Raw genomic sequence first — 267632 nt, forward strand, 5'->3', positions numbered from 1 at the left:
TCAAAATAGTAGTGAACTATAATGTAGAGGTTTCAAACTACAATCCACGAAAATATGGAAATTTTGCTTTTTTCCAATAGGAAAGATCACAGATGTGTTTTTATTTGTTTGTTTTCTTTAATGGACAATCATATCAAACCGAAGGTGCTAGAAGATTGGGAGAGGCCTCATTCGAACAAGGAATAAAGATTCTAGAGCCCTTTTAAAGTGACCATAAAGATTTCGCCACGGAAGAGTGGTATTTTCTACCAATTTGTGGCATAAAGCTACCATTGGCAACAAGCAATCTCATCTCTCTTTAATTATACCATGCCTGATAAAGAGTGATGCTTGGTAAATTCTCCATTGTTATTACAGAGAAATGTTTGTGAACTTATTTTAATACTTCATTCTTTCGGATGTTTCGGGTCTACGCCTCTACTATTGTTGCCGGGGAGACGGGGGTGTAATGGTGTTCCTACCGCTGTAACAATATTCTTCTATATGGATTAAAATATAACATTCACATGCTTATAAGGTACTAAGGCCGTGATTCCCAGCGTGGGGCCCATACCCCATCGGTGGGGCATGGCAATATTTTGATGGAACATGTGCAGAATGTACCCTCTCTAGATTACTATTGCCAAGAGCAATGATTCCCAACATAGGCCACAGACCCGATGGTTGGACATGAAAATATTTTGGTGCGTCATAAGCAGGATCTGCACCCTTTGGTTCAACTATACTTTAAAGCATTAATTATGACAAAAAAAACCCGCTTTTCATGTGAATGACATCACATTCATATTCATTCAAAGAGCAAAAACGAAGCATGATATGTTGTATAAAAGGTGTTGTATTCAGGCAATATTTTTCATTAGTATAAAACATGTCTAGAGGATGACCCGAAAAAAGATACCAAGTTAATGACCTTTTAAGCTTCTTTCAGGTGAATGCACGTAAAATTTGGAAAAACAACATTTCAATGTTGTGATGGGGCATCAGGATTTTGAGATCCCTAGTTGGGGAATTGCCCAAAATTGGCTGGGAGCCACAGCACTACGGTGAAAAGGGCGAGGCTTGGTACCATAAAACCTGCCAGGAGTTATTTTCGGGTTGATTGGTTGCTTGGCAAGTGCTATGAGGAGTTTTATTTTCAGTAGTTTTTAATTACAACATTTTTCATTCCCTATTTATATACAATGCTGCAATGTGCCTAAAAATATGTATACGATATATTCAAGCATCAGAGAATCCTTTTGCAAAAGTTTCTAGCTCCTATCTACAAAAATGTAGAATTTGTAATTTTTTTCTTCTTTCTTTTTCGAGTAACAAGATTGCTGATTCGCGTTAATTGTCGGTGTGAAATTTTCCGGAGAGGGGGATTTTACACGGGAGGAATTTTCTCTGAGAAAATCTTCCATGTAGGGGGGGGGGTTAATTTCTCGGTATGATAATGTTGCTCCCGGTCCCGATAAAGTAAGAAGCAACATTAAAATGTAAAACAAACAAAAATTATTCTACATATGAGGGGAGTATTGTCCTCATTATTTCTTCGTTGCTTTAACCTAAAGCTAAATTTCTTGTCCATTAAGAACGACTGCTGAAACACCAGACCGTTGCTTGGAATAAGAAGATTTTTCAGAGCAATAAAAAAAACTTTAGCATTAAAGGCTAATGATTGAGCAGGGGACAGCCCCAATTGTAAACACATTAATTTCTGTCAATTTTTATTTTTAATGCTGCTCCCGACTTTCACTAGATATTTTTTTTTATCATGGTTAAGAAGCGAGGCAAATCAAAAAACACTATGCGTTGCCGCGTGATTAAAACAGCATATCAGCAATTTCAAAAGAACAACTCTGCGGAAAAAGTAAAAACTATCAGGAAATAGGAAGCAGGAACTCAGGAAATAGGAGCAGGAAGCAGAAGAGAAGATCGAAATATTTGATTAAATATACGTTTAACATTTCTGGTACTACGGAATATGTGCAGCATCTCAGAAATAGGTTATGGGAATCGAAGTGAAGCTTTCAGAGTACTAGAGGGAGGAGGAGATGAGGGGCTTAATATTTTCTAGAGGGAGGGGTGAGAGAGCTACAAAATGCTTTTCTGCGATGCAGCTAAAAGTTTAAGCACGATTAGCTCCAGTGTTTATTTGAGTAAATTCACAGCGAGGTAAGGATGTAAAGCAAAAATACAGGATATTCACCATGGCTTTCGAGAAATGTTTGGCATGTAATGTTTGGCATGTAATGTTTGGGTTCCTCCCCAAATTGAGTAGTAGGGGGTCATAAGAATGGATTTAAAAGAAATTGGAACTTCGTGGAAGGGGTAAAGAGCAAAGCTTTGAACAGATTAGGCTTGAGGAGGAGCGGTCACGACCATGTTGGCCTTGATGATGGTGTATTAAACTGTGGTGTATAGATGAAGAAATTAAAGTTCCGTTTGGGAAAAGACCTGAAGGATCGAATTAGGACTTTGATGGACTGTCTTGGGACACAAAGGGGACTTCAAATATTGTATATAGAGAAAGGGACTAAGACTGCTAGGATATTTTGTCTCCTTTTAAATGCCAAAAAAGAGACAATTTTTTCTTAGGGGGGTGGCTGAAACTTACATTCGTAGGTTATTGAGTCAAGGGAATGCTTGTGCACAGAAAAAAAAATCGAGAAAAATTGTTTTACTCGAAAACACGTCAATATTTTTTCCAATCAGCCATGATGCGTAATGCTTCCGTTCAGTCCATTTACTTGACTTTCAATGCTTTTGATCATTTCAGACCAAAAGACTAGCGGATTTGAGATCCATAAAAACATAAACTTAAATTTCATCCCTCCAAACGGTTTGAAAATGACATCCGTAATTTTCCTGGCCGGGTAGTTTCCAATGCACAGAACAAATTTGAAGTTCATTACGGCTGAATCGATTCTTGACACTTGAAAACAGGATTACTTTTTCGGGTCTGATAGGGCTGCAAATTACAGGGTATGTAGACAGGAGCAGGCAGACCTCAATGAAAAAACAAAGATCTGTTACGTCAATACATGACCCTTGAAATGAGCCAATAAATTTTGGTGTTTTAGATTGCTATAAATTAAAAGGACATGTAGACAGATATAGGAGAGCTCTAATGAAAACAAAAGCCATAAAAATAAATTGTTCTATTGATTTATGTTGCACAAATTAGGTTTATTTTGTTTCTAATAGGCTAACAAGTTACTGTGTATGAATACTGGACCAACGAAATATAAGAAAATATAATATGGCATCGATTCCTGGAACCCCAAATTGGTCAAATGTTATTTATCTCCTACAACTTTGTTTCTTTCCTATCAGCGAGAAGATTTCAAGGTAAGAAGGCTAAACCAAGGAAACCCTACATAAGACAGTATATCTTGGATCAAAACCGTGAATATATCGGCTCATGACGTTAAAAACTTCTATTTTTCACGCTGATCAGTATTATATTAGGTCATGCAGCATCTCAATTAAGATTTCACAGCCAAGAGAGCCCCATTTTAAATAGAAAATTCAGGAAACAAATCAGGTGGTATTGATTCTTCAGAACAGAACACAACAAAGGTACTTTTAATCAATGACCTAGGCATGCATTTATTTAAAAAAAAAACTCTTACAACAAAATATGATACGAAAAGGTGTTTTAATAAGATGGCGTATTAAAGTATGTCTTTTTTAAATTTCATTTATTTGTAATTTATTATTTAAATTTATCTTTATTATAATTTATCTTTATTAAATTACTAATTTAATGTAATTTATAAATATAATTTATCTTTATTAAATTTAATTTAGTCTGTAAGATGGAGGCTAGGATAACTTCATCTTTATAGCGGACATAAATTTATGCAAATTTTCAGCTCACAAAAAAAATAATCCCCATTCCTGAAAATCCCAAATTTTATACTAAAATTACTATTAAAATTTTATTGCAAATACTAATGCCGATTGACAATTTTAACTGAACATTCAAATTTTTTTCAAAATTTAAGCTACAATCCAACGTTTTAATTCTTAAACTGAAGACTAAACAAAACCTTGCACATGTTTCTAACATTATCCAATATTAAAACTATATTAATTAAAAGCGACCAGCAATTAATTTTAGAAGATGTTTTTCAAAAGAGAAGTTTTACAAAATGAGTAAAAAGACGTTAAATCCTACAACGAGCAGAAAATTATGTTATATAATAGTTCAAACATAAGATACACACAAAGTATTTTAACAAGCAAAAGAAGCCTAAGACGATCATAAATAAAATGAATAATGAATTGAAACTAAAAACAATTAAAAATTACGACAAAAAGGTGCAGAGTTAGCAACCCCTAAACTTTCTAAGTGCCACAGCGGCATTTGTAATTTACTGAAAACCAAACGTGTTTTAAACATTTTATTACATAACCAAACCATTGGAAATCAAATTTTGCTGGGACTTTCAGCAATGATTACCGATATACACAAAACAATGAGTTTAGTTTCAATGGTTATTTCCAGTAATCTTGACTATTATAGTGATTTTTTGTCGATATTTTAACAACTAAAATCCAGACTTTAGAAAAACAAGAGCTAAGAGCTCATATGGCACTTGTGACGAGGCAAGAAGAGCTAAGAGCCAAAAGCTCATATGGTATGAGCTCTAACAAAATTCTAAAAATCAATAGATGGATTTAAAAGGAAAATCAGAGGCTTAATGCCGGTCAGGATTTAATTAAGATCCGATCACCCACTCGTAAGTTATAAATACCTAATTTTTTCAAATTTTTCCTTTCCCTTTAGCCCCCCAGATGGTCGAATCTGGGAAAACGACTTTATCAAGTCAATTTGTGCAGCTCCCTGACACGCCTACCAATTTTCATCGTCCTAGCACGTCCAGAAGCACCAAACTCGCCAAATCACTGAACCCCTCCCCCCCAACTCCCAAAAGAGAGCGAATTCAGTACGGTTAAGTCACTCACGCATCAAGGACATTTGCTTATTCTATCCACCAAGCTTCATCCCGATTCCTCCACTCTAGTGATTTCCGAGATTTCACCCTCCAACTCCCCCCAATGTCAAAAGATCTGGTCGGGATTTGAAATAAGAGCTCTGAGACGTGAATTCCTTCTAAATATCAAATTTAATTAAGATCCAATAACCTATTCGAAACGTAAAAATACCCCAATTTTCACGTTTTCCAAGAACTCCGGTTTCCCCCTCCAACTCCCCCCAATGTCAAAGGATCTGGTTGGAATTTAAAATTAGAGCTTTAAAGCACAAGATCCTTCTAAATATCAAATTCATTAAGATCTGGTCATCTTTTCGTAAGTTACAAATACCTCAATTTTTAAAATTACCCCCCCCCCCAACTCCACCAAAGAGAGCAGATCCAGTCCGGTTATGTCAGTCACGTATCTTAGACAGGTTTTTATTCTTTCCTTCCAGTTTCATCCTGATCTCTCTGCTTAAGGTATTGTCTAAGATTTCCGGCCCACCCCCACCCCAACTGACCCCCTTCCCCAATGACGCTGGATCCAGTTGAGATTTAAAATAATAGATCTGAGTTGCGAGGTCCTTCTAAATATGAAGTTTCATGAAGATCCGATCACTCCTTCGTAAGTTAAAAATACGTCATTTTTTCTAAATTTTCAGAATTACCCCCCCCCCCCAACAGAGCAGATCTGTTCTAGTTATGTCAATCACGTATCTAAGACTTCTTCTTACTTTTCCCACCAAGTTTCATCCCCATCCCTCCACTCAAAGTGTTTTTCAAGATTTTAGGTTCACCCTCCCAACTCCCCACGATGTCACCAGATCCGGTCGGGATTTAAAATAAGAGCTTTGAGACATGATATCCATCTAAATATCAAATTTCATGGAGATCCGATCACCCGTTCGTAAGTTAAAAACACCTCATTTTCTCTAATTCTTCAGAATTAACAACCCCCCTCCCCCAACTACCCCAAATGAGAGCAGATCCGTTCCGTTTATGGCAATCATTTGTCTAGGACTTGTTCTTATTTTCCCACCAAGTTTCATCCTGATCCCTCCACTCTAAGTGTTTTCCAAGATTTTCGGTTTCCCCTCCCAACTCCCCTCCCCAAATTTCACCAGATCCGGTCAGGATTGAAAATAAAATCTCTGGGACACGATATATTCTTCTAGACATCAAGTTTCATTAAGATCTGATCAACCGTTCGTAAGTTAAAAATACTCCAATTTTTCTATTTGTTCCGAATTAACGGGCCCCCCACCTCCCCCCAGATAGTCAAATCTGGAAAACGACTATTTCTAATTTAATCTGGTCAGGTCCCTGATACGTCTGCCAAATTTCATCGTCCTAGCTTACCTGGAAGTGCCTAAAGTAGCAAAACCGGGACCGACAGACAGACAGACAGAATTTGCGATTGCTATATTTCACTTGGTTAATACCAAGTGCCATAAAAATTCCTTTTCAGGAAAATGTAAGTTTCACTCACTCGAGCACTTTAAGGGGTTGATAAGGGTTTACACTCTTCTTATAAACCTTGTTAAACCCGTGGTATTATTTTTTATGGCACTTGGTATTAACCAAGTGACATATAGCGATGGCAAATTATATCGGTTTGTCGGTCGGTCTGTCTGTCGGTTTGTCTGTTCCGATTTTGCTAGTTTAGGCACTTCCAGATCAGCTAGGAGGATGAAAGTTGGCAGGCGCATCAGGAACCAGACCAGATTAAACTGGAAATAGTCTTTTCCCTGGTTCGACCATCTGGGGGGGAGTGGTGGGACAGTTAATTCGGAAAAATTAGAAAAAAGAGTTATTTTTAACTTACGAACGATCGATCGGATCTTAATGAAATTTGATATTTAGAAGGATATCGTGTCCCAGAGCTTTAACATTAAATCCCGACCGGATCCGGTGACGTTGGGGGGAGTTGGGGGGGACCTAAAATCTTGAAAAACACTTAGAGTGGATGTATCGGGATAAACTTGGTGTGGAAAATAAGCACAAGTCCTAGACACGTGACTGACGTAACCGGAACGGATCAGGTCTCTTTGGGGGAGTTGGGGGGAGGGTTGATTCTGAAAACTAGAAAAAATGAAGTATTTTTAACTTACGAAGGAGTTATCGGATATTAATGAAACTTCATGTTTAGAAGTACCTCGTAACTCAGATCTCTTGTTTTAAATTCAGGCTGGATCCAGTGTCAATGGGGGGAGTTAGGGCGGGGGGAACTGGAAATAATGGAAAAGGCTTAGAGTAGAGAGATCAGGATGAAACTTGGTGGGAAGAATAAGCAACAGTCCAAGATTCATGGCTGACATGACCGGATAGGGTGCGCTCTCCTTGGGGGAGCTGAGGGGAGTATTTTGGAAATTTTAGAAAAAATGAGGTAGTTTCAACTTACGAATGGGTGATCAGATCTTAATGATATTTAATATTTAGAAGTATATTGTGCTTCAGAGCTCTTATTCTAAATTCCGACCAGATCTGGTGACATTCTTTATCTTGCGATCTTTATCTTACGAATGGGTGATCAGATCTTAATGATATTTAATATTTAGAAGGATATTGTGCTTCAGAGCTCTTACTCTAAATCCCGACCAGATCTGGTGACATTCTTTATCTTGCGATCTTTATCTTACGAATGGGTGATCAAATCTTAACGAAACTTGATATACAGAAGGATTCTATGTCTCAGATGCTCCATTTCCAACTCGAAACGGATCCGGGGATATAGGGGGTTGGAGGGAGGAAACAGAAATCATGGAAACCAGAAACCTTGGAAAACGCTTAGAGTGGAGGGATTGGAGAGATCGGGATAAAACTTGATGGGAAGAATAAGCACAAGTTCTAGATACGTGATTGACATAATTGTAATGGATCCACTGTCTTTGGGGGAGTCGGGGGGGGGGGGTAATTCAAAAAATTAGAAAAATTGGGGTATTTTTAACTTAAGAACGGGTGTGCGGATCTTAATGAAATTTGATATTTAGAAGGAACCCATTTCTCAGAGCTCTTATTTTAAATCCCGATCAGATCTGGTGATATTGGGGCAATTGATGGGGAAAACCGGAAATCTTGGAAAAGGCTTAGAGTGAAGAAATCGGGATGAATCTTGATGGTTATAATAAGCAAATGTCGTAGATACGTGATTTATGTAACCGGACTGGATCCGCTCTCTTTGGGGGAGTTAGGGGGTCCTGTGCTTTGGCGAGTTTGGTGCTTCTGGACTTAATAGGACGATGAAAATTGGTAGGCGTGTCAGGGACCTGCACAAATTGACTTGATAAAGTCGTTTTCCCCGATTCGACCGTCTGGGGATAGAAGGGAGAGAAAAAATTAAAAAAATGAGGTATTGTTGACTTACGAGTGGGTGACCGGATTTTAATGAATTTAGCTATTTAGAAGGACCTCGTGTCTCAGAGCTTTTATTTTAAATTCCGACTGGCATTAAGCCTCTGATTTTCCATTTAAATCAATTTATTGATTTTTTGAATTTTGATAGAGCTCATGCCATATGAACTTTTGGCCCTTGGCTCTTCTGGTCTAGTCACAAGTACCATATGAGCTCTTATTCTGTGAGCTCTGGTTCTGTGTTGCTGCCGACGCTACGACAAAGAAAGACACGCTGCTCAAGATTTAAATCGTTTTTAACAAAGGGCAAATGATGTTCTGGCCTTTTGAAGTTAAGGTGAGGTAATACTATTCCTGTTTGTTGTAAATTCTGTTTGTGTTTTAGTTTGTCTTTTTTAGTTTTTTTTTTCCTTTAGTTATTTCTGGGTTATTCTTTCAATTTCTCTTCCTTTTAGGTTCCATTTATGTATCTAAAGGATTATCTGTTATCTTTGTTCTTGATCGTACTAATCATTTCGATTTTTTTTCGTTTTGGGTTTCATGCCTTCATTGACATTAATTTATGTCCGTTTTAAGTTGGAATTATTAAAGGATTTTATTTTTGCTAGCCTTAGGTTTTAATATGGCTCTTTACTTTTCTTTGAAAAACTACTTTTCATTAGAACATTTTTTTCAAAATTAATTTTAAATTGGTGGTACCAAACAACCTCATTTTTTCTGTCAAAACTCAGAAGCCACGCAAGACCTAAATTGGACACCTGCTTCTTCCAAAAGAATAAGAGCAAAAGTCTGTTCAAAACTTAATGATTGATACCTATTCCCTGGATCTTCGTGAAATATTTAATGATTAGGATGCTTCAATTGTCTTGTAATGCTGGCCTTCTAGAGAAAGACCTGGTTTTATAAGCTTTGTGTATGAGCCAACTTCAGAGCCAACTTCACCACTAACTTGTTGGCCTTTAACTTTTTCACTAACTTCTTCCAACAGACACCAAACAATTCCATAAAACTAACTTTTAGAAATTCCGAAAAAGAAGTTTCCCAGAGAAAAGTAAAGAGGCGTACTAAACTTAAGACGCGCAGAAACAAATTCCTACAATAATCCAAACTCAAAACGATAAGAAATTACTACTTAAAGTATAAATCAAACCCAAAACGAGCGAAAATCAAATAAGGAATTATGGCAAAAAAAACATACAAGTACTAAATAAATGAATAAATAAATCTTAAAATGATTAATGATTAAACTGAATATGCAAATAAAGTTTAAAACGAACAAAGTTACTTTATTATTGAAGCATAAATCAAGCCCAAACCGAACAAAAATTAAATCATCAATCATAGCAAACGTAGAGATAACAGTTAGTGATATGAATGAATCAATAAATCTTATAACGAGTAAAAATTTAATTGAATACTCAAGTCAAACTTAAAACAAAGAAAATTGCTACTAATAAGAGTTTGGCTACTGCCCTATTCCCCCTGCCCTAACCGTAAGAGTCTAAAGCGTATTGCGTCATTTAAGTTTTATTCAAAACTATATGCCTCTTGATTAGTCCTTGGAAAGAACTGATAAAAATAAACTGAATATTTGATAAATATTGATATTAATTGCTGAAAGCTCAGTATTTCAAGGTTTTATTTCACTTCTATTTTTTTTCAATGTTTAAATATAAAAGAAAATATTTGTAATATGACTTGTTTTCAGTAAAGCACAAATGGAATCCTGGGCTATAGTTTTTTGACGTTTCGACTATTTTGAACAAGATGGCTATTCCGAAATTTCGGTCGGATAGCATTGGACAGATGGCAGCTTAAAAAAGGAATGGGAAAGAGATAAGTTTCGATAACTTTTTGACATCCTCCTCAACCTGCCCTGAACATTTATACTTAATACCCACAGTCGTTCTTGAGACATTGCAGATACGCCTTTACACTTATTAAACTCTATGCACATAGTATCTTTTGATTTAATTTAACATGACCTTCCATATTCCCCAAAGTTTTACCTTAATTCCCTTAGCCTTTTCGAACTCACATACAAACAAACATCCCCCCTTTTTCCAATGATAAATCCTGCATGTAGAAAAAGTCAAATTGCATAACTTACAATCTTCACCCTGGGAACTTTGGGGGGCATTGTACCCCTGGGGGCATAGCTACTAAACCTTTTGAATATTCTGAACAAAATTGATTTTCCTAAATTTTGATCAGTCGTGAGGAAAGGGGGTAACAGAAACAAAGGCATTGGGGCTGATTGCCGTCCGATAGCTCACATCCGTCAACATCCACTGAAATCTTCAACTTAAATCCTTCAACTATTTCTTACATATTTTGACCTGTTAGAACAAAATTACATTTTCAGAATGCCGATCAGAGTTGTTCAGAGGGGCACCACAGGTAGCTCAATTGCACTCGAGCTATACTCTCAGCCTTGAGTTACCTAATATTTTATATATATTGGTTATATTAAAAGAACCTTGAACCTTGAACCAAAAGAGGCCAAGAAGGGGGGGGGGGGGGTCTGACTGCCCTCCAATCTCTTCCACATCTCCTCAACCTACCTTGAAAGTTTGATACGCCTTTTAACACTCAGCATGCATACAGCGTGTTTTCTGTTTCTGGCATCACTCTTCAAAGGTATGGTGTGTTACGACAGTCCCATAGGCATAGCTACTTTAGCTTTAGATTACTTTGAACAAGATCTCTATATCAAAATTTGGTCGAATATTTTCGGAGGGAGGTCAACTAAAAAAGGCATGGGAGGGACTGGCACCCTTAAACCGATTTTCACATCCCCACAAAATGTCTTGAAGCTTTTAATTTAATACCATCAGCCGTTTTTAAAATATTATATATCCTCTTTTTTTATAAACTAAATGAACATAGTACCTTTTGATTTAGTAGAGCATACCCGTCAGCATTCTCCAAACTTTCACCTTAATTCACTTAGCCTTTGTGGATACACCCATAATCAATTTTTCCTCTCCTAGTGATAAATCCTGCATGTAAACAACGGGCAAATTGCATAATTTGCTATTCCTGAAAATGTAGCTGTTATAACTTTTGACCTGTTTGAACAAAATTACATTTTCAGAATGCCGATCAGAGTTGTTCAGAGGGGCACCACAGGTAGCTCAATTGCATTCGAGCTATACTCTCAGCCTTGAGTTACCTAATATTTTATATATATATTGGTTATATTAAAAGAACCTTGAACCTTGAACCAAAAGAAGCCAAGAAGGGGGGGAGGGGTCTGAATGCCCTTCAATCTCTTCCACATCTCCTCAACCTACCTTGAAACCTTGATAACCTCAGACGTTCTTAAGATATTCCGAATATTCTCTTTTCACGACCAGCAAGCACATAGTGTATTCAGCATACTTCTAAATATTCCTTAAACTTTCACCTTAATACCCTAAGCATCTTTGTAAACCCAGGATCAACTACACCCTCTTTTCCGATAAAATGTCTTACCCTGTGGACTGGGGGGGGGTGTCAACCTGGAAGCATAGTTATCTAGAACAAAATGGCTATCCCAAAAATTTTGATCGAATGCATTTGGAGAAAAGGGGCTGGGGGGAGGAATGTTTGTCCTCTGATCCCTTTTGACTCTTAAAAAGGGAACTTAAAATTCCTTTTCTAACCTCCCTTCCATAAAAATCATGTATGTTGACAAAGAGCAATTTGTATAGCTTAAAGCATATACCTTGGGAGCTGTGGGGGAGGTTTGCCAACCACAGAGGCAAAGTTATTTGACCTTTAGACTGTTTTCAACAAAATGGCTGTCTGGAGATTTTGGTCTAATACTTTCTCTTTCCAATTAAAAGCCCCTCTGAAGTTTAAATAACTACCCCTTCTATATAAAGTGCTTCTGGTAAAGAAAAGTAATAATAATACATTGAAACATTCAGGCTCTTTGCTACAAAGAATAATACAGCGTTGTCTGTGACATTTAACCTGGAATGGACAAATCTCTTGACGAAATCTAGAATGACAGTCTGAGAGTTTTCTAATTTAATGTTTACCAGCTGTTTCATGTTCAACAGGCTTTTAAGATTGTTTAGCAGACTATATTTGAATTTTTCCGGGTCATGTTTGGGTCTAAACAAACACCCGGAAGCTTGACAAGGGGATCATACTTGTTCTAAATGCTCTCCAGCCAAATAACAGGAGATTGAAGGGACATTCGTGAAAATTTATGGCCTTGGTTTTCTAGACTAAAATTAGTTGAGGTTATACTGTGGAAAATGTCAGCAACTTTGCTATAATTTTGCTGATTTGGCCAAAAACTGGCCAAAATATTTAGAGATGTCTCTTACGCTGATGATTAGAGTATCAGAGATGAAGATGTTCCAAAAATATTTTTTTTTTTTTGGAGGGAGCACAGGGTGCAAGACTGACAGTGATCAATGTGAAGAAGACTGCATAGCTTAGACTGGAATAAGTGAAAGTGATGCTGGATAACGGAAAGATCGATCAAGTAGGTCGCTTTTCTTAACTAGGTAGTATTATTAGTATAGATGATGGATGGAGTGAAGATCTTACGAATAGAATAATCAAGCCCTAATATAATTTTCAGGATTGAAAAGCTGTGGCTATTCTGTAGTCTAAAAACAAAGACCTTCAATTTCAAATAATGCTTAAAAGGTAGCATAGACGCATTATAAAAGGTAGCTGTTTGAAATTAGCAGATGAAATTTACTGGCATCTATTCCATATCGGCTAATCGCTATTAGCGATTTTAAATAAGGATTTTCAGCCATTTTTTGAAGAAACGGATTATTTATCCCTGGAATTCTCCCTAAAATCAGGCTAGTATAAACTTATTGATGCTGCTTTGTCTATCTGAAAATTTTATTAATGGGAAATTACTAGTATTGTGTTATACTGTGGTTAGGAATGCGGAGAAGGAAACATAATTAAATTCTGGAAACAACTTTAAAGAATCCTAAAATACTTGCTTATAGCCTACTGGTAAATTTATACAGATTCATTTAATTTGGATTGGAAGAAAGTGAATATACTAACTGATACCTATTGGTATAAGTCTAATTTGGGGCAGGAAATAGATTGTGTTAAGAATATAGGCTAAGTCTAATCTCAAAGCCTAGGCTAATATGTAGGATGATTATAGTTAATACATTTTGCCTCCAACTCTACTATACTTTAACCATCCCCCCCCCCTACTCAGGTGTCAATATACATTCCAAATGATATTGGCCTATTTCTCATGTGTTCTTTTAAAAGATCTAAAGCCAAACTGGCCAGCTATGACAAAAAAAACAAAACAAAATAGAAAGGAATATAAATACAGCAAACAGGTCTATGGCCAGTAAATGAAAACAAAAAGAGTCAAGAAAAAAATTCAAACAAATATTTTGCCTGTATACAACAAGGTTTCTTCAGTAGGCTAATGTGAAATAATTATTATGGTAAAATTCTAGTTAATTGACTTTTTGCTATCTCGGAAAGGGTTTAGGTTAGGAAAATGAAACTTTCAGGGATGGGCCTACAGACTAAAGTATGGCCTGGGAAGGTATTTTAAAGTACTACCTTCACTCCTTCTCCTGCTAGAGGGCCCTGAAATTTGCCTAAATGACAGGTCTATACCTATTGAAATTTTGACAAAACAACATTTTGCTTTAATTTTCAGTTACCAGTTGCTTTATCTCTGCCTTTAGTTCTGAAAATGCAAGTCCTGCTATTTGAGTAAAATCTTGAGTCATATCAAATGTTTTTTTCTCAGAATTTAGGAAATGTATTTACATATCTTTAAAACCTTATAAAATGTAATTAAGCAAAGTTATGAAACTGTAAACAATTTTGTTATACTTCAATTAAGCAGAGGATCTTTTTTGCAAGGTTTCACTTTTATAACAAACATATTTTTAAAGGTCACCAAAGGTCAGGGCCCTCTAGAGGGAGAAGGAGTCAAGGTAGTTGCTTCAAATACCTTCCCAGGACATACTTTATTTTGTAGGTTTATCCCTGAAAGTTTCATTTTCCTAACCTAAACCCTTTCTGAGACAGCAAGAAATCAATTAACTAGACTTTTACCAATATTTCAACAGAAGATTAAGCAATTAAATAAATTCTAATGATAATAATGGTAAAATTCTAGTTGATTGACTTTTGGCTATCCTGGAAAGGGGTTAGGTTAGGAAAATGAAACTTTCAGGGATGGGTCTAAAGGCTAAAGTATGTCTGGGGAAGGTGTTTTGAAGTACCCATCTCTACTCCTTCTCCCCCTAGAGGGCCCTGAAATTTGCATGCATGACAGGTATTGAAATTTTTGACAAAACAATATTTTACCTTAATCTTCAGTTGCCAGCTGCCTTTTCTCTACCTTTAGTTCTGAAAATGTTATTTGAGTAGAATTCTGAGCCATATCACTGTTTTTTTTTTTTCAAAATTTAGGAAATGTATTTCCATATCTTTAAAAGCTCATAAATTGCAATTGAGCAAAGCTGTGAAGCTGAAAACAATTTTGTTGTACTTCATTCAAACAGAAGATCTATTTTGCAAGGTTTCATATATAAATATATATATATATATATATATATATATATATATATATATATATATATATATATATATATATATATATATATATATATATATATATATATATATATATATATATATATATATATATATATATATATATATATATATATATATATATATATATATATATATATATATATACAGCACTTGGTATTTACCAAGTGACAGCAATTGCAATTTATGTCTGTCTGTGTGTCTGTCAATCCTAGTTTTGCTAGTTTGGGCATTTCTAGTTAATCTAGGATGATGAAATTTTGCAGGCATATCAGGACCAGACCAGATTAAATTAGAAATAGTTGTTTCCCCAATTCAACCATCTGGTAGGAAGTGGGGGGGCAGTTAATTCAGAAAAACTTGAAAAAATGAGATATTTTTAACTTATGAATGGGTGATCAGATCATGAAATCTACAGTAGGTCAAGCCAACCAAACTCATGGGTATAATAAAAAGAACAATCTGCAGTAGATCTCCAGTAGCAATTACTAAACACCTAAAGGCCCTGATTCAATCAAGGTTAGAATTTGGGATGTCCAGTGCTACTGTAGTATATAAGGTTGACTAATCAATTCTGGAATCTGTGCAGTGGCAAGAAACAAAATTCTACCTGCCTCAAAAGGACCACAATGCCATGCATGGATATATTAATGACATATAAGTGGATCTGTGACTATGATATTGTCCCAAAACTGTTCCATTTAGATAGTTCTTCAAGAATGAGAGGGCAGCCCTTGAAGCTCTACCAGAAGCATGCAAGTACCAGGCTGCAAAACAAATTTTTCTCCAACCATGGGGTTGGCCTCTGGAACTCACTTAACCAGAATACAGTTATGTCCCCCATTACTGAAGCCTTTAAGTCAGCTGTTGACAACAAATGGCACAACAAGCCATGGTTCACAGTTTGGGATGCTCTTATGCTTGAAGTCACCATCATTGTTGACTGGCATCTACAGGAATAGTCCTTATATTGCTGACAAGTGTGATTTAATTTTAACTGTTTAAATTTAAATGTAAAAAAAGTTATTCTAGATTTTAGTTAGCCAATCCTAGCCCAGTTTCTATCTCAGCAAGTCCCAACTATTCAAAACTGTGTACATCATCCAAGATCAGGAACCTACTGTCCATGTTTGTGAAATATAGATTTTAATCAAAATATATGTTGAATATTAGGGACTCTCTTTGTACTAAGAGTATTACTGTAGGAGTATTACTTGTGCTATATTATATCCATTATGGGATGGGGTAGGAGTAAAACAAAGCAATGTTTCCTTAGGAATAAGATAACAAGGTATTTATTATTGTTTACAGTAGTTTCAATTTTTTTAAGATTACCTTCAAAAAGTCCTAAGATCATAGCTATTTCCTCACCATTAGAAGGTACATTGATTAGTTACTATGTCCATCTTTTAACTAGTGGATTAGTTGAAACATCAAAAATTTACCCCCCTTTTTAACTAAACACCATGGCTTAATAACAAGAATAGTCCTGCTTGATCTCCCATTCAACGCTTTTTCAAATAGCACTATAAACCAACTGTTGATCAGAAATAAGTACAGGAACTCCTGAAAACAACCAGATGAGCAAACGTTTTGTATATAGCCTAGGGTGATATCTGGGCATTAGGGGTAGGGGGCCTGGGATACAGTTTTTATGGTAGCAATTATTAAATTTGGAAAGAGTGTAGATAGTACCATATCTGGCTCCGTTAGAGAGGAAAAATGGATGCATTTTGAGGATGGTAATAGTTTTCAATCAGTATTAATAGGTACATAGATTGTTATGTTCATCTTTTAGCTTGCAAATTATCCAAACATTCAACAATTTCTTCTTTTTAAACTAAATCCTATAGCCTAATATCAAACAAGTAAATACTGTTAAATTTCCCATTCAAACCCTTTGCTAATATAATATTTGCTACCATGATAATTTTGTCCCAGCTCTCCTCTCCTAATGGATAGAAGGGGTCCTATGCTATAGGCATTACAAAAATTTGCTGACCCTTTTTGAAAATGACATGAATAACCCCATGTTGGTAAGAAATACAAATAATAATAAACAAAATAGTGCAAATCAACAAACCAACAAAATTTTAATGATTTGAATGGGATTATAAACTATATTAGAATTTCCTTTCAAATTCAAGATACATTTCTACATAATTTTCAAAACCTCCTAGATTAGGATTAAGCAAAGGTGTGACACCCAAAAAAAGTTTTTTCTGACCTTATTTGGCTCAAAAAAAGTTTACTTTCATTCTGTAAAAAAAAATTTCAAAGTCAGCAAACGTCTATTCAAATGGGGAAGAGGTGTGGCAAGATGCTTCAAAAACATTCAGGACATGGCCTCATTTGTTCCTAGGACACTGGTTAAGTTCTGGATCCATTCCTAAAAATTAGTTTTCCTTACTCAGCTACTTTCCTAAATAGCGAAAAGCCCATCTTAAAGAATTTGACTGTCCATACATAATTAATCTTAATAAATAGCTATAATACCATCTCTTTCAATATAGACCTAAGGTCAAACCATATTTAGGTACAGTATTGTTATATTTTGAGGTTTAATGATACCAATTTTGTCAATTTCTTTGTCCTTAATGTATTGCAACCTTTCAAGTACAGGTACTTTGGTTTGGGTGCTTATGGTTAGAGAAACTAAATTGTATGTCTCTGAAAATACTCAGTTGCAAGGAAGATTAGAGAGAAAAGAACACCATTCTGCCAACTGAACTGCATCCTTTTGTACATTTATGTATGTACTGTTTTAGAACAGCTCCTAGGTTTAGAGAAAAGAGGGTTTGGCCTAGCTTGTTTCCCTGATATACAAACTATTATGTTGAGCAAATGTCAAAAGAAAGCCTCATTTTAAATACAAACCCAATTTCAGCCCAGGCATACCTCTTGATTACATTTACGAATCCAAACCAACCAGTAAAAAATCGATTTTAGAATTTTAGAGCAATGCTGACACTGTCAGAAATAGAAATTAGTTTTCTAAAATAATAACAGGTATCACAAAAGCTGAAGATAGCATACACAGGTAAAACACGCACACCATTCTACAATGGGGGGGGGGGACTAACATGCCCAATTCTGGAATTATAGCCATCCTAAAGCCAATGGCAATTATAACCCCAAGACTTGTGGAACCTAATCAAAAAGGGGTCAAAAAGAGGCTTGACCTGTGGTAGCATAATGGACTGATATCTGCTTGAAAATATTGACCCAGGGCTTGATCCCAGCTGCTGCAGGGTCAAAAGCGATGGGACCTGTCACTCCTTGGGGTACTGGCTGAGGCATTTACAACTGGTCCCACAACAAGGAAGAAAGTAACAAGAAGATCCTTTGTACATAATTCCTGTCTAATCATGCTAAAACTGTCACTAATTACGTGTTATCCTCCAACAAACAAAGGAAATCATGTTTCTGAAGACAAATTTTATCAGGCCCTGTAATTTGTATTTGGGACTGTACTTTTCTGTGACATTGCTCATAGTGCTTGAACTTAAATTAACTACCGAGTTAAATTAGTAATTTTTCTATTAAAATATTATGGTCAAATAAAATATTAAACAGCTTAGTTTCTGCTAAATTTAGATACTGCTGTCTTTATCTTTGAGGTGTCTTTTTCTTTTAGTCTTGTACCTAATCTGGTTGAGAAAAAGATGTAAAGGTCTCTAAATTTTACCCTTTTCATTTCTTTTTTTTCATCTTTTCCTGTTTTCAATTTTTTATGGCACAACCTCCACCCCTCCCCCACGCAATGATTATTTTTCACTCTAAGGACACTATAGTATTTTATTGTTTTCTGTATAGTATTTTATTTTTAATTTTTATTCATTTTTTTTTAGAAAATGGTGGAACAAATGAAAGCAACTGTGGTTCAGATGTTAAAGGGAATTGAAAGGTAACATTTTCAATTATTTTGTTATTTTTGTTTCATTTGGGAAAAACAAAACTCCCTGCGCGAAGGAGGCTGGTAATTACTCTCTTGACGACTTATAATTCTGACTAATCACAAGCTCAAACTATTTTATAAGCCCAGCCGACGCACCCTTCCTTTGTAAATAAAAGTGTTGCTGAAAACACTGTTTTTGCCTTTTATTGATCTCCCTTGATTTGATTGCTATCTTGCTTGATCTCCTTGATTGACTTATGGTAGCACCTACATTTAAAAATCTACCTGTCCTTATTACACCATGATTGTGTTATGTAAAAAAGAGCCTATGGACCTGTGCTGTGTAAAAGTAGTTTTGGTATATTATTCCCAAGAGAGGAAATGTTTCAAATTAATATGATTAAGATACCTTTTTAGGATATTATTGAGGAGGAAGCTTTTAATTTTCAGATTCCATCCAAAAATTCCTAAGGAATTTGGCTGCTCTGACCTCTGAATTGTTATTACTGGATTTAAAACAACTAAAGTTTTTTGAAAAACTTTAGTTTTTTTTGTTTTTTTCTGAAGATTTTTGTTGCTAAGACAAAGCTTCAAAAGTAAACAATTCAGGGGTCCATAATTCAGACTAACATTAAAGTGCTATATTATTTGAAAGTAATATTTAATGCACTCTTTTGAATATGTAAAACGTATTTCAGTCAATTTTCTTTGTCAATGTCAGTTAATTTGTCTAATAAGTATTATATCTTCCCAATCCTATATAACTGGTAAGTGATGTAACTCTAGAGAAAACATGTTTATTTTTATATATTAATGCTCCGAAGTTTAACAAGGCAGGCTGGCTCAGTAGAAAGAGCACAAGACTTTTAATCTCAGGGCTTAGGGTTTGAGGTCAAGGTTTAGTGTTTTTTTTTTTGTATTTATTTATTTATGGTCAAAGCAAGACAATGAAAATATTTTTTTTGAGGGGTGGGGGTAAAATCTGCACATTTTTCGGTAAAAAATTAATATTGGATGCATGCAGATGGACAACAAATTCGATTACAGGGATGGCACAATATCAGGATCATCCTGAGTAACAGAGACATTTCCAACCACGATGCCCTAGCAACCCTTAAACTCCAAAGTTTGGAACTCCGTTTGGGCGGGCTTATCCTGAGGTTTGGCAAAATGCTGCTGTCTAACCCTGCTCACCGTGATATTATACCACCAGAAGCCTTGACAGTCAGCTGTACGAGACAAAAGCTGAAACTTGTGCCTGAGCGTGCTCGGACAAACCGCTACCAGAACTCTTTTGTCCCTTTTTTTACGTCAATATATAATAGTGCATAATAACATGTTTTGTATTTCAACATCAAATTAGCCATTTGAGCTACGATTGTTGTTTAAATATACCTCTCTCTCTTCTCTCTCTCTCTCTCTCTCTCTCTCTCTCTCTTTCTCTCTCTCTCTCTCTCTCTCTCTCTCTCTCTCTCTCTCTCTCTCTCTCTCTCTCTCTCTCTCTCTCTCTCTCTCTCTCTCTCTCTCTCTCTCTCTTTCTCTCTCTCTCTCTCTTCCATTTGGAAACGAGTATTTCTTAAGTTTTGGTAAGTCTATCTTGTCCTTTCTGACGGATGGGGATCGACTCGAAATTTTAATGTACCTTTTTTTTGGGGGGGGGATCGAGACGATTTTACTTTGGGTTTTTCTATGTCTGTCTTCCAACAGGCTTTCTATATATTTTCACCTTCTGTTACTACCCAAACCCGTGTAACTTTGTTTAGTATCACTTTAATCGATAATGTATTTTTGCCTCAAATATGGTATGAGCGATTAAAATTTTTGGGAGTGCTTGTTTCTCCAGGTTCAGTTCATTTTTTAAAATATGTTGTATTGAGTCTACACAAGTAAGAATGTGATAATGGCTGCCGTTTAGGGGCAACAAGCCATAACCCATGAAGAAATGTATTTAATTTTTCTACTAAAAATTGTGAGAAAATAAAAATCTTTCTTTCAAAGATAGGTTGGGAAGAGTTATATGGAAAATATGACATGGCAAGTGCATTTTCCTTATTTATTGATAAAATTCTTCAATGTATGGATTCATGTTGTGTGGCCAAACCAAAAGATTCGAGAAAGCCCGTCTCTGTGGAACCACTTTGGTTCACAGCTGAGGTAAAAATATGATAAAATTGAGGAATAGCCTTAACGTTAAGCAAACAAAATTCCCTTCCTTTGAAAATGATAAAATTTATAAGGAATACCGGGCTACTGTGAAAACAAAGAAACGAGAATTAAAAAAAAAATATTATTTTTCCGTTTCTGAATTAAATAAGAATAATATACGAGCAACATGGAAAATAATAAATGGGATAATTTCACCTCATAAGAAACAATTCAATGAAGAAATTCCAAATGTTATTACCTCTCTGGATAGGGTTTTGTTAAAGGAGGTTGCTGATATTACTAGTGGTTTTTGTACTTATTTTTCAAATATTGGTTCCAGTATGTCTCGGCAAATTAATAATAATAGCAAACCCATTGAAACCACTGAAAACATTAATGTGCTTGATGCACATAACTCAGTTTTCACTCAGAATGATTGATTTTTTTTGCAGATGTCATAGCATTAGTAGCGAAAAGTAAAAAAAACATTTGTAACATACATTTAGGGTTGTATATTTATAATTAGGGTTGTATGACTGCTAAAGTATATTTTTAATGCTAGGATTAGATCGGCTTTGCATTACGGGGCGGAGCTTTGGGGTTAAAAGGGTTAAATTTTAGAAAGAATGCAGTTGAGGTTCTTTAAGCGTATGTTAAGCCTTGATAAAAAGTTTAATGTGTTAATGCTGAGAGAGGATATAGGAGTAGGTATAGGAGCTGAGAGTGAATGAGACGGAGTAGGTTAATTATTATGGTTAAATATTGGGAAAGGGTGTCATCGATAGAAGATAATAGGCTAGTTAAACAAGCATTTTTAATGATGCTTCAAGATAGGCGGAAGGATTTGTGGCCAAATAAGGTGAACAATATATTAGACTGTGCAGGGCTAGGTAATTGCTGGAATGAGGGAAAGGGGATAGGAGAGAGGGTGGGGACTGTATCTAGGTTAGTTGCTATTTGGCTAGAATCTTAGGAAGTTCAGGTTTGGCAAGCTCAGAAGGCCACCTCTCTGTTCCTTGGGATATATGTGGAGGTCATGGAGAACTGGGGCGAAGAAATTCACCTACAAATGGGATTGGCTCCGGAAGATTTGAACTGGGTAATGTATGTAAAGGGGAATTTTATGCCTCTTGGAGAACGTAGGAAGTCCTTACAGTTGCTTTATGTGTGGAGATGTGAATGAGTCTTTGCATCATTTTCTAGGGGATTGTAGGGAGTTGAGTTAGTTTCGCTTGGAAATATTTGGTAGGGAGGTTGGGAAGAGAGATTAGATTTTGGAAATTTTGAGAAGTATGTGTTACTTAAATATAAATAATATTGGAAAGTTCGTCCGGATAGCTATGAGGTATTGTGAAAATTTTCTTAAATAATTAGTTTTAGTATCTTTCAGCCTATGTTTGTTGCTGTATTTTTTCGCTTGTTTTGTGTATGTCACCAAGGCCCAAATGGGCTTTCGTGTGAATAAATCTATCTATCTATTATGCAAATGCATGGGTTAGAAAAAGAATCTCCGGGAGTTGATAGAATACCAAAAAGAGCATAAAATCAATTTTCCTGGTTATTTGTCATGTTTTTCTTTTTCGGCTAAACATTTCGTTTAAGAAAGGAGTTGTTCCCGAACAACTGAAAAAAAAGTCAGATATTACCCATATATAAGAATGGAGATAAATGGCAAATTAACAACTACTGGCCAGTGTCAATTTTACCGCTATTCTCTAAACTATTTGAAAAGGTAATGCATGAAAGAATGACAAAATTTAAATCAAAATGGTATTTTACTTAATAAAACATATTTTATTAAGTTGATAAAAGTTGTTTGTTTAATTTTTCCGTTTAATGTCTTGTGAATAAGGTATATGCGATAATATTGTGAAGTAATGTTTTTCCTTTCATATGTGGAATACTCTTATATTGCCGTGATATATAGAAGAATTGATTTCGCTAATACCGTTCTGAAAAAAATATTTTAAAATATCTTATTGAGTAGATATTCGGCCAATCTCCGTATTGGCCGTTTATAGTCTCTGGCATGTTGGCAGTACGGGAATAAGTGTATGTATTGTTTTTTGTTTTGTCAATAAATCAAGTCAAGTCCTATTTGTTTAAACTAGAGAATGTTCCTAAAACGGGAATTAATTAATCGTTTGTTTTGACTGAACTCTTCACTGAAAGTAGCAAAAGTTAAAATACCTTTGGCTATTCAACTACTAGAAAAAAAATACAAGATTTTTTTTCAGTAATTTAATATTGAATTTTGTAGTATAAAATTAATGAGCATAAAGTGAATGTTCAATGATCAATGACGAAGCTTTCACAAAGGCCGTTTTCTCATACCTTAAAAAATACTGTTTTTTCACAGCCAACCAAAGCAATTTTCTCATGGTTAAGAAACAATTTCTCATGGAGAGAAATAACGGAAAGAAGTAAAATAAGGTGAAAACAGGAAAATAGGTAACAAGTGAAAGCAGAGGATAATTAAATGGAGGACGAATTATTCCTGGAAAAAAATGTCTTTAAGCATCCGTAAAATGCACATGCGTAATTATCATGTACATTTCTTATTGTTTGATTTTGTGGTCTTATACTGTCAAATTACAGACTATCTTCAATCCTATATTTGATTTCTCATGCCTCAAAAAATACTGTTTTTTCACAACCAACGAAACCGATTTCCTTATGTTTAAGAAATAATTTCTCATGGAGGAAAGTAACGGAAAGAAGTAAAATAAGGTGAAAACCGGAAAATAGGAAACAAGTGAAAGCAGAGGACAAATGAATGGAGGATGAATTATTCCTGGAAAAGAATGTCTCTAAGCATCCGTAAAATGTACATACGTAACAAATGTTATCACGTACATTTCTTATTGTTTGATTTCGTGGTCTTATACTGTCAAATTATAAACTATCCTCAATCCTACATTTATAAAACATAAGCGTTTAATCTGATTTTTTCCTACTATTCTTCCGTTTGCTATTTTACTTTATTTCCTCATTTTTACAGATATAACCCTGAAAACTTGCAAACATTAGAGCACTATGTTAAAGTTCAAGCTGCAGAAAATGCTTATGACCTTGAGGCCAATCTAACAGTTTTGAAGTTGTATCAGTTTACACCGTCGAAATATAGAGAAAGTATTGCAGAATTGATAATGCTCAAGGCTCTTACAAACCTTCCCCATTCAGACTTTGTTCTGTGCAAATGCCTCTTATCTCCTGAAACGGTAAGTTTCTTTTTATCATGAGATTCATTTATTTTCTCATATATAATTCTATATAATTACTCTTTAAATATATATATATATATATATATATATATATATATATATATATATATATATATATATATATATATATATATATATATATATATATCATATATATATATATATATATATATATGTAATTATATAACGAAAAGAGAAATCACCAATGCAACAGCACAAAAACAGAAATAAACATACAACATAAAAAAAAGAAAAAAAAAGATAGAAGGAGAAAGGATGACTGTTTTCTTATTTTAGTATATAATATAGATCAGTACTTGAATGAGGCCGTAACCCCATTCATCCATCCGATTACACAGGATATTAATAATAATTAATACAATTGTATATACACAATTATATATAATTATAGATCCATTATTATCTCAATAAATTGAAATTATTTCAAATGAGAATCATTTAATCATAATAAGGTAAATTTTCATTAAATAAATTTTCATTTCAGAAAATAAGGTAATTTTCATTAAAATCATAAGTTACAGTATTGCAGAGTTGATAATGCTCTAGGCTCTTACAGGCCTTCCTCATTCAGATTTTGTTCTGTGCAAATACATCTTTTCTGCTGAAACGGTAATTTTCTTTATATTATCATATTTCTGATAATACTTCTGATGAAATACATATGAGATATGAGAAATACATATTTCCGAAGTAATAAGTTACAAAAAATTCCGCTGAACTGTTTCGGGAGTCCTTTTGGTACATGTTCGTTACATAAAAAATGAAAAAAACAAAGTTTTTTTTCAAAAAAAACTTAAGGCGAAAACCTCCAAGTAGTATTGCTACTTTACTACCCCACTTTTTCCATGACGACCCCTTGGCAAAAATCCTGGATACGCCCTTGTTGTCCACTTAAAAAAGCTAAGCCATTTTTTATTTATCATTTCAAGTCTGACGCTTGTTAATCCTGAAACTTCGCGTTTTGTTAATTTCGCATTTTTATATCACCTGAGACGGTAATTTTCTTTTTATTATTGGATCTACTAAATATAGCTATAAATCGGATCTACTAAATATTGCTGAATATCTCATGAAAGGGCGTTTTTTTAGCTGCATTGAAAGTAGTGGGGAGCTATCGCCCCCCTCACCCACCCACCCACCGCTTAGTCTTAATAACTAATTATCAATTTTGATAAGCAAAAACATGAATGAGCTGAAAACATAATAGACATGTGAATTATGGGTAATATTGTTAATGGACGCTATAAGTGATATGACAGCAAAGCAGTATCTTTCACAGTCTTAATTAAAATTTTTACCTGTTATTTTTTACGTGAAGGTGATAATTTTGCTGTTTTGAAGGCATTGGGGACCGTCCCCTCATCCCCCCGCTCATTAGTCTGGATATGTGAAGATCAGCTTTGATGATCTTAACACAAATAAATTGAAAATATGTAGATGTATGAATAATGTTAATACTTTTAATTAAGACAGTGAGCGCCATGACAGGAAGACAGTAAGTTTTAATGTATTAAATAAAATATCAATCCATTACTCATGTAAAAGGGTGTATCCAGGATTTCTTTTCGGGGAGTGGGGTATACAAAAAATGATACTTCAAAAATGTATCGAAAATTTGTTTACATGCATTTAGTTTTATTTTCTTTTTTTACGAGTCGGACAATTTTTTTTCGGAGGGGAGGGGGGCTGAAATACCCCCCTTGATGGATACGACCTTGAACATGTATCTTTATATTTTCATCTCATTTATTCATGGAAATTCAACACGTTTTAGGAAATAATTCAAAAGTATTTTTGCACCTCTCATGAAAATACTATCGCTTTTACTGCATTGAAATTATTGAGAAGCTTTAGCGCCCGCTCATTAGTCTTGAAAACTGAAGATCAATTTTGGTAAGTAAGAAAGTACATGACAAATTGAAAACATTATGTCATGTAGTTGAATGGGTAATACTCTCAATTAAGATAGGAAGACAATCAGTTTCACTTTCTTAATTGAAGTCAGTACCTGCTATTTACTTATCACTTATAAATGGAAAGGCAGTTCATTATTACAATAATGGGTCTAGACAAATATTAGTCAATAATTCTCCTTAATATGCCCTGAAAGTTTCAATTTAATTACATCAATCTTTCCAGGGATATCGCAGATACACCTTTTTGACAATCTTGGATGCACATAGTTCCTTTTGATTTAGTTTATCTTCCCACTCAACATGTCTTGGTAGTTTTAACTGAATACCCTTAGCTGTTCTTGGGATATTACAGATACGCATTTGGTCAAAATAAATGCCCGTAGTATCGTTTGATGAATTTCAACATCCCAAACAACATACCATGAAAGTTCCAACGTATTACCCTTTTTTTGCTGGGATATTATCGTTTTGATTTAGTTTTACATCCCCCTTAACTTTGCCTGAAGGCTTCAACTTAATGCCTTATTCTGTTCCTTAGGTATTGCAACTGCCACTTTGATAATCTTGATGTGCTTAAATTCTTTTGATCTGGGCTATTTCAATAGTAGTAGTAGTTGCAGCAACAGTCACAATAAGTTACAGCCATAGTTGCAAATATTCGCTAACAGTCGCAGTTTCATTTCCAAGTGTACTGCAGACACAGTTAGTTGCTGGAGTCACAGTCACATATAGTTGAAATCGTAATCCTGCTAGATACAGTCAAAAGTAGTTGGAGTCGCAATTGCAAGTAGTCAGAGTCAAAACTAGACGCGGTTTTAAATATTTGCAGTTTGAAGAAGCCACAATCACAATCGCAAGCAGTAAAAAGTAGTCGCAATAGTAGTTGCAGTAAGTCCCAGTCGTAAGAAGTTGTCGCAAATAGCCACAGTTGCAGTCATATGGAATCGCAGTAGTAGTAGTCATAATTGATTGAAGCAGCCCTGAAAGCTTTAATTTAATTACTTTGGTTATTTCTAAGATATTACAAATTCCCCATTTTGACAACCTGCAAGCATATAGTTTGTTTTGATTTAGTGTAACATTCGCTCCAATATTCCTGGAAAACTTTCACCTCGATGCTCCTAGTCATTCTAGGGATGTTTTATATACGCCCCTTTAACAACTCTGTTTAGTTAAAAATCTCTCAACATTACTTGAAAGTTTTAACTTAATAACAATCTTCAATGCAAATAGTGTCTTGTGGTTTAGCTCAACATCTCCAACAACATAATTTGAAAGTTGCAACGCAACACCCTTAGCTGATCCTGAGACAGTAGTTTTACACTCTCCTCAACTTTCCCTAAAAGTTATAACTTATTGTCCTATTCTGTTCCTGAGATTTTGTAAATACACCATTTTGACAACCTGGATGCACTTCAGCTCTTTCGAATTAGTTCCATAGTTGGAATAGTAGCAGTAGTCCTGAAATATTTCATCTAGTACTCTCAGGTGTTTATTAGATGCTGGTGACACACCCTCCCAACACCTTTCACACACCTAGTGCTCAGGCCAATGACGTACTTTTGTGTACTTTTTTTGTTTTCTTTGTGATTGTAAAAGTACTGAAATTAAGCGTTCAGTTTTGAGTTCTACAATAGCCATTTAATTAAGTGAACACGAGCACGTAAATATACGTGCCTGATGGGCATGGTGTATTAAGTACGACACAAAAAAGTGTATGCGTTTTGAAGAACAGCACACTTCATACCCAATGGTTGTGCTTAAAAGAAGCCTTTTTTGAACCTTTTTATATTGTTTTTTTTTTTTACAAACATTTGTATACATTTAATTAATTATAATTTAATTTGTTGATTTTAATGTAAACGTGCATTAGCACGAAGAAACATGAATATCTAATTTACAGATACCATGAATTTACTACCTTCCCTACTGAGAAGGGAGGAGATACTCCTGAGATATATTTGAAGAATTAGGATTTCAGGCATATCTGGACCTCGCACACTCTGTAGGTGAATTGTTCCAAACTTCCCAAGCAGAATGCGATTTTTTTTTTTTAATCGGATAAACTTGTTTTTCAGACTGGACTGCAATTACACAGAAATATTAAATAATATGTTCTTTAATGTATTGATAACCGATTTCCTAAGCCAAATTATTATCTTTGGGGGGGGGACTAGGATTGGTATTTTAAGCTAGTTTAGAAATGTTGCTATTGTACGACTGTTGGAGGATTGCGAGAACTAGAAGATTAGTACCAGGGAACCAAGCTTTGCTTCGTCCATGATACTGGTACGCGACAGGCCTGTATATGCTAAAAGACGAAACAGAATGAAAGTATATGAAGCTTCGGTCGGTCCCTGGTACGCATGATGTCATGATATCATGCAAAATTTACATTAAAAATAGTGGTGCATTCTTTACAGGATTTTGGAATTATAAAATTGCCATGGCGTTGAGGATACCGTCGATGCTATCACTGCTAATACTTAATAATAGAAGTTTTGTGAAGAGCGTTCAATATTTCTTCCACACAAAAATATACGTCCGACGCTCACTTTCAGATGGAAGAAGAACTTTCAAGCAGTTTTGTCGTTGAACACCGGAAAATCCTATGTACAATATAGCATGGCGCCAACGAATTCGAAAGTTGCCCTTGTGATTTATGTAAGGTCATCCCAAACGCTAGCTGAAGTGGAAATCAGTGTCGTTGTACTTGGTCAGTGTATTTGGTCTCGCAATATTTCCTCTAACAGATCCGTTAATTCACGACTGCTTCCTTAATTTAGAAGATGTGTAAGGTGTTCGTTAACAGCATCATTGGGATCTAAAATGTATATTTGGCCATGTTATGATGGTTTGAAATCACTTTGAACGGTTTTTGTTGTGTATGCTGTCATGTTCATTATGTAATAAACTTGTCCAGCTGCTTTGAAGCTAAAATTATTACGACTATTGATGGTTTGGTGGACCAACTGACTATTGATAGACCAAAATTAGAATATTAGAAGGTAAAGTAATGGCAGTAGTCAAGCATGGTTCTGAAACGTGTGCACTTGAAAAGACGGAGGTGGATTTGCCAAATGAATTTCCGGGCGAATTGTCTACAGGTTCGTTTGGGTACCCGTCCAACTGACCGTATTTGAAATAGTAAGCTATACTAAAGATATGGTTCTATCCAGCTTTCTTGGGCTATGATGAGAGAAAGGTTGAGATGGCTAGGACATGTTAGATGGATCAAGGATGACAGATTGCCAAAGATCGTCCTTTTTGGCCAACCATCTAGGGCCAAGGAATACCAGGTCGTCCCCAGATGGGATGGGAAGAGGTCGTAAGAGAGGATTTCAAGGAAATTGGAACTTCCTGGGAAGGTGTAAAAAGAAAGCTTTGAATGGATTAGAAGGGAGGAGGAGCTTGTGAAGCAGTGTTACTCTCAGGCGGCTTGGTGCTGTATTGTTTAGTTAGTAGCAGTAGTAGTAATACAAAAGGCATAGAAAATAATAGGATAGAATGTAAAATAAAATGATGAGAAGTAACAAGATTCCAAGACAGTGAATGCTATATTGTGTAAAAAAGGGAAAAGGTCACAGATGGAGAGACTATTTTAAGATTGCAATAGAAAGTTTCAATTTTCATCTTAACTATTTTTAACGCTCTGTTAATTGTAAATCTTGAGTATATTATAGCTTTCTAAAGCAGATTTAGTTCTGAAAATAATAAATACGAAGTGAAGGAAAATTGTAAATTCTAAAATCACGAAAAAGAAAGGAGATAAAGAACACGCAAAAAGGCTACTGCATCGAAAAGAGAAGACCAAAACATCATGATGATATATACCCCGTAGTCATATTATTAATCTTATTAACTATATAATTCATTTTAATGTGTAAGACCAGCTTTGTCTTAGTATCTGAGAAATGCTTGCAAACTCCTATTTGGTGAAATTCTAAAACCGATGGTGATGAGGACCGCCTGGACACCTTTACTATATTGAAAATATAAATTTTCCATTGATATTCAATATTTAAATATCTAATAATCTAAAAGTGTTATAAATAATTTAAATATAAATATCTAATATAAAAATAAATATTCGACTCTGGCTGAGCTTACAGAGTCACACCATTAACCCGCTTTCAAAACCAGATAACCAGCGACACCTGGACTCGACCCCCTGTCCTCAGAATTTCAAATTTAGTGCGCTGATCTGTCAGTTATAAAGATAAATATTCCATTATATTGTAGCTTGGCACAGACAGAATGATGAGGATTCAAGACTTAGCAGAAAACTTAGAGCGTTGTAATTTCGTTGATTTCTGGATGTTGTTAGAAAATTTGAGAAGTCTAGTGAATCCCATTGTGGGTTTTGATGACTCCATCCGTAAATTTATTTGCCATGTGATTGGAATCACTTATCAAACTGTCGATAAACGGCAACTGCAGAGGCTTTTAGGAAACATCAGTGGTGAGTGAAGTGTTTTATCTTGGTTTGTTACAATTATTTGTGGTCTTTTTGTCATAATTTTGAACAAATTACTTGTTCGTAATGAATTAAAAGAAAACAAAAATAAATTATCTGTCAATGGTTTAATCTTTATCAAAAGTTTAGTGTTCGTTTTTCGTGGTCTCGAAAGATGCTGTGTGACAAGACCTAAATGTTGCAGGAGAGCAGAAAAAACAAAAGCACGTTTGTTTTTAACTGTAGTTAAAGTTTAAGTGTCTTAACGCTATTTAACTTCTAATTTGTTTTTAACTGCCATTAACAACTAGCTGGTCATAGGAAGAAGTTTTGAACAATTGTGTGTGTATGAATGATACGGTGTTGATATTAAAAGCTCCATTTTCTAACCAACTTTTCCACCCTAAAAAAAAAAAAAAATCCAAATCTTAATGCTTGTCGTAGTATAAATTTGGAGCTTTAAGTCAGTACAGTATGCAAGTTACAGAAGAATAAAATCGAAAAAAAATATCAACATCCGAAGCAGATATGTGTGGTAGAAATACCTCTGGATATTGTACAATTTCAAAAACTATAGTATAGCGACAAATATATGTGTCCTGTGGACACCTTGAATATAGTACGCATCTGAATCCATTATTTTATTAAAATAAATTTTTCATATTCTGTGTTTCGTAACTGGTAAGTAAATTTTTTTGTATACTTTTAACCGAACATTTTGTGAAATGTTTAGTGTTAACTTATTTAATTTGATGTTACCTTTGTTAAAATTGAGTTTTTTTTTATCTTACTAATTTTTTTCTTAATTTTATCTTATTTAATTGCTTTAAATGTTTAATATTTAACTATATATTTTTAAGGCAATCAATTTATTTGTAAAATGTATATCAAGAAACTCTAATCTATCTGTTGGCCATCGAATAAACTTAAACAGTATCACCTTATAAAATATGATTGGAATGCTGGTGTCAAATTTGGATCCGACCAAAACATTGGGGGGGGGGATTATAATGCGGGACACTGTATTATAACTTGACAATAAAGGGGAAAACTGTTATTAATACAAAGTTGTCAGCCTGTTAGGCTCTGTCGTCAAAACGATGGTCTGCGTTAATTAGCGTAGGCTCAGCAATCTCGAGTAATATGTGTGGACGAGAAAGCTGCGCTAGCCCTCTGTAAATGGGTCGCGGCACCACCGTCGGCCGTCTAATTTCCTATGATTTTAGTGAGGTGGTCGTCGGCTAGGGGGCTGCAGGAGAGCCAGTGAGGCAAATTTTAAATTAATTCCCCCAGCTCCGCTGTTGTTTAAGTGTTACGTCTATCATTTGTACAGTTTCGTGCAATCTGGGTTGAGCTATCGATCGGTATCCACGTGCAAGCAGTTCCAACGAACTTTCGTGTCAATAAATCCGCTTTGTGAGTTAAAATAGATAAGTCAAGTTTTTTTTTACCTGATGGGATGACTTAAGACGTCCCGTGCAAGAATTGGGGTAGCATAGTAGCAATACTACTTGGCAGTTTTCATGGACTAGTAAAATTTGTTGGCAGATTTTGTCTGAAAATACCACTGCTTTTACAATCCCTGAATTTTTGGGGATTTGTCAACAAATCTCTATCTTCTTGAAAAAGATTGGCTCCTCATAAATCTCCTTTTGTTCAGGTTTGCCACCCCTAGTGATTTATTACTAGTGACTATCCACCTCTAGTAACTATCACTTTCACTTAATTTGACATAATTTTTTCACTACTTTCCAAAGTTTTTGTCTCAATTATTTACTACATATCAATAACCAGACATAGATAATTGGATTACTGATCTTTCTTCCTATACTAGTAAAAGCATGATGTCTATAAGATCATACCATTTTATCAAAGATTCTCTTGTTACTTGTGGTAAAGAAGTTCATTCGAACACATTTACATTCAGTGTAATTCTGAGCGTCGATGCCAAGAGTGCTATTTTAGACAGTTTAATCGTGAGGTTTAATTTTGTTTGTTTTTTTGCTATTCTGTTTAATTTTCAAACATCTGAAACTATAAGAGAGTTAGATTGAAAAGTTAGAAGACTTCAGACTGTTTTAGACAAGCAGATTAAATTTCTAATTGTTGACAAGGAGACTGAGCTTCAGACACAGTGTTTAACGTGTACCAACTCTAATCCAATCACTTACCATGTTTCACTTGAACTAACTTTACAAACCCACATCAACCTTGGGAGTTCCGAAATCTCAAAACGAGAATAGTCTGGCATCTAGAATTGTTAGCTTATAAGCAAAGTTTGCTAGATGATTCTGCGAAAGAGTCCAAAGCAGATCAGCCTGTGGGTAGAAAACATAGAATTGGGTTGATATGTGATTTGAATGCTTATTGACAGCTTAAAGGGGATCATGGTTCCCAGCTCCAATACAAAGGCAAGATACCTCTTGATAGCTTGAAAAGCCTTCTTATTGGTGAAATGAACTTCAGTCATATGTTTGTTGCAAGGCTTGCTCTCATTTTTGCCAAACTTACTGACTCCCAACTGCAAAGATGTCTTAGTACAAATCTACCCTCTACTAAACAGCCACCAACATTTGCTATTATTGCTGACAGGAAGGCGAATGTTCCAGGTTGTTTGTATTATTTCTTTCCTTACTGGATGTCTTGATTCTTTCGTTGTGGAGTTGCCAGTCATTAGTGGGCATACAGGATTAGACGTTACACACGCTATGAAGCATAAACTTTGAAGCATCACTCTGACGGTAGAAGATATCAAGGGGTAGCTTGTAGGTTGTGCAATGGATGGGCAATATTTCATGCTTCATGTGCCCACTCGTCTTTTGATGCTTATTAGTCTCCTTGATTCTCCCTGGTATAAATTTAACTGGGATCCAGCGCATTGCGTTGAATTGGCTGAAGGAGATGCCGAAACTCGGCACAGTGGGTTTCAGGTCTTTGTGACGTCAAATCCAACAGTAACAAAAAGATAGGTTATGGGGAAAGTTTTGAAGCTATGATAACCCTTGCCGAGACACAAGGTGTCAGTTTGAAGAAGCCATTGTTCTTTTCCTCCACTAGGTTTGCGACATATTCTGAAAAAGTTTTCAATAATTTCAGGGACAACTACCCCCTTGTGTTTTCCTTTACTCACAGATAGTCAAGACGACTATTTGAATAAGATATCGCATGCTGATTTCGTACAGTTCAGAATGGATCATCGATATTTCAGAAACTGTTTCTAGCCTTTCCCTTTCACTCCAAAAAGTGAAGCTCTTACCATGGTCAATTACAAACATACTGAATAAATACATTGATGGCATCACCAAAATGAAGTTACAACTGTCAGCAGACGATCCAGTTGATTCTCAGCTACTTCCTTGCTTCTCGAAAGCGTTGTCTTTATCGACAGATTTTCTATATCATGAAGTTCCCGTAGTTTTACACCAGAAACCCCTGATGCCACGAAGGACGTGTTTGGTGATTGATAACAGTGTAGTTTCTGAATTGAGAGATTCTGCAGGGATGGCTAAAGATGCAGTTGCTACAACTTCCTGGAAACTTTGTAGCTTCCTAGACAAACTATTGAGTAATCTCAACTTACGCTTTTTGTTACCACAAATAGGTACAACCCAGTTGACGAATGGACTGCCTTTATGCAGAATATATTTGATACCAGCTCAGTTGAATAGATCGGAAAATCTGATCAACTTGGGCACTTGGTTGATCCTGCAAATTCAGAGGAATTTAAAATTTTGCCACAAAGTGCAGTTCTCACCCAGTAGAACCCCCAGTTCTCGCACATGGTTAGATCGTGTTGCTTGCGTAAATGCAAATCCTAAGTATTCCTCTCTTAGTGTACTACACAAGTTTTATTTGTTTTTTCAATTCAATTCAATTCAAATTCATTTTATTTAAAAAAACATGCAACGGACAGAGCCGATTATTAGTTTTTATTGTCATGCACACACAAAAATCCGTCGACAAGTCAAAAATTAACATTCACAAAATTATAATATATGCAATTAAAAATAATAATTGTCACATACACACGAAAATAAGTCGACAAGTATACACAAAATTATAATATATACAATTAACAACAATAATCCGGATTAAAAAGTCGACCCAGCATTAAACAACTTAACAAACGAGGGCACAAAACTAAGCTCATAACGAGCATGTGACACAGTCAGAGGTTGATGTTTACCCTTGCGGTTGATGTTGGGGCATGAGGATATTTCGGTGTATAGGGCTGGATAAGATTTTATTGCCAAAGGATAGGGCTAGTTTTAAACGATGAGATTGAAGGGTATGAAGTGGAAACTGATTAAGGAGGGATATGTACGGTACTTTTGGGGCTTTTGAGATTACTAGGAGGGTACGGTATTGCACCCTCTCAACCCGGTCCGACTGTTCCTTAGTCAGCCCGAAATGCCATACAGGGCAACAGTATTCAAGTGGGGATCGTATAAAAGGGAAATAGATGCTCAGGAGATGTGGCGCAGGGATTCCATGGCGAGCCAACAACTTCAGAGACATGATGGCCAAATTAGCTTTTTAACATGCCATCAACATGTTTATTCCACTTCAGATCCGTTGTGGTATGAATGTCAATTTTTTTTAATGTCAAAATTTTTGGTCAATTTTTTGACCAGGCAGCACTGTATGATGGTATTCCCAAGTTTCAGCTCTACTTGTGCAGTATGGGCAGGATTGTGGACACACGTGCTCGTGACCGTGGTGTTAGTTCCGCCATTCTGTTCAGGGTTAGGTATCCAGTGTAAGGCCCCCTTATTGATGAAATATGCAAGCCGTTCATTGAAGCGGACTTGGACGTTCATGGGAGAAGTAATGACACGCATTTAGAAAAGTAAGATACTATCCCACTTTGTGAGTGGGCTTTCACGCTGCTACTTTTTAAAACGTGTTCAAACGTAAAGCTTATTGAGTTTAAATGCATCAATGTGAAAATTTACTTTGAAGTCGTTGTTATCCTTCGTCCTTGTTGACACGTCTTTACTCACTCCAGTTCTCTTGAACTCAAAGAGAATTTGTTCAAATCTCGCACAAATAGCTAAATTTTCTCAAAACTGTTTATTGGTTAGTTGAAGGAATCTTAAAAGGTATCAACCTATCAAGGTATCAACGTTTTGCATACCTGATTATTATTATTATATAATATACAGTTAAAGTATGTAATGGGAAAGTAGGAACGTGACAGATTAGTAGCCTAAAACAGCCACAGTGCAATGTATCAGCAATTCTCTGTTTCTTTTGGGGATTAGATTAGGGCAAAACTAATATTACGGCTTCATGATGCATGTGACTGCCAAACTGCAAATCAATATTGTTCTCCCAGAAAATTAAATGGCACTTTTTATAGTTATAGTATAGTGAACAGTGAGTATCAAGCATGCAGTTAGGTATGCATTATTTTTATAATATTAATAGCATTGGAGTGAACAATTCCATCCAAGAAGTAAAAGCAGTAAACTGTATGTAGTATGTTTCAGACTTCTGATTCTATACTCTTGTAGCGTTATTAGAGTAAATACGATATAGTACTTTTCATAAAATGGCACACATAAAATTTTGGAGTATGATATTAGTGCTAGTATGTGGCCATTGATATTGCTCGTATATGCCTATTTAAAACTTTTGGTGTTTCTAACTGCAAGCTATATTAATTTATATTTGTTACTGTTCAGCAAATTTTTCGTATAAAAATACTTTTTGCTCAAAGCAATGCTTTCAAAACATAAGTTGTTCTGCTAAAGTGTCGACAGCTTTTGAAATTCTGCTACTGGCAGCTTTGGAACATTTTGTATACCTGCTTGAGACGTTCAAAGAATTGACGAACATGAAGTTTTTGAAGCATATGTAGAGTCCGTCATTTCATTAATGGTTGCTAAACAAAAAAAAGAAAAACAAAATCAGCTTACGATTTACTTCAATACAACCAGTTACAAAAGAGCAAGCAAAAGGTGATAGAAAATCTCCAAATATTTGAAATTTGATGAAAGAAACAATATTATTAAAGATAAAAGAAGCTGTTAAGTTTTATTTATTGCTGGGCACAACGATTGATATTTTGGGGAACGGTCAGTGTGTATTTGGGGTCCGGTATTTTCATGGGCGTGAAGTAGCTGAAATATCTTTAACATGTGTCACATCAACATCAGCTGAAGTGCTGCTAGTTTCATCTTGAGATGCTCTGGAAGAGGTGGGAATCGTCAATGAAAATTGAGTAGCAAATGTTCTTGATGGGCATCAAATATGAGTGAATCCTAAAATAGTCTGACTGCCAAATTGACGAGTATCGTATCAAATTCGTAAGCTTTGAAACAATTGCTCCCGCTATGACTTTTATTCAGATCTTCAACATTACTATACAGTTTGTGTGACTACCTCAAAGCTAAAAATTTAGACTACACTCAAGTATGGAAGTTTGTTGAGTCATCTATTGATGTCTGAAGCATATGACTAAATATATCATATATTTTTAGAAAAAAAAAACTGAAGCATCATACGAAAAACGCGCAAGTAAGAATATGCCCAGTGATACAGATTTTAGGGAGAAACAAATAAAGAAAGTAAAAAGATGGCAGGCAAAAAATGTAAAAAAAAAAAAACATGATATCTGTTATGTTGGTTTGGCCCAGCGTAAGCAGAAAATCTAGTTCAAAATTTTGTCACTAACGCTTTGGGGGACTTACCAGCGCATGGGGAGGGGGGGGGGGGGGCAAGGAGATTGAACGAAATGAAGTCGAAGAGTTTGATTGTAAAACGAAACTGATTTTTCCGGGTACAATAACGAAAAAACGCAATAAATGCATTAAATGTGCATTGAAATGATTCTCGACAATAGCATATACGGTCTGTGTGTGATTTGGATTGTTAGAAAGCCTAGTAATTATAAGGGAAAGGAAAAGAGGGTTTTGATGTGAGGGAAGTTAATAAGAGAATGACTTATTCCTGGAAATGATGAGTGCGTATAAAAGACACTTTTAGGTCTTTGTCCATGGTTCAAATAGTCACATAGAAAGGAGTATTGATGATATGACGATGATTTGGAAGTTAGGTGATTTTATAAAAAAAATAATTAAATGGTTTCCTGCACAGACAGTCTCAAGCCTATTACCTCCGAATCATTATATATTCATGCCTAGAAATATTATTCTACTACGAAGAGGTAATCGATTGTAGATAAATCAGCTAGGAGGACGTTTTTCAGCCCGAAAACGCCCACCAAAACAGACTAAGCCCAGAGGAATTATCCATTAATGAGATCACGTGCGAAAGCTGTGTCGTGTACAATGCTATAATTTCATCGAGAGGCGCCACTCCCCAAGTGGTCTGGGTCTTATGCTCTGCTACAATTGTCCTCCAATAAAGGATCCTTCCACGAGGTAGGAGGATCCCCGAGGCAGTGTTCTGCATCACCATGGTATTTAACCCATTACTAGGAGAAGGTTTGTAACTCACAGGATGTGTTTACACACCGGTGGGCCCTATTGAGTGTACATTTAAGGGGCCTTCTTTCTCCTCAACCTGTATTTATGGCCCTGGGTGAGGATGGCCCTGTTTTTATCCCCATGAACAAGGTCCACCTCTTGGTCCGTGCATCTTATGGAGGTGCCCATATCTATAGTGTGTTCCCCTATAGTTACCTGGGGACACCCTGAGTGGCCTAGTAAAGACGGTGGATGCAGGGAAAATGTTAAAAATAGAATAGCCAAGGCTCAGGGTGTTTTTTCACAGTTAAGAAAGGTTTGGAAGGATAGGAAGATAAGTCTGCAAACTAAGATTTGAATTTTAGAAGCTTCGGTGATGATAGTGGTCAAATATGGCTCTGAAGCATGGGCGCTCCGACAAGCGGATGAAGATTTGCTAGATATTTTCCAGAGAAATTGCCTACGGAATGTTCTGGGTACCCGGCTGACTGACCGTATTTAAAAAAATAGGCTGCACAATAAGTGGTTCCATCCCTTTTTCAAGGGATATAATGACAGAAAGGTAGAGATGACTAGGGCACGTTATGCGGATGGAGGATGACAGATTGTCCTTTTCGGCCAACTGTCTAGGACTAAACGGACAGCAGGTCATCCGTGGTTGGGTTGGTAGGATGTCATAAAGAAAGATTTAAAGGAAATGTGTACTTCCTTAGAGGGTGTAAAGATGGAAGCTTTGAATAGATTGGGATGGAGGAGGAGTGTGCGTAGCTGTGTTGGCCTCAGTGGCTTGGTGCAACGGTGAGTTGTTAGTGGTAGTAGTAGTAATTTGATGGTTATGTGTATTTCCACAACTCAAATCATTTGCGCAATCAATGGATTATTCCACAGTCATATCTTCAAAAATTTACTTTTTTATTAAATTTAGTATTGGTCAAGGACTTATTAGTCAGGTTAATTAAAAGTAATTTAGTTAATTAGAAGGCAACGTTTTATTTATAAATTCATTCGTAGCGATGAAAATGCTGGCCAAATAAAGAAGTGCTCATAATCAAGTGCGCTGCAACCTCCTGCTGGAATAAGGTAATAGCGGCCCCAACCGAGGATGTGTTAACGTATTTTGAAAGTGTTACCATAATAAGAAACAACGGTTTAATTATTTGGCTTTTGAAATTCGATGCGCCCTATGCCATTTCTATCCCGCTCTTTTCAGGATGGTTTGCGTGCTAGCCTTGAAACCCTGATGACAGGGGCTCGATTCCTGTTGTCGCTGGTTATTTGGTTTGAAATATAGGTCAATGGCGTGACTTTGTAACCTCAGACAGGGTCGACCTAGCTCTAAATGGGTACCTGGAGAAATCTGGGGGAAAACCCGAGAAGCATCGGATGATTTGCCCCCAACCACGCACTGCACTCCCGGCCGAAGGCAGAAAATCAGGAGTCTCTTTCAGAGTAACCAGTATGGGCCCAGTAGTGTCTCTGATCATCTGTGGTCTAGCAGCGAGGATTGTAATAATAGCTATACTTAAAATGGCATTTGATAAGTAAGGTGTTCAAAATTGAGCATATTTATTTTGGTTAAATTGGAGTTGAATCTTCAAATTCTAAGATTCTGAATAAATAGGTAGAAAAAAGAGGCATTGAAAAAAAAAATAAAAAAAGACTAGTGTGTTTGATATCTTGAATGAAGTGTTCTTGAGAAGTGATCGTTGCCTGATTTATGGGACTTCTTTTCTCTCAATAAGTTGAAATTTCATTCCTGAACTTTGGATCTTGGGAAAACCATGTATGCATAATACATTACTCCCAAAGCATTATTAAGTATATTTATTATTATTATTTAATGTGTTTTCAATCGTTGGGGTTCTTGGTAAGTATTTCTTGGAAAATTATTATTAGTGGCAGCCCTGTTCTAACTTTACGGAATGTGGAGTTTATGGGAAAATCTTTAAAGGAAATTCAAAGTACTTCGTAGGAAGCAAAGAGTAAAGCTCTGAATACAATCGGGTGGGCGAAAAATATGGGTATATTTATTGGCATCAGGCAAGTTAGTACCTCTACGATTTATTAGTAGCAATATATCAATCACGCTTGACTTACATAAAGAAATTTGGATTATTATATTTTCCACTTTCTATTTTTTGACATGTTTATATTTTTTCAGAAGGAGACTTGAAGTCATGGATGCAAAAATATGGCTGGAAACTACAAGATGACAACACAACCGTTTTCATTTCTGTACAGGATACTATCAAGTCGAAAAATATTACTGAAAAAATTGAATTTGAAAATGTAGCACCATTGATGGCTAAGAGCTTCTAATAAACTTGTTCCATGACCTGATCACATTTTTAGTAAGTCTTTCTTCCAGTGGCGTCAATTCACAGAAGTTTAGGGGGAGGGGCAAAATGTATCTGCAAATTTGTTGTTTTTTAGTTAGATTTCAATGAAAACAAAAAAAAAGACATTTTTCAATGAAAATACCCTAAAAATGATATTTTTCAATCTAGGCAGTGGGAAAAAATTCCACGGGGGGGGGGATTTTTGCTTCTTAAGTTTCTTCTAATTATGTAAAAAAAAGAGGAATTACAGCAGAAAAAAAACAATTTGATATTCACAAACCTACCCTCATCCAGAAAATTCAAGTTTTTCTTGAAATTTAAATTTTTTGATTTTTTAAGTTATGATGGAAATAGAAACCTTGTTCTGTTAAAAAAAGAAATTACAATCAAAAAACGAAATTTGCGCGAAAAATAAAGAGCCGTACTAAACTTGAACGATAAAACTTGCATAAGCAAAGTTTATAGTAAAAAATAAAGTCAAACATAAAACGGATGTTTATTACCACAAATCAGAAGAGAGCTGCCACCTCATCAAAATCACCTGAAGCTTATAATATTATTTGAGGATATATTACCACAGTTTGTTAAAGCATTCTCTAAATCCAGGCTAAGATCACCATTGGGAATACAAAATGATACATGGAGGGAAGGAAAACATCCCAATGTCCGGAAATATAGAGAATTGGTAATGTTACAAAAGCGTGGAATTGACATTGCGAGGGATTACAACTATAGGTTTGTTACCGTCCTCCCTATGGCTGGAAAAGTAATGGAAAAAAGTTTTGTCGCCATAAGAAAGAAGGCCCTGCATTCAAACTCTAAAATTTTTCAGGATTCAAGAAAAACCGTTTACCAAGCTGGCATCAAGATTTATTCACTTTCAGTGTAGCTTTACATTTAGGAATGCTAAATTTAACTGTATCAATTTATTTCTGCCTTTAAAAAGTGTAAAACATTAATATTAAGAAAATGGATTTAGGGTGTAAGTGTAAAACATTGTAAAAATATTATTTTACTCCAAGTAGTCGACTAAGTCCAGATCATTTGACTCAAGAAAGTTCATTTAGTACCCCCGACGCAGCAAAATGCTTAAAGAAGTTCCCAGCACTTTTTAATAAGTGCTGGGAACTTTTTAATAGTCAAAAGAGGAGTAAAAGGTAACTAGAAGTTTCAATTTCTAATCAAATGAGCCACCTCGAAGTTTATGCGACCACCAGTTAAAAAAAACTTATATGTCTCCGGTGCTTAACTTAAAACATCTGCCCCCGGGCCCTGTGTGGTTGTGTTAACCCGGGGTTTTTGTTATCTGATGCTTGAACTACTTTAAAAAAAAACGGCTGCCTCAAAATTAGTACTTGATGGGTTTGGGGAAAAAAGTGCTAGGGGGGTTAGCTGCCCCCAAATTTTTTACTCTTAAAAAGTGAACTAGAACTTTCAATTTCCAATCAAATTAGCCCTCTCTGAAGTTTATACGAGCATGATTTCCTAAAACGCCTGTCCCCGGGGCGGGGGGGGGTGTCGACATTGGAGTTTATGTTATCTGACCATGAACTATTTTTAATAAAACGGCTATCTGAAAATGTTTATTGGATGCATTTGATGAAAAAGGGGCGTTGGGGGCTAGTTGCCCTCCGATCTCTTTTGACTCTTAAAAACTAAGCTAAAACTTCCATTTTCCAATAAAATGAGCCCTCTCTGAAGTTTATATGAGCATCCCTTTAAAAAGACCGTCCTGGCCGAGTGGGTTGGTGTGCTGGATTCGGGATCCTTTGTCTGAGAGGACACGGGTTCGAATCCCGGTGTACCCAATTCTTCGGTTTGGGACGGGGGTCAGTGGTGTGATCCTGTAAGCTTCGCCAGAGTCGACCCAGCTCTAAATGGGTACCTGGAGAAATCTGGGGAAGGTAAACAGGAAGGGTGTGCGAAAGCACAGGATGACTGGCCCCCATCTCCCCATTGCACTTCCTGGCTGAAGGGCCAAGAAACGGAGATCAGCACCGCCGGTAAGGACTGCAAAGTCTAATGCCGTATCCTTTACCTTTTACCTTTAAAAAGAACCATATACGCCTCTAGGACGTAACTTACAACACCTGCCCCTAGGCCCTGGAGGGTTGTGTCGACACCGGAGTTTTGCTATTTAATTTTTGAACTATTTAAAAAAAATTGCTATCTCAAAATTTGTATCGGATGGGTTTGGGGAAAAAAATGTGTGAGGGGGCTATTTGTCCTTTGATCTCTTTTGACTCTTAAAAAGTGAATTATAACTTCCAATCAAATGATTCCTCTATGAAGTTTATACGAGCATCCGTTTCATAAGAACGAGCATCTAACCTCTGAATTGTTTTGAACAAAATAGTCTATCTCAAAATTTTTACTGATTGCATTTGGAGAAAAGGGGGTTTGGGAGGGGGGCTAGTTGCCCTCCAATCTCTTTTGACTCTCAAAAACTGAACTAAAACTATTATTTTCCGATCAAACGAACCCTCTCTGAAGCTTAGACGAGCATCTCTTCCATAAAAGCTATATATGCCCCCAGGGCATAACTTGCAACGCCTGTCCCCGGGCACGGGGGGCTGTGTAGACCCAAGAGTTTTTGTTTTATTGTCTTTGAACTATTTAAAAAAAATATATATCCATCTTAAAGTTCTTATCGGATGGGTTTGAGGGAAAATGGGCATTGGGGGATAGGGCCTAGTTGCCCTCCGATCTCTTTTGACTCTTAAAAAGTGAATTATAAATGTCAATTTTCAATCAAATGAACTCTCTCTTAAGTTTATACGAGCACCTCCTTCGATAAGAACCACATATGACCCCAGGGCATAACTAACAACGCCTGCCCCTGGGCTCTGGGAGTTTTGTCGACATCGGAGTTTTTGTTATATGATTTTTGAACTTTTTTTAACAATAGCTGTCTCAAAATTTTGATTGGATTTGTTTGGGGAAAAAAGGCTTGGGGGGCTAGTTGCCCCCAGATCTCTTTTGACTATTAAAAAGTGAATTAGAAATTTCAATCTCTAATCAAATAAGCCCTCTCTAAAGTTTATATGATCATCCCTTACATATAAACCATATATGCTCCCAGGGCATAACTTACAGCGCCAATCCCCGGGCCCTGGGGGCTGTGTCGACCCCGGGGTTTTCGGTATATGATCTTGGAACTATTTTTAGAAAAATGGCTATTTCAAAGTTCGTATCGGATGGGTTTGAGGAAAAAGGATGGGGAGGAGGGGGCTAGTTGACGTCCGATCTCTTTTGACTCTTAAAATTAAACCATAACATACAATTTTCAATCAAATGAGCCCTATCTTAAGTTTAGACGAGCATCCCTGCGATAAGAACCATATATGACCCCAGGGTATAACTTACAATGCCTGCCCCCAGACTGTGGGGGTTTTGTCGACACTTGATTGTTTTCATATGGTCTTTGAACTATTTTTAAGAAAATGGAAGTCTCAAAGGTTTTAACGGATGCATTTGGAAAAAAGGGGGGCTAGTTGCTCTCCGATCACTTTTGACTCTTTAAAAGGGCCCTAGAACTTCCGATTTCTAATCGAATAAGCCCTTTACAAAGTCCATGCGGCGACCCTTTTCATCTGAAGTGCCTCCGGGGAAAATAAAAAAACATTGGAGCCGTGTGGCCTTTACTAGAAGCAATGCTATAGCGTTGCCTCTTATTTGATTATCAAAAAGTTGGTAGTAACGAAGTAAGGAGCGATCCGGCTTAATAGTAACGAAAACTCAAAAATTTTGACACAATGGATACATCAAAAGAATCGGATTTTAATACTGATTTTAAATATACAAGTTACACCAAGTTTAGGGTTACTGATCAAAAATTATGAGCCAGAGAAAATTTGCCTTATTTTCGAAGAAAGGGGGAAACACCCCCTAGAAGTCATAGAAACCTTAATGAAAGTCACACCATCAGCGTATCAGAAAACCCCACTGTAGAGGTTTCAAGCTCCTATCTGTAAAAATGTGGAATTTAGTTTTTTTTTTGCCAGAAGAAAGATCACGGATGCGTGTTTATTTGTTTTTCTTGTTTTTTTTTTTATATTTTTTCCTCAGGGGTGATTGTATCGACCCATTGGTCCTAGAACCTCACGAGAGGGCTCACTCTAACGGAAATTAAAAGTACTAGTGCCCTTTTTAAGTGAATAAAAAAATTGGAGGGCAACTAGGCCCCCTCTCACGCTCATTTTTTCGCAAAGTCACTGGATCAAAATTTTGAGACAGTCATCTTGTTCAGCATAGTCGGAAAATCTAGTAACTAAGTCTTTGAGGACGACTTAATCCCCCACAGTCCCCAGGGGAAGGGCTACAAGTTACGAACTTCGACCATTGTTTACATATAGTGTTGGTTCTTGAAAAGTATACAGACATTTTCAGAAGGGATTTTTTCTGGTTTGGGCGGTGTATGTGTTGGGGGATGGTATTGCCTAAGAGGATCCTTCCATGGAAGAATTTATCATGGGGAAGAGAATTTCTATGAAGTGGGTGCTGGATTTTCCAATATTATTTAAAAAACAATGAAAAGTTAAATGAAAAACCCAAGCTTTTTTAACTGAAAGTAAGGAGCAGCATTAAAACTTAAAACGAACAGAAATCATTACGTACATGAAAGGGGCTGCCCCTCCTCAACACCCCGCTCTTTATGCTAAAGTTTGACTCTTTATCACAGTTCTACTTTTTAAAACAATAAAAAAGTGGGGAAGGGACAGCCTCTTTCATATACGAAATAATTTCTGTTTGTTGAAATTACTAAAAATGCTTTAGCGTAAAGACCGAGGTATTAAGAGGAGGTGAACCCCTTACATGCGTAATATTTTCTGTTCGTTTTAATTTTTAATGCTATTCCTTACTATCAGTTGAAAAAACTTTTGCATATTTATTTTTTCATTATTTTTTTAAATAATGCTAGAAAATGCTGCGCCCCCTTTATTGAAATCTTCTTCCCTCATGACAAATTCCTCCATGGAAAGTATCCCGCACATAACCCCCTCTTCTCAACCCCCCTTCCAACCAAAAATCCCCCTGAAAACGTCTGTACACTCCCCAAAAACCATTACTATATGCAAACACTGGTCAAAGTTTGTAACTTGCAGCCCCTCCCACGGGGACTTTTGGGGGAGTAAGTCGTCCCCAAAGACATAGTTATAAGGGTTTTCGACTATGCTGAATAAAATGGCTATCTCAGAATTTTGAATTTTGAAAAAATGAGCGTGGGAGGGGGTCTAGGTGCCCTCCGATTTTTTTGGTCACTTAAAAAGGGCACTAGAACTTTTCATTTCAGTTCAAATGAGCCCTCTTGCAAAATTCTAGGACCACTGGGTCGATACGATCACCCCTGGGAAAAAGAAAAAAAGAAGAAAAAATAAACAAATAAACACGCATCTGTGATTTGTCTTCTGGCAAAAAATACAAAATTCCACATTTTTGTAGATAGGAGCTTGGAACTTGTACAGAAGAGTTCCCTGATACGATGAATCTGATGGTGTAATTTTCGTTAAGATTCTAGGACTTTTAGGGGGGGGATGTTTCCCCCTATTTTCTAAAATAGGGCAAATTTTCTCAGGCTCGTTACTTCTGATGGGTAGGACTAAACTTGATGAAACTCATATATTTGAAATCAGCATTAAAATGCGATTCTTTTGACGTATACTGTTGGTATCAAAACTCCGTTTTTTAGTGTTTTGGTTACTATTGAGCCGGGTCGCTCCTTACACTCGCTCAAACAGTTCGTTACCACGAACTGTTTGTAATGCTACCGCATCTTGTAAAAAGTGTGTTTGTGTGTGAAAACCTTACATCATGTGTTTTCGCAAGCTTATTGCGCTTTTCTTCCACGACGTCAGCAAAGATTTCCTAAAGGTTATTTCCAAGCAAACACTGCGCTATGGATGTTTTTCTCTATTATAGCGTTACTCCCCCCCCCCACGCACCACTATAGTCTCTGAAGCTATTAGACTACTTGATTGTTATAACTTTCAGTTGTCACCATTCTTGTTAGATTCTTAGTGAGTATACATTTTCGAGCATTTCAATCATGGCCGAATTCAGGGGGAAGGGTCGCCTGGTTTGAGCCCCCTCCCAAAATTTTAGTTTGAATTCAAATAACAAAATACCTGTTGACAAATTTTTGGACATATTTTTTTCCGCTAATATTTTTTTTTGCTCCCCTCACGAATTTTTTTGTATCCCTCCGAACATGAAAACCGTGTAAGACACTGACTACAAAGCCGTTTCCATGTTATATGGTAGTATCCAGAAGGACCATCTGGGGTTGGGGGGAGATCATCCCTTTCATTTTCAATTTTTTGGGGGGGTGTTTTCATTGAAAACAAATTTCCCTCCCCCTAGATATCGAAAATTTCACTTTATTTATATCTTCATTTTAAAAACAAGAAAATCTTCGCTCCTCTCCATCTACGTTTCCGTGGATTTCCGCTCCTGATGACGTCCATTTAATAAGCAGAACACATCTGTGTAACCCTAGGTGTACTTAAAAAATTGACAGATTTATTATAATGTTACCCATTTACAAGCACATGAATTCTGATAATTTCACTCTAATGCTCTAGCAATAATTGATAAAAATGTTATCGCAGGATCTAAACCGATTATTCACACGTTTAAGGGTTTCAAAATCGAATGCTGAACCCTTTGAAATCTGGTCTTCTAAGATATTCCCATTTCGAGAGCTCACATCTGTCAATCCTGCAACCAGGGCTTCCTGTGTGAGATAGCCAATTCACCCTGAAATTAGGAAAAACTTTTTTTTAGTAACTGTCATAGCACAGATATTATACAGTATGGAAAAATTTATTCAAAATTGTGGCACACGTGCGCGTGAAGGGAAGTTTTCTTTTGCGTCACAATAATAGCTTGAGTGTGTACTTGGCATCATTATCGCAATGTGCTAAAGATTTGTCATTGCACACGCGCGTAGGCGGAGTCATGAGAAGTGTGCGAGACTGATGTGTCCTAAAAATCTTTAACGGAGAAGATAGGAATTTTTTTTACAGTACATAATATTTATGCTGTGGTAGCTGCATAAAGCTGCTTCCCAGTAAGGTAGTAACTGCTGTGCAGGTTTAGCTTGTTTTTGATTCTTTACTAAATAGTATAACTAACGCATGAACAATTAAATACGTGTTTCCGAATAATTTACTTTATTTGTCTGATGTTGTTTTGTTTTTAGCAAGCTGAAATGAAGAAATTGAAGAGAATTTAGATAAACATTATCTCTTCGAATTCTAGAATTTGAATGTTATTCTAAAACAAGTGTTATTGTATCTGGGTAATTTCTAATTTATAATTACAATCTGTAATAGTGCTTCATTTTTACTTACTCCATATTCGTTTAGGGATGAGTGACTTACCACGCTTCACTATAGTCTCTGAAGCTTTGAGTCTACTTAAATAGGCTTTTGACAGTTCTAAACCGATTGCCCATCTTATAATTTGTCTTTTGCTGTTTCGCTAGAACAAAATGGCATACGATTAAAAATGCTATTAAGGCTATAGATTAAAAATGTCTAGTTGTTTGCAAGATCACGCGAAAAGTGGAACAAATAGAACATTAAACAGAACATCCCACAGTCAACATAATTAAATGATCAATTATGCAACTTAAAGCCATGTGTTTAGTTAACCTTGAATGGTTATGCTGGTTGTGTTGGGGACAGGTATTTGTGACCTGTCAAATTTGTGACTTCTTTTCGAGGGGAACCAACAAAAAACAAAATTATAAATTGACTAAGAAGTTTTCCCAAACTCAGTAAAATTTAGGATTCCCTGCAGAATCAGGCCACGAGGCTCACCTACTGTGTAAAATAAAATGTCTAAAATAAAATGAAAAAAAAATTGTCAAGAAAACGGACTTTCAGTATCGGGTGCGTTAAGGACCTCTTGGGATAGAAGATCGGGGAAAGATGTTTTCAATTCTGGCACCCAAGACGTTCAATTGTATTTAAGATCTGAGATAAAGTTTTTCTAATTCTAGTGCCATGTATTAAAGTCCATAAACAGAAAACAAATCCTTCTGAAATCTTCCAAAACACTCAGTGTATCACGCTATCTTACAAGCGTTATAGTTCTATTACCGCTGGTTTATTGCGTCATATGGACTACTGAGGTCTGTAAGTCCGGCCATACCTCCTACTCGGTCATTTACCCTCTCTAGTGTTCCTCTGTGCCTCATGCCATGCACAAAAGTGTACAGTGAGTCCCACCCCCTTGCTGTGAACTTCTTTTTGTGAACTTTTGAAGCCTCATTTAGAATGGTAAGAATTTGAAAAAATTTACAAGTTGGAATTCAGTCAAAAACTAATTCAGTTCTAGAAAATTGTGAGAGTTTGTAACCGACAAGCCTGTCAAACATGGTAAATTAAGAAACGCATCATTTACATGTCTCTTAAACTGAGAGATATAAGGTGAAGTTTTATTCAAGATAAAATAGTAAAGACGACTGATTATTTGATTATTGACAGTTGAACTGGACAGTTGATTATTGACAAGCCCAGACCTGGGTCTGGGCTTCCTGGAAATTGCGGCAGCATTTTCCTAATTTCAGAACCTAAAGGCGTCTAAAGTCGGGATAGCATCTTCCTAATTCCAGTACCAAAGAATCTTGATTCTGACAATGTTTTAGCTTAGTTATAAGCAGCGTCACCAATTTACGAGTATATAGGAGGGGGTCAAGGATTTCTCTAAAAAAAAATTTCAATGAAGAAATAAAAGGGGATTTTCGAAATCTGGGATGGGAGCTTTTTCAATCTTTTCTGCTAAATGTATTTTCAAATCTTGAGGCAGTTGCGATTGATTGGCATGACTGCTTCGAGGGGTGGTATGTTTTTTCCGGCAATTACCCTATGTTAGTGGAACCCCAGATACTTTGTAGAAGACTTAATTGATTCAATCCTAAAATCTGACATTTTTGGCTCTTAGGGAGGGGGTTGAGGTGGTTAATCAACGAGCATTTGTCCCCTGTTTTCTTTCACCTACATTAGTGACTAATGTTTTCCTTGCAAAAGAGTTTTTAAAAGTACTTTTTCATCGGTACCCATCGAATGAACTATCATGGTACTTGCGCTACGTTTCGATTGGGATTTTGTGATTCGATTACGTTACATTTCGATTAAGTTGCGATTACGATTTTCCTGAGCAACGGAATTAGCAACCATCATCCCCCATTTTAGATAGCTTGAGTACTGAAATTAGTAAGCGAAAGTCCCAACTTTAAATCCATAGATGCCTACCCAGGTACCTAAGAACAGACTTAAGTTTTACTGATGTCAGTGTCTCGGTTAACAGAACGATGTGAAAGTAGAACATGCGGTAAATCAGAATAGTGACTTCAGTTGTCATGTGTTCTTCCACGTTTTATACCTTTAAACTAATAAATGCTCCATAACTTAAACGCTTATTTTCTTCGATTTTAAATCTAATATTACAACCTAAGCTAAGGCACAAAATTCCAGATTAGGTCCGTCTTTTGCTGCTACGACCTTACGAATTCTCTGATCGTTCTGTTTAGACTTTCCTCTTCAAACAATTCTTCGTAACGAACAGTAAGTAAGGAGCGATATGGCTCAGTAGTCACTGAAACTCTTGAAAAACAGAATTTTGATATCAATAGATGTATCGAAAGAATCGGCTTGTTATATTGGCTCCAAATATATGAGATCTATTAAGTTTTGTGTTACTCATTAAAAGCTATGCGCTTGAGAAAAATTTGCCTGATGTTTCGAAAAAGGGGAGAAGCATCCCTGAAGGTTAAGGGATCTTAATGAAAATCATATCATCAGATTCGACGTATCCGAGAACCTCAATGTCAAAGTTTCAAGCTCCCATCTGCAAAAATGTGAAATTTTAAATTTTTTGCCAAAAGAAATATCAAGGATGGATGTTGATTCGTTTGTTTTGTTTGTTTTCCCCGAGGGATATCGAAACAAAAGTACAAGAATAACGGGAAAGGGATCATTTGAACGAAAATTAAAAGCTTTACTGCCCTTTTTTAAGTGATCAAAAAGATTGGATGGCAACTAGCCCTTCTCCCAACCCCTTCTATCCTCAGTGTTGTCCGATCAAAATTTTGAGATAGCCATTTTGTTCAAAATCGTTGAAATGCGCAATAGATATGCCTTTGGAGTTAACTTGACTCCCCAGAGCCCCTTGGGAAAGTTCTTTAAGTTATAAAATTTACCCATTGTTTAGGTATAGGCCAGTATTTGTTATTAGGGGAGGGGGTGAGTTTTATGCTGGGGGAGTTTCCAGGGAGAAATTTTCCATGAGGAGGGAAGTTTCTGGGGGTGAGGGGTATGAACTTTCCAGGGAAATTTTATACTGGAGGAACTTGCCAGAATTCCTATATGAGAATTTTTTTTATTAGACTTACTTTCTCTTTACCGACTCAATTTTACATGTGAAGATGCTAAGGGGAATTGCCCGAGGAATATTTTTACTGGGCTGTATGTATCTAAAGTTTCTTTACGTAAGAGAGGAGATTTTTCACGGGAGAAATTCCCTAGAGTGAACTTTCTGCGGGATCAACTTTCTACTAGGCGGCGAGTTATTTGCGGAAAAACTTTTCATGGAGGAGGGCTATTCTGGCATGATTTTAAAAGCAATCTGTTAAAATGAAAGTGCGCTAAGAATTTTTTTGCCTGGAACCGTTCGCAAGTAATTTTTCGGGGGAAATTTTCAGCTAGAATGGAATGCCTAAGAGGAATTTTACTGGCGGGGGGGGGGGGGGATTTTTGTGGGAACAAATTCCCATGGATGGAATTGTCAGAGGGGACAAAGAATTTTCCATGGAGGGGGGCGGATTTCCGACATTATTTAAAAATGATCAGAAATAAAATAAAAACAAGTGTTTTTCAACTGAAAGAAGGAGCAACATCCAAATTTAAAACGAAGATAAATCAGTGCTTATATGAGGGGGGCTGCCCTCTTCTCAATATCTCGCTCTTTACGCTACAGTTTGACTTTTTGTCCCAATTCTTTAAGAACGACTCCTGAAACACGTAGCCCGTTTAGCTTTTTTAAAGCTTTAAATAAAACTCAAGAGGAACTAATCAAACAGTTCGTGGTAATGAACTGTAATAAGGAGCGACCGGGCTCAATAGTAACCAAAACTCTAAAAAATGGAATTTTGATTCCAATCGCTATATCAAAAGAATCGCATTTTAATACTGATTTTAAATATATAAGTTTCATCAAGTTTAGTCTTACCCAGCAAAAGTTACGCTCCTGAGAAAATTTGCCTTATTTTAGAAAATAGGGGGAAACAACCCCTAAAAGTCAAAGAATCGTAACAAAATCAAACCATCAGATTCAGCGTATCAGAGAACCCTGTTGTAGAAGTTTCAAGCTCCTATCTACAAAAATGTGGAATTTGTATTATTGCCAGAAACATATCACAGATGCATGAGGGCACCTAGGCCCCTCCCACGCTAATTATTTTTCCAAAGTCAACGGATCAAAATTCTGAGATAGCAATTTTATTCAGCGTAGTCGAAAAACCTTATAACTATGTCTTGGGGGACGACTTACTCCCCCGCAGTCCCCATGGGACTGCGGGGGAGTTACAAACTACAAGCTACAAACTTCGACCAGTGCTTACATATACTAATGGCCAATCTAACCATTACTTATTAAGGTCTAATCTAATCTTCTAATCTTCTAACCGCAGACGATTTGAGACAACTTGCTGTCTTTTCATAATGTAGTTATTTCAAACATATTTAATTATTAAAGCAAGACCAAATTTTTAACCACGATATCTACTAAGCTCCATATTTTTGGTTTTCTTTTTGAAGATTTTTGAATTGTTCTAACTCCTTGTAAACTATTTTTGCAATTACCAGCCGCCGGTCCCCGGCACGCTTCTATATATGGTTTCTCATTATTGCTTGTCTTCTAACCAAAGAAAATTTGCCGTCTTTTCGTATAAAAGTCTTTTCAAAGATGTTTGTTTATTAAAGTATGCCCGATTTCTAACAAAGATATCTACTAAGCTCCATACTTTTGATTTTCTTTTTTAAGATTTTTGAACTTCTATATATGGTTTCTTATTGTCGCTTGTCTTCTAACCAAAGACAATTTGCTGTCTTTTCGTACTAAAGTCTTTTCAAAGATATTTGCTTATTAAAGTCCGATTGCTAAAAACGATATCTACTAAGCTTCAAACTTTTGATTTTCTTTTTTAAGGTTCTTGAATTTTTGTAATTCCTTGTTAAAACGTATGCAAATATTTTTTCAATTACCAGTTTTTTTGCTCTTTACGTAATTTAATGTCTTTTCATACTCTGTCTTTTCAACGATATTTGATTATTAAAGCACGTTCAGTTTTTAACAACGATTTCACCTAAGATTCAAACTTTTAGTTTTATTTTTTAAGGCTTTTGAATTGTTGTTATCCCTTGTTAAAATGTGTAAAAATATTTTTGTAATTACCAGATTTTCGCTCTTTCCGAGATTTAATGTCTTTTCATACTGTATCTGTTCAAAGATATTTGATTATCGAAGCTAGTCCGATTTCTAGTAACAATATATAGCCTACTAAGCTTCAAACTGTTGTTTTTTTAAAGGCTTTTGAATAGCTGTAATCCCTTGTCAAAATAGAGAATCATCATTTGTACTAATTGAAATTTCCGGTTATTGGGCCTTCCTACTGACATTATGTAACGGATAGCGTTCAAACCTGTAAGCTCAATCATGTAACCAGTCGATTTTATAAAACAAAACTAATTCTAAAATTTTTGTGTATTTTTCAAGTTTGAATTAAAACATTAAAATTATTGCCCAGACACCGTAAATATTTTTGCAGTTTACATAACAACTTTAGCGATTCTGAACTAAACTTAAAAAAATTCTTCAACTTTTTTTCATGTCTTAAAAATACATTGCTTCGACTATACTTATAAGAAAAAAAATCGGTAATGATGTTTTTCTAACGTCGATCTATACTAAGCTTCTTACTTTTGGATTTCTTTTCAAGGTTTTTGAATAGTTGTAATTCCTTGTTAAAATATATACAAATGTTTTTTCAATTACCGGTTTTTTGCTCTTTATTCAATTTAATGTTTTTTGAAACTATATCGTTTCAAAGATATTTGATTATTGAAGCAATTCAAGGTTTTTGAATTGTTTTAATTCCCTGTCAAAATAAAGAATCATCATTTGTAATAATTGCAAATTTTCGGCTTTTGGGTATCCCTACTTAAGGGGTGGATCCAGGATTTTCTTTGGGGGTGGGGGGCATAAGAGGTTACTTCAATAACTTTACGAACAAAGAAATACCTGCAATTTAAAGGGAACTTCGACAATTATGTGTCGTAGGTAGGTAGTCGGAATGGTCGTAAATTGAATCTAAAATCTGGTGAGGGTTAAAGTTCTAATAAATCTGTTGGAATTAAAATGATATAAAAATACTAATACAAAAATAGTAAGCAATAAAAGCCGCCACGCCATAAAAAAAACAGTCCGCCATCTATAAAAAAATAATATTTAATAGTTTCTGCATAATTTTTTGCCTTTGCACTTCTGATTGCTATAGCGAGTGAGTTAAGCTTTTTATTGTCAAAAAAGATTGGTCTTGAACCATCTTTTGGGATCGTGCACTCTTGTGACAATTTTCATTGGTCAAACCATTTAGCATGCTGCTTAATTTTATGGCATCGCTTAGTAACTATTATAGTAATGAAGAGCAGGAAATGACGATTAAGATATAACTTGTATATTCGTAAAATTTATATTAAACATTAAATACTAGTTTTTTTTTGGGGTGTAACAAGAAAAACAGAACGAAGAGATAGAAATGCTTAGAAGAAACTTAAAACGAGTGTTTTAATTATAGGCAATAGAACATCGTTAACTTTGACTAAATCTCAAAAAATTACTTATGAAAATGTTGTTTTTCATAACAACGTAGCGTATCTTTCCACTTTTTAAAGTTCTATATATTTCGCTTAAGTTACAGAATTCAAAATTTTATAAGAAAAGTCTATTTCTGTATTTCCACAACCGCCATATTTATTTATTACACGGTCGATGTCTACCTCAATATTTTGGTGAATGTTTGTGATGGCTAGTCCTGTTAGTTTAGAGCTCTTTATTAGTTTTTCCTCTTCAGAGACTTTTCTTGGAAAACATTTCGGCTCAAAAAACTTTTATTCTTTTCATCAAGTTTTGCAATTTTCTTATTGGCTCAATATTTGGCATAACTGTAACGAGTAAAAAAATTCATGTTTTAGCTTCCTTAAGTAATGACATGATTTTCTTACAAATTTAAGTCACTAAAATTAACCAATGGAATTAAAGCACACCTTTTAACATGAAAAGATAGAACAGCAATATTTTTTTTTATAATGTATGAGCTGCTTAAATTCAAGTTAAGCTATTATTAATGTTCTTCGTATTCCATTTTTATATGACCTTTCGTCTGCAGCTGAATCAGAGTTAATCCCTTTTAATTAATAATTAATAAAAATTGAAATATTAAATTAATAATTAGAAACGTCTCTACTGAAGACAGAATTGATGCCAAATACCTTTCAACTTTTCAAGTCATTTAAAATTAATCAATAAAGATCTTTAAGCTTTTGTGACACTATCCGTAAATTTCAGTTAACGATGAAAATTTTATTCCCTAACAGGTACTGATAAATTTTAGCAGTCGTTAAAGACATGTCTTCATTATTGTTTTTTAGATGTTGTCACTCGTTCTCTTTACTTTTTATGGCTGCTATAGTCTCCATTGATGCTTTTTAAAGCTCCAAAGGTAAACTCAAAGCCGTTTTTTTTTCAGGAAAACTGAAATCTTATGAGTGACAAGGAATTTTGAAACTGTCGACTTTACCTAAAAAAAAAGCCATATTGAAAACTGACATATTATTAACGGTAAATTTATATTTTAATGGTAAATTACTAGAGTTTTGTTCTTATTTGACATTTTGCGGAAAAACTGGAAAGCAAATAAACCATTGAAACTGCGAAAAAATTGTTTTCAAACACATCACATTAAAAGGAAGCTGTAAATTGACTAATTTACATGGGGTTTTGTTCGTAAAAAGCCAAATGAAATGAGACTAAACACAAAGCATTACTTTCAGCAAAGCAAAATTAGTGAAAGCATTGAAAAAGTACTTAAATTAGATATTACGAAGCAATTAAAGGTGCCGCATTAATGACAAAATTTTAGTCAGTTTAGAGTCGAATAAAATAGTAAAAAGTTTTGGATCCACCCGCCTACACCCTCCCTATAAAGAAAGGAGAAGTAAATATGAAGCGGATAAAGATAACTGGTGCGCTTCGTCTTCCAGAAATTTGTCTGTCAGCTTGTATTTCTCAAATGGCCCACTGATCGGATTCTATCCTCCTGTGCAAGAACATCCGCAGTAATTCTACGCTCCTAAAGCCATATTACATTCGGTTCAACCATCAGGGGTAAGACTTCTTTCCAAATGTGGCTGCCCATTTTAGGCATGAGTTCTTCAAACTCTAAAGGCATCATTCGAGGTACAGCCCAATTTAGTTACTAAAAAGAGGAAACGTCAAAGAGGCCATCCCATCGAAGCCATCTGTTGATTCCTTCAAGCCACAGAATCAAGCATTTCGAGCGAATTGCGCCATGAAATCTCTTTTAGAAAAACAGATAAAAAATGTTGGATAATACTGATTTAAAACATTGTTTCAACTGAAATGGGGATTTAACTTGATAAAAGGCATCATTCGAGGTACAGCCCACTTTAATTACCAAAAAGAGGAAACGTCAAAGAGGCCATCCCATCGAAGCCATCTGTTGATTCCTTCAAGCCACAGAATCAAGCATTTCGAGCGAATTGCGCCGTGAAATCTCTTTTAGAAAAACGGATAAAAAATGTTGGATAATACTGATGTAAAACATTGTTTCAACTAAAATGGGGATTTAACTTGATAAAAGGCATCATTCGAGGTACAGCCCACTTTAATTACCAAAAAGAGGAAACGACAAAGAGGCCATCCCATCGAAGCCATCTGTTGATTCCTTCAAGCCACAGAATCAAGCATTTCGAGCGAATTGCGCCGTGAAATTTCTTTTAGAAAAACAGATAAAAAATGTTGGATAATACTGATGTAAAACATTGTTTCAACTGAAATGGGGATTTAACTTGATAAAAGGCATCATTCGAGGTACAGCCCATTTTAATTACCGAAAAGAGGAAACGTCAAAGAGGCCATCCCATCGAAGCCGTCTGTTGATTCCTTCAAGCCACAGAATCAAGCATTTCGAGCGAATTGCGCCGTGAAATCTCTTTTAGAAAAGCAGATAAAAAATGTTGGATAATACTGATGTAAAACATTGTTTCAACTGCAATGGGGATTTAACTTGATAAAAGGCATCATTCGAGGTACAGCCCACTTTAATTACCAAAAAGAGGAAAGGTCAAAGAGGCCATCCCATCGAAGCTATCTGTTGATTCCTTGATGCCACAGAATCAAGCATTTCGAGCGAATTGCGCCGTAAAATCTCTTTTAGAAAAACAAAGAGAAAAAATGTTGGACAATGCTGATGTAAAACATTGTTTCAACTGAAATATGGGATTAACTTGATAAAACATTTAAAAAAGCATAATAATATGTATTTTTTTAAATATTGTATTACTTCTTGATTCATCACTTCTTGTTTATGTGTCAAAACATTTAAATATATTGCCAAAATAAAAGGTGATCATGATGGCATATCTCCAGGTTGACATGAAAAATTTTCTCGATGTCCAAAACGTCTTAACCTCTGCCAATTGTGTGTGCATAAAAATTACGTTCAGCAATTATGAAATACAAGAAAACCTTAGATAAATTATTAGATAGTTACAAATAATCTTATCAAAGCACTTCTACATTGACATATCTATCAGGACAACCTAAAGAGAACTATTCCCTCTTCTAAGGGGCCTAGCTTTGCCCATTTACATACTTTTACCCATTAACCACATATTTGTCCATTAACCTAAACAATAATATTCCTAGAGCTGGATAGGCCCATACAAGTGGGTTATAGCCCACTTTATATGCCCCTATTGCATAACAATGTCCTTTTTTCTTGATTTTGGCCACACTATAAACTGTTGGAGAGTTAACAACTGGGTTTGCACCATAAAAAGCAACCGTGGACAATCGGGAAAATAATTTTAAACTGATTGCAAAAGCATAATTTATTGAAATTAAACTCTTACCTTGGGACTAAAAAGAAATCGTTAGGGTGATAATGTATATACCCTAAATAGGATCATTTAAAATCAACAATTATTAAATATACAGTATATGCCACTCATATTGCAATTATAAATATCTAAAAAACTGTGAAGTTGATGTGTGATTTTCTTTACGCTTAATACGGACGATCGGATGTTCATTACGTATATGTCAAAGTTTGACCCTAGAAAGCTTAGGGGAAATTGGCATCCCATCAAATGGATCCATGGGGCAAGACAATTTTCAAAAGCTAATCATTCTAAAGTAATCTTCTATTCAGAATCTCCATGAGAAATAAATTTGGTTTTCTGTAAAAAGTTTTTTTTCGCAATACGTCCTGTTAAAAGTAAGGCTTGGTTACATAGAATTAGGCATACATACATACCCCTGTGCGAAACTGAACAAACAAGAATTTAACTGAGATTTTTTTTAAATTTTTGTTGGTCTCAAAATTAATAGCAAAACATGATCATTCCCCTTCAGGAGGGGCTGGAGGTACCTTAAAATTTTTGACGTATAGCCCTTTAACAATCTGTGTTTATTTTGATTCTTCACCCCCAACCGAACCATTTCACAACTGCACCATCAGAATCACCCTAGACAGAAACTGCGAAAAAATATATTCGCTTTAAATTACAGCTTTAACATTTTGAGAGACAAAAAAAAAACAATGACTATTATAGAATTGCCCCTCTTTACTAAGGAAATTTTGGTTCTGGGCCCCTCTTCCTCTCCCCCAAAATCCAAAGTTTTCTTAAATTTCTGGGCAATTTGTATTCAAATCCTGCAATTGTGCCTGCTAGACAAGCACAAACACATATGCACATATGCATAAGTGTATGCACCAAAATCAAACCGGATGCGGTAAGTCAAAAGGTCTTCTGTGACAATTTTGCAAAAATAGAGTTTAGAGTCCACCCCCTCTTACTCTGCAAGCTCTATTCGTTGATTCAGTGGATTTTCTCCTAGCTTATTTGGTTCTGGAAATGTTCCGAAATTTCTGTTGTTTCTTTAATACACTATATCATACTCCTAATTGGCAATAATAGTTCATAAATTGAGTCAAAATGCATTTTTACAAAATTTTTGACTGATTCAGAGTAGAAATTATAAATTGACTAGGATGCGTAGAATTAAGTATTATATATTATAGGCTTATCAAATTACAGGCTTTTCAAAAAGCTTTTCACTCTCGTTTGCAGTTTTAGGACTTATTTTCGGTCTTGAGAGATGTAGGCTAATTTTGCTGTATCAAAAACTATCGTTTTCGAATCGCTAGGGCAAAGATATGGCTTTGTATCTTCATTAAATAAAAAAAAAGTTTTTTCTACTGAAAGTAAGGGACAACATTAAAAGTTAAAACGAACAGAAATTACTACGTATATGAAAGTGGTTGCCTCCTCCTCAACACCCCACTCTTTGCGCTAAAGTTTTTTAGTACTTTTAAAAAAACTTTTTGTTGCTCTAATTAAGCGACCTTGTATTTCAGGAGTCGCTCTTAAGGAATTGGGACAAAATTCAAACTTTAATGTGAAGAGCGAGGTTCTGAGGAGGAGGAAACCCACTTCATGTGTGTAGTGATTTCTGCTTGTTTTAATTTTTAATGTTCCCCGTTACTTTCAGTTAAAAAACTTGTTTTCTTTTATTTAATTTCTGATCGATTTTCAAATAATCCCAGGAAACCGGACCCCACTTCCACAGATAAATACCCTCCCCATGGAAATATCCTTTATAAAATTCCATCCTGGTGAAAATTTACCCAGGACAATTACTCTTAGCAACTCCACGCGTAAAATTGAGACGGAAAAGAGAAAGCAAGACATATAAAAAGAATTTTGTATAGGAATTCTTGCAAATTCCCCCAGTGTATAATTTCTACTGACAATTTCCTCCCTCTAAACTTCCCCCCCCCCCATGGAAAATCCCCCCGTGGGAAAACCCCCAGCATAAAAAACTCGTCCCCCTACCCTAAAATGTATGCATACTTCCCAATAACAAATACTATGCATAAACAATGAGAAAATTTTATAACTTAAAGACCTTTCCCTGGGGTTGTGGGGGGGGGAGGGTTCATGTTGTATCCAAAGGCATAGTTATTGGGCTTTAAACTATGATGAAAAAATTGCTATCTCAAAATTTTGATTTGACGATTTTGGGGAAAAAAAGGCAGGGGAGGGGGCATAGCTACCCTCAATCTTTTCAGTCATTTAAAAAGGGCACTAGAACTTTTTATTTTCATTCAAATGATCCCTCTAACGAATTCTTAGGACTATTGGGTCGATACGATCGCCCCTGGAAAAAAAAGAAATAAACACGTATCCGTGATCTTTCTTTTGGCAAAAAACACAAAATTCAATTTTTTTGCAGATATTAGCGTGTGATTTTCATTAAGATTCTATGACTTTTAGGAGTGATTCCCCCTTTTATCGAAAATCTTGCAAATTTTCTCAGGCTTGTGCCCGTTAATGGGTAAGATTGAACATAATTGAACTGATATTTTTGAAATAAGCATAATAAGCCAATTCTTTTTATATAACTATTGGTATCAAAATTCTGTTTTTAATAGTTTCGTCGCTATTGAGCCAAGTCGCTCCTTACTTACAGCTTGTTGCGACGAACTGTTTTGTTATGTTTTTTTTTGCTTTCAGATATCAAATAATAAACGTCAATTAAGGAACGTATCAAGTATGCTTTCAAATAGAAATGACTTTTAACTTTATATTTTTTGAATCGGGATAAATTTGCATTCATTTGAGGTACATAACTTTCTGAAACCTCCCTTTTTTATAGTTTGGGTTAGTTTTTAAGTAGATTAACCTAAGTGGACTGCTCTAACGGACTTAGTTGCCTAAGTAGTAGTGACAACGGTCACTCTATTGTGCTGTTTATTGACGTGGAGTGCTTGAAATTCGAAATTTAGTAATTTCCTAGTTTGAGGGCTGCAACCAAAATAATAGGAATTTTCAAAAACATTGAATTTTAATATGTGATTTTCTGTTCTCCGGAGAGTTTTTTAATTTTTCTAAAATTATTTGATTTATCTAACTAATAAGTTTTTTTTTTTTTGAAACATAAAACTACACACGATGGTTTTCAAAGCCTTGATTAACATTCAAAAGGGTCACTCTCAGGGCCGTATCCAGGATTTTTTTTTTTGGGGGGGGGAAGGTAATTTGTTTTAAAAATGCATCAAGAATTTCTTATGTACGTATTTTCTTCGTTTTTACGAGTCGTGCAAACTCACCTCTGGATATGGCCTTGGCCATTTTTCACTTACTAATTATTGCAACGAATGCTTTGAAATTCTATACTGAAACTGCAATTTGAAAGACTTTCTTATCTTCCAATAGCTTCCAACAACTAGAAAGCTAAATCAATTAGAGCCCACGTAAACACATTTCTAGAATAATTTGGTAGGTTTATATGTTTCCTATTAATCTTCTACGGGCATACATAGCCTTTTTTAAAAGGACTTGAATAAGTAATTTGAATATTTTTATGGCATGAAGTCTGACATGTGAGGTGTTTAATATTTTTTTTGTCTGTGAATAGACTTCCTTTTTGTATTAAATTTGTAAATTAAAACTTACAGCTCATCAACTTTTGCCTTTTCTCCTTGAATCTTGCCAACTATTGTTCCTTTCTTTGTGTTTTTGATCCAGCCTCCAATGCCAAAACTGTCGGCTATTTCCTTGCAGTATTTCGGAAAATAACAACCTAAAAAAATACCGCCAGTAAAAGACTTTTAGAGAGGCTCTTTTAATATTTATGATTTAAGTGAGGGTGGGGAAGTATCACTGATTTTTCGTCATTTTAAGACTTCATTTGGAGTTGTTCTGACTTTCTAAACCTTCCTTAAATGACTTCTATGTAGACCTGTAGACGGTTGCGCTAGATTATTATAGCTTAGGTCATGCAATTGTATGATCAAGTGGCTTCCAATAGTGCAGTGAGAGAGCAGAAGGGATATGTATCTTTGGACCTTGGGAGCCGGATAAAAAGTTTAATCAGCTTTCCCCTAAACGGCTCTGGGCTTGAACACAAATTTCAAACTTATTTGGTGTTGTAACAGCAACGATTATCCTCATATACTGTGGTATAGAAGCTTAGTATGCATGTGGACGCTATAGAAACCTAAATATTTAGTAACTAATAATCCTTGAGGTAGAGGAATTACATTCTCGTCGACTAAAGGGGCTTTAGTACCATGTTCCTCCCAATTAGCAGTGGCCCAATTTCATGAAAATGTAGAGAGATGAGCAAGGATTGTTTTTCAATTTTTCAAAGATAATATTAAAAAAGTGTTTCTGAATATCTAGGGATAGTTGGGGGAATTTTCATGTTTCTCTTATGAATTTTTGAAATGAAAACCAAATAAAGGTGTTTTTCAAAATATACAGGGGGGTTCCCCCTTTTCACTACAAATTGTTTCTCTCTAATTACTGGTCTCTAATTATATGCTCTCTAACTGATTTAGAGTCTTTCCAAGGAAGAGCACTCGAAGTGCTAAAATTCATATTTTATAAACCACATCAGTGATACAGTGCTTTCAAGGTTGGAAGACTATATCCGTTAGAGACAAAAAAGAGGTTGTCAGTAGCGAATACAGAGTTTGAAGAAACAAGGAGCAGCTTCAGTGTCCTGGTTAAACTTCGCTGAAGTAAGGATGCTGGGACTGTTTAATTTTTTTATTTTTTTTAGTTTGTTAATTTTTTAATTTTTTTTTAGTTTTTCTTAATTTCTTAGTTTTTTAATTTCTTTATATATTTGTTTTTTTTGTAAAAAAGGACCTTGGACATAGGGTCGAAATATTTATCCATTTATGTCTGTCTTGCGAAAAGAATTCCCTTTTGTTTTGCTTGTTGTTGATGTTTCTGGGAGTAGCTTTACTGGAAAGACAGTTTCTAGCATGACTTTTTTTTTCAGTTTAACCTTTAGTAACACAATGGGAATTTGTTTAATTGTTTGGCTTCAAAGTTTGTCCAGACCCCTTCGGTTGTTTCTAAATCAAGTAAGACAACACAAATTTTCGTCACTTAGCCAAAAAACATTTTGTTTTGTGTAACAAAGCCCTTTGGTGTTTGGGATGTTATACCAGTATTTTCAGCTGCATAGACTTATGACTTCCAAGCAATTTATGTTTAGAAATTTTGTGACAGTATTTTAGTAACTTCGTTTTGTAGTGCTAGCAGAGAAGTCCCTAGAATCTCGCTTGCTTTATTTGGGTGTGCTCGCTTTAATTTCTGCTCGTTTGATTTTTAATGTTGTTTGGGTGCTTTATTTGCTTTTATTGGATGTGAAAAAGAAATAACAATCCACTTTGTTCTTTAAATTTAGAAATGAGTAAATATCTCTGTTTCGTCAATTTTTCATACCGTGTGAGTGAAGCAAATCACGTTTATAGGTTGTCAATGCTAAATCAAATAAAAATAAAATCCAAGTTTATTGTAGGAATGCTACCTGAGAGATACTAGTGTAGCTTAACCCTCTTTTTCTCCTGCTCTCTCAATGTTTAAAAATCACAAAATGCTTGTTTATGAGAAAATAATTTCTTTCAAATGACAGTTGGTAAAATGAATTTTAAAAATGCTTTCCAAGAAAGTGTACATGCAGCCTTCCTTGTTCAACAATTAGGATATATTTTTAATAGCCATTCTTGTCTATAAAGATGAACAAAAAGCTTAAAAGACAGCATAAGAAAACTTATAACCCACTGATGGCTGCTTTTGGATACACTACCCTAGATAAATTAATACAAGGATGCGACTAAATCAAATTTGACCGATCCTCAACATTAAAAGATTCTCAACATTATTTATCTGTTTACTTTGTTTTCCCGATGTAAGCAACAGTTTTCCAAGATCAGTAACAGAAAAGAAACAGAAATAGTACAATTCAAGTGACATTTAACAGAAGCTAACATCCTGGTAGCAGCTTGGCAATTAATTTTCCTGCAGCAATTTTCCACTGATCCCAGTGGCACTCAATAAGATTATTCATTAAATTGAAATCTACTCAAATCATCTCCTAAATGTAAGCAAGTTCTTTTCGTTCGTTTACACTGTATTTCAGTCACAGAAATAGTTTGAAAGTTAAATTTAAATTTCAAATGTGTTTTTGTAAACGATTTTCTGGTCTTTACAAGGCATCGCACTATTCCTCTTTGTGGTAGTTAGTGCTCATTTTAGGTTTAACTGGATTATTTGCTGTAATTTCTGGTTGTTTTGGGTTTCATTCATTTATTAAATTTGGTTTATATTCGTTTTATTACTATTTCACTTTATATCCACTCGTCTAAAGCTAAATGTGTCTTTTCAGTTTTCTTTGAAAAACTTCTTTTGTGGATAAGGTTTATTAATTAATTTCGCTTTGTTTTTAATTACTACAGTTTTATTAGTTAATAAAAGGCGTATTTGCGATTTTTTTCCCTTAAAAATCAAGATTTTGGCATGATAATTGTTGCACTATAGAACTTCTGATGGTTGGGTACTTGGAATATTGATAGAATAAACGGCTTAAAAATATGCATAATATCTTGGCTCACGTTGGGTTGAATCCTTTATGATTGCCATCATATTACAACCCTGAGTATAGACGAATATTATCGACCATCCCCTCATTATGTCCTAAAATTTTCAACTTAACCCTTTTAGGCGTTCTTGATATAAGCCCTTTGGACAACCTTGAGAGCACATAGTATCTTTTGATTTAGTTCAACATCCGTTTCAATACGCCACGAAAATCTTGACTTACTATTCTTAGCCGTTCCTTAGATATTGTAGATATGTCCTATCGAACATCTTGGATGCACATGGTGTCATTTAATTCAGCTCAGTATTCCCCTCAACCTATACCGAAAGTTTCAACTTAATACCCTTAGGCAATCCCAAGATATTAGAGATACTTCCTTCTGACAACCTGGATGTAGTTAGTTTCTTTTTTGATTTAGTGCAACATCTCCTTCGAAAAGCCATGAAATTTCCAACCTAGTAAACCTTGCCGCTCCTCAGATATTGAAGATGCGCCTTTGACAACCTTGGAAGCACTTCTTGTCTTTTGATTTGGTTACATATCCCCAATAACATACCCTGAATGCACCAAAGTAATACCCCTAGCTGCCCCTGCGATATTGCACAGTTTTATATATCTATTTCTGCTTTTGTATTTCGGTTCCCTTAGCACAAGCACCTAAGGATATAAGTTTTGAGCCAATCAGCAAAGATGTTTTTGCAATCTTCTGGGGCTCGGTTGTTTTTTTAGGAACACCCCAAAACCTTTTTTTCAAGTAATTCTCCTCTTCGTTTTCCGCATTAAATTTCAAACTGATCTGGAATTGAACAGTTTTTGGGGGTTTTCAGCCACCCTAACCCTTTCCGCAAATTTTTTTCAACCCTGAGAACGGCCCCTGGAAGTTTCGAGCCAACCCCACTGCTCAAACCAAACAAGCCCCCTTTTTCTTTTATAAAACCTACGCGCAAACAAGAGGCAGTTTGTATTTCTACGGTACTTGTCCCATGGGCTGTGAAGATCGTGTCATCTCCAGAGGCAAATTTCTTTCACCTTTTGACTATTTTGAACAAAATGGACGTTGCAAGATCTTGATCTGGTGTTTAAGGGGATTAAGGGTGGGCTTGACAGCAAAATAGAGCACGGAATTAGATGGTTTCGCTTTAGTTACACTCAACTTTTGAAAATGGCACTTGAAGCCTTAACTTCCAATTCCATGAGCCCCATCCTAGGCTCTTATTACCGCCTCTTTCAAATATTTCGTGGTAACAAACTGTACGTAAAAAGTGACACGGCTCAATAGTAACCGAAACCCTAAAAAATTTAATTTTTTATCAATAGATATATCAAAAGAATCGGCTTATTATGCTAATTCCAAATATATAAGATTCATTAATCATAATGTTATCCATAAAAGACTACGAGCCAGAGAAAAAAAATTACCTAATTTTCGAAACAGGGGGGAAATGACCCTTAAAGTTCAAAGAATCTTAATGAAAATCACGCATTTCAAGGTCCAATCTGCAAAAATGTGGAATTTTGTACTTTTTTGACAGAAGAATGATGACGGAAGCGTGTTTATTTGCTTTTTTCCCAGGAGTGATCGTATCGAACCAATGGTCCTGGAACATCGAGATAGTGCTGATTTGAACAGAAGTAAAAAGTTCTAGTGCCTTTTTTCAGTGACCAAAACTATCTTCCCTCCCAAATTGGTCCGATCAAAATTTTAAGATAGTCATTTTGTTCAGCATTGTTGAAAGGCCCCAGGACTATAACTCTGGAGATAACTTTACCCCCTTTTCCCACAGCCCCTTGGGATAGACCTTTAAGTCATAAAATGTGTCCATTGTTTACGTATGTATTTGTTATTGGGAAGCATACAGACATTTTTCGAGGGAGATTTTGTGCTTGGGTTGGGTTTCCATGGGGATAATTTTCCGTGGGGAGGAAAGTTTCCGGGGTTTGAAGTTTCCAGGTGAAATTTGACACAGGGGGGATTTGATAGAGTTCTTATATGAAATTATTTTATTTTCTTATTTTCTCTTTGTTTATTTCAATTTTTAATATGAGGATGTTCCAGGGGGTCCGGAGAAAATTTTCAGCGTGTTTGGATTTCCAGGGAAAAATTGCCACGGAAGGAGAATTTACGGAGTGATCGGAAAAACAATTAGAACTTATAATCATTTTCAAATGAAAGTATGCTAAGGAGCATTTTTCAGGCTGAATCATTTGCAAGAAATTTTACGGAGGGAGGAGGGATTTTTCAAGGGGAGGAATTTTACCAGGGAATTTTAACTTTAGCTTCACGAGCAAAATATTGAGAAAGGGGACACCTCTTCATATATGAATAATTTCTGTTCGTTTTTAGTTTCAATGTTGCTCCTTACTGTCATTTAAAACTTCTTTTCTTTGTTTAGTCATGCCCAAGAGCCCAGGAAAAAAAATACAAAAAAACAATGATATACTGTAGGTATCAATCAATCAATCAACTTATTTCTAACCCGTCGACAAAACAAAAGAGGGTTTGTAGTCCTAGTGACGGAGTAAGACAAAAAAAAAGAAAGAGAAAAATAAATAACAACGAAAAGAGAGATTACAATCAACAAACATAAACATAACTACATACTATACGAAGAGGGAAGACCACTGTTGGTTGAGATTTCTAGCAGAGGACTTTAAATCTTCCACTCTTTTATCAATAATGTTTGTAGGCAGAATCAATTAAAATTTTTGTACCAGAGAAGAATTACTGGTCCAAGGAGGCAGATGCACCAGATACTTGGCGAATTTAAAATAGATTTGGTTAATTTTTTTTTAATTGAAGCAGAAAAAAATTTCCAAATGGGGGACATAGCAAGAAGATGGGGCACATTTAGACTGTTGTAAGGTTTGGAAAGATGAAATCGACTAAGATTTGTGATATTAGATGCAAGCGAAGCATATGCGATTCGAATCTTTTTAGTGAGGTTTTGAATTACAAGCTTAATTGTTTCTTTAATACATCTTCCAATGGGCATATCAAGATAAACAACACTATCAGAAAGCGGAATACATGTTTCAAAAAGTTCAAGTCGTGTGTCAGAGTTACCCTTATGATTGAGAGCGATTGCTATAATTTTATCGACATTAAAATTCAGACCGATTTGCTGATATTGATGCTGGAGTTTAGAAGAAGTTCTCTTACTTCCCAAAAAGGTGCGACTTAGATTCAAAATATTGTCTGCGTAGGTAAATAAAGAAATATCAATTCCACCAAAAAGCAGCAGAAACTGAGTTATTAAAAAGAGCAGGGGAAGTTAAATCACCTTGTCTGACACCCTTAAATATATTGAAACGATCCGAGTCCCCTTTTATTTTAGCTCTGAAGATGAATATATATATATATATATATATATATATATATATATATATATATATATATATATATATATATATATATATATATATATATATATATATATATATATATATATATAAATCAAACAGTTCGTAGTAACGAACTGTAGTAAGGAGCGACCCGGCACAATAGTAACCGAAACTCTAAAAAATGGAATTTTGTCACCAATACTTACATCAAAAGAATCGCATTTTTACGCCAATTATAAATATATAAATTTTATATATAAAAATATATTAAATAAATATATAAAAAAATATATCAATTTTAGATTTACCCATCAAAAGTTACGAGCCTGAGAAAATTTGCCTTATTTTAGAAAATAGGGGGAAACGACCTTTAAAAGTCACAGAATCTTAACGAAAATCACACCATCAGATTCAGCGTATCAGAGAACCCTATTGTAGAAGTTTCAAGCTCCTATCTACAAAAATGTGGAATTTTGTAATTTTTCCCAGAAGATAGATCATGGGTGCGTGTTTATTTATTTATTTTTTTTTCCCAGGAGTGATCGTATCAACCAGTGGTCCTAGAAAATCGCGAGGCGGCTCATTCTAACGGAAACTAAAAGTTCTTATGTCCTTTTTAAGTGACCAAAAAATTGGAGGGCACCTAGACTCCATCCCACGCTCATAAATTTCCCAAAGTCACTGGATCAAAATATTTAGATAGCCATTTTGTTCAAAATAGTCGAAAAACCCAATAATTATGTCTTTCGGGACGACTTAATCCCCCACAGTCCACAGTCAAACTTTGACCATTGTTTACATATAGTAATGGTTACTGGGACCAAAAAAATGCTAATTTCGTTTTAATTATTGATGTGCTGTGAGCCAAAATCAAAATATGTATTAATTAAAAAACGTTCAGAAATTAAATAAAAAACAAGTTTTTAACTGCGAGCAAGGAGCGACATAAAAACTTAAAACGAACAGAAATTATTCCGTATATGAAAGGGGTTGTCCCCTCCTCAACGCCTCGCTTTAAGTTCGTTTTAAGTTTTAATGTCGCTCCTTACTTGCAGTTAAAAATTTGTTTTTTTATATTTAAAAACAGAAAGATTAACCCCTTTTTTATAGCTTCTGACAAAATCAGGCTAAATATACACGAATCGAATGATCTAGCAATGTTAAGTGCGCAAAGAACAAGGAAATCACCAGATCCTTCCACATCAGCTAGAACATTAAAAAGGGCATAAGGAGCATACTCCCGACTTAATTCTTTCTGGAAACTAAACTGATGTGGAGGAGCATAACACTTACAAGAAATTCCACTGAGAATAATAGATTCAAAAATTTTGAACGAGGTACACGAAACGGTTATAGGGCGGTACGATCGACAGTCTTCAAGATCCTTTTTTCCCTTTATGGGAATAGGGGTGATCCGGTCACTGCAAAACTGTTGTGGCACCATACCTGAAGAACTTGACATTTGAAACAACAGCGAGATGTGTTGCACAAGCAAATCACTATCGGTTTCAAAATGTTTAGCAGAGACCAGATCAACGCTATCAGCTGCTATAGATCGTTAGTTATATTTTGACTAGTCAGTTATTGTATACTGATCTTAAGTGGATGATTAGAATTATTTTAATTATTTCATAAGTGTTGACTATAGATTCTGTATATAACGAGAAGAGGAATCACCAGTGCAACAGCACAAACACATAAAAAAAAGACAGAAGGAGAAAGGAAGACAGTTTTCCTACTTTAGTGATTAATATAGATCAGTACTTGAATGAGGCCTTAACCCTACTCATCCATACAATCACATAGGTCAAACAGCATAGCCATACACAATCAACCATAAAGAATTGAAGTTTTAAACAGTAGCGGAAGTTTTTTTTTCTTTATCTTTCTTAAAGCACACTTTACATCAGAAGGAGTAATTGAGAAGGTAAACCGCTGAAATTTAGTCAAGATACTGTCAAGCTCTTTTCAAATTTACTTTCAGTTGACGGATCAGGTGACGAAAATTCACTTTTATAATAATCAATCAACTTAATTTTAGAAATATTACAAGTAGAGGTCCGCTCAGAACTTTGAAGACTTCTCCACAATAGAGAAGGATCACTCTCTATATTGTCTACATTTTTTTGTATCAGCATGATTTTGTGCTGTAGCCGTGAAAGTGCGCCAAAATGGGCTAAGGTATATATAGCGCGACAAAACCGTAGCATTGTACATCTGGGTCAACAAACGATGATCAAACTTCCGCTTATTTGCCACCATACAGCTGTACGTAAAAGAAAACCGCTTCTGAAAATGAGAAAGCAGTAACCTCCGCGTCTCTAGTATTGACCGTCCAATAGGAAGCCCCAGATATACAATATCATCTCCAAGCTCAAAAATAGACTCACCAAGTGTGACGCTCCGACCAGCATCAGAATTCAAGTTAAAAATCAGTACTTCAGACTTTTCAGCATTAAAGTGGAGTCCAATATAGGCATACTTCTTGTTGTAATTAAATATAAGTAATTAAAAAATAAAGTTTGTTTAACTGAAAGGAAGGAGCGACATTAAAACTTAAAACGAACAGAAATTACTCCGTATATGAAAGGGGCAGTTCCCTCCTCAACGCCCCGCTCTTTACGCTAAAGTTTGACTATTTCTCTCAACTCTACTTTTTAAAACAGTAAAAAACTTTAGCGTAAAGAGCGGGGCGTTGAGGAGGGAACTGCCCCTTGCATATACGGAGTAATTTCTGTTCGTTTTTTAATGCCGCTCCTTACTTTCAGTTAAAACAAACTTTTTTTTTAATTTAATTATTGAACATTTTTGAATTAATGCATGTTTTGACTTTGGCTCTCTGTGCATCAATAATCAAAAGGAAATTTGCAGATTAATTCATTTTTTTGGCTAAATAACTTTATCATAGTTTTGATCGGACGATTTTGAGAAAAAAAGGAGCGGGAGAGCAGGCCTAGTTACCCTCCAATTTTTTGGTTACTTGAAAAGGCAACTAAAACTTTTAATTTTACGAACGTTTGTAATAGTAAAAATACACGTAACTTACGAACTAATTTACGTAACGAACTTCCAAATTCGTATATTTTTATTACATAATAATATTTACTCTTTACTCGGTTTTATTTACTCTTACTCGGGTTTTTAACTCTTTTTTTTCTTTACTCTCACCCCATAAGGAAAGTGGTATGCGAGACAGAATTTGACTTGGCATATTTTTTACAAGACTCGACTACAACTTATTTGGCCACAACCGAACTTCTTCCGAACAAGACGAAATAATTGAAATTGTGCAGAGAAAGCTGCTTTGCCAACTGGCGTTTAGCATAAATATGCAGTTTTCGAAGCAACGAATTGCGCGGTTTATCCGGTTTGATCCTAATTGAAGGCCAAAACTTAACAGAAAAGGAAGTATTTCGCAAATTATAATTGGTTAACCAACCGGGCTCTTCAGTTCCAACTTTTCCTCACCTAATAGGTACTACTGATTTTTCTGCAAGAGCTAAGGCATGAGTAAGCTCACTACAATAAATATTCAGCCTAACTCGAGGATCACGCATATTCTTTCCTGAACTCCGCATAAACAAATCAAACAGTATACAAATTTTCGCGAGAACTTCATCGCATGCATTCTGGAAAAGTTCTGGAGACGTCCTGTTCCAACCATTAGCATAAAATGCAGATTATTTTCTAGAAAGCTGGTTAGGAGAAGGGTTACAACTACTAATCTGAGCACTAAAGAACGAAGGAAAATGATCTGACGTAAAATTTGAATCACTAACAACAACTTCCGCGATAGTTACGGATGTCGTAAGACAAATATGGTCTAAGTTAGATGTACTACCCAAATTATGGACGTAAGAAAAACTCTAATTCTTCGATGCAACTGCATAATCATCATCAAACAGACCAAAAATAATACTTGGGTGATCAGAATCACCAGAAGAATTAAGCGGGTCGGCTAGATCACAATTTGAAGTCACCAGTCGCGATACAATATAAACCCTGCAATTTTTAGCAAGCCGCAACATTAATGGCAAAAAGTCTCTCATATCGTTCGTCATGATAATTCGAGGGCAGATAAATGCTTAGCACAACAAAATTCTGGATTCTAATTGCTAAGAATTCACTTGCTGAATCAAAGATAGACGAAGGAAAACATGACTTCACAAAGGCTGCTAGACCACCACAAGGCCGGCTATAAGACTGAGAACGGCGCGCAGTGACCGAGAACACTTTATGATTGGTTGATAGTTTCAAAAGGCTTAGGCTCAAAGTAGTTGCAAAGTGCTCCTGAATACACATTATGTTGCATTTAGATAAGAAGTCCTTTAGAAACACATACCGATTTGGCAAATTTCCGTTTATATTCCATGAGACAATCTCATGGGGATCCTAGAGATAGGGGATCCTTTGTTAATTTTTTCTTCACAACTTGAGAGGGCGAGTTTTATACTCATTTTGTAGGGGTTTAGCATTGTTTATCGCCATATTAGCCGGACACCTTACACTGTAGCATGTATGGCCTTTCTTTTTGAATAAAACTCAGAACATATCTTTTGTGCACCTATTATCCTTTGTGGAAGTATGGTCAGAAGCACCAAACGACCAAAAATAGCCGTCAGTACGCAGTTGGCCGCTGTGTGAACTACTCCATGGCAAGAAAAACACCTTTTTGGGAGAAAATTGGACTCTTCCGCAGGCAGTTTCTCACAGCCAACCCGAACTGATACGCAAGAAAATCTTCAAGATCCTTCTTGGTGGTCCCAAAATACAGGATAAACATTTTAGAACGCTCAAAGTTACCGATTTCTATTGCCCTTGATACACTTGGGACGAGAAATTCTATATCAGTACGGGTAATGTTAGATCGAACCTGTTTCAGGACGACAATAAACAGCTTCTCTTTGAGCATGGTAGCAATCTCAGGCATACTAGCTTTCATTTTCTCAACAATTTTCTCAGCAGATGATTCAGATTTGACGTACAGTCCCCAGTCCTGTTTCAACTTTCTTAGCTCACTTATTTCCACTAAGTCGGGACAAATGCTGTCCAAAAACTGCTTACAAGCATTAGGGTTATCGAGAGATTTTGGCATTTTGAGGACATCAGCATTAGATGGCTGAAGATTGACAATTACTGGATTAGCAAGACCTGTGTTTCTTCTCGTCAAGGGACAGCATAAGCCACGCTTTAGATCTAGATACAAAGCTCTTGAATTATAGGCATAAATCATTTACCTTTGGGGCTAGCGTATCGCTTGTCTCGCCAAGAATTGTAGAGACTTCATCTGATCCATATATAACGAACTTTGGTGGGGTCACTGAATTCTTATCACAATACTCAAAAGCTTTCAAAATGTCCGCAAACACATAAGCAAATTTCTGCCTCTCAGTTTGCCGAGTAGCATACCTTACCACAGACCAAATAAATGTTTCGCTTCGTTTACCATATCTGCGGTGAAAAAATAGCAACCAGTCTTGATGATATCGATGTTCGCACTTCCGTTTGATTTCGCCCTTATGGCCAAATTCAGAACAGCATTCTGTACTAATCTATCTGGCAGCATCCTGGGATGTACCCTAATAAACAAGGGAAGCGTCAGCCCCCGTTCCACCTGATACCCACAGTTTGAGGAAGATTCTCCTGGCAGGTTCAACAGCACCTGCGACAGGAACTGCCCCTCTTCTGCTTGTCAATAAGGGTTTCATTAAAATGGCTTGGCACACTTGTATTGAAACCGGATTGAATGCCCCAATCTACGTTTACAAATTATAAATAGCTAGGTCAGTAGACTGCAACATCTTTAATAAGTATAAGAATGTTTTGAAAGAATGGTCACACAATTAACAGCGTTCACTGAATTAATTTAATCCTACCAAGTTTCAAGCTAATAAAATCCAGAAAAGGCGTTATCACTTTCAAGACTAAATCAAGAGTTTTCTTCGGCAGCTCACTGCTTTATTATCCTGACTGGATCAGCTGTTTGTTTTCTGCTAAAATCTTTTAGAAACTAAATTATCGCTGTGGTTTCCAGTAGAAATACCATTATTTCTATAATCAAACTAGACAAAATTGTAACAATTTCAAAGATGAAACTGTACACTCATCATAAGCTTCTATTGCTACCCTTTCCAGGCAAAGTGGCCAGAAAAATGACTTATTGAAGGTGTATGGCTATTCACTTAGGCAGTACTAGTGTGCTGAGTGAGTGTATCCGAAAGATTCTGTCTTTCCGACTGAGAAAAATAAAAATCTTCACTGCTTTAATACTTTGATTGGATCAGCAGTTTGATTTCCACCCTAATATCGTAAACATAGAATTTTCGCTGCGCAGTCCTTTAAAAATATTATTAGAATTATCCCTTCAATCAAACAATATTGCAGCTGTTCCAAAGTTGAAACATTTCAGAAAACATTTCCACAAGGTTCACACTTTCAAGTGTGAGTGCCTTTTTTTAACGATACATTTTCAATGGTCCATCTTAAATCATGGTTATAGCAGTAGCTGCTACCTAGTAAAGAGGGAACCCGAGTCCATAGTAACCAAAAGTTTAAAAAACAAGCCTTTAAAAAACGCCTAGGGAAAGAAATTGCCTCCTGAAACTGAATCAGTAATGGTAACTATTGTTTCAGTTAGTCTTTGAAGTAAAAGTTTATCAAGCAGTTCGTGGTAACGAACTGTAGTAAAGAGCGATCCGGCTCAATAGTAAACACAACTCTAAAAAATGAAATTTTGATACCAATAGTTACATCAAAAGAATCGAATTTTAATGTTGAATTCAAATATATAAGTTTCATCAAGATCAGTTTTACCCATCAAAAGTTACGAGCCTGAGAAAATTTGCTTCATTTTCGAAAATAGGGGGAAACACCCCCTAAAGGTCATTCAATCTTAACGAAAATCATACCATCAGATTCAACGTATTAGAGAACTGTATTGTAGAAGTTTCAAGCTCCTATCTATAAAAATGTGGAATTTCGCAATTTTTGCCAGAATACAGATCACGAATGCATGTTTATTTGTTTGTTTTTTTAGTTTTTGTTTTTTTTTCCCAGGGGTGATCGTATCGACCCAGTGGTCCTAGAATCTTTCGAGAGGGGTCGTTCCAACGGGAATGAAGAGTTCTAGTGCCCTTTTTAAGTGACCAAAAAATTGGAGGGCACCTAGGTCCCCTCCCACACCAATTATTTTCCCAAAGTCATCGGATCAAAATTCTGAGACAGCCATTTTATTCATGGTAGTCGACAAACCTTATAACTATGTCTTTGGGAGCGATTTACTCCCCCACAGTCACCGTTGGAGGAGCTACAAGCTACAAACTTTGACCTTTGCTTACATATAGTAATGGTTATTTGGAAGGGTACAGACGTTTTCAGGGGGATTTTTATGTTGTGGGGGGAGGGGTTGAGAAGAGGAAGATATGTTGGGGGAACTTTCCTTGGAGAAATTTTTCGTGGGGGAAGAAAATTTTCATGAAGGGAGCACAGAATTTTCTAGCATTATATAAAAAAAAAAATGAAAAAATAAATATGAAAAAGTTTTTTCAACTGAAAGTAAGGAGAAGCATTAAAACTTAGATCGAACAGAAATTATTGCGCATATAATGGGCTCACCTCCTCCTAATACCCCGCTCTTTACGCTAAAGTACTTTTAGTAATTTCAACTATTTATTCTACGGCTTTTGTGATTCAAGGGTCATTCTTAAGGAATTGGGACAAAATTTAAGCTTTATTGTAAAGAGCGAGGTACTGACGAGGGGGTGAACCCCCTCATATACGTAATAAAAACATGAGAATACAAAAGTTCGTTAAGTAAGCTAATTTGTAAGTTACGTATATCTTTTACTAATAAAAACATTCGTAAAAAATTAAAAGTTCTAGTTGCCTTTTTAAGTAACCAAGAAATCGGAGGGCAACTAGGCCTCCTCCCCCACTTTTTTCTCAAAATCATTCGATCAAAACTCTGAGAAAGCCATTTAGCCAAAAAATAAATATGCAAATTTTGTTTTAATTATTCATCTGCGGAGAGCCAAAATCAAAACATGCATTGATTCAAAAACGTTCAGAAATTAAATAAAAAAATAAGTTTTTTTAACTGAAAGTAAGGAGCGACATTAAAATTTGTATTGCCTTAATTGAGTGACCAAATGATTGGAGGGCAACTACCCCCTCCCTAAGACCCCTCTCCCCAAAGTTATCCAATCAAAATTTTAAGACAGCCATTTTGTTCAAAATAGTTCAAAAGTCCACTATCTATGGTTTTGGTGACCACAACCGAAGGGACTATAGAGGGTTCTGGTGACCCTCCATATTCCCTGGGGAAAGGGCTGTATCGGTATCGGACGTATCCATGTCATGCGTATCGGTATGGGCGTATTGGTATCGCAGGTATCTTGGACAAATTTTTAATAGCTCATATAAAAAACAATGCCCATATATATGCCCTTCCTATAAATTCCACCATTAGCAAGTTCCAAATGACACTAAAAACGGCAATTTTAGTTCCATGTCTCAAGAGGAAAAACCGGGGCTAGTGGCCTTCCAGAACTTTTTAGAGTAATGTTTAATGGCTCCTTTGAAAGCTATTACTCGTATCTACGTGAGATTTATCAATTCTAACATCTGTAAATGTGATATAGCACTAAAAACAACGCTTTTGGTGTCACTTCTTAAGTAGAAAAGCTTGGTAGTGTAAAACAGGATCAATATTGTAATAATTATTGTCCAAAACCCTTAACTAGAGGTTTGCAAGAACACCTCACGTGTGTTCCTCCTCCAATCCCCATTAATAAGCAAAGCAAATAAGGTAAAAACAGCAATATATCAAATTAGATTATTGAAGGCGTGGTTCTGTTAGTACAGCGTTGAACATTAGATTGTCTTGCATTTGATTCCTGCTTGTTTTGTTTTTTTTAATCGCGGTTTTGTCCCTTCTATTTAATCATTTCTAGATAATTTCTCTGTTTCTGTAAATGTCATGCACCTATTTTTTAAAGCTTTTCCCGAAAAGGTATTTTGTCAAGCATTTTGATTCAAAAGGGAATAGAGGTCATCCAGTTCACAGTTTTTAACAACATTCTTAGTAGATCAGTAAATCCATACCAAAAACAAATGGCGTAATTTCGCCAAAATCCTGTGGGGGGGGGGTTCAAAGTTGGAGCCAATTTTCTCAACCCAAGTGAAAATGACAGATAAAACTGGAAGACGAGCCATATAGCAGTAAAAAAGGTAAATATGTGCTAAAGAAAACTGACCTGTTTCAGTGGATGCTTGAATTATGGAGGCTTATTTTAGTTCTGACAAAATGTTTGGAGAAACTAAATGTCAGCCGGGGGGGGAATTGGGGTCTTGGGAAAAGATGAGGTCTGGGAGAGGCAGTTGTTCCCTCTGCCCCATAGCAAATTACACCCTTGACCCCAAACCCTTGCCATTTTGGGGTTGGATAAGTGTAGGCACGGGGATCTGGAACTACTTAAAGTTGTATATTAAAAGAAGGATTATTTAGTATTATGGTTGCTTATTCTAATTATTTACTTGACAATTTTACCGTAATATCCTCTCTATAAGTAAGATTGTGTATCCAAAGAGCAAGAAAGACAAATAAAAACAGTTCTGTAGGAGAATTCGGATAATTCTTCCCAAAATTTTTGAAATGAAAACAAACGTAGTTATAATACCATTTATTGTACCCACACAAGAAATCGTCTCTTTTGAAATTTTGTTTCATTCCTAAGTAAAGAGTGGCTTTTCTATATAGGGACAGGTTAAATAGCTTCCTAGGCCTAAAGGCACATTTCTGTTGAGCTAGCAAAATTTTTCCTTTCCACAAGCATGTCGATGTGCAAACCTGTCCGGTAAGTTAACCTTCTTTGTCGAAGCTGCTCTTCTAGAGCTACTTTCTAAAGTGCTACTAAATTTAATTTTCTAAAACAAAGAATTAAAGATCTATTTTTTCTTTAAAAGAAAAGTTTACAAAAAGAAACGGGACTATGTTTTGATTTTTCTTCCCACTCTAAACTTATTTTTTCCTTCAATTCTTATATGGCTTCTACGTTCAGTTCCTTAATAAGGGTTGAGGTGTCTTATCTCCCGTAGATTGGAGGTGATTAGAAATTATATAAAAGAATAAGTTATCAACTGACACTAAGGAGCAGCATTGAAATTTAAAACAAACAGAAATTATTCCGTATAAATAAAATAGATCATGGCAGCGTTGTTTCTAAATTAATTGTTAACCAAAAACAAGGAAAGATTAATTTTAAAAAGCAAAGTTTTTTCGAGGGAAGTAAGATTCGAAGTTGAAATTTAAAACGAACAGAGATTATTCCGTATAAATAAAATAGATCATGGCAGCGTTGTTTCTAAATTAATTGTTAACCAAAAACAAGGAAAGATTAATTTAAAAAAGCAAAGTTTTTTCGAGGGAAGTAAGATTCGAAGTTGAAATTTAAAACGAATAGAAATTATTCCGTATAAATAAAATAGATCATGGCAGCGTTGTTTCTTAATTAATTTTTAACCAAAAACAAGGAAAGATTAATTTCAAAAAGCAAAGTTTTTTCGAGGGAAGTAAGATTCGAAGTTGAAATTTAAAACGAACAGAAATTATTCCGTATAAATAAAATAGATCATGGCAGCGTTGTTTCTAAATTAATTTTTAACCAAAAACAAGGAAAGATTAATTTTAAAAAGCAAAGTTTTTTCGAGGAAAGTAAGATTCGAAGTTGAAATTTCAAACAAACAGAAATTATTCCGAATAAATAAAATAGATCATGGCAGCGTTGTTTCTAAATTAATTTGTAACCAAAAACAAGGAAAGATTAATTTTAAAAAGCAAAGTTTTTTCGAGGGAAGTAAGATTCGAAGTTGAAATCTCAAACAAACAGAAATTATTCCGAATAAATAAAATAGATCATGGCAGCGTTGTTTCTAAATTAATTTGTAACCAAAAACAAGGAAAGATTAATTTTAAAAAGCAAAGTTTTTTCGAGGGAAGTAAGATTCGAAGTTGAAATTTAAAACGAACAGAAATTATTCCGTATAAATAAAATAGATCATGGCAGCGTTGTTTCTAAATTAATTTTTAACCAAAAACAAGGAAAGATTAATTTTAAAAAGCAAAGTTTTTTCGAGGGAAGTAAGATTCGAAGTTGAAACTTAAAACGAACAAAAATTATTACTTTCCACCTTATCTAAAAAATATCAATAAAACTAGTGCAAATGAATAAACTGGTGATATATCTCTATGTTTGTAGGATTGCAAAAAACTAGCGCTTTACGGAAAACACAAAAAAAAAATATAGTTTTTAGTATGGTAAATGTAAACCATTTAAGAACATTTTTAGCAGTATAAAAACAAAGCATTTTTAGATTGTTACTTTATTTTTATTTTTTTTCGTTTAATTTGACATCGCTTCTGCACAATGAGCTCAGTTAAATGATTGACTGTCGTTTTGGATCTGAAAAAGACATTTCATGATTTTTTTTTTCGACAAGTTCGAAGTAAAGGAGTCATATTAGTGTTACGGCTACATACTCAATTTAGAACTTGTAGCAAAACTTGAAATCCTCCGTTGTTAGAGAAAAATAGCTGGATTTCCTGAGTTTATTTTACGGTTGATATGTTCTTAATTTCGAGTAATACTAGGTGAAACCAGGATGTTACCTGATAAATCAATCCATTATTTTGTATGCTATTTAATGAATCTAAACATATGATTTATATTCACAAGTTTTTAAGATGATTTTAATTGTAGCCTACAGTGAAAGTTACTGATATAACAGCTCCTGTAAGACTATGAAAAGCATTATAGATTATTTTATTGTTGTAAGACTATGCATTTACCTTTGACTCCTAAATCAATACTCTTGTTTTTTATGCTTGACTTTTGTGTTTTCAGTAAGACGCTAGTTTTCTGCAATCCTACAAATATAGAAAAATATCACTAGCTGATTTGTTTGCGTTAGTTTTATTGATATATGTTAGGTAGGCTGGGAAGTAATAATTTTTGTTCGTTTTAAGTTTCAACTTCGCTCTTTACTTCCCTCAGAAAAACTTTTTTTTCTAAATTAATACATCAAAGAAGCCGTTGAACTGTCATGACTCACCAACATGCAGCAAAAACAGATGAAATTTAACAGAAAGCAAAGACCCCCCCCCTCGCCTATCCAAGATTTTTTTTCAGAATCACTGATAAATAGCAAATTCATTGGTAAATATGTCTTTCATTAGTTTTATAAATATCATGGAAATAGCACAACGAGGTGATTGGGTCCGGGAATACCCACCCCTCTCCTCTGCATAATTGCCTAGCTCAATCATTTATTTCTGGGAGAACTTTTCTATGGGCATGCAAATACGAGTCTATCAGAATAATTTATGTGAACAAATGTATGTGAGGCGTACAATGAACACTATACACATATAGATGGTGAACAAAGGGATTTCCCCGGATTTCTAAAACTAATTACTTGATTTCTTAACTTTATATCATTTAATCTGGCTTCTATATTTGGCTATTTAAAATTATTCCATCTGTTTGTAACAAATTATGTGGTTGCCTGTAAAGGTACCTTTCTCAATTTAAGCTTCATGTGGGTTGGGTAAATTATCTATTACACCGTTCAATCTCAGAATTGTTAAAAAAGAAACTTACCTTGAACATGGCCGAAAACTTCAAATTCCACTGAAACGAATGACACGGCATTGTCCTGCTGTGAGGGCAGCGAATTTTGTGATGTCGCAACTGAAATAGTCAAAAATCTATGTAAATAAACGATACGTCAATGTTACTTGATAAGAATAAAATGACTGAGTTATGCAAGTTTGCAAAATGATATGGTAAGCTGAACAATACTCATTTTCTGTCATCAAACCACTACTAAGGCCTACGTTACAGACCTCTGCAATTGAGGTATAACTGAAACAGATATAGGTACTAAGCATAAGCTGCAGGTTAGGCCAGCAGCAATTAGTCAGTTTTTCCTTTGGTTTTATGTACGGTGTGGCTGTTCCTGTGTACGGTGTATGGTTTTCTCTGAGTTGCACCAATTTCTGGTATCCTTAGAATGCGGTAGTCGAAGCTACATCTTTTAAACTGAGGCGGGCGACTTCATTAAGTCTCATATGATTTGATTTGTGAATATGATGTGTGAATCGATTTTTTGGTAAGGACATTTTCTTTCATATATATTATCATTTCACGTAAACAAGTATTTCCTATAGTTTGCTACGTATTTTTTTTTATGTAATTGTAATGTCCCTGCCAAAGATCGTCCTTGTCGGTCAAGCATCGACGGCCAAAGGCAAAGCAGGTCGAGAATACTTAGGAGGAGCATGCTTAGATGTGTTGGCCTCTGGTGGCCTTGTTGCTGCAGTGCGTAGTAGTTATGCCTAGAGGCTATCTAATGATTTCATTTCTCTGAGATAAACCGTTTGCTAAGACAGTTTGCTGAGATAAAGGGTTTTCTTAAACTGTTTACTAAGCAGTTCTTTAATGAAGGGCCAGCAGTTTAATTTAGATAAGGAGGATCGAAGTTTGGTTGATCTTACATTGCTGTGCTAATCCTCCCTATGCATACAGCTCATAAAGCGTTTTTTCAATGGTTTCAGAAGTTTGCCAACGTCAGATACGACCGTTGTGATAGTGACGATCAGTTCCACAAATTTCTAAGGCCCTTGGTATGCTTATCCTTTTGTGAAATAAGTGTAGGCCTCTAACCAATCTAACATCAGCTTGTATAACAGAAGCATCAAATATTACTTCTAAAAAAAATAAATAAAAACAAAGAATCCAAAGCCTCGTTTTCAGACCACCCAAATCCAACACGGAGGTCGAGACGGGTTGTGCAGATTATAGTTTTGAGTGCCTTGCTAAATACGGGTAAATGAACCCGTGTTCCGTAATGATATTCTGGCGCACTGCAGTTTTTAGAAATCCTTGTCCAACACGCTTGGAATTCGTAAGATGTTAACGCTTTATAGTTTTGCTGGGTTGAACGAGACGACCGTGAAAACGATTTTTGTTGAGCCCGCTCAAAACACACTTCAAACTTTTTCACACTTCAAAACACACTTCAGTCTTTTTTAGCTAGTTTTTATTTTATTTCGGCTCATCCATCGAAAAAATACCTTCAATTATGTCTTTGTTGATATAAGGGAGGAGGGGATTACTTTTAATCTAAATTTTCATTTTATTTCGGCTCATCCATCAAAAAAACATACCTTCAATTAAGTCTTTGTTAAGATAAGGGAGGAGGGATTACTTTTAATCTTTTCATTTAAATTCTAAATGAGCGAGACAAAATTAATCTATGTAGCTCACTCCCCCGTAAAATGTTATGGATTCCATGAAGAGTAAGGGTCAAAAGTTTGATCCCAAAAGATGAAGAATTTTTGTTGTATAGAAATAAGTACTTAGCAGTAAGATGACTACAAACTGACCTAAGTGGAAGTGTTTGGCATTTAAGAACGTAGTTTTAAAATTAATTTATTCTAATTAATGAATACAAACATAAATTTAACTAAAATTAATTCAATTATATTTCGGTTAGTTAAACTAAAAACAGTTATATCGAAATTAGAATTTTTATGATAAAATTAGGATTAATAATTAAAAAATTTCTAACAAACATCATTGCGGTAAGCAGTTTGAAAAATAAGGTACTATAGTCCGCTATTATTCTATAGTTTTCGTAGCGTTTATATTTTTGCTTTTGAAATGATCTAGTGGTTAAGAATTTTTTTTTCTTATTCCAATCAGTATATTCTACTTTCAACTTCATAAAAGGGTATTCTAACTATACTTTTGTGCTTGAAAAATTAAATTAAGGGTTTCTTTTTTCGAGTGAAAGCTTAAATAGTCGCTAAAAAACAGAAATACTGCTAAGAAAATTGAAGGGGCCAAAAAATAACTGCTTAAATTGTCCCTTTTTCATACTAAATAACTACTGTTAGTAAAGCTTTCCTTACTATATTAAAACAACTAGAAGTTTCCGGTTTCAATATCCCTTACCTCAACGGTGGGTTTAGGGGAGACTGCAGGAACCCTGTGCCCCAAAGATTTTTCTGGAACCCTCATTCCACCTTTTTCATTTTTAATCTTTTTTTAAGTAAACTTGTGAATTCGGCCAATTATTGGCACGCTTTTCATGTTGCCCCTTCCCTCACGATTTTGTTCTAGATCGATCTTCGCCTTGCCTGTCTCTCGAAGGGTATTCCTATGGAAAAGTGAAAAGAATTTTCTTGAAGAAAAAATAAAATAAAAAAACGTATGTACCTGCAGTCATCTAGAGTTTTCTAATTTCCACACAATAAGATAAGATGCTCTTGTAATTCACTTCTGGGATCGAAAAAGCATTCCAGAAACTTTGAGTAGAATTTTTTGGATCCCGGCCACAATGGACACTTTTATATGGCCTAGGACAAGTGTCAGTGTAACAATCCGTGAAAATAGCAAGAGAACTTAATTTAATATCACCTGTTTTCGTTTACGTAAAATTTACAGTAAATATATATCCTGAAAGGAGGATGTTTTAGAACTATAAGCGTGTATAAGCAATAGAGGAATGGGCAAAAAGACTACAGGGGACTATACCCACAACCTCCATCAAAAGAAGGAAGTTATACTGGTCTTCGTAAATGCATTTGAATTAAGAAAGACATAAGTTGACCTCCTAAGACGAGTGAAGCCCATTAACATCAAGTTTTCAATTTCTTTTTATTACTGGGGCTCTTTACTCCACTAATAGCAGGCCTGTATGAGTATTCATCTATTCTGTAGCACCCTTTCAAAATATTTTGTTAGCCTCTTCAAGTAGTTTTTAGGGGATAGTGAGATCCCTCCGACTTCGAGTCTATTGCGGGACCCCTCTAAAATGGAAATCTGACTATATCCCTGGTACAAATATCTACATAAAAGGTTCAAAAGTTTTCCATTAATGCAAATTACAACTATTTTTTGTTAGGCATATATTTGATTAAACCTTTTTATCAGCAAAGTTTTGTACTTATGACTGTTTTCGTCTTGAAAGGGTGACAGTCGCCCTCTTTCAATTTATAATTTTTTTTTTAATTTTTAATATTTTTTCTAAAAGGTGAGGTTATATTTCTCCCTGTTTTCAAGCTATGGGGCCGGTGTAATCAATAGTGGAGTGTGGCAGAGAGGTTTCAGTGGACTAAACTCGCAACAATCGTCAAAACCAGGAACTTATACTGGAACAACAACAGCTAGTCGAGTTAACAAATAACTAGGAATGAGACTCAGGGGTGCCTGAAAACTTTTCAAGTAATGCAAACTTACACCATCTTTTGTTTAGTAAATATTTAAATTAGGCATTTCAACAGAAAAGACTTATTTAATCATTTAACTATTTAGTCTTATTTAATTAAGATTTATTTAATTATGTATTTGAAGGATTAAAATCCTGCAAAATTTAGCAGTTTATGATTGTTTTCGTCTTTATAGGTTGACAGCCGCCCTCTTTCCATTGATGATTTTTTGTTTTTTAATATTTCTTTTAAATGGAGGGTTTATATTTCTTCCTACATATTTCATGGCCCCATCGGCCATGGAACCTTTATGGGAATTTGTGGATTGTTATGTAATTATTGTCCTGTTATATGGAAAATAAATCTATCTATCCTGTTTTCAGGCTATGGGGCCAGATAGATTTCAGTGGACTAAACCCGTCACCTCCATCAAAACAAAGAACTTGTATTTGCCTAACAATTGGTAGGCCTATTAACACCTAGCTAGGTATCAAGCTCAAGGGTGTCTGAAACAGGAATTCAAACGAGTAAACGTAAACAAATATTTAAGTAAGTCTTTTTTAACAGAAAAGTTTACGCTTTATTTTTGCAAAATTCTGCACTGTGTATTCCTCGGAAGGACCCTAGTGTGAGATGGTCACTTGGGAATGTTTCATTAGGTTTGAGGTGCTTTTGCTTGTCGGTTTACATTTCATAGTGATAATTTCATGAATTTGAACACCTCTATTCGGTTGATTGTTGGGTGATACTTCTTTGTTCTACGTGATTGGATAGGTAAGTAAGGTTCAAAACCTTATTAAAGTGATTATTTATCTCAATGGCTAAAGCAGGAAAATAGTTCTTTTCTTCTTCCTTTTATTTTGTTTTTCTCTTTAGTTTTTTTTTCCAACCAAACAATTACCTTTAACACATTATATTCATTTTTGCCTTTAAGGGGGTGACGGCCAACACATATTTCTATTTACACCCACCCCCCTTCCCTTTCTTGTGAGGACCCTTTTAACTCCCAAGAAGTATATTTTCCCAAACTATTCCTTAAGTATACTTGATCCTAGTATGCTTCTTGGCTATACTGAGACTTTTAAAGTTTGTTTCATGATTAAATTTTTCAGTAGATAAGTTCTTATGGTGGTAAAAAAAAAAGAAAAAAAAAGAGTTGTGTCAAACGGAATTTGTTTCAAAGTCGAGTGAAATTAAATCAAAAATTAAAACACGCAGAAATTGTTTTTGTATTCGTGGGGATGCCGCGGCACTAAGCCCTCCACTCTTTATGTAAAATTTCAACGTATTATAGATATTAATTGTACTCTCAAAAAAACTAAGCTAAATCTCACAAACAGATTGGAGATATTATGGGGGGTGACAGCCCTCTGAACGTATACAATGATTTGTGTTTGTTTTATTGTTGTTGTCCATTTAGATTGACAATTAGACTGACAATCATTTATCATACTCTTGTATTTGGAGGGGATGTGTTTATGTTAAGTTTTTTGTCAATAATTGTTATTAGATAAATAATAAATAATAATAATTCATTCTACGTATCAAGCACATTTTTAATGACTTTTACTTTTCTGCTTTTGCTGTTGGATAGAGAGGAAGAGGGGGGGGGGTGGTGAGGTTCTATATAAAAAAAAATATTTGTCCCTAGCTTTCTTCCATATATGCTATTTACTTATGCTTTTGCTTTACAATTAATTATCCATCAATGCGCTACCATATACTATCACGCTTTTTACATTGCTTTTACTGATTTTCCTGAGCACCGAAGTTTGCAATTGCCATCCCCGATTTCAGATCTTTAAGGTTTGTTTGTATAAAAACTAGCAAGCTATTGTCCCAACTTTAGGTCGTTCTAGGCCCGACCCGGGAACCGATTAACCAAAATTATTGATCGAGGTTGAATAATTTTTTTTTTTTTTTTTTTTTTTTTTTTTTTTTTTTTTTTTTTTTTTTTTTTTTTTTTTTTTTTTTTTTTTAGTTTGGTTCCGTCCACTTAACATAATATTTAGGGTTATATAAGATATGACGGGAGCTGTCATCCACTCCCCCAATTTTAATGTATCTAATCATAAGGGAGCAGGCGTCTATAGCCATCTAGTGCTTATCGGTATTTTTAATCGAGGATTGCATTTCAGAACAACCTTGACTGAAGTGTGCAGTGACGGATACTTTTTAAGGAAGAGAATTAGTTCGTTTATAGCATTGATCAACTAGTTGAATCACTAGATAGAAAAAATCTTTAAGCTTTATTCAAGTATGCCCGAAATAAACTGTTGGAAAAGGGGAGAGAGCATATGAAAAGCCGGCTATGATGCAAGAAAGGATAAATTGAGGAGAAATTCTAGGTTAGGGTTAGAGAAACGTTTTCTCTTGCTAGTTTTGGTTTTAAGGTTCAAGCGCTTCTAACTACTGAGGACTGACGAGTCGTGGGTGATCCTCCCCTTTTTCGAGGCCCGATTGTTGCCTGACCAAGCCGCGCTGAAGCTTGCGGGTTCTCAGATGGGGTAAACAATGCGGAAACCTTGATACTACTATGGAAGGCTCTTCCAAAAAATGAAAAAGAAATAAACAAGTCCCATATGTCCCTCTCTGGGGGCATTGACAGCCCAGTGGTTATTTATACTTTAATGTAATATTTATTTTCGGGGGGCGTGGAGACTTTAGGGCTTTGCGGTTTGTGTCCTCCATAGCTACAATATTGACAGAAACATTAACAGATTTACCTTTAAGACACTGAACACGTTTATTTTTAATACAATATTCATGCGATAATATTGATACCCCTCCATAAACCTATCATTCTGAAACCATTTCTGTTGACTGCTGTAATACTAATACCTCGGAAAAATAATATCTTTTTCTAGCCATTTCTTTACTAAAAATAAAATATTTCAATCCTTTAGTTCTGCCTTCTGCCAACTCTTTTTCTATCAATGGCTTTTTCTGTGGCAAAACCTTGTATATATTTCAATGCCCTAGATTTATTTCGGCTAATTTACCACAACCAGTCTTTTCTACCCATCTAGAATTACTTTTCCAGTTATCATTTTATGTAAAACTGGGTTAGCATATTCAGGCAATTATATGAACTTTTCAGGCAATTATATGAACTTTCGTCGTTTCGAGTAACTTTGCTTACATGACTAGGGCTATGTGAAGGCTCAGCTCCTTATTACCACGATCAGAAGCCATGACTTTATTTACTATCGCAAGGTAGGCTTTTCTCTTTCTTACCACGATCAGAAGCCATGCCTCTATTTACTATCTTTTCAGCCAGTAGAGTCAATTGGGGGTCAGGGGGCTTATAGCTTCTAAATTTTCATTTGTGACACCTTAAATTTTGAAAAATGTCGTTCTGGGCTATCTTCATCGAAAAAGGCCTCTTTTTTGTTATTCTCATTGAAGAAATAAAAAAATTAATAAATATCCCTGAAATATTTCAAATTTTTCGTGAATTGGCGCCCATGTATTTAGCTATGCTCCAACGGCCTAATTGTTGCATCCTCTCCTGTATTTGTGTCATCATTTTTTCCTTTTATTCTTCCACTATTCATTTTCTCTCTCAACGGCACAATTTGTACATTACGTATTTTGCAAATTGTGACACTATTACAATCGAAACATTGTACTCAAAATAATGTAGAAAACGTTATTTCTTATCTGCAATATAGCACTTTCCAGTTTAGCAGATTAATTATTTTATTTTTCTTTCCGTCGTCAAGAACGGCCTAAACCTACAAGGAGACAATCACTTGTTCTTAGTATACTCAGGACTCATAGCTAAATCGACTCTCCTAAGACGATGATTGATCTCAAGCCTGAACGTTAAAAACATGCATGCAAATTTCCCAATTACAGGCAGGGGCGTAATTTGCTAAGGGGCAAGGGGGCATCTGCCCCTCCCAGACTTCGGTTTCTCTCCTATATCCAAGTTCCCCCCCCCCAAGTACACCACTGTTCACAGACCAAACACCATTAGTCGCTTTCAATAATTCTCTGTTATATTTTCCCTAATTTTGTTGCTAAAATGTTGTGTTTTCATCATATTTCGGTATTTTTTATTGGGATTAAACTGACTTCACTTCTTTGGTGTTGACGTTGTAACGCGTAAGTACCTGATTTTAGCTTTAAGAGAATAACCATTTTTTGTATCTTTATAGTCCTGCGCTGTCATGTTGTCAGGGGAGATCAGTTCCTCGCCTGTTTTTTTAACATACAATATCTACTTTTTATCTTATCCTCCCCTTGAAAACTTAATCGTCACGAAATTTTTCATATACCGACTATGTTCCATCTCTATGGCCCACACAGCGGGTCACTGCTGATTAGTCTCTCACTTCATACCTGATTAGTCTCGATTTATAAGTCTAATGCTAAGTAGGGGCCTCCTCCAGGTCTCTCAGCGCATAGGAGGCACGGACCAAGGGGGAAACTTGTCTCTGGGTTCCATAATAGAAATTGGGAGGCCCTCTCCTGTGGCCGTAAATACAGGTATAGGAGGAATAAGGCCCCTCATATGCACACTCAAGGGAGCTCACCAGCGTGTGCATACGTCTTGTGAGATACAAACCTTCTCCCAGTAATGGGTTCAATTGCATGGTGACGCAGAATACAATGGCGGGAGGATTCGTTATAGGAGGACAACTGCGGCAGGCCATAAGATCCACATCTATAGACAACGGCCTCTTCAAATGGCTGCCTCGGCCCTTTCAGGGTACATTTAAGACTGGAGATCTTGCGGTCAACTCTATCCCCACTTGATGAGTTGTGCCCCTGGAGGAAACTATAGCCTAGTAAACGACATAGCATTCACACATGATTCTGATTAATGGATAACTCTTCTGGGCTTGGTCTGTTCTGGAGGATGTTTTTCAGTAGTATCCCCCCTGTGAGCTTAAGGGCCCAGATACCCCCCACTCTTTTCTTCCTTAGAGATTTAAGAACATTAAGCTTTTACCGCTATAGATGGTTACATGTTTTATTTTCCAGCAACACATTTTTCAGCTTCAAAGCAGTTTTCCATTGATTTTATGAAATTTATTTCTGATGTATAAAAATCGAACGTGAGACCCAGGATTTTTATGGTAAAAGAACGGCACATTACTGTCCCCCGCCAGGGCCACAAGCTCCTCTCCGGGCCCCCGTGTCCCCAATGCCCCCTCCAAATTTTCCACCCCCCTCAATGTTTTTTCTTGATTTTTATGAATTTGATCGTATTTTGAATGGGGGGCCTTAATTTCTAGAATTTGGTCATAATTTTATGAATTCGTCGGGATTTCTATGTATTGGTCATAATTTTTAGAGGCTTGCGATGATTTCTACAGTTTGGTCTTGATTTCTATGGTTTGGTCCTGATTTCTATGTTTTGATCTGGATTTCTAAGGTTTGCTGTGATTTTTATGAACTTGTCTGGATTTCTATGCATTGGTTATGATTTCTATGAATGCCCTTGAATTTCCATGCATTGAGTATCACTTCTGTAAGATTTTTCTGGATTTCTAAGGACCGGTCATGTTTTCTACAGTTTTTTCTTGATGTCTCTGGTTTGGTCTAGATTTCTAGGGTTGACCCTGACTTTTATGAACTTGTGTTAATTTCTCTGCATTGCTTAGGATTTCTGTGAATTCTTCTAGATTTCTATGCATTGGTTATAATTTTTATGAATTCGTCGGAATTTCTATGTATTGGTCATTATTTTTTTAGAGGCTTACCTTCATTTCTAGAGTTTGGTCTTGATTTATGTGGTTTGGTCTGGATTTCAATGGTTGGCCCTGATTACTTTAGTTTGGTCTTGGTTTTTATAAATTTGTCTGGATTTCAAGAGGATTGCCATGATTTCTACAGTTTGGTCTTGATTTCTATGGTTCGGTCTGAATATTTAGGGTTGCTCCTAATTTTATGAATACGTCTGGATCTCTATGCATTAGTAATGTATTTTATGAGTTTCCCTTATTTTCTATGCATTGATTATAATTTCTATGCAATTTTTCTAGATTCTTATGGACTGGTGATAATTTCTATACTTTTTACAAAACAGAAGAAACTTTAAAAGACGTTTTGAAGTGAAACATAACAAAACAGAAGAAACTTTAAAAAACACTTTTAAGATGAAATTTTACAAAATAGAAGACACTGAAAAAAAATTTGAAGGTTAAACGTAACAAAACAGAAAACACTTTGAAAAAAGTTTTTAAGGTGAAACGTAATGAAACATAAGACACTGAAAAACACTTTTAAGGTGAAAGGTAACAGAACAAAAGACGCTTTAAAAAAACTTTTAAAGTTAAACCTAACAAAACGGAAGACACTTTAAAAAAAAATTAAGGTGAAACATAACAAAACAAAAGACACTTTGACAAATAACTTTTAAAAAAATTAAGATGAAACGTGACAATATAGAAGACAATTTAAAAAAATAAGATGATACGTAACAAAACAGAAGACACTTTTGAAAAAACTTTTAAGGTGAAACATAACAAAACAGAAGACACTGACTAACTGATTAACTGGTATAAACTAAATTTAAATTACGTCCAATTGGGCCCAAACTGAGCCCAAATCAACCTAACTCAGAATGAGCTAACATAATGTAACCTAAGCGAAAAATCCACTGTGGTGTCATCTATGACTTGAAATCACTGCTTTTGATGAGCGCAATGTAAAGAAAAAAACACATGGAATTGTTAGGTTTCACCGTAAAAATTTTTCGTCTACGTGTCTTCTGCTGTGTTATGTTACACCTTGAAAGTTTTTTTTGTTAGGAGGGTCTTCTGTTTTGTTAGGTTTCACCTTAAAAGTTTTTTTTTTCAAAGTGTCTTCTGTTTTGTTACGTTTCAATGACGAATTTCATAAAAATCAAAACTTTTGAAATCATGGCCATCCTCCTGAAATCCGGTCAAATTCGTGAAAATCAAAATCGGACTATAGTAATAAGGGCCAACCCAAGAAATCCAGTCCAAATCATAGAAATCAAGACCTAACTGTAGAAATCAAGGCCAACGTATAAAAAATAATGACCAATACACAGTAATGCATGGCCAATACCATGACCAATGACTAATACATGACCAATACATAGAAATCCGGGCAAACTCAAAAAAATCAAAGCCTAGCTGTAGAAATCATGGTCAACACAAAAAATCCAGACCAAAGCAGAGACATCAAGAAAAAACTTTAGAAAATAAGACCGGGCCATAGAAATCCAGAAAAATCCCATAGAAATCATAATCAGTGCATAAAAATTCAGGGGAATGTATAGAAATCATAACAAATGCATAGATATCCAGACGAATTCATAAAAATCAGGGCCAACCCTAGAAATCTTGACCAAACCATAGAAATCAAAACTAAAATGTAGAAATCCTATCCAAACCCTAAAAGATTTATGACTAGTACATAGAAATCCCTACAAATTCATAAAATTAAGACCAAACTGTAGAATTTAAGGCCCTCCTCTTAAAATATGGACAAATTCATGAATCAAAACTTTTGAAATCATGGCCATCCTCCTGAAATCTGGACAAATTCGTGAAAATCAAAACCAAACTGTAGAAATTAGGGCCAACCCTAGAAATCCAGTGCAAATCATAGAAATCAAGTCCAAACTGTAGAAATCAGGGCCAACGTATAAAAAATAATGACCAATACACAGAAATGCATGGCCAATACCATGACCAATGATTAATACATGATCAATGCATAGAAATCCGGGCAAATATCATGGTCAACTCAAAAAATCCAGACCAAACCAGAGACATCGAGACAAAATTGTAGAAAATAAGACCGGGCCATAGAATTCCAGAAAAATTCTATATAAATCACAATCAGTGCACACAAATTCAGGGGAATGTATAGAAATCATAATAAATGCATAGAAATCCGAACGAATTCATAAAAATCAGGGCAACCCTAGAAATCTAGACAAACTATAGAAATCAAGACCAAACCATAGAAATCAAGACCAAGCCTAGCTCTAAAATACTTATGACAAATACATAAAGATCCCAACAAATTCATAAACTTAAGACCAAATTGTAGAAATGAAGGCCCTCCTCTTAAAATCCGGACAAATTCATAAAAATCAAGAGAAAACACTGGGGAGGGATTAAGAACTTGGGAATTATTGGGAGACTGGAGGGGGACATAAGGCCTGGAGGGGTACTTGGAAGCTTGGTAGGGGAATTCGTGCCCTTTTGGGGGAAGGGGATCCAGGAGGGGAACTAAGGGGCCCAAACTTAGGTGCAAGTCCCGGTAATGGATGTGCAAGTCATCATGAAATGGATACCTGACCGGTTGTTGTCATTGCAATTTTTTGGAGATCGAAACAAGTTTCGTTAATCCTAAAAAGAATATATCTGTCCAGCAAGCATCTCAAATCACTGTGGTATGCAAACTCATTGAAGTGGTGCCAAAAAAAGGTGCCCATAAAACAATCGCTGACACTCACCAAAAGTCCAAATGAGAAATCAATTGTGCAAATAACTTATTACGAAATTGTGAAGCTTAAAATCAGTTGGCCAGTGTACCATAAACAATACATTGATTACTTGGAATAAATTTCTAAGAACAAAAATATCATCAATGATTTGTTGGCTCAGTCGAGTCATGTGTTATTCTTTTATCATGGGAAATTATGGGTCCCACGTTCGATTCATGCATAAGACATAAATTTCATAAAATCAATGGGAAACTGGTTAGAAGCTAAAAAATGTTTCATTAGAAAAGAAAAAATGTCACCATCTATAGCTATAGTTAACAATAACGTCATCAATGATTTTGGTCATCTAGATAGCAGCATTGGTTAAATCGCTGCTAAACCTCTTTCATGCTCCTAAACTCCTATGGAAGAAAAGAGTAGAGAGTACTTGGCCGCTTAAACTCACAAGGGGGATACTACTGCTTTAGGGCTGAAAAACCTCTTCGTAGCTAATTTATCTCCTATGGGTCCCCTCCCGTAGTAGCATAATATTTAAGAAATATGAATATATAATGAGTCGGAGGTAATAGGCTTGAGACTATCTGTGCAGGCTTCCGAATCTTGTTAATAGAAGAGTATCGCCAAGTCCTGAAAAACAATGTTGTGACCACGATGGGTCCACGATTGTACAAAGCCTCCATTCATACTAGAGCTCCCAAGGACTTCTTGCTGTCGGGTTCTAAGCCGACTTAAGTGCTTTGATTTAGACTTGAAAAGATGTGTTGCTCCCGTCCTTTACTGCTATCCGGGACCATTGCTTTTCATGAGGCCAAAATAACTTCAATGATTTAAAGAACATGAAAATTGGAACTTGGAATGCTACGACGTTAAAAAATAGCTATCATATCTACATTTTGTCTGACGAATTCAGACAATTCGAACTGGACTTATTAGGAGTTTCAGAAACTCACATTTCAGGGATAGGAAGTATGAAATTGGGTGATATAGAATTTATTTATTCAGGCAGGAAGGATGGGGCACATAGACAAGGAGTAGAGCTCAGGATGAATCAGGAAGCTGTTAAGTCTTGTTTAGGCTGGAAAGGTATTAATAATAGATTACTAATTACTCGTTTCGTAACTAAAAAGTTCTGTGTATCAGTTGTATCCCCCTGTAGAACCAACTGACAGAGATACTAGTGAGTCAGAAGAATTTTACTTTCAGGAGCAATTAGACGGGATTCCCGGTAGAAACGTAGTATTTTTATGAGGAAATTTTAACGCCCAGGTCGGTAGAAACAGGGACAGATGGTATCCTAGCCTAGGTAGATTTTGTGTAGGAAAGGAAAATAGCAATGAATACAGACTGTTGCGATTTTGTAGGTATAACAATCTAGTTATAACCAATACGGTGTTTGGTCAAAAATTGGCCCATAAGTTAGCATGGTATTCTTGTGATGGTAACACAACAAACCTTATTGATTATGTTATTGTAAACCGAAGACTGGCAGGATCGATACAAAATACTAGGGTATATAGGAGTGCTGTTATTGATTTTAAAAGTAAAGATCGCCATCTGGTGGTGTCTAGGGTATATTGAAAGTTTGGAAGGGTAACTACCTTCCGGGAAGTTATGATTTTAGTGGAGTCCAGGATGAGAATTTGAGAGACACTTTCTAGGATCATTGGAATACTAAGCTAGAGAGTTCAGAATTTGCTAATGAGGAGGAACAATGGAACTATAGCAAAGCAAAGCAATTCGAGATGTTGCTGATGGTGTCTTAGGGAAGAAAGTTAGGACTACAGCTAGGAACATTAATGAAAAAGCTCTGTGTTTAATAAAGAGAAGAGGTTTGTACAAGAATCATCTGATTGATAGATCGCATGAAAACAAAAGGAATGTGAAGAAAGTGGAGAAAACATTAAAATACGAACTAAGGAGGTGTGAGGTGAAGACCATGGATGAAATTGCCGAGGATCTGGTAAATGTAGCTAGACGGCATAATAGTAAAATGTTGTATTGGCATCTTAATAAATTGAGTGGGATTTATCAATCTAGACTTGTCTCGGTTAAAGATAGGAATGGGGTGCAATTAGTGATAAGGAAAGAGTTAAGTAGAGATGGGCAGAACATTTTAGAATATATTAAACAGAGATAGAGTTGCAGAAAAAGATATATAGGAAAATGAAAAGGTTTGTGATACCTTGGATATGAAGGATGATTTTTTTTGTGCGGAAGAATTAGCGACGATGCCAAAGGATTAAAAAATAATAAGGCCCCCGATGATGATAGCGTGGTAAATGATTTTCTTAAATATGGTGGGTCTGAGGTTATAAATAAGTTACTGAAGATTACAAATATGATTTTTAAGAAAAGGGGGTGGTAATGAGCTGATCTAGGCGTGGTAATTATTGAGGCATTAGTCTGGTCTCTTTAGGTAACAACTCACTTAATAATATGATACTTTTTAGACTGAGAGATTCTGTAGAAAAAGTTTTAAAAGAAGAACAGTGCAGTTTTAGGAAAGGTAGAGGATAAACTCGGAGTATGGCACTAAATCTTTGTGATCTTATTATTCGCACTTTGGGATAGCTGTTTGAAAATCTCTGTTTGAATGCATTGATCTGTATTCACATGAACCTATCTTTTCCAATTTGGTGTTAATAAACGTTGTCAGCTATCCCACGGACGCAATTTTTTTTACTTCTTGAATCTCTAAATAGTGATGAATCGTAGTGAAAGGTGAAAGGGGTATATAAAAACTACCTACCAATAACAGGATGATCTTTATCTCAAAAATATTCAATTTAGCAATTGCCAATCTTTGACAATGTAGCACGTTAGTAGATTATCCAATAAGTTTGTATTATAAACTGCCATTTGAGGCATTGAATCAATATGATAGGTTTATTCCTTTCCACGTTTATGAAATTTTAACTTCCAAAGGAGAAGCAATGTAGATTCAAAGCCCGTTTCGGGGGAAGTCATTTAACACTAATTGATGAAGCTACGACAAAATGTGTAAAGTTTTTCTGTTTATTCTCCCTTATCACCCTGCCTTAGTATTTCGTAAATTAATTCACCTTTTGGTATTAATCATGAAAAGAAAAGAGAAAAATATATGAAAACACATATTAAGATAAAAACAATTTACAGCATGGACATGAAAATCATGTGACCATAGACAGTAATTGAGGCATTTTTAATCAAATTTCTGTGGATACAACGTTCTTTACCATGGATATATGCATAGAGAATAAGGTGGGACATGTCTCGGAAACACACAAAATGGGTAAGAAAAAAAAGTTTAAACAAGTCACAGCTTTAGCCCAGAAATAGCTCTCACTAGTTTACGTCCCATATTCTCTTGTTGCTCAATGGTTTTTGGCGAAATCTTCGAAAAAAAAAAGATGATAAAAAGTTGAACCGACTAAACGTTATGCTTTTATTGACAAACTGTCCAGGGTTGTCAGCTGGTCACAAAGGAGATCAATTAAATAACTAGTTCATTGGAAATACCGATACAATATTTTTGGCCCAAAAGACTAGATTCGTTTTTCTTGCGATTCTCAAATTATTTTTGAACTGAATTTCTCACCAATGCAAGCCATACCAAGAATACCAAGTATGGACGGAAAATTCTGTGTCATCTTTTCTTTCAAAAAATAAGAAAAAAATTATTGAATTCCTTCAGAGTTCGCTGAATAAATTTACTGCAATGAGCCCGTACATATAAGCAAAGTCAAATTAACCTTAAGAGTTAATTTTCAGGTTTAATATTTGCCAATTCTCTACCCCTCTTGAAATGCAAGTAAAAGTTATGAACGTTTGTGATTATCCTTGCTTTTTTTATATTTTTAAAAACTTTTTTTAGTTTGCCATCTACGTCTTTTGCTTTATTTCAATTTTTGGTGATACAAAACATATGGCAGAAATGACTAGCTCGTGAACTATTCACACAAACATAATTGAAATCGTGGCACCCATGCTAAATAATTCCTTTTTATTTCTAAAAATTTTGTTTATACTGAAGCTCAAATAATACTTCACAACGAGACAATTTGAAGTGAAAACAACTATGTTCTTATTTGTGGCAACTTCTGTTTGGTTTTTAAGAACAGTTTTATTATCCATTGTACAATTCAATAGCTCGAATCGAATTCTGCCAGTCGATGTTGCTGGAAATTCTATTGGGTTATCGTCAATTCATCTTCAAATTGATTTAAAAGGCATTAATGAACAGCTTATTGCAAGAAATAAGCACAAAAACTGTGTAAACCCGCATATTCAGCAACTTTTATATAGCCCAGGGCCATATCCAGCCCAATTAGAGGGGCTGGAATATATTTTTTGAAAGTAAGTATATCCAGAACACATAAGTGCGTGTTCTGCTACGAGATAGTGAATTAGCATAAAAATGCTAAATTAAAAAAAAAACATTACGAACTAACCGTTTTCAAAATCATTGAAAATAATTAGTTTTAATTGTTAACCTTCTGCCATCTATAAATATATAAAATGCTATAGTTTTATTCATATAGACAATTTCATTTGAGGCAGTTTCCAAAGAATGAGTACTGGAGATAAAAAATTTCAGGACCTATTTAAGCAATTTTTTAAAACAAACACTAGAGCTTCGTCTACTGCTACAGGTACTCTGATAACTAGTGCTAGAATTTTGCTTTAGCGATTGTTGACAGTTGGTGTAATTAGGTCAGAGGTTGCTTTTACTTACAAACTGGATTGTAAATACCTAGGTCACTCCACTAACAATTTTGATTATGAAAATGCTGTTTTACTAAATGTCAAGATAGCGAACTCATGATCAAGATTTTGGTTCAATAATCCCACCTTATACACTCCTTTATTCTACAAATAGCCTAGCTTGAACCATCTGGTTTGCCAATTGAAAAAGCAAAAGCCTTTGGTTGGAATGTGGGTTGCCCTTTAAACTTGGCATGGGCCATAAATGACCCTTACGCCCAGGCCACATTATGGTTACATTTGTCTATAAAATCAAAACTAGAATTACACATAACTTCATCACTTTTTATGCATTGGTCAATGGTTTTAGAAAATTCTAGTTTAGTGACTTTTGGCTGTCTCAGAAAGGGGTTAGGTTAGGAAGATAAAACTTTCAGGGATGGGCCTAAAGGCTAAAGTATATCATGGTAAGGTATATTGAAGTACCTACCTCCACTCCCTCTACAGTGTCATGACCTTTAAGAATATGTGTGTTTTAGAAGTGAAATCTTGCAAAATAGATCTTCTGCTTGAACAGATTAAAAAAAAAATGTTTTCAGCTTCACAACTTTGCTCAATCCCAATTTATAAGATTTTAAAGACATGCAAATGCATTTCCTTAACTTTGAAAAAAAACAACAACATTGATATGACTCAGAATTCTACTCAAATAAGAGGAGTTGCATTTTTCAGAACTAAAAGCAGAGAAAAGGCAAATGGTAACTGAAAATTAAGGTAAAATGTTGTTTTGTCAAAATTTCAATAGATATAGACCTGCCATGTAGGCAAATTTTAGGACCCCCAAGAGAGAGAAGGAGTAGAGGTGAGTATTTTAAATTACCTTCCCAGGATAGCCTATACTTTGGTTAGATTCTAGTCCATTGACTTCTATCTATCTTGGAAAGTTGTTGGGCTAGAGAATTGAAACTTCTGGGGATGTGTCTACAGGCTAAAGTATATCCCAGGAAGTTATTTTGAGATCCCCAACTATACCCCTTCCCCCTCCTCTATATGATGCAGTTTTTTGTGCATTATAGCTTATATTCTGGTCAAATTTGATCCTATATTACTATTAAAAGTGTAAATCCTTGCTTACCTTAGACAAATTCAACTTTTCACTGTTTTTTAAGCTACTATATTCCATAATTAGTTCACCAGCATTGAAAAACAATTATTACCTTTTATGGTATAGTTCAAAATGGAATGTAGGCATTTAAACACACCCCCTGTTTGAAACATCTTATCTTTAAATGGCTTTTCACAGGGGTAATATGGATAAGACTTTGAACTTTTAAGGGGCTTCTCACTCAAAATTATCATTTGTTGCTACAATTGGGTAATGTTTATGTTATATGTGTGTCAATAACATTTGTTTTGTAAATCATAACAGCATAGAGAAAGTCAATTTCAAGGAGGCACACTCATGCCTCTTTAAAGAGGCGAACCATGACAATGTTAAGTGATCTTCGGTTCCAGTGGTTGCAGAGGGATGGGGAGGGATGCATTTCGTAGCCGAGCTCCAACTAAGAAACCTGCCAAATTTCATCCCCCTCCAACTTTTCCTTCATGGGGAAAATCTGGCTGAAAGTTTCAACCCACCAACCCCAGCCCCCCTTTAATGTTGTCCGATTGGGCTGAAATTCACAAGTTAAGGTCCCCTAGGGCCCAGGAGCTTATCCGCGAAAGTTCAGCTCAATCCGATAACTCCTTCCCTGTTTTCCAGAAACCATGCATAGCCGCTTTATGTTCATATTCTTTTTTTTCTGCCATGCCTACAGGTCACAGCCAACATCGGATCTGGGTGTACAAAGACTCATTTGACATGGAATTCTCCAAGTAATTTGCCTGGAAAGTTTCATTGGAAGATCTTAACCCCCCGATTTTCTAGCTTAGAAAAACCCATTTCCCCATTGAAGGTAAAATTTTCTATTGTAATAACATCACCTGTTTGAAAAATTCTTACACTAACAGCAGCTTGGCGCAGCAGAAGCATGCTGGTCCCATAACCCAGAGGTCGGTGGATCAAAACCGCTAGCTGCTAACTTTTTAAAATTTGTAAAATTAGGTAATTTTGTCAGTTTGAATTTATTGATACAGAAAGGGAGAAAATAAACATGGAAACATGTGATCAGAATTACATACTGGAATGTTCACAAGAATTCATACTGAAGCAGGGGTAAGGCTTGATGGAAGCAAGTTAAATGAACCATTTAAATTGATTTCCTAATTGAAGTGGTTGGTGAAATTTTCTATTGTAATAACTTGTTTGATAACAAGTATAACAGGAGCTTGGCGCAGCAGAAGCACGCTGGGCCCATAAACCGGAGGTGAGTGGGTAAAAACCACTAGCTGCTAAATTTTTAATTAAGCTGCTAAACTATTAAACTTATCAAAATTAGATAATTTTGTCAGTTTGAATTTATTGATACAGAAAGTGAGAAAATAAACATGGAAAATTATTATTAAATTACGTCCACCATGGATTGTAGGAAAACGTACAGAAATAATATGAAAAAAACTTCGTTTTCTTAAAGAGTTAAAGAGGCTGCATCCCAAAGTTGAACCTTAAAATGTACAGGAATTAGGAGAGGCAGTTGGGGGGCTGCCGCCCCCCCAAACCCCCCGCTTTTAAAGACTCTTTTGTACGGGCTTTTTGTTGTGGGGGGCTGCCGCCCCCCTCAGCCCCCGCTCTTGGCTTCGGAAAGGCCCTATTTTAATTGACAAAAAAATTTAAATGAATGAATAATGGAATAACTTCGAAAAATGTTAAACACAAGAGGACAGGAGAACCATTGCGCTGAAACTATAAATTAGTAACAATGAAGTTGACCACTCCATTTACATTTTAACATAATTATTGAAACTGTTTCCCAGACACATAGCACACAAGCTAAGAGCTGGGGGTTTGTTGGTGTACAACAAAGAACCTGTACAAAAGAGTCTTTAAAAGCGGGGGGTTTGGGGGGTGGCAGCCCCCCAACTGCCTCTCCTAATTCCTGTACGTTTTAAGGTTCGACTTTGGGATGCAGCCTCTTTAACTCTTTAAGAAACGAAGTTTTTTTCGTATTATCTTCAAGAAGGCCCAATAATGATTAGGAGGTGTAAAATGCTTTTGAAAATATTGCAGGGGGGGAATCTGTCATTCTTTTTCAAAGAAGACACAAATAAAGGCATTTTCAATGAAAATATAAAAAAAAAATCTAGAGGGGGAGTATGGGGCAGTTCCCTTGTCCCTCCTGTAATTGACACCACTGGTCTCAGATTTCTGTTTTGCCTCTCTTCAAGTTTTTTAAGAATCATTATTGAGCGCAATCAACAGAACAACAGAATTTGCGATCACTATATGTCACTTGGCTAATATCAAGTGCCATAAAAATGGATTATTCAAGTGAAAACAAAGAAGTAACATTAAATTTTTCAAAAATTTCTCACAAATATATTAAAAATAAGAATACCAAATTACCTTATAACTTCATCAAAAGCTCCTTTCAGATCCTGGAAAGCTGCTCTGGCTTCCAGGGGAATTGTTATGTCACTTGTAATTACCTTTCCATGTGTCATCCAGTATTTAAAAGAGTAATTAATGTGGAGTTCAAATATTGAGAAGACTGTTTGTTTTAATGAGAATGTAAATATGTGGGAGGTTGTGAGAAAATTAATACAATCTTTTCCCGTTAAATTCAAATAGGCTAGGAAAAAACAAGCCGTATCCAGGAGCGCTAAAGGGTATGTACCCCCTGTCTGAAACCTTTCTCCGACTTGTAAAAACGTAACAAAACGAATATAAACAAGTCTTTCATGCATTTCATAGTTTTTGTTTTATAAAGATTCCTCAAAAAATTCTTTAATACCCCTTCCCCCTTGGAAATTTCCTGGATACCACCCTATGAAAGAGATTTAGAAATGTGAAAAATACCAGTTTTCAAATTTTAAGGGGTGTGTAACATTTCTAAATCTTCTATATTGGTAAAACGCCAACAATTGGGAGAAGGGATTGTTGAAACACAAATATTCAATCAACAAAGTCATAGTTTGCACCAAAGGCCCAAGAATTTTGATTCTACCTTGGCCCAACACGTCCACAATAACCCTCACCACTTCATTTTGTGTGAAAACACTTCCATTATTCAGAGGTCCTTGTCGAAATATTTGCTTGATTTTTGTCTTCATATTTTGCTACTGGCTGACAAAATTCTCATTTTCTCAACTATTTGATTTTTTTCATTAATTATATATTTTCCTTTCCTGGTTTCTCACAAAACATTGAGCTTTAAATATTATAGGAATGTGTTGAAGCTTGTCTTAAGTTTAATATGGTTCTTTACTTTCCTTTGTAAAACTTCTTTTCTGGATGGTTGTGTTGTAATTAATGTTTATTAAGGGCTTATTTTTGGCTTATTTTGATAATTTTAAATATATATTTATAAAACTATGGTTTAAATTAAATAAAAAACAAGTGTTTTTAACTGAAAGTAAGGAGAACTTAAAATGAACAGAAATTACTCCTTATATGAAAAGGCCTTTTCCTCCTTAACACCCACTCTTTACGCTAAAGTTTTTTACTGTTTTAAAGAGTAAAGTTAACAGAAAGTGTCAAACTTTAGCGTAAAAAGCGGGGCGTTGAGGAGGAAAAACCCCTTTCATATACAGAGTAATTTCTGTATAAGCATCTATATTAAGCATCTCAGACATAAGATCTTTCTACATATCAAGTTTCATTAAGATCCGACCACCCTATTTGCAAGATAAAGATACCTCAATTTTCCGTCTTCCAAGATTTCCGGTTTCCCCATCCAACTCCCCTCAATGCCACTGGATCTGGTTGGAATTTAAAATAGGAGCTCTGAAGCACAAGATCCTTCTAAATATCAAACTTCATTAAGATCTGATCACCCATTCATAAGTTACAAATACATCTTTCTAATTTTTTCAAATTAACCCTCCCCCAAAGAGAGCGTATCCTTTACGGTAATGTCAATTACATATTTAGGACTTGTGCTTATTTTTCCCACTAAATTTCTGTTTCGCCTCTCTTCAGGTTTCTAAGAATTGTTATTGGGCCTTCTTGAAGAAATTGACTTTCTCTATGCTGCTATGATTTACAAAATAAATGTTATTGACACACATATAACATAAACCTTACCCAATTGTAGCAACGATAATTTTGAATGAGAAGCCCCTTAAAAGTTCAAAGTTTTATCTGTATTACCCCTGTGAAAGGCCATATAAAGATAAGACGTTTCAAACAGGGGGTGCATTTAAATGCCTAAATTCAATTGTGAACTATACCATAAAAGGTAATAATTGTTTTCAATGCCAGTGAACTAATTATGGAATGTAGTAGCTTAAAAAACAGTGAAAAGTTGAATTTAGGTTGAATTAGTTGAATTTAAAGTTGAATTAGTAATATAGGATCAAATTTGACCAAAATATAAGCTGTAATGCACAAAAAACTGCGTTATATAGAGGAGGGGGAAGGGGTATAGTTAGGGATCTCAAAATAACTTTCTGGGATATACTTTAGCCTGTAGGCACATCCCTGAAAGTTTCAATTCTCTAGCCCAACAACTTTCCAAGATAGCAAGAAGTCAATGGACTAGAATTTTACCTATACTTTAGCCTATAGACCCATCCCTGAAAGTTTCATTTTCCTAACCTAAACCCTTTCCAAGATAGCCAATAGTCACTAAACTTGAATTTTACCAAGTATTGTTCAAATTTCGACCATGAAATTCTAATTAACTAAACAAATTCAATTTTTAAGGCATAATATTTTAAGCCAGAAAATACAGCCTAAAAGCTTAGAGCAGTGTTTTTTTTCTATCTTTAATAAGAACCTAGTAGATACAAGCTTCTCAAACCAATTCCTTGCAAAATTATGGGATTAAAATCAAGAATAAGGTAAACATGCACTTTACAAAATAATTTAGTTAGGATAAAATCGAACATACCATTTAATGCTATATTCATGCTATTCCATAGTTAAATGCATACCAGTGGGTGGCATTTGATGTTAAGGTAAATCTTTAGTTTCATCACAAGCTGTCTAAATTGCCTAATACTGCATATAGCAAGATTCTGATGATTGTATATTATTTCTTTGTCATTATTAGAGAAGTGTATCCAATTTTTAGCTTTCTAAAATCCCCCTCCAACAAGACTAAAAATTTATAAAGTGGGCTTGCTTTTAGGTAGCATTACCTATAGAGCAAAGTGTATTAGTCAATGAGTCCTGCAGGCAACAGGGCTAGGTTTGTATTCTATATTTATGCAACAAAAAGTGATAAAACTAAAAAAAAAAGATCTCAAACAAGGTTTATTGATTAAATATAGAATACAGACCTTGCCGTGCTGCCTGCAGGGCTCATGGACTAATGCACTTAGTAGATCTTAATTTACTCCAAAGTGCAAATTAATGTAATGGTTGTCTTTAAGGCAAATTATATTTTGAGTCCTTGAAGGGCATAAAATAATGCTCTAGAAGGGCTAAGAATAACCCATAGTAACCAAATGTTTAAAATACGTTTCTAAAAAAATGCTGGCTGGTGATAAAAATTGCCATGTACTGCTGATTTGGGAATGGTAATTATTATTTTCCTTAGTGTTATTAGGCCTTGTGAGATGTTATTTTGAAAGCAAATTTGCAGAAATTTTAGAAACAGCTAGAAATCCCTCATAAATGACATAATTCTCAAGGTGTTTCAGGCTTTTTTTGAAAACTACTACAAAATTGTCATTCCTGAATCAACTACAAATGGCAATTTTTCCTCACTTGAAAGTTTTTTAGAAAAGTGCTTTTAAACTTTGGTTAATATGGAATGTTATACTTTTCCGTTCAAAATAGAATTTCCTTGAGAAAAATTATTAAACTATGAAAAAGCATAAGAAAAGGCACCATGTAATGTATTCACTTTTGTCCCAGCTAAATTATGTTGAAAACTACAAATTTGCCAAGGATAAACCCATATTGTTTTTAAAACTTGTCTTTTTTCAATAGGTATGACAATAGGCTTTATTTGATTTTTGGATAACCCCAGAGAACAACCACTCTTCTTTAGAGAGCACTTTAGTGTTTTCTTCCTACTATAAGTAGGGCTCATGCTATTTGATCTCTCAATCAATGCTCTGTCCAAATATCATAAAGTCTGATTAATAGAATATATTTCATAATATAAAGTAAAAATTTCATCAGTAGTGTTTTTTTTTGTTGTTGTGCATTTAGCCTACAGTTATATCTCAGTCAATTAGGAAGGAAAGTATAGGTAAACACAGGTCAAAGCTGGTAACTTGCAGCCTCTCCCATGGGGACTGCGGGGGAGTAAGTCGTCCCTAAAGACATAGTTATTAGGTTTCGATTATGGTGAATAAAATGGCTATCTTAGAATTTTGATCTGGTGACTTTGGGGGAAAATGAGCGTGAGAGGGGGCCTAGGTGCCCTCCAATTTTTTTGGTTACTTAAAAAGGGCACTAGAACTTTTAATTTCCGTTAGAATGAGCCGTCTCGAGACATTCTAGGACCACTCAGTCGATACGATAATCCCTGGGGAAAAAAAACAACAACAACAAAAAAAAAACAAATAAACACACATCCATGATCTGTCTTCTGGCAAAAAATGCGAAATTGCACATTTTTGTAGATTGGAGCTTGAAACTTCTACATCAAGGTTCTCTGATACGCTGAATCTGATGGTGTGATTTTCGTTAAGATTGTATGACTTTTAGGGAGTGTTTCCTCCTATTTTCTAAAATGAGGCTAATTTTCTCAGGCTTGTAACTTTTGATAGGTATAACTGATCTTGATAAAACTTATATATTTAAAATCAGGATTAAAATGCGATTCTTTTGATGTAACTATTGATATCAAAATTCCATTTTTTAGAGTTTTGGTTACTATTGAGCCAGGTCACTCCTTACTACAGTTTGTTACCACAAACTGTTTGATGATTCTAAAAATTCCCAATACCTATAATAGCTTCAGTAACCATCTGTAGTCCAGACCTAGGCTATTAAGTTTTAAAGTATGTTTAGCCAATATGGGTTTAAATTTCTTTCTATGCCAATTCTGCTCCGCCCTCTCATAGTTGTTCCTCCTTGCTGCTGCTTTGAGAGATGAGAATGAAAGGTTGCAATCAGTAGAATGTCAGTGATGCTGTAGCTTTAACTGCTTTTTCTGCCAACTCATTGTATTTGATCCCAGAGTATCACAAAGCCCACATAAGTGTGATTCAGTTTCTTTTGTATGTTGATCTGTTTAACATACATGATTTTTAGTGTAATTAGGAACATATCCTTGTTTTAGGACTCTCCAGATGGCTGCCAGTTAGTTCATCAAAATTACTCATGTTGTTTTTAATAAAGTCAAGTGAGAGTTGTGTGTATAAAAGTGTCTTGGCCATAATTTCTCTAGACCATTTTAGAAACTATTTAGGGTTTATGATTCCACAACTGCTTGTGGGGGTTGAGTTCCAGTCCTCTACAATTCAGTCACTAAAAATTGGCCTTCATTCTATGTATTGCTACAGTTTGAAACACTTCAATGGTGTCCAGTTGTAATTTACCTTTGGATGGTGAAAATATTTCTGAAAAGATAGATTTCCAGGCTGTACTTTGGTTTGCAAAATTGTATCTGGTCTCCTCTTATTAGTCTATATTTCAGGGTCAGTGTATCCAATTAAAAAAGTTAGTCTTCATAGCTTCTGTCTTTTGGACCAGGGAGGAGTTTGGTTGCATATCTTTGGATGCTTTTCAGTGCTGTCAAGTCTATTTTGTAATGAAATCCCCAAATCATGTTTCCACACCCTACTGTAAGTCTGACAATCTCCTTGTAGGGCTATGCAAAAGTTTGATTGTCTTAAGTCTTTGAAACTTCATCTGATCAGCCAAATGAGTGGTAATTCTTTGGGAGTGGTCTTCTGAATGTGCTCGTTGGATTTTAACTGCAAGTCAACAATAATACCAAGGTCATTTTCAGATTCAACAAGTTTCAGTGTTATTTTGCATCTGCCTTTTTGTTTAACATTAGCTAGGGAGCAGAAACAGTCTTTTTCTTCACTATTGACAGTGCTTTGATTTTTGATGCTTTGAAGTTGAGAACTAGACTTTGAAGGTTCTCAGTTAGAGTGTCAATGTCTATCTGTATTGTTAGTGCATCTAGAAATGATATGATCTTCCTGCTGAGTCTTGTTTTATGTTCTTAGATTTTGGTACTGCTGATGTTGATCCTTTTGATGAAGAGGAGAGGACAAATCAGACTACCTTGTATCACTCCACTTATCATTCTTGCTGGATCAGGCATGCTATAGTCTACTCTAACTCTTTGGGTTCTTTCTAAGGAATAATTTCGTCCGTGATGATAATGTACTTTTTTTGTATCAGGCTTTACTATTTCACAAAGTATACATCATCAAATAACCCAGGTCTTACCACACATACCTTCCAGCCAAGATGCATTCCTGAGGATTACACAGTTGTAACTTAGAATATACTTTAAAAATGAATGTCCAAGAGTGGATATACTCAAAGCGACTCCTGCTACAATACCTAGTGCCATTCCTTGAGCCCTTTGAAGGACTGACAATCCAAAGAGTTTAATCCAAAAGGAGGTGTGACATCATCTATACGTAGTGGGGCTTGGCAGAGGACTTGATTAACAACCAAGAACTTTCCAAATTTTTTTCTCTCAAAGTGCAATTTCTTGTGATATGTTTGTTGCGTTTTGTAATGTATTTTCATCACTTCGAATTGAATTATGTTTACAATTGAATTATAAATCATTGTAATCAAATCAGCATTGATTTGAAAATGAATTAGGGTAATTTCTAAATAAATTGAATTTTCTTAAAAGTGTCAAGTTCAATTGCGGACTAGACCAATTCAAATAACCTCTCAGTTGCACACTCCAGACCCGATGTATTTGAAACAGCTATTTTGTAGAGTGAGTGCTACCTGAGTTGTTGCACATGAAACCAGGACGCAAGTTAGTCATTTATTATTTAACAATTGTTATAAGCTTGATTGAATAAATTGCTTTAGTTTATATTATTTTCAGGAAACCCAAAGTACAAAACAGAGTATGTAGTCAAACCAGACGTTTTTGCTGAGATTTCTGCACCAAATCCACCTGCTGTGAGGCTGAAAGCTCTTAAGGATTTATCTGAAATTGTTGAGAAGAAACGACTTGAAGAGGTATTTAAACCTTATACATAAAGACACCATTGACCCTATTTTTTCTTTTTTTGGGGTGGGGGGTGGGGAATGAGCTTTACCAACTAGTTCATTATTTTTTTAGTTATGTGACCAATCTGTTCTTAAATGATTGGTTGGTTTTGCCATAACTTGCATAGCTTTGATAAGAGATCTGAATAAGGCAACTAAAAACTAAAGCCAACATTTACTTTCCTTGAAATCTTAGAAAAACCATTTAACTTTTCCCATTTTCTGTCAGAGATAGAGATATTGTGGTTTAACTTACATCATTAGAAAACTTAATTTTTTTTTTATTTAACAGAGCAGAATTTTCTTTTTAAAGTTCAGGAAAGGGCGGGCAGTTCCTAAAAATACTCTAGTGTACCTGCTTGGAAAACATCAGTAGGAAAAACATGTCTCATTGACTAATTTGATGGCTTTGGAAGCTTCCTCTTGTACTTACTGATTGATTGAAACCTCTGCAGACACAGGATGCAATTTTTATATTCGTTGTGTACATTGATTAGACAGCGTTTTGCTTCACGAATAGTAGGAGATTATAGGTTTTCTTGGTTTTAAACTAGCCTCTCATTAGCTTTTTGAACTGTTGACACATCCAAGATCCCCTATTAATTTTTACCAAAATTGCTTTGCAAGCTCCCTATGGTGCCAGGAATTCTGTTAATTGGCCCTTTGTCTTAGAGACTGTCAGCTCATGCTTAAACTCGCAAAATTATATTTTTGGTATTGAACGTTCTTAATTGCTGAGATTACAGTAATTCTATCCGAAATTTGTAAGCAGGTATGCTGATTGTATTTTTACATGCCATTTTTGAAAGTGTCATATAACCTTTTCTCCCTTTTTAAAAAAAGCCTCTATCTATTTCTATTTAAAATTTGACAATGGGGTAAATCTTGGTACTTTTTCTTTCTTGTCTAAGGATCATGTAGCCTTTTTATTTTTTTTTATTTTTTTAACTTAACCTATTTATTTAAAGTTAGCTAGAAATTAGTCATGTTTCAACAGATGCACAAATAATTTCTTAGACAAATTTTTCTTTTCTTTTTTTTTATTGCTCCTGTTCTGCAGGGTTGCCAGCGTGGAGGGAACCATTTGAAATAGTTTCATACTAAAATCAGATGCAAATGGTCTAGCAACGCAGTTGGCACAGAGCCATGTGCTTTCAGCGTATTGTTATTTGTTAATTTTCTTTCTTGGCCACCTTGTACAAAAGGAGTGTGTAAAGAAACATGAAAAGGGACTAAGTCAGCGTGAAATCAGAAAGTACTAGTGCCTTTTTTGAGACCCGAATTGGTGGGAGGTCACCCTGCCCCCTTCCTATACCTTTTTGCTACCCCCCCCCCCTTCCCCTGCTGTAACCGTTCAACACATCCAATCAAAACTTTGAGATAGCCATTTTTTTAAAGTGTTAAAGGTCCAATAAATGTGCCTATTGTGATGAAGTAACCCCCACAGTCTCTGGAGCAAGGGCCGTAAATGATGCAAATTGCCAATTGTTGATAAATAGGTTTTATTAGGGGGAAAAGGAAGCATGTTTAATCTTGATTTCGTAATTGGGTAGAACCTTTCAAGTTTAATGCTCGTCCTTGCTTTCATCTGATAATTTTTTTTTTTTTAATCACTAAAAAATAGAACCAACACCCAGGGAAAAAACATTGACATGTTGCTGATTTTGAATAGCCAAAAGTAGCAGTAGGCTATCATTCTTTTTCCTAAGCCCGAGTAATTTCGAATTTGGATTTCTATTGTATTCATCTATGTAATCGAAGTTTTTTTATTGTTTAATTTTATATTATTCAAAGTTTGAAGTTTTTTTGATAGTACACTTGAATTACAATTTTTCTATTGAACTTCGACAAAGTCTAGAGTAAATCTGAGCAAAGACTGATAAGAAATATCGAAATCGATATATCGAATATTGAAAGTAAAAACATCTATGTATCGATATATCGTTTAATTAAATTACCGCCCAACGCTTGAAACTTATCCGAAAGTTCTTGGGCCAAGGGGACCCGAATCAAAAAAATAATGTCACTGGTCATGTATTGTCATGTCACTGGTCATGTATTTGATGTTTCTTATTTTAAGAATTGCGTTCAGCCATATTTTTATTGTTCCAGAATGCAACCGAGGTATTTTGGAACTGTTTGCAAGATTTCTTCTCACCATCAGTCCCAGTTGAACACCGACATCAAGTCTATGAATTTCTACGAAACTTGATTATAGGTCAAAGAGAAAGATTTGCTGTTCCAATGTGGCTGAAGATCTTACATTTCATTAAAAACTCTAAAGAGTTGGAAGACCTTTATTGGATGTTAGTTTTTTTCATGTTAATTCTCTACTCAAAGAGGAAGGGTAATAACAAAAAAAACAACAAAAAAACAAACAATTTTGTCTCTAAGAATGAATAACGTCATTTAGTTTTACCGAGCAAAATAAAACAGCTAGACTTAAATAATGATTGGGTAGGTCTGAAAACTTTTTTTTTTTTGAGGAAATCCATTTTAAGGAAAGTCGTCTATTTCAATATGTAAATGCAACCAAGATTTAAAATCGAAATAGTGAATATGATTAGCTCAGTTGGTTGAGCACAATATTCTTAATCTCATGATGATGGATTTGAGGTCGACCATATTTTTCTTTCACGTTAGAGTTTATTTATTTTTTATTTTATTTTGTTATTTATTTTATATTCTTTTTATTCATTTTTATATAGAGTTCATTATTTTTATATTAGAGTTCTTTTATTTATACTATTTTATATTATCTTTTTAGGAAAAAAATATATCTGTGAAATAAAAAAATTGATATAATACTACAATACTCGGGCACTTGGATGAAGAATTCGATTAAAAGTCGGGGTGGGGGGAGAAATGAATTTTCATTTCATAAGTGAGTATTTCCAAAGTTTTTTTCTATTATAAATATGATATGCCATCGTCTTTTGAATAAACAGATCAAATTTAACCGCTGGATTTAACTTAGAAGTAAAGAGTTTTTACCTGTAGTAAAAAGGTTTTACCTATACGTGGGATAGTTTAAAAGCAATGTTTAATAGGTAAATTTTAATTGATTTCGGCGGGCAACTATGAGAAAGGCACAGACGAACCGGCGAAACCGTCTATTTACTAGCCAAAATGTTCGTCATTCGGTATCATTTTCAAAAATATATTTAAATCGGGAATCCTTAACAAAAATGTTAGTAATTTGATTTTTTTTTATTAATATTGTAATATAAAGAAATAAAGACTGTTTAATATATGGCTTGTTGTCATCGAAGCGGAAATGGCACTTTGTGCTTCAGGAGGGTTTGATGAAGAGACTGGTGGTGGCAGAACTGCTCGCCTTTGTGGTAGTTTTCTTTTTGTTTTAAATTGGACTTTTTTATTAGTCAAGCTCAATAATTTGTGTTGGGTACTCTAAGATAATATATGTGAAAGTTTTATCCAGTCCTTGAGTTTCTAGACTTACCAAACGAATGGAGTTAAAGGAAGAAACGTTGCTGAAAATAAGCGCCACTTTAATTTTTGTTTGTGTATACAATAATAACAAAAAAACAGTATTCCAATATATCTTGTTTTCATTCTGTTTTAAGTTCGATTCCATTTATTATTGTTAGTTTTGTTCATTTTCGATTTTATGTTCTTCGTTCATTTTTATTTCTATTTCTTTCTAATAGGAAAAATTGTATTACGTATGAATATTAGTAATATTTATAATGGTGTTCAGAGTTATATACCGCATAATATGTCCAATGTTTACTTTCAGCATCATCGCAATTTCGTAAATGTAACAGTGCAATGTCCGTTCTCTCAGCTCCATTTGTTTTAGCTTCATTTGTCCCCCCTCCCCACTCTTCTACATCCTCTCCATGACTACTAAGCCATAAGATTCAATATCAAATCCTTAATAAAATATGGTTAATTTTACCACCTTCACAAGCACCATACCGTCACCTAAACTTCTCCTTTGTCTCCAAACATCTCAACCAATTTATGTAATGATTTATACTTGATCTTCGTTCAACTTATCATTTTATAAATGTCAAGCAAGGCCGTATCCAAGGGGGGGGGGTTAAGGGGTTTGAACCCCCACTCTGGAACTTTGTTTGACTTGTAAAAACGTAGCAAAAATGAATATAAACAAACATTTCATGCGTTCTTGTGGCACTTGGTATCTACCAAGTGACATATAGCGATCGCTAATTCTGTCGGTCGGTCGGTCTGTCTGTCCGTTTGTCTGTCCCGGTTTTGCTACTTTAGGCACTTCCCGGTAAGCTAGGACGATGAAATTTGGCAGGCGTATCAGGAATAAGACGAGATTAAATTAGAAATCTTCATTTCTCCGCTTCGACCATCTGGGGGGGGGGAGTGGGGACGGTTAGATCGGAAAAAGGAGGTATTTTTAACTTCCGAACGGGTGATTGGATCTTAATGAAATTTTATGTTTGGAAGAATATCTTGTCTCAAAGATCTTATTTTAAATCCCGACCGAATCCGGTGACATTGGGGGAGTTGGGGGGGAGCCTAAAATATTGGAAAACGCTTAGAGTGGAGGGATCGGAATGAAACTTGGTGGGAAAAATAAGCACAAGTCCTAGGTACGTGATTAACGTAACCGGAGCAGATCCGCTCTCTTTGGGGGAATTGGAGGGTGGGTTGATTATGAAAAATAGAAAAATTAGGTATTTTTAACTTACGAAAGAGTGATGGGATCTTAATGAAATTTGATGTTTGGAAGGATATAGTGTCTCAGAGCTGTTATTTTAAATCCCGACTGGATCCGGTGATATTGGGGGGAGAGAACCTAAAATCTTGGAAAACGCTTAGAGAGGAGGGATCGGAATGAAACTTCATGGGAAAAATAATTAAAAGTCCTAGATACGTGATTGTCATAACCGGAACGGATCTGCTCTCTTTGGGGGAGTTTTTAATTCTAAAAAAATAGAAAAAATGAGGCATTTTTAACTTGCGAAGAAGTGATCGGATCTTAATGTAATTTTATCATTTTGAAGGACCTTGTAACTTAGATGTCTTATTTTAAATCCCGACCGGATCCAGTGTCATTGGGGGGGGGGGATCTTAGAAAACGTTTAAAGCGGAGAGATCAGGATGAAAATTGTTGGGAAGAATAAGCACAATTCCGAGATACGTGACTGACATAACTGGACCGGATCCACTCTCTTTGGTGAAGTTGGGGGGGGGGGGAGTAATTTGGAAAAATTTGAAAAAATGAGGTATTTGTATCTTACGAACGGGTGATCAGATCTTAATGAAATTTGATATTTAGAAGGATCTTGTGTTTTAGATCATTTTAAATCTCGACCAGATCCTGTGACATTGGGGGGAGTTGGAGGGGAAAACCGGAATTCTTGGAAAACGTGAAAATCGAGGTATCTTACGAATGGGTGATCGGATCTTAATGAAACTTAATATGCAGAAGAATATTATGTCTCAGATGCTAAATTTTTAATTCGAATTGGACCCGGGGACATAGAGGGTTGCAGGGGGGAAACAGAAATCTTAGAAACCGGAAATCTAGGAAAACGCTTAGAGTGGAGAGATCGTGATGAAACTTGATGGTAAGACTAAGCACAAGTTATAGATACGTGATTGGCATAATTAGAATGGATCCGTTTTCTTTGGGGGAGCTGGGGGTTAGTTTGGAGAAATTAGAAAAATTGATGTATTTTTAACTTAAGAACGGGTGACCGGATCTTAATGAAATTTGATATTTAGAAGGAACTCATGTCTCAGAGCTATTATTTCAAGTCCCAACCAGATATGGTGACATTGGAGGGGATTCGGAGGGGGAAACCGGAAATCTTGGAAAACGCTTATTAATGTCTTAGATACGTGATTCTTTGGGGGATCCGCTCTCTTTGGGGGAGTTAGGGGGTAAGGTTCAGTGCTTTGGCGAGTTTGGTACTTCTGGACGTGCTAGGACGATGAAAATTGGTAGGCGTGTCAGGGAGCTGCACAAATTGACTTGATAAAGTCGTTTTCCTCCAATCGACCATCCGGGGGCTGAATGGAGGGGAAAAATTGAGGTACTTTAATTTACGAGTGGGTTATCGGATATTAATGAATTTTTATATTTAGAAGGACCTCGTGACTCAGAGCTCTTTTTTTAAGTCCTGACCGGCATTAAGCTTTGATTTTCCTTTTAAAGCAATCTATTGATTCTTAGAATTTTGCTAGAGCTCATACCATATTAGCTCTTGGCTCTTCCGACCTCGTCACATGTGCCATATGAGCTCTTAGCTCTTGTTAAAAGTTTTTCACCCCCTCCACGGAAAACATTCCCCCGACGGAACAAAATCTCGGACACACACTTGATGTCAAGCATTTGGTATTTGCAGTTCCGAATAATTTGGAAGCAATTTCTATTTCCTCACGAGAAATTAATTTACTTCATTAATATCGATAGATAATTCCTCTAAAATTACTGAGACCCTTATAGATTTCATTTAAGGATGAAATTGCTACAAGTATAGATGACTTTTATTTCAAAAAGTACATGTTAAGCTAATAATAAATCTAACTGTTTTTTTAGGATTGAAATTTTAAATGCACTCACTAGTAATGGAAGGAACTTGTGTGAGAATGAAGATCAAATATCTGGGTATATCTATGTCACTTTGCCCAAGGCGCAGAAAACAGGTCATGGGGTTCAGCTCCTATCTTTCATCTTGAACTTGGTTAAGTTCCATGCCAGTTGCTTGTCCGATGCATTCACCATCAAGCTGACAAGGTATTCTTTTCTTCATTACTATATTGACGTTCTCAAAACGAAAGGGATATCTCACATTTTCATTGATTTACAGGAGAGTGACAAATAAAAATGAAATATTTAATTACCCATCAACAGAAAAAATGAAAAGGATGGAGTAAAAAAACAGGCAAAAAAAATTCTGTACACAAAAATACTTAATATCAACTTCAAAAAAATTCAAAAAAGAATACCCATTCAGGGGTGGTTCATTCCTTTACTACTCAGGTTAGAGGCCAGGTCATCAACACTAAGAATAAGGTCGGTTATCAAATATTTCTTCAAACGATTTCGAATCCAACTGGGGAGCTGAAGAAGGAACCTCGTAAATTTACGATAAATAATGCTTCGAATAGAGATAAATCCTTTTATTAGACAGTAAAATAAAAAACAATCAAAAAATATGCTGGTTGTTCAATCACATTTACAGTGATCGAAATATCCAGTATTTTTTTGTGAATTATCACTGCCTAATAGACGAATTTATCCATATTCGAACTGTTATTTATGGAAGGGCAGTGCGGTCTTCGATATTACCTAAGCAAATTAAAAAAAAAGATTTTTTCTAATCTCTCTTAAGCTATCACAAGATTCCAAAATGGTGCTTGGAAAAGTACATGAAATAAAGCCACAAAAATTAACGGTAAGTGGAATTTAAATAAGTAAAAATTGTTTAAGAGATTTATGAAAGTGAAACAGTTGTTTTGTTGTTGGTGTAATTGAATGGAGCTTCCAGAATTTCTTTTCTACGCTCCAGGATCCTTCTTCTGTTTTTCATCAACCTAGAAAAAAAAAAAAAAAAAAAAAAAAAAAAAAAAAAAAAAATCTAGATGAGTTTTACATTGACCCACCATCTTCAAAATCATGCTTCGTCGTACTGATTAATCTACTACACACAAAGTAACAATTAGTCTAATACCCTGTCGAAAATCATAAAATACCAACTATTCCAATTATAAATACAAAATTTATAATAGTCAAAATTTCAGAAAATGTACAAAACCTAAAATAATACAACTAATAAAATCATTGCACTTTCTACATAAAGAGGGATGTCCTACCGTCCTTAGGAAATCTCTCATTGTAGTGGCATTTTTTTTTTTTTTTTTTTTTTTTTTTTTTTAGCGAAACAGTGTTATAATAAACTCTGCATTGAACCTTGTTTTCGAAAAAAAGCGTCAATTTCTTACAGGGAAACTGAACTTGGTGAAAAAGATTATTTCCTTGGTTGATCTTGAACTTGATTAGTGGATATCTCACATTTTCACAACTCTACAGGATTGTGAGTTTTAAAAACTGTCTTTTGAAAATTCAAATAAGCAAAAATAAAGAGTTTTATGAAACCAAAATAACTTCACGATAAGCGCTGAATAGGCTACTTGTTTTGAAAAACGGCATCAAATTCTTATATGGGAAACAAGACTTCGGTAGAAAACGTTATTTTACCAAGACCAGGTTCATTCATTGGTATAATAGAACATATAACATATAATAGGACATACATGTAGGTTACATGCTGTCCAGAGGAAGATCATATCTATGGAAGATGTCCAGATCTGGAAGATCATATCTATCAATAAAATTTAACCAATCATTTTTTCTACATCCTTTTTGGTGTAGATGAAGCTAGGGTTATTTTTTAATTTATTATTAAGCTAGGGTTACCTTCTAGTTTCAGTGACGAAATGCCGCCTTATTCTTTCGGTATAGAATTAAAAATCTGACAAGGCTCTTTCTCGACCAGATGAGATAATTTTTCCTATAAGTTAGGTCGAGGTTCATATTAAAGACTAGGTTCGAAGCTGACCCATGTCTTCCATTTTGAGATGTTGATAGGCGTTTTCTTCCCCCTCCGTTCTTGTCTTGATCCTTGAAAGGTCTCTAGTTGACCGCACCAGCATGCTCAATGGATGGGATTCACAGTTCACCAAGGAAATCCACTGTGGCCATATCAGAATATGTAGCTGACTCGACTGTCATGATAGCACTGAAATATGCTATCTCTTATTCATTTCTTGTTCTACCGACTACGTTAGGTTGCATAATGTTGATTTAATCAGGTTCATCGTCTTGCAGGATCAAATTCAAATCTGAGACCCCACCTATACGTTTTATCTGCAAAAAAAGAAAGTTTTGTTTTGTTAACAACTTTTTATCGCGTTAGACATAACAAAGCCTTTCTTCTTTTATTTTTTCTTCTTTTTTTTACATCTGGCAGCCTCTTCCAGAGACACGAACTCCAAAATCTAAAAGGGTGAGAATTGTTTCACAGTTTCCATTGTATTCTCAAAGCTCCATATTTTGCTTGACTTTGATGGGCTACTGTTCGAATTGCGGAAAGAATAACCTAAAAAAAACAACTCTGAAACAAAAATTCTTTTGGAATATTTTATCATCTCTTAACGTAGCGGCAGAATTTCTGATTCAAACGCTCAAACCACCACTGAGAAAATAAATTCCAAATATTTATCGCCTTTGGGAATGTTCGTGCCTAGTGGGTTAAAGAATTGCATTAGAACTAAAAAATGTTTAAAATGGCCCCTTTCTCAAAAATCCTCTTATTGTCCTCCAGAATTTGTGCAACCAAATATGACTAACCTTTATATTTTAGGATGTTATGCCATCTTTGCTGTACCAGTAAAACTGTAGCTGAGGTTTCAAAAACACTGGAAATATTAGACGCCATTGTTAAATATTCACTTTTGCGTATTGAATCCTTGCAGGCCATGGTAACAACCCTTTGTCGGCTGGTAAATCTGGAAAAACATTGTTCTGTGGCATGGACCATTATGAGAAACATAATTGGAACGTCTGTTGGAACAACTGCTGTTTATACTTTAATAAGGTAATTCAAGCAGGGCTTTTTGAAAAGTTTGGAAGAATAGGAAGATAAATCTGCGAACTAATATCAGAATTTTGATAGCAATGGTAATGCCAGTGGTCAGCTATGGTTCTGAAACGTGGGTGCTTTGAAAGGTGGAGGAATTTACACTAAAGGTCTTCCAGTGGAATTGTCTAGGGACAGTTTTGGGAACTCTTTCGATGGCCGTAGATCGATAATAAGGTGTGCAAAAATATGTGTTTGATCTTACGGGCAATAATACCAATAACACCTTAGGGCTATAATGGAATGAAGGTTAAGATGGCTAGGCTATGTTTTACAGATGAAAGATGATAGATTGGCGATGATTGTTCTTTTTTTCATCCTCCCAGAACGGGGTGGAAAGAGGTCTCAAGTAAGTATTTACAGAAAATTAGAACTTGATGCGAGGACATAAAGTCTGAAGCTTCGAGCAAATTCGGGTGGAGGGGAAGTGTCCGTAGTTGTGTAAGCCTTAGGTGGCTTTATGCTACAATGAGTTGTTAATAGTAGTTGTGGTGTTTTTAAGAATTTCATTCTTTTGCAATTTAATGCTTACTGTCGCATTTACCAAATTAGATTAACTTAGTAAAATAAGCAGTTGAGAAAAATAAAAATTTAGAACTGAATCAGCCATATTATTTATGGTGGTTATTAGCATAAATATTAATCAATAATCACAATAGTTAATATTGAAGTGATTAAATATGAAATTATTCCAAAATACTGAGAAAAGAAATAAAAAAAGAAGGGATTGATATGTATTGATTTACACATCGATCTGTTTTAGTTTCAAGGTTCTTGGAGGGGAAATAAAAAAGTTGTGAGGTTTTTTTTGCTCTTCTGAACATTTACAATTATGGGGATCCATAATACGTCCTTTTGATACCCGACTGACGAATTGGGAAATAAACGGAAATTGATGATTTAAAAGTAGGATTTGTATTCCAATTAGCAGTTAATTTATATGTAAATACACTGGTACCACTTTTATTATTCCACATCTTTTATTTATCGTGAAAAAAGCCAATTGTTTGCTTTTATTTTTGATTGTAATGTAGAGATTGGGATGTTGAGCACATTGAGGGTAAAGTGTAGGAGAGTGGCTTTCTGCTAACTTGGAAGTTTTTTGTGTTCAAAACTTTCAGGAATGGCTCTATATTCCAAACTAGGACTAGAAGGGGTTTAAGATGTCGTGCCTGTACCTCTTTCAGCTTAAGACCACTGGCATCAATAGGGGGAGGGGGCACTTACCCCCTAGATTTTTTATTGGCTCGCTTTTGGAAAATAATTGTTTATTTTTCATTTGATAATGCCTTTTTTGGGAATTTAATCGAGAAAATGGAGGAAAACGACAAATTCCCTCCCCAAACAACAAAAATTAATGGATTGACGCCACTTCTTAAACGATTGAGTTGTTTAACTTACATTTTTTCTATACCGGTCGAAGACCTTAGATCCTCCTGAGCCATCGGCGTCGTCATATTCTCTCCATTCATCACGAAGCTGTGTGGCTGCAGTGATATCTTCCCATTGCGGAGTGAGGGAAATGTTTGCCTTTTTCAGGTCCCGAGCATACTGCCTCCGCAGTGTGTGTTTTGGTCGGCCTCGTCTTCCTTCAGGCTGCCACTGATACACTCTTGAGGGCAGTCTGTCTTCGGGCATGCGTAGAACATGACCCAAATATGTCCATCTTCGTTTCTTCAAAACTTCGGTCACTATGAGCTGGTTTGTTTTCAGCCGGATTTCCCTATTGGTAATTTTCTGTTGCCAACTGATTTTGAGGATTCTTCGAAGGCAAATGTTTTCGAATCCAAGGATACGTTTCTCAAGTTGTTGGTGGAGTTTCCAACATTCACTGGTGTACTTCAATATAGACAACACATTGCTGTTAAACAGGCGCAATTTTAAACGAAGTGAGTATTTGTTGCTTCTCCAAATTGGTGTTAGTCTGTTGAAGGCGCCTGATGCTTGTCCAATCCTTCTCTTGATTTCAAATGTTACATAGCGAGTATTTTCTATCCAGCTTCCTAAGTATTTAAATTCTTGGACCTGTTCAACTGATTTATCGGAGCATTGAAGAGTTAGGGGGGAGCCAGATGTGGACATACTTTTTGATTTGTCGACGTTGATCGACAATCCGACCTCTCAGGCCTTTTCTGAGATTTCATCAAATAGCAGCTGTAATCGATCTTTGGCGCCTTCTAGTAGTACTATATCATCTGTAAAGTCAAGATCTGTGAGCTGTTTGATGTTGTTTGCTGAGTACGTAGTCCATAACTATTGAAAATAAAAGTGGTGATAATACACATCCTTGCTTGACACCAGTCATGATTTTGAAGTATCTTGTAACTCCGTTTTCTGTTCGAACACAGCATTCTGTTTCTTTGTACAGGGTGATAATCAGTTCTACTATCTTGTGGGGTATTCCATAGTATTTGAGGATTTTTCATAAGATTTTTCGGTCAACCGAGTCAAAGGCCTTTTCTAGGTCAATGAAAAGAAGATATAGCTTTTTATTCCATTCCTTTGAGTCGTCAACCAGCATTCTCAGCGTGAAAATTAGGTCTGCACATGATCCTCCAGGTCGGAAGCCGTGTTCTTCATCACGAAGATGTTGGTCCAGTTTCTGCTGTAGGCGTTGTAGTATAATAATTGACAAAACTTTACAAGGTATCGGCATTATGTTAACACCTCTCCAGTTTCCACAAACAAGCGCATCGCCTTTTTTGATGAGCTTAATAATGGTTCCTTTCGTCCAGTCACTGGGCACTTTCTGGTCACTCCATATCTGAGTTAGCAGCTCAACCCAAACTGTCATGCAGTCGCGGACTGAAGTTTTCAACATCTCAGATGTAATGCCATCTACTCCTGGCATTCTTCCGTTCCTCAGCTTTCTGACAGCGGCTATGATTTCTTCTGGAGACGGTGGTTCTTCATTTACATCAAGAATCATAAATGGAGTGTCAGGAATTATATCTCGGTCATTGCCGGCTGAAAGAAACTCAAAATAAATTTACATATTAAAATAGGATCTAAAAAGGCGTCCACTCTGTCTCTAATTCTAAGGATAGAAAGATTCCTGGAAAATCGATAAAAAAGATTAAACTGGGCTCAGTCCCAAATCCTAGGAACTACCTTGCCAAGTCCTAAAATACAAGGAAAGTAGATTCTTAGCTTGACTCAATTTTTTTTTTCAAAGTTGACCTGTCCTCTCAGAATTATTATTCATGAAAAGTAAGGATTTAGTTGGTTTATGAGCCTGAATACACCTTCCAAATTTACAGTGCATGGGAAACAATTGCTCTACAGGCGGAATTTATTCAATATTTCAAAGAAATAAAATTTCCAGGATTCACCTAAATTAAAAAAACCGATAAATTTTTGAAATTTCCGTTGAGCTACCTCAACTACTCTTTTTTAAAAACTAAAGAAAGTTTTCCCAGAAAGCCTAAACTTTTTTTTTACCTTAGACCTACTCATTAAAGTCCAAGAGACAAGAAAAAAAAACAGGACTATTTCAAGGTTAAAACCTGGCTTCCCGAAACGTTTTCAAGACTTACGACAAGAGAAGTGTATAAAATATTAACTTTGGAACTCCTTCCCAGGTAGCAATTTGGGCTGTTAACTCATGTCCTAGAGTCCGAGAGAAAGTGTCACTAAACCAAATTTAATGTAAAAATTAAATCAACGTAAACAATTAAATCCAATAAAAAAAGCCGTCCTCGTAGAATCTTTCAAGGCTTGCAAGTAGAAAAACGATTCAGGGCAAATCAATACGTTCTCTGATAGTAGTTTAGACTGTTAATCCATTTTTGAAAGTCCAACAGAATCAGTTTCTAAGCTAAAATTCATAAAAATTACAACAAGTATATTATTCTAAAATTAAGAACCGCCTTAGTGGATTCTTTTGAGGTTTATAAGCAGTGAAAGGTTCGAGCTAGGAACTTGGAAACATCTTCTAGGGTCCAAATTTGTACCATATATTCGTTCATGAAAGTGCTTGAGAAGCAGAATAGCCCAAAAAAGTTTCAAAGTTAAGGCTGGCGCCACAAACTCTGGAAGTATTATGAGTAGGGGAGGGGGGAATCTGGGGTGAAGTAGAAGACACCCTGCCAGCTTTAATTCAGGCTTTACATTCATTACTGGAAAAAATGTTTCGCAGTTTTGCAAAACAACTTCCCAGGATAGAGTAAAACCCATTTTCTATTTAATCTGCATGTAGTATTTAAAAAGGTGTCAAGTTCTGTTTTTAGAATCTAATTTATAAAAATCAGAATTTTGTTCAGAATTTTTTTTTCATGTTAGGTTAACGACTGCTCACTTTGATAATTTCTTTAAGAATATTCGGAAAGTCAGTCAAGGGCTTTGAGGCTAAAATAGGAATAAATATAGAACTCGAGTCACTTTTCTGAACAGCTCTGAAAGCTAATCCATTTACCGTAATGTACGTGCGCAAAAGTTACGAACATACCCAGGAGGACTGATTAGGTATTTGTCTTCCCCCCCCCCCGGAAGACTAAAAGAGTATAAAACGATAATATTTTTGTTATATTTCGACAGAATATTTCTGGCACAAAATTTTTTTTTTCGAACCTTCACCGAGTGTCAGGGTAAAGATCTTTTAAAAATCTGTCCAAAAATGTCCCATTTTTTGTGTTTAATTTGCTTTTAGCCGTTTTTCGAACTTATTAAAAGACTCATGGTGTTAACTTGAAAGTACCTCGAACGCCAACCTTTTTTTTTTCAAATCTTTGCCAAGTGTCGGGTAAAATCTTTTAATATGTATCTAAAAATGTCCCATGCTTTGTGCATAATTTGTTTTTTAATCATTTGATGAAATTTTTAAAAGGCTCAGGGCTAGAACTTCAAGCACCTTTGAAAGTACATTGAAAGCAAACTTTTCAAACCTTTGCTAAGTGTCTGGGGTAAAATCTTTTAAAATCTGTCTAAAAATGTCCAATGTTTTTTGCATGTAATTTGCTTTTTAGCCATTTGTTGTGCTTTTAAAAGGCTCAGGGTAGGAACTTGAAAGAAGCCTTGAAAGCTACTTGAATTTTTTCTGAACCTTTTCCAACTATTGGAAAGGAACGTTTAAGATTTATCAAAAAGCGTCTCGTGTTTTGCATGCAATTCGCTTTTTAGCCATTTATTGAATTTTTTAAAAGGCTCGGGGTAGGAATTTGAAAGCACTTTCAAGGGCCCTAACTTTTGATGATTTTATTATTAGGTATTAATATATATCAGTTATACCATTATTTCTCAATCCGCTGTATTATTATAACTGTTATTTATTTATTATAGTGTCATTTTTAAAGCTAAAATATTCCGAAATCCAGAACATTTCTTGCTCTGGGAATTCTGGCTGAATGATTGTCTATACATATTCAATGTTTTCTGTTTTCAATTTTCTTACTATGGCTTTTCCTTCTTCCTTTTTTTGAATGAGGCTTTAATTTGAATCTAAAACTATAAGTTAGACCTCGTATAATTTTAGGCACTGTGGAAAGTGGTTTTAGTGGCCTAGTACTGTTACGAGGAGCCATATTTTCTTTCTCCCCTCTCTGTTTTTCTTTCCTTTTCTCCCTTCTTTCTTTTTTCTTCCTATTTTGAACGATATTTTGATCAAAATCTGAAATTAAAAGTAAGAATTAGTATAATTTTAGATACTGTGAAAAGTGGTTATACTGGTCCAGTGCTGTTACAAAGAGCCATGTTTTTTTCTCCCGTCTTTCTGTATTTCTTTCCTTTTCTTCCTTCTTTCTTTTTTTCTTCCTTTTTTGAACAATATTTTGATTAAAATATAGAACAAAATTTAGAATTAGTGTAATATTAGGTACTGTGAAAAGTGGTTTTAGTGGCCCAGTGCTGTTACGAGGAGCTATATTTTTTTTTCCCTCTTTCTGTTTTTCTTTCATTTTCTTTCTTCTTTCTCTTTTTCTTCCTTTTTGAATAATATTTTGATCAAAATCTAAAATTCAAAGTAAGAATTAGTATATGTTTAGGTACCGTGAAAAGTGGTTATAGCGGTCCTGTGTTGTTACGAGGAGCCATATTTTCTTTGTCCCCTCTTTGTGTTTTTCTTTCCTTTTCTTCCTTCTAATTTTTTTTAACAATGTTTAGATCAAAATCTAAAACTAAAAGTTAGAAATAGTATAATTTTAGGTACTGTAAAAAGTGGTCGTAGTGGCCCAGTGCTGTTGCGAGGAGCCATATTTTCTTTCTCCCCTCTTTCTGTTTTTCTTTCCTTTACCTCCTTCTTTCTTTTTTTCTTCCCTTTTTGAACAATATTTTGATCAAAATCTAAAATTAAAGTAAGAATTAGTATAATTTTAGGTACTGTGAAAAGTGGTTATAGTTGTCCAGTGCTGTTACGAGGAGCCATATTTTCTTTCTCCTTTCTTTCTGTTCTTCTTTCCTTTTCTTCCTTCTTTCTTTTTTTTCTTCCTTTTTTGAACAATATTTTGATCAAAATCTAAAATTAGAAGTTAGAATTAGTATAATTTTAGGTACTGTGAAAAGTGGTTGTAGTTGCACAGTGCTGTTACTAGGAGCCATATTTTCTTTCTGCCCTCTCTGTTTCTATTTCCTTTTCTTTCTTCTTGCCCAGTGTTGTTACGAGGAGCTATATTTTCTTTCTCCCCTCTTTCCGTTTTTCTTTCCTCTTCTTCCTTATTTCTTTTTTTCTTCCTTTTTTGAACAGTATTTTGATCAAAATCTAAAATTAGAAGTTAGAATTAGTATAATTTTAGGTACCGTGAAAGGTGGTTGTAGTTGCCCAGTGATGTTACGAGGAACCGTATTTTCTTTCTCCCCTCTTTCTGTTTTTCTTTCCTTTTCTTCCTTCTTTCTTTCTTTCTTCCTTTTTTGAACAATATTTTGATGAAAATCTAAAATTAGAAGTTGAAATAGTATAATTTTAGGTACTGTGAAAAGTATTTATAGTGGTCCAGTGCTGTTACGAGGAGCCGTATTTTCTTTCTGCCTCTCTGTTTTTCTTTCCTTTTTTTCCTTCTTTCCTTTTTTCTTCGTGTTTTGAACGATATCTTGATCAAGATCTAAAATTAGAAGTTAGAATTGGTGTAATTTTAGGTACTGTGAAAGGTGGTTGAAGTTGCCCAGTGCTGTTACGAGGAGCCATATTTTCTTTCTTCCCTCTTTCTGTTTTTCTTTCCTTTTCTTCCTTATTTCTTTTTTTCTTCCTTTTTGAACAATACTTTGATCAAAATATAAAATTAAAAGTAAGAATTAGTATATTTTTAGGTAATGTGAAATGTGGTTTTAGTGGTTCAGGGCTGTTACCCATATTTTCTTCGTCCCTTCTTTTTGTTTTTCGTTCCTTTTCTTACTTCTAACTTTTTTCTTCTTTTTTGAACGATATTTTAATCAAAATCTAAAATTAGAAGTAAGAATTAGTATATGTTTAGGTACTGTGAAAAGTGGTTATAGTGGTCCGGTGCTGTTACGAGGAGCCATATTTTCTTTTTCCTCTCTTTCTGTTTTATAACTTCGAAGACCACACTGCCTTTCTATGAAGAAAGTATATCAGTTCAAAATAGGGATGAAACCTTTTAATCGACAGTGAACAGATATAAAAGTTTTTAACTGGATATTTCGAACACATATACAGTGTTCATCATCAGCAGTAGAACTAAAAGACATTTAGTTTACTGCTGATGATGAACACTGTATATGTTTTCGAAATATCCAGTTAAAAAATTATGTATCTGTTCAATGTCGATTAAAAGGTTTCATCCCTATTTTGAACTGTTATACTTTCTTTTTGTTTTTCTTTCCTTTTCTTCCTTCCAACTTTATTTGAACAATATTTTGGTCAAAAACTAAAAGTTAGAAACAGTATAATTTTAGGTACTGTGAAAAGGCCCATAGTGATCCTGTGCTGTTACGAGGAGCCATATTTTTTCTTAGTCTTTCTCAGTGGGGTGGACCAAGTATCCAAGTTCAAAAAACCCAAAATCAAGTGCAAATCTCACCCTTGCTCATCTTACCAGCGTTTAAGAAGGTATTTACTTTTTACTAAGTAAGTTTTTTTATTAAGTGTTTTCCTAGCTGGGACTCCTCGGAACTATATTGCTCCAAAAAAAGCTTCCAAGAGGCTCCATGAGAAAGAGTGAGATGTGGTGAAATCATGTGAGAATTTTAAAATGAACCATTATGAAAAAGTGAAAAGAAAATGAAGAAAATGATCTGAAACCATATAAAAAATGTAGCATGTGTCTTGCAGGAAATCCTTGGGACGTCTAGTTTGGTTAAGGGTTCTGCAAAGGTATAAGGGTTCAGAAACGTTGTTATTTTAAGTAGTTTGAGGTTTGTAAGAAAACCTTGGAAAATATGAAGTGGTAAAATTTTTAATAAATTTAAATGAGAAGTAAAATAAAAAAAAAGAACGAAAATCTTAGAAATCCGAAACAAGAAAATGAAAAAAGCTAAGTAGAATATACCCTGCAGGAACTCCTTGAAATTTGTATTCACTGTAAGATTGCGCAAGGGTACAAAGGCTGACAAACTTTTTTACATCCAGTAACATGAGAGTAACATGAACCAGAAATGGCTTCCTTGACGCTTATCAAGCCAGGGTTACGGAGAACGTACATTATAGATATCGACCCTAATTCCTAGGTATCAAGCATCATTTTTTTCGACTCTCACAGAGGTTCATATTTGACTCTGATTCGGAAAATTGTAGGAGCCAAACCCTAAATCTTACTTTTGCATACCGCTTCGTTACACCGAACATCAACTACTGAAAGCAGCATTTTTTCATGCCTTTGGTGGTGCATAGGACCAACCCAAAAAAACGTGTACGTGTAGCTCCCATTTAATTCAACCCCCTTAAATCAACTTCCGTTCGATCCAACCTCAAGCAACTCAACCTGCATTTAATTCAAACCTGTGCAACTCAACCCCTGCTTAATTTAACCTTAATGCAAATCAACTCTCATTCAACTCAACATCACTTAACCTAGTGTAACGCAACCTGTTGCAGCAGTTGAATCGATTTTGGTTTGAGTTGGCGGGGGGAGGGGAACTAAATAAGGGTTGGTGTAAATGACGGTTGAATTATATGGGGGTCAGTTGAATGAGGACTGAGTTGTACAGGGTTGAATTAAATGAGGATGGTGGGATAGGTTGGTGGAGTTTTAAATAGGTTGAGTTGAATTAGTTAAAAGGAGGTTGACTTGTATGGGAACCCTTAAAAATATTCTCGAGATTTAGTTAAAACAAAGTGGTAAAAAGGAATAGCCTGTTTTTGTCCAAGAAATAATCCTACTCGCTCCAAGAATTTTTTTTTTTAGTAATCGTTTATTTTTTTCTGTTAGACTTTCAATTAATGTAGTATTGTTATTTTTTCTCGTCCATTGTTTCTATTTATTACGCATGACCAATAGAGAGATCCCATGATTAGTGTTTTCCTTCTCCTAAAAAATCGACATTTTCCTCATACTCTGTTTATGTATGTGTTATTTTGACGAGAAGATGCCGAAAGGACGCCCTGACGTATTCCAAATATAAGTAAAAAAAAAAAAAAAATGATCAAGTTTAATAATCTGGCGTTATGCTTCTACGTGAAGTTAGAGTAGTTTTTTTTAACCGACTCCAAATCCTAAGGGTACTCGATTGTTTTCCAGACTCCAAAGCTAAAACCTTAATTTTTAATGACTCCCACACCTGGATGAAATGAAATAAAACTGACACCGACCTCGCAGTGCTTACGCCTCACGCTTAAAACATCACGTTTTGACTTGAAGTAAACATTGGTTAGTTTACCACAGGCCCTCGCCCATTAGATAAAAATTTAGTTAAAGCAAAGAATGCGTAAAGTGCTGATGTTTTTCAGATAAATCACTAGCCTATTTCTACACAAAGGGGGTAGGGCTATTCTTCGTCTGATAAGCTCATTTTTCATTCAAATTTACGATTCCTGCCCCTGAAAAAACTACGCTCCCTTGCCCGACCCCCAGATTAAGATTTGTGGCTGCGATAGTTATAGGATGTTGATAATTACATTCTAAGACCACACTGGCTATATATGATGTATGAAACTAAGAAAGAAAAGGATATAATAAATGAAAAATAAAATTAAATAGGTGAGAAAGCAAGGATTTAGTGAGCCAGTGGCAATATATGAAGACGAAGGACAAGCAGATATTTCGACAAGGACCTCCTCCAAGTCGTCCTCAGTGTTCATGGAAAATAAAATAAAAATAAACAAAGTCTGACCTTTCGAAGTGAATCTAACAAGAGGAGAATAGAATACTGAACAAAGAAAAAAAAAAAGCCAGAATTAAACGAAAGAAAATTCACCAATTGCACTGAACAAGTATTCTTTGCCTCGCAGAAAGTTTGCCTTTCTGCAATTTCGATTCTCATTAGATATGCGGACAGGTTGTCCTAAATTAGACTGTGCGAAAATTTTTCAACTGAAAGTAAGGAGCAACATTAAAACTTAAAGCGAACAGAAATTATTACGTATATGAGGGGGTGCGCCCCCTCGTCAATTTCTCTCTCTTTACGCTAGAGTTCAAATTTTGTTCCAATTCTTTAAGAATGACCCATGAATCACAAAGGCCATTTAATTATAATAAATAGCTCTTTTGATAGTACTAAAAAAACTTTAGCGTAAAAATCGAGATATTGACGAGGGGGCGCACCCCCTCATATACGTAACAATTTCTGTTCGTTATAAGTTTTAATGTTGCTCCTTACTTTCAGTTGAAAAAACTTTTTTTTTTGTATTTAATTTCTGATCGTCTTTGAAATAATACTGGGAAATCGGGTGCCCTTTCATGGAAAATTCTCTTCCCCGTAAAAAATTCCTCCATGGAAAATTATTTCCACGTAACCCTCTCCACCTGACCCCCTCCCCAACCAGAAAAGTTCCCCCCTGAAAATGTCTGTATGCATCCCAATACCAATACTAAATGTAAACAATGCGCAAAGTTCACAACTTGCAGCCCTTCCCCTGGGGACTGTGGGGGGTTAAGTTGTCCTTGACACTCGATTTTTTGACTATGCTGAACAAAATGCTTACCTCAAAATTTTGATCCAGTGACTCTGGGATAAAATGAGCGTTGGAGGGGGCCTAGTTGCTCTCCAATTTTTCGGTTGCTTAAAAAGGGCACTATAGCTTTTAACTTCCGTTCGAATGAGCCCTCTCGCAACATTCTAGGACCACTGGTAGTCTAGGACTCGCAATTCAAGCAATATTAACTGCTTTTCATAAAGTTTGGAACAGCCTACATGATTCAGCTCAAGAATGTCACTCGTTTGGTAGTTTCAAAAGAATTTTGAAATTTTTTTAAATGTCCTGATATTTTGTGTTGAAAATTTTTTTAATATCTTCCCGACTGACCACTTCCAATACCCAAAATTCAGGTACCTCCTCCCTTCTCTCTCTTTTTTCAATTTATGTATTCCACTTGCTTTGATTGGTATGTTTTTCTCTTTTTTTTTCTTCTCTTTTTTTTACTATATTCATTTATTAATTGATTTTAGTACATAAGCAGATATGTCATTATTTTGCTTTGTTGTTTTTCGTTTCTTTTCTTTTTTCTATATTCATTTTTTCCCACTTCCTTTATTAATTGATTTTGCTACGTAAACATATATGTAATTGTTTTGTTTTTTGTTGCTTTTCTTCTGTATTAATTGATGTAATGTTTAGTCTCCCACCATCACAGGCCAAAGGGCCTTTTGGGGGGTCTAAAGCTTTGTAATTTTTCTTTATTTTCTCTTAATAAACAGATTGATTCATTATTATATATATATATATATATATATATATATATATATATATATATATATATATATATATATATATATATATATATATATATATATATATATATATATATATATATATATATATATATATATATATACATATATATATTAATCAGTTTTGTTTCTTGAAGCATAACATGAAATTAAAATGAGTAGCAAGTATCATAGGCAATGAACCTGAGATGCATTGAAGAAAAATTTATTAAAATGTTCGCTTAAAAAAGGATTTAATTAATAAAGGTAAAGTAAAAGCGGTTTAAGTTTTTTGTATTTTCTAATACAAAGGGCTGTTTTTTGAAAGTTATCTATATTATTTAAAATATATATTATTTAGTATCTATATTACAGTTATCCATAAAATGGATAACAATGCGAAATTGGTTGCAGCATGAACAGAAAATTACCTGTGGGGGGAGGGGGCAAGTGCTGCAAGGTGCTTGGCTTTGCCAAGTTTTAAATGGTGATATTTCTCTTTTCCCTATTTTGCACATTTTAATGCATTCCTCGTCACTTACCCTCTTACTCTTGGGTTTTAAGAGTAATTTTGTAATTCGAAACTGTTGTAAGAGTACAAGAGTAATTTCAGTGAGTTGAAAAAATGGGAATTGTATTGTTTAGAAGGACATACAAAGAAAAGAACAGAACGGAAAACAGAAGAAAATTATTTATATACTTAATTAATTATATTTTAAATAAAGTAATTTTAATCGGTAACTAAAATTATTAAGCTTTATTTTTAGGCTTTAAAGGCTAACCACCCGTTAGTTACATATGAGTGTTTGCAAGCCATCTACCGCCTGATTGAGGTACAAAGAGGAGAAGTTTTGAGTCTTGTTTGGAGCTCTGTTTTTCAGTTGTTGGAGACGATTAACTCTCTTCAAAGTAAGTTTATATTGTTCAGTAAGTTCTGATAAATTCGTATGCTGTTCAGCAAACTAGGCCGTTCTTCTACTGTTTTTAATGGGAACTACCAAAATTTAATTTAATCGTTCCAAACTTTGAAAGGTTTGCTTCTGCCTTTCTTACTATGTTTGTTTTAACCCTTTCACGACTAAGCCCTTATTTTTCGATCAATTCTGACGAAAGATATATGATTCTTGAACAGAAAGATACGCTGATTTCGAATATGCTGATAAAAATTGCTAAAATGAGTAAGAACTGCGTTTGTTCAATACGGGACTCCGCGGTTTCGCTGCGCAACCTGATCAAATTCTTGCCGAAGGGACCGAGAAATCCCGCTGAGCAAGTCACTTTTTTCTAAAAGAAAAAACAAATTTATTCTGAATGGGAAATTTCGATCGAAAATGTTAATTACACCTCTCTCATTGAGGATACTCAACAGCAATTCTTCCGTTCATTGATCCACAGCGTTACACCAAATTTGAAGCAAACCGAGAACGGTCTTGACTCAAATTGCTTTAGAGAGCCCATTTAATATCTTAACCGTTGAGAAACAAAGCGAGGACAGTGCTTGCCCAGACCACTAAGACGAATCTCGTCTGAAACCGAGGCACACAATTTCCCCGTCTTTTCTTGTTAACTGCAACAGCCTGCTGGAAAGTGCTTCCATTTTTCCTCTTCGACTGTGGCATAGATACAAGTCCTCTCACGACCCTTCTTAGAAGCTCGAGCAGTGTCAATTTTTCTTCGGGATAAAGGAGGGTGTCAAAACATGAGAATTGAAGATTGTCAAATCAACCAAAACCCCAAAAAAGACAGTGCCACCATTTCAACGACTTAATTTCTTCCATAGGCCGCCCTTTTCTGGTCAGAAAGGTCTGCATCCCCCATATGGTTATTATAATCTTTTGCTACATCAGAGAATATGTTAACGAAGGAAGACCCATCATAGTTCTTTGTTGTTGGAGACAAGCAGAACAGTCTTGGAATCCATCTATTTATAGACAACAATCTATCCACAATGTTTTTGGTTAAAGCTCCCTCTATCTAAAGTTCTGTCGGGTGTAATGATATGTAGCCCCTTCCTATTTGAGCGAATAGGGCACAAGCTCAAGAAGGGGGACAGACGGAAAAAAGTTATCAAAGATGACTATATGCTCTTTTTCACTGAGACCTTCAGTCATTTGTCGAACGACTCTACCGCTAAATCCAAATGCTAAATCGTCCTTGAAAGCTTACAATTTTTTCTTGATAAACGTCAAATTTGTAGACATAACTGCTCATGCAGGCCAATCACCAAAGCTTGTAACCTCTTTTTTTGGCTTCATTGGATTATATTGCTTTAGAGTGGAATGTCCGTTGGAAAGAATGATGAACTCGTCAACACTCAGGTAAGTTCCATGCTTCACTAACTGCTTGAAGCAGAAGTTTAGCAGGTCGTTCATCGGTCGTAGCTTCAAAAACCTGGTTTTCTCGCCAACTGTGATTGTCAAGTTGTCTCTACCATGCCAGTTTCTTAGAATCTCTTCGAATGTGATTCTCGGACATCATTGAGGATACAAAAGGGAGACGCAAGTCAGTATCAGTAGCCCAGCAATCTCTCATGCTTGGAAGTTAGTGGTACCCCGTTTACAGATTATCTTAAGGGGTTTATCAGGTTTATCTTAACAGGTTTATTTTAAGATATCTTAAGTTTATCTTAACAGATTTGTCTTAAGTTCATTGTCTATTACGTTGATATTTTTGCCATTCTGAAGTGAACAATGATTTGATGGAGAAATTAGAAGTCGAAGAAGCCCATTGCTCAAGCAGGTTAGAAAAAGATCTATAGGATTTGCTTCACTCCCTATTTCTTCTAAATTAGCCTCAGGACTTATCGAGTCCTACTGGTGGGTTTGTGTGACAACTTTCTTCCAAGTCCTTTGCTGTTCAACGACTTTTTCCTTTGACTTTTCTTTGGTTGATAAGCTACACGAGACGGACTTAGTTCTGATGAAGTTGAAGGCGAAAAGCCGATGAAGTTGAATCTAAATCACTAAGATCGCTTCCCACATCTTCTAAGGCATTCAGTATGGTACTTTAGTTGGTAGACATTCGCTTTCGCATGGTCTGGAAAAAGAACCAAACATAAAATAAAATTGCACGAGAAATGGAGAGAGAGAAAGAGAGAGAGCTTAAATTACGAGTAATATCGTTCTACAACAACTTTTCTAATATATCATTTATTCCAGATTTGTGTAATACTCTCATAATATGTTACCAAGATGAAGGAAAAGTAAAAATGAACAGAAACGAAAATACTGAATGCAAATAGAAGAAAGATCTTTCGTTTTCAAAAGTGGGTAAACTTGGAAAGATATAGAATAATTTTCTATTTGATGATTAGGTAATTTAATTAATTTTAATGCTTAATATTTCTCTGTTTTTCAGGTAATCCATACATTGCAGGTTTATACCATTCAATATTGGATAGTATCGAAAATTTAATCGAGCATGAGCTATTTCATGGTGACTTGGACATATTCTACTCATGCATTCAGCTTTGCTCTGCCTCTAGACCGGAAAGTTCTGTGATGAAACTAATAAATTATAAAAAAGACTTTTTTACTCCTATTTATCCAGATTGGATTGAACAAATGGAGTCTTTTATTGATGCATTTTATACGAAGGAAAAGCGACCTGTTATTCAAACAAGGGCGATCGAAGTTTTAGGATCTGTGATAGATTTCAATAGGTAAAGTATTAATTATTTTTTTTGGTTATTAGTCATTCAAACAGCATTGACAATCTTTTTAAATATTAATTGTTTATTTTCTGTGGTTCTAAGTTAGAAGAACATTGTTTTACTCTCTTCCTAGCTGTATCAATTAGTGAGGCTGAAGAAAACAGTCACCAGCTTTTTGATTTTTTTTTGTATTCTATGCTCATTATGGACCATTGTTTTCCGTGTATTTTTGAAATTTCAAAGTATAATTGTGTACTATGAGCCTCTTTTTACCACAAAGACTGTCCTGATTAGAAATATCAGTGATTATTTAGAAGCCAAATAGTTAATGAGTCATGTAACTACACATGGGGGTGGGGGTATTTTGGATAAGGTTACCCCTGAAGTTACATGTTTTTTCCATATTGTCTAATATGTTCTTTATCCCTTTCTTCCTTTAAATTTTCCTCAGGATAAATCTGTGGGTTTGTGTTTATGTACTGTAGAACATCTTGAACTGACTACTAGTACCCATATTTTTGTATTCCTTCCTTTATATTCCCTTTAAGACTTTGCGCATCTACGCCTGAAACTTGTTTATAGCTTACTTTGTACAACTGATAACTGTTGTTGTGTTGTTGTTTAGTTGACGTTTGAGCGAATCAACTGCTCGTATACGTGCGACCCTCTTTTCAAATTTGGGCTCATGAAGCCACGTTACTTTGAAAAACACAAATAAAATTTTGGCACAGGCCACGTCAACAATTAAGATATCTTGGGAGATTACTAGGACGTTGTACAGAGTGTTCTTGCTTAAATCACTGGCACCAGTATGAATATCACACCTCTATTCTGCTAATATTAATTAAAATATCTGTGAAAAGAAACATATTCAGATTTAAATAAATTATAACTGTTTATAACACCTGGCGAATCACTGATCAGAAAAAGATTTTGTGATATATCCGGTAGCTGAAGTCAGTATTTCCCAGGACCATTTTTACGATGAAATTCAGTAGGTTTTGGTTGTTCACAAGAGAGTATATGTTTTTTCTTTTTTATGCCCGAAGTCTGAAGGCAAGTGAATAATTGTTATTATAAATATTGTATACAGTCAATAGGGTCTTTTGTGGATCTCACAAATGAGTAGGCTATATACTACAATAGGTACGTACACAGGATTTAAAACTACAACGTATTATTATTAGTTTTATTAGTGGAGTATTAATTTTATTCAAAACGAATACTACAACGGGGGCATAATAAAAGCACTATTGTATAGTTTCATCAAAAGTGCCAAGAAATTTTGGAAAATTTGATTAGCTTTTTTTAGGGGGGGAGGTAGGTAGGTTCCTGAGCTCTCCTGGGTATATCCCTACAATATGTGTTTTTCGTTCTCAAGGATCTAATTGCATAAATTTTAAAACACTGATAAGTGTACTACACACACAGGTGCACGACAAATAAAACCAGGGTAGGTGAAAAAAAATTTCATGGTGTTCTGGTTGTCTCAAAAAAGCTTCCTAGTGCGCCATTTTCGGGCCTTGTATATATTTTGTCTTTTATATGTGACATATAAAATAATTATTCATGGTTTGACCTTTAGAGTAATTAAGTTGGCCTAGATTTTGATTGGATGTGTTTGGGGAAATGGTGGGCTTGGGAGGAGGGTTAGTTTCCTTCCAGTCACTTTTGACTGGAAAAAAAGGGCCCTAGTCCTTTCAATTTCCAATCGAATGAGCCCTTTTCGAAGTTTCTACGACAAGTCCTTCGATACGAAGTGCACGGGTCTAAAAAAGAAATACATTGTTTCCACATCGCTCTTTACTTAGGCAGCGCTTTGTGCTACCTATGATTTAGATGTCGAATGAGTCTAGCCACTCTCCTCCCGAGGTTGATACATAATTCGATCAATTTTTATTTTGCACGAAAGATTAGGATCTACTGTTAGCAAATCTGGGATATGGTCAGGGAGAACGCCCAGACTTAATTACTCCAAAATAGGCAAACCAGTCATAAAATAGTTATTCCTGGTTGGTCTTTAGAGCGGATTCCCTGATCTTTCTGTTTTTTGGTATGGATAGACCCAGACAGTTGATTTGAAAACCGGATCTTGTGCAGATCCTGGCAATTCCGTATCTTCATCAAAATGTCACGTAAAATGAATCAAAAACTACACTAGGGAAATTTTCTAACTGACGTATTTCCGAAATTTTTTTTAAAAAATATTCAGTTGCTATTCATGTAACGTGTACTTCGCTTGAATCAATAATATTGATCTATATACTTGATTAATGTAATAATTATTATCATAAGCAACTATATTGATAATATAATTTGCATTATATGGTTAATAATATAGCAATAATATAACTGGGTCTATTTCCTGCGCAGTATCTAGGTTATATAACTCTATCCCATTTATGGGGCATTTGCAATGACGCATTGGAAATTCATTATGATACCCAAGTTACGGCGATCTTTTAACACTTCTACATACACTTTTCATATCTAAATACCTGACAAAGTCCTTCAGAATCTTTTTAAGAAGCCTCAATATGAAGAACGTAATTTTATTTTTACAAGGAACATAATTTGTGAAGAACTTTTAAACAACACTTGAATGATTGTGAGCACTGTGAATAATTTCTGAACAACACGAATTTGTGTAGCAACTTCTGAATGGTTAATGAACAATATTTCGTCGACATTCTTGTCAGTAATATATAGATAATTTTGGCAATGAAAGGGTTGTCTTTAACTTGTTCTGCCAATAATTATATCAGTAGAATGGAAGTTTTTTTTTAACTTGTCTTGTCTGTGTCAGCAACAATTAATATATGTATAAAATGTCCTTTGCTTAGATTTCGCATTTAATTTACTTTCAAGTGAAGCGCGTATGTTTATTTTCTCCTCAATTTATTTCTTTTTTTAACCAATTTAATTCTATTCGTTGCACCCACTCTTGATTATTTTAAATATCCTTACATGTAAAAGCAGAAAGTGGGTTTACCCCTGTTATACCTGAAAAACTACTTTACGTTCATAATTACTCAAAATAAGAAAATAGTAAAAGAATAAACTTAAAATAAGAAAATAGTATAAACACACTTTAATCGAAAATACCTATTTTAGTGTGCTGTTTAGACTTTTTAGGAGGGTTCTGTGCAAATCAATCTCTCAAGTTTTATCTGAAGCTATGATTAAATGAACTGTGTTGGCATGCATGGCTAGATCAGTATTTCTTGGAGAAAGATACTACTTTAGGTTTATCCTAAGGGTACCAAAGACCATAGTGCAGCGCAATTTATTAGCTGGAAAGGTTACGTAGGGTAGTGGAAAAGGCATGGCGGAGTATTTTGGAACCCCTTTTTGACAGTGATATGGAGTTTTTAAGAAATTACGAATTTTATAGGAAGATGTATGGTGATGAACTATTAGAAGACGTCTTTATTCCTCGATTTAGTGATGTGTCATGCGGGCAGGATGTTCAAGTACGCAAGGCTGTAGTTAACGTTGCTGTAGAAGCCTGTATTCCTTGTAATTGTAAACATTATGAAAAGCTTATGGCTATTCTTAGGAAGGTACGTATTTTCCTTCGAATTATTGAAAGCTGTAAATAATTCCGTTGTCATAATTACCAAGCTACGAAGTTTTGTCCACAGCCCCCATCTTGTAGCCCTGTAGCCCATAGCTGCCTTTTTCACACAAGGTCTTTGTAAATTGAAAATTTTGTCAAATTGAATCGATAAAGAAATGGCCTTCATCTTCAGCTACCATTCAAATCTGAACAATTCTTGAAATACATGAGTTAATAACTGTTAAAGGGGGTGGAAAATTAATGTCCAGTTGCTAGAGCTGGTGGCCGAAAGGGTCAAGTACGGACCAAAGACCTTATTTAGCTTGGTTCCAGCATTTTAGTGAAAATTGATTTATTAAACGTCGCCACGCGGATTAAGTAGTATTACTCTCTTTGATAATAATTAAATAAAAAGTGTTTCACAAAAAAAGTTTTTCAAAGAAAAGTAAAGAGCTGCATTAAGGCAGAGATAAGCAGAAATAAACTGATTCCATTTACTTTAGATTAGTAATAGAAAAAAATAAAAAAAACTGTAAAAAACAAACAAACTGTAAATTATAGGAAGCATACTTGAAATTTAGCAGTGATCTTTAAAATAATTAATTTATAAAACTGTTTCCACAAAACAAGTTTTTCAAAGAAAAATAAGAGCTCGATTAAGCCAAGAATGAGCAGAAATAATGTCAAATAATCTCCCAAGCGTAAAACTATCACAATCCACTATCAGTAAATAAATGAAACTCAAAACGAATAGAAATTAAAATAAATAGCTGAGTCAAACTCAAAACGAGCGAAAATTAACACAAGTAGGGCGAATAACCCCCATGCCTTCTCAAGACCAGAACATAATTTGCGCTTTCCTAAAAAAAAAAAAAAATGACCGGGGATTGATGTGCTGATGTTTATTCCTTAAAGTTTTGATAATTTTCATTTATGAAAGTAAGAGAAGTGAAAACATTTAAAACGTATTCTGTTTTCAGTTTCTGTATTCTGGTTTCTAGCACATAGTTGCTTTACCGTTCTACTATTGTGAGTAAAACAGCTGTCTCGGAATTTTTACTGGATGCGTTTGGAAAATGAAAGGTTTTGAAAGAAGGGCTGCTTGCCCTCCAGTCTATTTTTACTGTTAAAAAGGGCACCAGAACTTTTAATTTTGGACCTAACTAGGTACTTTAAAAGTTTCAATGATATATCTAGTCTATTACAGAGTGGTACTGCCTATGATATTGCTTATATGCCTTTTTGGAAACCTGCATGCATACAGTTTTCTTCGTTTAATCGAAACTCCTATACATTCCCTATAAGTTTCATCCTAATACACTTAGCGGCATTAGTTACAATAACTGTAGTGGTGGTATTAAAAGTATACATAAAGTGGCTTCTGGCTAGTTCAAAGTCCCACACAACCTACCCTTAAAGGTCTAAATTAATAATATAAGTTGCTCTTCAGCTATTACTTTGCTACCTTTGTGAAAGTCCACATGCTCATAGATTGTTTTGATCTAGTTCAACATCCCCCTAAATGTTCCTTAAATTTTCACCTTCATACCCTTAGCTTACGCAGTAGCAATAGTTGTAATAGCATTAGTAACAGTATGCACATAACACCTTTGGTTTCTTCAACATCCCCTTCAGCATACGCTGAAATTTTCAGCTTAATACATACCATCAACCGTTCCTGAAGCATTTCTAATGTTTCTGCTTGACAGCCTCTGTGGGCATAGTGTGTTTCGAATTAGTTTCATACAATTTCTGTATATTCCGAAATTTTCCCATTAATATCCTTGGTTTTAATAGCTGTAGTACTAGTTGTAGCTGTAAAATTAATTGTAGTAGCCTAAGCTTTAGTGGCAATAGTAGTATTAGATTTAGTAATCATAGTAACAGTAACAGAAGTATCAGTAGAAGCAGTAGTGTTAGGATGCAAATATTTTCTTTTAGTTAGTTCAACATCCCTCACAACAAGCTCTGTTAGTTTCAACTTCACACCCCAAACTGTTCCTAAGGTATTGCTGTTACACTCTTTTGACAACCTGTATACAGAGGGCGTGTTCTGATTCAGTTCATCTTCCTCCTCAAAATTTCTTGAAGATTTCGCCTTCATACTTTTAGGCATGGCTGTAATAGTAGTCACAGTAGTAGTATAGTAATACTATTGGATAGTGGTTGTACTACTAGCTACAGTAGTATTAATCCATTGCCTTTTGACCAGTTGAACATCCCTCTCATCAAGTCCTGGAAGTCCCAATTTAGTGCAATTAGCCATTGCTATGACTTTGCTGATATGTCCTTTTGATAACCAGTATGTTCATATACTTCTTGAAATTTTCACCTCAATGCTCTTAGCCCTACAATTACTTGCAATAGTAGTAGTAGTAAGTGTAGCAGTAGCAGTAAAATTAGCAGTAGCGTGCACATATTGGTGTTTGTTGAGATGATCTTCCCCTTTAAGTATTCTCTGAAACTTCTAACTTAATAACCGAATCAAATCTTCAGATATGCTATTTTGACAATGTGCATGGACATAGCGTCTTCCGATTTAATTCAAATTTCCTCTTAATACTGTAAATGAAATGATGTGGTAGTAGTAGTGGTGGTACCTGTAGTTGTATTGGTAGTGTGCCAACATTGCCTTTGATCATCTCCATTATTATTTCATGAATTTTCCAAATTGATATGCTCATTTATTCCTGTTTTGCACCCTTTTGACAATCCGTATACACATAACGTATTTTGATTTAGTTCCATACTCCCCTCAGCATTCTCTGAAAGTCTCAGCTGAATACCTTCGTCTTCAAGTAAAGTTCAAACATGCATACTTTTCTCAATAACATATACTAGGTGTAAGCAATGAACAAGTTGCCTAACTTACAGCCCCCGTCCTGAGGACTGTGGGGAGGTTGACATCCCAAAAAACATGATTACTGGACCTTTCAGAAAGCTTCCAACTTCCAATCAAATGAGCTCCATCCGTTCCAAAATTTATACAACCACCCGTTCCATAAAAAACCTTATATGCCCTGGGCATAACTTACAATCCTTGCCAATGGGCTCTGGGGGATTGCGTCCACCCTAAATTCATTATTATATGATTTTTGGACTGATAACAAAATGGCTATCTCAAAATTTCAATTGAATGCCTTTTGGGAAAAGAGGATGTCAAGGAGGTCGGATAGTTACTCTCTATCATGCTTGAAACTTAAAAATGAACTATAACTCTACATTTTAAATCAAATGAGCCTTTTCTAAAGTTCACATGACCACCCCTTCCATAAAAACCTTATATGCCCCTGAGGCATAACTTACAGCCTTTACCCCAGACTCTGGGGGATTCTATTCACCCCAAAGACCTTTTTATATGATCTTTGCACTATTTTTGAACAAATGGCTATCTCAGTGTTTTTATCGGATGCATTTGTGGAAAATACAACATAGGGGGGGGGGGGGAGTAATTGCCTCCGATCACTTTGACTATTAAAAGGAGAACTAGATCATCTGGTTTTCCAATCTAATGAGCCCCCTCTGGAGTTTGTACGACCACCTTTTCCATAAAAACCTATATGCCCTCGTGCATATCTTATAACCCTTGTACTGAGAGCTTTGGGGTGGGGGGTGTTGTCATCTCAAAGACATAATATCCCCACCTTTCAACTACGCTGAACAAAATGACTGTCTCAAAATTTGATTCGATGTGTTTTGAAGATCGATAGGCGTGGGGGAGGGAGGGGGGTTGTTTCCCTTCAATCACTTTTGACTATTAAAAAAGGCCCTTTCAATTTCCAATCGAATGAGCCTTTTTTGTCTGCGACAAATGGCCATCTCAAAATTTCTATCAGATGTATTTCAGGAAAATATGAGGCTGGGGGGGGGTGTATCCGCCCTCCGATCACTTTGAATCTTAAAAAAGGTACTAAGAATTCTGAATACCAATCCAATGAGCCTCCTCCGAAGTTTATACGACCACCATTTCTATAAAAATTTTATATGCCCCCAGGGCATAACTTACAACCCTTGCTCTGAGGCTATGTAGGGGGGGGGATATCATCCTCAAAGACATAATTTCCGGACCTTTCAACTATGCTGAACAAAATGGCGATCTCAAAATTTTGATCAGATGTATTTGGGGAAATGGTTGGTGTGGTGGGGGGTTAGTTGCCCTCTAGTCACTCTTGATTATTAAAAGGGGCACTAGCTCCTTCAATTTCCAATGGATTGAGCCCTTTTAGAAGTTTCTATGGCAACAAATGACCATTTCAAAATTTCTATCAGATGCATTTCAGGAAAATACAAACTGGGGGGGGGGGTCCGCCCTCCGATCACCTTGAATCCTAAATAGAGTACTAGAACTTCTGATTACCGATCCAATGAGCCCCCTCTGAAGTTAATACGACTACTCTTTCTATAAAAGACTATATGCCCCTAGGGCATAATTTACAGCCCTTGCCCTGAGACCGTGTGTGTGCGTGGGGGGAGGGGCTCATCCTCAAAGACATAATTTCGGGACCATTTAGCTACGCTGAACAAAATAGGATCTCAAAATTTTCCTTGGATGTGTTTGGGGAAATGGTTGGTGTGGAAGGTGGGTTAGTTGCCCTCTTGTCACTTTCAACTATTAAAATGGGCACTAGCCCCTTCAGTTTACAATGGAATGAACCTTTTCAGAAGTTTCTATGACAAAAAATGGTCATCTCAAAATTTCTATTAGATGCATTTCAGGAATATACAAGGTGGGGGGTTATCCGTCCTCCGATCACTGAATCTTAAAAAGGGTACCAGAAATTCTGATTACCAATCTAATGAGCCCCCTCTGAAGTTAATACGACTACCCTTTCTATAAAAAACTTTATGTGCCCCCAAGGAGTAAGTTACAACCCTTGCCCTATGGCTGTGTGTGTGTGTGTTGGAGGGGGGTGTCATCCTCAAAGACATAATTTCTGGACCTCTTAACTACGCTGAACAAAATGACTGTCTCAGAATTTTCATTGGATGTGTTTGGGGAAATGGCGGGAGTGGTAGGGGGCTTAGTTGCCCTCTAGTCACTTTCGAGTCACTTTTTCGAAGTTTTTACGACAACAAATGGCCATCTCAAAATTTCTATCAGATGCATTTCGGGAAAATATGAGTTGTGGAGAAGGGGTATCCACCCTCCGATCACTCTGAATCCAAATCTGAATCAAAGGGCACTAGAACTTCTGATTACCAATGAAATGAGCCCCCTCCGAAGTTTTAACGATCACCCTCTCTATACAAACCTTAAATGCCCTCAGGTTATAACTTCCGACTCTTGCCATTACAGTGTGGGGGGGGGGTTGTCATCCTAAAGGAAATAATTTCTGGACCTTTCAACTACGTTGAACAAAATAGCTTTCTTAAAATTTTGATTGGATGTGTTTGGGGAAATGGTGGGTGTGGGAGGGGGGTTAGTTGTCCTCCAGTTACTGTGACTGTACAAAAGGGCACTAGTCCTATCAATTTCCAATCGAATGAGCTCTTTTCAAAGTTTCTGCGGCAAGTACTTCGATACGAAGTGCCCTGGTCTAAAAAAAATACATTGTTTCCACATCGATCTTTACTTAGGCAGCGCTATTGCGCTGCCTATGATTTAGATGTCGAAGGAGTCTAGCCACTCTCCTCCCGAGGTCGATGCCTAATTCGATCAATTTTATTTTTATTTTGCACGAAATATTAAAATCTACTGTTAACAAATCTGGGATATGGTCAGGGAGAACGCCCAGACTTAATTACTCCAAAATAATTTTTGGTAGTCTTCGTTATTCTTTCTTTCTTATTTGTTCTATAACTACACTGGTATTGGATACTCAGTTTTCCCAAAGAACTTTCCGATGCAAAGTAAAAATTGAAGATTCATGGATTTTGAATTTTAAAACTATCGAGTTATCGTCGAATATGCCCAAAATTTGTTGAGCTTTGCATACTTTTTGAGAGTGTTCTTCCAGCCAGAATTTTTACTGAAAGTTAATTAAAAAAAAACCTACTACAAAAGAAGTTTTTCAAAGAAAAGTAAAGAGCTAAATGAAACCAAAGATGAGCAGAAATAAACTCAAAGAATTTTCATGCATAAAACTACCATAAGTCACCATTGATAAATACATTAAACCAAAAACGAACAAAAATAACAATAAATACCTAAGTCAAACTCAAAACGGAAACAAACGACCACAAAGGAAAGTAAGGCTAACTCCCCCTGTGCCTTCTAAAGACCAGAAAATAATTTACACTTTACTGAAAACAAAACATAGTTTAAACGTATTCCGTTTTATGCCTTCAATACATCCAAAGTTAATACACCAATGAATATCAGCATTCACATTAGCCTCTCTGCACATTCATTTTTTTTCGTAGTCTCGGTTATGATGGCGGTTGTTTTTTCTTTTCTTTTTTTGATATTATGAAAAATAAAAACACTTGGCTCGAAATAAAGATTGTTTTCAGTAAAGTTCAAATTATGTTCTGGTCTGTAGAAGGCAAAGGGGCGTTAGTCCTACTCTTCTTTCTTGTTTCTGCTCGTTTTGAGTTTGACGTAACTATTGATCGTAATTTCTTAATAAAAACAAGAAGACTGTGTATATTATGTTTTACTTATCTAATTTTAAAATAATTACTTAATAAAATATTTGTTTTTAAGAATTATTTTAAGTAAGTGTTTTGGGATTGTTTAAAGCAGTTTTCAGAATTTCAAAGTTTTCTTTTGGAGAGGCCAACCACTAAATACTTCTAGTATTGGTACCATTAACAGTTCACTGCAGCATCGATACGACTGAGGCCAACACAGCTACGCACACTCGGCCTCCATCCCGATCTATTCAAATAATCCTCCCTCTTTATACCCACCCATGAAGTTCCCAGTTGTTTTAAATCTTTTCTTACGACATTCTCCGACCCCAATCGGGGACAATCTGCTTTTCGTTTGGCCCTAGACGGTCTGCCGAAAAGGACAATCTTTGACAATCTGTCATCCTTCATTCGCAGAACGTGCCGTAGCCATTTCAACCTTTCTGTTATTATAATTCTAGAAAGTCGGGTACCCAAAATAATCCGTAGGCAATTGCTGTGGAAAACTTCTAGCAAATCTTCCTCTGTTTTTCGGAGTGCCCATGCCTCAGGACCATGCTTAACGACTGTCATCACCGTAGCTTCCAATATTCTAATCTTAGTTCGCAGACTTATTTTCCTATTCTTTCAAACTTTTTTGAACTGTCAAAAACACACTGTGCCTTGGCTATTCTACTTTTAACCTCTTCGCTGCACACATTGTCTTTTCATAATACTATCTAGGTAAGTGAAGCTGTCCATTGGACCGATCTTCCCGTTACCCAACATCACATTCTCATCTTCACTTATTCCTAGCCTTTGCGACTTAGTCTTCTTAAGTTTGATTTTCAAACGTATTGTAGCACTCAGAACTCGCAAAACCTCTTAAAGATCATTCATTTTGCCAACACTTTCATTTAGGATGCTTAAATCGTCATAATAATCTAAACCCAGGAGAGTTTTACTTCGCCATTTGATTCCACGTTCTCCCATTTCCTTTGCTGTGCTCCTTAAGACAAAGTCCATCAAAATGATCTGTATGAATGGGGTTAGAACGCAACCAGGCTTAACTGTTGATTTAATATGAAACCAGCTACTAACCTCATTTCCTATCTCAACCGCAGCAGTGTTATTCTCACACATAGCACTATACACTTCAATGTATTTGTCTGGTATATCATTCAAGGATAGAACCTCTGCTAAAGCTCTTCTATCAGCTGAATCAAACGCTTGCTCATAATCTATGAAACTGAGAACTAAAGATGTTTGATGACTCAGTCACTTCTCACTTATTAATCTAAGAGTGAAAGTTTGGCCGACGCATCCTCTATTCTCCCCAAAACTACACTGTTTTTATTTTAAAACTTTATCAACAGCATCTCTAAGTCTAAAAAAGTATCTCTAAGTCCACATCATCTCTAAGTCTAACTAAGTAACTAGCTACTTACAAAAACCATGCTAATGCCTCTATAATTACCACACTCAATCTTATCACCTCTCTTATAGAGGGGTTTAATTAGAGATTTTCTAAAATCGATAGGTACTTCCCCTTTTCCAAAAAGCCTATCGACTATCTTCAGCAACTTATTTGTAACCTCATAACCATCGTATTCAAGTGACTCATTTACCACACTATCAGCACCTGGAGCCTCATCATTTTTTAATCCTTTTAGTGCTGTCACCAATTCCTCCTTACAAAATATATGCTCCTTTACATCCAAAGTGTCACAAAGTTCTTCATTCTCCTCTTTATCTGTTTCCTGTAACTCTATCATGTTTTAGCGCATTTCCGAAACATTTTACATATTTCTCTTTAACTCTTTCCTTATCACTAATTGTGGCCCATTCCTATCTTTAACTGGGACAAGTCTGGATTGACTACTCCCTCTCAAATTTATTAACATGCCAGTAAAATATTTTACTAGTATGCCGTCTAGCTGCATCTTCCAGATCTTCGGCAGTTTTAGCATTGCCTCCACCTCTTACTTAGTTCATATTTTAATGCTTTCTCGGCTTTCTTTACATTCCTCTTATTTTCATGTGATCTATTACTCAAATAATCCATGTACAAGCCCTTCCTCCTCTCTATTAAACATGAAGCATTTTCACTAATTTTCTTAGTTGTGTTCCTAACTTTCTTCCATAAGACCCCACCAGCGGCTTAACAAAATTATTTGCCTAAAAAGTATTCCATCCATCTTCTACATTGTCAAATATTAAAATATCCGGTTTAGTATTCAACTGTTCCTGGAAACATTCTCTCAAAATCTCACCCTGGAGTCTACCAACGTCATAGCTTCCTGGAACCTTTCCTAAAGTTCAACTCTCCACTACTAGATGATGATCTTTACTTTTAACATCAGTAACAGCACTCCTATATACCCTAGTATCTTGTATTGATCCTGCCAGTCTTCGGTTTATAATAACATAATCAGTAAGGTTTGATGTCTTATCATCGTGTGAATACTACTGATGGGCCATTTAGTGACAAAAATTGGTTATAACTAGACTGTTTAGCCTACGAAATTGCAGTAGTCTTTAGCCATTACTGTTTTCTTTTCTTACACCAAATTTACCTAGACTAGGATATCATCTTTCCCTATTTTTACCGACCTGGGTGTTTAAATTCCTAAAAAATACTATATTTCTACCTTGGACCCTGTCTATTTGTTCCTGTAAGTAAAATTTATCTCAGTCACTACTATCCCCGTCACTTGGTTCTGCAAGGGCATACACTACTATGGCTGATACCCTGCACTATTTCGTCATAAAATAAGCCACTCGCCTTCTATTAACAAGACGTAGCAGCTTCTTTATTAATCATGATCCCTATTCCCCATCTACGTACTCCATTCTTCCTGCCTGAGTAAATAAATTCTGTATCACCTAATTTCATGTTTCCTACCCCTTGGATGTGTGTTTTTTTTTTAAATTCTCCTAATTAGTCCAGTTTGAAGTGTCTGAATTCGCCAGTCCAAAAGTCGATACGTTATAACATCTGAACTTGCAATTTTTTTCTTCTCTAAATCATTGAAATTATTTTGGCCTCAGGAAAAGCAATGGTACCTGAACTAGTGCAGGACGGGGACTAACATATCTTCTCAAGTCTGCACGAAGCGCTTGATCCGGCTTAGAACCGGACAGCAAGAAGTCCCTGGGACCTCCATGTCACAATTCTTTATAAAAGACTGGTCAAACACAAAGCCCGCTGAATTTGAATGGGAAATATTTTTAAATACTTTTGATGGGTAACATTCAACTTTTTAATGGCTCGGTTATGACTAAAAATCAGTTTTTTAGAGTTATGGCAACTATTGAGCCCAGTTGCTCCTTCCTTGCGGTCGTTGCCACGAACTGTTTGATATAGACATTTTCGACGTCTGTATCAAACAGACGTCGTTTGATGTCTGTTTGATACAGACTTCTTGGTACGTTTCCTTCTTGGTACGTTTTTAATGACCCCTCATTATACGCCCAGGATTTCAGAACTGATTTTAGTTACATCAGCTTTGCTGAATGAAATGAAATCCTGTTTTCTCTATCAGCTTACAGTTCTTAGGCATATTTATTCATTAACCAATGTCTTTTTGTCAAAAACTTCAATTACGACTGGTGCAGATGCGAGGAATCCCAGCTTATCTTGCTATTATTAATAACTATTTAATGAATTTCCTAAATTCTCAAAATTTTTGTGGAAAGAATGTATTTTATTTTTTATTAGTATTGTAAAATAGAGGCTTTCATTGAAGATACTGATTTCAGTCAAATATGCATATTTTTTTTCTTTATTTTTGGTTTCGTCGCATTCTCACATTAAACAATAACAACCATCGGAAACGTTGTCGAATTATCAAGTTTAATTGTTGTTTCTTTAGTTCAAATTTCAATAATATGTAATTAATTAACTTTAAAAATTGAGTCGCGAAATTGAGCCGGCAAAGAGAGAGGAAGACATTAAAGACATTAGAAGATTTCGTATGGGAATTCCGGCAAATTCCCCCTGTGTAAAATTTTACCTGGAAAATTCACCCCTTAGAAACTTCCCTGCTCATGGAAAATCCCACCAGCTAAGAATTCCCCCCACCCAAAAAATGTATGCATACTTGCTCCTTTCTTACGGTCGCTGCCTCGAACTGTGTGATGCAGACATTTTCGATGTCTTTATATTCGCTGATTTTTCCTTCTTTTTACGTTTTAATGACCCTGCATTATATGCCCAGGATTTTCTAACTGATTTTAGTTACATCAGTGTTGCTGAATAATATGAAGTCGGTTTTTGTCTATCAGCTCTTAGTTTTTAGGCATATGTATTTAACCAATGTTTTTTAGTCAATAACTTCAAATACAAGTGGTGCAAATTTGAGGAATCCCAGTTTAACTTACTATTATTCATAAAAAATTTAATGCATTTTCTACATTCTCTAAGATATTATACCTTACTTTACCCAGCTTACCTTACTTATTCATAAAAAATTTAATGGATTTCCTATATTCTCTAAAATTTTGCTAAGGACTGTGTATTATTTTCTAATTATATTTTAAAATAGAGGTTTTCATTGAAGATACTGATTTTCAATCAAATATGATTTTTTTTTTTTTTCGTCACATTTTCACATTAAGCTATAGCAACAATCGGAAAAATTGGCAAATTATTAAGTTTAATTATTGCTTTTTTTTAATTTAAGTTTAAATTGGATCTAATTAATTAACTTTCATTCAGACAATTGTATCAACTATAAAAATTAAATAAAACATAACTAATGATTAGGTAAAATGATTAAATTAGGAAATATTATTAAACATCAAAATTATTCAAGTTCTCTTATACACTAGTTGATAGTGTATGGCAGATTGATAGAAGAAACGAAACATAATGATAAGTAAAAAGACCCGTGCTATTTTAAAACCAATTGCTAGTTGGAAATAAAAATATCATAATACAAATAAACCATTTTGAAAACTAGGTCAAGCACTATCAATGGAAAAAGTTGATTTATTCCCGGAAAATATGATGAAGTTAAACATTTTATACGATACAGGTACAACAATTAAGAAAAATTCAAAGAAAACCTCTAATACCTAAAAATTGTAATCACCCAAAATTGTTGTTTGTTTGTTTACATTAACAAGAACCCTTTTAACAAAGGGCAAAACATCACCATTTGTTCTGTTAATTATAATTATGTTGTACTAAAAAAAAAAATCAGGAAATATTGATACAGAAGACTTCTTTGCGGCATGCGGTATTGAACTTGCAGGTTTCTGAATAAGAAGCTCAGTCTCTTCCCCTTTGCTGCTGCAACATAATTAACAATTTTATTTTTGAAATATTATGTAAATTTGAAGGCCCATTATAACTGATCTTTAACCATTTCATGTTGTCCTGTTAGTTCGAAGCTTCATTTACATGCAAGGACAGTAGACGGAATGAAAACGTAGCTCTTATTTTCTGGTTGGCCTTTCCAAAAGAAAAATAAAAGATTCTAAAAACTACTATAAACAATTCTAAAATACTTAAGTAATTTTTTAAAATAAAGATTATATTCAGGAATTATATTAACCTTAGATATAAAACAGGATACACACAGTCTTCTTGTTTTTAGTAAGGAAATTCCAACCAATAACTGCGTCAAACTCAAAATGAGCAGAAACGACCACAAAAAAGAGCAGGCCTTCTACAGAACGGAACATAATTTGCAGTTTACTGAAGAACTTTATTTAAAGCTGTGTTTTTACTTCTCATAATGTCAGAAAAATAAAATAAAACAAATTAACATCGTGACCAAGATTAAAGATAAAAAAGAAAAAAGAAGAAGAAAGAATGTGGACCAACAATTTTATTTTAAACAAAATTACTTTTTCAAAATTATTATCACTGTTGATACGGGGAGACATCTAAAAAGGGAAATGGGTGCTGGATGCCCTCCGATAGCTCTTCAACGCCTCCTGAAAATTTTAACTTATAACCCTCAGCCTTTCCTTAGATATTGACGATGTGCCCTTTTGACAACCAGCATGCAAATAGTATGCCATGTCTTATTCTGTTCGGCATCCCTCTTTAAAGTTGTGTGTGTGTGTGTGGGTGTGGGGGGGGGGGGGGGTTGGGGTACGGCGTTATGTCATCCCAATAGTCATGTTTAGTTGATCTTTATACACTTTTGAGCAAGATGTCCATTTCTAAATTTTGATCGAATATTTTTGGAGGGATGACAACTAAAAAGGGCATTGGAGTGGTTGGCAGTCTTTCAGCCACTTTTCAATATCCCACTTAACACGCCCTGAAAGACTCAATTTAGTACTGTCAGCTATTCTTAAAATAATGCAAGTCCTAATTTTTCATAAACTGTATGCACATCATTGCTTTTGACATACTCCCTATATGTTTAGAAGAGGCAACTTCATAACTTATAGCCCTTACCGGGGGGGGGGGGGTTTAGGGGGTTTTCTCAACTCCTGAGTTATATTTTCTAATTTTTGGACTATTTTGAACAAAATGGCTATCTTAAAATTTTGATCCAATGTATTCAGGGGAAAAGGGGATGGGGGGGGGGAGTTGGAGCTGGTTGCCCTTCGATCACTTTTGAATCTTAAAAAGGGCACTAGAACTTTCGATTTTCAATTGAATCACCCGCGTTCCCCTCCAAAGTTTATGTGACCGTCCCTTCCATGAAACCTTATATATTAACAGTGGGCAACTGGCACAACCTGCATCGCTTGCCTCGGGAGCTGGGGGTTGTCAACTCCGAAGTTATTTGGCCTTTGAATTAGTTTGAACAAAATGGCTATCTTAAAATTTTGTTCAGATACATTTGGGGAAAAAGGGTGTGAGGGCTGGTTGCTCTCCGATCACTTTTGACTCTTGCAAATAGAACTAAAACTTTTGATTTCCATTTGAATTAGTATTTTCAAAAGTTTATACGATCACCCCTTCCGTAAAAAAACCTTATATGTTAGTAATAAGCAACTTGCGTAACTTACAACCTTTATCCCCGGCTCTGAGGGGCTTAGTTAACCCTGGGGGTATTGTTATATGATTTTTAGATTATCTTGAACGAAATGGCTGTCTCAAAATTTACTAGCATTGATTGTTGGGAGATTTTGGATTACCCAAAATTCTTTTAGGGAAATTAGGGATGACCCTGAAAAATCTGAAGACAGTGGCAACATGCATAATGCAGTAAAATTTGCCGTGAATATTAATATTTTTTGTATTTTTAAAATACTTGAACATTCACTAATTTAATGTTTTGTTTTGAAAATAATTGATTTCTTGTAATTGTTGCACCAATTTTGATGATTTGCTTATGTCAATTAATTGATGTACGGGATCTATTCTAGATCATGAATATAAACTTTGACGGTTCGCGGTCATCAGAAAAAATTTTAACCAACGAAGATTTTGAAGATGCCCTAGAAGCTGTTAAGGGTGCAATAAAAATATTTAAAAAGAAAATTTTCGAGGTCCCATCTTTCCATGCAAGGATTGCATATCGGCTTCTGCTGGAGCACGTTCAAAATCACTTGAAATGCGACATGGCGGTTGAAAATGCAACGGAGGCTAAATATTTGGTAAGTTGTTGCCTTTTTTCTTTGGTTTTTGCTTCTTTCGATGAAAGAGTAAGGTAGATAACTTCGAAGACCACACTGCCTTTCCATGACGAAAGTAAAACAGTTCAAAATAGGGATGATACCTTTTTATTGACAGTGAAATATAAAAATATTGAACTGGATATTTCGAACACATATACAGTGTTCATCATCAGCAGTAAAACTAAAAGACATGAATAAAAATAAACAGAATTTATACCTAATAAACTAATTACATATAGTTTATTGCTCTTATTTTTTTCAATGCAACAGCCGAGGCAAATCTCCTTGACCTTTTCGGTTCCGGCTCATTAGATTTAACTGACGTATTACGTGGGCAGAGGTCATAGCTCTTAGGTGAAGTGATACTTACTTTATTTGACCTCAGTAAATTATCATAAATTGAGTTCAATCCAAATTCACCTGTATCTCTGTTTATGGAATTATTCTTGAATAGAATTTTTTTAATTTCGATTGTTTCCCTGAAAGTTTGCTTTAAACCTTGGTCCCTAGAAATCAAAGAAACATTTTCAAACAAAATAAAATGATTTGGAAAATTAAAGATATGCTCCGCGAGGGCCGACGTGAAATCTTCAGGTTTGGTATTTTGCTTTAAAGACGATGAAATGGAATTATGATGTTGTAGCAATCTCGTTATTAAATTCTGGTTAGTACGTCCCACATAAGAGCTTCCACAAGTACATGGAATTTTATAAACCCCACTTTGTTGCTCTACGGAAGTCCGATCCTTTCCAGAATTTAAAAAACTTGCCAAAGTATTACTACCTCTTAAAGCTACCTTTAAACCATTATTTTGTAAAATTCTTTTAAGTTTTTCACTCAAACCTGGAACATATGGTAGAGAACAAAAGATATCTTTCTTTTCTGTTGTTTCCAGAATATCGTCAGAACATTCTAGAAATTTTTTCCTTCTTTTCGAAAAAGTCTGGTCAACTAACCAACCCGGATAATGGTTACTTATTAAAATGTCTTTTAGCAATAATAATTCCTCCTCAATGAATTTTGGAGAACAAATTCTAAAAATGCGGTCAGTTAAAGATATGATTAAACCAATTTTTACTTGGCGGGCATGACCGGAGAAAAATGACAAAAATCTGTTATTGTTAGTAGGTTTTCTGTAAATCTTAAAATCCAGACTATTTTCATTTTTTAAAAGAAGGACATCCAGAAAAGGAAGTTTATTATCCTCTTCTAATTCTATTGTAAATTTTAAATCCCCTCCCCAAAAATTAAGATGTTCTAAAAAACTTTTTAATTCCTCCACCCCATAATTCCATACTGAAATTATGTCATCCATATATCTCCCCAAAATTTATGTTTTAAAAAATATGAATCTAACGCTATTGTTTCAATATTTTCTACAAAACAATTTGCTAATAAAGGACTTAAAGGGGCCCCCTTAGGTAAACCATTTACTTGTTCGAAAATACCCCCTCTGAATTGAAAAAAATAAGAGAACATATTGCACAACCTAACTAAACTCATAATTACACCGACCTCCAAAACTGTTTCACCACCAATTAAGTCCAAATTTCTTAGTATCTTTCTCTCAAGAAGAATTTCCGCGGCTTTTACATCAATACTCGTATACATTGACACTATGTCGAAACTTGAAATTATAGAATTTGAAGAAATCTCAACTTCTTTTAGTTTTTTTACATTAAGAATTCGTCAGAACTTGTTTTGGAGGTCGGTGTAATTATGAGTTTAGTTAGGTTGTGCAATATGTTCTCTTATTTTTTTTCAATTCAGAGGGTTTTTTTTCGAACAAGTAAATGGTTTACCTATGGGGGCCCCTTTAAGTCCTTTATTAGCAAATTGTTTTGTAGAAAATATTGAAACAATAGCGTTAGATTCATATTTTTTAAAACATAAATTTTGGGGGAGATATATGGATGACATAATTTCAGTATGGAATTATGGGGTGGAGGAATTAAAAAGTTTTTTAGAACATCTTAATTTTTGGGGAGGGGATTTAAAATTTACAATAGAATTAGAAGAGGATAATAAACTTCCTTTTCTGGATGTCCTTCTTTTAAAAAATGAAAATAGTCTGGATTTTAAGATTTACAGAAAACCTACTAACAATAACAGATTTTTGTCATTTTTCTCCGGTCATGCCCGCCAAGTAAAAATTGGTTTAATCATATCTTTAACTGACCGCATTTTTAGAATTTGTTCTCCAAAATTCATTGAGGAGGAATTATTATTGCTAAAAGACATTTTAATAAGTAACCATTATCCGGGTTGGTTAGTTGACCAGACTTTTTCGAAAAGAAGGAAAAAATTTCTAGAATGTTCTGACGATATTCTGGAAACAACAGAAAAGAAAGATATCTTTTGTTCTCTACCATATGTTCCAGGTTTGAGTGAAAAACTTAAAAGAATTTTACAAAATAATGGTTTAAAGGTAGCTTTAAGAGGTAGTAATACGTTGGCAAGTTTTTTAAATTCTGGAAAGGATCGGACTTCCGTAGAGCAACAAAGTGGGGTTTATAAAATTCCATGTACTTGTGGAAGCTCTTATGTGGGACGTACTTACCAGAATTTAAGAACGAGATTGCTACAACATCATAATTCCATTTCATCGTCTTAAAGCAAAATACCAAACCTGAAGATTTCACGTCGGCCCTCGCGGAGCATATCTTTAATTTTCCAAATCATTTTATTTTGTTTGAAAATGTTTCTTTGATTTCTAGGGACCAAGGTTTAAAGCAAACTTTCAGGGAAACAATCGAAATTAAAAAAATTCTATTCAAGAATAATTCCATAAACAGAGATACAGGTGAATTTGGATTGAACTCAATTTAAGATAATTTACTGAGGTCAAATAAAGTAAATATCACTTCACCTAAGAGCTATGACCTCTGTCCACGTAATACGTCAGTTAAATCTAATGAGCCGGAACCGAAAAGGTCAAGGAGATTTGCCTCGGCTGTTGCATTGAAAAAAAATAAGAGCAATAAACTATATGTAATTAGTTTATTAGGTATAAATTCTGTTTATTTTTATTCATGTCTTTTAGTTTTACTGCTGATGATGAACACTGTATATGTGTTCGAAATATCCAGTTAAATAATTTTATATTTCACTGTCAATAAAAAGGTATCATCCCTATTTTGAACTGTTTTACTTTCGAAGAGTAAGGTAGATATAGCGTTTTATAAATACTCAAGCTAAAGAAGAACAAGTAGAAGAATAAGCTATAAGAAGAGTTATAACAGCATATCTAAAGCAGTACAATAACTATTAGAAAACAAGAGTAAGCTGTAAGAAGAGTAAGAAAGAGTAAAATCTTTATTTCCTATGTCCTGTCTGTATTTTTTGAACGTCATCCACCCATGCTTGTAAATTTGTTAGTAGGTAAAATATTAAAAGTATTTAGTTTATTTCTTGTCTTCTGCTATAATGGATTACTTAGGCTCTATGTATAGTTCATAGAACTTTTCTATGTCGATAATAATCTGCACGCACTATATTTTGTGGCATTTAGCCCTCTTCCGACTAAGCCTTGGTCTCTTATCTGAAGAAACCTAAAAAAAAAGAGAAAGATGTTTGAAGTTGCAAATTCAAAAGTTTTGATAACCCAACGTTTTGATTCTCTGTGTGAAATTGACTAAAAGTTGAAAGTATCTTTCATATAATTTCAATGCAATATCGTGAGAAGGTCTTTGAGGTTCAGTTTGAAGCTTTCAAGGAGCTCGGGGGGGGGGGAGCAAGTAGGAATTGAAATTTTTGAATTGGGGGAAGTAGACAAGAGGGAGGCTCTAAAGATTTGATATCCCTTCTGTTTAAATAAATTGTTACCACGAGACCCTGTTTGGCTAGAATCTATCCTAAGTGAAATGGTTATGTAAACCTATCAAACTCGTAAGAAGCTGTCCGTCAGTTGCCTTCATAGAGGGAATACTAATTTGCTTCTTTTTGCCGGTGAACTTCCCAAGTAACTAGTCTAGCTTCCGTGTATAATTATGTGGGGCAGCGTTTTCCATATCGGTAGCAACGTTTGACCAGTATTTCTGTTTGTCAGTTTTGGTAGACCGGTGGCATAGCCGCTGTAGCGCCTTATAAGAGGCAGATTTTTTTTCGTGTTTAGTAACATTTGTTAAGGTAGTTGACAATAACTATGGCTTATCGCAACCCCAACCCGAGAAACCCAAAATCGCAATCTGAGAGCCGAATTATCCTATTCCGTAAGAAACCAATATTTCTGTCAATTGATCTATTCCTTCCTACTTTTTCTAATGATTTATGTAGAGACTCCGCACGATCTTCTGCTGCTTAGCAGCAGAAAATCCAGTTTTATCCTAATCAAAACGGCAGTACTTTTCCTGAAGCGAAATTATCCTCTGAGCAAAATTATCGTATCCTGCTAATTTGATTTTACTGTCATCAACAGCCGAAGAAAAATTACAATGATACGTTTTTATCAATTGGGCTATAGAGTGTTTGAAAAGAAGCGTTCGAAATCTAAAATCGTGTCGGGTATTGGGTAGAGTTTTTGAGCAGTAGGACGATTTCGCTCTCAGGTCGCGATATATTATTGCCAGCTTTGAAATTGTCTCAGCGTGCCTTTTTTTAATCTTAATTTTCCATTTTGAATTTTTGAATTGTTCATTAGTCGTCTATAAACCAAAACTATTATATGAAAAAAAATAATTAAACTGAATTAAACCCTCAAAAAACTTCTAATTATAAGCCTAAAATATAGTGACTACACCAACCAAAAAATTAAATTAAATGACGGAAAAACACAAAACCAAATAAATATTAACATAAAATGAATAATGGACTACCAACAACTGTTTTACCAGTGCTTGTTATGTCAGCCTAAAAACATTGTCTAGAAGTATAAATACTTACGTACTCCTTATTTAGTATATTTATACTTTATGGTCGGACTTTTAAGTTAAATGCACTCATTCTCATAACAATCATTATGATAGTTGACAATAATTGGGCATTGTAAATTATTATTACCTACTTAGAAACTGTTTCATTTCGAATTTTGAAATGTACCATCTGAATGTCAAAGGAATAGTACATGGTTGTGTATTATCGGCGATTGCTATTTTGTTGTAAATATTAAGCAAAGTATATCTAATGTATGCAGCCAACATTACCAGTGAAGTTGTTTTTTTTATTGTGACCCTCCAAAGAAAAGTTCCTCACCCCTATTAAAACACGAAATAAGGTATAAGTAAAATGAAATAAAAGAAGTTCAAATAGAACAAAATGTATAATGAAAAAGATAAATAGTAATAAAATAAAACGTAAAACATGCCAAAAATCAAAATATGTATTTTATCATCAAATATATTGTCACCAAAATTACAGCACATTCATCAATTCATTATGAATTGATATTTTCAAGGTTGTTTTAACTTTTATAATACTCTTTTAGATATTCGATACCTTTCTGCAACTACGAGCTGATTCACTCTACCGTATTGGCTTGGCTCATGAACAGAAATATAGTCCTTATTTGCTCGTTGACCACAAATTCGGTGAAGATTCTAGCCTTGACTCACAAGCACCAGTGAAGGATACTCCCCGAATTACTCCAGGACCTAATCAACCATCAAATATTACTTACGTCTCGCTAACTGATACTTGTTTCACTGTCATCAAGGGCCTCTTAGTCGAAAGAGGTAGTTTCTCTTTTGTCTCTTTGCGATTTCTTTAGCTTTTTTCAGCCAATCTCCTTCCCTCGCTCGCTCGCAAGCACTTTGCTTGTCCCCCCTCTCGATCTCTTTCTCTCTCTCGATATCTCTAATTTATCTCTGTGTTTACATATGAATACATATTATTGTTGTTTCTCAAGTTTAAAAAAAAGGAAAAAAAAGCTAAATGTGCAAATGTTGCTTATGGACTTCGAACAGACACTGCTCTATAATCAGACGGAACTCGTTCTCTTCATCTCTTTCTGCTCCACTTCTGTTTCTTTTTGTCTCCGTCACCGTCTTCTATTCCCTCTATCTCTTTTTTCTTTCTCTAGAGAAAATTCAGTATATGAGAATATTCTTTTAATCATGTCATGTCTTATCAAAACTATCAAACTTACTTACAATTTGATACTTTTATTTATTAGGAATGGTGAATTAGGCTATCTTTAGGTATTGTCATTTATGTTTCTAAGTTAATCTGGCTTTGATCCACGTAAAAAAAGAAGAAAAAACAAACGTTTGTTACTCCGAAAATAAATGACGTAAAGTACGTGTGACATATATGCTTATCTACACATCTATGTCTAGGTATAAACATTTTTTTGACCAATCACAGGCTACTGCCAAGGCAAACTTTCTAAAAAAAAGTCATATATTTGGCCAAATCAAAATATTGTCAAGTCATAATCCTTTATGCCACTGCCTTTCAAGGGTGAATCCGTTGGCCCAATCTTAGCTGCGAAACCCATTTCTCAAAAGCTAGCAAGGGATGAACTAGGGTTGCTACAAATAGGCGAAGACTCTACTGAGTCTTGAATGAATAAAAACTAGTTATTTCATGATAATGTTTATTGGCTTAAGGAATGTAACTAGAATATGGCTCGACTAAAGGCTTGCAGACAGACAAACATTAGCAAATAATAATTAAGACCTGCAATCAAAGCAAGTTGGGCCGTCTGAAAGTACCAGTAAAAGTAAACTTACGATTAGCAAGTGCTAAAGGCTAAAGGTGCTCTTTTACTCTTGTTCCCAACTTTTATACTTTATTCCCCTACCCTGATTTGGGACTCTAGCGTCAATTTTTCCACAGTTTTTCCGGTGTTTATCTGTATTTAATGTCAATCTTCTGTTTCTAAGGCTCTTACGCAAGAGTTTCCTCTATTATTTTGTCGGATGTAAATATTTTGTTCCAAATTGACTATTTGATATACTTGATCCTATTTATGACAGTCAGAAATTTGGAGGAGTCATTAAAAGCGAGATTTTTTGCTTTTAAGGCCTGTCTATTGTTTCAAACAGGCCAAAATTCCTTGTTTTCGGTCACAAAACGCGTGTAAGATTTCTTTTTTGTCTCTTCTTCGTAAGATTCATTGCTAGGATTGATTACCTTTATTTCTTTTTTTTTTGTAATTTCTGACTGATGCTGTTACCTTGATGATTTTTCGGAGTACAGAAGAAATCAAAGGATTGCAGTAATCAAATAGTTCGTGGCAACGAACTGTAGTGAGGAGCGATTTGGTTCAATAGCAACCGAAACTCTAAAAAACGAAATTTTGATACCAATTTATACATAAAAAGAATCAGAATTTTATATTGATTTTAAATATATAAGTTTAATCAAGTTTAGTCTTACCCATCAAAAGTACCTGCGAAAATTGGTCTTATTTTCAAAAAAGGGGGAAACACCCCCCAAAATTCACAGAATCTTTGCGAAAATTACACACAGAATTTACTTTTACGCTAAAGTATTTTTTGTAATTTCAAAAGAACTATTTATTCTAATTAGACAGTCTTTGTGATTCACGTTTCATACTCAAAGAATTCGAACGAAATTCAAACCATAGTGGAAAGAGCAAGTTATTGACAGGGGGGCGGACCCCCTCATATACGTAAAAAAAATATACGAATATAGAAGTTCGTTACGTAAGTTTATCTGTAAGTTACGTATATTTATTACTAATAAAAGAGTTCGTAAATAAAATTAAAAGCTCTAGTGGCCTTTTTAAGTAATCAAAGAAGTTGAAGGGCAACTAGGCCCTTTCTCACGTCCCTTTTTCTGAAAATCATCTGATCAAAACTTTGAGAATGCCATTTAGCCCCAAAAATTCAATTAACATGCAAATTTCGTTTTAATTATTCATGTACGATAAGCCAAAATCAAAACTTGCATTGACTCAAAAATGTTCAGAAATTAAATAAAAAAAAAAACTAATTTTGTCAACTAAAAGTAAGGAGCAACATTAAAAGATAATGCGAACAGAAATTATTGCGTATATGGTTGGGTTCCTCCCCTCCTCAATACCTCTCCCTTTACGCTAAAGTATTTTTAGTAATTTCAAAAGAGATATTTATTCTAATTAAAGGGCCTTGTGATTCAGGGGTTCATTCTTAATGAATTGGAACAAAGTTTGAACTTTAGTGTAAAAAGAGAGGTATTGACGAGGGGGTGATCCCCCTTATATACGTAATAAAAATATACGAATATAGAAGTTCGTTACATAAGTTAATTTGTAAGTTACGTATAATGATTACTAATAAAAGCGTTCGTAAATAAAATTAAAACATCTAGTGGCCTTTCTAAGTAACAAAAAAAAAAAAAAAAAATGGAGGGCAACTAGGTCTTCAACCCGTTATTCTCAGACTCTTCTGATCAAAACTTTGAGAAAGCCATTGAGCCAAAAAAAAGTAAAGAAAATAAAGCAAATTTCGTTTTAATTATTCATGTACGGTAAGCCAAAATCAAAACCTGTATTAATTCAAATACGTTCAGACATTGAATAATTAAAAAAGTTTATTCCAACTAAAAGTAAGGAGCCAAATTAAAACTTAACACGAACAGAAATATTACGTATATGAGGAGTTGAGGAGTTAGAGAATATTACGTATATGAGGAGTTAGATAATATTGCTAACGATCGTTTTTCGTATTACTCTAAGTGGGTCTTTTTTATACATGTTTTTATAACGTTGCAAGTGAATACAAAAAAGAGAATTAAAAAATAGCAACGAGGACTGAGCACCATGCTTATGGTGCAAGTGGATAAACATAGCAACTTTTTTTTAGTTTTAACTATATAGCCTTCTCTGTCGCTAAGCTCGAAAGTTATGGGCTAATGTCTTTTGACGTTTTGAATTTATTTTTTCTTCGGTAGAAAACATCTTCTCTAGTTAGTTTTTTGTCTGCCTATTCTATTTTTGCTTCAGGCCCGTCTGTCTAGTTTGGCTGTTCAGGTTTTCCTACCTGAAAATAAGAAACCCCAGATTTTTTCCGAATTTTTTTGGTGACTGCCTAGCAATCACCTCTTGCCTCCTATTTCATTATTAACCTTTATTGGTTCAAAGTGATAATGGCTAGAAATTGATGTCTAATTAAGCGCAAGTGTGAACGGGTTGAATAATTTCTTTTTCTTTTTAGAATGGAAGATCTTGGGTCTTCTTCTGAGAGAAGTTCCGAAAATACTAAGCAATAAATCTCTCATTTTATCCAAAAACACAAATAATATTGGCGAAGTATGCTCCAAACTGTGTCAGTTGGTAAGGAATTGGTTTTCTTTTCCTTTTTTTAATCATTTCCACAAGAAAATGGATATAAGTGAAGATTTTCAAAAAAAGGTGGGTTTTTGGGAAATTTTACCTCAGTCGCTGGTGATCTATTTTGTTTGATAAAGAGACGATCCAAATTGGATATTATAGACTGAATTTTAAGAAACATAATGTTTTAATAGCTTTTATAGTGTCGCACTTTGTCTTTACATCTGCTTTGACTTTGTAAGCCTCATGGACTTCTCGGTTTCCCGACACCACCCCCCTTTTTTCTAGTAAAAAAATTTTTTTTGCTCTGTTATGAAATTTTCTACTTGTTTTTAAATGTAGAACATTTTGTCGCACCCATAACGTCGGCAAAGTGTTTTTCTAACTTTGTCATTTGGTAAAGAGTCTTTTTATTTATTTTGTTGTATTATTTTGAAATGCTTTCATGGATCATAGTTGCTGCCAAGACCGTATCCAGGGGGGGGGGGGGGGGTAACGGATTTGACCCTCTCCCTTCCGAATTTTTTTTTCCAACTCGTAAAAACGTGACAAATTTACATATAAACGAACTTGGATACGTTTTTTAAGTTTTTGTTTTGTATCCCCCTCCCCCGTCCACTCTAAGAAGAATCCAGGATTCACTAATGATTGTTGCAACACTTAAATTAACTTTGACACCGGAGGTCAGTTTCTAATAGCCATTTACACCCAAGTTAAGGATTCCAAAACACCTTTTTATTCAGTTTCCTTTTTTCCGTTTCAGTTAGTAAGCGAGTATTCAGGAATTGTTGGCTGGTTTCCTTTATTACATTATTATATGTATTTCACTCGGTATTTTACATCGCAGTAGTTTAATTCGGCATATAGTGTACAAAATAGATATAACGAACTGAACTTAAAGATATTTAATCAAATTAATTTTTAATATAATGTATTTTAATTTGTTTTTATTAATTTTACCTGATCAACTAAGTAATTAATTAAGTTAACAGAAATTTAGCTTGTTATTTTAATAAAAAAAATCCTTTCTTTGTATTTGCCTGAACCTTGTAGTCATCTTAGACTCCAAGTATTCTATATTTAATCCCTCCCCTTTTTTGACCTTAGTGGACTATTTGGCTTAATCTTGGATTTTAGATTATTTTGATTTAAAAACATTTGTATTTATCCAACGTGGCAAAAGGTAGGGAAAGACTTTTTGCCAATAGACGGGTACAGCCTTCGCAAAGAAAAGGATATCCACCGTTAAATCCTAAATATCTGCTTACTTAAAGAAGCAGAAAACTGGAGACTGAGGGAAAGAGAATTTTGGTTGTCTAATAATATGAAGCATGGTGTGAACATGGGCGTAGTACGGGTGTAATTAGAATTAAAACTAGATTCCAGTGTCAAAGGCATTTTAAATGTCGAAAACAACTATGGTCAATGACCAAAGGTGAGGTGCCACCATCTGGACTTTGTCGTATGAAAAATCTAACGCCGAGCGGGCCGGCCATGGCAAAAACAATGGAAAAAAATCTCAAGGTGAAGGGAAAAAAGGGAATGGCGGCCAGTAGAAGGAAAAGACTAAGTAAAACGACGCGGAACAAAGTGATTAAGTTTATATTCATTTCCACTTTTTTTATATTGGCCAGTTGCTTCAGTTTTCCCATTGAAGTAACTCTATTTAGCTTCTGTGTTGCTCAATCAGTAGCATCAGTTGGATATTGTTTTATTTGTTATTTCTTAGTTTTAGATTTTGTTTAATTTTAGGTTTTAAATTATTTTAGATTTGTCTTAGCGTTGAAGACGCCTTGTTTTATCCAGGCAAAATATTGACATCGTTTTAGTTTGTCTTTTCTTTCTACTGGCTGTAGTCCCGTATGTTTCTTCATCTTAAGATTTTTTTTCTCTCTTTGTTTTACACTTTGTCTTAATAGAATAAATTGCACCTTTGGTTCAAGTTAGTCGTTTTGACTTGAAGTTAGGCAACCAAAACTGTGTGTACACCTTCAACTGTTTGTGCAGGAAGAAACAGCAAACCTGATACCCTGAAGATTGGGTTTTTCTGGAACTTTTATCAACAAAGCTTCTTTTTCGATTGTTCATTTAATGGCCCCAGACGATTTTCCGCAATTGTCGACAATCTGCCAAATTGTCGACTAGTAGCGCCTACAAAATTGAAACAATAGCTAAAGGCTTACACGGTTCTTGCTTCTATTAGGAAATGATATAATACAGCCGAATCGAGCTCAAACCCCTAGCACAAAACCCAAGCTACTAATCAATAGCACTTTCAATCAAAATCCGGTAAGCCCCTCAGAAGGATGCTGATGACTATAAAATAGTCCTTCAAAACCAGGGATTGAATCAAGCACGGAGACCCATAGACCAGAATTGTAAGGTTTGGGCGGATTTGGGTGGATAGGCCTACACACAGCAGATACCAGTGGAGCTAATAATAGGGGAGATGACAAGAGGTTTTGGGAACCGTACCCTACACCCTCACGGTTGTCAGATCAAGTTCAAACCCTAGAACGACAGAACTCGACAGATTTCTTACTTTCCCCCAATTGTGTCGAAATTTGGCTTATAAGATGTATTTATTGTCCATCCTTCTTTTTGCCTCACAGGGAGGTCGATTCGGTCTTAAAAACTAAAATGGTAAAACTTGAACAAGAAATGTTACCTCTCACAAAATTTTACTGAGACCCGAGAATCGTCTTAAAATGTAGGATGTGAAAGTTAGTTCCCACTTTTCTCGTAGTTTTGTTGAATTGGACAACCTTTTTTAGTAAATGCTCTTATTACAAGCGGATTTAGGCCCCTTTCTCCATTCAACACAGATTTATGCTGTGCCTGAAAAATGCCGTTGAGATCGGTCTGTAGATGGTTTATCTGGTAGATAAAACGGTCTGGTAGATGTCATGGCGATATGGATTTATGAACTCTCTCTGGTCATAGAGGTTAGATACAATGCGGATACTCGAAAGACACAGTTAGGACATTTTCTCTAGACAAATTGGTTTCGAATTTGACAATACCTTCTTGTAGGTGTCCTGGGAACTAGAATTAGTCACCCATTTGTACTTCCCTACAGAGGTGATCAGGCTCTGATCCTTTCATGTTAAACTAAGACGTTGTATTAGGTCGTTAGCAGTATTAGGTTTTACTGCTAACGAAGTTTGGTTGATATCTGAATACTTCTTCTTATAGATATCCCAGTTACATGAATTAAGGGCTCTCCTCCCTTGCAGGTTGAATTGTGTTTTGACACTCCAACGTAATTAGAATTTAATTAGGTAATTAGCTCTACTTTTCCCTCAAGGCCATTTGGGATTTGATAATCTTCTTTGGTAGATATCCTGATGAGAAGAATTTAGCCCCCCCCCCTCTATCCCACAAAGAGTTAAGATTTAGTCGTGATACTCAGAAAATATAATGAGACCACTAGATCCTACTTCCAATTTGTATTTGCCGAAATCTTGCAATGTTTTTTAGTAAATTACTCGGTAAGAAATTTTGGGATACCTTTCCCCTCCTCCGCAGAGATTTTGATTTTACTCGACATCCAAAAAGCGGAATAAGCGCGATAGTTCTTATTTTCTTTATCAAGTTTGGGCGAGATCTAACAATCCCTTTCGATATGTACTCTGATAACAAGATTCTAGCCTCCTCTTTTTCAACCCACCGAGGTTGAATGGTTACCGTCCCCACAAAGTGTTGCAAGGACAAGGACACAGCCCTATCTGGGTGGATGTCCCGATGATAACAATTTAGAGACCCTCTATTTCTATAGAAATAAAATTGTTTCTTGTCATGCGAAACACGCTAGTAAAATACTACCTCGTTCTGCAAATAAAGTTTGTTTTATATCTAATAGTTTTTTCTCGTAGATGTTTTGATGACAAGATTGTATGTCAAACTGTCTTTGTTCCCACTCACTGAGGTCGGGTTTTGGGTTCCCCCAAAATTTAGGAATACTTTTTCCCTCCTCCCGCATATTTAATTTTGCTCGACACTCAAAAGGTAAAGTAGGTACGGTAGTTCTTATTTATCATCAAATTTCGTTCTCACTCACTGAATTTGGATTCTTTTATGATTCCCCGAAAACCCTAACTAGTTCACTTCCTCCTCTTTCCCATCAAGTTTTATTGAGATTATTGAGCACTGACAATCCTTCAAGTGGATGTCCTGTTGACACAAATTTGGACGAGAGATTTAGGAAATCTTACAAGGTTCAGCATAAACATGTCTTTTCTGCCAACAACCAGATCGTTGATTACGAGAAATTTTTCTTTTATGAAAGTAAAAGTTTTATTCCGCAATGTGACTGCTAGTGACATTGAATACATCCTTACCCAGCAAAACAGAGTTTTGGATTTCATTTGAGCGTCTAATTTTTTCTTTCAATCCAAATTATAATTTTCGGAAATCGTTAGACTCCTGTTTTTATTTCTCTTCTTGATTATGTAGCCTGCTGGCCTGAGTTGGCCTTTTTACATAAGTGGATAAAAACTATTGGTAAATAAAGGATAACTGTCGATATATTTGACAGACAAAGTGTGAATTACAAAAAAAAATCTGCCACTAAAAAAGGAACTGTATAGAAGGACGATGGAAAAAATATGACTGAATATTAAAGTCTGCTTTTACGAAATGTTATTAATAAAAAAAAAAAAAAATTGTAAAAGAGTTGTCTGATAATTTATGATAAATTGAAGGGGAGTAGCCAATACGGACTAGTCCCAGTTAAAGATAGAAATGGGGCCACAATTAGTGATAAGGAAAAAGTTAAAGAAAGATGGGTGGAACATTTTGAGAATGTGCTAAACCGAGATACAGTTGCAGGAAAAGATATAGATGAAAATGAAAAAGTTTGTGATACCTTAGATGTGAATTAAGATTTATCTAGTGAGGAAGAATTAGCGACAGTACTAAAAGGATTAAGAAATAATAAGGCTCCAGGTGCTGAAAGTGTGATAAATGGGTTTCTTAAATATGGTGGCTCTGAGGTTAGGAATAAGCTACTGAAGATCATGAACATGATTTTTAAAAAAAGGGAAGTACCCAATGATTTTAGAAAAACCTTAATTAAACCAATGTACAAGAAAGGTGACAAGAGTGAGTGTGGTAATTATCGAGGCATTAGTCTGCTCTCTGTAGGTAGCAAAATACTGAGTAATGTGATACTTTTTAGACTGAGAGATGCTGTAGACAAAGTTTTAAGGGAAGAACAATGCGATCTAAGAAAGGGTAGAGGATGTGTCGACCACGTTTTCACTCTTAAGTTAATAATTGAGAAGTCCCTTCGTTGTCAAGCACCTTTGATTCTCAGTTTTATCGATTATGAGTAAGCTTTCGATTCTGTTGATAGAAGAGCGTTAGCAAACGTCTTGTCCTTATATGGTATACCAGAAAAATACATTAAAGTGATTTGTGGTATGTACGTTTATAATACTGCTGCGGTTAAGGTAGGAAATGAGGTTAGCAACTGGTTTTGTATTAAATCAGGAGTTACGCAGGGTTGTGTTCTATCCCCTTTTATATGGATAATTTTGATGGACTTCGTCTTAAGGAGCACAGGAAAGGCAATTGGAGACCACGGAATCAAATGGGGAGGAAAAACGCTCCTGGACTTAGATTATGCTGATGATTTAAGCATCTTAGATGAAAGTTTGAGCAAAATGAATGAATTTTTAGAGGTTTTGCGAGTTCAGGGTGCTAAAATAGGCTTGAAAATTAATGTTAAGAAGACTAAGTCACTAAGGCTAGGAATAAGTTAAGATGAAAAGGTGACATCGGGTAACGAAAAGATTGATCAGGTTGGGAGCTTCACTTACCTTGGTAGTATTATTAGTAAAGATGGTGGGAGCAGTGAAGATGTTAAAAGCAGAATAGCTCACGGTGTTTTTGTACAGTTAAAAAAAGTTTAGAAGAATAGAAAAATAAGTCTGCAAACCGAGATTAGAATATTGGAAGCTACAGTGATGACTGTGGTCAAATATGCCTCTGAAGCATGGGCGCTCCGAAAAGCAGATGAAAATTTACTAGATGTTTTCTAGAGAAATTGCCTACGGACTGTTCTGGGTACCCGGCTGACTGACCGTATTTCAAACAGCAGTTTGTACGAAAAATGTTGTTCAATCCCACTTTCTAGGGCTATAAGGAAAGAAAGGTTGAGCTGGCCAGGCCACATTCTGCGGATGAAGGATGACACATTGCAGAAGATTGTCCTTTTTGGCCAACCGTCTGGGGCTACACGGAAAGCAGGTCGTCCTAGCCTGGGTTGGGAGGATGTCACAAATAAAGATTTAAAGGAAACGGGAACTTCCTGGGAGGGTTTAAAGAGGGAGACCTTGAATAAATTAGGTTGGAGGAGGAGCGTGCGTAGCTGTGTTGGCCTCAGGCGGCTTGGTGCTGCAGTGGGTTGTTAGTAGTAGTAGTAGTTTTTCTGATAACTTGATTATGTTGTCTGATACCTTATTTGTCACACGATTTCCAGCAGGGCAAAAAATGTGGTTTATCGTTTCAGCTTTTTATTGTTAATAAAGAAAAAAGATTGTTTGTACAACGGTTGTTTGTCTCATAACTTGTTTGTTATACAATATACATTACCAGGGTTGTTTGTATCAGAACTTAAAAAAAGTCTTTTTTTATACAAAACTAAAACAAAACTCATTTAAAAGAAGGAAAATTTTGTTTCGCTTTTCCCAAGATTATAAGCCATATTGTGAGGTATTTTGTTTCACTTTGATTGATAGCAAGGAAATTGCTAGTAAAATCAATATAAGAAAAATGCTAGAATTCCTGCCCCGAATGCCACATGCCCTATGAAGTTAATTAAATTTATATACGTAAGTGTTAGAATCCCCTTTAATTGGTGTCTTTAGTTACAAAATATTACTTATTTCTACTCACTAGGAAAAAAAGTTAAAGAAACTGTACAGAAATTCACCACTAAAATAAGTGGAACTAGTATTTACTTTCTTTTTATAATTACCTCTTTCTGAGTCACTATATAGAGTTTCTTTTTCTTAAGAGATAATCAAGAGCTTACGCTCTTGAGTATATTTTTACGCTCTTTATTAGGTAAAGCCTAGGAGTACGTCACGTTGACATGAAACCCAGGAGTACGCTAAGACGTTTGAGGAAATGATGTGCTATGTATTGCTTTTAACTCAAGAAGGGTTAAGTGGGGCTTGTAGGTAAATGTTCGATATTGGTTTTCAGATAATTTCACGAGATTGAAAGGCTACCTTTTTTAGGTTCCTGGTAGTACCAACATAACGCCGTCTGTGATCAGAAATGCACCACCAGATTTCAATAGGTACAAATTTTTGAGTTTGGTGTTTCCCATACTAACGTGTTTTCCATCGTATCATGTACAATTGAATAGTAAAGTGGAGCAACAACTCGTGAAAACACTTGAGAAAGGAGTAGGGAATGTACAGTAAGTTTATTTATATATAATTTTACAAAATATATTTGTGTATATTTAGCTTATAAAAAATAATTATATGAGCATAAATTTTGTTTGTATTCAGTGCAAACTATATAATGTATGAAAAGTAATAATTTGGTGAAAAAAACTGTTTTTCTAGATTGGTGATTCAGTTAGATATGCACTTAAGAAGGTTTTGATCTTACGCACTAACCCAAACATCTAGGGCAGACAGTGGACTCAAACACAGTAAATAAAAAAAATCCTTGGACATGCTAAATTGTAATTTTTAAATATAAGACATCATAAACCTAGCAAAAAAAAGCACCTCAAATCAAACAAGTTATTCTAAAGTGCTCACTATCACCCTGGACTCAACAGAGAAATATCACTAGCCTTTACGAGTTTTAACGTTTTAAATCCCTGACCCAGGCATAGTGTTAGGCCTACCTTATAATGGTAAATACGGTAACCTTATGATAGGTGAGCCTTGTGAAACGAAAGACAAAGTCATTGCCAAGGTACAAAGTAAAAAGAAGGGCAAAATGTGAATCTAACCTTTTTTCTCACATTTCAATTTTTTTTTCTGAAATCTTTCAAGGTGGTTTAGCAAACTATTCTCTTTTTTCTGTAGCGGGTGTTTAAAGTGAGTGTCTTAATAATTGATAAATAATGGGCCATTGTCCTTCAAATAAAGAAACGCTTGGTTGGATCAACCAAGACAATATACCTCAAATAATTCTGTTGGCAGTCGTGTTAAGATTTACCGAATTTTTGTGTTATCCTTTGAAAATTACAGGTTAAGTATTTTTATCGCAGTAAAAATTTCAGTGGGACAGAAATGTACATACAATTGTATTTATGAAAATTACACCTCCCCATTCTTCAAAATGCTTTGTTTTTGAAGGAAAATTGCCTCGTATCGTTAAAAAAAACGCATGGATTTGCCGTTATTAAAGTTGGTTTTTGTCGATTTGATGAAAAAAACATACGAAAATTACTACGTACGAAAACGAAAACGTACGCAAATTACGTAGAAAAACGTAACGATATTACGAAATTACTGCTGTAAATGGTCAGTCTATTATGCTCGATACTTTTTTCTGTAAAAAGCAAAGAAATTAATTAACTCAGAGACAGATAAAAGCGAGATTAAGAACTAGAAAAAAAAATAAAAATGAAGAATCGTGACACAGCTGGTCTTGTTTAGGAGGGAAATGTTTATAATTGTTTTTTTCTCCCTATTGAGTAATTCAAAAATGTTGAAAAAAGTTTGTATAGGATGAATATAAAGTATTTATACGATAAACTATTGGTGTATAGAATAATTCTGTATCAGCGGAAAAGGAAAAAAATTAATATAAACAACTAAAACACACAAGAAAATAGTATAAAAAAATGTTTAACACTATACAAAAAGAAAAAACCGGAGTAATTTATGCATAAAAACTATTGTTGCTGTTTCCATAACGTTCTAAAGGGTGCTAAACTATATTAAAGCTGAAGTACGATTCCAACACAAACAACAATGTCGTCTTATGTGGGATTTTAACTGAATAGAAAGGAACTTATTGTGTTAACGTCTTATGCATAGCTGAGGGTAATACAATTCAAGTTTGTTATCAAGCTTAGCTCTATTAAAAGGCCTATAACGAACTTTTGTCATAAGTAATTTTAAATATTAACCTCGGTTATGTGTAAGATTTTTATATAAAAGTCTGTTGATCTTAGTGGAGGTAAGGGCATTCGTCTTCACTTATTACGATGGTATAAGCCAATTTCGCCAAACTTACTTGGAAATGAGTATATATAAGCTTATTATTTGACATACTAGAAGAAATTTAAGTTAATTTTCACTTGAAAATGGAAAGTCTAGGCCATAGGATACAAGTGTCTAGTTTATTTGCTTAGCTCTTTATGTTTTAATACAAATCAAGGAAGATATATTTTTTTTTCAAAAAAAAACCTAAAATCTGTTTTTTTTTTTTTGAAAAAAAAAACTTTTTTTTCAAAAAAAAACTTTTTTTCTCAAAAGGGTACCTTCAAAACCCTAAAAGAAAAAGAATGTTAGTTTTTGTCTGATTTTTTTTTATAATACTTTTGTTGCCGATTAACGCCTTGCAATTTCAGAATTTTCAAATGACCGGAAGAACGTTTCTTTATCTCTGATAAACGGAAAACAATTTTTCAGACCACACTGCTTTTCCTTTTACAGAATTTAGGAGAAAAAATGGGTATAATTTAAATAAAGCAGTGGACAAAAAAAACACAACAATCTTTAAATAATAAAAAAATACTACTAAAAACTAAAATACTAATAAAATTACTATTTAAAGTTTGTTGCTGTTTTTCCCCACTGTTTTATTTAAATTACTCTCGTTTTCTCTCTTAAATTCTGATAGACAGATCACAACTTGCAACATACAGAAGTTAATTGCGACCTAAAGGTAGGTATCCCGATGCTGATGCAAGAATGCATAAACAGACTTCATTATGAAGAAAATGAAGATACAAATATGAACTTAGTAAAACTGGGCTCTTCATAAAAAAGGATTCATGATGTCTTCGATCAGTTGTTATAAGCATTCGCAGCCTACTCCCTGTACTCCAAGAGGGCATACGTGTACCCTAAAAGCTAGGCCATTATTTCCCTCCCATTAAGTAAGTTAAAAGAAAATCTTTATTACCACAAATAGCTACAATAACAATTCAACCCAGTAAGGCCAGTAAACATCTATTTTGAAATGTTCGTGTCAATTGCTTTTCCTTTAGCCTTGCTGTAAATAGCGACGAAGACCACACTGCCTTTCTATATCAAACAAACAAAACTTAGAAACAAAAGGGAAATTATAAAATCCTAGTTGAACTTCGTTGAAGTAAGGATGCTAAGGCTGTTTTAAAAAGTTTTTATTTAAAAACATTTTAGTTTTAATCTTCATTTTTTAATGTAAGTTCATATATATATATATATATATATATATATAAAAATATATATATATATATATATATATATATATATATATATATATATATATATATATAAATATATATATATATATATAAATATATATATATATATTTTCTGGTGTTGTGCTGAAGACAACCCTTGGACATAGGGCCGAAATATTCACTGAATTAAATTCCACTATCTTCAAAAATTCTCCTGTTGTTTTTAAGTTGTGTTTTTTTTTTGTTTTTTTTTTTAGCTTTGTCAAAAATGATATACTTTTTCCAAGTGAGACATACATGGGAAAATTTATTTTGCGGCTTGAATGCTTTTTATTACTATCCTAAAAAAGGTGCGACGAAGACGGGAATTTCATCTTTAACCTGATGGAATACAGAGACTCCAAAAAGGTACCATTTTAGGAGAGGTACCTTTACCCATGAGTCTATTGGATATTTATTCAAAATATCCACGCCAAATGCTTTTTGTTTAGTATTGTTATATGAAATATTTGGTGAAATTTGCTATATTGATCAAATTTCTTAATTTTCAATTAACATCTTAAAAAACGATGAAGAGGAAGGTACAATGTATGCTTCTAGAGAGGTACAATTTTATAAGAGCCATCTTTTGTGAAACTGTGAAGTATTTTATAGTGTTATGTGCTTCCTCAACAAATTATATTAATTTCATACCTGCTATTATGGTAATTGCGGCCAATATGGCAAAACTGCCGTCATTTGATTAGATTTGTTATGATTGATAAGAAACCAGGAAGTATCACTTTCACCCTTTAAAGATTCTTTTCATCCCTATTTTTCTGTATTTAGCATTATACTAAAGGCTTTTTAGAACTATTTGGTAAATAATTTTTGTTAATTAATTTCATCAAAAATAAATATATTTTTTTTTTTACAGATTTTAAAACTCTAAAAAATGGTAAAAAAAAAGCAATATAAAAGCTACATCTGCAGGCTTCTAGATTCCAAAAAGATACAATTTTATAAGAGCCATTATTTGAAATCGTGAAGTATTTTAAGTGCTAACTGTATTTTTGATAAAATGTACTATTTTTCCACCTGCTATTATCGTATTTGTGGCGAACGCGAGGAAATTTTTATTTTCTTCGTATGAATAGGTTTTTGCATAATTGATATGAAACTGGGAAGTGACACCCTTTAGACGCTCTTTTCTTCCCTATTTTTTAAATTTAGGCATCATCTGAATGGCTCATAAGAACAAGTTGGTAAATAATTTTGTTATAATTTTCTTTTTTTAGTATAATTTTCTTTTACTACCTCTCTACTTTTTTTCTCTACCTCTTTCCGAAGTGTGCATTTTTCTTGTAGATGCTTTCTTGTGAAAAAGGAGGCGTATCAAGTCTACCCTTTATGTACCTCATTATAATTTTTTTTTATAATTTTCTTTTTTTAGTATTATATCAAGAGTGTGTATATCTGCCTTGACACTGTGTACGCTAGAGATGCAAGATACCATGCATAAACTCATACAGAGTATTCTTTTTACGATTTCTAAAGTGTCGGCTACTGTGGTTGTTGCTGAACCAATGCTTGTCTTTCTTTCAAGTAAGTAATTGCCCCATTTTGGCAATTAGACAGCACTCAATCGGTTGTTTTGTACTAATAGAAATTTATGCATGAACCAATTTCTCGTAACTATTTAGTTTAGCTGACAGTGCTGCATCTCAAGGTACGTTTCTTAGGCACTGGCGTCCTTACACAGCTGGGTTGAGGTAGGTAAAAAAAAAAGAAGCGGAACAAATGTGATTCAAACCGGAGTGAAAATATGCCAGGCTTTATTACTCCAATATAAAAAAAGGAAGTGCTTGCCATGAGAACTATCCCTCTCTGATAAAGGGTATATGGTCATGTAATTCTAAATTAAGGTGAGTGGAGAATATCCACCTTCGAGGTTTTTAAATAATGAGGTTTTAATTTAAAAACATATATCACTGCCTCTAGGATTGAAAGAACCCCCATTGCCCTGGGGATAGGGTTGTATCCCCCCTCCCTCCCCGACAACTCCTCTGTTCACCAAACGTATCTGATTAAAACTATGAAATAGCGATTGTGTTCAAAATAATCCAAAGAACATATAATAATGCCTCTATGGTTAACACAGCCCCCACTGCCCTGGAGATAAGGTTGTAAGTTATATCATAAGGGCATATAACGTTTTTATGGAATGGGCGGTCGTATAAACTTCATATGTGGCTCATTTGAACCACGCTCATCGTTTCTCTTAACACATATATTCAAAGTTTGGAGATAGTGATTTTAATCACCGTAGTTGAAGGATCCGGAAAATATGTTTGTGAGTAAGATATCCCCTCCCCCTACAGCTCTCTGGGCAAGGATTGTAAGTTATGCTTTGGGGACATATAATGTTTTTATGGAAAGGGTGGTTGTATACACTTTGGAATGGGCTAATTGGGTTGGTAATCAGAAGTTCTAGTGCCCTTTTTAAGAGTCAAAGTGATCAGAGTACAGTTACCCCCTCCCTCACATACACACACACACATATTTTTTTTTCCCGAGAGGAATCCAATAGAAATTTTGAGATAGTCCTTTATTCAAAACAGTCCAGATAATATAAGATAATATGACAAGGCTTTTGGGATTGATACAAACCACCAGAACCTGAGGGCTAGGGTTGTTAGTTATGCCCCTGGGTGATTTAAGGTTCTTATGGAAAATATGGTCGTATAAACTTCAGAAACCGGATTGTAGTTCCCTTTTATAAGTCAAAAGTGATGGAGATCAACTAGCCCGCGACCAATCCCCCCTCTTTTCACCGAATGCATCTGATTGAAATTTTGCAATGGCAATTTTGTTTTAAATAGTCCAAGAAACATGTATCAATGCCCTCAGGGTTTACACAACTCCCTAGAGCCCTGGGACAAGGACTTTAAGTTATGCCCTGGGGGCATATAAGTTTTTTTTCGAAATTCGTGGTCGTATTAAAACCAGATGAACCTCATTTGATTTTAAATTGGAACTTATAGTGCCCTTTTTAAGACTCAAAGTAATTTGAGATGAGAGGAACCCCCCCACGCCCATTATTTCCCACAACAAACATCCAAACAAAGTTTAGAGACATCAATTTTTTCAGCATTGTTGAAAGGTTCAGTAATTATACGTTTGAGGATATAACCCCCCCCCCCGTTATTGAGAAAACATTGTTGAGTATACGCTATGGCTTTCTACTTTCTCAAAACACGAAGGGTATTAAGATGTGTCTTTCATGAAATGTTGAGGGGAGGGTTGAACTAAATCAAAACATTATGTGTATATGGACTGTCAAAAGGGTGTAACTCAGGAAGAACTGAGTGTGTTAATTTCGAATTTTCAGGAAATAATAATAGGGATGATCTATTAACTAAAAAGACAGTATTTGCACGCTACTACTACTACAACTGCTGCTGCTTCTACTGCTACCTCAAGTACTATTGCTACTGCCACTACTATCACTAAAACTACTACTTTTGTAGCGAGCATTACTAAGGCTGAGGATATTGAGAAAAATATCTGAGGAAACGGTGAGGAAAAGTTGAACTAAATCAAAACATGCTGATGTTTATACAGATTGCTGATACGGACGTATCAACAATATTTTTGTAATAGCTTATCGTATCAAGAGAAAATTTCAAGGACATCTTGAGTGGGATGTTCAGTTGACCAAAAGGCAGAAAGTATTTGCTATTTCTGCAATTAATCATGCTGCTGCAACTGTAACTACTAGTAATAATACACTATTACTGCTACTAGTGTTCCTACTACTACCTCTTCTACTCTGATACTAGTACAATTAAGGCTACACGCCTGAAGTTGCAAATTTGACGGAATATTGAGGGGAAATCTGAACCAAATCAAAATGCACTATGCGCATGCAGATTTTCAAAAGGGTTTATCCCAAGAATTGATTTAGGAATTAAGTTGGAAGTTTCGGAGAATATTAAAAGGGGAAGATCAATTGACAAAAAGGTAATATATGGATGTCACAACTAACACTGATATCACTGCTACTTTTACTAATGCTGCTACTACTTCTAAACTACTCCAACTACTACTTCAACTGCAAAAACTTGCAAGGCTTTGAGTATTAAGTTGAAAAGGGCGTCAAAAGGTTGTCAAGAGCTCATATCAACAATGTTTTTGAACGTCTTAACGTGTCAAGGTGAAACTTCCCGTGCATCATGAAAGCGATGTTCAACTGTACAAAAAGCAATATACACATACTACTACCGCTATTAATACCGCTTCTACTAATGCTACTGCTAATACAACACCAACACTGCAACTAATTTCACTACCACAGCAACTGCTGTGACAATAGTACTACTAAGGCTAAGTCTATGAAGGTAAAATTTGGGAGAATATTAAGGGCAAATTTCAACTAACAAAAGACACTAAGTGCATTTAGATTGTCAAAATAGCGTAATCTAAGAATGTATTTGTATATTAAGTTGGAACTCTCAGAGAACCCTTAAAGGGGAAGATCAATTGACCAAAAGGCAATATTTGCGCACTACTACTAATACTACTACTATTGCAACATTTACTAGTTCTACTACAGCAACATTTAGTAGTTCTACTACTGCAACATTTAGTGGTTTTACTACTGCAACATTTAGTAGTTCTACTACTGCAACATTTACTAGTTCTGCTACTAATATTACTATTGGTCCAATTACTACTTCTATTACAACTACTTGTAAGGTTGGGAGTATCAAGGTGAAAATTTTCAGGAGTATATGAATATGCAGATTATCAAACGAGCAAATTAGCGATTGCATAGCAATGGCTAATTGCATTAAGTTGACTAGTAGTACTACTGCTGTGACTGCTATTAAAACCATACTTAAATTTTTCAGAGAATTTTTCTGAAAATTTCTGTTTGCTGGGTGACAACCTGCATCCGTATGCAAATTGTCAAAAGGGCATATGAGCAATATCTTAGGAACAGTTTCGTGTGTGAGATTCAAACTTACAACGCTTGGTGCGGAGAATGTTTAACTAACCAAAAGACAATATTTGCGTCCTAACGCTACTGCTTCTACTCCTACAACCATTACTACTGCTACTATTATTATTGCGGCTACTACTACTACTGCTACTACTATAATTACTGGTGCTACTATTATGGCTAATAAACCTGAGGGTATTAAGGCGACAATTTTGGGCAATATTGTAACTATTGAAATAAATCGAAACACACTATCCCCGCGTAAGTTGTCAAGAGGACGTATCAGCAATGCTTCAGGAACGTATTAAGTTAAAAATAATTGATTTTTATTAACTGTATTAAGTTAAAAATAATTGATTTTTATTAACTGTATTAACTTAATAATTGACTGTATTAAGTTAAAAATTTCATCGTGTGTTGAAAGGGATATTGAAAAAAGTGCTATGTGCACACTGCTACTAATGCTACTTCTGCTACTACAATTATTGCTACTACGCAAGCTAAGGTTTAAGTTGAAGCTTTCAAAGAATATTTAGGCAGATATTGAACTACATCAAAACGAACTATGATTATGTAGATTGTCGAAAGGGTGACAGCAGTATCACAATAATGGCTTACATTATTAAGTAAAACCTTTCATTGCTAGATGTGGCAGATTTTGAACTAGCCAGAAGACACTGCGTATGCTTTTAATGGTACTTCTACGGTTACTGTAACTAATGACACTAAAGGCAATTAGTTGAAAATTTTAGGGAACGTTTAGGGGGAGTTTCAATTAAACGAAAAAACTGTATGCATGCCCATTATAAAAGGGCACATAAACAATAGCATAGGCAGCGTTTCTCTAGCATAACTAGTAATATCATGGATATATAAAGGAGATAATTTGACTGTAAATGAAAAGTTCCAGTGCCCTTTTTAAGAGTCAAAAACGGGTGACAAAGCAATATAGCAATAACTGCTTACATTATTAAGTTAGATCTTTCAAGGCAAATTGTAACGGATTTTGTACTATCCAGAAGACGCTATCTGTATACTTTTAATAATACTTCTACTGTTGCTGTAACTAATGACACTAAGGGCATAAAGTTGAAATGTTTAAGGGGAGTTTCAATTAAAAGAAAAAACTATACCCATGCAAGTATTAAAGGGCATATAAGCAATATCGTAGGCAGTGCTGCTCTATCATAGCAAGTAATATCATTGATATTTTAAAGAAGATAATTTGATTAGAAGTTCAAATTCTAGTAACCTTTTTAAGAGTCAAAAGTGATTGGAGGGCAATCAGCCCTCCTCTTTAGCTCATAATTTTCCAAATACTTCCAATCAAAAACTAAGATAGTTTTTTTTTTTCAGCATAGCTGAATGGTCTTGTGACTGTATTTCTAGGGCTATTGTGTGGTTCAAACCCCCACATTATGCAATTTGCGCATTATTTTTAAAGACTAAATGTTACCTGAAGATTAAATCAAGAAGGACTATGTGTATGCTGATTGCCAATAAGACATCTCAGCAGTATTCCAAGAACGACTGAGGGTACCATGTTAAAACTTTTGGGGTTACTTCTATTACTACTTCTGCTGTTAAAATTGTAACTAAATCAATAGTGTAAGTGTATCCAAGTTGTCAAAGAGCATAGATAGAGTTTTTGCGAATGGTATTAAGTTTTATTTTTCTGGTCGACTAGAGGAGGTATAAATCTAAATTAAACACTACAATTTGTTTCCAGGTTTTTAAAAGGGTGTATGTTGTAAAAAGTTGTTGAAAAGTTTAAATTATAAATCTAAACTATAAATTCTTAAAGAAAAACCAAAAAGATTTAAACTGTTTTTCCTTTTTCCATGAAAAGACTATTTCAATATAAAACGAACAGAAATTAGCCAAAAAACTTTTCCACAAAATAAGTTTTTCAACGTTAAATGAAAAATGAGCAAAAATAGAATCAAATAATCTGCCAAGTGTAAAATTACCACACATCGGCATCGATAAATAAATGAAACCCAAAACAAACAAACAATAACAACAAACAGAAATTACAATAAATAACCGAGTCAAACTCAAAACAAGCAGAAATTAACATGAGTAGGGCTCAAAGCCCCTATGCCTTTCCAAGGCCAAAATATAATTTTTCCTTTACCAAAAACTTTTTTTTTAATGTTTTCGCTTTTATACTATTAATAAATCAAATATTATTAACGTTTTAAGGAATTAGTGTCAGCATATGTGTATTAAACTGACAATGCATATTTACTGGTATTTTTATCAGTAAAGTGCAAATTTTTTGCAAATTTCTGGCCTTGTGAAGGTCTAGGGGTTTTGAGCCCTACTTATGTTAATTTCTCCTTGTTTTGAATTTGACCCAGTTATTTATTGCAATTTCTGTTCGTTTTGGTTTTCATTTATTTAACGGTACTGACTTGTGGTAGTTTTACGCCTAATCCCAGATAAAGGACCTAGTTTTGTTCGTTTTGAGTGTCCTCGATAAAATTTTAGCAATATGAATAAGTTTTGGAGATTTTTAGAGCTCAGGGTGCTAGAGTATGGTTGAGTATTGATAATAAGAAAATAAAATCCGATAGACTAGGAATAGTTGAGGGTGAGGAGGCGATTGTAGGTAATGGTAAAATCGATGAAGTAGATATCTTCTTGATCTAGTTGCACATTGAGGATGCGTTCCAATTGTAAAATGCATAATAGCCAAGGCACAGGGTGTTTTTTGGCGTTTGAATGAAGTTTGGAAGGATAAGAAGACAAGTATACTAACAAAGATTAGAATATTGAAAGCCACTGTAATTACAGTGTTCAGTTATAGTGCTTAAACGGTGGAGTTTCGAAAGGACGAGGAATATTTATTAAGTGTTTTCAGAGGAATTGTTTAAGGATAGTTGTAGGTACCCGTTTAACCCATCATTTGTCAAACAATAAGATGTATGAAAAATGTTGTTTTATCCCATTTTCTTGGTCTATAGTCTTGGTCTACTTCTTTTCATTTGCGGGGACTAAGCACCCCGCAACCTGACTATTCTGCTTTTTACATCTTCACCAAATCCACCATCTTTACTAATAATACTACTCAGGGTAGTGAAACTATCCACTTGATCGATTTCCTCGTTACCTAAAACCATATCTTCATTATCATTCATTATAACTTTAAGCGAATTACATTTCTTAACATTAATTTTCAAACCTTCCTGCAGTCTCAAATTTTTCAAAAGTTTATATATTTTGCTAATTTTTTTTAATAAAGTTTATTAGAGAATAACTCATAGGGTACAATCTGCCTTTCTCAGTCCATCAGAAAGAAAGGTTAATAGGGCCAGACTACGTTTCACGGCCGAAGAATCATTTGCCAAAGATGGCGCTTTTTGGGCATCCATCTGGGGTGTAGTAAAAAGCAGATCGTCTCAGACTGGAGTAAGAAGAAATCACAATAAATGATTTAAAACGAATCAAAACTCTATGGGAAGGAATATAGATGAAGCTTTCAATAGATTTGGATGGAGGAGGATGAGTGTGTGCAATCTGTATTGGCCTTAAAAAGCTTGGTGCAGCTGTGTGGTGTTAGTAGTAGCAGTAATATATTTGTGTTTGGCACAAATAATATGTGGAAGTTCTTCTACGATATAATATCTCTTCTTTCATAAAAATTATGGTAAAAACCACTGATTTATAATTTCTAAAAATACCAGATACTATGAAAAAATTATTGCCAGATGCGGGAACATAAACAAGAACACTTTCATTGACCAAGACCAACTTTCACTAAAAGGGTTAATGTTGTTATAGCGTGTATACAGTTGTTTTATTATTGCTATTGTTAAGCTCAAGTAATGACTATTTTGGTTTATGTAACGCCTATTTTTCTTCAAAGCCATACGTTAGCTCATGATCAATTTATTATCATTAACTGTGAATAAAGATCAATGATTTCAAGTTTCCATATTTTTGCACAAAAACTCATTTTTGAACTTGTTGGCAATGAAATAAAAGAAGATTAGTAAACTTTACCCTGTTTGTTATCTGTTGTCATAAAAAGATAACTCGGTCTGCTTATAGTGGAGAGCAGAAACCATTTGAAATCATGAGAAGAATCAAACAACGTACAAAAACATTATGTCGTAACGGACCAAGAAAACATTATTTTATAATTTTTTTTTCAGATTTACAGAATCTTTGCTATCATCATTAAAAAAACAGCCTAATGATTTTGTTTTCTCCAATACACAGAAGACCGGACAAATTGTTTATGCAGGAACTCTTTTCGGGAGAGGGGGCCAACCTTGCCCACACTGCTGCTTAAAATGTGGAACGTATACGAGATAGGAAAATGAACAAAATTGTAAAAATGTAGAATTTTTTAGGGTTGCCTCAACGGACCTCCCTGCCCTCCCTCTGTGTACTTGCATGGGTCAGAGACTCTTCGTGTGTTTAGCAGTTTTTCATGAATGATATTCCTTTTAAATATTAGAATTCAAGGATATTTCCCAGAACCGTCTTTATTTTCATATATTCTGCGTGTTTTTTCTCAGTTTTTACCTGCCATAAATGACTAAAATTTTATATGTTCCATGAACAGATTTTGGTTCGACGGAACAAGCCATATAGTTACCGAGAGTGTTTAGTGAGAAACCTGTATTTCAGTTAGGATCTATCAGTAAACGATACAATTTAGCAGTGCATTTCAGAATATGGCTATGTCAGTCTGAACCATTCGAAAAATCTTGGGCTAATGAAATAGCCTTTTTGTAATATTAATATTTTTTTTGTTTCCCAAAATCTGTTTTCTCCAGTAAAAATATTTTAGTTTATAAATTAAACTAAGAAAAAAAGTTAATTTTTGGTCATAGTTCTCTGGAAAAGAAGGATCCTACGAACCAAGGTGGAGAATTTCATCCCCCATCCTCCCTTCCTATGTGTTGGTATGGTTATCTCCATCGTAATAATGGTAAAAATATTATTAAATAGTAAATTCAATACAGTAAGATCCTTCCCCGCAATCAGTGCTACTGATATCATACTGATATGGGGGCTAAGATATTAGCTTTTAAGATAGTAGTTTTTTATTAAATTTAGTTACTCAAAAGAAAGGAAACTATAAATTGTTGCTTAATATTGAGCCAGTGATTTATTTAAGGAATTTGGAGATATTTTGGCAAAACTACAGGGGAGTAGAAAGCGAAAGTACGAAAGAATGATACAGTATGAAGCAGAAAAAAATTGAAAAGTGATGGGAAAAGAATGTGTAAAAGGAAAAATTACCTGAATGTGATGATATAAAAGAGACAGTAGATAAGAAACTGATTTTTTCTCACTTTTTGAGTCATTATAGCTGTGAGGGGGTTTGTCCTTGCAAGTTTTCAAAAGGATATTTTCAATCCTATATCCTTTCTTTGTTAGAAATAAAGCACTTTCTGATAATATTTATGTCTAGATATAATTGTTAGGTCTATACCTTTTTTTTTAACCTCATTTTTGCCTATTTCTCCTTACTATACAATTTTAATTGCAGCTCTAGTCCGTCTTCCAAAAGTCTATTCCGATTTCAAGGTTGATCATTTTATGGCTGTGTTTGCCATTGCAGTCCAGTTTACGAATCCGTCGAAGTTTAATCGTTACACTGTTTCATTAGCCTATTATGTGATTGGTATTTGGTTCCTCAAGCTGAAGCCAAGCTTTGTGAAAAATTGCATCAGATATATAACTGAGGTGAGTGTCTCTTGAAGTGATAACAGCTTCTCTTTTTTATGTAATCCTCTTTTTGTTTGTGTTTGATTGTAATTTCTGTTTGATTGTAATGTGATTCTTAGTAGAAAAAATAGTCTTAAAGAATCAAATTTCTCTCCCCCCCCCCTACCTCACAGCGAACCTTCCAATTGTAACGCTAGGGAGGTGGCACCGTGTTTAAATTGAAATACTAGAAGTTTTTTTTTATCTCTATGATTGGAGGACTGAAGTGGGCCCAACGCCCTCTGCGGTCCTCATCTCTTTTTTTTGTGGGAAGGCATCGTTTAAATAGAGAGCGTATGTCAATTTTCAGTCAGTATCAGTTTGGCACAAAATAGGTCCATTAAATCCTAAAGCACCTGGCCATCTCTTCATTAACTTTTCAACAGATACATTGGCTTAATGCCCATGTATCTGCTAGAATGTATCTGCTTATTGCCCTTGAATCAGAGCCGCAAATGGAGTTTTAATTTGGATGATTCGACGAGCAATAATGGCTTTGGCCACCGCCCCCCTCCCGGTATTAAGTTTTCTACAGATAGTTATCCAGGTTTTTTTTTGTCATCAAACAGGCCGAAAAGTACCTTGAACAACTGGAACATGAAAATATTGACTAGACATACTCCATTTCCACGACTTTTGTGCGAATGTCCTCAGATCTGTATCAAGCTTTTTTCTACCTTTTGAATTGAGTTTCTGGATTTAGTTGAAATTTCTACAACCGGGGAAACTTAATTTTAGATTTTAGCTGACCTATAAAAATTCAGTAATTGAAATTACTTAAATAATTAAATTAGTTATATTAAATAATGAATTAGATTAAAAAACTGAATAATTAAACTAACTAGATAATTCAAGTATTTTCATTGGTTAGATTTATCAAGTTGACCTTTACAGTCCAGTCGTTCGTTTGCTGCTGGGTGATTTCTCCTCCATCACGGAAAGAGACTTGTAAATAAGGATCGTAAATTCTGTTCATCTCCAGTTTCACAGTATTACATAGCTGTGCTTACTGGTCTACCTCTTATTTGTTTTGGCATATTTTAATCTAGGAGGATTTGCCTTCATACAAGTGGATACGAACGATTGTACATAATAGTGCAACGTATTGACGTAGTTCCGCAATTAAAGTATTTGTGTAGCAATCACTCGGTGATAGACTGAATGGAACTAATCTTAATGTTTGAAATATTGGAAACAAACAATAGGTATTATATTTTGAGGAAAATTAACGTAGTCTTAGCTCCACATGCTGTATTCTTGGGAGGTACAACAAAGATTGTATTAGGTTTTGTGTTTTGGGACAAAGAAACACAGTATTACCCTATATGTATGATGGATTATAAAATAAAATAAAAAAGTAAATAACTACATAACTATATAACTACAATAAAATATATAACTACAATGTAAATAACTACAATAAAATAAATAACTACAGCCTTTGATCGATGGCGAAGCAGCAAAACCAAAGTGTTGCTCTCGCAATATTTGTGTTGTCCAAACAATGTAGATCTATCCTGTTTTACAAGCAGTAAAATACTGATTTTATGTAGTATTTCGGACACTTCATATACGAGCATTCTTTGAAACCGTAGGTGGCTTCATCCTCCCAAGAAAAGGATATGGTGTCGACATATAGAGTATAAAGATGGTTTTAAGCAGAAGCAGTGTATTTTGTGACCTTATTTAAGGACCTGTCATCATTTTTTTAAAGAAAAATTCTTCTTAATATATCCCGTTTTAAAAGCACTGGTGGGCCTACAACTACAGCCTTTCGTCGATAACGAAGCAGCAAAATCAAAGTGTTGCTCACGCAGCATTTGTGTTGTCCAAACATTGTAAATCTATCCTGTATTGATTTTGTCAAAAAGAAGAATACGGTTTTACGATCAGTAAAATGCAGATTTTATGTAGCCTTTCGGACACATTTCATATACAAGCATTCTTTGAAACCGTAGGTGGCTTTATCCTCCTAAGATTGATTTAAGGGGAGAACAACGTTTTTATATGTATTTTCTTCATGTTCTGGGGAGAGGGGTACGGGCATAGTTCAAACCGACACTAATTAGGCTTCTACTATTACACGTATTTTTGGTGTGCTAAATCATGCTTATTTTATAAGGATTCTGGCTATTACAGGGTTTAAAGATCAACATTGAAACTTTATTAGAGCAGCAGAACATCCGGTCATCCGAGCTGACTGAAGACATTTCTATTCGGAGAAGGAGTGCAAGCTTAACTGATAAAGTTGGAAGGAGACGTTTAGAGGGACTCCGACCCGATGATATTGATGAGTCTGTGATGCAATATCATATGGATATGATAGAAACGTGCATGGATCTGCTAGGACGTTATGCGTTCGCTGCATATTCAGCAAAACCTAAGCGGTAATCGTATATTTTATTTTCTTTTTCTGAATCAGGTACGGTCGGATGTGCACGCAGTGAAAGCGGTGTTTGGCCTCACTCCAGAAATGTCAAGATTTTATTCTAAGAATTTTCTATTTAATTTATACGTATAGACGTATGAATTTGTACGTATATATGTTACTGTGAATGTCCGAAATCTGGTTAATGTCGAAATTCACCGGTGAATATCCGAAACTCCTTTTTCTCTGTTTAGATTCAATTAGCTTTGCGAATCAACTTTTTCAGTCTTATGCAAGTTTTGATGGTAAAACTTTAAGTTAATTTACATTGGGTTTGGTTAGGTTAAATTAGGCTATAAATCTCGGAACTGGGTCAAAAACTCAACCTGTCACCATTAAATCTTGTATAAAACTGAAAAAGGTGACAGGCAACGCTGACTAAATCCAAGGAAAAAAAACATTTCAAACATTCACTGGTGAATGTCGACATTCATCAGTTTTGTACATTCACGGTAACATATATACGTATAACGATTTACCCGGGATTTTTTTTTGCGTTTCTATGCACACTCTGTCCTCCAAATTATCTTGTTATCTTGAATTATTGATTATTCTCAGGAGATTCTGAAGCAAACGCTTACGCACGGGCCTAGGGAAGGGGAAACGAGTAATCTGATGCCTCATGAAATCTTCTTTACAATTTTTTTGAATCTTCCTGTGAGAAAGCCACTATTTCTGTTCTCTCTAGTGCAGGGATTGGCCGGAGTCCCTTTTTTCACTTTTTAAGGACTTGTCACTTTTTCACTGAATTTTCCTCTGCAGTCACTTTTTTGTTCATATTTTGAGCTTGTTTTTTTTTAAGCAATTCAGTGAACTAACGGAAGGTTGGACATTCAAGTTCATATAAAAGGTAAGTTCACTCTTGATAAATAGTCCTACCATAGCTGCTCATCGGCCTCCATTCGCTGAGCATCCACCCAAATTGGCTGCTTAGAAGATGGACGCTTTGGCCGAGGTTCTTAAGTTGCATTTCCAGTATTTGCTTCTCTTTTAGTGTTTGGCTGTTGACTGTGGAGGGTACAAATTAAGACCCATAATTTTAGGGGACGCCAAAATGTGAGAAGGAATAAGCTTCTTTCAGTAGCATGAATTTATACTTGTTTGCACAAATATATGAGTTGGTGTGAAGGGTTTCTAAATCCATTCTAACACCTCATCTTTTTTCAGGTCACTTCGAGTGATGGGTAAGAATAAATTTTAGGAAAATTGATTTGGTATTGAAGACGAGACTGAACGTATAATGTAAGAGCGGTGTGCCAAGAAAAGTGATTGTGACAGTTTATTTTACTGCAAGATATGTGAAAAGACACCCAGCTGCCAAAAATTTCAAGCTTTTTGTGAATATGCCGCCAAAAACGAACACAAGATGGACGCGTCTACTGTGCTAAACCCGCGTCAACTCAGACTCAGTAGATCAACTTCAACCAAAAACAGTTACAAGCTGGAAATGCTGTACCAGAAAAGAAGCTTGAGATGTTCCGTGAGAGAGATGTGGCTTCAGATGCAGAAATAGTATGGGTCTTGGAGACCATAGCCAGTTCTTTACCTGCATCATCGAGTCATCGAACTATGATCCCAGGTGCTGTCCCGGAAGGCTTCTTGTTAAATGCCAAAAAAAATGACGTACTTGTTGACAGAAGCAATTTATCCTTATTTTAGGGAAATTTTTGTTGAAAACATCCAGATGTCTGACTTTGTCCTGGAATACGATGAGACCACAAACAATGCTGGGGTGAAAGATCTCCAAACAAAGGTTCGGTACTGGTTGAAGGAGCAAAAATAGTTATTATTTAGCATCTTAGAACATTATCTGGGACATGCTATTAGTGAGGAACTGAGAAAGAAGCTCCTTCAGTATATGGAAGATGAAGGACTTCCACCTGAAAAACTGTTGATGCTTGTCAGCGGTGGTTCAGCTGTCCATAAGAAAGTTTGGTCAATTGTTGACTTGGAAAAAAAAATCGTATTCAAAAGGTCTTTTAAATATCTGTACCTGCAACATCCACGCAATGCATGATTCGTTTCAAAAAGGACTACAGGAAGTGGGGAGGAATGTTCTGATATGATAATGGCTGTTTACCATTTCTTCAGCAGATAGTCTGCTCTTTGTGACGATTTTAGCCAATATCAGCTAAAAGTTAAGGCTCTGCGACATATAAGTTCATAAAACACGTCCCCATTAGGTGGCTTACCATAGGAATAGCTACAAGCCGTTTGATAGAGCAATGGCCTCCTCTGATTGAGTATTATCCGGAATTCGTGCCAAGAAAAAAGAGCTTAAAGTCCTTCATTTCGAATCCGAAGTATCTGAAATTTATCAGTTGACAAAGAAAACCAGTGATGAAAGCTGAAATCGAATTTGTTGTGAGTTCTGCAAACGCCCTCCCTGTATTCGCTTAAGTGTTCCAACGACAAGAATCGTTGATCATTGTGCTGAATTTTGTGTTGCTTCGCTTAGAAACAGTTCTTCTCTGACAGATTGTACGTGCCGATATTGTCAACCATCACCTCGCCGTGGGGTTTGAAATCGCAGACAGTGCTGCAGAAGCATATCTAGAGGAACCTTTGTGTAATGAGCGGATCTCGGCAGCTCTTGCTTCTTTGAAAGCGACTCTGAAAGATGGGAAACTTTTTTCCCTAAGAATTACAAAGGACGTCAAAGCTGCTATAAGTATCTGTTGGCATAGTGCCCTGTGAAGAATTTGTTTTTCCGAAGCCATAGATGACTTATCCTTTCCAAGCCAAATTCCCAGCCGATAGGTTGCTGTGATGCTTTCTACGTTGCGAGAGAACTTCCTTTTGTGACAAACATTTAGAAAATCCAGGGATACTTGGCAAAAGATCCTACAACTGAAGACACCAGTAGGTGATGTGAAATATCAGTCTTTTAATCGAGTAGTTAGAGCAGCCCTTTTGCTCTGCCGTGGAAGTGCAGACGGGGAGCAAGGACTTTTTTTGTTCAGCTTAGTTGGTGACTAGTATGCAAGCCCTTACTGAGTAGCGGACCTTAAACGCTAAACTTTTTGTTGCTGATTCTCTGCGCAACTTTGAGAACAAACCTGAGCTTGTGCTGATCACAAAGAAGCTGCTGTGTTTGGCCAAATCAGCTAGAGCTCGCTATGAACTTTGCCTTATTGGACGAAGACAGAATGAATTGGAAAAAGAAAAGCTTTAAGCTAAAAAAAAGTTGCTGAATTGGCAGTCCAGTACCTAGTACAGAGGAAGCAGAAAATAACGGAGCTAGAGTAAAAACTTTTATGCAAAAAAGATGGCTAAACAGAAAAATAAATCGATGATATTTTTCTGAAAGGGGCAGGAGGACGACTGAAGAAAGCAGTAGAAGAGAATGACTTTTTGAACATTAGTTTAAAAATTCAAATTGGCTCAGAGCGTGCTGGTAGCAGCACTGAAAGTTCGTTCGAAGAAAGAGAAAGGGCGGGTAATGCTGAATGTGTGAAAATACTTGTTTTGAAGAGGAAATCAGAATTGATTGATCTCCTTTCAAAAAAGCCTAAGAACTGATGACGCTAATAATGTTAAGCGTAATTCTACCAGTGATTTGTTACACTTACTCATGAACGCGAATCGTACGGTTTATTCCTGTTCTTAAACATTCAAATATTCTGCTTTATTAAGGTTGTTTGTTCCTTGTACCTTAATCGAGGTTGTGCTTTCTTTAAAGTTCTCTTTTTATATGAGCTAATAAATTAATGGAAATAAAATGCGACTTCCAGTCTTATTTTCCTTGGCCTCACCGGCTTTTAGAGGACGAGGATGATCATAAGCCAGTAACTAGGACTTGTGTAGTTCATCCGGATGTGCTCTGAATACCTCTTGGTAGTCAATTTTTGTCACGTTTTATTAGTTTTTAAATAACTGAAGTCACTTCTATTAGGAGCGTCGATGCGGCCGATCCCTGCTAGCGTGTTACTGTTAAATGGAACCAAATACAGGGGAAACTTCAAGTTAAAGGACAAAATTAACACATTAATTAAATCTAAAGAATATGGGTAACTTATAAGATGAAACCTGGACTACTGTCGACAAAAAGGAATCATTAACGCCATCTGATATTTAACGTCTCGTGGTATTTATCAATGTAATGATAAGGTCAAATCAATATAATTGGAGAAACTAGTGTAATAATGAGTGTCCCATCTCAGTTCATGCAAACCAATACAATTGTGAAGCTTGAATAAAAATGGGAGGAAACACAATACTAGATGGCGCTGTTAGTCTTGTATGCTACCTGGATTTCACCCAAATATTTATAAATTATTTTGAATTATCAACTTAATGGAGGTGATTAAAGACTTGAGATCTGTGGGTAGCTAGGGTAAAGCCAGTACATATAGTTTCTTATACAGTAAGGGTAATTTTCTTAATCATGTAAGGGTAATAGATAAAACAATAGCTATTTGTTATCAAGCACAATAATAATTTAGCTTTATGCTTCTGGAGCACAGCCACAATTAGGTCTGATCGCCACATTTGTGATACTCCCACGGGGAAGGGGTCGTCAGCTCAAATTGCAATCACTGCAAGGTGTAAATTCTTCTTTATTTGTCGAGGAATAATATTCGAGAACAGTAATGGTAACCAAATTATTTAAATGAAAAAGTGAAAAATTAAAAATAAATTTTAAGAGAGAAATGTATTTTAATAATTTGTGTCTGAGTTCTGAATTTATTTTATTTATTTACTGTTTGTAAATAGAGTTATATTTAGTAAAGTTATTATTTACAAACCTCTATTTTATTTATGAATAAAAGTCTTAGTTAGCTATTTAAATCTCTTTTTTTTCGAGTGTTGTTTGAGATGAGTGGTGGAGTATTGCTGACCTTTTTTTCTGTGGTGACTCCAGTGGCAGGTCGGCAAGGAATCTGTATGTATTGATTTGCATTATTAGTATCGGTTCTGCAGTTGTTCCGTGCTTATTTCCAGTCTAGAGGAACCTTTAATTGTAGGTACGCCCGTAAGACAACTTTTTTTTGCAAGATCATGGGCAGCCCAGAAGATTTAATTGAAAAATAAGTTGTCTTATCAAATAAAAATATTTATGCATATCGTTTAATTTGAGCTTGTTAATAAACATGCTTGACTTAGCCTACAGTAATAAACTTTAGTAAACTTAACTAAACGTAATAAACCTATAAACTTAACTTAAAGCAGGAGACCTACCTTTCCTACCTTTTTTCATTCCTAGTAGGAAGTTTCATTCCTACCTTTTGGGGTACACCGGATCCACGTGTTGAGAATAAATTTTGATTATTCAGTTTATTTTTTATTTGATTTCTGCAACAGCTGTTCAGAAACTGAAAAATGGCGCGCTAGAACCACACACTGGAAAGATTGGAAATATACAGCATATGAAGTGCAATGTCTTGGAGTCCCCCAAGGAAATATCGCCAGTTTATGGCGATTTTGCTGAAGAAGGTAAAAAAAACTTGCATATTGAAAATACAAACTTTTTACAAAGCTCTGACTGTATATTTTAACCTCCCCTTTCCACCTTCTAGCTCAAGTTTGATTGAAAAGATTTTCAAAAACGGACAATATCAGTCATGGATAATGGGAAACACATTGATAACAATGACTACAAGTGGATGTACACGGGTTGCTACCAAGCCTGATCTCTGTGAGAAATGTTGGTTAAATTGCCGCTTTGAAGGTAGACTTTTCGTGATTAATTATATGCTTTGTTCTTAGCCTGTATGCTAGCCTATCTGAATAGAATTTCTTGGAATCCAGTTCAATGGAATCCATTGGAATGCAATAGTATTCATTTATAATTTGCCGGTTGTTAATTGCAATTGTTTAATTTATCGATAGTTTGTCAAAACATTTAAACTGTATATTTTATTATTTAAGGCGAATTTACATGAACCTTTCCATTCTTGAGGCATTGTGAAAAGCACACTTTAAAAAAAGCTTATATTCTATTGTAAAAATGCTGGTAAATTGCTACTCGGACGGTACACTTTTTGAGAGCTGTTATACACTTTTATACTTAGCCAGCGTACTAGCCTCCCAGATAGGATTCCCACAGGTGCTAATGGAGAGGAGGTGCCTCTTCCTCGATTTATAAAATAACCTGTTTTGGTATTGTCACTGTAATAACTTAAAGGAGCCAGTTTATCCCTTTCCCTCCCCCTAGATTTTGAGAAACACCTTTTTGTACCATTATTAAAAATAAAATAATAATCCCCCCCCCCTCTACATTATCGTGGATTGGCATCACTAAGGGCAGCTCAAAGCTTTCAAAATAATTTTTTTCCTAAGCGAATATAAAAAGCTGAATTAAAACTTGCAAAGAACATAAATTATCCACTATATGAAATTATCTCTGTATACCTTTACAGAGTGAAGCTAGGGGCTACATCCTTTACTTTACTCTAAAGTTTTACTAGTGCTTAATTGAAAGCGTCGTTGAATGCAATGATTAAAACCAGTTGCTAATTCTAAGCGTTTTATTATTTGATTATTCATAACAATTAAGCTAGAAAATTTTTTTTTAAATGGAAATGTATATAAACAAGCCCTTTCATTTCTGAAATATTGCAAAAAAACCAAGTTTATATACTATTATGGAATATACTGGTTAAATTGCTACTCTCAAGGTAGACTTTTTGGGAGTTATTATATATTTTATGCTTATTGAGTTTGCTAGCCTACCCAGATAGGATTCACATGGTTGCCAATGGGAGAGGATTCGTCCTTGCAAAATTAAAAAATATTACTTGTTTTGGTATTTTCATTGAAAAAATGGCAAATTAATCTCCCCCCCCCCCTCGGTTTAAAAAAAGATTTTCAAAGATTTTTTCGAGTTATTTTAAATTTGTATACGTATCCTGTATACTAGCCAATTCAAAATAGAATTTATCGAAAGCTTTCCAAGTAGCATGGTCAAGAATATTTATTATATGATGTTTCACCTGATTCTGGATTTCTTTCTTTTTACTGTGGAAATATTTTTTTTCCTTTGCAGACTTTACTATTAAAAAAGAACTTCGAAGCAAAATAAGCTTGCACAAGTATTCAAAATAATTGTTGCCTCTATTTCTTCGATTCTGTATTCATGTATTCACACAGGTAGACGTATAGTAGGTACTGTGTGAATTGAAGTTTTCATCACGTTATTTTAGCAAAAAAAAAAGAAATAAAAGAAGACTGATTTAGTGCCCTGGCACTTTGGATTTCTTTTTATTATTACTTATCCTGAAAATGCCCTGAATTATGATTCTCTTTAAAACCTGGGCTATTATCTACATTGCCAAATGTTGGTATTCATTAGCGGTGGATCCGCCTCTGTAAAAGAAGAAAAAAAAATATGCTTGTTTTTAATTGCTGCAAGTGGCTATACGGTGCTATTCGATGTTAATGGTGGCAAATCTGTCGTTGTTAAAAACGCTCATTTTGAATCGTTGCAAGTGGTTATACGGTGCTATCCAGTAGTTCTGTGCGGTGCAAAAAATGTTAAAATCCATCACTGTTAAAAATGCTGGTTTTAAATTGCTACAAGTGTCTGTATGGTGATATAAAGTGGTTTTTGTCCAGCGGTGATGTACGATCCTAACAGCGGTGAAATATATCGCTGTTAAAAAAACGCTGGTTTTAGTCATTTCAAGTGTTTAGACGGTGCTATCTAGCAGTACTATGCGGTGCTAATAGTGGTAAAATTCGTCGCTGTCAAAAACGCTTGTTTTAATCACCTCAAGTACCTGTATGATGCTGTCAAGTGATTTTATCCAGTGGTGATGTGCGATGCTAGTGGTGGTGAAATCCGTCGCTGTTAAAACGCTAGTTTTTAATCACTACAAGTGACTTTACAATGTTATAAAGCGGTGCCACATGGTGCTAACCCTGGTGGAACCCATTGCTCTTAAAAACGCTTGTTTTTAGTCTCTGCAAGTGGCTTAACGGGGCTATTCGGCGGTGCTGTTAGAAACTGTTGTTTTAAATCGTTGCAAGTGGCTCTACTGTGCTATCTGGCGGTGCTAACAACGACGGAATTCATCAGTGTTAAAAATATTTATTTTTAGTCTCGGCAAGTGGTTGTAAGGTGCTATAAAACAGTGCTATTAAAAGCGTTTTTTTTTTCGGTAAAAATAACTATACGGTTTTAAAGTGGTATAATCAACCGCTGGTAAAAACGCTTGTTATCAATCTTTGGAAATAACTATACGGGGCTATCGACCACCTACAGTCAGATGTTCATACAATATATATTTAACTCTTCATCTACTAAATATGGAGGTTCTAACCGTTGCTTTGCTGCCTCTACTAGTAAGGGACACTCCATTTGAGTGTGAATCGATTTGTACTTGGTATTTTCTTTGTTGCTTATATGTACCCCAGAGCAATCAAATCAGACAGTGGACTACAGCTTGGAGGGCGGCAGGCTACAGCTTGATAGACCAAAGCAAGACTTGAAAAATGTTTTTTGATTTACCTGAGTAGAATCGTTGATGTTTAGTTGAAATTTGACTCATGGGTAAAAATTCCCAAACAGACTTACACCAGAAATTGCTAGACCACCAACTTTTACAAGCGAGGTGCTAAGATTTCAAAGTTTCATTTTTTGACGAATCTCAAACTATTGGAACTTCCTTATAGTACCTCGAAAAAAAAAAAAAAACAGCAGTCAAAAACTGAAAGGGAGTTTGTTCGGCTGTAGCTGAATGCCCATCAAATTTCAAACGGATGAGGGCGCTGTCCTTTGGAAGGTAGGTGGGGCTTGGAAGTAGCACACCACTTTGAAAATTCTTAACATTTATCCCCTTGCCGCAAGGTTCTCGCTTTATAAGTATCTAGTGGATAGAAGGACGTTTGTTCAATGGTTAGAGAAGGCGCATGAGTAATCAAATCCTAGTGGTTTGCCCGGCATATAGTTGAGTTCATAAAATGATTATTTTAATAATTATTTAATTTTTTTCTATTTTGCATGCATGTATTCGTTTTTCACTCACAATAGAAACGAAAATATACTAAGAGATGTTTTTTTAAAGAATATAGTGAAAAACACTAGAGCAACTTCTTAATACAAAAATAATGTTAAAAGTCGGAGCATTTTGGCTTTGCATCCGGAAGCCTTTGTCAACGGGAAAAAAAAAATCGAAAAAAAACTAGCCTAAATAAAACATATAAAGAAAAACATAACTGCGATCAAAAATCAAAAAGTAAAACGAGAGAAAAACTTCAAAACAAAAAGGAATCATTCAGATTTTATTGTTATTATTGTCGTAACAAGATTGCTCTTTTCACTATTTGTCATTGTCTCATTAAACAATTCTACCCGTTTTAATTCATTTTCGTTTCTGTTGTAAATGGAAAGGCATTGTTGTCTAAGAGATTGTTTCTGTTTTCCAACCCAGTGAGGGAAAATTTAATAAGTTAATAAAAGAAAATCCTGTATTGTTCCTGGTAATAGCTATCATATCAAAGATGGTTTTAAACTATGAATAGGTGTTTATATTGGTGGCGTAGTCAAGCATTCAATATCATCCGTATATATTTGCTGATGGAGATGGGATGTAAAGTGAGCAATTGCCATCTGGCAACCGTAAACAGAATTGAATATAGATTTACTTTTCTGAACTCTGGAACGCTAGAATAGTGAACTAGTTAAATGTTATGACTAATTGAAATGGTTATTATAGTGAAGGAAGGAGAGTCGACTGCTCCAGATGGTGCTGAATTAGGAAGTTCCCCAAGTCAGTCAGTTGATAGACGTCGAAGGCACAAAACTGAACAAGTTAGAAAACTCAGTAATGAGGTATGAGTCTACTTATGTCTAAGATGAATTAATTATGTCGTAACTTGTTTTGAATCATATCAGAATTTGGGGATGTGTAGAGCAAACCAGGGCTTTATGGGTACCTTTTTTTCCTTTTTTATCAAACTTGCATAGAAAGCTAAAGAAAAGGGCATGGGAGAAGATGTACATACTCTTCAGTACTCCTCTTCAGTACCAGTACTTTGCTATACTACTGACATACTTGATTTACTTAACCTATTCTTACATCTTTACCTTCCTTATTCAACCTATTCGATTAATCTATTCGTGAACACTGACACACTCCCAGTACTACTTACATACTCTTCTGCCTTACATATTCTCACATCTTGATCTTACATATTCATCCTTACAGGTTAGGTTCTTACATCTCTACCTTATATATCTTATTCTTATATACTTAAATACTACAATTACTATTTACCTACTCTTCTGCCTCATATATTCATACATATCTATCTTTCACATTATATCTTGCATATCATTTTCTTACATACTTCCAGTATAACTCACATACCCTACTACCTTATATATTTGTATGTCTCTACCTTATACATTCTAGCTTACATGTTCTTTTTTTACGTGCTTGCATACTACCAGTATTACTTAAGTACTCTTCAGTGTCAAAAACATCTATTCAAATGTGACAATTTTCACCTCCCACACTTTTAACAAGTCTGGCAACTTTTTAATCGAGTAAAAGTCAACAAATAATTTAACGACTAGTTGGGATTGAGGAACAAAACCGAATGTCCTCTGCTCTCCGCTGGAGGAATGTTTTCTTTATTAAGTTGTATAAACAATAGACGACAGAACGGTTGTAACGGAGGAATTTATAAGGAAAATATAAGGAATTTATAGAGTTGACACTTCAAAACAGAAAAATGATCGAAGGAATTTTGTTTCTGGAAAACCAATGAAAGGCTTCAGTTCTTAGACGATTAAGACCTCTCTATCTGTGTTGGATCAAAAGTTCTAACTTGTCTAGAAAAAAAATTAACCCTAGGATATCAGGGAAATCAATGCATGATGATAACTCGAGAAATTATTTCTTAGGGTAAAAATTTTTTGGATACAGAAGAATGCTTTTACTTAAGTACTCTTCAGTGTAAAAAAAAAAGGTAAAAGGTAAAGGATATGGCATTAGACTTTACAGTCCGTACCGGCGGTGCTGATCTCCGTTTCTTGGCCCTTCAGCCAGGAAGTGCAATGGGGGTTGGGGGCCAGCCATCCTGTGCTTTCGCACACCCTTCCTGTTTACCTTCCGCAGATTTCTCCAGGTACCCATTTAGAGCTGGGTCAGCTCTGGCTAAGCTTACAGAGTCACGCCACTGACCCCCGTCCCAAACTGAAGAATTGGGTACACCGGGATTCGAACCCGCGTCCTCTCAAAGAAGGGATCCCGAATCCAGCGCACCAACCCATTCGGCTAGGACGGCTTTCCATTCGGCTAGGACTAGGACGGCTAGGACGGCAGTGTCAAAAACATCTATTCAAATGGGAGAATTTTCACCTCCCACACTTTTAACAAGTTTAGCAACTTTTTAATCTAGCAAAAGTCAGTAAATAATTTAACGACTAGTTGGGATTGAGGAACAAAATCAAATGTTCTCTCCTCTCCGCTGGAGGAATGTTTTCTTAATTAAGTTGTATAAACAGTAGACAACAGAACTGTCATTAGTAAAACAGTACCTAGTACAGAATGCCATATATCCTTTTGACATTAAAGAATGTTGGCGCAAGGGCTTCCTCGCAGTGAATATTCTCCTTACTTCGTTTTTGCGAATTATTTCTTTCACATTTGGTATATTTGTATATTCTGAAGTTACTTTTCAAATTTTGCTTAGATCTTATTATTCTTTGTCTGAATCTTGTTTATAGTGTTCATAATAATGTTATCTCATCTATTGGTCATCCCACCGATAAGTCATTAGTCATCTAAAAGTGGTTGTGTCATCCCACTATCTTAAGAAATTTAGGTGTAGTTACGAAGCAGTTGCACTCGTTCCCAGTGGCGAAAATTCATTGAAATGTAACGAGTGTGGTTATATTTTTGAAATTCTATGGGAGGGAGTGATTTTTTTATTGTTCGAAAAGAATTTATTTTACGAAAATAAAGCGAAAAAGGTGTTTTAAATACCTAGTGGGAGGACAAAAAGCTTGGGGGCAAATCCCCGTCCCCTGCTTTCCTAGTCAACGTCGCTCCTCTTGCCTGGGAGGTGATGACTAACATATTTGTGTTTCACTATTATCTTTTTGTCCTTTAAACATTAATTCTCTTGTTTTATGAAACAACACATTTTAATATCTAATATTCGAAACAATAAATTCTGATTTCCGATATTTTGTTGTTTTAAAAATTTTCCAAATGAAAACAAAGTGAAAAGGGTGTTCTTTAATCCCTGTGGGAAGGCAAAATAATCATGGGGCCAAGTCGCAACCCCTCCCGTGCTTTCCTAGTTGATATCACTCCTCTTGTTTGGGAGGCAATGACTTTAACATATTTGTTATTAATTATGGGTCAAATCCCAACTCTTCCTCTGCTTTTCTAGTTGTCACTAGATGACTAAAACATCTCTTATTAACTATTTATTTTTGTGCTGAAAACATAAATCCTCTTGTTTTAGGAAACAACACAGTTTAATATCTAATATTTGAAACAATAAATTCTAATATCTGATTTTTTTCAATTTTTCCGAACGAAAATAAAGCAAAAAGGGGGTTTTTAAACCCTGGTGGTAGTGCAAAAAACCTCGGGGTCAAATCCCACCCCCTCCTCTGCTTTCCTATTTGATATGGCTCCTCTTGCCTGGTAGGCGACGACTTTTAACATATTTCTTATTAACTATTTCTTTTTGTGTCGAAAACATTATTTCTCTTGTTTTATGAAACTTTTTTGCTTTATTTTCGTTGGAAAAAGTTAAAAAACAACAAAATATCAGATATCAGAATTTATTGTTTCAAATACATTTTTTTAAACCTAGTGGTATTAAACTATATTTTAAAAAGGTTTTTATTTAAAAAAAAAAATCTAGTGTTAGGCAAAGAAACTCGGGGTGAAATCCCAACCCCTCCTCTGCTTTCCTAGTTGATGTCACTCCTCTTATCTGGGAGGCGATGACTTTTAACATATTTGTTACTAACTATTTCTTTTATTGCCGAAAACATTAATTCTCTTGTTTTATGAAACAAAATATTTCAGCATCTAATATTTAAAACAATAAATTCTGATATATGATTTTTTTTTTTTTTTTTTTGTTCAATTTTTTTAAATGAAAATAAAGCGGGAATTTTTTATTTCCGAGTTAACGTCACTCCTCTTTCCTGGGAGGTGATGACTTTAACATATTTGTGTTTAGCCATTTCTTTTTGTGTCAGAAATATTAATTCTCTTGTTTCATTAAACAACACATTTTGTTATAATACTTGAAATAATACAGCTTTATATATGATATTTTTTTTTAATTTCTCCAAACGAAAATAAAACGAAAAGGATTTTTTAAAACTTAGTGGTAGGGCAAAATAACCTTTGGGTCAAATCCCAACTCCCCCTCTGCTTTCTTAGTTGATATCACTCCTCTTGCCTGGGAGGCGATGACTTTGAGCGCATTTCTTAATAACTATTTCGTTTTGTGCCGAAAACATTAATTCTTTTGTTTTATGAAGCCTTTTCGCTTTATTTTCGTTTGGAAAAATTGGAAAAAAAAAATATTCCATATCAGAATTTATTGCTTCAAATATATTTGTTTAAACCTAGTGGTTTTAGACTAGGTTTTAAAAAGTTTTTTTTTTTTTACCTAGTGTTAGGGCAAAAAAACTCAGCTTCAAATCCTAACCTTTCCTCTGCTTTCTTATTTGACGTCACTCCTCTTGCCTGGGAGGCGATAACATCAACACATTTGTTATTCACTATTTTTTTGTGCCAAAAACATAAATTCTTTTGTTTTATGAAACAACACATTTTAATATCAAATATTTGACACAATAAATTCTGATTCTGATACTTCGTTTTTTTTTTTTTTTTTTTTTTCCAAATCAAAATGAAGCGGAAAAGATTTTTTTTTAAATCTAGTGGTAGATCGAAAAAACTTCGGGGTGAAATCCCAACCCCCCTCTGCTTTCCCAGTTGATGTCATTCCTCTTGCCTGCGAGGCAATGACTTTAACACATTTGTTATCAACTATTTCTTTAGTAAATAATGACGAAGGCCACACAGCCTTTCCATAATGCAACAACTAAAGAGAGAATAATGAGGACTTTTTCCCAAGACAGTGACCCAACAAAACCTATTTGAATATTTCAGCTCTATAAAGAGCGAGGGGTTGTAGAGAAGACGCCTCCGCTCATATACGGAATAGTTTCTGTTCGTTTTGAATTTTAATGTTGCTCATTACTTTCAGTTGAAATAACTTGTTTTTATTAACTAACTATTAAACGTAACAGTTCCGCTGTTTCGTAACTTATAAAGTAGAATTTAGTAATCATATATTCTATCATATGTTTTGCTTCTATTAAGTAAGGTCTGTGTCAAAGATAATCGGAGGTATAAAAGGGTCATTTCCTATAAACCACTAAAATTTATTATTTGTATTTATTTTATGGTTTTAATTAGCTTGGGTTTAGAATTGTGCGTTTCGGGGCTCTTGGTCTTCATTTATCAGTAATTCAGTCTGGTCATTTGAACTTCAACAATAAGTGAAAATCTAAATATTAATGATTTGGTTGTTATTGTTTTGGTTAAAGAGAGGTAGAGGTCCCATTATTGTTTATTGCAGCCTTAAATTTTATATGTTTTTTGTGTGTTTTTTTTTAGGGACTTCTTGAACGTGATGATAAGCGTTTATCACGTGACGACTTTTATACCCAGAATTCCCTTCGAAGTGATAGCGACTTACATAGAATATCCTTTGGTGTAGGTGAAGAAAAAAATGGGGCCGAGAACGGGGAACCGTTAAAGCGCTGCATTTGTTGGTGTCAAAACTGGGCAGAGGTTCACGTTCGCAGACCTGCAGGTATGAAGTCACCTAGCTTTTCTGCTTTTAATTTTATCAGTACTAAACCTAGAAGTCTTAAGCCTTAGGGAACTGTAGCTCTTCAAATGATTCATGTGTGGGATAAATTGTCCTAAATAACACAGAAAAGCTTTATTTCATTGAATAGTTCCTAGTGGTGGGAATGTGACCCAACAAAGTGCTGCATTTTTTCATGTCAAAACTGGTCAGAAGTCATTTCCATATACCTGTAGATATATTATTAATATTGTTAGTTATCATTATTATTAGGAGAGGTGGACCCACTATCAGTGGGTCGAGGCTCACAACTTCAAGGCCCATTTCCTTTACACCCCAAAATATGCTTTATTAATGGCTGGGGGGGTGCGTTGGCCTCCCCAACTTTACCATGTACCTGGCCAGCTGTTGGACTTTCCTCCCATACTATGTTTTCCAGCTTCACAATACCATTATGAAATATCTCAAGCCAGTGTCTAAACCTAGCTGGACATTCTTCTATCAGATGCCTTCTTGTTTCCATTGCTGCTATCTCGCAATTTTGGTTTAATGAGGATTCTCCCTCCCTATTCTGGAAAGATGTTTCCCAAATTTTCCAATTCCTGTTCCAATGGATTCTCTGACGATTCTCGTCTCGGACCTTTTCTGTCGTAGAAAGCATTTATTCTGGGTGGGTTTGAACTTCGGGAGTAATTCTTTCGTTTCCTGACATACCACTTTCCTATGCCAGTTTTATTCCGCTCTCTCATTCCTCCAACCTCTCACTGCCGCCTTCTAGTTACTCTGAGAAATTGAGATGAAAGGTTCCGGACCATAATATCTTGGTGATGTCCCAGTCTTTGCCTCTTCATCTGCTATTTTATTACCCTTTATGTCGGAGTGCCCTGAGACCTACATCAAGGTAATTGGATTTATTTTGGATGTCAAGCTATTCTGGGCTTCGTAGCATTCTAATTCTCTGTTTCACAGGCTGTTTTCAATTTGAAGAGCCTTTAGGTTTGCTGGATTGTCAATTAAGAAGCATATATCTTTTCCCGTACTACCCATATCCAACAGTCTGCTAGCTGTCCGTTCTATTCTGAACATTTCAGTCTGAAAAACTAGGAAATTTTCCCAGTTGATAGCTGATTTCCTCCTTGTCCACATCAGGAGTGTTCTGATATATTATTACCCCTGTCCTCGATTTTCCATCAAACTGCGAACCATCAGTATAACATATTATCTCCTGCTTCACTTTCTCTCTGTCCTTCATGACAATTTGGAATTACCTCTGCGGTTATATTGTTGGGATAGTATTATCTTTTGGCATGTGCAGCAGCTTGCACGGAAGCAACGAGCTATATATACCAATATGGTCTTCACTTTTCTCTTTGCATATCTGCTGTCTTTGGTTCCGTTGACCATTTATCTGTAGTCTGACTGCACCTTTTACTGCTTCTTCCTCTAGAAAATTTTCTACAGGTAGAAGTCCCAAGATAAGCTTCATGGATGCCGTAGCAGATCCATAATGTACAAATGTAATCATTAGGCATGCTAGTCTTTGCACCCTTATTAAGGGGGCTATGTGGCTCGCGATCGGAGTTTATTTGATTCAATCCACTATTCCATATGACAATTATCCTCTTGTATAAATACATGATTTTACTAGTAGTCAATCCCACATATAATATCGGGGCTTTTGGTGTTATACCTGTAGATATAATACTACTTAATTTTTCTTCTTTTTTTTTTAGTGTTATCCATACCAGGCTTAAGAGTTCTAAGGTAAAAACAGTGATGTAGCAGAATGGTGGGAGGACTTAGCTGCTTAAATGCCAATATAAAATTTTCATTTTGTATGAGTTATTTTATGCCAACTCAGTTTTGTCTTTGCTGATTATAACTGTTTATTTTTCTTTTTAACGAAAGAGATATTAATAAATCTGCTAATTCGCTTTTTCAAAACACGAATTTATTGAATTTCTCTCTCTAGTGATCAAAGTCCTTCCTATCCAAAATATATTTTTAGAATTCACCCCTCGCCCTTCCAATACACACTTTTTGGTAATGAGCAGAGCTACTAATACTGGATTTTTACTGAATCTTCGTTTTCTTACTATCAAGATTGTGTTTTATTTAGGTCAAGGCTCTTTAAAAGTGTTGCCAATAAAATAGCGTAGAACGACCTACGACGGGTTGTGGAAAAGTTGAGAGATAATGAATGTCAGGTTGGATTGCAAAAGCTTGGGAAGGAATCTGAGATAAGTCCTATCAACTCTAAGGGAGATTTAGTCTCTTTTGGAGGGAGGAGCCTCTTTGAGGAGCCATGAATGATGGATGGTTCGCTCAACGGACAGCTGGTTGGCCAGCTGTTACCCTGTTATTTAGATTTTGCTTCTCTGATCTGGAGTCCTTGGGGGATAATCTCTCCCAGTTTCACCCAATTCATATTCATATTTCACCCAAACCTTTGTCCAGCCCTTCATAGTTTTTACTCGTCATGGGTATCGACAATTATTTCCGAACAGCCCCTTTGAATCCTCGGATGACTCCTGGGCTCCTTAAAATTTGGAGGAAGAAAATTAATCTTTGGAAGGCTTACAGGTCCCCCTAAGCCATTTTAGCGTGATTCTTGGCTTCAGCTTTTCAAAGCATATAGAAGAGTTTACAATTCGCTTTGCCGAAAGGCTAAGTCGTTATTTTACTATAGAAAATTATCTCTGTGAAGTAAAGACATCAGGAAGACATGGCAAGTAATCAATTCTGTTATCAAGTTATCTTCTCTGCCCCCTTCTGTCCCTTCAAGTGCTGGGATTGATGGCGAAAATGCAGAGAGTGAGCTAAAAGTTTAAGATGAGTTTACTTCCTATTTTGCTAATATCGATAAAACTACAGCCTCAATTCTGTAAGTCTTTCCTCTTCTCTACCTGATTTTAGGTCGTACCTATGACCGCCTTGTCCTAAATCAATGGCATTGGAACCTGTCTCTGAAGCTGAAATAGCCAGAATTGTCAATGGTTAATGGTTTTGCTTCATCTTCTGGCCCAGATCGTATTCCGACTAAGGTTGTCAAGTTGATTTTTCCCGTCATCGTTTCTGCCCTCACGAGACTTGTCAATTTTCCTTTTGAAAGTAGTGTCTTCCAAAGTGCTTCCCAAGTGCTCGTTTTATTATTCTTTTTAAAGGTGGATCAAGGAATGATCCTGCAAATTATCTTCCCATATCTCTTTTATCAGTGTTTAGTAAAATTTTGAAAAAGCTGTGCTTCCTTGACTTCTTGATTTTCTTAATTCTCAACACTTTTTTCATGGTTTTCAGTTTGGTTTTAGGGCTAAGCACTCAACTGAGCATTCATGTGCAACTCTCTTGAATTATTTACATTCAGCTTTGACTCTTGTCTGATACCTACTGCTGTTTTTCTCAATGTTCGAAAAGCATTCGATTCGTTAACACACAAGATTCTTCTCTGGAAACTGTCCAAAGATAATAGCCCTTTTTGAAAGAGGTGTCCAGTGGTTTGATGTAAAATATCTTGCCTTTAATGTCGGAAAGTCATGTTTTCTCATTTTCTCCAGAGTCTCCAAGACTTGCCCAGACTTAAATGAAATGCGCGTATCAAGAGGTTTCTAAGTAGACCTGAGGATCGTTACATTCGATTCCTAGGCATCTTGCTTGACCAAAATTTTTCCTTCAAGCATTATATTGACCTGATAAAAATGAAAGTCTCCAGGAGTCTCGGAATCCATAGAAAGTTCAAACACATATTTTCAGGGTTGATTCTTAGAATCTTGTCCAGCAGCCTAGTTAGTTTTATGCTTCATATTGTTCTTTTATTTGGATATCAACTTTTCCCTCATCTCTGAAGCCACTTTCAAAACTTCATGATAAAGCAAGGACTCTTATTCAGGAAACTAACCGACTTTCACTTAAACCCTTGCTTGATTTGAAATCTTTCTATTTTCTTTCTTGTTCTTCTTTCATTTTTTTTTTTACAGTTGCACGGCCATCTAATTGCTGCCCTATGTAATAATATTTCTTTTGTTTCTGATCAATCGACTTATCATCTCTGCACTTCCAACAATTTACAGATTCTTCATGCTCCATCAGTGAGGTCTGACTTCAACCCTCTGACAGCTTGCAACAGGATCTGGAACACGCTCCCAAAGTCTGCACGGTGGAAGCTGTAGCACCGACGCTGGGGAAGAAAGAAGACAAATAGGTTTTGCAAAGTTGGAGTTCGGTGTTTAGGTTTGTAAAGGTAGACCAGCGTGGCACGTGGGTAGTTATTTATCTTACGAGGTGAAGGGTTAGAGTTTCACCCTGTTTTTTTTTCTTCTTCAGATAGATGACCTGTTTTCATTTCGGTAATTACAGTTGCTTAGATTTGCCTATAGTATAATTTTCGATGGTAAGTTAAAGTCTCGTTGCTAAGCTCTAGTTCTTTGTAATAAGTAAGCTTGCAAGCTAAATTCTACTTTAGTCTTCCTGTTCTGGGCCATTGAAAGAAATTATTATTCAAAAGAAGCCAGGGATTTGAACTTTAAGTTAGCGGATTGGCAGGGCCAAACTAAGGTCTATCCCTACAGAAAGTGTTTATGTACAGAAGTGGTGTTTTGTTTTTTAGTCTACATCGAGACCACGTCTAGGGAGTCTGTTTTTCAGAGTTAATATATATGCGTGTTTAGTCAAGTGACATTTGGAAGAATACAAGTAAGATTTATCCAGTAAAGGTTATTTTTCCAGTAACTCAGGTAGGGCAGGAAAAGACTTCGAGAGAAATACCGTCACTAGTATATCGAAAGGGGGGCCCGTTTACCCTCCAAAGAGATAGCTTGAGATATTAGTGGTGACCCAGGTTGGGTACACTCTTGGCCTAGAGTTTGGCCCGTTTGATCGTTCGATCACGTCACCATACCCTGGAGCAGGGTATACCATAAAAGGGTACTAACATAATCCATATTTACAGTACAGTAGTGGTATCCGCGAGGTATTCCATTACAATATTTGGCGCCAACGAGGCTCTCCCTTCCAATAAGTGGTGCAGCAGGGCCGACTCTCGGTGTGCAATGGGTGTATCTGAATATTTGTTCTGGGGGTGAAGGGGCAGTGGCTAAAAGTTGCTGATTTTTGTCCAACCAATCATAGTTGTTTTACACTGTACTCCTGATTCGTATTTACGTTGTTAAGGATTTTGCTACCTATAACTCTGTCATATGTCAGTTAGGGTAGAAATGGGTCCTCTAGCCACAGAGAAAACGAATCTTTGTACACCTAGGGTAATACTTCTGTTTTCTTCCCTATAACTCAAGGAGGGGGGAAAGTACAGGTATTAGACCCTTTTATTGAATTTAAAGAATTATATGCCTTTTCTGTTATTTGAAGCCTAAACTCTTAGATTTTAGCTCCTTCTGTACATGTAGAGGCACTTAGGGCATTTAAGGATATTCACCAGTCATCTTTTATCGCTGCAGCCGCCTAAACATTTTCTCCTGTTGAAACGTTGCATCGAGATTTGTGGGGTCAGCTCGGACAATGTGAGGTAAACTTGGTCGTAGGGTATTTTGAGAATATATTTCTCTTCTGGTAACGCATGTTGTCACTGGAGGACGATTTTTAAAAATTGATGTTTTGGCATGCAAATTATACACACAAGTTATCTCTACATCGTGTATTTGACCATTTCGATAATCGGTGTTGGTGTCGTCTTCTGTCGTAGAGAAGGTTAATTTTTAATGCCTCAGCTTGAGTCGGAAAGAGTGCTGTAGGCTGCCCCAAACATCAGACAGTTTCCTGAAGGATGCATTTGCCTGACCGATTGTGAAATCCACTTCTCTTTGGCACGACCCAATGTTGTATGGGTAAACACGCATAATTTACCTTAATAAAAAACCCATCTGTGGTTGCTGCCGTTGCAAGGCAGGCCATCATTCATAAAAAAAAACACAGGCAAATTATCGATAAAACCGTAAAAATTTGTATATCTAAACATCAGGAGTGACTTCCTAGACTATGAAAACACCTTTGTAGTTTTCCAAAGACCAAGATTGGAAAAAATACCCCCCCAGATTACCTAGATTTGAAAATTATTTCTTTGTGTCTTCATTGAATAAAACTGAAATAAAAACCCTTTCCCCCTTCCCTATATTTTCGTTAATTGGCACCCCTATTAAACGCGTTAATCTAAATAAGCTAATGACAGTAATTTACATAATAATCTAGAAATATTATTTAGGTGACACAGCGTGGGTCATGAGAATTGAAAATGACGGTTTAAATGTCGGTGATGCCTGTAATCCCAGAGATAATATTACTTCCATTTTTTTGCCAGACCTAGGACATAAACCAAACAATGCTGATATTCAAGATGAAGTTTTCGAAGATCTGAGGGTATGTAACTATTTTCCTCATGAATCATAAAGTACTCCTTTTCTCTTATCACTGCTTGTTTCATCTCTCTGAGGGCGCGGGGTTTTATCACGATTTACAATTTATTCGATTTAATAAATTTCAAATTGGTTGTTTACGTGACCTTTCTAAAGACCGTAGATGCCAGAAATAATCAATATCAAATGTCGTATAATTTTTTATTTCTTTTTTTTTTTTACTCTGTATTCTGAGGTTATATGGAAGTGAATTTATAGTAGGACATTCCAAGCCACTTTCACAAACTTTTGTTTCAATAGCCCTCCGGTCATTCTATTTTCTGTTAGTGTTTTGCGTATTTTTGTAGCTATTCAGTGTAGTAAAAAAAATTAAATAAATAAAATCATCGGACGTGGCAGCAGGTCAAAATTGGTGTTTTATAGCTTTTGTCGAAAGCAGCTCAATTAGTAAGCTCCTCAACATCAGGATCAGGGTTTAGGTATTGTCACTTTGGACAAAATGAACTAGAACTACGTTGCCCGGGCAACGTGAAGTGTTGCGGCAACCTTTGTCCGGCTTCGCCGACTAAAGTGTTGCGAGAGCAACACTTTATTTTTGTTTCTTCGCTATCGATCAGTAATCACATGATCAAAGCCTATTCCTCAGCGTTGAAAAAACAATAACAAAATAGTATTGAAAGAAGGGACTAAATTGACTTTGCAGCCAGTTGAACTTTATCCTTTTCAATCGTAGACATCGTGACGGATGAAAACTCGGAACAATATCTTATATAATCTAGTTGTTATTATAAAGCTATCCCTAAGTTTTCAGGATCAAAATACCATAGATGACATTCTATTAATTATTAGGAAACTATCTCATTGTTTTACATTCTCGTTTGTGCTTGTTTCTTCACTATCGGTTAAATGATGAAGTTGTCAGCCTATCGAAGTTTTTAAAACGGTATGTTCAAACAAGAACAAAATTAGTTATCACATGACCAAAGGCTATTACTCAGCGTTGAAAAACAACAACTACAAAATAATATCGAAAGAAGGGACTAAATTGACTTTGCAGCCAGTTGAACTTTATCCTTTTCAATCTTAGACATCGTGCCGGATGAAAACTTGGAAAAATATCTTATATAATCTAGTTGGTATTATAAAGCTATCCGTAACTTTTCAGGATTAAAATACTATAGGTGACACTAATTATTACGGAACTACATCATTGTTTTACGTTATCGTTTGTACCCGTTGTGTAAACACTTAATTTTACCAGATTTAAAGAGATCGAATATAATGTGTACCAATTTGCAAAAATTTCAAGCCCAAAGTGAACAGATTCTTACTTACAAGTCCCTCTCCTGTGATAGACATCAAGTTCACCGGAAACAAATAAATGGGTACACCAACTAGCAAAAGTTGCAAACCCCTCATCGCTGAAGAAGCCCAACAGCCGATTATTACTTACATGTCTTGCCACTGGAACCAAATTGGTTTAACCATAAATACACCGGAAACAAATAATAGGTACACCAACTAGCAAAAGGGGTAAACCCCTCATTGCCGAAGATGATTATGAGCTAACAGCCGTTTCTCGCCCAAAGTAAACCGGTTCTTACTTATAAGTCCCTCTCCCGTGATAGGCATCAAGTTCACCAGAAACAAATAAATGGGTACACCAACTAGCATAGTTGCAAACCCCTCATCACTGAAGTTGACTGTGGCCTAACAGCAGATTATTACTTACAAGTCCCCTACATGTCTTACCACTGGAATCAAATTGGTTTTACCATCAAATACACCGGAAACAAATAATAGATACACCAACTAGCAAAAGTTGCTAACCCCTCATTGCCGAAGGTGATTATTACCTAACAGCCGACAGTTGCTAACAAGTCCTCTATATGTCTCACAATTTGTATTGGCCTAGATTTCATTTGGGTGTATACCTTACTACTGAAGTAGTCAACCCCTTTAAACTTTCAAACTGGTATACCTCATGAAGGAATTTTTGTACCAAAAATGGATGTCATATACTTTGATCAGCTCATCAAGAGCTATCGATTGCCGTCGAAAAAAAAAAATTATATCTGTCTTAGTTCAAAAGTTGATTTTTTTTTTTTTTTTTTTTTTTTTTTTTTTTGTTGCTGTAGGCCAAGTTTCTAACGTCACTGCTTAGAAAGGAGCAAACGATAAGCTTCAATTTCTTTAGCAATGAGAAAACTTTTACGATTTCTCTACCGCAATCCCAAGTACGAAAAACCGAATGATAAACTCAGCTGAAATCACGAACAGAAATGGGTAGAAACAATAGATGGCAGCACTTTTGGACCCGTGGGAAAATGCCACATTTTTGCTTCTGTAAATTTTTCTATTTATCACTCAAAGAAGATATATTGGCTGTGGGGCCGGGTAACTGTCGCATATATTTAACACTTATTGATTTTAGTCCATCTTCAATTTGAAAGTGGTGCCTGCCATCTTTCCTGCTAGAATGGAGCTTTCCACTAGAAAGCAGAAACATGGTTTTATGAAACAAAAGCTTGGCTGCACAACTTCAGATACTCCTCTCTGACATAGGCTATATAACTCCACTTCACTTCGCACACCATAGGCTCTGGCTCGTGGACAAGCAAAAGCCATCCTTTCTGGCCCCAGGCAAGAGTTCTGCGGAGCTTTTCAAAATGTAATGTCATATTCATCAATCCTGTCTGAGGTCCACACTTTCTGTAAAAACCGCACAGGTTAGACCCTTACCAGTTTCCAGGAATAAGCTGAGATCAGCGGCATAGAAAAAAAAAACGGGACAAAACCAAAGTGTTGCTCTCGCAACACAATAAACCTGAAATAAAACCAAAAATCGAAAATAGCAAAATAAAACCAAGGTAATTTTTTCAGAAAGCAGCTCAACTAGACCTACGTTGCCTGAGCAACGTGAAGTGTTGCGGCAACCTTTGTCCGGCTTCGCCGAATAAAGTGTTGCGAGAGCAACACGTTGGTTTTGTTTCTTCGCTACCGATCAGTAATCACATGATCAAAGGCTATTCCTCAGCGTTGAAAAAACAGCAACAAAATAGTATCCAAAGAAGGGACTAAATTGACTTTGCAGCCAGTTGAACTTTATCCTTTTCAATCGTAGACATCGTGACGGATGAAAACTTGGAACAATATCTTATATAATCTAGTTGGTATTATAAAGCTATCCGTAACTTTTCACGATCAAAATACCATAGATGACACTCGATCAATTATTACGAAACTGCCTCGTTGTTTTACGGTAGCGTTTGTACCCGTTGCGTAGACACTTAATTCTAGGTTACAGTGAGTATGGGTAGGCTACACCAACTAGCAAAAGCTACTAATCCTTCTTCACTAAAGATGATTGTAGCCTAACAGACGATTATTACTTTTAAGTCCCCTACATGTCTTACCATCAAATACACTGGAAACAAATAATAGGTACACCAAATAGCGAAATTTGCAAACCCCTCACTGCCGAAGATGATTATGAGCTAACAGCCGACCTTTCCTTACAAGTCTCCTATATGTCTCACAATTGGTATCGCCTTATTTTTAGTTTCAGTGTGTACCCTACTACTGAAGTTGTCAACCTCTTGAAACTTTCAAACTAGTATATCTCATGAAGGAATTTTTGTACAATCATCAAGAGCTATCGATTGCCGTCGAAAAAAAAATTCTATCGGTCTTAGTTCAAATGTTGATTTTTTTTGCCGTAGGCCAACTTTCTAACGTCACCATTTAGAAAGGAGCAAAGGATAAGCTCCAATTTCTTTAGCAATGACAGAACTTTTATAGTTTAAGAGGTACATCTGATAACATTTCTCTACCTCAATCCCAAGTCCAAAAAAACAAATGATAAACCCAGCCAAAATCACGGCAGCACTTTCGGACCCGTGGGAAAATGCCGCTTTTTTGCTTCTGTAAATTTTTCGTTTTATCACTCAAAGAAGATATATTGGCTTTGGGGCCGGGTAACTGCCGCATATATTTAACACTTACAGATTTTAGTCCATCTTCAATTTGAAAGTGGTGCCTGCCTGCTAGAACGAAGCTTTCCACTCGAAAGCAGAAACATGGTTTGATGAAACGAAAGCTTGGCTGCACAACTTCAGATGCTCCTCTCTGACATAGGCTACATAACTCCACTCCACTTCGCACACCATAGGCTCTGGCTCGTGGACAAGCAAAAACCATCCTTTTTGGCCCCAGGCAAGAGTTCTGCAGAGCTTTCCGAAATGTAATGCCATATTCATCAATCCGGCCTGAGGTCCACACTTTCCGTAAAAACTGCACAGGTTAGACCCTTACCAGTTTCCAGGAATAAGCCGACATCGGCGGCATAGGAAAAAAAAAAAAAAAACGGGACAAAACCAAAGTGTTGCTCTCGTAACGCAATTAGTAAGCTCCTTAACAACAGGGTCAAGGTTTTAGTTTTTGTCACATTGGACAAAATGAAGAAAACTGAAATAAAACCAAGGAACCTGAAATAAAGATTAAATAATCCTGAAACCTGCAATTAAACCAAAAACTGAAATAGAAACCGGTCAAAACCTTAATGGTTACAGGTGAGGCATCGACATATTCTGGTCCTCGCTTTAAACCAAACTCGCTTTCAACCAAATGTTTTCTTATTTATCTGTTTATTGTTATTTTTTTCCAGAGGCACTTCATTTGTAAGGTTGGTCGTATAAACTTCGGAGGGGACTCATTCGATTGGAAACGGGAATTTCTAGTGCCCTTTTTAAGAGTCAAAAGTGATCAGAAGGCAACTAGCCCCCCCACGCCCTTTTTTCCCAAATGCTTTAGGTTAAAAATTAGATAGCTGTTTTGTTAAAAATAGTTCAAAGGTTAGATAACAAAATTCTGGTATCGACACACCCCCTGGTTCCGGGGACATGCTTTGTAAGTTATGCCCTGGGGGCAAATATGGTCCACATGGAAGGGATGCTCGTATAAACTTCAGAAAAAGGCTCATTTGATTGGGAACTGAAAGTTTTAATTCACTTTTTAAGAGTCAGAAGAGATCGGAGGGCAACTAGCCCCCCCCCCCTCCTCACACCCTTTTGCCCAAACCCACCCGCTAAAAATATTGAGATAATCATTTTGTTAAAAATAGCTTGAACGTCAGATAACAAAACTCTGGTGGCAACATTACCCGCTAGGGCCTGGGGGGAGGTGTTGTAATTTATGCCCTGCGGGTATATATGGTTCTTATGGAAGGGATGCTCGTAAAAACTTCTGAGAGTGCTGATTTGATTGGAAATCAAAAGTTCTAATTCACTTGTTAAGAGTCAAAGGATATCGGAGGGTAACTAGCCCCTCTCCACGCCTTTTTTTCGCAAACCCGTCCGATACAAATTTTGAGATTGCCATTTTTGTTAAAATATAGTTGAAAGGTCAGATACGCAACCCCCAAGGCCCAGGGGCCATTTAAAAATAAGTAGTTCAAACATCGAATAACAAAACCGCCAGGGTCAACAGAACCTCCCAGTGCCCGGGTCAAGCATTTTTAATTATGCCGAGGGAGTGTATGAGGTTTTTACGTTAATGGTGGCCGTATAAACTTCGAAGGTGTATTATTTGATTGGAAATTGAAAGTTCTAGTTACCTTTTTATGAGTCAAAAGCGACCGGAGGGCATCTACCCCCTCCCCCCACACTTCTTTCCACCCCCTCCACACTTCTCCCCCTCTTTTCCCCAAATGCATCCAATGAAATTTTGGAGATAGTCAGTTTGTTCGAAATACTCCAACGGGTCAATAACAAAAACTTTATGATCAACATACCCCTCCTCAGAGCCCGGGAAAGGGTTATAACTCAACCCGCGGGGCATATAAGGTTTTTAGGGAAGAGGCGGTCGTATAAACTTTGGAGGGGACTCAAATGAATAGAAATTGAAAGTTCAAATTCCCCTTTTAAGATTCAAAAGTGATCCGATGGCAACTAGCCCCCCTCCCCTCCGAACCTTCTTTTTCCCTAATACGTCCAATTGAATTTTTTAAAAGCCATTTTGCTGAAAATGGACCGAAGATAATATAACAAAAACTCCAGGGATAAAACAGCCCCCCAGAATTCGGGGCAAGTGTCGTAAAATGTGCCCTGGGGACGTATAAGGGTTTTACTAGCCTCCTCCCCCCTACCAGCCCTAAGGCCATGGGTCCCAATGTTCCTATTTTTGAGCGGTAATTTATATAAAATGGATGGTTGTATAAGCTTTGGAGGGGGCTCATTCCATTGGAAATTGGAAGTAATAGTGACTTATTAAGAGTCAAAAGTGATGGGAGGGCAACTATGCTCCCATGCCCTTTTTTACCCAAATGCATCCGATATTTTTTTTTTAGACAATTTAAAAATCAGATAAAAAAAACTCCGGGTCAACACAGCTCCCCGGGACCCAGGAGCAGGTGTTGTAAGTTTTGCCCTGGGGACAAATATGGTTTTTGTGGAAGGATTGCTTATATAAATTTCAGATGGGGCTCCCTTGATTAGAAATCAAAGTTCTAGTTCACTTTTTAAGATTCAAAAGAGATCGAGGGCAACTAGTCCTTCCCCCGCCCTTTTCCCCCAAACCCATCCGATAAAAATTTTTGAGATAGCCGTTTTGTTAAAAATGGTTCAAACATCAGGCAAGTGCTGTGAATTATGCCCTTGGGGCATATGATTTTCTATAGAAGGGATGGTAGCATAAACTTAGAGGGGACTCGTTCGATTATAATTGTAATTTCTAGTGCCCTTTTCAGAGTCAAAAGTGACTGGAGGGCAACTAGCCCCCACAAGGCCCCTTTTTCCTAAAATTCTTCTGATCAAAATTTTGAGATAACTATTTTATTCAAAATAGTTTAAAGGCCAAATGAAAAAATTACTGGGTTGACACTACTTCCCGGAGGCAAGTGTTGTAAGTAATTCCCCGGGGACATATAAGGGTTTTATTTAAGGGGTGGGTGTAGAAACTTCAGGGGTCGCTCATTTTTGTTGGAAATTGGAAGTTCTATTTACCGTTTTAAAAGTCAAACGTGACCGAAGGGTATCTAACCCTCCCCCTCCCTTCAGTCTCACACACACACACTCTTTCCCCCAATTTTATTCAATCAAAATTTTTGAGATAGCCATTTTGTTTGAAATAGTCCAATGATCAGGTAACAAAAACATTGGGGTCAACATAACCCCTACCAGAGCCTGGGGGAAGGGTTGTAACTTATACTCTGGGGGTATATAAAGTTTTTATGGAAGGGGTAAACTTCGGAGGGCGCTCAAATGGCTATAAATTGAAAGTGCTAGTTCCCTTTTTGAGTCAGAAGTAATCCGATGACAACTAGCCTCCCACCATCCCTTTTTTCCCCAAATGCTTCCGATCAAATTTTGATGTAATTATTTTGTTCAATATAAACCAAGATCAATAATAAAATCTATGGGTTTTACACAGCCATGCTTCGTAAATTATTCCCCGGGGGCATATAAGGTTTTTATGGAATTAAAGGTGTTATGAACTTCAGAAGAGGCTCATTCTAGTGAAAGTTGAATGTTTTAGTTCCCTTTTAAGAGTCACAAGGTTCTGGAGGACAGCTAGCCCCCTTGCCCTCTTTACCCAAAATCCATCCTATTGAATTTTTTAGATAGCCATCTTGTTAAAATAAGTCAAAAGATGAGACAAAAGAAAAACCCCAGGGTCAACAACCCCCCAGAGCTCGTAGGCAAGTGTTGTATCTTATGGCCTGGGGGCATATATGGTATTCATGTGAGGTTTGTTACAATACCTTAAATATCAGATAACCCCAATCCCCAGCCCCACTCAAAAAACGTATTAACGATATTTGATTCCAAAACTTAAAGGAGCTGACCCCTGGCCCTCTCTGCATGGCCCGAACCCCCTACCCTCCAGAAAAATATTGACAATATTTGATTTAAAAAATTATGAGAACTCACCCCTGGCCTTTCATGGCCCAACCCCCCTCCCCTTCCAAAAAACAACGTATTAACAATGTTTCATTGTAAAATTTATGGGAGCTGACCCTTGGTCCTCCATGGCCCGATGCCCCTCCCTCTTCTCCATCGAAAAGAATCAATGATAAATCATGGAAGCTGACCTCTGGCCCTCCCTCCATGACCCAGCCTCCCAACGATATTTAACGATATTATTCCAAAAGTCATGGGAATTTAGTTTTATCTTATTAGCTTTCTCCAAAACTGTTCAAAAACTTAAATTGAACATACAAATCAAGCTTGAAACGAACAAAAATCACTACAGACAAGAGCTTGGGTTTTGCCTCATTCCCTTACTTTAAATGTCTAAAACCTACTGCGTCATTGGGGCTTTGCTGGAAACGGATTATATTACAAATATTTTCTTTTGTACTTACTAAAACATTGAAAATAAACATAAAAATTACAGTAAAATTAATTTTGAACTGATGAGCTTCAACAATTATTATCATTATAAACCAAATATTTAGTTCAATTTTATTGGTTCTTTCCAAGACTACAAGAGACAAATATAGTTTCAATACTAACAAGAGTTTGGATGCTCCTCTCTCCCCGAACTATGAAAGTCTAAAGCCTTCTGCGTCATTGGTGCTTCACTGTAAACAAATTATATTACAAATGTTTTCTTTTCCAGTTATTAAAGCATTGAAAATGAAAATAAAATTATAGCGAAATAAAATCTTGAACTGATGAACTTTCAACAATTAATATATATTATTTCAAATATTCAGTTTGATTTTGTTTGCAGTTCCCAACAATGTTCAAAACACATATAGTTTTCAGTATAAAGTGCCAATTACGCAGCAGGTTTTAGACTTTTACAGTGAGAGAATGAGGCAAAACCCAAACTCTTGTTTGTAGTGATTTTTGTTCGTTTCAAGTTTGATTTGAATGCTCAATTTAAGTCTCACTCGTTGTAAGATTTATTTATTCATGCATATTAGTACCTATTGTGTGTTTGTTTGCTACGATTTTTTTTTTATTTCTGTTCGTTTTGGGTTTCATTTATACATCAAAAGCAAAATAATTTTGTTCGTTTCAATTTTTATTTGCATGTTCAATTTAATGTTTTACTCGTTTTAAGATTTATTTGTTCGTTTATGATATTACATATTTTATGTTTGTTTGCTACGATTTTTTTTTGTTCTGTTCGTTTTGGGTTTAATTTATGCTTCAAAAGCAAAATTTTTTTATTCGTTTTAATTTTGATTTGCATGTTCAATTTTAGCTTTACTCGTTTTAAGATTTATTTATTCATTTATGTTAGTATATATTGTATGCTTATTTGGTACGATTTTTTTTATATTTGTTTGTTTTGGGTTTCATTTATGCTTCAAAATCAAAATATTTTGTTCGTTTGAATTTTGATTTGCATATTCTACTTAAGCTTTACTCGTTTTAAGATTTATTTATTCATTTATGGTAGTACCTGTTGTATGTTTTTTTGCTATTATTGTTTATTTAATTTCTGTTCTTTTTGGTTTCATTTATTCTTTACTAGTAATTTCTGGTCGTTTCCTGTTTCAGTTGTTGTAGGTTTCTATTTTGTCTGATCGTAAGTTTAATATGGCCTTTAATTTTCTTAAAAAAAAAACTTCTTTGTCGGAGAGTTTTTTTTTAAATTAATTCATGGGTGAGCGTCGGTGAGCGTCGGAGCTCATATTTTCCTCTTTAATGTGGGAGGAGGACAGATCTCCAATCCAGAAGGAGGAGGGAATTATATCCATGTTGATGATCATCTGTATAAGAAGGTAGAGATGTATCGTGAACAATTTGTCACCGTGTATCAGATGAAATATGCTAACTCTATTCACATAGAACTAGGACTTTTATTGCAGCTTCCGAATAGTATTTTTCGCCAAACGAGGGGCTAACGATGAAGTCGATGTCTAGATGAGAGGCCAAGAAATTGTTTTCATAAGATCTTACCAAAAATATCTTCTGATGCTTCCCAAAAGACTGAAAATATACATTTTTTACTTTTATTTATATTTAATTTTAATAATCACATTTAGAGCTTAAAATCATACCTGTCCGTCCCTTCTTCCGGCAGTTTGTAAGTCTTTATAGGTTTTCAATTAAGATGAATCAGAAAGTGTCATCCCAGTAAAACATTATTAGAATAATCCTGTAACTTAAATGTCACGGAAAGAAAATGTCATTAGATAAACTGACGGACAAAATTTCATATTTTATTACTAATACTTTTTAGTATAATTAGCCTTAAGATTCTTGTCCCTCCTTAAGATTTGTTAGTTTTCTGCCCTCTTATGGTTTTAATAAATCCACGAAAAAAGAAAATCTGTGTAGTTCGATATACAGTTTTTCTGGGAGGGGGGGGGGGGTTAAAGATACAATGAAAATTGGTTGAGATTTGTTGAAAAGAGGACAGTTTTCTTTTTTTTTCTTTTTTTTTTACTTAGGTTGTTCTCTCAGAAGAAAATAAAGAAAATATGATAATTCTTGCGCGGTGAATGAACATATCTGAGATTAATGAATCCAGTGATACAAGTATCCCGTGCTTTTGGTACACATTATGGTTGGGGGCTTGTCGCTTGTTTCAGAGGGAGCATATACCTTAAGCGTAGGAAAATATAAAATATTGGCGAATTATTGGTAGGAATTCTTCAAAATTTAGGCTTAGCATTTTGCTATTAAAATGCTTGCGAAAAATGAATATTCATATTGGTGCAAGCGCATTTTCAAAACTGGATATAGGCCTATATAAATACATCGAAATTAGCCAAATTTCTTATTGTAATGATCGCTGCGAATATTCTAGAAGAAATATCATTTTATTCTCATACTAAAATTCTTCTATGCCATAACGGTACAAATTGAGACTACGCCAATATCAATGCATTTAGTCATTCGGCTCTTTACATATTTTGTAAAGCGGTTCATGTTTTCTGTGGTCATGTCTTCACCAAAAATAAGAAATATTCAAAAAGAAAAAGTTGTACCATTCCATAGACTATTGGACAAAACTTGGAGACGGCAAGATATAAAATCCTTCTATTTTTATTGTTGTTTAGTTGTAAATTTGGCGATTTGCAGTAATGAACAAATCTTGGCCCATAGTAACCGACAGTTTAGAAAGTTTTTTTTTGAAAAAAAAAAATTATCCACTGATCAAACTTCACATCTTGAAAACTTGGAGACTGATAAAACATCTTGTAAACTGATAAAAAATTCTAAACTTGGAGACGGCAAGACATTAAATATTCTGTTCAAGAGTCATTATTATTGTTTAGTTGCAAATTTGACGCTTTGCTATAATGAGCAAATCATGGCCCATAGTAACCGACAGTTTAGAAAGTTTTTATGAAAAAAAACTGTCTACATTTAAAAACTTGCCATTTAAAGCCGATACATAAATAGTGAATATTTTTCGATTAATCTTAGAATAGAAGTTTATTGCGAAAAAAAATGAATAGAATTTGGAAAAGTGCCAAAACCGCCCGGAGGTGGCGTCAGACTGAAATGGAAATTGCACCATTAGAATCATTACAGTAAAAAATTCTAACTAGGGGAATTACAGTACACCGCCTTGAACAAAAAGGATTATGGATGGGAATCATTGATGCGTTTCTTTCTTCTTCTTTTTTCTTTTTCTTGAAGACCATATCTTTTTCTTTAGCGGTCATTTTGATAGTCAAGGAGCACACATAAAGACGTAGAAGTACATCAATCAAAGAGAGCATAGAAAAAATAACAACAAAAATGTCGAGAAACTTAAACCGTCTTGAATTCATGTGGAATGACCCAGCGGTGAAAAAAAATTAAGTGTATTATCATTATTATTATTTTTGTTTTTGCTTCACTGCGTGTGACAGTGATGCAACAGTAAGTTAATAGACAGAAAGCTATATTACAAAATTAATGTAGAAAAGGAGTGTCACCCCATGACCTACGTTTTTGACAAATTGACAAAGGTAAAAAAAAAATATATTGTAAAATTAGGCTGTATTTTCTTTCCGCATATTGCTAGGTTGTTTTTGCTTTCCCTTTGTCAGAAATTTAAAATTTATCAATAGAAATGAGTTTGTCATATATTAATTATCTTTTTAATTGTAGTATCTTTTAATTATCATCGTTTTTAAGGCTTTACAAACACGTTTTCATTCAATCGGAGCAACTGATTCTACTGAAAGTGATGAAGATATTCATCTGAAAGAAAATGGCGAGGGTCATATTGGGGAAGGAGATGCGAAGGTTCGCAGGCAAAGTTCAACCAAAGAAAGGTAAGCCAAGCAAAGCAAATTAAAAATTATTAGGTAACCAAGCAAATTAAAAATTTACAGAACGACTTATTTTAAATGAGGTCGGAAGTACCTTTAAGTGGCTTTTTTCTAAGCTCAATGATAGCTAGGATATTTAGGCATTAAATGCACTCTGTGGGGGATCCCACAGATCTGTGGGGAATCCTTCTCCCTACAAATAACCCACTGCCCCTCATTTATAATAACTGATGCACAGTTAAACACCATTATATATAGTTTTATGAAATATGAAGTAAACTAGTTTAGTTAATTGAAGCGTTAAAATAAATGACAGAGACATTTTTCTACAATAAGAAGGGAGTTATGCCCCACATAATCCTTATCCAAGCTTAATCTAAATGGAGGGGCATGAGAGATTAATTTATATTCCCCTCCCCCACACCCGGTTCCTTTATTTATCCAACAATTAGGGCATTGAATTGTGCTCTTTTAGGCAGCTGGCATCCCCTCCTCCCACCTTCACAACGACCAACCATGACCTTCATAATGGGTGATGTACAATTATACGTTTTTCTTTATTCTTTTTATTTCTCTTAGTTTCCCTTGGGCTGCTCAATTTTTCATTTGGGAAGAATTTTCCAGGGGAAAGGGGACTGTTGGGGAAGGGGGGGGGAGAATTTTTCTGGGGGAAGACAGCAGATCCCAAAATTTAGTTATAAAAAATTGTATTTAATCTTTGTCTGAACAAAAAAAAGCACTACTTTTATTAATTTTAGTTGGCAGAAAAATAAGCTTTATTAAAGCTTATGGAACAAAAAAAAATTTTCTATGAAGTATATATTAGCATAAAAAAATGTGTTAAAAGTGACTGAATGGAAAGTAAATCAAACATTTTGAACAAAATATAAGTTTAATTTAAACTTTGCTGGCATCTGATTTGGTAAATTATTGTCAATTAGCAGTCTCAGTAAATTGGATATAACCTAAGAAAGTTATAGTTCTGTAAAAAAAAAATTGTCGCAAATTCCCTGATGGTAAATGAGAGTAATAAACTAATTATGTTGTGGAAAATATGAATTCCCTTGCATAAAAAAAAATATATGAATGTATTGTAATATAACAGTACGAAAAAGGATCGCCACTTCACTCTTGCTTGATCAATATGAATTGTTCATTTTTGGATAAAGAACAGGTTTATACTTTTTTTGGCTGTTTGAAATAGTTTGGGCACTCTATTAACCCTCTTGTGATTGGCCAAAGTGGAGCTCTGAGAAAATGCTTTAGTGCATATCTTTCATAAGGTCTTTCTCCAGTATGAACCTTGTATGCGTAGATAAATTAGAATCCAAGAAATTACTTTGCTGCGTATCTTACATTTATAAGGATTTTCCCTGCATGAACCTTCGCTATGAAACTTCATCTCCGGAGCCTTTTATTTAAAATATTTAGAATATTTCATTTTGATTGCTACACGTATGCCAGTGGTTACTTCAGCATAATTATTTCCCTAAATCTCTTCTAAATCCAGTTGGAAAAAAACATTCTCATCTGAGTCGTTTGGAAATTTGTTAGTTAGAGGTTCCATTGTTTCATTAGACAAGCTGTTACCTTTACTTGGGTTTTCACAATATTCAGCCATCTATAAAATATATTCATCTGCAAAGATCACAGTTAGATTTTATACTTATAGTTTATTCTTGTTTTTGACTGGCTTATAAGCAGCTGAAAGGAAAAGAACATTCTCAAATGTTCATAGAGAAAAAATAACCAGTTTAACTGTTGAAGCATGTTTTTCCTGCAGTTAATAATCTTTGACACAGTTTTAGATAAGTAAAATCGACATAATCGCCAGTACATAGTCATTGATTTGTTGCAAGCAAGAAAATGTAATCTAAGAAACTGCTAATCTAGTAAAATAAATTTAGTAAATTACCTAGAAGAGTGGAATATATCTTGTGAGTAACTTGTAATAGAATATTAATAGCTCATTTCATGACTAAAAAGTTCAGGGTATTAGTTATAGTAGTATATGCCCCTGTAGGACCGACTGACGCACATATTGGTGACTCAGATGAAGTTTACTCACAATTACAGGAGCAAAAAGACAGGGTCCCAGATAGAAACATGGTGTTTTTATTAGGACATTCTGGCGCCTAGGTCGTTAGAAATACGGATAGACGGTACAATATCCTAGATAAATTTTGTGTAGGAAAGTAAAACAGTAATGGCTGCAGATTGGTGCAATTTTGTAGGTATAACAATCTTGCTGTACCCAATGCAGTGATTGGTTATAGAATGGCCCATAAGCTGACATGGTATTTATGTGATGGTAAGACAGTAAACCTTATTAATGAGATATGACATAAAAATCTGCTTCAACTTTGTATACTAAAGCCCTCATCCTATAAAATACACGCCATAACTCAATATTAAATAAAAAAAAAACAATTTTTTTTAAATGAAAATAAGGAGCAACATTAAAATTTAAAACGAACAGAAATTACTCCGTATATGAAAGGGGCTTTTCCTCCTCAACGCCCCGCTCTTTACGCTAAAGTTTGACTCTTTCTCTCAACTCTACATTTTAAAACAGTAAAAAAATTTAGCGTAAAGAGCGGGGCGTTGAGGGGGAAAAGCCTCTTTCGTGTACGGAGTAATTTCTGCTTATTTTAAGTTTTAATGTTGCTCCTTACTTTCATTTAAAAAAAACTTGTTTTTTTTATTTAATTTTTGTACGTTTTTGAATTAATGCATGTATTGATCTTGGCTCTCCGCACATAAATAATTAAAATGAAATTCACATATTAATTCATTGCAATTAATCGGAAAATTTTGAGAAAAAATGAGCGAGGGAGGAGACCTAGTTGTCCTCCAATCTTTGATTACTTAAAAAAGCAACTAGAACTTTTAATTTTTTACAAACGTTTTCATAGGTAAAAAAATATACGTAACTTACGTAATGAACTTCTATATTCGTATGTTTTTATTGCGTATGTGACGGGGTTCAACCCTCGTCGATACCTCGCTCTTTACACTAAAGCTTAAATTCTGTCCCAATTCATTAAGAATGACCTCTGAATCACAAAGGCCGTAGAATAAATAGTTGAAATTGCTAAAAATACTTTAGCGGAAAGAATGAGGTATAACGAGGAGGTAAACCCCTTATATGCGTAATAATTTTCGGTCGTTTTAAGTTTTAATGCTGCTCCTTACTTTCAGTAGAAAAAACTTTTCATATTTATTTTTTCATTGTTTTTTCAAATAATGCCAGAAAATCCTGCGCCCCCTTCATTGAAATTATCTTCCCCTATGAGAAGTTTCTCCATGGAAATATTCTCCCACGTAACCCCCCTCCTCTCAACTCTCCCCCTAAACCAAAAAAAAAATCCCCCTTAAAACGTCTGTACATTTCTCAGTAACCATTAATATATGTAAACACTGGTCAAAGTTTGTAACTTGCAGTCCCTCCCACGGGGACTACGGGGGAGTAAGTCGTCCCTAAAGACACAGTTATTAGGTTTTTCGACTATGGTGAATAAAATGGCTATCAGAGAATTTTGATCTGGTGACTTTGGGGGAAAATGAGCGTGGGAGGGGGTCTAGGGGCCCTCCAATTTTTGCTCACTTAGAAAGGGTACTAGAACTTTAATTTCCGTTAGAATGAGCCTTCTCGCGATTTCTACGACCACTGAGTCGATACGATCACCCCTGGAAAAAAACAAACAAAAAAACAAATAAACACGCATCTGTGATATGTCTTCTGGCAAAAAATGCGAAATTCCACATTTTTGTAGATAGGAGCTTCAAACTTCTACAATAAGGTTCTCTGATACGCTGAATATGATGGTGTGATTTTCGTTAAGATTGTATGACTTTTAGGGGGTATTTCCCCCTATTTTCTAAAATTAGGCAAATTTTCTCAGGCTCGTAACTTTTGATGGGTACAACTGATCTTGATGAAACTTATATGTTTAAAATCAGCATTAAAATGCGATTCTTTTGATGTAACTCGATTTTTTTTAGAATTTCGGTTACTATTGAGCCGGGTCGTTCCTTACTACAGTTCGTTACCACGAACTGTTTGAACAGTATGGAAAATTACATTTTGTCGATTTATTTTTATTTGTTAAAAAAAAGAAGAGACATAAGTGTTATTATTGTGCGGGATCATAATTAAATATGGTTGACCTTGTGTCGATATGTATAACGGAATTGCAAATGCAACTTGGATTAAGTTGAAAGAAAAATAAATGCAGTTATTCTTTAAATTGTTTTTGCAACGAATTAGGTTTTAGCTCATTTTTTAGCATAACCAACTTAGGGACTTCAAACTGCGGTTAATCAAAACCTACCGACAAAACTTAAGTCCCGAACATTTAACAGTAAGGAAGATCATTTTTCAGTATGGGTCGTATCGTATCGCAATAATAGTCTTCGTATTGAAATAACGGTTTTAGGATTACTATAGAAGATTCGTAACTTGTATTGTTTTTATTATTATTATGAAGTTGAAGCATTTATAGGACATCCTATGATACCATTCCGCAGGAGCAGCTGAGCTTATCGGCTATAAAGAACTATAATGAAATTACTGTCTACTATAGATTGCTATAGAACTATTATATAGAATTTTCAAATTATTACTAAACCAGCTTATTTACAGGAAATCATACGATGTTATTCCAGAAGAGCAGCTCAGCTCATCAGGTGGAAAAGAGACGTCCATACCTCTGGGTATGGGTATACCACCTACGAAAGATGTGGAAACCTCAGAAACTATCAAAGTGACGGAAAGAAGAGACCGATATTTGGCCGATGACACATTGCCATTTGATGGTGAATCATATGTTGTGAGGGGACGTACTCAAACAATGCCGTCAAGTATGAGCGGAATACGTAGACCCGTGCCCTCTATCTTTGACAAGAAGCAGGAAAGTGTCTTGAAAACAAAGGAGGCTAAAGAAGCTGTTAAGTCAGGCTTTAATACAAAGTAAGCTGGAAAAGTTAAAAAGAAAATTGACGTTTTTCTTCTTTTTTTCTTTTTTTTTACGTTAATTGTGTTTTGGTCAAAGTACAATGCTTTATTTTTTTTATTCAGGTTTCAGAGCGCACACTGTTTTTACAACATTTGGAAAAGCTTTATAAAAACTGAAACTGTCGTCATCCCCAGAGGCTAGGCTACAAGACCCTTTAACTGTTTTGAAGAAAATCACTTTTCAAAATTGTCATCAGTGGTGAGAGAAAGGACCATCGAAAAAGGTCAAAGGGGGATGTTCTCCCTTCGATTAATCTTCAACATCTTCTGAAATTTTAACTTAATACCCTTAGCTGTTCCTTATATATTGGTGATACTTCCCTCTGACAACCAGCACGGATGCAGTGTGGTTTATTGTGTTTGGAGGGTGGGCAACTAAAAATCTTATCTCCTTTCTTTGGATGATTCAGTTACTGCGACTGTAACTTTTTTCTGCATATTTCAAGCCACCTCTTGTAAATTTGACTAAAGTAAGCAGAAATTACCACAAATAAGAGTGGCATTACCGCCCTCCTAGACCTTCTAAAAGCTGGAATCTATTTTGTGCTTTACGGAAAATAAAATTTTAAACAGTTGAAATTTTTATATAATTGTAATGTTAGAAAATCAAAATTGCTGGGAGATCTAGGAATTAGTAGCGTCAGCTTTAACGTTGGATAGCGTCGCTCTTGTTTGTGCTAATTACTATTCTTTTTTATTTTGACTTAATTATCCATTTTAAATATTTAGGAATCATATATTCACCCATAGCAGAATTTATTACCCTTATTTTTGATGTGATTTTTATTTTCTTTGAAACCCTATATTAACATAAAATTAACATAAAATTATGAATATTAACATAAAAATAAAGATAAAAACACGAGTGTTAGAGTCTTACCTCCTTTGAAAAGGGTAATTCAACCCAAAGATTTTCTTCTGGTAAAGGGTGGAATGCTTCCAGTGGTGCCTTCTGTTCTCTCGGGTGGAATTACTGACTTATACTATGACTCCAAGAGCGCTGTTTTCAGACTTATATTCTTTAGGGTAACCAAATATTCCCAGGTGGAGTGTCTTGATGATCTACTCCACAGTAGTGAAATTTGTTAATACTCTTCTACTGCATGAAAACTTCCTCTGCAGCAATATTGGTCGTTAGAGTTGATCTAGCCTTTCCAAGTTTTGGTGATCGCTTCCGTTTGTACTGATTCGAGATTTGGCATACTGGGAATTTTAAGACCATCTTGAATTGATTCAGTTAATACTAAAAGTACTTCTTCCTCATTGTCTTCTACTCAACACGGAGTGATCTTTTTAATAACAAGTATTTTCGTGTCTATAACCAATGGATTTATTTTTTCGATTTCTTAGTGCAAGTACCATCCAGCCAACAAATAACGACATCAAGTCATGCCCAGCAGAATCATAAAGCTATTAATGACAACTTAAATAAAAATGTTAGTGTTTCATTTTTATTCCATTGTGTTGAAAATAAAAGAACAACATTGGACAAAAGAGTATAACAGATATATTTGTGTTCATATTTGAGACTAGGCCATGTGTTAAGAATCATCTGTCTCCATCTATTACCACATAACAAAAAGTCAAAAAGAAAAAAATCGGCCAATTTCTGAAAACGTCAAGATGGTTCTATGTAAAACTAGCTATATGATTGATATCAAAATTAAAATGAATTAAATTTTGTTTTTTATTACATTTTCTGGTTCTGCTGGGTAGTATATCATAGCCAGATTCTAGCTCTTTTTAATTTCTGTTAACCCATGTAATAGTGCTGGATGAGTCTCTCATATCTGGTGTTGCCTACGTTTTGAATATAGGTGTATTTTCTAAAAAATACTCTTTGAAAAAAACCGTCAAATGAGAAAAAATTACCATTTGAAACTGTTTCAGGAACGATATCTATGATTTTGATTTATTATAAAAATATATTACTACTACTACTACTTTTACTACTTAAATTACTAATACTAAATTACTACTACTCTCACCGACATCTCACTGCAACAGCGAGATCTCTGAAAAACACAGCTACGCCCACTCCTTCTCCATTCCAATCTGTTCAAAGCCTCTTAATTTCATTTTTTACCTTAACCGCAGCAATGTTATTCTCGTACATAGTACTAATTACTTTACTGTATGTATCCGGTATACCGTGTAAGGAAACATATTTACGAGAATTTTGAAAGGAAGTGTGAATGAATCTCCTGCCTTCATTGCAGATCTGCATTGAAGGAACCAATGTGCAAATACGATACAAAACCAGTAGAATCTGCAAATGGGACCAGCATCTAAAAAGGACCGCTTATAGAATATCCCTCGCATGGTAGCTTCTTTTCTAAGAATGTTTTGGGTTAACCCTTGGGTTTTGAACAGGATGCTATTTTCAAATTAAATTTGTGTGAGATTTATAGAGTGAAACCTATTGTGGGGGGGGGGGCTAACTGTACTATGAAAAAAGAATGCATTTACAGTCTACCAGTTAAAGACCAGAAAAACAGGCTGTCTGGGGCTGGGGTAGGAGGTTGTCATAAAGAAATATTTAAGGGACACGGGAACTTCCTGGGAGGATGTAAAAAGGGACGCTTTGAGTTGGTTGGGCTGGGGGAGTGTGCATAGCTGTATTGGCCGCAAACGGCTTGGTGCTATGGTGAGTTGTTAGTTGCTGTAGTAGTTAAATAAGATGGGTGCAACAAAATAAAAAAAAAGAATCACGAAATAAAAATTCTTCAAACAGCAACAAAAGGGTAAACGCAAAAACCAACAAAATAAAACAATTATTGTTGCAAAACCTATCACTCGTCATTTTATATATGATCTTCTAACTTTGCATAGTTATAGTATAACTTACGTACATAGACTTGTAGAACTTACTTCCTAGCTAACTTTGTCTACGTAACATATATAGACTTATATAACTATAGGCTTATTGTATGACATATACATAACTTACATACATGTAAACTTGCATAATCAGGATACATAATCATATTTTTTATGTGATTAATCTCTAATCTTCAGGTGAAAATAGACCATCTTAATCTTTTTTTTTTAGTTTTTTGTTCTTGCAACTGTACTACCTCAGAGCTATAGAAACGGGTGAAGATGTTGACCCGCCAATACTTATTGGTCCTGATCGTAGTGATATTGAACTAAGCATTAGAAATTTGGATAAAACATCATGCTATGAAACACATAAAATTGGTGTTATATATGTTGGTTCCAGTCAAGCCAAAGATGAAACTGAAATTTTGTCGAATAAATATGGTTCTGCAAGATATCAGGAATTCTTGAGAGGCTTAGGGTCTCTTATAAGGCTGAAAAGTGCTGATAGTGCGGCAGTGTTTCTGGGTGGATTGGATACCGATGGAAATGATGGTGATTATACTTATACATGGAATGATGGAATTGCCCAGGTTTAATTCTTCTTTTTTAATATTCTATCGCCTTCTTTGTTATATTTTTTCATCATGTGAAAATGTATAAAATAGTGACACAAAAGTATCACTCTTTTTTCTATTCTTTAAAAAAAAAAAATCTGTAACAGCCCCATGCATGTTTGCTCAAGACTAAAGTTTTTTCCTTATATCGTATTAACTACACGTAAGTATAAATAGTTTTTTAGGTTTTTTCTTGGGATTAAGGCCACCAAAACCACTTTTTAAAGTGATGCGGTTTCTATGCTCTATTTTTCCCCGGCCAGTCCATGTAAAAGGAGGGATTGGTCCGTTCGGCTGGGAATTAAAATTTCTGTTACTCTTTCTAAGAGTCGAAAGTGATTCTATGTAGTATTTTCCCCAAAAATAGCCTTTTTTGGTTTCTTAGCATTATTATCTATATTCCGCCATTACATCGTGGTAAATTCGTAGTAAAAATAGTTGCTCATTTTTTACTATACTCCAGGTAAGAAATCCCCTAAAGCTTTTTTTTCTATATTTGAGGCAAGGAAGAAGCAGAAGAAGAAAAAAATATTTAAAATAGACTTATTGAATTCAATATCTCAATAATCTCAGATATCTTCAGAAAAAAAAGTCTTTTATTGGATAAACTATGATTTAACTTAGTTGGTGGCGTTTAGTAAAGACAGATTTGGCTTCGTAAATTCGTAGCAAAGAGCGATTTATTGTTAAAAACTACCCTGGATTAATAGTAGTCAGCTTTTTATTCATATTGTGGTTGGTAATGTCTTATAAATACGTAGTAACTGTAGTAAAGTAGTAATGGTACTCTCCTTCAGCAAGGGGCCGTAAGTGCAGATTAACCTGTGGTAATATAACATGATTCAATTTTGAAGAATTTAATTTCGTGTAAGCCTGGCCAAAGGAGTCAAGTTTAACTGATGGTAACAAATTTCCACTTCTTCTTTTTATCTTTTAGCATAATACGTCAAGTAGGTTGTTGCAACAAATTATAAGTAAAGAGCTACTAGTGCTAATAGTATGCTGATTGAAATTCTGAAAAATGAGTTTTTTACATCAATATATGCATCAAAAGAATTGGCGTTTTAAAGTAATTTAAATAATCTAAAACTCATTAAGGTTGAAATTGCTCTTTAAAATTTATGAGCCTGGAAAAACTTACCTAATTTTAAAAAATGGAGGAAAATTTCCTCAAATGGGGAGTAAAGTTGATGTAAATTACATCGCCAAAATTGGCATATCAGAGAATCCTACTATTGTGATTTAAATGCCCTATTTACAAAGAATTGCACTTTTTCGAGAAGGGTCATGGTCACGAGTACAGGTTTATTTGTTTCTTCCTCTTCTATATTGTTATTCTTGCAAAATTATTATTACGTTTTTATGTTATTATTACGTTTTTTATATCATTATTATTTTTCAAATAAAAAAAAAGTTAAAGATGCAAATATCACGTCTGGAGAACGAAGACTGCTTCAAAATCAGAGAGAACTCATAACCTACATTCTAATGCTTCATTGACCTATCTCTAGGATGGAACTATTTTAAGGAAGTGTTCTCTTGTCTGCAGTCATTACAAAAGAAGACTTCAGTCAAGGAAATAGGATGAACTTCACAAAATGACTATAAGGCAGTGTACAGACCTGTATTATGAGGCTGTGAGGCCATTTGCGTCTCACACAGTATTTCACACATTTCCATGGCCCTATGAAAATTTTACATATTTTAAAACGAAAACAAAATCGGCTTCTGTGAAAAATTAAGAAAGAAGTAGGAAAACAGGAAATACAGTTTACAGTTTCATAAAAAGGAAAAATGATAGACCCTAGGGCTTCAATTAGGGAGGGGGACAGGGTGATATTTACTCAAGGGAAACATCCTTGAGTTTTTACCCCCTCCCGCTAGATTTTGAAGTATACCTTTTTTTTATTTTTTCGTTGGAAATTGCTCTTTTTCGGAATTTTCATTGAAAAACAGGAAATCCCCTCCTCCCTGTGTAAGTTTAAAATATCAAATTTTGCAACTCCTCCTCGTAATTTTCATAAGTTTACTCTATTGGGTAAACCGTGCCATCCATATGGGGTCCCATAAGCATTTCATTAATATATTCTATTTAAGGATAGACTAATCTGTGAGGACGTGGAACCAAACAGTGAGTTACCCGGGCCTGCTAGTGGATCTTGCTATCCAAAAGCTATCTGTATACCAGTTTGAGAGCTTTGGCTAGTACATAGATAACGCTTATTAAATTAAGGATATCTAAGATGGTTTTCCGTGGTCAGGGATAAACTTGTTGCAAATAACTGTTTCTTAAGATTGTTCACCAGTGAAAGAAGAGTTGTTGGTCAAATTTGTATGGTTTTGATTAAACTCCTTTCACAATTTATTTTACTCTGAAAAAGTCATCAAAAATGCGTAAAACCAAGATCTCACGAAGGATTTGAGAAAAGAACAGTGAAATATTTAGGCCATTGGGTAATTATCTACATGCCACAGACCAAAGGTACGTGACACAGATGTCCAACTGAGCAATTTTTAGTAACCAATAATTTCGGTGTTTGTGCTCGTATCTGTTCATTTTCTTCCAAAAATGTTTTTATGAATGTTGCTTGTTAAAAGCAAGCTTATTTATAAAATTAGTCTATACAAAAGAACTTCAAGATAATTAAGAATAGTTTAGAAAATAATCGTGCATTATCTTGTGAGAAGTTATTATGTTTCCATTAGTCTTTAATCTGTATTAGGTTGAAATCTATAATCGTTTAGTAAATATTATTAAATAGACATGATCTGATCTGATTGTTTAATAAACGGCAATACTGTCCCCAGCTTACAGTATCATCCTCATGAATACTTTCAAGACAGATCTAATACCAAACCCTTTTTTGTGCATTACAGAAGAGGCCAGTTGGATATCTTTACTATGTACTTTCTGCCTGTGTTACGCACTTGTTCTTTGACTAGTATTTCGATAGATAGATAGATAGATAAATAGATAGATAGATAGATTTATTCACACGAAAGCCCAGTTTGGCAATGGTGACATACACAAAACAAGTGAAAAAATACGTTTATTACGATACGATATTATATCGATATTATATAGCTATACTATATCAGTTATATTATTACGGTATATTGACATAACCAGTTAGACATCTATGTTATGTACATACTGTCTGCTACATACTTAATCTTCTTGGGTAGTATATCGATACATCATCTAAATTAATATAATATAACGATTGTACCGATATAGCCAGTTGGGCATCAGTATATTGTACTTGCTGTCTACGCTACGTACTTGCTTTTTGGCTTGTATATCGATGCTATTGATGTTCATATGCAATGTGTCTCTATTGATATATCTACAGATATTCTACATATCAATGTGGCTAGTTGGATGTCTGTATTATGTACCTTTTCTGTGCTGCGCACTTGTTCTTTTGCTAGTATATCGATACAGAAATACTTAATCGATCATAGTGACATTGTATAGCGATATGGCAAGTTAGACATCTATATTGTATAACTATTATCTGTGCTAAATGCTTATTCTTCGGCTAGTATATTGATTTTTCTATGATTCAAGTCTCCATCATTAAAAACAACAAAATGGATTGGAGTATCCAAAGTATGAAGGGCTAACGTAGAATCAAAGATTATGTTTTAATTCGGACTTTCAAAAATTTTCCTGTGGACAATTTACGCTCCTATAAACTTTTTCCAATGTGTTGCTGTGCCCTGTTAATATAAATTTGCCAAAGAAGCAACGGATTTTTTAGACACCATTGCTGAAATATAATTTGTTTGATCCTTGTTAGCATTGAAAAACTAATTTTTTCTTGTTTCTTAAAGTAATACTAAAATTGGACTAACGTATAACTTTCCTACATTTGTCACTACACGTCTTTGTATCACCCTTTTTTTATATCACAAATGTACGTAGAAATGTTTGAAACGGTGGAGAAATGTTTGCCACGATCTTGTCTCTAACACCAACACCATTTTTGCACTTAATTTCGAAGATCACTCATAGGACCATTAGTTTCAGCTTCCGTATTTTTGATAATATCAGAAAAATTGTCTTGTGTCTAGGCTAAACAGATTTTGGGAACCTTGGATAAGATTTTCAGTTCTTTCTAAAAGACTTACAAAAATTTCTTTGGTTTAAAAACTGAAAAGTCTTATTCTTTCACACGAAACGGGCTATGATTGCGTAGTACCAAGGTCCATTAATTAGCTACACCTACTTATAATTAATCGTACTTTAATTTGACCTAGGTTGTATTTCACGTTGCTACACTGATGCCCAACAAAGCAAAAGACCCCAAATGCAACGACAAGAAACGACATATTGGTAATAACTTTGTTACAATTGTCTACAACAATAGTGGTGAAGAATACGATATTTCTACAATTCGGTGTCAGTTTACTCATGCGTGTGTTATTGTAGAGCCACTAGAAATGGGCACCAATTACGCGTTTATTAAAGGAAGGCCAGAAGTAGCTGAAATGCAGTATTATGCTCAAGAAAAGACTCTCATTTCTGATGTCAATTTGGCGTTGTTTGTGCGTCAACTCGCAGTACACGCAAATGTAAGTTTACGAAAATGTTTTAAATTTCCGGTTTATTTTCCAAGAATGCTTCTGCAGAACATGGCGTTTGGGTCATGTAACCTGAATTGCACCTACTCCAGCTGAGCGTTGCCAGACCGATGCGGAATAGGGCCCTCTCCTTTCCCCTTTCTTTCTCTCCGTTCATCTGTCAATCTCTCTTCTTCGACATTGGTTTTTAAATTTTTCTTATTGATACTTATAACTAGAGACAGCTTTTCTATTTAAAACGTACAAGTCCTTTACCAGAAATATTTCTTTCCTTATATTGTACTGTAAGGTCCAAATCTTGGATGTGTTTAAGAAGCAACTTAATGAAAAAAATTATCCATTATTATTTTTATTTGAGAACATAAATAACAAACAAAAATACCCATATTTTCCTTTCTGGCGCTATTTCATTTGGAAAAAGCATTGTAATACCCTTACCTATGGCATATTTGAGATACCCTTTTTGGCAACCCAAATTTTGGCTTCGTTTACCGCCATGTTACCAAATCAATAAACTAGTGCATAGGTTCTACCTTACTGATTAAATAAAAAGAAATTCAATTGAAATTAAGGAGCAACATTAAAACTCAAAACGAGCAGAAATTATTCTCTATATGCAGGGATTACTTACTTACTTGTACTGGCAGCAGGACCAGCCGTTTCCGCCTCACCCGGCATCTAAACAGAGCTTTTGAATGGTGATATCGCACGATGAGCGGTCTTGTTCCAGTTCTTCGGAGAACTTCAACTAGTATTTGTCCCATCTGTGAGTAAATTTGCGAAAACATCCAGCTGGCTCCAGATCTTGTGTAACTAGCGTCCACCAGTTTTTAAACTGTCCTTCTTGTCTTCTACGCCTTGTTGATAGGGGTTCAGCGACCAGTACATGTTTAGTGAAGCAATGATGTAGTTGACGTAAAGCGTATCTAAGCCAGCGGAGCCGGTAGAGCTTGATGATGTCTTGAGATTCTGTCTGGGTTGTAACAACGTCGGCGGATTTCGTCATTAGAGATCTGGTCTGAAAGCCGGGTGCGTAACATTGAACGCAAGCAACAGTTATCAAAGATTTCTAGAGCGCGCCCTTGAGCTGCTTTGGTGGGCCAGGATTCGACATTATAGAGAAGAACTATCCTCACTGTCGACTTATAAATGGTTGAGCCTAAAGATGCCTGCGAATATGAGCAAAGAATGCTTGAGCTCTAGATATTCTTCTGATGACGTTTTGATCGTATTCTCCTCATAAATCCACCTCACATCCCAGATAAACAGAGCTGTGAACCTTTTCAATCGGGAAACCATAAAAGGTGTGTTGATAGTCTCTTGTGACGCTCAGGTCAAGAATTTTCGTTTTCTATGACTTTATCTGAAGGAAAATGTAGGCTGAGAAATATGCCACCTCGTCAAGTATTTACTGAGCTGAGTGTCGGTTTTGGGCGAGAAGATTTACAACGTCTGCCTCGTCAAGGTCCGTCAAGCTGGTGTTTCTAGCAACTACAAGTGCCATAAATCTCCAGAGAGTATGTTCAAGGATCCAATTGATGTTATAATTGAAAAGGAAAAAGTATACACCCTCGTTTGACACCCCTTTCTACATCAATCAGTCAAGATTCTTTGCCATAGACTGAATAGGGGTGTACATCCTTGGTAATAAGCTTCCGGGAGCACATACCACTGTGATACTTATATCGAACAGTCTACCCTTTAAGCAGACGACGGAAATTCTTGGGTTAATAAGGTCCCACGCAAGACGTGCGTGTTGAGCTGTAGTACTCAGCACGGACCCCACTCCATGAAGTCTGGAACCATCCTGTTCTCCATAGTTCAAAAATCAGTACTTCATACGTGATTCGGCTATGGGTGTCTCTTTAGACACCCATTCCGATCACTTCCGATCCTTGTTTCATAATAGTAGATCACATCACCCTTACATTTGTACAATTTCTAAGCTATGACTTGGCAAGTTGTGTCATCTTTCATGAATCATAAATTCCAGCAGAATGCTCCAAAAATCTCGTTGATCTGGCTGATCTGGGTTAGGATGGTGTATTCAAATATCGGCCTCGCCACCATTCCTATAAGCGAGGGCGTATCACTTAAAGCCGGTGACGCCGTAGTAGTTGACAAACTATTGAGACCATTCATTCTTTATTTAGATGTTATGTGGAAACTTCTTTGACTGTAAGCTCCCCAGACTCTTGACACCCTGTGTGCGTTGGCATTCAACTGCGTCTGGCGTTCGACTCGTCGTAAGTTGCATTGGTCTACCGCTTTGAGGTGCACAACTCGGGCTTCCCGTTAATGATTAGAGATGGAAGAGCGACCAATAGCTGGCAGTGCCCCCTCCTCAATGCCTGGCTTTTCACGCTAAAGCTTCTAACACTTTTAAATAAAATTCTATTCTAATTGCGTTTCAAAAACGCAATTAATTAATTGCGTTTTGTTCTTAAAAAATTGGGAGAAACAGTAAAAATTTGACGTAAAGAGCAAGGTATTGAGGAGGGGTCACTCCCTTCATATAGGGATTAATTCTGTTGTTTTCTTTTAATGTTGCTCCTTACTTTCAGTTGAAAAACTTGTTTAGTTTTTTAATTTCTGATCATCTTTCAAATAATACCGGTAAATCTATCTCATCCTCCATGAAAAATTCCTTCTCCTTATGGAAAACCCATTGGAAAGTTCTTCCCACATAAAATACATCCCAACCCGTAAGATTTCTTCTTGGCAATTCCATCCTTGTTGAAAATTCTCCCTCTGCAAAATTTCTTGCAGAAGGTTCAGCCTGAAATATTCTCCTTATCATGCTTTCATTTGAAATATAGACTAAGTTCTAATCGTTTTTCCGATCGCTCCAGAAATTCTCCTTCCGTGGATTTTATTTCCTGGAAATTCGAACACGCAAAATTTCCCTCGAATAAGTCCGCCAGAACATTTCGACATGAAAAAGTGAATAAGCGAAGACAAAGTAAGACAAATAAGGCCAACCCAACTGCTCTGCTGTTGTCAGCAGTTATTGATGCCAAGGTATATTTGCCAGCAAAATTGAAAAAGCCTGTTTTGACACAATTAAGGATGGACTTGTTTTGACTGGTGATGGCCGGTGGGAAGGCAAAGTTTAGATGAAATCTGTCGACGCATTGTTAACTTGTAAACTAGTAGTTTTCTAAATATTGAATGGATTTTGTCTAGAATTGAACTTACGGCTAACTGTTTTTATAGTAAATTGACTCATTACAAAAAAAAAAACTCTTGGCACTTTTAATGCAGATGACTTTTCACAGCAAATTGTACCCTTTTCTTCTTGCATTGGAGATCTTATCCCAAAAACGGACAGCCAAACCAAGAATGTCCATTACTTCGGCCTACTACGATTGCGACTTCATTTTGCAAAGTCTTCGAGCTTTTTTTCAGATCTGACCTAGAAGAGACACGCTACACTCAATCTTCCCAGTTCGGGTTCAAGTGGGGAATAGGTCATGCTGATGCCCTCACAGCTGTAGCCAATGCACTAACTGATGCCGAGTCATCAGGAAAATGTACAATTCTCGCTAGCCACGATATCAGACGCGCCTTTTATTCCCTCATCCACCCTGTTTATTCCTCAAAAGCAGCCAAACGTGGACTAAATTCCTCGGTGATTCACTGTCTTCCAGATATGTACTCTTGATTGTGGATTCGCCTGAAGCTACCTACGGGTAAAAATATGCCCTCTGTTCCACAGGAAACACATACCCGTCTTGAAAAGTGCACGTCAAGGAGCACCTTGACGTAGTATATTCCTTCTCCTAATATTTTCAATAATTGTGTGTTGGATGCCCAACACCAATCACTCTTTTAAAAGATAATATCTCTGTTTCTATCTTCATTGAATTTATGTCTAGTTTGTTATGCAGATGACGTTTTAAATCTCAGCCTTGCCAATCCAAAGAATGAATGAGGTCTTTGTCACACTTCGACAGCAGTATCTGAAACTTGGCCTTCGTTTCAATGCTGATAAATCTGAAATAGTGCTTTTTAATTGGAAAGGTGAACCAACGTCCTCAATAGTACTTGTCGATGCCACCGTTAGAGCTGTTAACCACCTCGTTTATCTAGGTCTTCCCATTGGTTTGTCGCTACGTCACACCCGATCCCTGCTCCGAGAGCATCTTCTACGACGTATATCTGCTTCTTATGCATCGATTTTGCAGCAAAATGTCGATTCAACCGCCTACTATTAGCTAGCCTGTTCAATGTTCTAGTCCTCCCTAACATCTTGTATATTGCTCCGTTCTGGAAGTTGTTTGCTAGAACTGATTATATGAAAGTCTGGTCCATTTTCTTGCGGTTCACTAAGCATTTATTTCCGTTACCACCTTGGTATCTGTATTCTCCATTAATTAGAAAATTTAAGCTTGTAATTTCTAAATTAATTGCCAAGCATAACCAAAAACTTAATTCTTCACAAAATGATTGGTATCCTTGCTTTAATTCTGTGTCATAACCAAATTTAGTGAGTGATTTTTAAATTTGGTTCTAATTCATGTTTTATTTTTATACTTAGTTGTCGTTGCTATGACAAGTATTAGTGCAGTAATTGGTTATTTGTGCATTAGTTTTTGTTCTGCTTGTTTTTTTTTTCTTTTCTTTTTCCTCTACTTCGTCTTATCATGCTATGTGAATGGTAGGTATTCAACAAATAAAAACACGGAAAATAATCCCCATGGACACCCAGCCCAAGCACAAAATCCCCCTCTCCCTTAAAAATGTCTGCATACTACCCAATAACAAATATTGTACCTAAACAAAGGGTAAATATTATAACTCAAAGACCTATTCTTGGAGGCTGGGGGGGGGGCTCTAGTTATCTCCAAACGTATAGTTTTCGGACTTTACAACTATGTTAAACACAAATGGCTCTCTCAAAAGTTTGATCGAACGGTTGTGTCTTTTTGGGGGAGGGGTGTCTGAGGGGAGCTAGTTGCCCTCCAATCCTTTTGGTCAATTAAAAAGTCAGTAGAACATATCATTTCCGTTAAAATGAGCCCTCTTCCGATGTTCTAGGACCACTGGTTCAATACGATCACCGGTGAAAAAAAAAATAATAATAAACACGCATCCGTGATCTTTCTTCTGACAAAAAAAAACACAAAATTTCTTATTTTGCAAATAGAAATTTGAAACCTCTACTGTAGGGTCGTCTAATACGCTGAATGTGATGGTGCAATTTTCATTAAGATTTCCCTCTTTTTTGAAAATCAGGCAAATTTTTTGAGTCTCACATCCTTTTATGGGTAACACTAAGCTCGATGAATCTTATATATTTGCAATTAGGATAAAAAGCCGATTCTTTAGATATATAAATTGATATCAAAATTCTGATTTTCAGAGTTTCGCCTACTCTTGAGCCCTGTCGCTCTTTTTTTACAGTTCGTTACCGCGAACTGTTTGATATACCGACTCAAATAAATTACCTTAATGAAGCTTTGGCTTTTATGTCTGAGCATGGTCTTCCTCTTTTTTTTTCCTTTCTAAAGTTGGTTCTTTGATTCTTTTTTCGAAACTGACTTTGAGTCAGTTTCGAGTTGGGTTTTTTTCCCTTTTCATTTTATAATTGTATGTCCTCCACATTGTTGCTGTTGCTTTTAGTGGGTAAAAGATAAACTACTAGTACTGATTGCGTCTAGGGTCTATATGCTACTACTACTACTATATCTATAAGCTAGTTATAGATCTATGTATCATAAGGTCGAAAATATGCGATAATTCCTCCAATATTTTCTCCGGTCGCTCCCACTCCCACCAAAACTTATGCTTTGACTTCTAGTGAAAAAATTCCAAAAATTGTAATCCCTTTTTTTAGGCTCATTCCAGTCAAATTCTGGGCATCTAACTTTTCTGTTACTTGGGGTTTAGTCATTTTTTATGCAGAGGACATGCCATCAGGGTGTTTGGGGTCCGGTCTCTTTTTCACCGCATTATAGGACGTTTAGTAAAATTATTCTAGGCATTCAATCGATGTCCATGCAGAGAATATGGTCTCTGCACGGACATATTGATAAAATAATCAAGTGTTACAGTTCTTTTATTTCCAGAGACCATTAGGCATATACCGGTTGGGGCTGAACCCCTTATTTTATAGAGCCACGTCCGGCACCTCGTTGCCAAGCTTTTTTTAAGGTCATTTTTTAATAGTTTACCTGAAAACGTCTAGCAAATGTGTCTTCTTTCTTTACTGTCCATATTTCTTTGCCATATTTACCCTGTACCATGTTATTCTATTATTCTATTATTCTTTTAACTTCACACATCGAATTCTTTCTAAGATATTGCTTTTACGCCCTTTCAGTAACCTGCAACAGACAGGGTATTATGATTAAGTTTGCCTTCCCTCGCCTCCAGAAAAAATCCTTGAAAATTTTGTCTTCATACCCTTAGGCATCTGTTCCATAAAAACCTTATATACCCCGGGGAAAACTTACAGCCATTGCCCCTGGGCTTTGGAGGGTTGTGTCCACCCTGAAGGTATTGTTATTTGCTTTTTGGACTATTTTGTACAAAATGGCACAATTTTGATCGATTGCATTTTGAAAAGTGAGTGTCAGGGGGGAGGCTAGTTGCCCTCCATTACTTTTGGCTCATAAAAGGGAACTAGAATTTTAAATTTCCAATCAAATGAGCATCCTTGAAAGTTCAAATAACCGCCTCTTCCATAAAAATCTTACATGTCCTTGGGGTATAACTCACAACCCTTGCCCTCAAACTCTGGAGGGTTGTGCCAACCCCAAAGGCTTTGTTACGTGATCTTTGGACCTGTTTTTCAACAAATAGCTATCTTGAAATTTCTATCGGATGCATTTGGGAAACAGGCCGTGAGGGGGTTGCTAGTTGCCCTTCGATCACTTTGACTCTTAAAAAGGACACTAGAAATTTCTATTTCCAGTAAGCCCCTTTTGAAGCCGCCCTTTTCACTAAAACGTTATGAGCCCCAGGGCATGACTTACAACCCTTGCTCTGAGGCCTGTTGGGTATTGTCATCCTCGAAGACATAATTACAGGACCTTTCAACTACGCTGAACAAAATGGCTATCTTAAAATTTTGATTGGATGTATTTGGTGAAACGATGGGGGTTGCCCTTCAATCCCTTTCGACTTAAATGAGGGCACTAGACTTTGCAATTTCCAATTGAATGAGTCTGTTTCAAAGTTTCTACGATAAGGCCTGCTGTACGATGTGCCGTGGTCTAAAACAAAACTAAATAAATCATACATTGTGCCCACATCGCTCATTCCTCAGACAGCGCTATTGCGCTGCCTGTGATACCAGTTTGTTCAATATCATTTCAAGCATCTCTATTGCTTTATTGCTCAAATATCTATATTATGAATGAAAATCTAGGGGGGGGGCATTTTTTTCCTTTTCTTTCAAAATGAAGATACGAAAAAAATTATTATTTTTCAAAATCTAGGGGACATTTTTAAAATTTAAAATGAGTTCGAGCTCTTGGTCCTGCATTACCAAGCTAAGACCAAAACCTCTTCTTCACTACAGGACTTATTATTCATCTTCTTCCTCCTCTTGTTTGGATTATAAGGCAGACGATTTCGTATAATCTCATCACCGAACTAAGTTCTAATTCCTGCAGTGCGTTGCTAAAGCTGAGTTCGGACTCTAGGTCCTGTATTACTGAGCAAAGATCAAACCCGCTTCGTCACTATAGAATTTCTTCCTCTTCTTGTTCAGATTAACATGCAGACGGTTTTGCATAATCTCGTCACCGGAATGAAGTTTCACGGCCTGCAGTGCGCTGCTACAGCTGGGTTCGAACTTAGAGCCAAGCTTACCAGGCTGAAATCGAACCCACTGTGCCACTACAGGACATATCTTGTCCTCTTGTTTTGGATTAATAAGGACGTTCTTTGGCCTGATCTCATCACCGGAAACAAGTTCTAAACCCTGCAGTGTGTTGTTAAAGCTGAGTTTGAACTCTGGGTCCTGTATTACTGAGCAAAGATCAAACCCACTTCGTCACTACAGAACTTCTTCCTCTTCCTGTTCAGATTAACATGCAGACGGTTTTGCCTAATCCCGTCATCGGAATGAAATTCCAAGGCCGCCAGTGTGATGCTGCAGCTGGGTTTGAACTTAGAGCCCTGTATTACCAGGCTGAAATCGAACCCACATAAAATAGATGACTTATCAAAACAGAATAATGTTTCCATAATATGGTAAAATAGGTATATCAAAATATCAAAAACGACCTTTAGGCGTGACATCTATGACATTGAAACAAAGTAGTATTTTGCATAATAGGATGAAACCCCTTATAAATACACTGAGAAGCCTCATTTCCTACTCTATAAAAAACTATTCAACTAATTTATTACCACCGTAACAAAGCGGAGATCCCTTTCTATAGTCCAAACAACCCTGCCTCTTGACAAACTTTCAATAAATCTAAGTGTTTCAAACAGTTCGTGGGAAGGAGCGATAAGGCACAATAGTAACCGAAACTCTAAGAAAAAGAGTTTTGATAACAATAAAGTTTTGCTGCTTATTTTAAAAAAAATGTAAAATTCATCAACTATAATGGTGGCAATCGTAAGCTACGAGCCTGACAAAATTTTCCAATTTGTTTAAAAGGAGGAAAAACCCCAAAACAACAAATGATCTTGATGAAAATCACGCCAGCAGGATCAGTATACCACAGAACCCTGCTGCAGATTGTTCAAGCTCCTTTGTACAAAATTTGGTATTATACAGTTTTTGCCATGGATGCGGGTTTATTTGTTGTTGCTTTTTTCAGCGGGTGATCATATTTGAACCAGTGATCGAATAAGATCGTGATGCTTGTTTGATCGAAAATTTAAATTTCTAGTACCCTTTTTAAGTGACCAAAAATATCGGAGGGCAGCTAGTCCCCTTCCCACACTCTGTTTTTTCTCAATGCCACCCAATCAAAACTTAAAGATAGTTATTTTCTCAACGTTGTCGAAACATTTACTACGAAACATATATACTGCGTATATGAGGAGGGGGTCCCCTATCGTCAAAGCCTCGCTCTTGATGTTAAAAATTGTTTAGTACTTCTAAAAGAAATTTATTTAATTAAGTCATCATTAAAGAGTTGGGACAAAATTCGAACTTTTGCATAGAGAGCGGGGTATTGACAACCCTCATATACCTGATAATTTCTGTCAATTTAAAATTTTAATGTTGCCCCTTACTTTCAAATGAAAACACTTGTTTTTTTATTTAACTTACTATATGGATGAATTTATTGAGCAATCAAACTCTTAAGGAGTATGTCGATAAAATAAATCAACTATAAGCCACCAACAAAGACAAAATGAATAAGAAAATGAAAACAAAATAATATACAGAAACAACTAAAATACCACATATAATCTAAATTGTGCATAAAATTAAACATTAAGGGTTTGTTTTGCAAAATAAAATTCATTAACAAATTAAAGATATCTCTATTATACTATATAGTACTTAAAACAAAAAGGGAATCATAATAATAGTAACTCAGAATGATGTCTATAAAGTTCTGAAATTTAAACTCCTTTAATTCTTGCCAAGGAGTCAAGAGAAGAACCAGCTCTTTACTGTTATCCTCGCAGATGGTGATATACATGAAATTTTCAAACTTGTGTTATTTATAAATCATCTTTATCTTTGTTTACGTTTATTATTTCAGATCGTATCAAAAGTCATATCTTCTCGAAATGGTCAGACAGCTCAAGCTTTAATGGATCCATATGGCTCAAATTGGCTCCACAGATTGCGCCAGATTAAAAAGATACGCGCTAAGCTTCAGCCCTCCGTTGACACCAGCGAAGAAAAAGAGAAAGTTGTTACGAAAAGTCAAAAGAAATTCAAAGTGAAGGATTTCACCGAGTTTGTTTAAATTGGCAATACTTCTTATATTTTTTTTTCTATTGCGTATTAAAAACATTTAATGAAAGTGCTGGAATGTTACCCTCTTAATTAGTGTAATAACTAAGTGTCTTGTGTAATAACTAAGTGTTAACAGCCAGCCAATCTGAAAAAAAATCTTATCACGGGTAACGCATTCTCCCTGAGTATTTTTATGGTGAAAATCAGTTGGTTTTTGGATGCCCAAAAGAGCCCATACACCTCTGTGTCTTTTTTATGCCTGATGCCTGGAAGCAAGCGAGTATATCTCGTAATAGATTGAATGAAATCAGTAGGCTCCATTAAAATATGACGATTTCTATACATAAGTATACCCTCTTGTGTCTTAAGGTTAGAAGGATCGATTTGAAGCTTTTTAGCATTTTTCTTTTTTCGCTGGGGGGGGTAGTGGTATTTAGACTTTTATGTTTGTGGGAAGAAGGTTGATCTATTTTTCTCTGGTTCTCAGAAAAGAATAAAAAAAAAATTGCAAAAAAAAATCTTGAGAGAGGAAATAAGTCCTTGAGATAGAGCCACGGAAATCTTTCTTTTTGTTCCAATCGTGGATCGATCGCATATGTTTGTTTTTACATTAATTCATTATACCCCGTTTTTATGTTGTCTGTCAATGCCATTTTTATTGTGCTTTTGATTTCACTGTCTATTACCACATTATTTGCACATAGTTTGCAGTTTTGGCACATAGACAAGATATGCGTTATGACATTAGTGCAGCAGTAGGCCTTTCTTTTTCCCTTTGTGTTCATTTGAATATTAATGCCAGAAAGATGGTGATAGGATCTGTCAATGAATAATGTATTACCAGAACCATTAGCAAGAATTTAACTCTCATCGTCAACTATTAGTTTTAAGCTTGCATTATCTTTGAGCACTAACATCTCTGGAAATGCTCCTGTCGTATATAAGTCCATCCTAAAAGTTGATTTTTTTCGATACTCCAAAGGAATTTAATCTCTCACTGTCATGACAACGCACGCACGCGTTTCCAATGAGATCTCCATTATTGCTTGTCTCACAGTTCAAATATTTGTCTTTGTCAGCATTCAACGCAATGATAACTTCATCATGTTCTCGTACTTTCTTGGAATATTTCATCTTCATTGTTTGTTAAATATGAAGTAAGTGTTTATCATTCCAATGTACAAAAAAGACTGACTGAAAACTTACAATAAACTAGGTAGCGTCGATGACCAGCTATAGTGTACCACAGGGGTAGCCGCATACAAAAAAAAATCCAAAAACCACGTTCACAAGTCCAAAAAATAAAATTATAAGTCCAAAAAGGGGGGCAGCAGCTGGGGGAGCGGTATTGGGGGCCTTTTGGAGGTTGGGGCGTGGATGACCATAAGTTCCTTCTAAAAAATGCCATAGTAATCCATTCATTGGTTGACATAAGTTCGGTGGTTTACTTTATCTAAGCACATGTAATACTAAAAAAGGGGTAGTAAGTTTGTCGCTTTTTGATTCATTAAAATTTGGTTTATATTATGAAATTTGTCCGATTTACTTTACTCAACCGCGTGTCATAAGACCAGTTTCAATCAACCCAAATAAAAAAATATATTCATATAATTGTCACAGGATTACTGTATATTAAGTATTATAATAACTGGCGACTCTTCTTATTCAGTGAAGGTCGAATATATGTTAATTATGTCCTGACAGGAATATATAGGTCATTCAACTATCCAATGAGGTTTGGGATATATTCTTTTGTGCCTCAGGCGCAAATTCAGTAGTAATTAGGGCTATATTACTCGTATGTAGGTGTACAGCAACAAAATTGGTGCCTAGACTAGTGTAATAGATCACGGTGGGTATGAAAATCACTTATTTGACTGTAAAATTAAAACTTAGTTTTTTTTTTAGGTTGAGGTTGATTCTAAGGAGGTGAAATTCGTGCTTCCATGTAAAGGCCTTATTTGAACATATTACCTTTATTTAAACATAAAACTACAAATTAGGTTTTTTGAGGTTGACTTTGAAGAGGTGTAATTAGTTTTTACTTATGAAGTCTTACAACAACAAAATTTATGTCTAGAATAGGGAGCTTGATCACGGTGATTGTGAAAAGCATATTTATTTGAACGTAAATTAAAACTTTCATTTAAATATTCCATCAATGTTAATCCGCGCTTAATGTGAAAGTAACTACTCTTAAAATGTAGAATGAGGATTATCACCCGATTCGATGTTTTAACTAACGATGAATCATTCTCGACTTTTTCAGTTATATAATATACAAAGTGATAAAGAATCTAAATATTAATATTCATAGATCTTCATTATCCGACGGATCTAGCAGTGTCGACGTTGACTTCTTTCGAAAATATCATGGTTGCCACGTTCAATCCTCGACTCTGTGACTTTTTTGTGCTGTTCGCTTGTCTTGTATTGGACTTCGGCAAAATTTGGCTTTGACGAATCAATTGCACTACATGTTGGTGCTGAGAGTAACCAAGTCAGCTTCTGTAACTCATTCATGCTGCTTTCCCTTGAATGACCACCATTAGTTTTCAGCTAGCACATGGAGACCTGCTCAATGACCAAATCTGACGACAGACCTGCCCAATATGTTTTGGATCTGTGAGATAACATCTCCCGTTCTGAAAATTGTCAAACACGTCGGGATTGGTAGTTTCCAGCTGTTTCATATTTTGGTGGCTGCAAAACACGGCAACATAGCTTGAACTACCAGAAGATGGAGATCCCAGTTCCCCGTACGCTCTGCGTACAGGGATCCATCATAGCGAGCATTCAAAGGGCTTTATCAGATTTTTTTCTTCTATACCAAGATGTTTTATTAAAAGTAAACAAAAAACTCTGCTTACGCTACGCTGTAACCTGTTATCACAAACAAAAACCCAACTTCTTAACATTTTAATAAAAAAAGAAGGAACAGCAAAACTTCATCATTAGGTAAAAAAAAAAAAAACTCGCTGATAGCTACTTGAACCTGTTACCCATTAATCGACTAGCCAGATAAGGCGGAACACGATTGAACAGGTCTTATCTCTGTTTTCATAGATTTAGAAGTGCCTGAAGGATTTTTACATACTGAGACAATGAGTTCCTGTCAGTTGCGAAAAAGTTATTAAACTAATGGAATTTTCAGCACTGATTTTTAGTACTGATTTTACATTCAAATAAAGGTGGTTTTCATAATCACCATGATCTTGTACCCTATTCTAGATATCAAGTTTGTCGTTATACGCATCTATATCGAAAAAAAAACAAGTTTTTTTTAAATGAAAGTAAGGAGCGACATTAAAACTTAAAACGAACAGAAATTACTTCGTATATGAAAGGGGCTGCTTCCTCCTCAACGCCTCGCTCTTTACGCTAAAGTTTGACTCTTTCTCTCAACTCGTCTTTTTAAAACAGTAATTAACTGCGCGGGGCGTTGAGCGGGAAGCAAGAGCAGGGCGTTGAGGAGGAAGCAGCCCCTTTCATATAAGAAGTAATTTCTGTTCGTTTTAAGTTTTAATGTCGCTCCTTACTTTCATTTAAAAAAAACTAGTTTTTTTTTTTTAATTTCTGAACGTTTTTGAATTAATGCATGTTTGATTTGGCTCTCCGTACATAAATTATTAAAATGAAATTTGCATATTAATTCTTTTTTTGGCTAAATGGCTTTCTCTTAGTTTTGATCAGACGATTTTGAGAAATAAGGGGTGGGGAAGGAGGCCTTGTTGCCCTCCAATTTTTCGGTTACTTAAAATGACAACTAGAACTTTTAATTTTTAACGAACGTTTTTATTAATAAAAAATATACATAATTTAAGAATTAACTTACGTAATAAACTTTTATATTCTTATATTTTTGATTATATATATGAGGGGGTTTGTCCCCTCGTTAATACCTCGCTCTTCACACTAAATCTTAAGTTTTGTCCCAATTCTTTAAGAATGACCCCTGAATCAGAAAGGCCATAGAATAAATAGTTGAAATTACTAAAAATACTTTAGCATAATGAGCGAAGTATTTATCTCCTCCTAAATACCTCGTTCTTTATGCTAAAGTATTTTTAGAACCCCTCATATGCGTAATAATCTCTGTTCGTTTTAAGTTTTAATGCTTCTCCTTACTTTCAATTGAAAAAACTTTTTCATGTTTATATTTTCATTTTTTTTAATAGTAATGCTAGAAAATAATGCGCCCTTTTCATTGAATTTCTCTTCCCCCATGAAATATTCCTCGAAGGAAAGATCCTCCCACATAGCCCCCTCCCCTCAACCCCACACCCAAACCAAAAGGATAACTTACCCCCCCCCCTGTGGGGGGGGGTAAGTCATCTCCAAGGACATAGTTATTATGGTTTTCGACTATGCGGAACAAAATGGCTATCTCAAAATTTTGATCCGTTGACTTAGGGAAAAAATGAGCGTGGGAAGGGGCCTAGGTGCCCTCCAATTTTTTTGGTCACTTAAAAAGGGCACTAGAACATTTCATTTCCGTTAGAATGAGTCCTCTTGCAACACTCTAGGACCACTTGGTCGATACGATGACCCCTGGAGAATAAAAACAAAAAAAAAACAGACGAACAAACAAATGAACACGCACCCGTGATTTGTCTTCTGGCAAAAAATACGAAATCCCACATTTTTGTAGATTGGACCTTTAAATTTTTTCTATAGGGTTCTCTGATACGCTGAATGTGATGGTGTGATTTTCGTTAAGATCCCATGACTTTTAGGGGGTGTTTCCCCCTATTTTCCAAAATAAGGCAAATTTTCTCAGGCTCGTAACTTATGATGACAAAGACTAAATTTGATGAAACTTATATACTTAAAATCAGCATAAAAATACGATTCTTTTGATATATCTTTTAGCATCGAAATTCCGTTTTTTAGAGTTTAGTTTACTATTGAGTCGGGTCGTTACCACGAACTGTTTGAAACGAATTTCGCTTCCTCAAAATATACCTCGACCTCAAAAAACCTAAGTTTTAGTTTTACAACTTTCAAATAAAAGTGATTTTCATAACCAATGTGATCCTTTTCTACCCTTTTCTATACATCAATTTTGCTGTTTTACGCACCTAAAAAACCTATTTGTGGAACAGCTAGATGAGCTAAGTTTGCATATTTGGAATCAGCCTATTTTCCTGAGCCGGGCAGTCAAAGAATCATTTCTTTTGCAGTTTGTTCTTGGTTAGACCCTTTTTTCGCACACTTCCTGAACTAATACTTTCGATCAGAGTAATACAAGTGTTCATACTTAGCCACTTCTTAGTTTATGGCAGTATGATGTTTTTTATATATATCTTGGTAATGGAATGAATATCCTGAGAATGATTTAAGAGATTCATTAAAATTCTGAGGGAGCATTTTGAGGGGGTAAGTAGATCATAAATGTTAACTCGAGCCTGGGACAAAGGAATATTGAAATATGCTATGTGTATAAATTTCATCGGAATATCATGTTTCTATATTGAGGAGAGCTTGGAAGATACATAAAGATTTCCAGGTACTATCGGGCAAAGTAATGGAGAGTCTGGGGCAAAAGAAGATCAGATTAAAAGTGGCGGAAAGAGGGAAGGGGCTAAACAGCATGTGTCTCCCATCTATAGAAAAAAAACTATAAGCTCCCATTAGGCTTATATTTATGCACAGTTAAGCAGCTAAATAAAATTAAAGATGCTTTATGCTGCTACGTTATGAAAATTTTACATCTAGAATATCTCAGGAACAGTTGAGGGAGTTGTTATTTTCAGGTAATAATTAGGAAGATGTTGAATTAAATTAAAGCACTAAGTGTATCGAAGAAATCAAAGTACCATATCTGTAATATATTGAGAGCAGCTTGGGGAATCGAGTCGGAGCTTTCAGGAAAAATTGAGGGGGATTTTGGACTAAATCAAAAGATACTATATGAATGCAGATTGTCAATGGGGGACATTTACACTGTCTTAGTAACGGCTAAGGGTATTAATTGTTATTTTCAAATCTACTACTAGGACTGCTACTGCTGCTACCTGTACTACTACAAACATGATCTCGTAAGCCGCATTGTCTAGCCATAACATAACAGAATGAAAGTGAAATAATGATCAAGGTTACATAAAAGGATCATCATCTTCTTGTAATTGATCAACGGCCAAAGGAACCACTGCATGATTAATGTCATTTCATCAGCTGACGATTCATGAATAAAAAAAGAAATTCCGGTGGCAGTCAACTAATACTGTAAGGTTTTAAACACCAAAAACAAGAAGAACAATGGGGAATTTCTCAGGACAGTGAGAAAGGGTCGTGCTCAGCAATACAAATAAGAAAAACCAACTTACTAGAGGATAAAATCAATAAAACTAAAATGAAAACTTTTTCAAAACAGTCCCAGTATCCTTACCTCAGCGAAGTTCAACCAGGACTGATAAATAGAATCGAATAGAATAGAATCGGTTTTATTTGCACAATCTCTCGTAGTCATAAAACTAAATGGCGCTTGTGCTTACAAAAAAAAGGATTAAATCAGACGACAAAAAAATCAGAAGACAAATAGAATAAAATCAACAATTGTTATACTTTGATACAAAGAAAGGGATGAATGAGTTGGAAAAACGATTTGTGCGTGAAGTAGGTGCTGCTAATCTGTCAATTTTCTTCAACCTAGTACTTTGATGTTTCACTGAAACTGGTGGTAGTATCGATCTGTATTTATCACTTCTGAGAAGATATTGGACAAATTCAAGGATCAAACTGAGACGACGCTCTTGAAGAGAGGGAATTTGTAAAGTGGATAATGCTAACTTATATTCGGTAAAAGCATCGCGCAATATTACTTTGACTGCTCTTTTTTTTATTGACTCAAGCTTGTCACTTAGGTAAATAGTGTTATTGACTTGTGGGCCCCATACGGGACATGCATACTCTAAAATTGGTCGAATGTAAGTGAGATACGCTATCCTTAGTTGTGTCACTGAGAAACCAAATCGACGCATTAGTATAAGTGTCCACATCGCACTATTTGCCTTTTTGATAATTGTATCGACATGAAGGCTGAAAGAGCAGTCGATGCTAAACTTGACACCAAGCACTACTGCCGAAGATTCACTAGGATAAGGAGGAGGAGGGCACACAAAGTCTCTCTTCAGGGGATTAAAGCTAAGGATTGTAGTCTTTCCTTCGTTGATTTGGAGGCTGTTCGCAGTACATTCATCTTTAAAGTTGTTGGTTATTTTGTTACAGAACTGGGGGACAACCTCAGACTTCTCAACATTAGGACTGACAAGTCGTCTACATACTTAAATCTTTCTTCATAGCCGGAAAGGATGAAATCTATCACTCCCAAAAACAGTAGACTAGCGAGCTTAGTACCTTGTGGGGCTCCGCATGTAAGCTCGACCCATTCGGAGTCGGTATCTCCTGGGAAAAGACTGTAAACGCACTGATAGCGGGCTTGTAAAAAATTGATCACTAAAAGGAGAATATGTTGTTGCGCACCCATGGTGCGTAGATTTGTAATAGCAACGGAATGGCGAATAAGATCAAAAGCCTTTCGGTTGTCTACGAGGAGAAGGTCGACTATAGCACTTCCTCGGTCGAGCCACTCGACAATGAGATGGTACATCCGTACTAAATAAACAGTTGTGCTACTGACTCTTAAGCATCCATACTGATACGGGTCTAGATGTGCAGAGACCTATGACATAAGTTTGCGGTAAATTAACGTTTCTGCAACTGTAGAAAGGTTCAGAGTTATTGATATAGGCCGGAGTCGATCACAAGATTTTGGACACCTTACTTTTGGAATAACGCGGACATATGCTCTTTTCCAAGCACTAGGGAATACTCGCTGACGGAAACATTGGTTGATTATAGAAGAGAGTGGCTTAGCAAGAAAAATGGCGAATTTGCGTAACAGCTTTACTGGAAGCTCACCTGGGTAGGACACACAGTTCGCTTTCAGTCTTAGGAGTTCCTTATAAACAGTGAATTCAGAGACTTCACATACGTCCTCAATCTCTGTACCAGCAATGATAGTATCAATTCTCGATTTGGTGATTGATGGAATTTGTTATGAAACGAGGCTATTCATTGAAATGAAGAAGGATGATTTAAAAACACTTTTTTAATGCCAGCCTAGCTTTATTCGCTGCTGATCTCATAGGTCTATTTATGACAGGTTCTGTGTTAATATCTATTGGTTTTTTATAATATTTCGTAAGGTCATTTTTAATTAAATTTGTGTATAGAGCATTTAGTGAATATTCTCCTAAATCCCTATTTAATGAAATATTATTATTAATCTTAAATCTGATTTCAACTGCTTCTCGAACTACTTGCTTTATGCCTAGATCATTGCTAATAATGGCGGATTCTTCAAAAAGTATTTTGTGGCTAGGATTTTCGAAAACATGGCTGCTTAAAGCAGAATCGAAAGAAACAGAAGTAATATTAGAATTCAGAGCTTTGGTGATATCATCCTTATGCTGTTGCAGGCGCTTCTCGAAATTCTGGTGGGTTCTCCCTACATAGAATTCGCCACAGTCACAGGGTATTTGATAGACACCTCTTTGGCGAGTAACTGGAGTTTTATCTTTACCAGAATTTAGGAGATTTATGATTTTTAAATTATTGGTAAACACAACATACAGATTATTTTGTGTGCATACTTTTTTAAGATTTCTAGTGATTTTTGGGATAAATGGGAGGTAAATTATGTTTTGGGGCTTATCGGGATTCTCACATGGTAAATTATCGTTGATTTTATGGGAGTGTCTTTTCACTCTACGATTAATTGTATTATTAATAAATAAAAGAGGATACCCTTTTCCAAACAGTGTGTCCCTGATAAAGTCTAGTTCAGCTGTGATGTAGGAATCAGAACAAATGTTCAGGGCACGATCGACGAGAGATATTGCGACACCTCTTTTAACTTGTGGGGGGGTGGTTTGATTCAAAATGTAAATATCTGTTGTTTTGTGTTGGTTTTCTGTAAATAGTAAAATTGATGTCATATAAGTTACGAATAATTAGAACATCTAGGAATGAGATTTTATTGGCAATTTCAATTTCTAAGGTAAACTGTAAATTCCTATCATATGTATTAAGGTGATCTAAAAAACCCCTAAGTTCATTTTCCCCATACTTCCAAAGTGAAATTACGTCATCCATGTAACGTCCCCAAAAGGTATGTTTCAAAAAATACGAATCTAATGCAGAATTTTCAATATGCTCTACATAAATATTCGCCAGTAACCCAGAGAGAGGCATTTGGTAGAAAAAATTACTACTACTTACTTAAGTCCCGTCCATCCTCGCGGGGCGTTTTGGGGCCACTTCTTTTGACAGGGCATGAACTAGGGCTCGGTACGTTGTTCTATCGTGTGCAGTTCGAGTCAACTCAACGATGCGCTTTCGATCAAAGTTTTCAATCCACCTCTTGCTAGGTCTTCCTCGTGGTCGAGATCCGTCGATGGTTCCTTCGAGGGAGATTTTTGGTAGACGGTCGTGGTCCATTCTCTTGACATGCCCGAGCCATCGCAGTTGTTGTCGTTTGATTTTATTTAGGAGTGTGTCGGGGGACTTCAGCCATTTTCGCACCTCCTCATTGGTCACATGTTCAGTGTAGGTGATTCTTGCGATGCGACGGAGACATCTCATCTTGAATGCAAGTAAGTTGCGCTCATTTTCGATCTTCAAGGTCCAGGTCTCACACCCATATATAGCAATTGGCACAATCAGGCTGTTGAAAAGTTGAACTTTCAGTTGGTTCGACAGGTTTCGGCATTTCCAGATATTTGTGAGCCTTTTAAAACTGGAGCTAGCAAGAGCTAGGTGGCGTTTGATGTCGGAGGTGTGACAATTGTCCGCTGTGAGGAGACTGCCCAGGTAGACGAATTGGTCGACCGTTTCAACTGGCTGGCCGTCAATCATTATGGAAGGAGTAGCTGCTTGTTTTTGGCGTGACGTGACCATAACTTTCGTTTTTTTGGCGTTAATTTGCATGCCAAAAGGTTTTGTGGCTTCGTTGAGATAGTCTGCTTGTCTTTGGAGATCAGCGGTCGTTGTAGAAAGCTGGTCGATGTCGTCAGCATAGGCGAGCTTGTTTACTAGGACTCCACCTATTTTGGCTCCATGTTCGTCTGGTATCAGTGACAGTATGGTACTAAGAAACAGGTTGAACAGGTGGGGCGACAGAATACATCCTTGTAAAACTCCCGAGGATGTTGAGAATTCATCAGAGAGTCCGTCAGTGGTGAGTATCCGGCTTCTGGATTGGCTGTATATACTCTCAATAATCGTGACGATTTGGTCGGGGATACCGTAATGTCTTAGGATGTGCCACAGACCTTTCCTCCAGATTAAATCGAAGGCTTGCTGAAAGTCAATAAAAAGATGATATAGGTCTCTTTCGAACTCGACAAAGCGTTCCATGAGCTGGCGAACGGTGAGGATTGGTCAATGGTCGATCGTCCAGGTAGGAAGCCAGCTTGGTATTCACCCAGAACGGAGGCTGTAATTGCTTGGATTCTACGTAGGAGAGTTTTGGTCAGTATTCTAGCTTGATGACTGGTCAAGCTGATCGGGCGGTAGTTCTCACACTCTCTTCTTGAGCCTTTTTTGTGGATTGGGACCACTGCTGCCTTACACCATAGCTGTGGGACGTGGCCCGTTGACCATGCGGCTGACACAACTTTGTGGTACAATTCGACGACGTCCTCTCAGTCAATGTTAATTAGTTCAGCAGTGATACCGTCCGGTCCTGGGCCTTCACTCGTTTCAAGGATCTTATCGCTGCCTCAGTTTCTGATTTTAAGAGTGGTGGTGGAGGTTCTCGATCATTAATGGGGAAGGACTTTAGGATGCTGGGATCGGCAATGATCTGGGGATTTAATTTATCTTCAAAATATTCCTTCCTTCGTTCGAGCTTCATTTTTGCGTTGTTGATGGGATTATTTTGTTTGTCTAGGATTGCTGTGGAGGTAGGATCTTTCCTGCTAGACAATTCACGAACTGTTTTGAAGAGTTTTTGACTGTTTCCGTTCCTAAACTGGGTTTCGCATTCCTTGCATTTCTCGGTAACATGGTTACGCAAGGCCTTTCGGACTTCCCGTTCGATTCTCCTTTTGAGATATTTATAGGTGTCTCGGCTGCATGGGTCAGCTTTGTTGTTGCAGAGACGCTTTTGGTTACATAGTTGGATTGCTTCTTCAGTAATCAACGGCTTTTCGTCTTTCGTTTTCCTCCCGAGGACATCATTTGTTGTCTCCAAAACTGCAGAAGTTGCATGCTCAGCCAGTTGAGCAATCTCTTCGACGGTAGTGAGGGAAGTGAAGTTCTCTAGGATAGCTCGGAATTTTGACGATAGGTTGGTGTTATAGGCGCCTTTTTTATGGGGTCGCGAAGCAGCTCTGTCCGGAATCTAGGGATTCTTGTCGTCTTGGGGAGTAGTTTCAGTCTTAGCTTGAGTTTGGACATCAGGAGTGAGTGATCTGAATCAAAGTCCGCACCAGGAAGGGATACAGTATCCATTATTGAGGACTCCCAGCGTTTAGATATCAGCAAATAGTCTATCATGTTTTCAGTTACTCCGTCGGGGGATCTCCAGGTGACTTTCCGGCGGTGTCTGTGTTTAAAGGCGGTGTTAGTTATATACAGGTCGTTTTCTCTACAGAAACTAATTAGCCTTTCACCTCTTCCGTTCAGTCGGCCGTGGCCATGCGGTCCCATTACATCTCTCCGATCAGTCTGATCGTTGCCCGTGATAGCGTTGAAGTCGCCCATGACGATGAGCATATCTTTCTTTGGTGTTTGGTCGGTGACACTTTGAAGTTGAAAGTAGAACTGTTCGCATTATTCATCGCTTCGGGCAGAGTCAGGAGCATATACCTGGATGATGGTAAGGTTTGACACGGATCCCTTTAGTCTAATGGTTGCTATCCTTTCTGATACGGGCGTGAAGGAGATCAGCGTCTTTTTTGTAGTTGGTGAGAGGATGAATCTAACACCCTGTCTGTGAGTGCCATCGGTGCGCCCCGAGAGTAGGAGGGAGGTTCCAGAGATAGTTTCTTCACCGGTTCGGGGGAGGTGTGTCTCAGATAGCCCGACTAAGTCCCACTTGTATCGGTTTAGTTCTCTCAGTAGTAGATCCATTTTTCCTGGTTTGGCTAGAGTCTGGGTGTTGAGTGTTCCTATGTTGAGTACAGTTTTAGTGGAGATGAGTCGTAGGGTATCCTCATCCCGTCCGGGGGGTCGTCATAGGCCTATTATGATCGTCGGTTTCCCCGTACGCGGTAGCATGTTCGTCGGTTTCCCCGTACGCGGTAGCATGTTCGTCGGCTTCCCCGTACTCGGTAGTATGTTCAATATTACTTCCATTCGCCATCATCATCATCATCATCAAATTGCTAGGTTCGTCGGTTTCCCCGGACGCGGTAGTAATTCTGCTTTGATTTATAGAGCCCATAATTCATTTGTTAAAAGGAGAGGTTTCAAGGCTGGTTAGGAGACGGCGATAAGCCACTCCTCTCCGTCAACTTGCAGAGGCCGTTGTTCGTCGCTGAATCATCCGCCCTTTTGCAGTTGTCCTCCTGAAGAGGATCCTCCCACGATGATAATCTGCCATATCATACGATTTTACCCATTGTTGGGAGAAGGTTTGAAGCTGACGGGACATGTTCACACGCCGATGGGCCCAGCTCAGTCTACATCAGAGTGGCCTTCTTCCTCCTCCGCCTGAATTTATGTCCCCCAGGCAAGGTTATCCCAGTTATGTTTTAGGACCCCAGGGGGCCCTATGGCCGTTAGGCATAGGGCCGAAATATTCATTCTAATTTGTTTCTTACTGTCTTGAGAAGTTTGCTATTGTTCTTCTTGTTTTTGGTGTTTATGATGTAAAGGCAGTGTGGTCTTAGTCGCTATTTACTGTAAGGTTTGAATCGTATACTTTAGATTTGCTTTTCAAGGTGTGTGGGGGTGGGGATCTGAGAGCCTTCCGTTTAGTGTTTTGGACTGTGAAAAATCAATGGTTTATCTTAGAATCCATACTTTCTGGCATTTGTGCCCTCTTTGGGCAAAGTTATGTTGTTGTTTTTTTGGCACAAAACGGAAGATAATACCGCTTTTGTATTAACCTTCTTCTTTTGTCACGGTAACAGCTAGTAAAGAGCCAATCACGGCCCATTACAAACAAAAATTAAAAAAAAAAACACTATCTAGTATAATACAAAGTCAGAATGCGTAAAATAAAGCAAATTAAAATAACTTTTAAAGATAAGAGATCAACAGCATGCAGTAAAAAAGAGCAATAAATAAAATATTAATCAGACGATAAAAAGAAAACATACTAATTTACAAGGAAAAAAGTGAATATAAATAAAAAGAAAGTAAAAATAAAAAGAAGTAATAAAGAAAATAGAAAGAGTAAAGCGATAATATATATATATACATATATATATATAAATATATATATATATATATATATATATATATATATATATATATATATATATATATATATATATATATATATATATATATATATATATATATATATATATATATATATATCTATATATATAAAAATAAGTTGTCTGTCTGTGGATGTGTGGATGGATGTGTGGATGGATGTGTCAGGTGACGTCACCTGAAAAAACTGGATTAGGTGACGTCAAAACTGAAAAAACTAAAAAAAGGCAAAAACTACAAAAAAAAACTAAAAACTAATAAAAAAATAAAAAAGCTAAAAAACTAAAAAAACTATAAAGGTAAAAACCAATAAAAAACTAAAAAAAAACTGAAAAAACTAAAAAAAGGCAAAAACTACAAAAAAAAACTAAAAACTAATAAAAAAAGTAAAAAAGCTAAAAAACTAAAAAAACTAAAAAAACTAAAAAAAGGTAAAAAAATAAAAAAAATAAAAAATAAAAAAAAACTAAAAAAAAGGAAAAAACTGAAAAATAAGCTAAAATAAAGGTAAAAACCAATAAAAAACTAAAAAAAAAAAAGGAAAAAACTAATAAATGACGACACTCAAAGAGAAAGCGACCAGGACAAAAGGAATGTTCGATTAGCAATCAACAAAGCACCGGGACACAGGGAGTATAAATGACGACCAGGACATAAGTAAAAAAAAAAAAACTATCTATATATATAAAAATAAGTTGTCTGTGGATCTGTGGATCGTGGATCAGGTGACGTCACCTGAAAAAACTGGATCAGGTGACGTCAAAACTGAAAAAACTAAAAAAAGGCAAAAACTACAAAAAAAACTAAAAACTAATAAAAAAAATAAAAAAGCTAAAAAACTAAAAAAACTAAAAAAAGGCAAAAACTACAAAAAAAACTAAAAACTAATAAAAAAGCTAAAAAACTAAAAAAACTAAAAAAAAGGCAAAAACTACAAAAAAACTAAAAACTAATAAAAAAAATAAAAAAGCTAAAAAACTAAAAAAACTAAAAAAAGGTAAAAAACTAAAAAATAAATAACGACCGGGACACAGGGACACAACTACAACGGGGACACCGGGGGAAACAGGGGGATATAAATGACGACCGGGACAAAAAAACTAAAAAGAAATAAAAACTAAAAACTAATAAAAAAAACTAAAAAATCTAAAAATCTAAATAAGCTAAAAAAGAAAAAAAAGGAAAAAAATAAAGGAGAAAAACAAAACTAAAAAACGAATGTATATACAGACCGGGACACCGGGATACAAATGATGACCGGGACCCGGGACACAGGGAATATAAATGACGACCGGGACACAGGGACACAACTACAACGGGGACACCGGGGGAAACAGGGGGATAACCTGACAATCTATTTATATGCAAAGACAATGGGACAGCAAAGAATGTTGTATATTCGCAAGTTTATATAACATAGGGACACAACTACAATGGCGCGTAACTATTATGGCGCGTAACGACTTACGCGCGCGGGGGGGCTTGGGGGGGGCGCGAAGCGCCCCCACCAACTAGGTGTTGGGGTGGCGCGAAGCGCCACCCCAACAGCTAGTATAAATATATATATATATATATATCGATCACTTTGAAAGGCTGACTAAACAGATTCTCATAAGTGTTACATGATCGAAATCAGTCCCATTTAAACAGAAGGGTCTTGAAACAGAGATTAATCTTTGATGTTTTCTTTAAGTGAATAAAAGCCACATATCGTGGTCGAGGGAGAATTCTACCTATTACTGATTGGATTGATATGAGTTTTTTTCAGGTAATCGTTGTTAGATACTATTACTACTAGCAACTCACTGAGATACCAAGCCATCAGGGGCCAAGAAAGCTGCACACACCCCTCCCCCATCCTAATCTGTTTGAAGTCTCCGTCTTTGCACCCTCCCAAAAAGTCTTCTTTGAATCCTTTTTTGCAGCCATTTTCCACTCCTATTGGGGACAATCTGCATTTTGTCTCGCCCTAGAGGATCGGCCAACAAGGGTGATCTTTGGCAATATGTCATCCTTCGTCAGCAGAACCTGTCCTAGCCATCTAAACCTTTCTCTCATTTTAGCCATAGAAAGCGAGATAGAACAATATTTTCGTACATCTTACTATTTTAAATAGCTAAAATTTGTAAACTAGCCTTTCTCAAAAAAATACTTGGTGGAACAAATTCAGACAGTCCTTTTGGGACAAACCAAACTTCATTCCGATTCAAGTTCAACAGTTTTTGGCTCAAGGACAAGCAAAAATACTTCCGTATACCGAAGAACTGCTGGAATTTTTTTTGTAACTTACCATACTGACGTGAATCCGGGATTTTTTTTGGGGGGGGGGGTAGCTATCCCCTCATGATTTATAACACCTTTTGAACAAAGTGTTTCGGCCTGGAAGTCCACACGTCACGACCTGAGACCAAAACTATCCTATTCTGGATCCGCGATCATTTAAAGGCGTCTTTAGTGGAAGAGGAGGAAAAATTCATTAAATGGCTGTAGTGGCGTCAGTTCAGGATATATAGGTGGAGCAGTCTCCCCTTGATTTCGGAAAACATCTTTTGAAAAGTATTTTCAATTGAATGTTTTTACTGAAAAATTCTTTTTCTTGTAAAAATTTACAAAAAACGAAATTTGCCGCAAACGATAAATTTTGTCCAGCCTTATATTTTAAAAAGTACCTCTTCCCTCCTCTAATTTTTGTGAGATGCCGCTCTTGCCCCTGAAATGTCAATTGGCAACATTGTATTTTTGATGGACATTTCTTCCTCAAACAAACGCAAACAAGCTTCCTGTCGGATGAACAGATTCTTTAATATGTCTTTCATTGGTTTTAGCGGATATTCAATTAACTTATTGGGCGAATTTCATTGTTAAAATATTAGGGCTCAATTAAAAATGTGTTCCTCAATAAATTGCTGGCAGGTTCTAGTAAACAGTGGAATCAAAAACGATGTAGAAATCCTATTGTCTCGTCAGTTCACATTTGTTTGGTAAATGGTGAACAATATGAGACGAAGAACAACGGAGGAATAGTAAGAATCATTTTTTTTAATTATTTCCGTGTGATCCTGTGGGGGTTCCAAGGAAAATGAGGATTAAACCATGTCACTCCTACATAAAGATCTGTCAAAAATTACGCTTCAGGGCTTCTGTGTGCTGGATTAGGATGGAGAAAGGAAATTAAAATACTGTCATTGCCTATATTATTAGAAAAGACTTATTTTTAAGCTATTCTTATTTTCTTCCGTCGGAGAAGGCCAAAAGTGGAACATTAAGTTTAAAACCCAGGGGACTTAAACAAATAGCAAGGACTTGTCTTAAGATTATTTTATCTACTTCAGTAAGGGAGTATAAAAAAAAGTTAAGAATTTAGGAATGCAGCTAAAGTCGTGTAATGCCTTGTAAACAAAGTTTATGTTTTAAAACTGACGGTCAATATGCAGCGAAGGTTAATGGAGGAAAAGCTAGAAATGGATACCCGGAGATGGCTTAAAGGGTGACAAAATGTCACCTTAGAAGAGAAATATAGGGAATATATCTAGGGAATAGAACCTTGCAAGAATAGTATGAGCTTTTAGGATCATGTCTAGAACCGTTCTCAAGCGATTTTTTTTCCGGAAGACAATTATCCCCTTGAGAAAACAGTAAAAGATTTGAACGGTACGGCTTTTCTCTCCGTCCATTCTGCATATAGTTGCAAAATTTTTCATATGTTACAGAACTGCAAAAACAAAATTGTTAAGTATTTTGTGGGAACATTTTTTTAGGTGTAAAGTAAGAACAAATCGTTAAATCAATATTATTACTGACAGGGAGACCAGTGATCTTTGTTCAGAAGGCCCTAGGTCCGTTTTGATTCTCTGATCATACAAAGATTCCAATTAACAAAGGTTAAACCTACCCATCGTTTTACCAGAAAATTGTCAGGAGATCAAAAAAGGAATCACGGGCTTGATTTGGTTCTCGTGTCAAACAGGTTGAAAACCTGTTCAATAGAAGCTGCAACACGTCTACATTTACACTGAAAGCTGATGGGGAGAGGGCTGGGGAGCTCATTGTTCTGCTTTGTCTCTAATCATACAGATCGAAATTCTGTGTATGTATTCGCTTCAAATAAGTCGCAACTTTCTTCTGAAATACTGGTGGTAAGGGAACAGTAAGTGATGGAGTGGCCAAGCATGCACTTTATGGCTTCTATAATGCAGACCAAAATTTGTGCACCATTTGCATTTGCACTATTTGTACCATGTGCACCAAGGTGCCATTGGCCTTTGTTTTTATGAAAAACTGGGGGTCTTATTGGAGGGTCCAAAGGTCCACGTTGGCTCTTAATTTACACCAATTGGAGATCCTTCCAACCTCCTAGTTAGAAAAAAAGAAGCGCAAAACGCCTGCCTTTCAGTAGGGATAGTTAGCTTGGAGTGAGTTGAGAAATTTTGAAAGGGTTGCTTTCTTTTGGACCAATGTCCCACTTTATGTTTCTAACCATACGGATTAAAAATTCTTACATAATTTCACATCAACAAGGTACAGCAATAGTTCAAACATCAGATAATAACAAGAGCTAAGAGCTCATATGGCACTTTTGACGAAGCCAGAAGAGCTAAGAGCCAAGAGCTCATATGGTATGAGCTCTAACAAAATTCTAAGAATAAATAGATTGATTTACAAGAAAAATCAGAGGCTCAATGCTGGTCGGGATTTAAAATAATAACTCTGAGTCACGATGTCCTTCTAAATATCAAAACTCATTAAGATCCGATCACCCATTCGTAAGTTATAAATACCTCATTTTTTCTAATTTTTCCTCTCCCTTTATCCCCCAGATGGTCGAATCTGGGAAAACGACTTTATCAAGTCAATTTGCGGAGCTCCCTGACACGCCTACCAATTTTCATCGTCCTAGCACGTCAGAAGCACCAAACTCGCCAAAGCAATGAGCCCCTCCCCCCAACTCCCCCAAAGAGAGCGAATCCAGTAGAGTTACTTCAATCACGTATCTACGACATTTGCTTAATCTATCCACCAAGCTTCATCCCGATTCCTCCACTCTAAGCGTTTTCCAAGATTTCCGATTTCCCCCCTCCAACTCCCCCCAATGTCAACAGATCTGGTCGGGATTTGAAATAAGAGCTCTGAGACATGAATTCCTTCTAAATACGAAATTTCATTAAGATCCGGTCATCCGTTCTTAACTTAAAAATACCTCAATTTTTCTAATTTTCCAAATTAACACCCCCCAGCTCCTCCAAAGAGAACGGATCCGTTCCAATTATGTCAATCACGTATCTAGAACTTGTGCTTATTCTTCCCATCAAGTTTCATCCCGATCTCTCCACTCTAAGCGTTTTCCAAGATTTCTGTTTCCCAACTCGAACCCCCTATGTCCCCAGATCCAATTAGAGTCGAAAATGGAGCATCTGGGACATAAGATCCTTCTATATATCAAGTTTCATTAAGATCCGAACACCTATTCGTAAGATAAAAAATACCCCAATTTTCACGTTTTCCAAGAATTCTGGTTTCCCCCTCCAAATCCCCCCAATGTCATAGGATCAGGTCGGAATTTAAAATAAGAGCTTTAAAGCACAAGATCCTTCTAAATATCAAATTTCATTAAGATCTGATCACCCGTTCGTAACTTATAAACACCTCATTTTTGGGAATTACCCCGCCCCCAACTCCACCAAAGAGAGCGGTTATGTCAGTCACGTATCTTAGACTTGTTTTTATTCTTCCCATCCAGTTTCATCCTGATCTCTCCGCTTTAAGTATTTTCTAAGATTTCCGGTCCCCCCCAACTGCCCCCCTCCAATGACGCTGGATCCAGTTGAGATTTAAAATAAGAGATTGATTTACGAGGTCCTTCTATATATGAAGTTTCATGAAGATCCGATCACTCCTTCGTAAGTTAAAAATACGTCATTTTTTCTAATTTTTCAGAATTAATCGCCCACCCAATTCCCCCAAATAGAGCGGATCTGTTCCAATTATGTCAATCACGTATCTAAGACTTCTGCTTATTTTCCCACCAAGTTTCATCCCGATCCCTCCACTCTAAGCGTTTTCCATGATATTAGACCCCCCAAACTCCCCCCAATGTTAAATTTAAAATAAAAGCTTTGAGACACGATATCCTTCTAATTATAAAATTTCATTGAGATCCGATCACCTGTTCGTAAGTTAAAAATACCTTATTTTTTCTAATTTTTCAGAATTAACACTCCCCCCCGAACTATACCAAAGAGAGCTGATCCGTTCCGTTTATGTCAATCATGTATCTAGGACGTGCGCTTATTTTTCACACCAAGTTTCATCTCGATCCCTCCACTCCAAGTGTTTTCCAAGATTTTAGGTTTCCGCCTCCCAACTCTCCCCCTCCCAATAGCACTAGATCCGGTCGGGATTTAAAATAAGAGCTCTGAGACATTATATCCTTCCAAACATCAAATTTCATTAAGATCTGATGAACTGTTCGTAAGTTAAAAATACTTCATTTTTTCTATTTTTTTCCGAATTAACCCCCCCCCCACTCTCCCCTAGATGGTTAAATCGGGAAAACGATTATTTCTAATTTAATCTGGTCTAGTCCCTGATACGCCTGCCAAATTTCATCGTCCTAGCTTTCCTGGAAGTGCCTAAAGTAGCAAAACCGGGACCGACTGACAGACAGACGGACAGACCGACAGAATTTGCGATTGCTATATGTCACTTGGTTAATACCAAGTGCCATAAAAACTCCGGGGTTGACACAAACCCCCAGAGCCCGGGGGCGAGTTTTTTAAGCTATGCCCGAGGGGTGCATAGGGTTTTTGTGTAAGGAGATGTTGTATAAACTTCACAAGTGGATCATTTGATTGGAAATTGAAAGTTCTAGTTACTTTTTTATGAGTCAATAGGGATGGGAGGGCATCTACCACTCCTTACACAAACTCTCTCTTTTCCCCAAACGCATGTGATCAAAATTTTGAGATATTTAGTTTGTTTGAAATAGTCCAACGGTCAAATAACAAGAGCTTTGGGGTCAACATATCCCCCCCAGACCATGAGGGAAAGGTTGTATTCCGCCCTGTGGGCATATAAAGTTTTATCAAAAAAGTGGTCTTGTAAACTTCGGAGGGGCTCTAATGATTAGAAATTGAAGGTTTTGTTCTCTTTTTAAGAGCCAAAATTGATCCGATATGCAAATAGCCAACCCCCTACCAAATACAAGGCCATAAGGCTCCAATTTGATTTCCACAGAGGCACTTCATGTGAAAGGGATGGTCATGTAAACTTTGGAAGGGCTCGTTCAGTTCGGAACCGGAAGCTATAGCAATCTTTTTAGGAGTAAATAATGATAAAAGGGCAAAGAGCCCCCATGCAATTTTCCCCCAAATATACAAGATGAAAAGCTAGTCTTAGTTTAAGGATTAGATAACAAAACCCCAGGGTGGACACCCCCCCCCAAGGCCAAGGAACAGGCGTTGTTAGTTATGCCCTGGGAGCATATATGGTTTTTAGGAAAGGGCTGCTAGTATAAACTTCAGAAGGGGCTCATTTGATTGGAAATTGAAAGTTCTAGTTCACTTTTGAGAGTCAGACGAGAACAGAGACAGGCAGTAGCCGCCGCAAGTAGTCGCAGTGACCGTAGGTGTAGTAGTAGAAGTAAAACCCATCCAATAAAAATTTTAAGATAGCCATGTTATTGAAAATAGTTCAAACATCAGATAACAACAACTCCAGGGTCAGTGCGACACCGCAGACCCCAGTTGTGTTTTAAGTTATGCCCCGGGAACATATTATGTTTTCATGTAAGGAGTGGTCGTATAAAGTTGATCAAAGGGTACCTACTCCCCCCACCCCCTACACCCTTTTTTCCTTAAATTCATCCGATGAATCCGAGATAGCCATTTTCTTTGAAATAGTCCAATGATCAATTAACAAAAACTGGGGGGTCAGCATACCCCCCCCCCAAGAGTGCGGGGAATTAAGGGTTGCAACTTGTGTCCTTTGAATGTATAGGTTCTTTTCGAAGAGGTGGTCTTATAAACTTCGGAGAGGACTCAAATGATCAAAGATTCAAAGTTCTAGTTCCCTTTTTAAGAGTCAAAAGTGATCCAATGGTAACTAGCCCCCCCCCCCCACCAACCCTGTTTTCCCAAAATGCGTCTGATAGAATTATTTATATAGCCATTTTGTTCATAATTGACCAAAAATCATATTAAAAAAACTCCAGGAATAACACCCCCCCCCCAAACCCAGAGGCAAGTGTTGTAAGTTATGTCCCCGGGGTATATAAGGTTTTTATGGAAGGGATGGTAATATAAACTTCAGAGGGGGCTCATTCAATTGTAAATCGGAATTTCTAGTGCCCTTTTAAGAGTCAAAAGTGATCGGAGAGCAACTAGCCCACCTCCCCCAAGGCCCATTTTCCCCAAATGCATCCAATCAAGATTTTGAGATAGCTATTTTGTTCAAAATGGTTTAAAGATAAAATAAAGAACAACTTAGGGATTGACTAAGACTCCCCAGAGCCTGTGGGCAAGCGTTGTAAGTTATGGACCGGGAGCATATAAGCTTTTCATGTAAGGGGTGGTCATATAAACTTCAGAGGTGGCTCATTTGATTGTAAATTGAAAGTTACCTTTTTAAGAGTCAAAAGTAAACGGAGGGCATGTATATTCTCCCCCCCCCCTCACACATACCCTCTTTTCACCAAAAGCATTGAATCAGAATTTAAGATGGATATTTTTTGAAATAGTCCAACAATCAGATAACAAAGCTTCGGCGTCAATATACCCCCCCCCAGAGCCCAAGGGAAGGATTGTAAATTATGCCTGGAGGTATATAAGGTTTTTTGGAAGAGGTAATCTTAGGATGGGACTCAAATGACTAAAAATTTAAAGTTCTAGTTCCCTTTTTAAGAGGCAAAAGTAATCTGACGGTAACTAGCCTCCCCCCTCCCAACCGTCTTTTCTTCAAATGCGTCTAATCAAATTTTATGATTTCCATTTTGTCCAAAATAAACCGAAGATCATATAATAAAAACTTCTGGGTTTGCAAAGTCCCCAGAACCGGGGGGCATATAAGGTTTTCACGGAAGAAATGATCGTATAACTTTGTCGGGGGTTCATTCTATTGGAAATTGAAATTTATAGTTCCCTTTTTAAGAGTCAAAACGGACCGGAGGGCAACTAGTCTTCTTGCTCTTTTTAAGTCCAGCCGATGGAATTTTGAGACAGCCACTTTACTAAAATTAAGTCAAAAGTTCGGATAACAAAAACTCAAGAGTCAACACAACCCCCCAGAGTCCTGGGACAAGTGTTGTATGTTACGTCTAGGGGGAATATAAGGTTCTTTTGAGAGAGTTTTTAAAAAATTCCAAATATCAGATAAACCAAACCCCCACCCCCACTCAAAAAACTTATGAACGATATTTTATTCCAAAACTTAAGTGAGCTGACCCCTGGCCTTCTTTGCATATCCCGAACCCCTCCACCTCCCAAAAAATCTTGTTATTGTCGTTTTATTTCAAAAATTATGGCAGCTCTTCCTTGTCCTCTATGGGCGATCCTGCCCCCGCAAACAACAACTTATTAGCAATATTATATTTCAAAAATTATGGGAACTCAACCCTGGTCCTCCATGGCCCTATAACCCTCGCTCCCCCCAAAAAAACATAAATCATTGAAGATAAATCATGGGAACTGACCGCTGGTCCTCCCTCCATGGCCGAACCCTCCCCTAACGAGAGAAAACAACTTATTAGCGGATATTGTTTTCCAAAAATCACGAGAGCTGATTCCTTTCCTTCTCCCCATGCCCCCAACCAAAAAATACTTATTAACAATATTCTATTACACAAATCTTGGTAATTTAGTTTAATTGTATTATCTCTTTCTAAAACTGTTCAAGAGACCTACATTCTTCACTAGAAATAAGAGTATGGCTACTGTCCGTTTTCCTAACGGTAAAGACAGAAGACCTACTGCGAATTTTGTATTTTACTAAAACTAATTATATTGCAAATATTTTCTTTTGTACTTATTACACCATTGAAAATAAAATGAAAATTGCAATGAAACCAGACCAGGATTTACCAATAGACCCACTAGGTTCTGCGGCTTTTACTATTCCCCAAGTTTTAGGGTTTCCCCCAAAATCTTACAAAAACGCTTGGACCTAGAAGAGTCGAAGCTTTAAATTCTGCCTTGAGTGAAACAAAATCTTGAGCTGGCAAGCTTTCAGCAATTGGTATCATTACACATCAAATATTCAGTTTAATTTTATTAGTTCTTGCCGAAACTGTTAATTTGTGTTGGAATATAAATTATTTGAAATATGGAATTTTGAAAAACTTGAAATATTGCCAATCAAAAACGAACGGAAAGTAATTAAAAAAGTTTCCGAAAAAAAAAACTTATCTAAAGAAAATTAAAGACCATATTAAACTTCAGATCAGAAGAAATAGAAATCTACAATAATTCAAGCTCAAAACGACCAGGTATTACTATTAAAGAATAAATGGAATCCAAAACGAAAAGATCTTAAATGAATTAAATAAAAAGCTAGTTTTTTTTTAACTGAATGTCAGGAGCCGAGTTTTTTTTAACTGAATGAAAGGGGCTGCTCCCTTCTCAACGCCCCGCTCTTTACGCTAAAGTTTGACTCTTTCTCTTAATTCTACTTTATTAAACAGTAAAACACTTTAGTGTAAAGAGCGGGGCATTGAGAAGGGAACAGCCCCTTTCATACACGGAGTAATTTCTGTTCGCTTTAAGTTTTAATGTGGCTCCTTACTTTCAGTTTATAAAAACTAGTTTTTTTATTTAATTTCTGAACGTTTTTGAATTAATGCTTGATTTTATGTTGATGCTTGATGCTTGAATTAATGTTTGATTTTGGCTCTCCGCACATAAATTATTAAAATGAAATTTGCATATTAATTCTTTTTTGGCTAAATGGCTTTCTCTTACTTTTGATCAGACGATCTTGAGAAAAAAGGGGTGGTGGAGGAGGCCTAGTTGCCCTCCAATTTTTGGGTTACTTGAAAAGGCAACTAGAACCTTTAATTTTTAACGAACGTTTTTGTTAGAAAAAATATATGTAACTTAAGAATTAACTTGCGTAACGAACTTTTATATACTTATATTTTTGTTATGTATATAAGGGGGTTTGTCCCCTCGTCAATGCCTCACTCTTTACAGCTTAAATTTTGTCCCAACTCTATAAGAAAGACCCCTGAATCAGAAAGGCAGTAAAATAAATAGTTGAAATTACTAAAAATACTTTAGCGTAAAGAGCGAGGTATTTAGGAGGAGATGAAACCCTCATATGCGTAATAATTTCTGTTCGTTTTAAGTTTTAATGCTGCTCCTTACTTTTAGTTGAAAAAACTTTTTCATATTTATTTTTTCATTGTTTTTTTATAATAATGCTAGGAAATCCTGCGCCCCCTTCATTGAATTTCTCTTCCCCCATGACATATTCCTCCAAAGAAAGATCCTCCCACATAGCCCCCTCCCCTCAATCCCCCAACCCAAAACAATCCCCCTGAAAAACGTGTGTACATTTCCCAATAACCATTATTGTATATAAACACTGGTCAAAGTTTGTAACTTGCAGCCCCTCCCCTGGGGACTGTGGGGAAGTAAATCATCCCAAAGACATATTCATTATGGTTGTTGCCTATGTTGAACAAATGGCTATCTCAAAATTTTGATCCGTTGAATTCAGGAAAAAATGAGCATGGGAGGGGGCCTAGTTGCCCTCTATTTTTTTGGTCATTTAAATATGGCATTAGAACTTTTAACTTCCATTGGAATGAGTCCTCTTGCAACAAATAAACAAATAAACACGCACCCGTGATCTGTCTTCTGGCAAAAATACGAAATTCCACATTTTTGTAGATAGGAGCTTGAAAATGTTACAGTAGGGTTGTCTGATGCGCTGAATCCGTGGGTGTGATCCTTAAGATTCTGCCACTTTTAGGGGGTGTTTCCTCCTATTTTCCAAAAGAAGGCAAATTTTCTCAGGCTCGTAACTTTTGATGAGAAACACTAAATTTGATGAAACTTATATATTTAAAATCAGCATAAAAGCCAATTCTTTTGATGTACCTTTTAGGATCAAAATTTCTTTTTTTAGAGTTCCGTTTACTATTGAGCTGGGTCGCTCTTAACTACAGTTCGTTAACACGAACTGTTTGAAAATCATAGCAAAAAAAAACATACAACTGGTACAATATAAAATAATAAATAAATCTTAAAAAGAGTAAAGCTTAAACTGAACATGCAAATAAGCTTAAATCGAACAAAGATATTTTGCTATTGAAGTATAAATGAAACCCAAAACGAACAGAAATTAAAAAAAAACAGTCATAGTAAACTAATATATAATATATATAAGCACTAATATAAATGACTAAATGAATCTTAAAATGAGTGAAACTTGAATTGGAAATGCAAATCTAGCTTGAAACGAACAAAAATCTACAAACAAGACTTTTGATTTTGCCTCCTTCTCTCACTGTAAAAGTCTAAAACCTATTGCGTCATTGGCGCTTTACTAAAAACAGATTATATTACAAATATTTTCTTTCGAACTTATTGCAACATTGAAAATAAGCATAAAACTTACAGTAAAATTAAATTTTGAGCTGATAAGCCTTCAGCAATTAATATCATTATATGTCAAATATTCAGTTTAATTTTATTAGTTCATTCCAAGACTGTTCAAGACTAAAAAAAGAGCTTCACTACAAACAAGAGTTTGGATACTGCCCTCTTCCCAAACTTTAAAGTCTAAAGCCTAGTACGTCATTGATGCTGCATTGAAAAAAACGAATTATATTACAAATATATTGAAATATATATTAATCATATCAAATACATATTATTATATATCAAATATATATTACAAAATATATTAAATATTCCAGTAATTGCACCCGTGAAAAAAAATATAGTGAAATAAAATCTTGAACTGAATGTTCTTTCAACAATTAGTAGCATTATATATCAAACATTCAGTTTGATTTTACTTATACTTTCCAAGAGTGTTCAAAACACATGTAGTTTTTAGTAAAGTACCAATGATCCAGAAGATTTTGGGCTTTTACAGTTAGAGAAAAAGGCAAAACCCAAACTCCTGTTTGTAGTTTTGGAGTTTTTTTTCGTTTCAAGCTTGGTTTCCATATTCAATTTAAGTTTCACTCGTTTTAAGATTTATCTACTTATTTATATTAGTACCTATTGTAAGTTTGTTTGCTATGATGATTTATTTAATTGCTATCCGGTTTGGGTTTCATTTTTTCTTCAATAGCGAAATCTTTTTGTTCTATTTTAGCTCAATTTTCATATTCAACTTAACGGTTTATTTGGTTTAAGATTTATTTATTCATTTATATTTTTACCTGTTGTAAGTTTTTTTGCTATGATTGTTTATTTAATTTCTGTTCATTTTGGTTTCATTTATTCTTTAATAGTAATTTCTGGTCGTTTCGAGTTTGAATTATTGTAGTTTTCTATTTCTTCTGATCTTAAGTTTAATATGGGCTTTGCTTTTTTCAGAAAACTTTTTTTCAGAAAGTTTTTTTTTTAATTAATGTCGAACAAAGACATATTCAAAACTGTACCAAATACACAAAAAATAAATAAAAAGATAATCCATAAAAGAACAAAACTAAAAGAGCCACACAGCCGCACCAACTGCAAAAAGGGGATTCTTCTTAGGGTCTTTTGGGTTTGGCCAGTGTGAACTTACGACTTATTTAATTCTTTACTACTCTCATTCTGCGACAAACATGATCCGTTATTTTGAATTTTTGATAAAATTAGGTGGTTAATGAAGTAATTCTAAAAAACACTTACTAAAAATAAGACTCTTTGATGATCGAAAACTTTTCATGGATGTTAGCAAAAATTGCGAAAAAAATTTGTAGAAGTCAGAGGCTCCCAGGTCTAAAAGCATCTTAGGTGGTTGCCACTTGTTATTGTCGTATTGACTTTTATGTGTTTATATCATAGCCGATATATCAACTAACCATTTATTTGCAGTACAAGACCTGCGGTTTGCCGAGTAAGCACAGTTACAAGTTTCCTCACATTATTTGGTCTGGTTGCCCTAGCTATTGTTGTGAAAAACAATATTCCATCTCCTGATCAACGGCATCATCCAAGAGACTGTAAGTTGCTATTTATCAACTGATGCTTAGGCTATCACTTTTCCAGTGGTTTCAATGCAATAAGTTTAGGGGTGGATCTGTGTTTCAAAATCTAAGAGCGTGGTAAACTTGTTTGTTTTTTTTTACCAACGAAAATACCAAAACAGACACTCTTAAAACTTTTAGGGAGAACACTCCCTAAAAAGGGTCTTTTTTTAAATCTAGGAGAGCAAGAAGGTATAGAGGGAACACTCCTGCTTTTCCCAATTGTCACCAACTAATATTTGTGTTTTGAAGCAAACATATGGATTTAAAGAAAGGGGTAATTACTCTGAAATACCAACGACATCAAACTGAAAATATCGTTCGCCACCATAGAACAATCCTAGCTTTAATCATACCTATAAATAATGATTTTCTTAGATTTTCTATGATTCTGTCAAAATTAAGAGATTTTAGAATAGTCCTATATTTGCGCCAGTGTTGCCAAGTTGAACTGCACAAATAAAGAAGCGAGAATAACTAGTTAAGTTCGACAGCACTTATTGTCTGTAAAAAAAGATCAAACATCAGCATCCTGTTGCTTCCCAAAGACAACGATTGACTATCATGATCTTTTTTTGTTCTGTAAACATTTTTTATTCCACCTGACAATCTGACAAAAGCTTGATAGACACATTTTTCATAAAATGTCCAAGTTTCACCAACGTTTATCTGAATGTTGGCTTCTTGATTGTAAAAATATAAAGCAGAATTGTCAATATTTATATTTTAGCTATCAATGGCTCTAAAATGTGAAAAAGAAAAAACTTGAATGACATTACTTCCTCTCAATTTTGGATTGATTTATAGCGCTTGACACCCAATGAAACATCAACAAAATCTCAAAGGAACTATGTTTACATTAATCAAAATTGAGGCATATCATTGATGATATGTTTACTTTTTCTTATAGCCCCGGAGGATCTTCAGAAACAATTTTATGGGAAAGAGATACAGATCGGTCATCCAAAATCAAAGCAAGCCTTGAGCAACTTCCATTTGCAGCATACGCAATTAAAGTCAATAAACTGTTGATTTCTATTTATCCCACTAAAATCATTAGACTTGCTGCCACTATGCCACACCCAGAATGGGATTTGAAGTTTGAACCCCTAAAGACTTGCTGCCA

The 267632-nt window shown here is 35.6% G+C and overlaps 4 protein-coding genes and 1 long non-coding RNA gene across 7 annotated transcripts in view; 4 read left to right on the plus strand and 1 right to left on the minus strand.

Moving 5' to 3' along the window:
• Positions 1–1058, plus strand: part of LOC136030033 (uncharacterized) — a 24960-nt gene extending 23902 nt beyond the window's left edge. Inside the window, exon 3 of the long non-coding RNA XR_010618174.1 lies at positions 929–1058. This is a non-coding gene — a long non-coding RNA (uncharacterized LOC136030033). The remainder of the gene's footprint in view (positions 1–928) is intronic.
• Positions 1059–12759: 11701 nt separating this feature from the next.
• On the plus strand, positions 12760–40315 carry LOC136030032 (eukaryotic translation initiation factor 3 subunit K-like). Of its 3 annotated transcripts, none has more exons than XM_065708647.1 (5): positions 12760–12801; positions 18734–18789; positions 23927–24146; positions 30329–30548; positions 40137–40315. In XM_065708647.1, exons 1-5 carry the CDS (start codon positions 12775–12777, stop codon positions 40292–40294), a joined length of 681 nt encoding a protein of 226 aa, XP_065564719.1. In that variant the 5' UTR covers positions 12760–12774; the 3' UTR covers positions 40295–40315. The 3 variants fall into 3 exon arrangements, with proteins under 3 accessions (XP_065564719.1, XP_065564720.1, XP_065564721.1); XM_065708648.1 differs by lacking the exon at positions 12760–12801 and adding an exon at positions 13032–13132; XM_065708649.1 differs by lacking the exon at positions 12760–12801 and adding an exon at positions 13212–13295.
• Positions 40316–46813: 6498 nt separating this feature from the next.
• Positions 46814–82843, minus strand: LOC136030035 (acylphosphatase-2-like). The gene is made up of 4 exons (XM_065708652.1): positions 82704–82843; positions 80082–80171; positions 61143–61269; positions 46814–47070 (listed from the first exon to the last, which is right to left on the minus strand). The coding sequence occupies exons 1-4, from the start codon at positions 82711–82713 to the stop codon at positions 46956–46958; spliced, it is 342 nt and encodes a 113-aa protein (XP_065564724.1). The 5' UTR covers positions 82714–82843; the 3' UTR covers positions 46814–46955.
• A 13802-nt stretch (positions 82844–96645) lies between these two features.
• LOC136030036 (tuberin-like) lies at positions 96646–238936 on the plus strand. The gene is made up of 25 exons (XM_065708653.1): positions 96646–96766; positions 106907–107043; positions 109186–109379; positions 113621–113818; positions 116448–116681; positions 124566–124719; positions 129242–129383; positions 131832–132135; positions 135521–135689; positions 149576–149806; positions 155250–155496; positions 158926–159044; positions 166289–166473; positions 170846–170997; positions 179907–180103; positions 182264–182511; positions 188072–188223; positions 192212–192327; positions 197162–197360; positions 203569–203723; positions 215809–215948; positions 220591–220917; positions 224015–224375; positions 228663–228977; positions 238670–238936. The coding sequence occupies exons 1-25, from the start codon at positions 96685–96687 to the stop codon at positions 238877–238879; spliced, it is 4968 nt and encodes a 1655-aa protein (XP_065564725.1). The 5' UTR covers positions 96646–96684; the 3' UTR covers positions 238880–238936.
• Positions 238937–255286: 16350 nt separating this feature from the next.
• LOC136030037 (neprilysin-4-like) overlaps positions 255287–267632 on the plus strand; it is a 64013-nt gene continuing 51667 nt past the window's right edge. The window contains exons 1-2 of the mRNA XM_065708654.1: positions 255287–255347; positions 266355–266482. Coding sequence (XP_065564726.1) covers positions 255310–255347; positions 266355–266482 — 166 coding nt within the window. The 5' untranslated portion in view covers positions 255287–255309. The remainder of the gene's footprint in view (positions 255348–266354; positions 266483–267632) is intronic.

Source organism: Artemia franciscana, chromosome 8 (assembly GCF_032884065.1).
Source record: "Artemia franciscana chromosome 8, ASM3288406v1, whole genome shotgun sequence".
NCBI classification, from domain to species: Eukaryota; Metazoa; Arthropoda; class Branchiopoda; order Anostraca; family Artemiidae; genus Artemia; species Artemia franciscana.

Coding starts and splice junctions, on each gene's coding strand:
- LOC136030032 (XM_065708647.1), top strand. CDS start 12,775: ATGCTGGATAACGGAAAGATCGATCAA. Junction 18,790..23,926: donor ATGTTAAAGGGAATTGAAAG/GTAACATTTTCA, acceptor TCATTTTTACAG/ATATAACCCTGAAAACTTGC. Junction 24,147..30,328: donor GCCTCTTATCTCCTGAAACG/GTAAGTTTCTTT, acceptor ATTATATTGTAG/CTTGGCACAGACAGAATGAT.
- LOC136030035 (XM_065708652.1), bottom strand. Junction 61,270..80,081: donor AGTTTTCGGCCATGTTCAAG/GTAAGTTTCTTT, acceptor GTATTTTTTTAG/GTTGTTATTTTCCGAAATAC. Junction 47,071..61,142: donor AAGGCAAAAGTTGATGAGCT/GTAAGTTTTAAT, acceptor TCCTAATTTCAG/GGTGAATTGGCTATCTCACA.
- LOC136030036 (XM_065708653.1), top strand. CDS start 96,685: ATGAGTACTGGAGATAAAAAATTTCAGGACCTATTTAAGCAATTTTTT. Junction 96,767..106,906: donor AGCTTCGTCTACTGCTACAG/GTACTCTGATAA, acceptor TATTATTTTCAG/GAAACCCAAAGTACAAAACA. Junction 166,474..170,845: donor AAAGGAGTAGGGAATGTACA/GTAAGTTTATTT, acceptor TTCTTTTTTTAG/TATTATATCAAGAGTGTGTA.